The sequence below is a fragment of the Lutra lutra genome, chromosome 11 (genome assembly GCF_902655055.1).
Source record: "Lutra lutra chromosome 11, mLutLut1.2, whole genome shotgun sequence".
NCBI lineage: Eukaryota > Metazoa > Chordata > Mammalia > Carnivora > Mustelidae > Lutra > Lutra lutra.
Genome location: NC_062288.1, coordinates 10090346 through 10334138, shown reverse-complemented (window position 1 = coordinate 10334138; position 243793 = coordinate 10090346). Strand labels below are relative to the sequence as shown.

General features: G+C 40.3%; 3 protein-coding genes and 1 non-coding gene across 11 annotated transcripts; 3 read left to right on the top strand and 1 right to left on the bottom strand.

Moving 5' to 3' along the window:
* Nucleotides 1-221: 221 nt before the first annotated feature.
* STK17A (serine/threonine kinase 17a) lies at nucleotides 222-40021 on the top strand. Its single transcript, XM_047694531.1, has 7 exons — nucleotides 222-554; nucleotides 10921-11133; nucleotides 23720-23864; nucleotides 35637-35763; nucleotides 38587-38635; nucleotides 38723-38902; nucleotides 39672-40021. The coding sequence occupies exons 1-7, from the start codon at nucleotides 349-351 to the stop codon at nucleotides 39994-39996; spliced, it is 1245 nt and encodes a 414-aa protein (XP_047550487.1). The 5' UTR covers nucleotides 222-348; the 3' UTR covers nucleotides 39997-40021.
* A 9140-nt stretch (nucleotides 40022-49161) lies between these two features.
* On the bottom strand, nucleotides 49162-151117 carry LOC125080810 (cytochrome c oxidase assembly factor 1 homolog). 5 transcript variants are annotated; one of them, XM_047694917.1, is made up of 6 exons: nucleotides 151050-151117; nucleotides 57950-58001; nucleotides 55824-55916; nucleotides 53662-53810; nucleotides 51712-51788; nucleotides 49162-50618 (listed from the first exon to the last, which is right to left on the bottom strand). In XM_047694917.1, the coding sequence occupies exons 3-6, from the start codon at nucleotides 55906-55908 to the stop codon at nucleotides 50519-50521; spliced, it is 411 nt and encodes a 136-aa protein (XP_047550873.1). In that variant the 5' UTR covers nucleotides 55909-55916; nucleotides 57950-58001; nucleotides 151050-151117; the 3' UTR covers nucleotides 49162-50518. The 5 variants fall into 5 exon arrangements, with proteins under 5 accessions (XP_047550873.1, XP_047550874.1, XP_047550871.1 ...); XM_047694918.1 differs by having other exon boundaries at nucleotides 151020-151072; XM_047694915.1 differs by lacking the exons at nucleotides 57950-58001; nucleotides 151050-151117 and adding exons at nucleotides 83229-83272; nucleotides 89776-89837.
* A 730-nt stretch (nucleotides 151118-151847) lies between these two features.
* Nucleotides 151848-151911, top strand: LOC125081541 (small nucleolar RNA SNORD42). Its single transcript, XR_007121738.1, has one exon. It is a non-coding gene; the product is annotated as a small nucleolar RNA SNORD42 (small nucleolar RNA).
* A 30166-nt stretch (nucleotides 151912-182077) lies between these two features.
* On the top strand, nucleotides 182078-221170 carry BLVRA (biliverdin reductase A). 4 transcript variants are annotated; one of them, XM_047695490.1, is made up of 8 exons: nucleotides 182078-182202; nucleotides 189535-189567; nucleotides 204509-204630; nucleotides 206384-206503; nucleotides 208200-208297; nucleotides 212803-212910; nucleotides 214833-215004; nucleotides 220824-221170. In XM_047695490.1, exons 2-8 carry the CDS (start codon nucleotides 189556-189558, stop codon nucleotides 221080-221082), a joined length of 891 nt encoding a protein of 296 aa, XP_047551446.1. In that variant the 5' UTR covers nucleotides 182078-182202; nucleotides 189535-189555; the 3' UTR covers nucleotides 221083-221170. The 4 variants fall into 4 exon arrangements, with proteins under 4 accessions (XP_047551446.1, XP_047551448.1, XP_047551447.1 ...); XM_047695492.1 differs by lacking the exon at nucleotides 182078-182202 and adding an exon at nucleotides 182700-182724; XM_047695491.1 differs by lacking the exon at nucleotides 182078-182202 and adding an exon at nucleotides 186381-186459.
* Nucleotides 221171-243793: the final 22623 nt, after the last annotated feature.

The following is a 243793-nucleotide window of genomic DNA, read 5'->3' as shown; positions in this document are numbered from 1 at the left end:
GGGAGCTGGCTTCGGAAGGGTAGTGCCGCTTTTCTTCTCCCCCAGGCCGGAGCGGCCCCCCAGGCTGCACTCTCTCCCTCTCGGCTGCAGAGGGAGCGCGTGAGATACCCTGCGCTCCAGACTCCGCGCGGGCCGGCGAGGGGCGGGGCGAGGGGGCGGGCCAGGGGGCGGGGCGGGACGTGGGCAGGACGCCGGGAGTCCGCCCGCCGCAGTTAAAGTGCGCTGACTGGGGGGAGAGCGGCTTCCTGGAGGCTCTTGGGTCCGCGCGAGGCGGCTGCAGGTGGGGACGTTACCCGCGGGCAGCCGGGAACGAGCGGGGCGGCCGGAAAGGAAGCGTGCCGGTCCACCATGATCCCCCTGGAGAAGCCCGGCAGCCGCGGCTCCCCCTCGGCCGCCGCCTCCGGGTCGGGCCGGGCGGACAGGAGTCTGGGCGCGCCGCGCCGGCCGCCGCCCCCACCTCAGGCCCGCGGGCTGCTGACGGAGATCCGCACCGCCGTGCGCACCGAGCCCTTCCAGGACGGCTACAGCCTGAGCCCGGGCCGGGAGCTGGGCAGGTGAGGCGGGCGGGGCCCGGCGGCCGATAAGTGCCAGAAGCCGGCGGGCGGGCGCCGTGGGGGTGGCGGGCCCCGGGCCGATAGCGCGCGCCGTGACTTGGCACAAACTTGGGTGCGGGCGGCGGGCGGGGCGCTCGAGTCGCAGCAGCCAGCCCTCCGCGCGCCACGGCTTGTCCCCGCAGCCGGCGAGGCGCTCCCCGGCGTGCGGCTTTCACCCGGGAGCGGGTGTGACCGAGTCTCCGGACGGCGGGGACCGGGGCCGTCAGCCCCGTCTCTGCGCAGGCCCTTCCGGCATCTGAGGCGTTTTCCACGCGGGGCAGCGAGGGGGGCGTGGGAGCTGCGTGCACCTCCCGGGGGAGCCGCAGCTGCGGACTCGGCGCTGGCTTCGCCCTTCAGCTCGCGTGTGTGTGCTTGGTCCCCTCCGTGGCCGTGGGAAGGCGAAGCGGGGCGTGACGGCTTCCGCTGCCCCCGCGCCGGGCGGACGTCTCAGCCTCGCGCCGACTTCGTTTTCGGTTTCTTGGTTTCGTGCGACTTTAGTTGTGAAGTATTTAGGTCTCTGTGGCCCAGTTCACGTCGGTTTTACTCCCAGGCTCTTGGCCCTCGCCTCGCGCTTTCCCCTCTGCTCCACGCCGGCCGTCGTCCTCTCCTGCCGCCGCCGCTCTTCATTCGGCTCTTCGTAAAAACCGTGAAAGGCGAAGGCTTGCTTGGAGACCTTACACTGTGTGCTGATGAGGGGTGGTGGAGGGCCAGGGGTCTGGGGACCGACTCCCCTTTTCCTTACGAACAGTTTGGAGAAGTCCGAAGCGTCGGTGTTGGAGTCAGACCCGAGCGCGTTCAGCCTGGCCGGCTCGCTCCGTGTGCTTTCGAGTGGGTCACTTCGACTCCTGCTTTCTCACCCATAAAATCAGGGTCATGACCGTGCCCGCCTCCCTCGCGGGGGTGCTGTGCAGGTGACAGGCCTGTAAAGCACATGCTGCAGGTCCTGGCACAGAGCACTCAGTAAACGTCAGCCGTTGCTGCAGACGGCTGTCCGGCTTACAGACAGCACCACGGTGGGATGGGGCAAGGGCCTGACGGTGGTGACTGCCTTCGCCTGGGGTCTTGGGAAAGGAGGGTCTTGTAACATCACTCACAAGCAGTATTTAAAAAGCTCAATTTTGCATATATTAAACTGGCTTTTAGAAATAGGGGTTGGGGGTTTTTTGGTTTATTTTTTGGAGGGGAATCTACCTTAAACATGTCATCCTTATTCCAAATGTTAACAAAAGGAAGAATACCTTTCAGAGCAAGATACACTTCGCTATGGTGCGCACTAATTTTTTTTTTTAAGATTTTATTTATTTATTTGACAGAGATCACAAGTAGGCAGAGAGGCAGGCAGAGAGAGAGGGGGAAGCAGGCTTCCTGCTGAGCAGAGAGCCGGATGTGATGCGGGGCTGGATCCCAGGACCCTGAGACCATGACCTAAGCCCAAGGCAGAGGCTTTAACCCACTGAGCCACCCAGGCGCCCCATGGTGCACACTAATTAACTGGATCTGTACACACTTTAAATGTGACAATTAGTTATACCAGAGAAGGCCTAGAGAGCTACTGACTCAGCTAGGTATTCTAACTCATCGAAATTCCAGACATTGTGAAGTAGCCCTGGTCTCCTGAAAAGGGAAAACTAAGACTTTCTATTATTTGGTTGTCTGGCTTCCTTCCACAGAAGGAAAACTGGCATTACAAAGCCAAAATATCTTTAGGTGGCAAGCACTGTCTTGTAGAGTTTATAATAAATGACTTAATCTGAAAAATTGATTTGTACCCTACCAGGTGTTGATACTAATTCCTCCAGGAATGTTCTTTTCAGTTTCTATTTTTGTCTGTGTTGTAAAATTCACTTGGCTACAGGTATTTATCTTTTGCAGATATATTACATATATTTATATGCTTACATAAGTTTGTTTACAAAAGTTATAACTCCTGAAGCAGAACAGTGCAATTAGATAGCTACTTGATGTAAGAACCTAAAACAGAAAAACCAAATTAATGTATTTGTTTCTTTTTGGTTCCTTTTTTTTTTTTTTTTTCCTTTTCTTTTTTCTTTTTGTCACGGAGAGGTTTAATGCAGTGATAAAGACCATGGTCTTTGGAGTCAGACAGGCTGTGGTTGAATCTTAGCTCCTTACCACTTACATGCACTCGAGTAACTTAACCATTTATTGCCTCACAGTTGTAGAGAGAATTAAATAGAACATATCTATAGCATTAAGGCTGTGCCTTTCTTAAGGGGAACACTCAATAAATGTAATTCATTGTGTAACAATAAATGTTCTTTTACATGTAACCAGAAAGCAAAAATAAGAAAACCTGCACAATTTTATGCTTCTGTCTGTGGTGAAAGTAGTGAAATCTCATTGCAAAACAGACAGGAACTGTTTAGAACTCTCAGGAAGTAGAAGTTCTGTTTTCTGTTATTAGCAGTCTCTGTTTAAGGTTTATAAATTTTGCCTGTATATTATGGTTCTGACATAATTATTTATTCATAACCTTTTCTATAATAAGAAAGGTGTCTTTTTTTCCAGCTATGAACTGTGGTTGCATTTCTGGTATAACAATTGATCTCATTCTGATACAGAATTCACAAAATTATCTGTTATATTTTAATGATGTAGTAGGAAAAAGAGAAGATCTATTTGCTACATTCTATGGCCTTTCATTTAGTCAAAAATATTGAAGAGATGAGATAAATGTTCAAAGAAACTGAGTTCTTTAAGAAGTTACCATTTTTTATCTTACACATAATTAAAGCTTTCAGTGAAATGGTTGAAGAGAATTTTTGAAGTGGTCAATTTTGGTTCTATAGTAATGAGAGGTTGTGATTTTGATTATTTTTAAGAAATATCAGATCATATTCTTTGATGTTTCCAACAGAGTCCATAGCAACATAAATGTGGGTAAATATAGGATGTAAAATTTTGTTTCTTGAAGCTTGACTTGTTATTCATAAAGCTTGTTACCTTTCTTTCAGTCAGAATATGTGCCAGTGTAAACCACATAAATGATTATAGGTACAGGAGACATTACCTTGAGTTCTGAGAATTTTTTCATAATATTGATTCCCCTTGAGCTTGAAAGTATAGGAACAAAAATATGTTTCTAGAAATTTAAAATAGTACAAATTTCACATTGAATGATTTGCCTTACATGTGTTTTCATTATTTAGTCCTCAACTTTAACACTTTTTATGCATTGATAAATTTTATCTTAAGAAAAGATTTTTAAATCCAAAAGAATATCTTTTGTTTATTAAATTATTACATACTGATAGTTGAATTTCCCTATGAGAAAAAATATGAATTCTCTGCTGAACAAGTATTTCATAAATACTTTACGGTTATACAGGTTCTTTCAGTTGTATTATCTTACTTAATTCTCACATGCACGTTTGGGAAGTCATTTTCTTTCCTTTTTTTTTTTTTTTTTTTTTTTTTTTTTTTAAAGATTTTACTTATGTATTGAGAGTGAGAGAGAGAGAGCTCCAGCAGGGGGAACTGCAGAGGGAGAGGGAGAAGCAGGCTCACTGCTGATCAGGGAGCCAGATATGAGGCTCAATCCCAGGAACCTGGAATCCTGACCTGAGCCTAAGGCAGATGCTTAACTGACTGAGCCACCCAGGCACCCCCGGGAAGTCCCATTTTCAATGAGAAAACCAAGGCAGAGATTGATGGAGTCTTATGAAAGACTGCTGAGCTGGCACTCTTTGAAATCCCTTCTGTTATATAAGTCAGATGTTTCTCAAAGAATAATCTGCAGTCTGCCTTGTAGCTGAAGCAGTTTCTCATAGTTTTTATGAGAGGACATGAGTTCCATGTTGGGATGAACTCTATGAAGCCTCTGTGTCATATAGTTTCCTCTTCAGTTGGGCTTTATGGTAGATAGGGATGTTGTGTATCTTTCTCTTCAGAGCAGTTGAGAGTAACTAGAATAAGAAAGGATTATTATCAGAAAATAAGAGAATGTTCAAGCTGAAGGAGGGCCGGTATATTTCAGGAACTGTGTGTTCTTTACCTGGATTCATGGCTGTAGATAATGGCTTCAGGCTTTTGTACCTTAGAACTACTTGAGCATGTGTCATAAATTATAATTCATAATTTCTTTAGAAATTAAGACCTTTCTGGGGTGTGTGACTGGCTCAGTCAGTTGAGCTGACTCTTGATTTCTGCCCAGGTCATGATCTCAGGGTCCTGAGATCCAGCCCTACATAGGGCCGCACGCTCACTGGAGAGTCTGCTTGAGGATTCTCTCTTCCTCTGCCCACCTTCCCTGCCCCCCTACCCCCATCTCTCTCTCTCTCTCTGTCTCGCAAATAAATAAATAAATCTTTAAAAAGAAAAAAAGAAATGAAGACCCTTGGTAAGTAATATTGTCCATGTAGAAGTTGCCTTGTTTTAGGATGGATATTATTTAAGATTTCTTGGCCACTAGTGATTAGTTTGAAGAGTATTTACCAATAGTTGTGTGTAATCTGATATTTTTGGAAGGATTAAAAAAAATTGGCTATGTTTGTGGTTCAGCAGCAGGGTTACTTAGCAAGTTCTAAGGCAGATACTTCATTGAGTCAGCTGTTCTAATTTTGGAAAGTTGGGACTTACAATGTTGAAATCTTAATTTAAAATGTACATAAACTTGGTGTGCCTGGGTGGCTCAGTTGGTTAAGTGTCTGCCTTCAGTCCAGGTCATGATCCTAGGGTTCTGGGATGGAGACTACATCGGGCTCTCTACTCAGCAGGGAGTCTGCATTACCCTCTCCCTCAGCCCCTCCCCCCACACAGGCTCTCAAAATAAATAAAATCTTTAAAAAAAATAAAATACAGTCACTTCTTAGACTTTTGGCTAAGATAAAGTGTAAAAAAATACATTAACTTAAGGATTAAAGAATTTCAGCCTCTCCATAAAGCTATATGTAACAAAATTTTATAAAATCAGATTATTGAACCGAATGCATTAGAAAGCTAAGTAGCTATTGTCATTGATTCACCTATTCAGGTAAAGAAGAAGGAACTACATTTATTGAGGGAAATTTTACATCAAGTAGAGAGTTCAAGTTAGCCACCTTCAAAATTTCTCTGTTCTAGGATTCTTCTTTACAAATTACTATCATAGATCTGAAGTCTGTGCCCCCAAAAATAAAAATAGTTACTGATTACTGATCATTTGTTGAATGCTATACACTGTAGAGATGTAATTTTGTTTAGTCTTTACTATCTTGCAAGGTTAGGTGCCATCAACGTAATCTTACAGATGAGGAATTCAGGCTCAGAAATAAATTGAGTAAATTGCCTAAGATTATGCAGTTACAAGCCAGAATGGAAAATAGTTTGTCTTTTAAAGCCCTGCCTGTTCTTGTCACTCATGCTGATAGCTGATCTGAAGGACTCACTGACTTTTACACTTAGAATCCATAGATATTTTGGGTTCTGCTGGTTTCCTTTCAGAGGTAAGGAAGACAGGTAGAATCTGTTCTAGATCTTTCTGGAGTGGAACTTCTTACATTTAATAGTACTCCAGTGCTATTAAGTAAATGTTCTATATTAAGCACATAAAGCACTTTGCTAGTATCTGGCAATTATTCTCAAATGTAACAAATCAGTCACTATTTCCTTTATCAACAAGAAGACATGGCACCTGGGAAAATTTTATGGGGAAAATAACATTTGAGCTCAGCCTTAATGAATGGATGGAATTCCAGTAGTAGTGATGAAAGATACTCCTCCGACCATTGGCAATAAAATAAATAAGCACAGTGGCAGAAAAATTCAGTGAAAGAGGGAATAGCAAGTAGTCTGATGTGGTTAAAATATTAAACTTCATAAGATTTGAAGTTGCCATAGAACTTTTATTTAATAAAAAACAGGAACAGTTGTGTATATTCAGCGTGCTTATCTGATACCCTTTTTGAGCACCTGCCATGTGCAGGGCACTATGGAGATACAAAGATGAATGATAAGTGAGGTCTAACTAGGGATCTTCTAGCCTAGCTAGGGAAACAGGCATAGTGCAACAAATGGTACTATGTCAGACCAATTTAAATAACATGTGCAAACCCATCCAAACCTGTTACCATCCTTATAATCGGTCTGTCAATTGATGGTACCATGTTTATCCAGTGCTCAGGTGTAAAAATCTGCTTCCAGATTTTTGTGGAACAAAAAAATGCTTCCACTTTTCCCTTTTCCCCTCAGCTCTGCCTGCAGTTCCATCTGCCAAGGAATGCTTTTGAACTTTGACCCTCTTTTAAATGCATCGTCTTTTCCTAGCCTCTGTGCTGCTGTTTTACTGGAGACCTACTACCTTAAATTATTTTATTGGTTTCCCTAGTTTCTAGTTAACATTTTGCAATAAACTGTTAATAACACTATCAGAATTATCTTTAAAAACTTTATTTTAAAAATTCTAACAAGTGCCCATTTTTACTGAGAGAGTCCAAACTCCTTAGCGTGTCATACTTCTTAAAGATGTGCACCACACCTTCCTAAGTTAGGCCTCAGCAATGCCAAGATGACTAAACCCAGGAAGCTTAGACTGGTGGATCTAACTCGATGTCCTTCCTCTAATTATTTGTTGATGTATCTTTACTTTCCCATCTCTCTGCAATGTATTATCATTCAGTGGTTCTAAAATATATTGACTTTTTATATTCCCCCCCACCAAAAACTATTTCATACAAACCTGAGTTGTCAGTTTGGTGTGTAATAGTGAACCACAGATTTTTGTGAAATGCATGGAGAACTCAGTAAATTGTGATAACTGTGTAGTCCAGGAAGAATTTTGGCTAAATCAATAAAGAAACCAGATGTGAAACATCTTATGCCCTTTGAACGTCACCAGCTTCAAGTCTGTATATTAACTGTGGCCACTAGTGTCCAGAGAACACTTTATCTTTTTGCCCAAGTAACCTGAAATTCAGGATTTAGATATAATCATTATTTTTACCATGAAGCTGTGGCAAAACGTGCATATTTCAATCCTTGAGGGGTGTAACATTTAAATACTGTGATGATATAATTCTTAATGTGTTCACTAGGACTCCGCACCTTGAATGCTGAATCTCCCATTTCTGGGTACTGTGTTGCTCTACAGAAAGAACAGTCTCAGAAATCTTTTTATCTTCTTTGTACTCTTCCTTGAGTAGTTTCAAGGGTTCCCCTCCCATTGCACCAGTCATCTAGAGGTGAAGGCAGTACAGGTTTCCTCAAAACCCTCATGATCTGCTGTTCTTGCTGTCAGTGTTAGTATCAGAATGATGGATGAGTTTCTTCAGTGTGGGATAATGCAGGGCTTGGCTGACAGTTGTTGGCCGCCTATTTTTGTAGGGCTCCTGAGCTATATAGAATGACTTTTACATTTTTAAATAGTTGAAAAATTCAGTAATATATTATAACATGGAAATTATATGAAATTCACAAAGTCCATAAAGTGTTTTGTTTTGTTCTGTTTTGTTTTAACCCAGAGCCACCCTTTCCTTTACCTTTTGTCTGTGCTTTCATTTTACAATAGCGGACTGGCATAGTGGCAACAGAGACCAGCAAGACCGAAAATATTTGCTATCTCCCCCTTTACAGAAAAATGTGCTGACTTCCAATATAGTGCATGACACGGTGGAAAGAAAAGAATAAACCTAAAACTGTGAAGAGTGCTTCCACAAAAACAAAGGCGGTGTCCAGACTAGTCACTGGTGGGGGTGGAGAGCCACGGGAACTGTGCTGGCGACCCCAAGAAATGGTTGTATGGTTCCAGATGTCGAATTGAGTATGGGTCTCTTTCCTGTTTTTGCCTCTGGTTCTGGAATTTAGCAATAACTTTTCTGTAAAAGGGCTCCCAGAATTTGTAGGTTTGCAATGTGTCTGAATCCCTTTCTCTTTTGAGTCATTTGTCTTCCCGTTTATTCAAAAATACACATTCAGGCCAGATATGAAGTCGTATTTTACTTACTGCAGAGTACTGTATTGCCTGGAATGTTAAATGTGTGAACAGTGAACATTTGTGTATTTGATGGAAGAGTATTTTCAAAGCAGTTCAGCAGAGTCATTTCTAAATTACCAGGATCATGCTTGCTGTCAATTATATATGTTGGCCTGTTTTTTATAAATGAAACTTTCTCTCTTTTTCTCTTTTGAAACTTCTGACATAGTAATAATTTGATTCTTATTTTTTTAAAGATTTTATTTATTTGAGAGCTAGAGAGAGCACAAGTGAGGGGCAGAGGGAGAGGGAGAAGCAGACCCCGCACTGAGCAGGGAGCCCAGTGTGGGGCTTGATCCCAGGACCCTGAGACCATGACCTGAGCTGAAGGCAGATGCTTAACAAACTGAGCCACCCAGGCGCCCCTGATTCTTTTTAATATCTATGATTTTTTTTCTCAAAAGAACTCAAAAGTCATCAGGAATCTTTTAAAACTTGATAGAGATGTTAGTCTAATGATTTTGTGGAGTAAAATAAAAGGCATTAGTCTGTGATGAATAGGTTTATGATTTAATCCCTCTAAGCATCTCTAGGCGTCTTTCACATTTTTGTGAACAAAAAGAACTTTGATCTGAACGAGGGTGCTGTTAGGTAGATTGTTACTTATGTGAGCAACTACATTCACAGTTATACCTAAGGATAGATCCTTTAACATTTTTTTTTTAAACTTATCTTTTTTTGCCTGATAGACTTTTTTTTTTTTTTTAAGATTTCCATTTATTTATTTGACAGACAGAGATCACAAGTAGGCAGAGAGGCGGGCAGAGAGAGAGGAAGAAGCAGGCTCCCTCCTGAGCAGAGAGCCCGATGCGGGGCTTGATCCCAGGACCCTGAGATCATGACCAGAGCCGAAGGCAGAGGCTTTAACCCACTGAGCCACCCAGGCGCCCCCTTTTAACATTTTTATTAGTGGGGGGTTACAAAAGTATAAAGTGCATGAAAAATATATTTGTGGTTAACAGCCGCTAGGAAGGAAGAAACTCAAAATTACATCAATAGTCTAGAATGCTGGGTCCAAACCTAGAATAATGAGAAAGTCTTCAGAACCTTTATGGGGATAAGGAATGATTGAAAATTGGAAAAAGAAGGGGCGCCTGAGGGCTCAGGTTGTGATCCCAGGGTCCTGGGATGGAGCTCTCTGCTCAGCGGGGGGCCAGCTTCTTCTGCTCCCTCTGCTTCTGCCCCACCCCACTTGTACTCTTTCTCTCTCCATCTCTCTCAAATAAATAAAATCTTAAAAAAAAAAAATGGGAAAAGGGAGTGGCAGTTAACAGATCCCAGCTTCCATCAATACCCAATAGATTTGCATTTGGAAGAGAACGGTCTTACTGTACCGCTCAGCAAAAAGCCCAGACTCAACAGCCCTTCACTTAAGGCTTGTGATGAAAATCTTCTTAAAATAATATGCACCCAAGAGTGGAAGAAACAACCTCACAGTTTGAAAGAAGACACTGATACTGGCAGTAGTTTAAAAAAAAAGAAAAAAAAAAACCCAGAAACAAAAACTGATTCCTAAGCTGCCTTCCAACTTAACGATTGGGTATTTTGGGTGATGACTATCACAAATTAATGATTTGTTTGATAACTTTTTATTTAGCACTTACTTTGTGACAAATCCCATGTTGAGCAATTGCTTTGTATTATACGGTTGAATTCTTACACAACCCTGTCAAGTGGATTCTGGTGTGTCCTCTTTTAGAGATAAGGAAGATGAGATTTTAAAAAGTTTAATGAATTGCCCAAGTGGGCTGCAGAGCTGTTTCTGGGATTCAAACCCACATCTAATTCCAGAACTCATAGCCTTAATTTGCTTAGTTTGTTACACTCACTCCCCTGTGACTTCCTTATTAGTTTAATAACAAATCATAGTGTAGTGTATCAAAATGATGCTTGTTGTATCTCTCTTTATAGGAAAACAAGACAGTTCCAGCTGATGCTGTAGTTGAAATATATAAATGAGATTCCTAACTTTTGTAGTTTTGAAAGGCAATATAGTATTAGTCAATTCAGTTCTTTTAGGAATTCTGATAACCAGTTTCTCTTAATAAGCCTAATACCTTTTTTCAAGATTCAAATCATTCTTACGTATAAATGTAAAAAATTAAATTGTATAACTGCAAAAAATATTGACTTTAATATACAGTTATTCTCTATTCAGAAGTAATTTTACAGGTTTACCAGTTACATTTTATTTGATTAGAGCTGTACCTATTGAATTCCTAAGTGGTAGTCCTGCATTTGTGATTGAATATGGTCTGAATTTGATTATCCACTGATGAATATTTGGAAATTTTATGAAAGTTTACCATCTCTAGAAAGTTGTCAAGTTTAACAGGGAATGTTTTTGTTCATTTCTAGGGGGAAATTTGCAGTGGTGAGGAAATGCATAAAGAAAGATTCTGGAAAAGAATTTGCAGCAAAGTTCATGAGAAAAAGAAGAAAAGGTCAAGATTGTCGGATGGAAATAATTCATGAGATTGCTGTTCTTGAACTCGCACAGGACAATCCTTGGGTCATTAATTTACATGAAGTCTATGAAACACCATCAGAAATGATCTTAGTTCTCGAATAGTAAGTATTGTTTTCCTTAGAGTTTGTTAGATAGTCCATACTTCATAGGATGCTAGTCACCTGTGATATGTGTTGTAGCCTAGCTCTGGAAATCTGAAGATTTTCCAGAACTTTTTCATGTGTTTCTCTTGTTAATTTGGAAAATACCAAATTAAGAAGAATGCATGTATATTAGATTTTTTATTTTCATTCTTTAATGAAATTCTTCTGATAGTAAAGTTCTCTTGTGTTCTTATTAGAGGCACTTTTCAGAAACTAAGTGATACCAAGGTAATATTAAGAGACATTTCACAGTCTCTTACATGTTCATATAGTCTGAGTTAATATTCTCCTTTCTTTCAGAAACAATTGTTTGATTCATACCATGTTTTCATTTGAGTAAGTAGGGACTGTATAGGAAACAGCTTCGGAAAATGGACAGTTTTTTCTTCTTAAGAAATCCATTTTCCCTCTCTGCTTCTCCTACTAAAGGAAATGATTGATAGATTGGAGTAATATAAAAGTCTTAACTACATCAAGAAATGCAAAATGAAAAGACAAGCTCAGGGAGAATAGTTTTATCTGTTCATCCAAAATGCTTAAAATTTATTTACTCTGTAACTAGATATTACAAATTACACAAAAACGTGAACCTCCCAGTTTAAAAACAATGGCCAAAGGATATGTTAAACAAAATTTCAACCAAGTAAAATTGAAAATCTGATCAGCTTTATTAAGCGATTCTAGCAAGTGGAGGGCAGCTCCAAGGAGTTGTACAAAGTGGACAGGTTTTCTAGGAAGGAGGGTGTGGCAAAAGAGGAAAAAAAAGGATTGTTTCAGGCAACATCACCTTCCCTTATGGGGAGGGAAGGGGGTCTTATTAGGTGCATTACCTCATCTTCTTTTGGGGGTATGGATAGGCCCATGTGAGATTCCTTGCTGATGCTGGTCAGAAATTTTCTGACTGACTGGTTAAGACTTATACTTCTAGGGGCGCCTGGGTGGCTCAGTGGGTTAAGCCTCTGCCTTCAGGTCAGGTCATGATCTCAGGGTCCTAGGATTGAGCCCCGCATCGGGCTCTCTGCTCGGCGGGGAGCCTGCCTCCCCCCCCCCCCTTTCTGCCTTACTCTCTGCCTACTTGTGATCTCTGTCAAATAAATAAATTAAAAATCTTGGGAAAAAAAAAAAGACTTATACTTCTGGGGGAGGTTGAAACTGCAATTAGGTTAGATATGAAGCCCCAGTTTGGTGATTTGTTGATCTTGTGACACCAGGTTGGGCCTATGCTTTTCTTTTTAACAGATATGAAGGGAAATTCCACATAGATGTACATATATATAAATGGCCTATATGTATATGAAAAATACTGATTCTTAGGATTTTTATAATGTAAATTTAAAAATATTTACCCTTACAAGAGTGGCAGAGATCATAAAGAAAAAGTGATGTTCGTGGGTTGAACCATCTGATTTATGCTACAGGTGGGAATATTAATTGGTGCAACTTTTCTGGAGGACAGATTGGAGTTGTGTATCAAAAACTGAAAACAACGACGACGACGACGAACACTCTTTAATCCAGCAATTTCACTTACATATTTTTCCACAAGGAAATAATGGGGCAGTTGAGCAAAGATGTGTTAGAAAATATTCAGTGAAGGTTTTTTTTAATGTAACAAAAAAGAAATAACCTAATTGTTTAATAGAAAGGGCTCAGTTGGTTAAATAAGTGATAATGTCACAAAGTGAATTGCTGTGCAGTCATTTAAAAAGCTAAGGTGGATATAAATGTTTCAACATAGATTTTTTAAAAATATTGTTAAAAAGGAAAAGGTTACAAATGTGTAGTATTGTTCTTAACAAATTTGAAAGTTTGTAGAAAGCAAATTCTAGATGGCTAAAATAGTGGCTTCCTCTTGATAATGTAATTCAAGAGCATTGTGTTCATAAATTTTAATTCAGTAATTTCACTTATAGGAATCCCTTCTAGAGAAATTATAAAATGTGTTTCACATAGGGTATTTTTAATTATAATAATAAAAATATTAAAAATGACGGGATGGTTAACAAATGTATATGTGGATCATATCTGAATAAAGTTTTCTAACTTAAAAAAAAGTTGGTCTAGGAATCTCATATATAAATCCCCTGCCTGCCTAGATTTTGGTTTCCAGTTTGTTTTGGAGAGGATCAAGGCATGACTGGAATTTGATCTAGAAAAGACTGTGTGAAATGCTACTCTCCGACCAGATCTCATTCCTCTCCTGTTCCCGTCAAACCTGCTCTTCCGCCTTTAATCCTGGGCTCTTCCCAGGTCTCCCCATCTTTCTGCCGGCTCCCGACTCACTTCCTTCCTGCGATTCCCTTGTCTTCGGTGGCTAGTTCAGCTAGTCTCTCGCCAGCACCTCACGTTATTTCCTTCTTCCTCCCAGTCTCAGATGAGCTTTCCCTGTCCTTGGGTAGTTCTTTACCTAATCTCTCATTCTTTCAAGGTGCTCCCCACCCATCGCCCCTGCCAGGATCTACTCAAAACCTTTAACACACTCACTACATCACCTGCTTCCCATCTTTTCTGAGACACCTGGCCCTTTGTCCCCTTCCTGGAGAGAGTAAAGGCTGGCAGGCACTCTCCCACAGCATCCCTCACCCCTTCACTTCTATCAGAAGTTTCCACTGCTTAACTCTGAGGCTAAGACCATAACTTGTGTCCTTTAACTCTCTTCTTTTCTAGGGCCGTAGTTTTGTTTTAAGGTGAGTTCACTGACCTCTCTCAGCTTTTCAGCCCCTCTTCCAAGGGGGTGCTCTGCCCTTGTCTTCCAGTGTGGCTGTCTCTCTTATCCTAAAATTCCTTTTCCTCAGCTTTGACTGTCTTTAAACCATGGTCCTGGCTTGCTTTGTCTTTTCCTGCCGTACTCTCTAAAGGAGCAGGCTGCGTTTACAGCTTTCCTCACCTTGTCCGTGTAGTTCTCAGCCGATCCTCGCCATGTGCCACGGGCCGGTGCGCCGTGACTCTCCGCTGCTGCACCTGCTCTTCCCAAACCCTGTTTGCCAAAATCCGTCTCTTCTTTTCAGTGCTCACTCCACTTCTTACTCTCTGTAAACCCTTTGTTGTATTATACCTTCTTTCTTGAAATGATCTTCTTTCTTGGCTTTCAGGGTCTTTTTTTTTTTTTTTTTTTTTTTTCCTTTTAAATCTGTCACAGCCTTTCACCCTGCTTCTGCCGTGTGAATTTACAAGTGCTCCCCGGAGTTCGTTAGTGGCGTTCTTGTCATGCATTTATATCTGTGCATTTACTCTGAGTGATAACAACCTGTGTTTGTGGCTTTGGCTATTATTTATAGTGATTATTTCCAAATCTTTGTCTCCACCCCTGGACCTTCTAAGTTCCAACTGCATCTCTTTGTATCCAGCCACACATCATTATCAATTCAGGATACGAATATGTGGGCTCCCCTGCATTGCCCTGATAATGCCTGTTTTTCTTCTGTTCCCCATTTCCATTGTTATTCCCCATTTATTTCATAGCTCAGGCCTGAAACCTCGACTCTCTTCCTTTCCCTTATCTCCTTTAAAAGCTTGCAAGTAATAAATTACCAAGTTTTCTACTTAAACCTCATCCCTGTGTTCCTTTTTCTTGGTACCTGCTGTTTCTCCTCTCTGTTGGGTCTCTGATGGACTCTCAGTAGCTTCTTGACTGGCTTCAATTCTAGGATGTTCCACAGGCTTCTGGTAGGTTACTAAGACATAGATGTGGTAATAAAATCATTCCCTTGCTTAGAAATCTTCGGTGGCTTCTGTTGATTTAGTGATCATGGTTTCAGGACCACACATCAATATGATTTGTCTAAAAATATTTGTATTCTACTTTTTGTGTGAAGGGAAAGTCTTAGAAATACGCTTTTGGATATTGAGGTATCAGAATTCTCAGCCACATCAGTAGATTGTTGTGAGGGAAACAGGCAGGTTTATGATCCCTGCGTCACTAATGCATTTCACATACACTTAAGTACCTGCCATATGCACTAGGTGCTAATAGTATAAAAGTGGTATGAAAGTAAAAAAGTATGAAAGTAAGAACAGCATAGCCTCTGCCCTCCCCATGCTACAGGCTTAGTGAAGGAAATATAAATGATTACAGCAATGTTGGTGTTTTACCAGAAATGCTTGCTAGTTGCTGTGGAAACAAAGTGTCATGGTCATGTAAGAAGTGACTGTGTGTGCCAGGCACGATGCTAAGTCAAATCAGCCAGCTTTATAGAAAGTATTCACGTGCTGTATATACATTGTTTTATTTTTTAAAAAAATTTTTCAGGTTTATTGAGATATAATTACATAAAACATTTTGTAAGTCTACGGTGTAGAATGTGTTGATTCGATACCCTTATGTATGGTGTGATAATTACCACCATAGCATTGGTTAACACCTGCATCAAGGTATATAATTACCTTTTGTGTGTGGGGGGGGAGGGAGGATGGGTAAGAACATTTAAGATTTACTCTCTCAGCAACCTTCGAGTATATAATATTAGTAACTATCACCACTGTGCTATACATTAAATTTCCAGAACTTACTTGTCTTGTAACTGGAAGTTTGTACCCTTTGACCAATATCTCTCCTTTTCTTCCACCTCCCCACCCACTGGTAACCACCAGTCTAGTCTCTGTTTCTAGGAGCTTTGCTTTTTTAGATTCCACATATATGTGGAATCTATTAAAATGGCTGAATAATATTCCATTTTATGTATAACACATCTTCTTTGTCCATTCTTCCATTCATCGATACTTCAGTGAACAGGGGAGTGTTAATCTTTTTGAGATTCTGTTTTCATATACTTTGTATATATACCCAGAAGTGGGATTGCTAGGTCATATGGAAGTTCTGTTGATGAACTCCATACTGTCTTTTCTTTCCTTTCCTTTTCTTTTTTCTTTTTTAAAGATTTTATTTATTTGACAGAGCGAGAAAGCACAAGCAGGGGGAGCAATAGCAGGAGAGGGAGAAGAAGCAGGGTCCCTGCTGAGCAGGGAGCCAGATGCAGGGCTTGATCCCAGGACTCTGGGATCATGATCCGAGCCAAAGGCAGGCTCTTAAGCATCTGAGCCACCCTGGCGCCTCCATGCTGTTTTCATAGTGGCTGCACCAATTTACATTCCCACTAGCAGTGCCCAAGGATTCCCTTTTCTCTGCATCTTTGCCAACACTTGTCTCTGTGATGATAGCCATCCTAACAGGTATGAGATTATACCCAGTTGTGGTTTTGATTTGCCTTTCCCTGGATGATTAGTGATATTGAGAACATTTTCATGCACCTGTTAAACATTTATATGTCTTCTTTGGAAAAATGGTCTGTTTAGTTTCTCAACCCATTTTTAAAATCAGATTGGTTTTGTAAGTTCTTTATATACTTTGGATATTAAGCCCTTATCAGATATATGATTTGCAAATATTTTCTTCCATTCCGTACATTGCTTTCCATTTTGTTGATGGTTTCCTTTGCTGAGCAGAAGCTTTTTAATTTGATGTAGTCCCACATGTTTATTTTTGCTTTTGTTGTCAAACCAGGAAAATTGCCAAGACTGATGTCAAGGAGCTTACAGCTTATGTTTTTTCATAGGAGTTTTATATTCATGTCTTATATTCAAATCTTTAATCTATTTTGAGTTGACTTTTGTGCATGATGTGAGGTAAGCATCCTGTTTCATTCTTTTACATGTAGCTATCCAGTTTAAAAAAAAAAAAAAAACAAAACTTTTATTGAAGAGACTGTCCTTTCTCTATTGTATATTCTTGGCTCCTTTTTCATTAGTTAATTGACCATCTATGCATAGTTTTATTTCTGGGCTTTCTATTTCTGTTCCGTTGATCTATCTTTTTATGCCAATACCATACTGTTTTTATTGCTGTAGCTTTAATACACACATACACACACACACCCACAGTTTTTTCACAAGAAATTTTTTGTATTTGAGGTAAAATTGGTATATAACATTATGTAAACTCCAGGCATACAAAATTTGACTTGACGTGTGTGTACTACAAAGTGATCAATACTAAAAGTCTGGTTACCATCCATCTTCATATAATTGGTCCCCTTCACTCACTTTTGTCTACCTCTTTCCCCACTTACCCTCTGGTTACTACCAGTATGTTCTCTATATCTATGAATTTTGTTTTGTTCATTTTTTTAAGATTCCGCATATGAGTGAAATTATATGGTGTTTATCATTTCACTTAGCATATCAGGGTCTATCTGTGTTGTCACAAATGGCAAGATTTCATTCTTTTTAATGGTTGAGTAATAACTTATTTTGAAATTGGAAATATATTTTGAAATCCAGATTTGTTGTTTCTCAAGATTGCCTTTGTTATTCAGGGCCTTTTGTGGTTCCATGCAAATTTTAGGATTTTTTTTTTCTGTGTCTCTGAAAAATGCCATTGGAATTTTGATATGAATTGTGTTGAATTTGTAGATTACTTTGGATAGTATGAACTATTCAACAGTATTCTTCCAAACCATGAGCATGGTATATCTTTCCACTTACTTGTGTCGTCTTTGATTTCTTTCATCAGTGTTTTATAGTTTTCATTGTGTAGATCTTTCACTTTCTTGGTTAAATTTATTCCTAAGTATTTTATTCTTTCTGATGCCATTGAAAATGGGATTGTTTTCTTAATTTCTCTTTCTGAAAGTTCATTGTTAATGTATAAAAACACAATGATTTTGGTATATTGATTTTGTATCCTTCAACTTTACTGGATTTATTTGTAAATTTTAGAACAAAATTTTATATGAGAAAAAATTTCAGAGGACTAATCAACCTAAAGTCACACTAAATAACAGAGCCAAGATTCAGTCTGGGAGTGTGTAATTCCAGAGCTTTTAGCCATGAGTTGTACTGCTTTATACATCTAGGAGGGAGATATTTAGGGTTATATACTAACCCATTGCCTTACCTAGAATGTTTCAGATTGTTCTGACCTCCTCTCCTATTTTTCTGTCTGACTTACACCTCCTCTCATGCTAGCCTTTTCCAGCCACAGTGTGCATTTTAGACACACTGTCTTTTCTTAGCACTTAAAGATATCATTGAGTTGTCATTTGCCTTTTGTTGTTTATGACAAGAAGTCTGCATTGATTCTCTGTTCCTTTATAAATGTGTCTTTTAAAGACAGTAATTCAGAAATGATGATGAGCCTTGGTTTTCTTTGTGTTTATTCTGCTTGGGGTTTACTTTGAGCTACTTGGTTGGATCTTTGGGATTATAGTTTTTATCAGTTTGGGAATTTTTCAGCCATTATTTAAAAAAATATTTGTGTCCCCCCAAATCTCTTCTCTTGTTCCTTCAATTACCATCTGTTAAACTGCTTGATATTGTCACTCAGGTCCCTGGAATCCTATTTTTTTTTTCCCCTCTCTAAAGATTGAAATTCTGTTGCTATATCTTAAAATTCACTGATTCTTTACAGTTCTATAAAGCCCATCCAGAGCAGTTTTCATTTTAGATACTTTATCTCTAGAAGTTCCATTTGGTCATTTTTCATACCCATCATCTCTCTCGTTATGGTCATATTTTACTCTAAATCCTTGAGTATATTTATAATGCCTTATCTGCCAATTCCACATCTCTGTTATTTCTGGGTCTGTTTTTATTGTTTTCCTGTAAGTTGTGGATTGTAATTTTTAAGATTTTATTTATTTATTTATTTATTTGACAGATAGAGATCACAAGTAGGCAGATAGGCAGAGAGAGGGTGGAGGGGAGCAGGTTCCCTGCTGAGCAGAGAGCCTGATGCAGGGCTTGATCCCAGGACCCCAGGATCATGACCTGAACCAAAGGCAGAGCCACCCAGGTGCCCCTAATGGATTGTAATTTGTGGCACTTTCAGATGTCTAGTAATTTTTGGAATGATGCCATACATTAAGATTGTCACAGTGTTGAGTGGATTTTATGATCTTTCATTAAAAATGATGACGTTTGGGGGCTCCTGGCTGGCTCAGTGGGTTAAAGCCTCTGCCTTCAGCTCGGGTCGAGGTCTCAGGTTCCTGGGATCGAGCCCCGCATCGGGTTCTCTCTGCTCAGCGGGGAGCCTGCTTCCCCCTCTCTCTCTGCCTGCCTCTCTACTTGTGATCTCTCTCTGTCAAATAAATAAATAAAATCTTTAAAAAAAAAATGATGACGTTTGTTTTGACAGGCAGTTAAATCACTTGTAAATCAGCTTTGTTGGGGCAGTTCAGAGGCTACTAATCTTACTACTAAGGTATGGCCCTTCTGGGATGGGGGGCCTGCTGACTGCCCAAGTGGTTCACATGATTTGTCTACTTGAACTGGACAGGATTCATATATCTTCTTCTGTTCTCTGTGAATGCTAGGAATTGTTCAGCTTCTAACTTCCCAGCAGTTCTTTGCTTGACCTTATAGAGTTTCACCTTATGCTTGCCCTTATTAGTATTTTGTCTAAGACTTCAAGATACAGCTAAGCAGATGTCTGGAGATGTAGGTCACTCCTCTTGAAATCCAACTTCATTAGCTTTGTCAAACTCCTGGTCTGTGTCTTCATTTTAGCAAGGCTGCCATATTCTGCTTAAGCTTCTCTACCACCCTGTATCACAGTCCATAAATTATTTCCAAATAGGAAGACAGACAGTAGGGCTACTTATTGGTGTCCCTTTTCTTTGGGATCATGGTCTGTCTGAACTGCTTGCGTTCTCATGTCTGAAAACGGTTGGCTCGTATACTTTGCTCATTTTCTAGTTTTTATGGCTAAAGGGTAAGTTCTCTGCCATTTGGTTCAAAGGGGAAGTAGGTACTTAACCTTTAGTGAGTCATGTCCTGTATTTTTGACACCATCATGCCCTTATACTTTGTACACTCTACCTGGGATGTGCTCTTAACCATTTCAGCTAGTGGATTCCTCTTCCTTCTACAAGTCTCAGAATAAATGTCATTTTTTCTAAGCTTTATTTTCTCCTTTCCAATGAATTGCTCAGTTGCTGAATTATCAAATCACTTGATATATAATTTCACATGCACATTTATTTCACATATGTATTCTTTAAAATGGTTCATTTTTCTCTCTCCCACTAGTACCTGAAGTTATAAACCATACTTATTTCTTTATTTTAAAGATTTTATTTCTTTATTTTAAAGATTTTATTTATTTATGTATCAGCGCAAGCATGCACAAGCAGGGGGAGAAGCAGGCGCCCTGCTCAGCAGGGAGCCCCATGTGGGGCTCGATCACAGGACCCTGCAATCATGACCTGAGACTTAACCAACTGAGCCACCTAGGCATCCCCATACTTATTTATAATTTATCTTTCTATCCATAACACATTGCACAGGACCTAATGTATTTGATTGGTATTTGTTAATTTTGAAGAGTGAGGGAGGAAAGATCTGAACTGAGCCTTGAAGCAGGTACAAATGGATATGCTAGTTTCGATAGAAAAAGGAATGTTTGGTGTCAAGAGTCTAGCCAAGGTGCAGGCAGCCAGGCAAACAGTTGCATTTAGCCTGCAAACATCATGTACATACATGGATCTGCAAAATGTTAATCAAAAGATACTTAACATTAACTTCCTAAGGGCCACTAGAACGTTGAAATGAAAAGTTCTTTATATGTTTTATAAAAATAATTTCTGTGTAAAATTTTTTGGGCAAAGTTCCTGAATTAATGTTTTTGTAAAAACTTTTTTGATAAATTATATGTAATTCATCATAAAGTTAATTTCTCAGTTTCTGGGTAATTTTAAAGTAGTGGAATATAAGCACTACTAAAGTAAATATACCATAACATAATCGTGGAAGTGTTGCTGCAGTTAAAAGATCGGGCACAACAAAACTTGTAGTGTTTCTCTGGCTTCTATGTGAAGGCAGATACTTCCTGTGAAGTGGTTGGTAATAGTCTTCTGTGTCCTGGTAACCCTATGTAACAAGATGCTTTTAAGTGTTGCAGATTGTTCTTTAGTATAATTTTGTTCAGTTCCATTCACTAATATGACAGCTAATGCGGTCGAGCTTACATTTCAGCAGATGTAAACCGGGATGACTGCACACTGTGTCAGAAGGGTGTGCAAGTCTTGCTGTCAGTGAAGGCTAGCCTTTACAGCTTTGATAGTCTGCATTTGAAATACATCTCTGAAAATTTTCAGAAAACTATAGTTTTGTACTTCATATGCTTTGCTTATGTAAACTACTTAAATTGTTGGGAAAACAAAGGAAACCCTTGGGTTAAACCAAGGATGGGTACACCTTATAGTGGAATGAAGTAATAAGAAATTGCTCTTAAATCTTTTCACTTACGTAAATTGACCTTTATTGAATTTTATTGTGAATGGTACTAATGAGCTGAGAGCCTCCGGGAGACTCCATTGTGATTGGGAAACTTTTTCAACCAAAATACAGTTCTCTGTTTTAGTTGAGGAACATGGACAGTTCTCAGTTGTAACTGGCAAATGGTGCTGTACGTGTGCAGAGGGCCATATGTTCCATCATGGTGTATCTCTAGCTGTTTGGGACTGAGTAGCTCATACTGACTCTTGGTTTAGGTCATCAAATCCATCTTCACAGAGTACGGTAGAGCAAGGCTGCAGCTAACGTACTCTGTAATGATGTTGTGACTGTTCATTTCTTTTCTTATGACTCGTATATTACTTTAACCATGCCTATATATGGGCATTTTACAATTAAATACATAAAAATTATTTTGATGCTTTCATAATTTTAATACTATAATCACAATAAAATAAAATATCAGTTGTATAGGTTTAGCCAAAATGAAAACCTTATCAGCCAATGAATTATTTGCTTTCACTTTCATCACCTGCAACTGTTCTGCTAAACTTAAGTATGCTTTTATCTAATTCTGGTGACAAATTGTCTTTCCTTATATGGGCAGAATTTGGAAATAGGTTGCTGTAACAGAAAAGGAAAGAAAAAAAGGAACTAAGTTATCATACTGAAAGGCAATTAATAAGTAGCTCTGGTCTGACAGCAGCATGGCTGTTTGGAGTTTTATATTTCATGATAATTTATAGCAACTTTATGAAAACAACCTAGTCCTTTTTTTTCCACACATAAAGGACATTGATATAAGACATGAACTGCCATTTTTGGTATGAACAAAATGTTTAAGTATGGACTTTCAGCCTAAGAGAAATAAAATTTTTAAATGTTGATTTTTTTTTTTCCCTCTTATTGGCAAAATTATTTGGAGGAAAACAAACTGAGATGCTTTGCCCAGAGGTTGGAAGAAAGTTTAAATCAGTATTAAACTTCTGGTGAAGAGAGGCTCTTCCTATTAAAATTTAAAATGCACGTTCCCTTCACTCCAGCTGTTTTGTTCTAGGTATCTACACTTGAGAGCTCTTGGCACATGAGGAAACATGGGAGAAACTCTAATGTGCCTTCTCATCACAACATTGTTTGTAATTGTGAATAATTAGGAAGAAAGTAAATATCCTTCAAAGGGGTATGGTTTATTCACAGGGATATAAGAGTTCAAAATTATGAGGTAGGTAGATAAATATAAAACCATCAAGGAAAGATTAAGACATGTTTAAGTAAGAAAAAATTGTAGAACAGCATCAGTAGAATGTGTCCTATTTACCATTTATGTTTTTTGAAAAAATCCACACAATATTTTTGTGTACATTTAATAAGTATATATTTTCATGTATGTGTGTGTATATATATAATATATTATATATAATATATATTATAATATATATATATTAAAAAATTTTTTTTAATCTGGAAAGAAATAGTACACCAAAAGGAGATGTGGCCCTAGCTAGGATTGGAGAAGGGACCTTTAATTAATTGGAGGGTGTTTGCTTTATTTTCATTATTTGTATTTTTTATAAAAATATTTCTATGTATTCTGTAATCAAAAATTTTGAGAAATTTTCACTTGAGGGGTGCCTGGGTGACTCAGTGGGTTAAGAGTCTGCCTTCAGCTCAGGTCATGATCCCAGGGTCTTAGGATGGAGCCCCGCATTGGGCTCTCCGCTCAGTGGAGATTCTCCTTCTCTCTCTCCTTCTTGCTCATGCGCTCTCTCTCTCAAATAAGTAAAATCTTAAAAAGAGAGAAATTTTCACTTGAAAGGGTGTTAGTATATTTCACTATTAATATTTAATTCTTGAAGTTCTTAAACTGATGTTTTTCTTTAGCTTTGGAAATGTTAATCTTAGATCATATTAGAAGCTTCATATTTTTACTTGAAAACGAAAAATGGATTTAGGCAAGTAGACAGAAGTTCACAGACACTCAACTTATACTTTAATTGGTTTTTTTAATTAATTTTTTTTAAGATTCTATTTACTTATTTGACAGACAGAGATCACAAGTAGGCAGAGAGACAGGCAGAGAGAGGGGGAAGCAGGTTCCCTGTGGAGCAGAGAACCCGATGCAGGGCTCGATCCCAGGACCCTGGGATCATGACCTGAGCCAAAGGCAGAGGCTTTAACCCACTGAGCCACCCAGGCACCCCTCAGCTTATACTTTTTTAAATAAAGATACTTAATGCAAAATGTTAAGAACAAAAAAAGGCTCATTTTTAATGAGCCCCTTTGCTTTATAACTGAAGTATGTTTCTGTCTCTAGTGCTGCAGGGGGTGAAATCTTTGACCAGTGTGTTGCAGACAGAGAAGAAGCCTTTAAAGAAAAAGATGTTCAAAGACTCATGAGGCAGATATTAGAAGGTGTCCGCTTTTTACACGCTCATGATGTAGTTCATCTCGATTTGAAGGTAAGATCTAAATTACTTTACAAGTTTGAGATGGTTAAAGAATGATGACACTCCAGGTGTAAAGTGTTTAACATGATTTATTCAAACATTTATCAAGTTTGTATGCTTTATTAGGTAATAAGGAAATAAAGGTCGAGTCTATTCTTATCCTCTAGCCAGTTTTATCAAGGAAGTAATGTACAGGTGTGTACATAGAAAGGTAAATAAATTGATCCAAAAAAGGGAGCAATTTTAGAGGATATTGGTAGGATAGGTAAACTCTTCCTGATAAAAGATAGGGTTTGAGCTAGACCTTAAAAAAAAAAGGAGAAAATATGGGAAAATTCAGAAAATAGAAGATAAAATTCTGTCATGAGTTAGGAAAACTTGTGGGGCAAACATAAATGGAATAGCGTCACTGGAATTGAGAGATGAAATAGGAGATATTGACAATTGAGAAAAGGCCAGATTCCAGGGGTTTCATCATGGAGAGGGAGATGACTTTTTAGCAGGAATATCTGAAAGATCGTGTTGTAGAAAATTAGGCAGGCAGCAGTCAATAAAATAGAGAGCTAAAGAGATTCAAGGCAGATTTAGAATTTGAATTTAGAATTAGAATTTTAGAATTTAGATTTAGAATTGAAAATTATCAAAGAAGGAAGAGGAGGGAAGAAAGAATATACAAAGGGCAGCATATCAAGTAATCAGAATTCCAGCTGAAAGTAGGGGACGCAAAAAGGGAAATTTTATTGGCTAGAAAGACCAGGCATAATTTTAACTTAAGGTACGACACTATTCATTAATTCAAATATTACGAGTAGTTGGTTTTTCTTCAATCCCCAGCTCTGCCTTCTTAAAATGGCAAAAAGATGGTAAGTTAGCTGCTGCCATTTAAGCCTTAGAATTGTCCAGAGGTATAGCAGGAAAGAGCCAGGTTCTACTAATTAGTTCTTTCTGAAGTCCTGAGATGCACTCTCACCAAACCAACTTAGATCAGTCTGGAACTAATAATAAGCATGTGTGGGTGGGGAGTGGGGGTATGGTGCAGGGTTTTGACTGGCCAGGCCAGCATTACCAGTGTCATTTGCTCCAACCCTGGAGGGGTAAATTCCTCCTCCCATCCAAAGTTTTATTTGGACCAAGAGTGGGGAAGAGTTGGATTCTCAGATCAGTTCTTTTTCTAAAAGAACAGAGGGTGAGTGGGTGCTCAGGAGACCGTGAGTGTCCACTACAAGTATCCTTAGTGCATCCCTTCAGGCATCCGGGGTAGAAGAGTCTAAGATCCCCATTGATGGTTGCTTCCATATCCAGTCCCGGTGTGACTGTGGGAAAGGAAACATTCCTCAAGGAACACACCAGTGACTCCAGTTCTTTATCAGCCAGAGGAGACAGGGTTAAGAAGGAAGGTAACCCGAGGAGATGGAACCCCTGGACCCAAAAAAGGCTTTCCTCTTCTGGACTTCTGCAGCCTCGTTTTACTCCTCATCTGCCGATCTTGCTTGACTTCTGCTGTAGTTCACCTTCTAGCAGAAAGGAGCTGCTTATGGCAGTGGTTCTCCAACCACGACAGGCATCAGGACTGCCAGGAAAGGCTTGTCAAAGCAAATTGCTAGGCCCAGTTGTAGAGTTCCCATGGGGTACTGATACCAGTACAGGCACCATTTTGGGAACTGCTGCTGTGGGGCATGGTAGATGTCCTCCGGTTTAAATAGCAGTGTTTTATCTTCAGTGCGTGAAGGAACACTCAGGGAGGAGTACAAGAGTGTACGGTGTGTGCTCTGGAGGTTGACTTCTTAAGTAAACTTGATAAAACTCTGTCTGAAATAAGGTGGAAGGGCAATAGATATTCCTTCAAATGCTAGTTTCCTACAGAAAATACAGGGGAAAGAAAACCATTTGGAAGCTTTTTTGTTCTTTTCTGAAAAACGCCAATTTACATTCATTCTGTAAACCTATTTTTCTCAGGGATGTTAATTTTTTTACTCCAGTGGCTAAAATGCGTGGTTATGACACTGTCGATTATGGTAGGTAAAGTGGCATTTTTGGAAGGCAGGTGTACCCACATGGAGTCCCAGGATGGTGAAGCTGAAATGGGCTTTTTAAAACCCTCCTAGCACGGCTGAGGGAATGAGGGCTTTATTTTTTCCCTTTAGTCTGTCATATGCTTGGAAATTTTCTGGAAGGAATATACAACACTGCCTCCCTCGGGAACACTTAGCCAGAAGAGATGGTCTCTGCAGCCCAGACTTCAGTAGACTCGGACTTGAGGAAGCCTCAGTTAGTGTCAGCCATGCAGCAGAATTCCCACATGTCATGTTTGCACTAAGCTTTTTTTTTTTTTCTTTTTTCATGTTTGGTTTTACACGCTTAACTTTGGAAAGTCCTATATTTATTTTTTATGATGTTTTGCTGGTTTTATGATGTGAAAAGAACTTCCAGGAATGGACCCTAATTTAAATAACATTGCACCTATAGGAAATACGCTTTCGATTTATGACAGCTCAACCTTTAACTATTATTCAGGAACTAATTAAGTAGCAGGTCAGACAGGTTGCCAACACTGTGTGTCATGGGTCTTTGATGTTACTTGAAAGCAAAGCAGCCGAAGGTGAAAATTAAGTTCTTGAATACCAGGTTTAACTGTGTATTTACTCAAGGAAATTATATCCCTTTCTCCCTAATATACTCAGTATAAATCCTATTCCTTTCTCCCAGTACACTTGGTGTAGAATTCTTTCTGGATTTAATAGAGGCTTTGATGATGGGCCTTTGATGTTGGGAACTGGACTCTTCATGTTTCGTAGGCCCAGAGGAACTAGAAGACTGGGTGGCCTGGGGGGTTCTCAGCCGTCCCTCTGTCTCACAGTGTCACAGGTGCAGTCAGATGTGTCCCTATGTGAACCGCTGAAGGGGGAGGGTCGGAGACAGAGTTGGTGCTGCAGCCGTGCTGATGGGAATGATTTCTACCAAAAGGTCCTCTCCAGTTGACTTTCTGTGACCTCTCTGAGTCTGGACAGAGAGTCTGCTGTCCCATACCTTTTAAGAGCCATCTGTGCCATGACAGTTTATGATTATGTTGACTCTGAGTCTAAGGGCTGGAAAGCTACAAAGCTAAATATGTTTTCTGAACTTTTAATTCTGTTCAAATTGACAATCCCCATGTCTAGGGCAACTATGAGTTAGTAGACTGTTTATTCTCCATTATGGTTAAAATGGGACATTCTTGTCCCAGAGACAAGTAGTTAGAAACTAGACTAACTATTGTAGTTCTCCTATAAAAGAGATAATTGTCACAATGGGAAATATGCTATTTGGCTTCAGGTCAGATCCCAGATGGGCAGTTTGCCAAAAGACTGATTCACTGATGACTCTCAGCCAGATATCTTAAATTGAACATGGCAAATGCTTTGAGGGGTAGCAGATGCAGATCTTGGACTGTTTATACGACTGCAAAAATAGAAAAGACACTAAACTGCGATGAAGGGAAAGCCCACTCATTTCACGTAAATCGTGGCAGGATTGACAAACTCTGAGAAACAACAACTCTGCCAAAGTCAGGACAAAGCTAAAAGCCTCAAAATGACCTCGATTTGGTGAATTATTCATTGGGATAGTGGCCTGCTTCGGTCACAGGATGGACTTGACCAGAAAGAACACAGAGAAATCCAGTCTTAAAACCTGGTGCTCTTTGTATTTGAATGGTCTTTGTTGGTTAGATCTCTCAACAGTTCTATACCCGGTCTTCGGTCATGAGCTCGTCCACACTGTTACATGTATGTGACAAGCAGAGGAGCCGGCCAGGAACTAGAAGCTGGAACTTTCCGTTTTGAGATTTAAGTTGGTCACTGACAGTTTGAACATCAGTGTATTACTTGAAAGGGGTAACATTTCTTTTTTTAATTTTTATTTATTTATTTAGTTAGTTACTTGAGAGAGAAGGGAGAGAGGGTCAGAGGGAGTAGCAGACTCCCCGCTGAGCAGGGAACCCTGATGCAGGTGGGACTCGATCCTGGAACTCTGGGATCATGACCTGAGCTGAAGGCAGTTGCTTAACCAACTTAGCCACCCGGGCACCCAGGGGTAACATTTTTAAACAGTCTCCCAAACTGATTTAGACAGTAGTATTAACCTCTTTCTGTACTATGACTGGGTGTTAATAAATAAAAAGCTTGAATTTTCATTGCCTCATAAAAATGTTCCTCAAAATTTTGTTCATGGTACCTTAAGGCTAATTAAGCAAGTCAACCTCAACTTTCTAGTGCTCTTATTCCGGGGTGATGATTCAGTAACTATTAAATGAGCTATATGAGAAGATGACAATACCAAGATAAATGAAATTATTCCCGCCGCCCCTCCCCCACCGCGGTGAAGCAGAGAAATAAAGTAATCCAAAGACCTCCTGACTGCCTTTGTCTGTTTGAGGACAGTTTGTGTGTTTCCTGTTTCTTCCATTGTCATTGCTTCTCCAGCGACCTTCTTGTTTTCTTTTACCACCTGGGATTCATGCATCTTAAATAGTTAGGTGCCGTGAGCCACAGCTCCTTAACGCGACCTGGATTCTCTAGAAAGCAGGTGTAGCCCAGCTGTAAATGCTAATGTCCTTCTCTTTGTTTGCAGCACAGCTGTCTCACTTCCTGGAAGTGGGTATATTTTGCCATCACAGATGGGCAGATTATAGTCCTGTAACTGTACTTATGTTTTATTTAGAAGAGTAAGGTTTCTAAACTGTATCTGTGGTCAAACCAGGGCAGTTGGCAGAAATTACATAGTAAGCATTAACTGTGAAATTCCCTGAAAGAGCTCTGATTGAAAAACATGGTTTTTCTTAGCAATCCCTCTGTCAACCGTTTAATGTCTCTCACTTTGATAGATGATGGATGCATGTGACTGGGCCTAGATTTCAAATACAGTAACGTTTTAATAATCTGATCACATTAATTTAGAATTTAGTTCATTACCACCACTCCAACTAATTTTTACATGATTACCAAAGAAAGCATTTCCCAGGGAATGTAAAGTATAAATAAAATATAAGGGACAAACATTTAAGCTATTTTAAAGGAACAAATGGTATTTAAGAACATTTACAGACTGTGCATGTTTTAGTAATCACAGATGGCCCTTACGATATGGTAAAGATTTCCACTTCGCAATATTTCTCTTGGAATTTTTTATGTACTGGGAAGGGCAAAACATGTTCAATGATGAATATACGTAACAGAGGCAACTTCTCTTATCTAATTTGCTTGAATATTGACATTTCATTTTACTGGAGTATCTCATTAGTTAGTGTAATAATACAAAAATTGCCTTGAAGTCTTGGGACTCATAATCCTAGTTTTTTCCCTTAAGAAATAGCTAGAAGCTAATTAACAAAGAGAAAATAGCTTTATAATGAAGTTTGTTTATACACATTACCAAAACCTCTTGTTATTTTATGATTAAAAAGAGAAACTTGGGGCACCTGGGTGGCTCAGTGGGTTAAAGCCTCTGCCTTTGGGTCGGGTCGTTGTCTCGGGGTTCTGGGATCGGGGCTCTCTGCTCAGTGGGGAGCCTGCTTCCTCCTCTGTCCCTGCCTGCCTCTCTGACTACTTGTGATCTGTCTGTCAAATAAATAAATAAAATCTTAAAAAAAAAAAAAAAAGAGAAACTGATTCTAACAGTGATCAGTTGCATATTTTCTGTCCTTTTGTGTATGTGACAGGAGGGATGCTTTCTCTGGTTTGGATTAATTTATAACAGTTAGCTCGCTTCTGCAGTCCAGACTTCTGTAGTGACAGCAATTCGTGGTTTTTGTCTTTCTGTTTTAAGTTTTTACTGTAGCCAAAACTTTCTTTGTTCAGAAAACAATTTTTTGTACAAAATTACAGATTACACTGAGCCAGTTGTTTTCACTATAGACAGAAAGTCTTAGTTTTTATGATTAAGTTTTCAAGATGAACTGCTATAATGTAACTGTAGTGGTAATAAATTAGGACATTATGCAAGAGATGTTAAGAATTCTCTGAACATTTATTGGGGTATCATTTGGATTTTTTATTTTTAATTAAAGGCGTTTATAGCTGCACTGTTCAATCCAGCAACACTGGCCATTTGTGGCTGTCGAGCACTTGAGAGCAGAGATGTGCTCCAAGTGTGAACTTTGTGCCAGATTTCAAGGACTTAGTATGGGGGGCAAAAAAAAGTAAAATAGCTCAAGAATTTTATATTACTACCTGTTGAAGGGATAACATTTTAGATATATTAAAGAAGTATTAAAATTATTTTCACCTGTTTCATTTTACCTTTTATAATATGTCCATAGAAGATTTTAAGTTACATTCTGTGACTTGCATTACCTTCCCTTAGGACAGCACCGGTTTAGAGGACAGCCACAGATAATGAAGCCAGAATGACCTGTAATATAAAGCTCACTTAGCCTTTCGGCTTATTTTTTAACTTAATATAATCTGGGTTTTTCTTCCAGGGTTTTACTAAAAATTACTTCTTCAAAAGTCTTTCAGAGGTTGTTTGCTATATTCAGTGGCCTTTTCTTGGTCCTCACTCTTTCCCATGTCAAAGAGGACCTTTGACTCTCACCTTCCTGACTTTCTTACTACAATATGGTGCCTGGGTTCCTAGCCTCACTTCTCAGACTGCTATTTTTTTTTCCTCTTTCTTTTCTTTTTTTAAGATTTTATTTATTTGACGGGGGGGGGGGGGGCATACGCAGGGGAGGGGGCAGAGGGAGAAGCAGACTCCCGGCTGAGCAGGGAGCCCAATGTCGGACTCGATCCCAGGACCTCGGGATCATGACCTGAGCCGAAGCAGATGCGCAACCAACTAAACCCCCCCGCCCCCCGGCGCCCTCAGACTGCTATTTCTGAACGTGCTTGTCACTCTTGTTGCTTTCCATTTGATGTAGTTATTGGCCCAAACTCATCTTGGCCACTTTTTTTCTTGCCGTTTTCTCTTCCTCTCATTTACTTCCATGGTGTTTGTCTTGCCTCTGTGTCCTTGTCCTCCGGAGTCGTATCCTCAGCCCCGGACTCTCTCCAGACTGAACTGCCAGCTTTCTGGGGTGGTTCTGCAGGCACCGCTCCTTCTGGGTCTGAGAATCAGAATGGAACCAATTGTCCTCTCTTGCTGACCTTGGCTCTATTAATCAATGAATGATCTAAGCACCTTGTTCCTCCACAGCGTCAGTCCCATTGGGCTGTGGATTTGGTCACTGGAATGTGTAAAGTTTCTTCTGTTTTTGTTTTGTTTTATTTTATTCCGTGCTTCTTCATATCTTCCTCATTCTGTCTCTCCCTTTCAGGACTGCAAAAACAGGGTAGAGGCACATTCTTCGAAGACCTTCTCGTATTTGAGAATCCCTTGCACGCATCACGCTGTATATTAGCTCACCTGTATATACTTCGGTGTGTGGCCTTTTCTTTCCCTGGGATGTCCTCTTGACCTCCCCTCTAGTCTGTCTGCTACCAGGTCTTGCAGAATGCCTCGCAAAGCCTCTGATTCCTGTTCCTCCACCCCCATCTGCTCGCTAGGCTTTGCCTGCCACTGCACTCGTCCCTTCCGCCTTTGTGCTGTTCTCCGGTTTGCGGTTCCTCTACTCATAGCTTGTCCTTGCTTCTGGCGGGGTCTTTCCTCTCCCCCGAATGCCCCCTGCCAACGCCAGGCCCCTGAGTATTGTGTGGTGACTAGCTCCTCTGTAGCTCAATACTGCCTTCTCAGAGAAACCTTGCCTGACTACCCGGAACCAGCACACTCATGCACAACAGACACACCCAGCAGACACTCCCATCCATTTCCCTACTGAGTTCTCCTTCGTTCTTAAAACCACCCGAGGTGTTACTACTTACTCGTGCTTCTTTATCTCCATTGGAATGTAAGCCTCCAAAAGAACGTGGGATTTAGGTCTTATTTTCTGTTTTCCCAGGAGGCAGTCAGTAAAATTTTTTTTGAATAAGTGACAGTATCCTTTTCCTCCTCCAAGGTCTGCTCACTTCTCTCCTGTACAGTTCTCCAAGGCTGAATTATTCTCGCTGATGGATGTCCACGAGCACACTTGAAACGCACAGCAGAGCTAGTCAAGCCTGCTGGGTGCTTCCCTGTGATTTCTCTTCTGATGGGGAACTGTCACCGGAGACTTGGGATCACTCGTATTTGCAGTGCCTCCAATCCTGACACAAAGTGGACACCTGTTAGATTCTTTTGTATAGTTCTGTCTCTTCCTTTCATTCAAGCAGCAGCTAATGTGTGCCCCCCCGGGTGCCGGCCCACTGTGTGACTCCTGGAGCCGGGGATTCTTCCTTCTCTGCCCCTGCATCCAGACTTGGGTCAGTCTACAAGCATTTTCCTAATAGAGGAGGGCAGGAGGGACGGTTGGGAGACAGTAACCCCTTTAAGAGAGAGGAACCACCTAGACCTCAACTTCCTGTTTCATATGTTCTTGCCTGTTGAACATTGTTAGAATCTCTTCGCTGCCATCCTAGAGGTCTTCTCAGCAAGCTGACGTGATGCACACAAGAATGGGGAGAAAAGGACACAAAGATACTGTTGTGAGCGCAAGCATGGCAAGTAGGAGACACTGGACAGTGTCTGCCGAGACAGTCTCCACCATCGCCGACCCAAGGGGAAGAGGTTACTGATGAGTCTGGAGAGCCAGGGAGGAGCTCGGACCAGCAGGGGTTTGCATGCACGCTAAGGAGTTTGGAGGTTAAGGCTAACGGGAAGCTACTGACGGGTTGAGGCAGGGGGTGACAGATCAGGTTTGTATGGAGCAAAAGATCCTTCTGTCTACAGAAGGCTGGGCGAAATAGAGCCTAGCAAACCGTTTAGAGGCTGTTGCAATTGAGCAAACACTTGATGGTACCTTGAATGAGTGTTCTGTAGTTGGAGAGAAATAAAGTCTACAAATGCTTAAATTTATGACTTAAACTCCATAGGGTGTAGTGAAACGTCAGCTAAATGAGGAGAAAGTGGGGAGAGAGGAATGGCCAAGGTGATTCTTGTTGTTTTCTTCTACCTTGCTAGGTGAGAGTGGCATTCCCTGAGGTGACAGTCACTGGCATATGGGGAATCTGATTTGGGAGGGAAAATAGTCTGGTTTGGGCATGCTGAATTTGAGGTAGCTGTGAGACATCAAAGGAGAGAGACTAGGTAAGCAGTTGGTTGAAGAGGTCTGAGCCAGAGATAAAAATCTGTGACTCATAATGTCTAGGCGATACTTAGGCCCTGGGTACAGATGCACTGTGTCAGGTGAGAGCGGGGAGTGTACGAGCGGGGAGCCTCCAGACCAGGCTGTGAGAAACCCATTGAATGGGCCAGTTAAAGGACGATGAACCCACAAAGGAGACAGAAGCAGCTGCCAGAGAGTTAGGAGGAAAAGCAGGATAGTGCTTTGCTGTGGAAGCCAAGAGTAAAAGAGTCTGTAAATAAGGAAGAAGCGGCAGCGACGTCAGGCACTGCTAAGGCGGTCGTTCAGAAAGCGTGGGATTAGGTCATTGGATTGTAGTGACCTACGGGAGAGGAAGGAGGAGACAAGTCAGATGGAGTGGCTGGATATGCATGGAAGGAAGGGAGATGTTACCGTTCATTACAAACCTCTGGAGAACCACAGTGTGACAGAGGGGAGCGGAAAAGACAACAAACCAAGCAGGGGCATACGTCTGTCACGTACAAGGTGTTGTGGAGTAGAGGGGGACAGGCATCGAGCCCTCCCTGGAGGGCCAGAGGGGGCGTCAGAGTTGGCTTTCTTGAGGCACCGATGCCTTGCTGAGACCCGCCACGCATGGAGTGAATGATGGAACTAAATTTGCAAGCAGAGAAGGGGAGAGGGCTTCCTGAGCGAAGGGAGCACAGAAGGCAAGGGCATAAGATGGGGGCGTGCACGTCTTGTTGAGGGATTACAGCTTGTTGGATTTGGAACACAGATTGCCTGCGGGAGGGTGGCAGGAGGTGAATCGTGAAGAGGAGGCAGAAGCCAGATCATGAAACACTTGGGGTGCTGTAGTGAGGTATTTATACTTTATTGGTACGAAAGGTTCTCAATTTATCTTTGGAAATATTCTTAATGGCAGAAGACAGGAAGTGCAGCCCTTTTCTGAAGCAACATAAACTTTTCTTTCAAAAGTGATTTTATTTTGGGGCGCCTGGGTGGCTCAGTGGGTTAAAGCCTCTGCCTTCGGCTCAGGTCATGATCCCAGGGTCCTGGGATCGAGCCCCGCATTGGGCTCTCTGCTCAGCAGGAAGCCTGCTTCCTCCGTCTCTCTCTGCCTGCCTCTCTGCCTACTTGTGATCTCTATTGATAAATAAAATCTTTAAAAAGTCATTTTATTTTAAAAGTTAAAGTGAATTTTATTTTCTAGCATATATGTTTGACTTTTTATGTAAAAGTGTCTGAGGTTATTTGGCCTTGGCCTTGGGTAGCTCTGTTGCCCATTGTCAAATACATTCCCTCCGAGAATGTGTTCGTGGGTGAGGACTAGCAACCAGTATCATGATCAGACTTACTTTATGGCAAGATCATTGTTCAGTGAAGGATGGGTTGAAGATGGGGAAAACTAGAGGCAGGAGGGTAGTGGTCCAGGTGAGAAATAATGAAAGCCCAAACTTGAAGTTGGGGGTTTTGAGATTTGGGACATGGTATTGGCATGCTGGTGACTTCACTAGGTGTGAGACATGGTTGAAAATGAAGGAGACAGCACTTTAGGTTGATTCCCCCCAGTGCCTGACCCGGGCAATGACATTGGGTGTATAGAAGGAGAGGCATGGGGCGCCCAGGTGGCTCAGTGGATTAAGCCTCTGCCTTCAGCTCAGGTCATGATCTCAGGGTCCTGGGATTGAGTCCCACATCGGGCTCCCTGCTCGGCGGGGAGCCTTCTTCCTCCTCTCTCTGCCTGCCTCTCTGCCTATTTGTGATCTCTCTCTCTCTGTGTCAAATAAATAAAATCTTTAAAAAAAAAAAAAAAAAGGAGGAGGAGGAGAGGCATGGGGTTGATGGGGCTGAAGGAAGAGCTCTTGCCCGAGCTGTTTACTGGATTGATGGCCTTGCTCAGTAGTGGGAGTTGAAGCTGTGGCCCATTTCAGCCAAATGAAAAGATCTGATTTTAATTGGATCTATGCATCAGCGAGGGGCTTAGGATAGAGGTCACTAGCCTGTAAGTGGCGGTTGAAGCTTCGGTAGTAGATGACATAGTGGGAGGGCCAGACAGCGAGGGATCTGGGACAACACCAGTATTTAAAAGGAGGGAACAAGGAAGAAATCTTTAGAAAATGGTGAGAGATCTATTAAGGAGGAAAACATCCAAGAGTGTGTAAAAGGGTGGTTGGCAGGCCAAATCATACAGCCACAATGGTGCCTTGAAAGACATTCATTCGATTTGGGGCGTCTTTGATTATTAAAGATTTTGTGATCTTAGTAAGAACAGCTAGAGCTAAGAGAGGGGGCAAAATCCACACTCCGCTGCACTGAGAAGTGACAGCAAGTGTACACAGCCGTGCTCTCTAGAAGCTGAGCTTTGAGGGAGTAGCCCGGAGTGAGTGCGTTGGCTAGAAAGAAATGGGGAGTTTTATAGGCTATTTATGAGTGGCTTGGTTTTGTTTTTAAGATGGGGTAGATGCACATTTATGTGCTGAGCGGGAGCCAGTACAAGGGGAAGAGATTGTATGAGGCCTGTTGCCTTATGTATTGTAAATATATTGTACAAGTATTTAGTGAATGACTGCTGCTGTTCCATTTGTCGATCTCGGTTTCACCGGCGAGCTGTGTAGGCTTTATGGGCTACTTGCTCTTTCTGTATTTTTTAGCCTCAGAATATTCTGCTGACAAGTGCATCTCCGCTAGGTGACATTAAGATAGTTGATTTTGGTCTTTCAAGAATAATGAAGAACAGCGAAGAGCTCCGAGAAATTATGGGTACTCCTGAATATGTGGGTAAGTACTCCTGAGAGGCGGTTATGTTCTGCATTTGGGGTCGGGCATCGTCTTCGTTAGGGAGCTCACATGCGGCGTGGTTAACAGTGGGGCCGGCCATCTGCTGTGTTAAAATTCTACCTTCGGAGTCCTTCTTTTGTGTAAAAATTTAAAAATGGTAAACATTAAACGGTAAGTTACCAAACTGATGATAGCTTTCCTGAAGGGAATCGAGAATTTGAAGGGCTCGCTTCTAAAAGGAATCAAAAAGGATTTTCTTAACAAAGTATAGGATATCAGGTTACCTGAAGGTGGGAGGATATTTAACAAGTAAGGACCTTTAAAGAACCTTAAGTTCATAACAAACATTGCTGGGTAGCCGCAAGCCCTGTGAAACGGTGGGCGTGTGGCATTTCGTTGTCGTTGGGTTAATGCAGGGCCGAGAGCGTCTGGCAGAAAGAAGCGTTAAGCCTTGAAGGCACAAGAGCAGCCGAAGGGATGAACCGTGGCTTTTGTTTGGTTCAAAAATAAGTGAACTCTGACTTTTTGGACAGACTGGCAGAACTACAGGATGCAGGAGGAGCTGTGGCCTGAATGAGGTTAAAAAGGATACCCGGAAGCGGAGCAAGGCAGTGGAAGAGTGTAAAGGTGGTGACCAAGAGTTTACAATATTTACAATTACGATTTCCGAGCTGGAACAGTTCTCCGTCATTACTAGGGCTGTGGCCCGCGGCGCTCTAGACCTAGAGGAGCAGAAGCTGGACGCCAGGCTGCCCGGGGCAGCCACGAGCGCGGACGCTGTCCAGGGTGGTGGCCGGCGGGTCAGGGGGTGGTTTTGTGTCCGATGACAGCAGCCAGGGGCAGGGGAGAAGGCGGAGGTTGGAGGTGTGAAGGGGACAGGCTGGCTGCATTTCTAGAGGGCCTGGGCAGCCGAGGCCTCCTTTCGGAGAGGAGCCGAGGGTAGTTGGACTTTGTTTACAAGAAGCGTCAATTCCAGAGGACGGATAGGGTTGAGGAAAACAAAGCTGTTGGGCAATGATAGTGCAAAATATATAAATCAACGCTTTAAAATGAAAGTCCTACGATTGGAAACACCCTTAATTAGGTAATGAAAGATACCACTGGCAGACAAACCTTCAGAATGTTCATGTGTTCTTTGTGGGCTAGAACGCTTAAATTCCAGTGTGTGTCGTGACCACTCAGGAAGGTTTAAGGATGGGGCTTCGCAGGCCTCCTCTTGGGAAGCGGCAGCCCAGATCCCTCAGCCGGTCGAGAGCCTTGCAGACCGGAGCAAACGCGCAACGCAGGGCTGTGAGAACGCAGGGCTGCCCTGAAGGGAGTTCTCTTACGTTTTGTTTTATGCTTTCTGTTCTTTGGGTCCATTCTCAGTTTTCTACCAAGAACTTTTTTTTCCCCCCTCCAAAAAACCAGAACTATCTTTATTATAAAAGTAATTCCCAATCCAAGAAAACTAAAAATAATTCAGAACTATATATTAGAGACAAACCAGGGGGCCTCTCCTCTCTTTCCCTCCCGCACTTTCAAGCTGAGTGTAAGCCTCCCAACTTGTTCTCTTTACACAATCCTGTCTGGGCAGCGGGCTGTACACGTGACCTCGGTCCTGAAATCTCTTTAGACCCCCCATGCCTCTGTCCCTAAAATGGGGCTACCATAATACTACCCATCGGACTGGCTCGATCAACTCTTACATCCGTGTTCAGTTTATAGTAAACATGAGAAAGGAGCTCCTCCTACTTCCTGCCTCTCCTCCCAGCAGTTCTTTGGTCTCCTTTTCCCCTCCGGTAGTTTGGGTGCTGTGCATTTCATTTTAAATTTCCTAATAGTTTCTTTTAAAACTTTAAAATAATATTCATAACCTCTGTTTCACGACTCAGTATCAGAAGGTGAAGTTGAGGAAATTAACCTACCTAACATTTTCTCCCAACCTTTTCTTCCTCCCTCAATATTGGGGTGTGTGTGTGTGTCCCTGTCCCCTACCAGTGATGAGTATGTGACTTGAGTGTTTCGTGTTTTCCTAGGATTAGATATCTTCACCCCCCCCCCCGTTTTTTAAATCGTAATTACCACAGTTGTTAGTTTTTGATCTGTTTATAAATGGATTCAATACTTGATTGCCTGTCTTGAGTTCTTCCCACTTTTGAAAAAAATACTCATCTTGTGGTTGACTGGATTATATCAGTGAGTTTGCCTTTCAAGGAGGATTTTCATAAATTTCTCCTAAGTCCTTGCACATTTGAGAATGCCTTTTGTATCGCTTGCTGGGACAGTTTAGTTAAATGTTACCAAAGCATGCGGTTTTCCAGGACTCTACAGAGGCAACTTTGTTGTCTGTGTGTGTGGTGCGTGTCATCTGAGAATGCCCAGTTTTTTCTTTAACCTTGTTGATTGACTTTCTGTCAGTGGGTGGACATCGTAAAACCTCCTCCGGCCGCAGCACGGAGAAGAGATCAGGGCGGTCAGGGGAAAGTGCCACGGACTAGGGTGCAAGCCATGGGGAAGCAGCGCCCCGGATGGCATCGAGAAAGATTTAAAAGCCGTCGTCGGTCAGGGAGGACGCTCGATTATCGTGGGCATGGGAAGAGGAAGGTGTCAGAGTTGTCAGTTCCTGTGACCGTACTCATGCATTCGGGTATTTAAAAAATATTAAGACCCAACAGTGGAGGGTGCTGGTGGGAAAGTTCGACTTTACAGGAACTCATGGTAACCCAAATCTTGGTGGTGTCTGAGTTTCTGATGCGTACTTTAAAAAAAAACTTTTATTTCAAAGTGCAAATTAGGAATTTTTTTTCACACAGCTAAATGTTTTCTTGTTTCTGATACTAGCTCCCGAAATTCTTAGTTACGATCCTATCAGCATGGCGACGGATATGTGGTAAGAGTTATTTCTGAAAACTTGATCAAATTGGTCTCCAGAAATGAGTAGGATACTAATTTTTCTTACATTTTCATTCTGCTTTAGGAGCATCGGAGTGTTAACATATGTCATGCTCACAGGAGTCTCACCTTTCTTAGGTGATAATAAACAAGAAACATTCCTAAACATCTCTCAAATGAGTCTAAGTTATTCTGAGGAAGAATTTGATGTCGTGTCTGAGTCTGCTATTGACTTCATCAAGGCACTTTTAGTTAAGAAACCTGAGTAAGTATTAGCAAATACTGATCTTTGTTCATTTTTGAGCCATCTGCTCTCAGCAAAAGCCGGCTAACCTGAAACATCAAACGGAAGGCAGGACAATGTAGACATTAAACTAGATGAAACCTTGAGTCCATTTGTATTTGTTGAAAGGAAATGTCAAAAATGAAGTTTCTTAGAAAACGTGAGCCGCATCTCAGTGAAACAGCTATTGTCTGTTTGGTCTTCCAAAAGGGCTTTTCAGAGATCTCTTCCTTCGAGTGTTTTCCAACACTGTGGGAATGGCATTTGCACACAGATGCCAAAACTCCCAGTCTTACTCAGGAATCACAATAAGATTCTTGTCAACTCTTCATACCTCCCCATATATAATGCAATAAATACACCTTATGCTCTGATTTACGTATTTTTAAGATTTTATTTTTTGAGTAATCTCTCTACCCAGCGTGGAGCGCATACTCAGCCCTGAGATCAGGAGTCACGTGCTCTACCGACTGAGCTAGCCAGGGGCCCTCCCGGTATGCTCTAATTTATAATTGAAGTTTTATTTTTTTTTTAAAGATTTATTTATTTGAGAAAGAACAAGTTGAGGGCAGAGGGAGAGGGAAAAGCAGACTCCCTGCTGAGCGGGGAGCCCGATGCAGGGCTCGATTCCAGGACCCCAAGATCACACGGACCTGAGCCGAAGGCAGAGGCTTAACCACTGAGCCACACAGGTGCCCCTCTAGTTGAGGTTTTAAACTGTCTTAAGTGTGAAATGTGTTTCATTTTACAGAGATCGAGCCACAGCCGAAGAATGTCTAAAGCATCCGTGGTTGACGGAGAGCAGTGTTCACGATCCTTCTTTCAAGGTGAAAGGGGCATTAGAAGCAGCAAATGCGCTCCAAGAAGGTGATGCTGTGCCTGAAATTAATTCAGATACTCAGAAACCGGAAACCGAGGAATCAGGTGCAACAGAGGAGTTAATTGTATTTACTTCATATACTTTAGGACAATGCAGACAGTCTGAAAAAGAGAAAATGGAGCAAAAGGCCATTTCCAAACGATTTAAGTTTGAGGAACCTTTGCTACAAGAAATTCCAGGAGAATTTATCTACTGAGCAGTACTTCCCTTTAAAACTTTAAGATTTCTGCATTGAAAACATTATTTATGGACTTCTGGCCACATGGTACATGTACTGAAAGTGGATAAACCAGGTATCGCTGATAGAAACTAAAATAACTTTGTCAAACTTGTGGAGTTAGTTATATCAAGACAGATTTATAAAGCTGCCAACCAGGAGTTTTAACGGGTAAAGTTATCTCTGTCCATGTTATTTTTTTAAGAAGGGAGATGTTTGAACCTTTTGTTTCTAAATCTTGTTTCTCCAGAATGAGAATTTGTTATGCAAAGGTATCTGTATTTCCTTTCTTTAAAAATCCAAGTAAAAGTGCCAAATTAACATCTTTGTAAATCTATTTAGCATTATTCATGTGCATCTATATCTGCATATATATATGAATATATATAGATATAGATCTTTGCTAAAATTGATACTTTTTCACTTTGGATTTTTTGGAGGGGGGAGTAAGCTTTTTAATTATGTATCTTCCAAATTTAGAATAACATCCACTAGAGTTTGATAATATTTTTATATTTTATTACTGCTTTATATTGACTTGATTTGACTTCTATTGTCTTTGCTTTTGCCTAATGCTTGTAACCTATCAATCAGTGAAAAGGTCTGGCTCATTTTTTTTTTTCTTGAGTGTCATAAGAGTGGTGATGAATTTTCACCTCAGACTATTCTGGTTTTAAGGTCAAGGTTAAGTAATCCTGTAACGTAAACCAGTGCTGACTTCTCAGCCAGTTCCCCCACCACAGGTTACTTGTCTACTGTCTTTAAGGAGATGGCACCTGTGCCGCCTTCTCAGGTGCTTGTCACTTGCAAGTGTCCGTGTGATCTGATCAACATGGGGTTGCTTTGGTCAGTGAAAAGATGCTATTACATTGTTTTTGTTAATAAAACCCCCGAGAGGGTAAGAGATGAAGCATATTCGTCCTAGCCATTGAGCCTCTACTTCTGTGCCCTCTGACTGTACTAAGACATGTTATAAAAAAAACAAAATATTTATAAACTTTATTTTGTTCATGAAAAACATGACATTGGATACTGTGTCATCAGGGAAGAAGCCATTCCCAGAACTCACATGAAGATACTCCGTAGAATTTAATTTGATTAGGATCAACACTTCAGTTGGAAGTAGGCCCCATAGTGAGCAATAAATTCCTATTAAAAAATGGAAATGTAAAAGTGTACGCCGTATAACTTAAAGCAACTAAACATCTTTCTCACACACAAAAGTCTGAGTCATGGTCTTATTTATCTTTTATTAGGCTCAGGGTGTCAGGAGATTTGTGAATATAACCGGTCTGTCGCCCGACTAGTCCCTTCACAGTTGCTCTTCGGGACTCACTCGATGCTCTCTTCTGCACGAGTTCTTAAATGTCCGGGTCCTGAGCTGGTGGCAGCACCTAACCACGTGCTGTAAGCGTGTGCGGTGTGCTGTACGGGACCCTGCCCCACGGTCTGTAATCACCCCTGCCCTGCAGGTGTCAGAGCCCCGCGATCTTCATACAGCATCAGCCGAAGCTGATGTGGCAGTTCCAACCGGCAGGTTGAGTTTCTCACTAAATCGGCCACATTTACAGTTTCTTGGAAACCAGCGTTTCTAAATGAGCTATAGGAGGAGGAAGAGGAAATGCTGCCACGATGGCAGGGTTTTCTGTGAAAACCCGTGACCATTGTGTGAAGCCGCAGGTAAGTTCCCTTCCTCTTGGAAGAGGAAAAACACAAGTTTAGGCACATTTTTGTAAACCTCTCTCCGACAAAAATAGAAGGGAGGTGAGAAAAAAATGCCCACTATTGAGGGACACATTTTTATACTTGATAGATTTGTCCAGTTTTAAAACCAGAACATTTAGGTAACATTTAGATTTTTTTTGCAAGCCACTTTACATTACATTCAAAATAAATACATTTAATGTAGTTGCTGTATTAGTTTAAAAAAAAAAAAAACCTGTTTTCTTTCAGCTGGCCACTTTGCTGTTTGCAGTGTGCTGCATCTTTAGTGGCTTTTGTAAACACATGTAAAGATATACGGACATTTTTTGACTTATCCAGAGCATGAAGAGCCTTCACGAAATTGGGCCAAATAAAATCTTTCCGTTAGTGACTTACCACTTAGCTTTATACTCACGTAATGATGTTAATTTTTTCTTTTAACAAGCTTACGAAGAACCAAACCAGTATTATTGAATTTGTTCACAAAATCTGTAAGTCCATTTTTAATAATAATAAAATTCCATATTGTCATATTTTAGCTTGAGAAGTTTATGAAATAGGCAAAATGTATAAGTGGTTTTAGTTGGGAAACTTTTAATGTTTTGTTTTGTTGTTTTCACATGAAAAGTAGGAGAAAATGCCACACTCTTATAGAGGAAGGTCAGGTGCTAAGAGAAAACCACAAACTCCTAAAACTTTTACAACTGACCTCAGTTTGGAAGAAAATTTAATAGAGAAAAAGTCATAAAGGCTGCTCAGAGAATGTTGGACAAGAGTTGAGTTACAGTCCTAGTAATGTAACACGAGTTCTTTAGCTCAGGCCACAGAAACCAAAGCAGGATTGATCTTGGCACCAACATAGATGGTCCTATGTAGGGGGAAAGGTCATTAGCCAAGTATTAACAAACTAATCCTAAATACATTTTAAACTCACACACACTTGTAAGAATTAAATTGCATTGATGAAACTAAAATAGTCAAAATTGTTCAAGGTTATTTACCACCTAGTACCTTCATTTAGTTGCAGAATTTTAAAAAATACTAGGGAGAAGGGAAGTGTTTTGCCTGAAATGTTATGATACCTAATTTATCACTTACTCTGAAAACTGGTTTATGATAAGAATTCATGAAAGAGCATAAAAAGATGTTTCAGTGGCCTTAATATTCAGGAAAGGAAACTACCCCTGGAAAACAGTGAAATGCTACTTAACATAAAAATTGCCAATTTCAGAAATTCATAAAAGAAAATGGTAAAATAAATCCCTATGTACTCATCAACCAACATTCAGTAATCACAATTTTATAATATAGATTCATTGATTTTAAAGTATCCAAGGTTTCAAAGTTTGTTGATGGATATTTTGCTTGTAGGTCTCCAGTTTTTGCTATTACAAATAAGAGTTCATTAAGTACATACTATGTAGATGGCATTTTGTATTTTTGTCAGCTGCTTTTTAGCACACAGTCTCAGAAATGGGATTGGTGGGTCAAATGGTAAAGGTACGTAACATTCTTCTAGATATTGTCAAGTTCCCCTCTACAGAAGTTGTATCACTGTGTTCCCATCCCATCTGCAATTTAAGAGAGCCTGTTTCCTCACAGCTTTTCAAGAAAGTAGGTTCTCACACTTAGGGATTATTGCCAATTTGCTCGAAGAAAAATGGTATCACTAGTTTTAATTTGCATTCTTTTTAAGAATGAGGTTGAACTTTTTTTAATATAATTCACTTGCATTTTTTTTTCTGTGAATTCATTCATTAGTATCTCTTGTTCCTTACAAATTATGGATGTTAACTTTCATGATTTAAATTATAAATGTTGGGGCACCTGAGTGGCTCAGTTGGTTGAGGGTCTGGCTCTTGGTTTCCCCTCAGGTCGTGTGGGTTGTGGACCTGCTGGGGAGTCTGTTTGAGATGATCTCCCCTTCTCCTTTTGCCCCTCCTGACTCTCTCTTTCAAATAAATACGTCTTGTAAAAAAGGTAAATATTTCCCCCACTTTAGCATTTGCTTTTTGTTATTTCTAGACATGCAGAAATTTGTTTTTATACAGTCAAGCTTATTAATTTCCCTTATCAGTGGTAGGTGGTGACTCGTTGGGAAGATCTCTCCACTTCCAGGTATATTCCAGGTATATTCCACCTATAATTTTGCTAGTATCGAGACGGTTTCCTTTTACGTTTAGATCTTTGATCTAATTGTTACTTGTATGGTTGACAGTGGATCCGATGCTGTCTTTCTGCATCTAGCTGTCCGGTTTCTATCTTTTGCATATAGCTATCAGCTGTCTTCATTGTTCAGATGTCCCCCACTCCCTCCCGACTCGGATGCTAGTGGTTACCATAACCAGGTTTCCGTGTGCACTTGGACATGCGTCTGTGTTCTCTGTGCGGGTCAGCGCTGCATTATTTATATTTTAATGTCTGACAAGACAAGCCCTCCCTCCTTGCTCTTGCTTTGCTGGGATTTCCTGGCTGCCTTTGCTTATTCTTCCAAATGAGTTTATAACTAATTAGCTGATCTTTTAAAAATCCCTAATGTTATCTTTATTGGTATACATTAAATTTAACTCCAAGAGGACTGGCATCTTTCTGACGAAGAACCTTGCTATCCATGAATGTGGTAAGCCTTTGTATTTGTCCAGTCGTACTTCGCATCTGTTGTAGTGTTTTAGCACTTCTCATATAAGTTTGGCAGATTTTTTGCTAAGTTTTTTTCCTAAATAATTTGTTTTCTGCTGCTGTAGATAGGGTCTGATCTCCATTATTTCTTCAAACTGGTTACTACTTGTATACGTGAAGATTTTTCTATATTAATCTTATACTCTCCACTACATACTCTGTAGTTTTCCACAGATTCTTTTGGGTTTTGCTGATATGTGGTCATATAATCTACCTAAACAGTAACTGCTTTCCTCTTCCTAGGTTTTAGGCCTCTTGCTTTTTTCTTTTTTTTTTGCCTAACTACACCGGATATGACACAGTGTTAATAGTGGATATAGTGCATCCTCATCTTGTTTCTGACTTGAGTGGAAAAAACCTCTGGTAGTTTTCTCATTGAGTGAGCTATTGGCTTTGGGGAATGCAGGCATGTGCACACACTCCTCTCCTGCAAGGGGAACTGGGGATCCTCTGTGAAAGTATCCTAATTTCGCCTCCTTAGCTCTATTAATGATTGAGCCACCGAGCACTCCTGAAATAAACCTCTCTCAGGCGATGTGAACAATTACAAGAGGCTAGACTAGGCTGAGGTAAAACTGGCCGCTGATCTTCGGGGCTTATCGCGGTTATTTCTCCTATGTGCTACACGGCCCATCGTGCTTCAGCGGAAAGCTCTGTCACATAGCTTCGTTCCAGAACCTGAGTCCCCGGGGTAGCTACTATCTAGAATATTACTGATTTTAGGGAAGAGAGAAAAGAGGACATGGGGAACCAGACCTTGGTTCCCTGGCCCTTAAAACATCTACTCAGAAGTCTTCCCTATCACTTCCACTCACAAGTTCACCGGCCAAAACAAGCCACGGGGTGACACCTAAGTTCAAAGCAGGGCTGTATAGTCTTCCCATGGAGTGGGCACTGCAAAGGGGTAGGCAGCACAGTATTTTGCAAAATACAATACAATATGTCACTTACTATATGTTGCTAGATTCAGTTGCTAAAGTTTAGAATTTTGCAGCAACGTTCATGGGAGAGATTGGTTTATAGTTTCTCACTTTATAAAACTTGGAAGTAAATTCTTAAGACTGCAACGTAACTGACACTAACATGGTAGCTAAATTTAAAAGCTATTTTTTAAAAGTATTATGTGGTGGAGGAAAAGTAATTTCTGCCTCTAAGGCTTATTGTTCAGTGATAAAAGACACTACACTGTATGTGATCTGTGACATAGACCTGAATCTGAGAGGCCGGTTTTTTTCATCTCCCACTTTCCCACCCTGGATTGTAAAATTCTAGTTTTTCTTTTCTTTTCCTGATTTTTCAGAATGTCATGTTAGCCACCATATAGTACATCATTAGTTTTTGATGTAGTATCCCAAGATCCATTATTTACATATAACCCCCAGTGCTCCATGCAGTACCTGCCCTCCTCAGTACCTACCACCAGGCTCACCCAAATCCCCACTCCCTCCCCTCTAAATCCCTCAGTTTGTTTCTCAAGAGTCCACCGACTCTCATGGTTCGTCTCCCGCTCCGATTTCCTTATGTTCCACAAGGAAGTAAAGCCATATAACTGACTTTCTCTGATTTCACTCAGCATAATCCCCTCCAGTCCCATCCAGGTTGATGCAAAAGTTGAGCATCCATCCTTTCTGATGGCTGCGTAATATTCCGTTGTATAGGTGGACCACATCTTCCTTATCCATTCGTCCGTTGAAGGGCATCTTGGTTCTTTCCATAGTTTGGCGACCGTGGCCATTGCTGCTATGAACATTAGGGTACAGATGGCCCTTCTTTTCACTCCATCTGCATCTTTGGGGTAAATACCCAGTAGTGCCATGGCAGGGTCATAGGGAAGCTCTATTTGTAATTTCTTAAGGAATCTCCACACTGTTCTCCAAAGTGGCTGCACCAATTTGGCATTCCACCACCCGTGTAGGAGGGTTCCCCTTTCTCCACATCCTCTCCAACACTTGTTTCCTGTCCTGTTGATTTTGGCCATTCTAACAGGTGTAAGGTCGTATCTCAGTGGGGTTTTAATTTGAATCTCCCTGATGGCTAGTGATGATGAACATTTTTCATGTGTCTGATAGCCATCTGTATGTCTTCATTGGAGAAGTGTCTGTTCATGTCTTCTGCCCATTTTTTGACATGATTCTCTGTTTTTTAAGTGTTGAGTTTGAGGAGTTCTTTATAGATCTTGGGTATCAGCCCTTTGTCTGTATTGTCATTTGAGAATATCTTCTCCCATTCCGTGGGTTGCCTTTTTGTGTTGTTGACTGTTTCCTTTGCTGTGCAGAAGCTTTTGATCTTGATGAAGTCCCAAAAGTTCGTTTTTGTGTTTGTTTCCTTTGCCTTTGGAGACCTGTCTTGAAAGAAGTTGCGGTGGCCCGTGTTGAAGAGGTTACTGCCTATGTTCTCCTCCGGGATGTTGATGGATTCCTGTCTCACATTGAGGTCTTTCATGCATTTTGAGTTTATGGCTTAATTGCATTCTTCTGTATACAGCTGTCCAATTCTCCCAGCACTATTTACTGAAAAGACTGTCTTTTTCCATTGGATATTTTTTCCTGTTTTGTTGAAGATGAGTTGACCATACCGTTGCGGGTCCGTATCTGGGCTCTCTACTCTGCTCCACTGGCCTATGTGTCCGCTTTTGTCAGTACTGTGCTGTCTTGGTGATCAGAGCTTTGTAATAAAGCTTGAAATCAGGCAACAGGACACTCCCAACTTTTTTTTTTTCAACATTTTCTTGGTGATTCAGGGTCTTTCCCGGTTCCATACAAATTTCAGGACTTTGAAAAATGCCGACAGTATTTTGATGAGGATGGCACTGGAAGTATAGAGTGCTCCGGGCAGCACAGACATTTTACCAGTGTTTATTCTTTGGATCCATGAGCAGGAGCACGGAATGCTCTTCCCTCTTTTTGTGTCATCTTCAGTTTCCTTCATGAGTGTTCTGTAGTTCTCAAGTACAGATCCTTTACCTCTTTGGTTCGGTTTATTCCCAGGTATCTTGCAGTGCTATTGTAAACGGAATCAATTCTCTAATTTCCCTTTCTACAGTTTCACGGTTAGTGTAAAAGAAAGCAACTGTGCGTGGATTGTGCAGCCCGCCACGTTACTGAACTGCTGTATGGTTCTAGTACTTTGGGGTGGAATCTTTTGGGTTTTCCACATGAAGTATCATCGGTACATGAAAGTACGGTGGTCCTTTCAACTGAATGACTCTGCTGCAGTCGGCCCAAGTCAGGACCATGAACAGGTCAATAAGGAGGCGAGAATCCTGTGGGCGGGCGCTGGAGGTCTCCCCACATCCTTCCGCCGTCTCCTTGACCCCGGCAGTCATCAGGCGTCGTGGGTGGACCAGCCGCTTTTGCCCAAGCAGCCCGACAAGCAGGTGTAAACATGGTCTCGCTTGTAAGGCAGGTGCTTGGGAAGGATCGAGTCTTATTTTCCATACAGACAAACTGAAAACAGCCGAGTCAAGCGGCCTAAGGCCGGTTGCCTTCAGAAAAGGCTGGAGCTGCTGCCTACCGAGCATTACTTCGCCCTTTCCGCTACACCGGAAGCCACAGATCACTATTTGCCAAGTTCTGGCTGTTTCCTGTACAGGAAATTTATTTCAGCTTCACCTTTGCTGTAAGCAACTTTACCAAGACCAGGAGTCTCTCACCTAGTCTGTTTGGGTAGTGGTGAATCTCCAGACTGGGGGGTGGTTGAAGGGAAGACAGAAGGAAGGAAGCCAATTCTCACACACTGGCATAAGGGACAGGACTGTCAATAAAGCACACACTTACCACCAGCCCTGTCAGGACACATTCATCATGGTCGCTTAAACCTTCATTAACTGTAGAATCCAGTGCTTACGCCAAAATCTCTAACGGCCACCTGCAAAATGCTAATGCTGGCACATGCTCGAGCCAGCTTACCTTTCCAGGGCTTTCTTTTACAAGGTCTTCAGCTAAGCTACACCCTGGCCAACTGGGCATCTTATTTCTGGGGCGCAGTTCATCCTCATCCTGCTGAGGCCTTGCCCTGGGTTGCTCTCTCCACTTGTGTGAAATCTCAGATCTCCAGGCCCATCAGAGCACCGCGCCTAGATTTGCTCCTGAACAGTAACTCACTCTTTTACATCATTTTGACAGCACTGCTGGAAACGCTCTTGGCACAGTATCCCAATACTCTGCAGCTCTCCAGTCCCTCCCCACGCACGCAGCACACCAGCTGTCGGCAACTTACAGGGGCGAGAACAAGCCGCATCTTGTAGAGGAGGCACAGGGGAGTCGTACTACCACCATTTGCTGGCCGTGACGTTGTTGGCCGTGTGCGCTCTCTTGCACGGTCTTTACGATTCTTGTGATTCTAGTGAAGCCCCTTCTCCAGTCCCCAGGCTGTCCAGTCCGTTACAGGGGATGCAAGGGGCACTTCCTCAAACTGCTTATAGGGACGAGCTGCTTTTTCCTCTGATGACAATACGGATTACAAGATGTCCTCACGGTAGCTCACGGGAGGCAACGGCTGAGGCACGGTGATGACTGGATACACAGGGCGTCGTGGGCTGCGGATACACGTCACTGCTCTGCTCAAAGCAAGGAAAGACAAGGTCTGTCTACTGCGAAGACCCAAGTTCTGGCCTGTTCACCATCGTACAAGAAGGTAAGAAGAAGTGCATACGTGGAAGCAGACTTAACCGGGAAAAGCACCCAAGATGGTGCCTTCGGATAGAAGTCAAGGATCTTCTCCTGCTATGATAGTATTTCCTGTCAGTTAGCTTAGAAAGTCTCTTAATTCAAGCTCTACACAAACGACAACTGGCACTTGCTTTGACTTCAGAACAGATGGGCCACCCAGGCCCGGGTTTCCTGTGATTTGGCAACACCACGAAAAACAAGCAAACCCTGAAAGGAACTGAAGTCAGAACAGTCAGATGCGAAGCAACACACACTGACACATCTCCAATCAACAGTATCAACTTTTAAAGAATAAAGCAGCATAAAACTGTGTATCCAATGTTACCATTTACTTTGAAAGCTTGTACAGATTGTGATGTTTATCAATAAACACAGGGCAAAAGTACTCTCAGGGAAAGACTCACTTTTCACTCTAAAATCTATTCAAAGAATGTGTATTTTTAAAGAAACCAGCTCCAGAGAATAGACCTAACTTCCAACGACTAAAGGCCTCATGGTCTACCAGCGTGTTTAAGCTCAATATTTTCTGAAAGGCTTCCCTCAAGGAATATGAAGAATGTAGGAAAAGCACTCATGAATGTCCTTTATTGTAGGCAATTATAACCGCATTAAGCCTAATAACACCAACCGGGTAAAACTGGCCTTTTCAAAGCAAAGGTATCAGATGTCTGGTTTCCATCAGCTCCGGTGCTCAGAGGAAAGGAGGATCTTTGACTTCCTAATACTGGTCCCTTATAGAACAGGTAAAACCTAAAGGTGCGCTTCTCGAATAGGGGGTTGTGCATGAAACAGAAGGATAAGGACCTGCTAGCTTCGAACTACCCAGTCCTAACTTAGTTTTGCATGTGCGTATTTATGTACACATAAATAGTTTAAGCTTCCAAGATGTCTGGATTAAAGCAGTTATTTTGCAAATCTTCAGTGAGGCAGACAGTTGGTAACTAAAAGAGAAGTAAGATAAAAACAACAGCAGTGAAGCTAAAAAAAAAAAAAAAAAGCCTAAGGGACTGGGAATGTTCACAAGCTACTTAGCAACATGAATTCAGGGTAGGGCATTCTAGTGTTAACAATTAAAGACCTCCTCGGTGCCAGTGAGTCCTGGTCTCCCTGACGGAACTGAAAACCACGGGGAGGGGGTGGGCGAGGAGAAAGGAGAGATGAGAACTAGCCGAAATTAACATCTTATTAGTACCGATTGCTGGCATTCTGTACTTTGTTTTTAGACCGCAAACTTTCAAACAGACTCTTACAAATTTAGAATACAATTTCCGTTTCTAACTAAATTAAAAAATCCACAATACTTGTGGTCGAATTAGAATCCTACCAGAATCCCCACATGCCGGCGCACACAAGCACCCCGGCGGCGGGACGCCTGGCCCGCAGCCACGAGGGCACACGGTGATGAGGTAAGACCGTGTCTGGAGGGAGCCCAGTCTTTTCAATCATCTCTACTTGTTTTCTACTTCATGACCCGGGTTCTCACTGAGCTTGAACACGGGAATCTGCTGACCATCCTGAAGCTTTAAGACGACCTCCTGAAGGCGCCACCTGAGAAAAAAACAGAAGAAAAGTCTCTACTCACACACACCAAGGCAACAGACATGGCCAGGAAAGAAAAAAAAAAAGTTGATTTTTGAATAATATCTTAAAAGTTTTTTGTGTGTGTTTTTTTTTTTTTTTAAAGATTGTATTTATTTATTTGACAGATCACAAGTAGAGAGGCAGGCAGAGGGAGAGGGAGAAGCAGGCTCCCTGCTGAGCGGAGAGCCCGATGCGGGGCTCGATCCCAGGACCCTGGGATCATGACCTGAGCCGAAGGCAGAGGCTTTAACCCACTGAGCCACCCAGGCGCCCCAATATCTTAAAAGCTTTACACACTATTGTATATTGCAGCTACGTTACCATAACGCTTGAACATTGTCTGATGGACTCATTGTTTAACCAGCATCGCTGTCAAGCAAGTTCAGCAAAGAATGAATGACGGGGGAATGGAAGGGGCACCGGGGAAGAGCTGGGGCGGCTTATTCCCCGCTTTCTAGTTCACATCCACCTTCAGTGCTGCGCTGGAGCTCCGCCAGCTCCTTCATTAATCCCAGGCTCAGGGGTCCATGAGCCCAGGGGGCACCAGGCGGGGGCTGCCCGAGGGCTGCCTGCTCTCTCGTCCTCGAGAATTCAAACCCATCTTGGCTCAACGGCAAGCATCGCGGAGGGAGGCTTCCCGAGGGGGAGATGAGCGAATGTAGCTACTGGCAACCAGACAAGAAAAGCCAATTAATGGGGTGGAGATCTAATATAAGGGATGGGATGAATAGTTCTGGAACAGGAACCCATGACTTTATTCATCTGCAGTGGCCGAGGCCGGCATGTGAGAAGCTATTGCACAGCAGCAATTACCGGAGATCTAGACACTGTAACTGTGAAGTTCTTCAAGGAGAGGCTCTTCGGGAGATTGTACTGGATAAAATGTCTGGCCTGAGCGAAGAGCCAGCAGCCTGGCTTGGAAAGTTTCACAGCCTGGACCCCAAGCTTTGAAAAACAAACTCCTATTACTGCAATGACTTTGCTACAAGTGAAAGTAGGAATCAGGATTGTTTCCATCAGAAAGTTCTGCTCCCCCATTCCCACCCACCTTCCCACACACCTCTGAAAGGGGCCGTCTCGGGATGAGTGGACGTGGAGAAGACCCTGGGACTTGGAGCCAGAGACCGGAATCTTCAGCTGAGGGTGAAAAATGTGAGATACAATTGGATTGTTGTCCTCTAAGGAAATGAAGAAATGTTTTTAGAGTGAACCCTAAGAAGTCCAATGATCATTCACAGAATCGGCTGTTTTCTGACTGAGCCTAGCTGCAGAATTTCCCCCGATTTTCCATCTGGCTCCATCCAAACGTCCTGCCCCTCTCCGGACGGTTTGGTGAGGTCGTGGCAGCCCTCTTGCTGGCAAACTCAAGGGTCTGGGCACTTACAGTGATACTCGGAAAGCCACTGCTACAAGAGAACAAACCGTAGCTCCACGCGGCAACACGGATGTCAGAGGCCCGGAAGTATGGAACGCACAATTTCCGGTTCCGGAACCGGCTAAACTATGTTGGAAAAAGTATCAGAAAAGTGACTGTCACCAGCGGGGCTGAGGGATGTGAGAGGACCCGCTGGGAAGAGCGTGCACACGCTGAGGCGATGGGGACAGGCTACATCTAGGTGGGGGCCTGAGTTGCACAGGTGTATGCACTTATTAAAATTCATCAAATAAGACACATTTATATCCTTCCCTGAAGGTAAATTTTCCCTCAAAAAAAAAAAATAAATAAAACCTCTGCTTAATGATATGTTGCTTATGAGTTTAGATGAAGTGTATGGATGTCTGAAAATAACATGTACATGGACAGATCGGACGAGATGAACAGCTATGGGATAAAGCAAATCAAGTAAAAGCACATCAAGTAAAATAACAGTTGACCCTTGAACAAGATTTCAAAATCTGCATCTAACTTCTGACTTCCCCAAAACTTAACGACTAAAAGCCTACTGTTGCCTAGAAGCCTTACTGAGAACATGACAGTCGATTAACACATACTTTGTGTTATCTGTATTCTACACTCTAGTCTTACAATACAGTAAGAGGGAAAAAAGGCCAAGAAAATCATACGGAAGAGCAAATGCATCCACGGTGCCGCGCTGCACTGAAACGCCGTGTTAAGTGGGCCCGTGCGGGTCAGTGTCAGGCAAGGATCAGCTCCATGCGTGGAATCCAGATAGCAGTTACGTGGGTGCCACGGTGTAAATTCTTTTATCTTTTCTGTATGTTTGAAACTTTTCATAATAAAAGAAAAAAGAAATCCCTGGTTTTAAAGGAGGAGCTATTACCAGTAAATCTTTTGGAACACACTCTGACCTCTCATGAGCTAAGACATGGCACATCTCACCTGCCCCAAACTGCCACCAAAAAAGAACTGCGTGCGCCCGGCCCTGGCCTGGCAGCCCCTCCTCTGCGCGCAGACCCCAGCCCGTGTGGGGTCCCCCCGCCAGTCTTCCTGGGAAGTTTTACACCGGAGACCTTGAGCGCCTTCTGCGTCTCTGCATTCCCCACTCAGCTAGAATCGGTCCTTCACTTGCCGAGGACTCTGACGCGTTTGTTGGACAGACGAGCGCACTTCGCACTCAGGTGGGTTTATCAGGGGAACCAGAAAGGACGAGCCATGAAGAAAGCGGCCGGCATTCCTCGGAGGCAATGCGAGGAAGGGAGAAAACTACAGTTTAAGGAGCTGCTCACGCTGGCAGGAGCGCCCACTGGCTGCACTTCGCGTCCCCAGCCGAAGCGGTGGTCCGCCACCACGGTCCTTTCCCTACAACACTCAGTCCAAGGTGGTGACCCGAGCCAGAACAACGCCCTCCCTGCCACCCTGGTCCCTCAGAAAGGAAGATGGACACAGGACAATGAATTGATCCGTATCGCTCTTACAGAAGGTTCTCCACAATGCCCAGTCGTGGCTTGACTTAGTGATTTTCTCACCCCATCCCTTACTCCAGCCTCCTCCAAGACGCCCCCCGGCCTCCCAGGCGCCCAGGCCGCAGCCCGCAGGGGAAGCCGTTACCCGGGCGCTGGCGATGTCCACGAAGTTGTCCCTGTCGGTGAGGTGGAGGTGGTGCACGCTGAGGGGAGCGCCCAGGGCTTCCAGGGCCTCAGGGTGGCTGTGCAGCTGCTCCAGGGCCAGCTGGTAATAGGAAGCCTTGGAGAAGGCCTCTAGAGGGGAAAGACAGTTGTCACATTTACTTTTCTTTTTTAGATTTGGTCACATAGACTCTCTATAGAAAGAGGATACAATTCATGTACAGCGCGGAAACAGAACAAATGTGAAATTTCTGGATGGAAAAGTAATGAGGGACCACGGACTCCAAGCGGTCCATTTCAGAGAAGGCACCTGGGGGAACGCGGCAGATGGACTTGGGCGAGGCGCTGGATCCTTCTATGCCTCAGTTTCTCCATCTCTCATTTCCTGCCTCACGCATCGCCTCGTTTCCTCATCTCAAGGTTTGGCTCGGATCATCTCTAGCTTCCCTCTCGGTTCTAAAGTCCTACGACTCATGACCTGCTCCAAGTGACACGGCTCGTCTGCGGCGGAGCGGGGCCCAGATCTGTGACTCGGGACTTCTACACACTGTCCCTTCCACTGAGATGAAGGTCCTGATCAACCAAAAAAACAAGACCACAACTTCAACAGCAAAACCCTTAGGCCAAGCAACAGACACTGAAAGTGTTCATTTGTCAAAGTTTATAGGTTTAAGGCAACAGTTCCCACAGGTAAAGCTTTTAAACTTCTCTCAGTGTCAGGTGCGTTCCCGGCCCGAAGGCTGCTGGTAACTCCAGGAAGCGTCGCCCTGGCGGTGCAAGGCAGACAAGCTGTCCTCGGGAAGGGGTAAAGGTCGGCCTCCCAAGCACGGCATTCAGTCTGGCACCGAGAAAGAGCTTTGCTCCTGTAGGCCCGATCCCCGTAACGGACGGGAAAGCCAGCCTGAGCCGGGAGAAGCCAGGGACAGTGCTCCTCCTGGGCCGCTTCCCAGAACCGGACCTGCAGGGGGCTGTGGGCAGGAACAGGTACCAGCCAAGGCAGGAAAAGGGGGAGCAGAAGCTGGCTCCGATTTCCGTGCTCAGACACTGTCCTCAATATTTCAGAGAGCTTCCAATCCTCGGTATCTCAGATTGTAAGATTTCTTGTACAACGACCTCAGGCACCGGCACTGATATCCCTCATCACACAGGTAACTGTGGGGAGAGACCCCCGCCCCCCGGGGCCACACAGTGCGGAGTCTCAGCTGTCTCTACTGGCTGACCCCGGCCTCAGAAGGGGGAAAGGCCGGCCGGCTCCCGACTCATAAAACGCATCCATTCCTGTTGCGTCCTGGCCCCATCCCTTAGGCTGGGGCAGTGGAGACTGAGGAATTCCCGTCTGACTTATCTATCCCAGGCGGTGCTCCTCGCAGGCCACCCGGAGACTCAGAGGCCTGAGGGCCAGCTCTGAAGGGAGGCGGGGCAGAGTGGACACGGAGGACACTGAGCTCCCTTTGCCGTCTGCTGGTGACACTCGCATCCCGGCAGGACGTGAAAATGGCACAGAGTCAGGGTGAGAAGCCAAGCTGGGTGGGCATAAAGGATCTTCAAAGAAAGTCTAGAGAAAAACCGCGGCTGCTTTGCAACCAGCAGCACTGGAATGACCGGAACTGCCTTGGCCGCCAGAGTCACTGTGGTCTGTCTTTACAAATTCAAATTTGGGGGCAGCGGGGCCAGAAGCGGCTTCTGTCCGGATTTTACATCCTGGACTCTGCTTTTATTTTCTGCTCTCCCCAGAGCCCCTGCTCGAGTCCCCTCCTCCACTGAGTCAGCAGCAGAGAGGCGGAGGGCACTTGAGAAACAGCCGGTTTCCCCACCTGTGAACCATCTGGTACCCCCCTCTCCTTCCCCTATTTACTGAGTCTCGGGAATCGGAAGGGCTCTCTGGCGCGCGCCCTGGCGAGCCGGCCGGGCTGGCTTTGTGCACGGCCTCGGCCGCCCACGGAGCTGGGCCTTTTATCTGCACTTGCAGGTCCAGGGAAACCGATCGCTGGATGAGCAGGAAGCTACAGCCCACGGGAATGGCGTCCTGGCTGCTAAAAATAGCTCCCTTCTCTCTCTCTCATCTGCTGGAAGCTCTGAAGCTTCTCCCTGGGGCGGGAGAGGGGCAGGGAGCTGGGGGAGGAAGCCCGCGCGGCCGGTACTCACTCTGCGTCACGTAATAGATGAGCGCGCAGCTGCCGCCGGCCAGCGCACCCGAGGACAGCACCAGGCGGCCGAACGCCCACGGCATGCTGCTTCCTGGAGACGCGAAAACAAAAGACACGGGTTTATTGTTACATTCAGGTCTATGCCAAGGGCCTTCGCCTGGGTGGGGGCCCGCGGAGAAAGGAAAGCTGAAAAGGAAGCGAGGCGGCCAGGCCACCGTGCCCGCTTGCGTCCTTTCAGAAAGCCGGGCCGGCCCGGGAGCAAACCGGGGGCGCCCTCCCGAAAGTGGCCCGCATCCAGGCCCCAGGCCGCGGGGGCGCCGCGGAGCACAGAGCAAGCATTCAGCACCCCCGGCTCTCCGGACAGGGCCCCGCCTGCCTGCCAAGCCCGCGCGGCCGGGAAGCACAGCCGCTTTGTGCCCGGCCGCTGGTAAACAGGAAGCGGGTCCTTTTGTCCCGAGAGCCGGTCTGATGAGCCTGCGAACGGGCTGGCGTGGTCACCGGCTGCTTTCTTTCATATTTTGAAAAATGTCCCACCCCCTGGATGAGGAATGAGCAGATGGAGAGGGGCCCGCTCGGCCACTTTAGCGCGCACCCCCACCCTGGCCCGAGCTCCCGTCCAAACCCCGGGCGGGACCTCCTGGCGCCGCTGGCCTGCGTCCCCGCGGCCGTGTAGCCACTGCCCACACCTGGCCTGGGCCTTTCTGCGAGGCTGCGAGATACCCGGCCATAACAGAGGAGGCCACTGGCTTCGATCCGGGCCACCACTCAAATGCCCACAGGACCACACAAGTCACACAAACGAGGGCAGACACTGACGAGTGAGCAGCACGCGGCCAAGGGACAGCTTCCCCCTGGCTCCAGCCGACAGAGTTATGTGGGCCAAACCCGAATGGCTCTCCCAGGATTTCGAGAGAAATGGGAAACTGTTCCAATTCTAAATGTTGACAACCAACTAAAAACACGAAACAAACAAAACAAAAAACCAACAAGACCCCTGTGAGTCAGATTCTCCGTGTTGGCTTCCGGTGGGCTGCGACCACGCATGCTGCAGGGGCCGCATCCTTACCCTCTGTGAGATTTAGGTTAATTCCTCTGTCTTGATATTTCTCCAAAAAGAAATGAGATTTTGGACAGAGATGGAAATCCCAGTGTATATAAAGGGAAAGAGGAAAAGTGCTTATGTCCCCATTTGAAGACTTAACCTTAGAATTTATGCGCTTCTTTGGGACAAAGCCTTTGATGCGACATAAAGGGGTCCAAGGCATTGTCGTGCAAGAGAACTGACCAGAACGCCAGTTCCTCCGCCGGCTGGACCTGTGAGTCAGGGGATCTATATCATCACCACCCCTCCCTGACCTTCTAGAATACAGAGCGTAGTAACAAGTCTCCTTATCCTTTCTGAAACCTGCAGGTACATGAATCCACGAAAAGGCCTGTTGGAGAAAGTTCCTCATGTGGATATGCTTTCTGGGAACCCAGAACTAAACACACCCCCAGGTAGGGCTAAAGTTGACCTGTTCAACACTAAAATAACATTAAATTGAGGTTTATATATGGAAAGGATTTTCATCAACGTATCAAAATAGGGAGGATAAAGCTGTAGATCATCCTTGTATTAATTTACTTACATCCAGTTTTATTCAACTAAGAGAAAGCCACTAAAACCCCAGACACAGGTAGCAGGATTGCTGTGCCGGTGCTGGCCGGTGCCGGGTAGCATGTAAGAACATTCCCCAGAGCTGAGCGTAGGTCAGTTACAGCAGTGCGATCTGGGAAAAGCCATTTAGTCTCATAATGCAAATGGTCAGAGCATCTCCGAAAAATGCATGAATCAGACCTTGCCTGATGCCAAGGGCAGTCAGGAGGGTGGGGCAGTGAGCATGAGTCACAGGGAACTCCCCGCAAGGCTGTACTTTCGAAAGCTGGCAGGAGGCCTGCGGCGGAAACGGTCCTGAAACGACACGGAGAAGAGCCACCCGTCTCTCACGGGAAGGTACAGTCCCAAGTGGACACTAGAGACCAGGAAAAACCCGCAACTGTTAAGGGAGTAATTTACAGGGACTATCTAACTTGACAGTACTCTGGCGGTTCTGATGGGGAACGCGGCCCCAGAGCGTTCATTACCTTCGCCAGTTCACAGCACAGCTTTCTTGAAGATCATCAAAGGAAAGGTGTGCTGAAATTGGATAAAGATTTTACATTAAAATCACTTTTCAAACCCAATTCTCTCTGATTTCCAGTTTTAGACAGCCAAAATTTATTACCAGTCCAAGCCTTGCAACATGAAGAAGAAGTTAGGTTTAAATTTCAAAACAAGCCTGGTCTATAAAGGGCCCCAGTTCCCCCCCTTTCTCTTCTGCCCTACTAAGGAGAGACAGCCAAGCCTGCTGGTTTCCTGCGCGTGGGCTCTGTATCTCTCGCGGTGTGGGGGGTGCAGAACCTGCAGCAGGTGTCTGACCACAGTTCCCGTAAGCCTGGGGCCAGGCAGCCGCCCATCAAAATGAGACGCTAGCAATAGAAGCTGTACACTGTAACTAAAGATAGTTTCTCAGGGTTAAAAAGAAACAGCAGTGTAGTAAGTGTATGCATAGACATTAATATAATAAGTAACATATCTCTCACTGTTAGGTGCTTGGCACCTATATTCTGAGCACTGCGCACAGAATAATGCATTTAACTCTCCCAATCACCCCATGAAGAAGGAACTACTGTTATCGTCCCCATTTTACAGATCAGTAACTGAGGCACAGAGAGGTGAAGCAGAGTGCCCAAAGTCACAGACATGTGTCCATGTGGTAGCACTGGGATTCAGACCCCGGCAGGCCCGGGATCTGTGCTCTTAACCACCCTGACACACTGACTGTAAGATACCTGCTGATTTCAGAAATACTGAAACATTAAAAAAATAAATGTATCTGAATATAGCCATAATGTTCAGTGCAAGAAGGTCTTATCATATATGCCTTTCCTGCTATCTTTCGTGGTAAGAAAATGGCAGGTACTGGGACTTCCACTCTTTTGTTTGGCGAACGGTTGCTAAGGGCTTGTTCCGGTCGGACAAGCAGCGCTGCGGATCCACAAAGGGCCATCAAGTAAACTGCGCAGTTCGGCGCAGCACGATCCTCGCAGGCTGCCGTTTCTAGGTTACACGCCCTAGACTCCTGTTCATTAAGACGGTCTTCCAAAAGTTGGAAGTGCTGAAAGTGATGGAGGAAGGGGTGGGTGCCTTTTCCTAATTTCCACAAAGGTGCCTACAGGCGAGCCGCAGCCTGGTGAGTCAACCAGACATGCGCACCAGGAGAGGAAGTGACACCCAGGAGCCCTAGACTCTGCCTGGAGTGCGTCAGCAGAGGTTTCACAGAGGAAATGGACTCAGCAGAGAAAGCAGGGAGACAGGCTTCAATCAGTGGAAACGGAGAGCAAAGGCCTAGCAGCAACCCCCGCCCACCACCCTCAGCTACAGAAGTGCAGGGCAGTGGGAGGAGCTTGTGCCACAGGACAGTGGTAGGGAAACTGAGGCAGTTCCTGCTAAGGGAGGCCATCCACCCAGAGCTGCTGGGCTCTACTTCGAAGATGAGGGGTTGCAGACAGGGGGCGGGGGGGAGGGGCAGCCACACGGCAGGACCAGTCAGATGACCTATGACAGAGAGCGAGACCAAGAGCTAACACCGAGGTAGGAAGAGTATATCAAAAAGGCAATTTCTTAAAATATTTATTTACTAATTGGTACATGAGCTTATTCTCAAAAGGATGACAGGGCTAACAAGGCTGCGTATTTTAGAAGAAAAGAAAAAAACTGAAAGAGGACATGAAGCCAAACAGAAAATAATTTTAAGAAAAGAAATAGAGCTGAGGTAAAGTCAGTGCACGGAAGTACATGCTCTCGTGCACTAGATATTTCTCTAAGGAAGCCAAAGATCTGACACCGAGTTTCCCATCTGCTCGGCAGAAAGGGAAGTCTGGGCAGTTCCAAGCGCCAGAGTGTCCGCGGGGTAATGCGGACCAGCAGCGGGGGAGGAACACACGCCCCAACACACAAAGCCCGAGAAAGCTCTCCCATACGCGCCCAGCACTGGAGTCTGAAGTGGCCAGCCCTGCAAACGACATCCCCAGAATTCCTTCCTAGAAGTTCACAGCTTCTGGGCGCCTGGGTGACTCAGTCAGTTAAGCCACTGCCTTTGGCTCAGGTCATGATCCCGGAGTCCTGGGATCGAGTCCCGCGTCGGGCTCCCAGCTCCATGGGGAGTCTGCTTCTCCCTCTGACCTTCTTCCCCTCTCATGCTCTCTCTCTCCCTCTCTCGCTCTCAAATAAATAAATAAAATCTTTTTAAAAAACTTCACAACTTCCAAAGATCCTTTTTTTTGGGGCACTATCCCATAATAAAAGCCACAATCACAGTCCACGGAAAAGCATAACCAAGTGGCCAAACAGTGAGTCCTGAGCGGGAAGCTCCGATGGGGCACCCTGACTCGAAGGAGACATGAGGCGGTCATGGCTGACCTGCTCCCTGTGCGTGAAAGTGCGGGGAGGGTCTGGGAGCGGGGTTAGGGGCGGAGAACAGGGGCTCAGTTCCTGCTCTTTTTCTGTCCGCTTCGGTTTACCTGCCTCATCAGCTGTTTTGAAGAAAGAACTCAGCAGCCCCCAACCTCACACACACAAAATACAAAAAGCCATAGTAGAGAACTAGAGATAGATGTCAGGCTAACTCCGGGATTGTTCATTTTATTTTATTTTTATTTTTTTAAAGATTTTATTTATTTATTTGACAGAGAGAGATCACAAGTAGACAGAGAGGCAGGCAGAGAGAGAGAGAGAGAGGGAAGCAGGCTCCCTGCTGAGCAGAGAGCCCGATGCGGGACTTGATCCCAGGACCCTGAGATCATGACCTGAGCCGAAGGCAGCGGCTTAACCCACTGAGCCACCCAGGCGCCCGGGATTGTTCATTTTTTTTTTTTTTTTCATTTTATTTATTTGACAGACAGAGATCACAAGTAGGCTGAGAGAGAGGAGGAGGAGGAAGCAGGCTCCTCTCGGAGCAGAGAGCCCAATGTGGGGCTCGATCCCAGGACCCTGGGGTCATGACCTGAGCCAAAGGCAGAGGCTTTAACCCACTGAGCCATCCAGGCGCCCCGGGATTGTTCATTTTAGAACTAAGCTTTTGAGAACTGAAATTTTTAAGCTTTGATGTGAAAATCTGCAAGAAACTCTAATTCCGTTACTAATACACCGTCAGTTAAGGGAAGATTTTTTGCTTTACAGCTAAGTAAGAGGCAAGGCTTGTGACACATTTTGAAAATTAAGTTGATTAGCCACAAGAAGGTAGAACAAAGTACAGGCAAGCTCTCTTCAGAAAGCAGTCCTAGTAGCTCTGCTCTGACACACAAAGGGTGACTTGGGTCCCCAAAGGCCAATGGCTTGCAAACTTTCTAGAAGCAAAGGGCAATCTGTGAAACAGATGCCGGCAGAGCTGCTCAAGCCAGCACCGGGCTGGAGGGCCCTCCAGTCTGCCTCCCCCGAGCCCCCAGCCAGATGAAGGTCTGCAGGAAGTACCATTAGGGGGGGGGTAAACAGAAGCAGCCAGAGGGTTCAAGCCACAGGCAGGATCTGACCAGGGAAGCATGAAGGCAGTGTGCTGGTACGACCTCAACCTGGGCTGCACGTAAGAATCATCTGAAAAGCTTCCCCCCAAATCCCCCAAAATAAAAAACAGATGTCCAGGCCACTCCCCAGATCAAATAAAACAGAATCAATGGGAGAGAGATCTAGGCACAGGCGTTTTTTACCTCCTCAGGGGATGCTAATATGCAGCCACGCTTAGGAACCAGGGGTCTGCAGGACCAAAGCACAGAAAGTCAGCAATGGCCTGAAGTTCAACGGCTGGTCATGTGCTCCTGGGAAGTTAGAGACTGGAAACAGATCTTCTCTCCAGGCCACACACCCCGCCTACCCCCGTCACATCTTGAGAGACTTAGAGCCTACGGCAGTAAATGGAATGAACTCCTCTTCCCAAGGATTCTGGCAAGACCGGACAAAAGGCAAACTACGCTAGGGGGCCAGGTCAGATGATGAGAACCTCAAGCAGAGATTTGCCAGTCCATGAGATAAAATCCCGAGCTTAATAAAAGTTGAGCTCAGGAGGCCCTCACATTGAAACAATCATCCCAAAACCCAGCTGAGGAAGACGGACCAATCTACAGATAAAAATCCTTGATTTTTAACAGGCATTTTTCTCACATTGTATATTTCTAAAGTCCGGTTATATCTTACAAACTGAAATCTCCGTAGTAAAATGATTCTTTCCTCTATACCACCATCCCCAAATCGTTAAAACCGTGACTACCTTAATCTGTGGGCATGACATAAGGCAGCAGAAGTGGAGAAAGGCCAGAAGCCGACACATGAACCCAGAGCCACGTGACCTTCCCAGCAAGACTATTCACGTTCCATGGTTCTAACTCCGGGCTTTGCTAGGGGAGCCCCATTTCAGGAATCATCTGCCTGCTCACTTACTTTCCTCCAGATCACATATGGCCGGCCTGGCTTGTCCCACATCTGAGCGACTACTATGGGCCAGGCACAATGAACATTTTATACACTCTATTAACATAATATTTATGAAGGACAGATATTTTTGCCTTTTTGGAGCCAGACAAAATGCCTCAATAAAGGTTCTGAATCAGTTCATCTGTTCCACAGCAGAGCTATTACTGGCCTCTGTCGGATCCCAGAGGCACGGTTTTTTTTCCACTAAGTAACAAAACCCGTGTTCCAGACCAGAGGTTTCAGAACAGTCAGCTTCCCATGTGGGTGATACGTGCTGTCCAAACGCCACTCCACAAGTTCCCAGGTGATCCCTGCAGGAAGCAAGCAAATCATCCCTATCCTGGGAAATAGTTTAATCAATATATCCTCAAGTGATAATTTTAGGGCTCAAGACAAAACAAAGACGTAAAAAATCTATTTAGAGACAACAGGCAGAGGAGGAGAGACAGATCTTCCCTGTTTGTTGAATGAGACTGGTCACTGCTACTACCCCCTGAGGATTACATATCCTTCCAGCCTTTATAAAATCAAAACCATGAGGCATACAGGAATCAATGCCTAAGAAAAGAGAGATGAAAAAAACTAAGTCAATAGGAACTTAAATTAGAATGAAAGGGTAACAAACAAAAAGACAAAAATACAGAAAAAAAATAAGATTTTAAGAAAAAAGTATGACCAGCAAAATTAAGAAATAAAAGAAGGTAAACTTTTAAAAAACAAACATATTATATTTGAGATAAAGGAGACAAAATGGCTAATACCAAAGAACAAAAAGATAAAAGCATGGGAGAAATAAAAGAAGGTAAACTTTTAAAAAACAAACGTATTATATTTGAGAAAAAGGAGACAAAATGGCTAATACCAAAGAACAAAAAGATAAAAGCATGGGAGTAAATACATAAGATTAAGAAAAAAATGAACTTAAATGTTTTCACAAAAAAAAAAAAAAAAAGTGAGGTGATACATTTATTAATTAACATGATGGAGGAGGAATCCTTTCACGGTATATATGCATATAAAATCATCATAATGTACCCTGTAAGTATCTTGTAATTTTGTCAATCATACCTCAACAAAGAGAGGTCATGATGTTGACATGTGGCCACTAGCGTAGAACACCCAGTGCCCATTCCATCACGTGCCCTCCTTAATGTCCATCGCCCAGTTAGTTACCCCATCCCCCCACCCACCTCCCCTCCAGCAACCCTGTTTGTTTCCCAGAGTTAAGAGTCTTTCATGGTTTGCCTCCCTCTCTGATTTCTTCCCATTCAGTCATCCCTCCCTTCCCCTATGATCCTCTGTGCTGTTTCTTATATTCTACCTTGAGTGAAACCATATAGTAATTGTCTTTCTCTGACTGACTTACTGACTGACTGCACTCAGCTCCAGTTCCATCCATGTCGATATAAATGGTAAGATTTCATCATTTCTGATGGCTGAGTAATATTCCACTGTGTATATACGAACCACATCTTCTTTATCCATTCCTCTGTCAATGGATATCTGGGCTCTTTCCACAGTTTGGCTATTGTGGACATTGCTGCTATAAACAATGGGGTGCATGTGCTCCTTCAAATCACTACCTTTGTATCTTTGGGGTAAATACCTACTAGTGCAATTACTGGGTCATAGGGTAGCTCTATTTTTAACTTCTTGAGAAACCTCCATACTGTTCCCATAACCTCTTATTTGTAACAGGCCGATCAACAGGCAAGGACCCTGGCATGAGTGACTCCCCCACCCCTTCTTAACCTGAGTTAAGAATGTTAATAAGAGGCTGTCCATATTCTTTCTGTCATAAGTATCTGTTAGTGATCAGAGGGAGACCATGATTACCTGGAGAGAGGGCCCAGTACCAATAAAAATGATTAACATTTAAAAAATATTAGTAAAATGTAAGATAAAAAAGACAACAACTAGTTTAAGAGAGCACCAGGCTACCACTTCCTGACCTGAATTTACAAATCCCATTTCAAACATCTGTAAAGGGGCACCTGGGTAGCTCAGTTGCTCAGCGTCTGACTTCAGCTCAGATCCCAGGGTCCTGGGATCAGGTCCCTCATTGGGCTCCCTGCTCAGCGGGAAGCCTGCTTCTCCCTCTCCCACTACCCCTGCTTGTGTTCCCTCTCCCCGTGTGTGTGTGTGTGTGTGTGTGTGTGTGTGTGTCAAATTAAATAAATAAATGAAAGAATAAAGAACTTTACAAGAGATACTGTTATAAAAAAATAAAAATAAAAACAAAACATCTGTAAAGAAATACAAAGGAAATGACAGAAGATAGAGCCTGCTTTGAGCATTAACAATTTGCTAGAGTCTGGGAGAAATTTCTAATAAGCACGGCGTAAACGCAGACCGAGAAACACACCCATGGCCTCTGAAGGGGAAGAAACAGGAAATATGAGGGAAGAGGTTTCAGCTCCTCACCCCTCTCCACCACTCCAGAGCTGCTAGGTTGGCAGCAATCAGCAAATAGGCCGGCCCGTCCCACCCTGGGTAAGTCCTGAACAGCCACTCCCTTCCCCATCCAGAAGCTCTTCTTCTGCATCCATTTGGAGACTCCTGTCCTAGTAAGTACCACCCTGCAATAATTAGAGGCAAGACTGGCAGCGGCAACAACTGACTGTAAGAAGTAAAATAATGTGGAGAAAAGCGATTTGGATATTTCTGTTTATAGGAGTAACTTACTACCTCTGAAAACCAAGAGCAACGGGAATAAGGAGACACTGTCCTGAGAAAGAAATGGAAGAAATTTAGATAAGGAGAGATTTCAAGGAAACCTGAAAATGCAGTAGCAGAAGTGACATTTAGCCCAGGAGAAAAAGAGGAGAATTAACACGGTGGAAAAGCTGAATTCATAATGAGGAAGTTACAGTCAAGACTTGACAAGACGTGAAAAAGACAAAAATGCAGGTCATGCTCCAGTTCCATTCACCAGACTTACTGGCAAAAATTTTATATTACAAGAAAGAAAAGCAAATAGAAATCACTTCCCCAAAATTATACCTATAAAGAACAATGAATTCCCAAAGACAATGGAATAACAACAATGACTTCCTGAGAAACAAAGACTGTGCTCCAAGAAATCCATGAACAGCCAAACTGTGTAAACGCAGGAGGAGGCACTGTAAGTTTGGAGATTAAGTATTATTATATTATATAACCTACATAGCATTCCTGAAACATTATTTGAAGATACATTACACCTTATCAAAAAATAAACCCAAATTCCCTAGAAATAATGGTATATTTGGACTGACAGCATGCATGGAGGTCAATTAAATTAGTTACATCTAAGTAATTACTATTTATACAGTTACCAAATGAATGGAAACATCTAGTATTTTTTAAAAAGAATATATAAGGGCGCCTGGGAGGCTCAGTGGGTTAAAGCCTCTGCCTTCGGCTCAGGTCGTGATCTCAGGTTCCTGGGATCGAGGCCCACACTGGACTCTGTGCTCAGCAGGGAGCCTACCTACCCCTCTCTCTCTGCCTGCCTCTCTGCCTACTTGTGCTCTCTGTCAAATAAACAAATAAAATCTTAAAAAATATATATATATATATAAAATATTTAAATTTATAATATGGCCGGGTATTAGAGTCAAGATGGCGGAGAAGTAGCAGGCTGAGACTACTTCAGGTAGCGGGAGATCAGCTAGATAGCTTATCTAAAGAGTGCAAACACCTACAAATCCAACGGGAGATCGAAGAGAAGAACAACTATTCTAGAAACAGAAAATCAACCACTTTCTGAAAGGTAGGACTGGCGGAGAAGTGAATCCAAAGCCACGGGAAGACAGACCGCGGGGGGAGGGGCCGGCTCCCGGCAAGCGGCGGAGCAACGGAGCACAAAATCAGGACTTTTAAAAGTCTGTTCCGCTGAGGGACATCGCTCCAGAGGCTTAACCAGGGTGAAGCCCACGCGGGGTCAGCGTGGCCTCAGGTCAGGCAGGGTCACAGAAGGATCGGGGGTGTCTGAGGGTCGAAGAGCTTACAAGGTATTAGAACGGGGAATCCGGCTACAGAGACGGGGCCGAGGAGTGAGCTCTCAGCTCGGGGTTACCGTGAACCGGTTGCAGGCTCGGTGAGCTTGGAGCACGGCCAGAGGCCAGGCAGATGGGAGTAATTGGGCGCATAGGGCTCACTGAAGAGTGGTGCACTGGGCTCTCGGCTCCTGTGGGCCAGAGACCGGGAGGCTGCCATCTTCATTCCCACCCTCCGGACCTCTACAGAAAGCGCTCAGGGAACAAAAGCTCCCGAAAGCAAACCCAATCAGATTACTCGGAGCCCGGCCCCTGGTAAGGGCGGTGCAACTCCGCCTGGGGCAAAGAGACTTGAGAATCACTACAACAGGCCCCTCCCCCAGAAGATCAACAAGAAATCCAGCCAGGACCAAGTTCACCTACCAAGGAGTGCAGTTTCAATACCAAGGAAAGCAGCAGAATTCCAGAGGAGGAGAAAGCAAAGCACGGAACTCATGGCTTTCTCCCCATGATTCTTTAGCCTTGCAGTTAATTTTTTTTTTCTTTTTCAATTTTTTTGCTCTTCTTCTGCTATTTTTTTTAACTTTTACCCTTTTCTTTTTTAACGTTTTTTAACTAGTTTATCTAATATATATATTTTTTTTTCTTTTTTATATTTTTCGTTATTCGTTTTCTTTTTTTAATTGTTTTTTTTTTTCTTTTTTCTTTCTGAACCTCTTTTTATCCCCTTTCTCCCCCCTCACGATTTGGGATCTCTTCTGATTTGGTTAAAGCATATTTTCCTGGGGTTGTTGCCACCCTTTTAGTATTTTACTTGCTGCTTCATATACTCTTAGCTGGACAAAATGACAAGGCGGAAAAATTCACCAATTATAAAAAAAAAAAAAAAAGAACAAGAGGCAGTACCGAAGGCTAGGGACCTAATCAATACAGACATTGGTAATATGTCAGATCTAGAGTTCAGAATGACGATTCTCAAAGTTCTAGCTGGGCTCAAAAAAGGCATGGAAGATATCAGAGAAACCCTCTCCGGATATATAAAAGCCCTTTCTGGAGAAATAAAAGAACTAAAATCTAACTAAGTTGAAATCAAAAAAGCTATTAATGAGGTGCAATCAAAAAGGGAGGCTCTCACTGCTAGAATAAATGTGGCAGAAGAGAGAATTAGCGATATAGAAGACCAAATGACAGAGAATAAAGAAGCTGAGCAAACGAGGGACAAACAGCTACTGGACCACAAGGGGAGAATTCGAGAGATAAGTGACACCATAAGACGAAACAACACTAGAATAATTGGGATTCCAGAAGATGAGGAAACAGAGAGGGGAGCAGAAGGTATATTGGAGAGAATTATTGGAGAGAATTTCCCCAATATGGCAAAGGGAACAAGCATCAAAATCCAGGAGGTGCAGAGAACCCCCCTCAAAATCAATAAGAATAGGTCCACACCCCGTCACCTAATAGTAAAATTTACAAGTCTTAGTGACAAAGAGAAAATCCTGAAAGCAGCCCGGGAAAAGGAGTCTGTAACATACAATGTTAAAAATATTAGATTGGCAGCAGACTTATCCACAGAGACCTGGCAGGCCAGAAAGAGCTGGCATGATATATTCAGAGCACTAAATGAGAAAAACATGCAGCCAAGAATACTATATCCAGCTAGGCTATCATTGAAAATAGAAGGAAAGATTAAAAGCTTCCAGGACAAACAAAAACTGAAAGAATTTGCAAACACCAAACCAGCTCTACAGGAAATATTGAAAGGGGTCCTCTAAGCAAAGAGAGACCCTAAAAGTAGTAGATCAGAAAGAAACAGAGACAATATACAATAACAGTCACCTTACAGGCAATACAATGGCACTAAATTCATATCTCTCAATACTTACCCTGAATGTTAATGGGCTAAATGCCCCAAACAAAAGACACAGGGTATCAGTATGGATAAAGAAACCAAACCCATCTATATGTTGCCTACAAGAAACTCATCTTAAACCCGAAGACACCTCCAGATTTAAAGTGAGGGGGTGGAAAAGAATTTACCATGCTAATGGACATCAGAAGAAAGCAGGAGTGGCAATCCTTAGATCAATTAGATTTTAAGCCAAAGACTATAATAAGAGATGAGGAAGGACACTATATCATACTCAAAGGAACTGTCCAACAAGAAGATCTAACAATTTTAAATATCTATGCCCCTAACGTGGGAGCAGCCAACTATATAAACCAATTAATAACAAAATCAAAGAAACACATCGACAAGAATACAATAATAGTAGGGGACTTTAACACTCCCCTCACTGAAATGGACAGATCATCCAAGCAAAAAATCAACAAGGAAATAAAGGCCTTACATGATACACTGGACCAGATGGACATCACAGATATATTCAGAACTTTTCATCCCAAAGCAAAAGAATACACATTCTTCTCTAGTGCACATGGAACATTCTTCAGAATAGATCAAATCCTCGTTCCTAAATCAGGTCTCAACCATTATCAAAAGATTGGAATCATTCCCTGCATATTTTCAGACCACAATGCTCTGAAGCTAGAACTCAATCACAAGAGGAAATTTGGAAAGAACCCAAATACATGGAGACTAAACAGCATCCTTCTAAAGAATGAATGGGTCAATCAGGAAATTAAAGAAGAACTGAAAAAATTCATGGAAACAAATGATAATGAAAACAATGGTTCAAAATGTGTGGGACACAACAAAGGCAGTCCTGAGAGGAAAATATATAGCGGTACGAGCCTTTCTCAAGAAACAAGAAAGGTCTCAGGTACACAACCTAAACCTATACCTAAAGGAGCTGGAGAAAGAACAAGAAAGAAAGCCTAAACCCAGCAGGAGAAGAGAAATCATAAAGATCAGAGCAGAAATCAATGAACTAGAAACCAAAAAAACAATAGAACAAATCAACGAAACTAGGAGCTGGTTCTTTGAAAGAATTAGTAAGATTGATAAACCCCTGGCCAGATCAAAAAGAAAAGAGAAAGAACCCAAATAAATAAAATCATGAATGAAAGAGGAGAGATCACAACTAACACCAAAGAAATACAGACAATTATAAGAACATACTATGAGCAACTCTACGCCAACAAATTTGACAATCTGGAAGAAGTGAATGCATTCCTGGAGACATATAAACTACTACAACTGAACCAAGAAGAAATAGAAAACCTGAACAGACCCATAACCAGTAAGGAGATTGAAACAGTCATCAAAAATCTCCAAACAAACAAAAGCCCAGGGCCAGACGGCTTGCCGGGGGAATTCTACCAAATATTTAAAGAAGAACTAATTCCTATTCTCCTGAAACTGTTCCAAAAAATAGAAATGGAAGGAAAACTTCCAAACTCATTTTATGAGGCCAGCATCACCTTGATCCCAAAACCAGACAAGGATGCCAACAAAAAAGAAAACTACAGACCAATATCCTTGATGAACACAGATGCAAAAATTCTCGCCAAAATACTAGCCAATAGGATTCAACAGTACGTTAAAAGGATTATTCACCACGACCAAGTGGGATTTATTCCAGGGCTGCAAGGTTGGTTCAACATCCTCAAATCAATCAATGTGATACAACACATTAATAAAAGAAAGAACAAGAAACATATGATACTCTCCATAGATGCTGAAAAAGCATTTGACAAAGTACAGCATCCCTTCCTGATCAAAACTCTTCAAAGTGTAGGGATAGACGGCACATACCTCAATATTATCAAAGCCATCTATGAAAAACCCACCACAAATATCATTCTCAATGGAGAAAAACTGAAAGCTTTTCTGCTAAGGTCAGGAACACGGCAGGGATGCCCATTATCACCACTGCTATTCAACATAGCTAGAAGTCCTAGCCTCAGCAATCAGACAACAAAAGGAAATTAAAGGCATCGAAATCGGCAAAGAAGAAGTCAAACTATCACTCTTCACAGATGATATGATACTATATGTGGAAAACACAAAAGACTGCACTCCAAAACTGCTAGAACTTGTACAGGAATTCAGTAAAGTGTCAGGATATAAAATCAATGCACAGAAATCAGTTGCATTTCTCTACACCAACAACAAGACAGAAGAAAGAGAAATTAAGGAGTCCATCCCATTTACAATTGCACCCAAAACTATAAGATACCTAGGAATAAACCTAACCAAAGAGACTAAAAATCTATACACAGAAAACTATAAAGTACTCATGAAAGAAATTGAGGAAGACGCAAAGAAATGGAAAAATGTTCCATGCTCCTGGATTGGAAGAATAAATATTGTGAAAATGTCTATGCTACCTAAATCAATCTACACATTTAATGCAATTCCTATCAAAGTACCATCCACTTTTTTCAAAGAAATGGAACAAATAATCCTAAAGTTTATATGGAAGCAGAAAAGACCTCGAATAGCCAAAGCAATATTGAAAAAGAAAGCCAAGGTTGGTGGCATCACAATTCCGGACTTCAAGCTCTATTACAAAGCTGTCATCATCAAGACAGCATGGTAGTGGCACAAAAACAGACACATTAGATCAATGGAACAGAATAGAGAGCCCAGAAATAGACCCTCAACTCTATGGTCAACTCATCTTAGACAAAGCAGGGAAGAATGTCCAATGGAAAAAAAGACAGCCTCTTCAATAAATGGTGTTGGGAAAATTGGACAGCCACATGCAGAAAAATGAAATTGTACCATTTCCTTACACCACACACGAAAATGGACTCAAAATAGATGAAGGACCTCAATGTGAGAAAGGAATCCATCAAAATCCTTGAGGAAAACACAGGCAGCAACCTCTTCGACCTCAGCCGCAGCAACTTCTTCCTAGGAACATCGCCAAAGGCAAGGGAAGCAAGGGCAAAAATGAACTATTGGGATTTCATTAAGATCAAAAGCTTTTGCACAGCAAAGGAAACAGTTAACAAAACCAAAAAACTGACAGAATGGGAGAAGATATTTGCAAACAACATATCAGATAAAGGGCTAGTGTCCAAAATCTATAAAGAACTTAGCAAACTCAACACCCAAAGAACAAATAATCCAACCAAGAAATGGGCAGAAGACATGAACAGACATTTCTGCAAAGAAGACATCCAGATGGCCAACAGACACATGAAAAAGTGCTCCATATCACTCGGCATCAGGGAAATACAAATCAAAACCACAATTAGGTATCACCTCACACCAGTCAGAATGGCTAAAATTAACAAGTCAGGAAATGACAGAAGCTGGTGAGGATGCGGAGAAAAGGGAACTCACCTACACTGTTGGTGGGAATGCAAGCTGGTGCAACCACTCTGGGAAACAGCGTGGAGGTTCCTCAAAATGTTGAAAATAGAGCTACCTTATGACCCAGCAATTGCACAAACGTAGTGATCCGAAGGGGCACGTGCACCGAATGTTTATAGCAACAATGTCTACAATAGCCAAACTATAAAGAACCTAGGTGTCCATCAACAGATGAATAGATAAAGAAGATGTGGTATATATACACAATGGAATACTATGCAGCCATCAAAAGAAATGAAATCTTGCCATTTGCGACGACGTGGATGGAACTAGAGGGTATCATGCTTAGCGAAATAAGTCAATCGGAGAAAGACAACTACCATATGATCTCCCTAATATGAGGGAGTGGAGATGCAACATGGGGGGTTAAGGGGGTAGGGGAAGATTTAATGAAACAAGATGGGATTGGGAGGGAGACAAACCGTAAGTGACTCTTAATCTCACGAAACAAACTGAGGGTTGCTGGGGGGAGGGGGATTGGGAGGGGGGGTGGGGTTATGGACATTGGGGAGGGTATGTGCTATGGTGAGTGCTGTGAAGTGTATAAACCTGGAGATTCACAGACCGGTACCCCTGGGGATAAAAATATATGTTTATAAAAAATAAAAAATTTAAAAACAAACAAACAAAAAAAACTTAGAACATCTCCACTGACCATGTTGTTCTAATTAAAATATATTGACATAAAAAAAAATTTATAATATGGCCTAAAATTCCAGAAAATTAATCCTAAAATGTGTATAAAACCAAGCAGAGGGACTCACTCATCATAACTGAGGTAAAAATACTGTTTTTTGTCTTGATATTGAGAGAGAAATCTGTAGAATTAAACGCATGAATCAAATTCACTAAGAAAAGTACATGCAAAGAAGCCTTTGCCAAAGGAACAACAACATATCAACTAACACAATAAATGTGAAGGGTTTAGACTCTCATTGTGGTAGGTGGGCTCCAAAGATGGCCCTCAGTAAACCACCCCTCCTCATTTTCACAGATGTGTCCCTTGAATCCAGGCTGGCCCTGTGACTCTCTTCAACCCGCCCAATGAGGCAGAACTCATGCGGGGGCAGTTACATGCCCCAGCTTGCAGAACTCATGCGGGGGCAGTTACATGCCCCAGCTTTCCGTTCAGCACTCTTGGGAGCCCGAAGCTGCCGAATCAGAAGTATGGTTACCTGCTGGGGAGACCTCATAAAAACACCAGGTGAAGCGACCACTCGGTGAAGGAGAGGTCTGAGACTAGATGGAGACAGACAGGGAGACAGACAGAAAGACATAGATGCCCCATTGTTCCGACATCCCATTTGAGCCCAGCTGTCCCTACCAACACACTAGGCACGTGAACGAGCAACCACAGACCTTCTCGTCTAGGCGAGCCACCAGACGGCCACAGTACCAGCAGAACACTGTGGAGCGGAGGGACCACCCCTGAATCAGGATGGACAATGAACGGTTCCAGTTTGAAGCCACTAGTTTAAGATGCTTTGTTATGCACCAACAGAAAACCAAAACAAGCTTGAAAAACTTTTCTAAAAGGATTTTTAAAACTCTGCAAAATATACCTTATTTTTAAGGACAACAATTTAAAAAGCAATAAAAGGCTTAAAAATAGAAGACTTGGCATATTCAAACAAAGACAAAGCAGAGTGGAAATATTTAAAGCATAGAATTTAAGGCAAAAAGACTTTAACTGACTCAAAGATAGAAAAAAATATAACAGCTATGATTAGTAGTAGCAAATAACTAACACTAAAATATATAAAGCCAATAACGACTAAAAATAAAATAAAAAAATTTAAAAGTACAGTATGAAACCAAAACGTCATTTTCCATCTTTAACAAATCCAATGGGAAAAAAAAAAAGGCAATCAAGAACTGGGACACCTGGGTGGCTCATTGCGTTAAGCCACTGCCTTCGGCTCAGGTCATGATCTCAGGGTCCTGGGATCAAGCCCCACATCGGGCTCTCTGCTCAGTGGGGAGCCTGTTTCCCTCTCTCTCTCTCTCTGCCTGCCTCTCTGCCTACTTGTGATCTCTTGCTCTGTCAAATAATAAAATGTTTAAAAAAATTTTTTTAAAAAGCAATCAAGAACCAAGAATTTTAATAACTTCTTACCTTGCAAGGTTCAGGGTGTGTGAGCTTACCCAGACGCAGACTTAAATACTTTGCTATTCCCTCAAAAAACTATCTATTGTTGGTAAAAATAACTGGCAGTTTCTTTTTAAGATGAACACATGCTATAATATAAACGAAAGAAAGAGTAATATTAGCTGTGGACTGACGGAAGGCCTCTCTGCCACGGCAACGTCTAAGCTAAGATGGAAGGTGTGATGTGAACACGAGGAGGGGCGAGTAAAGGCGGCTAAGGCCCTGAGGCAGCCACCAATTAGGTATGTTCAAGAAGCAGAAAACAGGCTGGTGTGCTAAATGAGGGCAGGCGGCCGGTCGGCAGGGTCTTCACCATATAGATCTTTTTAGGGTATCCTAGAGAGCGGATTTTGTTCCAAGTGTAATAAGATGCTGCTAAAGACTTCAATTAGGGGATGCTGTAGTCTGGCTGGCCTTTTCTTTTCTTTTTAAAGATTTCTCCAAAAGGGGCAGGAACAGAAGCATGAAACCCAAAGCTCCTGTGGTAGTCCACACTGACAATGACAGCCCCTTGGACTAGCTGTAGCAGTGACGATGCAAAGAAGTGAAAAGACTCGAAGTATGAAGCAGAACTAACAGGATTTGCTGATAAACTGGATATTGGAGGTCAGGGAAAGACAAGGCAGAGTGATTTCACAGAATTTATCACTACGATCCTTAAACCTCCTTACAAATACTTTGAGCATTCAAAATTTCCATGCAGTTAGACTTTAGAAAGGATCAAGAGTCATGGTAGAAAGCTTTAAATAGTAAACCATGATTTCTAAATTTGATTACTCATGAGGTCTCATCTGTCTGAAAAAAAAAAAAAGTTTCAAGGCCATTCTCTTACAGATTTGAAAACAAAACACAAAAGAGTATTTTCTGGCAATGGACTCTGATTCATAACCATTGTGCAAGTGAATATGTAAAGCAAACCCTATTAAATGTTTACTTCAGCATTTCTATCAAAAGCCTCCATTTTAGAAAAAGAAAGTATATAGAAAAATAAAACAATTTGGTACCAGTGATTAGAAATGGAATCTGGGATAACTGTGGTTGAATGTCCTTCCCTGAAACTCTCCCATCATTTTCACAGACTGAACGCTCTACCTGTTTTCCTTTTACCTCCCTGGCCTGCCCTCTTAAGTTTTTTATTGAAATCTATACCCTCTATCTGTTCTATATTGTCTCTCAGTCTGTGTTATGGGATGAATTGTGTGCTCTGCCCCCCAGTCATATGGTGAAGCCCTAATGTCCAGTACCTCAGAATATAACCATATTTGAAGATAAGGTCTTTAAAGAGGTAATTATGGGAGCACCTGGATCATTTGGTGGGTTAAGCCTCTGCCTTCAGCTCGGGTCATGGTCTCAGGGTCCTGGGATCGAGCCCCGCATTGGGCTCTTTGCTCGGCAGGGAGCCTGTTTCCCTTCCACCCTCTGCCTGCCTCTCTGCCTACTCGAGATCTCTGTCAAATAAATAAATCTTACCAAAAAATAAAGAGGTAATTACGTTACAATAAGGTCTTTATGGTAGGCTCTAATCAGATAAAGACTCCCTTGTAAGAGGAAATCTGGGCAGACATGCAAACAGGAAAGACCATGCAAAGACAAACAGAGAAGGTGTTACATTTACAAGCAGAGAAGATGACTCAAAGGAAACCAAACCTGATAACACCCTGATCTTGGATATCTACCCTCCAGGATTGGTGAGGGGATATACATATATTTTGTTGTTGTTGTTGTTTAAGCCATCCAGTCTCTTGCATTTTGTTATGAAAGTCCTAGACTATGACTAGTCCTAATGCACTCCATATACTCTCTTCTGCCCCCACTCTGATCTTCACCTAAGATCATACTCAAAGGCTTGAATTTGGATCAATCAAGATGATTCTCAAATCTCTACATCTTGGTCAGGCATCCCTTCTGTGCTTTAAACTAAATCTCTATTAAATACTTACACATGTGCCCAAGTAATCTCCTTCCCCCATCTTTCTCTGCTTTATGCCAGCTCTCTCCTTCCTGCATTCCCTACAGTGGTGGGTGGAAGCAACCCACTTACTTGGTGCCCAAGTAAGCTACCTGGGAATCATCTTTACAAAAAAAAAGGCTACCATGTATTTATTAAACATGTAAGAGCTTTACATACATCTTAAAACAACTAGAACTTTTATATACTTCTGGTGGAATGTAAGTTAGTAAAAGCACCATGGACTGTTCGGCAGTCACCAGAGACCCCAGACCCAGAGCTGCCACACATCCCTGCACTCAGCACCCCTGTACCACTAGACCCAGGTTCAGAGCACACTCCAATGTGCCACCAACTGCAGGTGAAGGTCTTCCCTTCTGCAATTAGTCCATAAATGTGGAAGAAGTGACTGCTGCTTCAAATACATAGATAGCTACAGTGATCACAAAGAAACAAGGAAATTAGTTAAAAATGGGCAAAGGACATGAACAGACATTTTTCAAAGAAAACATACAGATGACCAACAGATACATGAACAGATGCTCAGTATCAGCCATCATCAGGGAACTACAAGTCAAAACTACAATGAGGTATCACTTCATACCTATCATAATGGCTTAAACTAACAACACAGGAAACAACAGGTGTTGGCAGGGATGTGGAGAAAGGGGAATCCTCTTACACTGTTGGGAACGCAAACTGCTGTGGCCACTCTGGAAAACAGTATGGAGGTTCCTCAAAAAGTTAAAAACAGAACTACCCTATGACCCAGAAATTACACTACTAGGTATTTACCCAAAGGATATAAAAATACTCATTCGAAGGGATACATACACCCCAATATTTACAGCATTACCAACAATAGCCAAATTATGGGAAAAGCCCAAATGCCTAGTGACTCATGAATGGATAAAGAAATGTAGTATATGTACACACACACACACACACACACACACACACACCATGGAATGTTATTCAGCCACAAAAGAAGAATGAAATCAATCTTGCCATTTGCAATGACATGGATGGATAAAGAGTATTATGCTAAATCAGAGAATGACAAATACCTTATGATTTCACTCACATGTGGAATTTAAGAAACAAAACAATCATTTAGGAAAAAGAGGTACACCAAGAAACAGATTTTTTTTTTGAGAGAGAGAGAGAGAACAAAAGCAAGAGAAATCACAAGGGGAGAGGGAGAAGCAGACTTGCTGCTGAGCAGAGAGCCCAATACGGGGCTTGATCCCATGACCCTAAGATCATGACCTGAGCTGAAGGCAGACACTTAACCAACTGAGCCACCCAGGTGCCCCAAGAAACAGATTCATAACTACAGAGAACAAACTGATGGTAACCAGGAAGGAGGTGGGGAGGGGATGGTTTAAAAAGCTGATGGGGGGGCGCCTGGATGGCTCAGCGGGTTAAAGCCTCTGCCTTCGGCTCGGGTCATGATCCCAGGGTCCTGGGATCGAGCCCCACATCAGGCTCTCTGCTCAGCAGGGAGCCTGCTTCCCTTCCTCTCTCTGCCTGCCTCTCTGCCTACCTGTGATCTCTGTCTGTCAAATAAATAAAAATAAAATCTTTAAAAAAAATAAAATAAAATAAAATAAAAAGCTGATGGGAATTAAGGAGTGTATTTGTTATGAACACCAGGTGTTGTATGGAAGTGTTGAATCACTAAAGTAGACACCTAGAACTAATATTACACTGTATGTTAACTCACTGGAATTTAAATTAAAACTATTAAAATTAAAAAAAAAAAAAAGGAGACATGACACCACAAAAAGATCATAATAAACTTCCAGTAACTGACCTCCTCAAAATGAAGATAAAGAAATTGTCTTACAAAACCTTTTTAAAAACTGTTATAGTCAAAGAGCTGTAAGGAGACATAGATAAACAATTTAATAAAATCAGGAAAACAATACAAGAACAAAATGAGAACAGAGAGATGAAAAATATAAAAGAGAACCAAACAGAAATTTTGGAGCTTAAGAAGTGCTGAACTGACAAATTTAATACCTTCAGCAACAGACTCAGAGAGAAGAATCAGTAAACTCAATGACAAATCATGTGAAATTACCCAGAGGACTAAAAAGAAAAGAAAGTGAGAAAGAATGAGGAAAGCATGCAAAATTTATGGGACACCATTATGATAAATAAATGATGCAAAAGGGGGCTCCTGGGTGGCTCAGTGTGTTAAGCACATCCTTTGGCTCAGGTCATGACCCCAGGGTCCCCACATCAGGCTCCCTGCTCAGCAGGGAGTCTGTTCTTCTCCCTCTCCCTCTCCCCCGACCCCCACTCATGCTCACTTGCTGCCACTCTCAAAGAAATAAATAAATGATGCATATGAAAGTCCAAAAAAGAAGAGAGGAAAAAAGGGCAGAAAGTTTTTTTAAAGATATGATAGCTGAAAACTTTCCAAAATGGAGAGAGATTTGAACATCTAAGTTCTTAAAGTTCATAGATCTCTAAACAATCCAACGCCAAGATTATCTTCTGGAAGACACATTATAATACATTGTTCAAAATTTGGAGACAGAGAGAATCTTGAGACTAGCAGAGAAAAGATGGTTATCATCAACCCCATGGGATATCAGTGGCTTTCTAAGCCGAAATTTTATAGTTTCAGCTTAGGAACTGTGAGAGAGAGAATAGGATGATATATTCAAATTGTTGAAAGAAAAAAAAAAAAACCTGCCAACCAAGAATATTTTATCCAGCAAAGTCCGCCTTCAGAAATAAAGAAGAGGTAAAGATATTCTCAGACAAAAGAAAAGCTGGGGGAGTTATGCAACAGAGATCTACATTACCAATAATGTTGAATAAGATTTCAAGCTAAAAAATCAGAATGCTGAATAGTAGTAACATGAAACACAAGGTAAAGTTAAGTTCACAGTCAAATACAGAAAACTCCCATAGTGTAATATAGTGGTCTGTAAATCACTTAACTCCAGTATAAAAGACAGAAGTATTAAAAATAACTATAGGTATAATAATTAATAGATATACACTATGAAAAAGTAAAATGCAGGGGGAGTAAAAGGGTAGAGCTTTTTGTATGCAATTGAAACTATGTTGCAATGTTTAAAATAGACTTTTAAATATCTGTAAAATATTTTATGGAAGCCCAGATGTCCATCAACAGATGAATAAAGAAGAGGTGAGATATACACACACACACACACACACACACACACAAACAATGGAATATGACTCAGCCTTCCAAAAGAATGAAACCTTGACATTTGCAATGATGTGGATGGAACCAGAGGGTATTACACTAAGCGAAATAAGTCAGAGAAAGACAAATACCATATGATTTCACTCATATGTGGAATTTAAGAAACAAAACAGATGAACATAGGGGAAGGGGAAGAAAAATAAGATAAAAACAGGGAGGCAAACCATAAAACTCTTAACTACAGGGAAGAAACAGGGTTGCTGGAGGGGAGGGGAGTGGGGGATAGGGTGATTGGGTGATGGGCATTAAGGAGGGCATGTGATGCAATGAGCACTGGGTGTTATACACAGCTAGTGAATCACTAAACTCTCCCCCTGAAACTAATAATACACTATATGTTAACTAAGTTCAATTTTAAAAAAATTACAGAAGGCTCATGGAAATAACAACCAAAAATCTACATAGGTACATAAAAGATTTAATAAAGGAAGCCAAGGTGTACCACTACAGAAAGTTATTACAAGAAAAAAAAAAAAAAAAAAACCAGCAAGAGAGAAAGAAAGGAACAAAAGTACTACGAACAACCAGAAAAAAATTATAAGATGGTATTATTAAGTAGCCATCTACAAATATTACTTTAAATATAAATGAGTTAAATTCTCCAATCAAAGGAAAAGAGTGGCTATATGCACAAAAATAAGACACAATTATATGCTGCCTATAATACACTCTTTAATACTTAAAGACACAAATGGAAACCAAAAAAGAACAGATAGCTAACCTTATTATCACACAAAATTAACTTTAAGTCAAAACTTAAGAAACAAAGGTCATTATATAATGATAACGGGGTCATTTAATCAAGAGGATGTTAACAATTGTAAATATATACGCACTCAACAGTGGAGTTCCTAACATAGAATACATATATAGGATGTATTAGACAACAGTGCAATAATAGTGGAGGACTTTAAAATCCCACTTTACAATACACAGATGATCCAGACAGTAAATTAATTGGGAAACGGGACTCAAACTGTACTTTAGACCAAATGGACCTACCAGACATACAGAACATACATTCAACAGCAGCAGCATATACCTTCTTTTCATAGGCACATAGGACATCCCCAAAAATGGATCATATGTTAGATCACAAATCTTATATTTTAAGAAGATTTAAATCATACCACTCTGACCATAATGCTATGAAACTGGAAGTCAATAAAAGGAGGAAACCTAGAAAATTCACAAATGTGTGGAAATTAAACAACTCACGCCTGCAGAACAAATGTGTCAAAGAAGAAATAAAAGATTAACTTGAGGGGCGCCAGGGTGCTCAGTGATTAAAGCCTCTGCCTTCGGCTCAGGTCATGATCTTAGGGTCCTGGGATCGAGCCCCGCATCGGGCTCTCTGCTCAGCGGGGAGCCTGCTTCCTTTCCTCTCTCTGTCTACCTGCCTCTCTGCCTACTTGTGATCTCTGTCAAATAAATAAAATCTTTTAAAAAAGATTAACTTGAAACAAATGAAAAAGTAAACATAACATACTAAATTTATGTAATGTAGCAAAAACAGTTGTAACTGGGAGGTTTATAGCAATAAACATCATATTAAGAAAAGCTCCCAAATAAACAACCTAACTGCATACCTCAAGGAATGATAAGAACAAAGCCCATGTTAGCAGGTGGAAAGAAATAACAAAGATCAGGACAAAAATAAATGAAACTGAAACAAATATAACAATAGAAAAGCACAAGAAAACTATAAGCTGGTTTCTCTAAGAGGTAAACAAAATTGATAAAACTTTAGCTAGAATAACCAACAAAAAAGAGAAAACTCAAATAAATAAAATTAGAAATGTAAGAGGAAACATTACAAGTGATACTACAGAAATATATATAATCATAAAGACTTCCATTAACAATTACATATACAAAAGAATAGATACTATACAAGAAATAAAATTTCCTAGAAACACATATTTTACCAAGAATGAATCAGGAAAGAAAAAAGCCCAAAAAACAAAACTGAACAGACCCGGGCACCTGGGTGGCTCAGTCGTTAAGCGTCTGCCTTTGGCTCAGGTCATGATACCAAGGTCCTAAAATCAAGCCCCACATTGGCTCCCTGCTCAGTGCAAAGCCTGCTTCTCCCTCTCCCGCTCCTTCTGCTTGTGTTCCCTCTCTCACTGTGTCTGTCAAATAAATAAAATCTTAAAAAAAAAAAACAAAAACTGAACAGACCCATTATGAGTAAAGAGATTGAATTAGCAATCAAAAACCTCCCAACACAGAAAGCCCCAGGACCAGATGGCTTAACTGGCTAATTCTACCAGAATGAAAGAAAATTTAATGCCAATCCCTCTCAAACTCTTCCAAAAAACTGAAAAGGAGGGAACACTTCAAATCTCATTCTATAAAGCCACAGTAGTACTGTGATTCCAAAGCTATATAAGCGTACTACAAGAAAATTATAGACCAATGATCCAATGAATATAGATGGAAAAATTATCAACAAAATATTAGCAAAGTGAATTTAAGAACACGTTAAGTGTTCTTTTCTATGACGAAGAAGGATTTATTCCTGGATGCAAGGATGGTTCAGCATATGAAAATCAGTAAGTGTAATACATCGCACTAATGGATGACAGATAAACGTCACATGATCATATCAACAGATGCAGAAGCAGCATTTCATAAAATACAACATCCTTTCATGATTAAAAATGTTCAACAGATTGGTTATACAAAGCACACACCTAACATAATAAAGGCCATATACAACAAACCCACAGCTACCATCATATTCAATAGTGAAAAATGGAAAGCTTTTCTTCTAACATCAGGAATAACACAAGGATGCCCACTATAACCAGTCCTATTCCACATATTACTAGGAGACCCAAATGGACAATCAGTCAAGAAAAGGAAATAAAAAACAACCAAATCAAAAAAGAACTAAAATTATTGTTATTTTCAGGTAACATGATTTTTTTATATAGAAAACTGGAAAGATTCAACACAAAACTGCTGGAACTAGTTAAAAATTCAGTAGTTTCAGGGTATAAAATCAACATAGAAAACCAGTTACGTTTCGCACTAATAATGAAACAACCAAAAGAAAAAAAAGGAAAGAAAGAAACCCCTATCCCATTAACAATAGCTTAAAAAAAAAAAAAAAAACCCAAATACAAAAAAAAAAAAGGCAAAGAAAGAAAAAGAGCTAAAAATGAAAAGTGTAAGACTTTTTTTAAAAGAAATCAAAGAAGAAACAAATGGAAAGACATTCCATGTTCATCAACTAAAATAATATCATTAGCTGTCCATACTACTTAATCACTATCAAAATCCCAATGGCATTTTGCACAGAAGCAGAAAAAACAATCTTAAAATTTGTGTGGAAATGCAGAAGACCCTGAATAGCCAAAGCAATCCTGAGAAAGTACAAAAAAATAGAGAAATGTATTTCCTGATTTCAAACTGTACTACAGATCTACAGTAACTACAACAATATGGTTTGGCATAAAAATAGACACATAGACCAAGACAACAGACTAGAGTGCCCAGAATTAATACCCAACATATAGAATCAACTAATATACTGTAAGGGAGCCAAGAACAGTCTATGGGGAAAGTATAGTCTCTTCAACAAATGCTGCTGAGAAAACTGGATAAACACAAACAGAACAATGAAACTGGACTCCTAATTTATAAAACTCAAAAAAATTAACTCAAAATATATCAAAGACTGAAACATACGACTTGACACCACAAAACACTCAGAAGAAAACAGGGAAATAGCTCCCTGATGTGAGTCTTGGAAATGGTTTTCTGCATATGATACCAAAAGCAAAGCAACAAAACCAAAATCAACAAGTTTAACTATAGCAAACTTGAAAGCTTCTGGACAGCAAAAGAAACAATCAATAAAATGAAAAGGCAACCTACAGAACGCTAGGATATTTTTGCCAATAGCAGAATACACATTATTCTCAAGTGCACATGGAACATTCTCAAGGACTGTAGGTGAGGCCACAAAATGAGTCTCAATAAATTTAAGAAGATTGAATGAAATCATATATCTTTTCCAACAATGATATGAAAATAGAAATCAATTGCAAAGAAAAAACAAAAACATGTGGAGACTAAACAACATGCTACTAAACAACCAATAGGTCAATGAAATCAAACAGGAAATAAAAAAATATCTTGAGACAAATGAAAATGAAAACACATTTCAAAATCTATGGAACAGAAAAAAGCAGTTCTAATGATTAAATTTATAATGATACAGGCCTTACTCACCTAAAGAAACAAGATAATCTCTTAATAAACAATCAAATTTATACCTAGAGAATGAAAAAAAAAGGGGGAAAAAGCACAAAGTTAGTAGAGGGAAAGAAATAATAAAGATTAGAGTGTAAATAAATTAAATAGAGACTAAAAAACAACAGAGAAGATTGCTGAAACTAAGAGCTGACTTTTTGAAAAGAAACAAAACTGATAACCCTTTAGCCAAGTCATCAAGAAAATGAGTGGTTCCAAATAAATAACATTAGAAAAGAAAGTTATAATTGATACCACAGAAATACAAAGGACCAAAAGAGACTACTATGAAGAGTTATATGCCAACACTTAGAAAACCTAGACAAAAATGACTGAATCATTAAGAATTAGAAAATATGAATACACTAGTAACTAAATTGAATCAGTAATTAAGAAAAACAAAACAAAACAGAAAAGAAAACAAAAACCTCCTAGCAAACAAGTCTAGAACCAGACAGCTCCACAGGTAAATTCTACCCAACTTTTGAAGAAAAGTTAGGACTATCCTTTTCAAACTATTCCAAAAAATTTAAGAAGGAATGCTTCTAAATACATTTAATGAGGCCAGCATTACCCTGCTACTAATCCAGAAAAAGACATTACAAAAAAAAGAAAATTACAGACCAATATCCCTGATGAACACAGATGCAAAAATCCTCAACAAAACATAAGCAAAATGAATTTTAAAAAATACATCAAACAGATTATACACCATGATCCAGTGGGATTTATTCCAGGGATGCAAGGATGGTTCAATATCCACAAATCAATGTGATTCACCACATTAACAAAATGAAAGACAAAAACCATACAAACATCTCAAAAGATGGAGACAAAATAGAATGACAAAATTCAACATAAATTTGTGATAAAAAACTCTCCACAACGTGGGTATAGAGGAAACATGCCTCAACATAATAAAGACAATATGTGACAAACACACAGCTAACATCATACTCCTCAGTGAAAATCTAAATGCTCTTCCTATAAGATGAGGTATATGACAAGGACCCATTTTCACAACTTTTATTTAATAGCAATTAAGCAAAAAAAATTTAAAAAGAAGAGCATCCTCATTTGAAAGAAGTAAAATTTCACTATATCCAGATGACATGATACTAAGACCCTAAAGTCCCCACCAAAAAACTATTAAAACTAACAAATTCAGCAAAGTTGCAGGATACTAAAATTAATCTGTTACATTTTTATACACTAATAACAATCAGAAAGAGAAATTAAGAAAACAAAAACCATCCTAAAATTTCTATGGAGCCACAAAAGATCCCAAATAGCCAAAGCAATCTTGGGAAAGAAAACAGCTTGAGGTATCACAGTCCCTAGAGGAATCAAATTCTACTACAAAGCTACAGTAATCAAAATGGTATGTTACAGGCATAAAACAGACAAATTGATCAACTAAAGTGAACAAGTAACTCAGGAATAAACCTACATATATGCCATATATTTATGCAAAAGGAGGCAAGAATATACAATGGGGAAGTCTCCTCAATAAACAGCATTAGGAAAACTGGACTGCTAAATGCGGAAGAATGAAACCGGACCAGTTTCTCACACCATATACATAAATAAACGCCAAATGGATTAAAGACCTGATGTCATAAAACTCTTAGAAGAAAATACAGGCAGTTAACTTTCTGATATTGATCTTAGCAACATTTTGTCAGATATGTCTCCTCAGGGAAGAACAATAAAAGGGACTACATTAAACTAAAGGAGGAGGGATTGTGGTGGTGATGACAGACCAAATAGATAAGAACATTAAGTGGTATAATATTCGAGTTATAAAATAAGTTAAACACAGGATGTAATGTACAGCACAGGAAATACAGTTAATAGTATTGTAAGAATTCTGTATAGTGACAGATGGTAACTAGACATTGTAGTGACCATTTTGTAATGTATATAAATACTGAATCACTGTTATACACGTGAACTAGTACAAAATTGTACGTCAACTATTCTTCAATTAAAAAGATCCTAAAAGGGCGCCTGGGTGGCTCAGTGGGTTAAGCCGCTGCCTTCGGCTCAGGTCATGATCTCAGGGTCCTGGGATCGAGGCCCGCATCGGGCTCTCTGCTCAGCAGGGAGCCTGCTTCCCTCTCTCTCTCTCTCTGCCTGCCTCTCCGTCTACTTGTGATCTCTCTCTGTCAAATAAATAAATAAATAAATAAATAAATAAATAAATAAATCTTAAAAAAAAAAAAAAGATCCTAAAAAATTAAATTTAAAAAATAAGGTAAAATAATAAAAATTTAGGAGGCAAAAAAAAAAAGATAAAATTGAAGACAGTAGTATTTCTAATGGGGAGGTAAAATTTTACCTCTGCCATCTTAGAGTATCCAGCTGGACCTGAGAACTAAACTGACTTAGGACATACTAACAGAAGAAAAGCATATAAATCTTGGTACATGTACACAGAAGTCTTCAAAAGGAAATGAAGACCTAAAGAACTGGCAAAACCCAAGTGTTTCTATATTAGATTGAACAAGGACAGACAATTGTGGAAAAAGTAAGATATATTGCAAACATAAAGGAAAATAGGAATTATTTTAACCAGGTCTCTTTGCACAGAATACTCGGTCTCAACTTCTGACTTTGGTGATAAGAATGTTTCCTCCCTGCATAGGGAGGGCATCTTTCACTTGGGAGATCAGAGCACCCTTCTTTGTACCTCTTGTTTTTCAAGTGCCTTTAGCTAAAAGTAATCCTTATGTCAAAGTGGCATATTCTTAGTTGACATATTCTGCTACTCTTCGATAGTATTCTAGGTTCTCATATTGTTCTTACATTAGGTGATCCATTCATAGAAATCCACAACTTACATATGTGATACATAGGTTCTTTTGCATGTATTTTAATGTATATGAAAAAATATCTTTAAAATATAAAATATGCCAAACATACAGTAAATGTCCAAGAAATATTAACTATTTTCAATGTGAGGGGAAAGTTCGTACTTAATAGCAGAATTCAATCATGGTCTCTATAAAATAGGACCTATTTTTTAAGGATAAAAAAACTTGATGAAATAGATAAAAATGTTCACAACTTCTAGGTGATGAGACGCAGTTAATTTTTTCTGAATCTCCATATTTGTCTGTACTTTCAAATCTTCTGCATTAAGCATGCTTAAATCACTAAGAGTAACAACAGAAATAAATGGAACAATGAATACAATGTCTCATGCACATTATGCACTTAAGTATCTGTCATAGTATAAAGAAAAATAATTATCTCATTTTTAAAAATATTATCAATAAACAATGAATCTTGGAACACTGAAAAAATAAATTAAAACCTAAAAAAATAATAAATAAATAAATAAATGTATGTTATCAAACTGCTAAATGGCTTTCCTGCACCATTTTATCCTCGCAAAGTCACCTGAAGACCAAGACAGGATATATTCTAAAGGAACCTTGTGCTCCTCTGCACGGCTTATTAATAGTTTAGCTAACTCCTTGGTTAGTTAGCATATCACGAAGATAGTGCAGAAACACAGCAGTGGGACTAAATACCTACTCCATTCTTCATTTAATCTCTCTGGGCCTATAAACCATAAAGCCCCTGCAGTTCTGCTGTAAAGAACAATGGAGATATTATAAAAACCATCTGTAATCTGCAAAGGGCAAGGCAGTTGAGAGTTGCCCGTACCATCCCATACTTCTTCATCTTGCGGGGTATAATCAGGTTTGTAACCCCAGTGACTATCAAAGAGTTGCTGAATCAAAAAAGAGGTTCAATAATGGCTTCTTAAATAGAATTTCTTAATGTGTCTTCCTCCTCCACCACCCAATAGTAGCTCTAACACTTCTGCTTTATAGATTATAAACCTCCAACGACTAAGATGGTCTTTAATAAAAATCAAAACTATTCTTAAAATTCATCTCTGGGTAAGCTTTTCTTCTGTCCTATGTGTGTTATATCTTCCTAACAATACCCTGTGTTTACCCACAAGTAGAAACTGTATGAACTTGTCTTGGGTTCAGCATAATACAATGTTTGACAAATTAAGCATTTTAATACACAAAAGGGAATCTTTCTTTCTTGTTCCAAAAGTAAAAGCTCAATAGCTTTCAGGAGGAGTTGGGAGAAATTACCCTAAACACATAAAACTGGTGATACTACCGTAGGCAAATCTGATGATAAGCCACTCTTTGTGTTATAAAAGAATGAACATAGCAACATGCTTTGTTCATAATTTCAGCCTGACGTAATCCGTAAGTTGAAGTGCATGATTTGTGACCAATGGACCTGAGTCAAGGACAAGATTTCCTTGATGAATAGGCTTTACTGAGTTAGTCACAGAGGCAGTAAATATACACAATTCAGTAATAGGGCTTATCTTCAGGATTTTTAAGGGCAGGCTTCCCATGACCACTCTCATTCCAACCCAGTCTGTGCTTTCCACGCTGAACCATGGCATAAGTATTAGGCATTTTCAAAACTACTGATAAACTGATAGAGTTGCTTGGTTGAAGGCAATTTTAAAGGTTAAAGGTTATTAGCCAAGTTTATTTTTCAACAGATACTACTTTGTTTTTCTTAGATACCGTTAATACAAGAGTAGCCCTTCATGGGTTTTTTTCTTCTCAACACACATGCCACATGATATTTAAATTCACAAAAACATGCCAGGCTATAGACTAAGTAAGTGCATTCACAGTAACACCATCTCCTTCTCCCACACTCAAGGAAATGAGTCAAAAACTATTATAGTCAAAATAGTCAAAATAGTCAAAAACTATTATAAAATTAATCCAATTCCTAGAATTAACAAATTACCTGCTGAATATCTCATGATCATTCACTACTCTGAATTATAAGGGGATGATGTAAAATAGGGAAAGTTAATTACACATTGCCGTGGGGGGTGGGAGGGGGCGGGGAGTGCTACTGGTACACAGTTCAAGAGAATTTACATAAAAAATCTTATCAAGGAATCTTATAATGAATTTGAATAAAGCCAGATGCTAATCAGTGGCTCACTTGTACAACTGGAATAAAATAATGTACTGCTCTGTTGATTCCTTTACCATTAAAAGCCCTTTAACAGATTTCTAAAAATTGTTACCCATTAATATTTCATATTCATATTGGAACCTACAATTCTAAGAACAAGTTTCCAGAGCCTTTTTTGTGTAGGAGTTGGGAGGAGCCATTCAAAACAGATAGTAATTCTTTCTATCACATGTACTTTACCAAAACTTACTGCTAATTCCTCTGCTGATTTCAAAGGGTTTGGAAAGACTAGAGTGGAATTGAGGGGACTAGAGAATCAGGCTAATCTAGAGACCCATCAATATTAAATCTTTCAGAATCAGCTCCTTGGCACAAAGCCAGACAAACACAAGGTGCAAAGAGACTCAGTGGACTAAACACCTCACCCTTCATTAGACACCAAGGAAGACTGATGTTTCAAAGTGGTAGAGTTATTACTTGGGTTATACACAAATACCTCCCCATTAACAGTTCCTTAGAACACTTCTAAAAACTCCTAGTTTAACCAAAGAGTTTCCATTAAAACTGGTTATTTCTTGTTTAAAAAAATAAATAAATAAAATCAGTATCTTCAAAGAAGTGTTGGTTGATACAAAGGGAAATTAAGAATACTTTCTATTTTGTTTTATACACTAGGTGGAGGCATGAAAACAGAGCTATAATATATTTATGGTTTATTTAGAGAAATATTCTGGTAATTAGCATGGCTAAGTGTTACTTATTTAGAAATACTGATGTAATAGAGATTTTAAAAAACAAAAACTACTTCAAGAATTCAAGTCAAATTTTCATTCTGAATAAAATTTCAATAACACAAACAACTTGGGCTAGACTATTAAAACAAGGAAACAGTATGGAGACATTTAATGAATAAACTTCCCTGTTAACACTTTGTCTAAGTAGACTTTTTCAGAGATATTGTGTTCTGGCTACATGAGACTGGCTTTGTTCCTTTCAATAAATTAGAGAAGGGAAAAAGGGGAAGGGAATGTGACAATCACACTTAATCCACACCAGGCTGCCATATGTCACTTTTTGTCCTTTGCTGGTTCATTGATTATTCATGAATTCACTACCTGAAAAGTGCTATATTTATCTTTACAGCCACAAAGCTGTCAATTCAGTTTCAAGCAAGCCTGTCTTTGTTTTCAATGAAATGCACAGTTTGCACCAAAAAAAAAGGCCTTGTGTATATGACACCACCCTACACTATAATACAAATATTAAAAAAAAAAAAAAAAAAAAAAAACAACCACTGATATAAGTGAGTTTCCATGTTGGCCCCAGCCTGAGCCTTATTATTATTTTTTTAAGACTGTTAAATCACAGTCTTAAAAGAAAAATGAAGCAGTCTCAGCTTTTAGAGCCTTTGGCCTTTATGGATTTCCACAAAGGTCCTGAATCCTGCTCCCTGTATTTTGTTATCAATGGTCTTACTGTTTCCTTTTCTTTTATTCTTTTGTACATGCTTGTTTCTGGCAAGTTTACTCTGCTATTAACTTACCTGCTTAAAGCTACCTGAGTTCCAAGCCCTGCTTCCCCGGGATTCATTACATCAGCTCTAGCTCAAAATCTATCCTAGAGTTTCCTTCTCCCACAGACAGTCATCTCCATGAAAGATTTCACAGGTCATTCAAATTCCAACTTGTTTGCCAGCATCTAAAGAGGACATATTTTTAAAAAGTTATATAAAGAGACACTCAGCTTTTATCAGACAAGAAGACAGGGAAAACAAGCTTGCCTAAAGATACTTTAAATGCTTCTTTGATGGCTATAAGCTTAAAACTATCACCACAAATCCATCATATTTTTATGGAGGGAGAAAGATCAGAGCAAGAAAATAAGATTAAAAATAGATTAAAAACATACTTGCATCCTAAAAATTCCTTGACTAGCCCGAAGAATTAAAAAGCGAAGTGAAATCTACATTCCAAAATTACTATCATTTAAAAGTTTTGATAATAATGCCAAAAATGTAAATTGAATTTAATTTTCCTTAGGTGCGCTCAACAATAATTTTGACATGAAAGTTCAAAACATGTGATAAAGGTTAACAATTAGCAATGGAGGGAAAAGACCTAATCAGAAGTAAAAATAGCACTTCATAAATAGTTCCAACATACGATGCATTCCTCCATGTTTTATTTCAATTTATCTTGTGAGGATACCTAAATTTAAAAATTTCTTTGTAATTCAAGAATGTGATTGAGGGCTATACCTCCATTAACAAGAAAATGAAGCAGAAAGAGCCTTAATATTTCAGAACTCCACTATGATTTAGGATTAGTCATCAAATCCCTATAGTCATTAAAGCAGGAGATCAATGTTTATGCCTAAGAAAACAAAAGAAAAAAGATTCAAATACAGGATGAATGGTTTCATGACTTAAAAAAAAAAATTAGGGAGAAGGTGGTTGGGTTGTGGACATTGGGGAGGACATGTGCCATGGTGAGTGCTGTGAAGTATGTAAACCTGGCGATTCACAGACCTGTACCCCTGGGGCTAATAATACATTATATGTTAATAAAAAATTAGAAAAGTTAAAAAAAATTTAATTGCAGAGACTTATCCATGTCAGTGTGTAATTGTTTTATAGGATTATCTATTTCCAAAAGTTCCTAGCTCATTTGTTCTTGACCCAGTGCATCTCCCCTTGTTTGGTCATCCCGGATAAAAACTTGGACCTCTTCTAGCACCCTGCTTTCATTAGTCAGGACTAGGGACAGCTGCATATAGCCATCTACAACAAGAACAAAAACAGATATACAGGGGCGCCTGGGTGGCTCAGTGGGTTAAGCCTCTGCCTTCAGCTCAGGTCATGATCTCAGAGTTCTGGGATCGAGCCCCACATTAGGCTCTTTGCTCAGCAGGGAGCCTGCTTCCCCCTCTCTCTGCCTGCCTCTCTGCCTACTTGAAATTTCTCTGTCAAACAAATAAATAAAATCTTCAAAAAAAAAAAAAAAACCAGATACACAGACAAAACTAATGGCTTACATAAGATAGAAATTGACTTTATTCCTACATACACAAAAGAGAAGCCCTGATGTAGTCAGTTAAGCATATAGTAGTTCAGAGTGCTGGACTCTTTCCCATGTGATGATCTGCCATTCTCAACACGTGCCTTCCACTTCAGGGTCCAGGACATCAAGATGTTTGGCTGCCTGAGCTCCTGCTATCACATGTATGTAATAGCCAAAAGGAAAGATGGGAAGCAGAGTCAATACTAAGATTTTTCTAGAAGTTGCATACAGTGCTTCTACTTTCATCTCATTAGTCTGAATTTAGTGATAGGGTCCTATCTACTTACTAACTGGAAAATGCATTCTTTACACTGAGGAAAAATATGTCCAGCTAAAATTTAGGGTTCTCTTACACAAAAGAGAAAGAAACTGAAAGCTGGGACTGGCACAGTCGCAGTCTGATACTTCTCTCTTATTTTATATATCCAAGTCCCCTCAGTTCTTTATCATTATTTAGTTAAGTCAGCCTCATCAGCCTGGTTTTAATTCATCTCATCATCGCCTTTGCTTGAACTACAACACCCTAAGTGATCTCCTTCAGCCAGGTGGAAATCAGCTATTCTATTTGGACACAGAAACTAAAGAACAATACCAACTAGCATAAGCATGAAAAAAGCTGTCTGAGTGGGAGGCAGTTCTAAGTTCTAGGAGGGAAGTTTACAGCAAAATAGGCCTACCCCAAGAAATAAAAATCTCAAATAAACAATCTAACCTCACACCTGAAGAAGTAAAAAAGAAAAAACAAAGCCCAAAGTTAGTAGGGGGAAGAAAATAATAAAGATCAGAGTGGAAACTAATGGAACAGAGACTTAAAAAAACAGAAAAGATCAATAAGACTAAAAACAAAACTGATAAACATTTAACCAGACTCAGCAAGAAAAAAGAGAGGACTCAATAAATAAAATCAGAAATGAAAGAGGAGAAATTACAACTGACACCAGGGACATACAAAGGATTATAAGAGATAACAATGAAAAATTACATGCCAATAAATTGGACAACCTAGAAGAAATGAATAAACTCCTAAAGACATAAAACCTTCCAAGACGGAATCAGGAAGAAATAGAAAATCTGAACAGACCAATTACTACTAATGAAATTGAATCATTAATCAAAAAACTCCCAGGGCATGTGGATGGCTCAGTTGAGCGTCAGACTCTTGGTTTTAGCTCAGGTTGTGAGATCAGGCCCCATATTGGGCTCCATGCTAAGTGTGGAGCCTCCTTGTAATCTCTCTCCCTCCGCCCCTCTCCACCCTCCCCCATCTCTTGCACATGCACTCTCTCTCAAAAACAAAAACATTCTCGGGACGCCTGGGTGGCTCAGTTGGTTGGGCAGCTGCCTTCGGCTCAGGTCATGATCCCAGCGTCCTGGGATCGAGTCCCGCATCGGGCTCCTTGCTTGGCGGGGAGCCTGCTTCTCCCTCTGCCTCTGCCTGCCATTCTGTGCCTGTGCTCAGTCGCTCTCCTCTCTCTCTGACAAATAAATAAAATCTTTAAAAAAAAAAAAAAACATTCTCAAGAAACTAAAATCCACGAAACGGATTCACAGGTAAATTCTACCAAATATTTAAAGAGTTAATGCCTCTCTTTCAAAAATTATTCCAAAAAATTCAAGAGGCAGGAATGCTTCCCAATTCATTCTATGATACCAGCATTATGGAATACCAAAAACAAAGACACTAGCAAAAAATGAAGAAAGGAAAGAAGAAAGAAAGAAAAGAAAAAAAGAAAGAAAATTAAAGTAAATTACAGGCCAACATCCCTGAGGAACATAGATGCAAAAATCCTCAACAAAATATTAGCATATTGAATTTAAAAACACATTAAAAGCATCATTTGCCTCAAATAAGTGGGATTTCTTCCAGGGACACAAAGATGGTTCAATATACACAAATTAATAAATGTGAATAAATTAACAAAATGAAGGACAAAAAACATATGATCATCTCAACAGACGTAGAAGCATCTGACAAAGTTCAACATCCATTCACAATAAAAATTCACAACAAAGTGGCTACAGAAGGAACATACAACATGGTGATGGCCCTATATCAAAACCACAGTTAACATCATGTGTAACAGTGAAAATTTGAAAGCTTTTCCTCCAAGATCAGGAACAAGACAAGGCAGTCCACCCTTACTTTTATCCCACATAGTAGTGGAAGTCATAGCTACAGCTATTAGACAAAAAAAAAAGTGAATAAATAAATAAAAGGCATCCAAACTGGTAAGGAAGAAGTAAATTTGCAGACATTACCATGCACAGATGATGTGTTACTATAATCAGAAAACCTTAAAGACTCTTTTCTAAAGAAAAAGAAAAAGAAAAAAAAAAGAACAAATTCAGTAAAGTTGCAGATACAAAACCAATACGCAGAGATACTGCATTTCTGTACACTAATACAAGAAAGGAAAATTGAAAACAATCTAATTTACAATGGCATCAAAAAGAATACTTAGGAATAAAATTAGCCAAAGAGGTAAAAGAAGATATCTGCAAATGATATATTTTATAAGGGATTAATATCCAAAATATATAAAGAACTCCTATAACACCACCAGAATTCCAAATAATTGGATTTTTAAATGGGCAGAGGACCTGAAAAGATACTTTTCCAAAGAAGACACTACAGATGGTCAAAAGACAAAAAGATGCTCAACCTCACTAATCACTGGAATAATTCAAATCAAAACCATAGTAAGATGACACCTCACACCAGTCGGAATCACTATTATTGAAGAAATAACAAGTCTTGATGAGGATGTGGAGAAAAGGGAACCTTTATGCATTGTTGGTGGGGAATATAAATTGGTACAGACACTCTGGAAAACAGTATGGGGGTTCCTCAAAAAACTAAAAATAGAAATAACATACAACCTAGTCATCCGGTTTCTGGGTATTTACTCAAAGAACACAAAAACACTAATTTGAAAAGATATATGTACCCTCATGCTTATGGCATTATTTACAATAGCCAAGATAGGGAAACAACCTGAATGTCCACTAATAGATTAATGGATTAAGAAGATGTGGAGTGAGTGTGTGTGTGTGTGGGGGGGGTGTCTACAATGGAATATTAACCATAAAAATGGGTCAAATCTTGCCATTTGTGATAACATGGATGACCTCAAGGGTATTATGGTAAGTTAAGTCAGATAGAGAAAGAAAAATACCGTATGATTTCACTTATATGTGGAATCTAAAAAAAACACAAATGGATAAGCAACAACAACAAAGAAAAAAAAGTCTCATAGAGAACAAACTAGTGGTTGCCAGAGGGGAAAGGGCTGGGGATATAGGTGATAAGTCAGAGATGAAAAGTACAGGATAGGAAATATAGTCAATAGTACTGTAATAACTCTATAATGGTGACAGATAATAACCACATTATTGTGGTGAGCATTTCATAATCTACATAACTGTCAAATCACTACAAAGTACACCTGAAACTAATATGCTATTTCCACTTTAATTTTTTAAAAAATCTCATATCTGACTTACTGAAGAGAGTAAGAGGAACAGTTTCACTTTACCCACATTACTATTCTCCAACATGACACAGCTCAGAGCCAGAAGACTCTCTCACCAGCAATTTTTCCCACAAGGGGGAGAGAGAGCATTAAATGTGTGCCCAGCTTTCCCAACTGTACTGTAATCTGCCTAAAGGCCCACTTCTTTCTTTCCCCACCAAGAATACTGAGATGAACTGCATAACTGAGGGGTAGGGAGGGGCTGACAGCAGAAAGAGCTAAAAATGCATTCCTCAAAAAATTAAAAATAAGAGATACCCTATGACCCACAATTGCACTACTCAGTATTTACCCCCAAAGATACAGATGTAGTGAAAAGGGCCAAATGAACCCCAATGTTCATAGCAGCAAAGTCCACAATAGCCAAAAATATGGAAAGAGCCAAGATGCCCTTCAACAGACAAATGGATAAAGAAGATGTAGTCCATATACACAATGGAGTATTACTCAGCCATCAGAAAGGATGAATACTCAACTTTTGCATCAACATGGATGGAACCAGAGGAGATTATGCGGAGTGAAATAAGACAAACAGAGAAAGTCAATTATCATATGGTTTCACTTATTTGTGGAACATAAGGAATAGCATGGAGGACATTAAGAGAAGGGAAAAACGAAGGGGGAGAAATCGGAGTGGGAGATGAACCATGAGATTCCAGGAAACTGAGGGTTTTAGAAGGGAGGGGGTGAAGGGATGGGTGAGCCTGGTGATGGGTATTAAGGAGGGAAGATTGCATGGAGCACTGGGTGTTATACGCCAACAATCATGCAACACTACATCAAAAACTAGTGATGCACTATATTGTAACTAACACAATAAAAAAAAGTGAAGAGAATAAAAAAAGAGAGCTAAAAATGTATCAAAGACATGGATCCTACTAACCATTTCATGTACTGAATCAGGAAACCCATACCTGAGGTGCTGGGGAGGCCTTGCCTGCAATTCCTCCAGCTGGCCCCCAACACCCCGCACGACTCACTCATACATACCCCTACCTCTGGCAGACGCCCAGCCCATCACCCAACCCACACTTAGAGTGAAGGGATGGAACTGTATTTAAAGAGATGCATACATAAGTATATACAATGGAATATTATTGAGCTATTTAAACGAAATTGAAATCCTCTATTTGCAAGAACATGAACAAACCTAAAGGACATTATATTAAGTTAAGTAAGCCAGAGAAATGTGAATTCTGTATGATCTCCCTTATATCTGGAATCTTTAAAAAAAGAAGGGTGCCTGGGTGGCTCAGTGAGTTAAGTCACTGCCTTCAGCTCAGGTCATGATCTCGGAGTCCTGGGATCGAGCCCCGCATCAAGCTTTCTGCTCATCAGGGAGCCTGCTTGCTTGCATGCATGCATGCATGCATGCATGCATCCATCCATCCATAAATAAATAAATAAATATTAAAAGAAGAAGAAGAAGAAGAGGAGTAAGTCTAACTCATAGAAAAGTAAAGAATGGTGGATGCCAGGGGTTGGGGGTAAGGAAATGGGGAGAGACTAGCCAGAGAGTACAAGTTTTCAGTTATAAGTTTTGAGATCTACATACTGGATGGTGACTATAGCATATATAGCAAAATGTATAGTATGGTGACTATATTGTATATTCCATAGCTGAAATTTGCTAAGGAATATATTTTAAGGGTTATCTCACACATGTTAAAAGGTACCTATATGTGGTGATGAATGTGTTAACTTGACTATGGGAATCCTTTTACAATGTACACATATATTTAAAGTATACATCATGATGATGTAATATATTAATTTGACACACACTTGGGAGGCTCAATCAGTTAAGTGTCTGCCTTTGGATCAGGTCATGGTCCCAACATCCCGGGATCAAACATCATGTCAGGCTCCTGGCTCAGTGGGGAGCCTGCTTCTCCCTCTCCCCCTTGTTCTCACTATCTCTCTCACTCTCTCTCTCAAATAAGTAAATAAAATCTTTAAAAATCTACTAATTTTATGTCAATTATAATTCAATGAAGCTGGGAAAGTTAATTGGCTAAATTTTTTTATTTAATTTTAAAATTTTAATTCCAGTACAGTAAACAGACAATATTATTTTAGTTTCAGGTGTATACTGATTCAACAATTCCATACATCACCCAGTGCTCATCATGACAACTGCACTCCTTAATCCTCATCACCTATTTTACCCATTCCCCTCACCCACCTCCCCTGTAACAGTTTATTTGCTATTGGTTTGTCTATTTTCCCCCTTTCCTTGTTTGTTTCTTAAATTCTACATATAAGTGAATCATATGGTGTCTTTCTTTGACATATTTTGCTTAGCATTATACTCTATCTCCATCCATGTCATTGCAGATGTGCAAGTTAGGGCAAGATCTCATTCTTTCGATGGCTGAATAACATTCCACTGTCTATATATATCACATATCTTTATCCACTCATCTATCAATGGACTCGGGGTGCTTCCATGATTTGCCATTGTAAATAATGCTAATATAAACACAGGGGTGCATGTGTCCCTTAAAATTAGTGTTCTTGTATTTGGGGAGTAAATACCAAGAAGCGTGATTACTGGATCATAGAGCAGTTATAATTTTTTAATTTTATTTTTACTTATTTATGTATTTTTATTTAAATTCAATATATCCTACATATACTGTATTACTGGCTTCTGGGAGAGAATTTAGAGATTTATTAGTTGCATATAATAACCACTGTTCATTACATCAAGTGCTGTCTTTAATGCCCATCACCCAGTTACCACATCCCCCTAAGCAACTCCATTCCAGCAACCCTCAGTTTGACTCCTATAGTCAGGAGTCTCTTAGGTTTGCCTCCCTCTCTGTTTTTATCTTATTTTTCTTTCCCTTCCCCTATATTCATCTGTTTTGTTTCTTAAATTCCACATATGAGAGAAGTCGTAGGTATTTTTTTCTCTGGCTGATTTCACTCACCATTCATGTCATTACAAATGGCAAAATTTCATTCTTTTTGATGCTAAGTAGTATTCCATTGTATATATACATACAACATACCCATTATCCATTCCACCATCGAAGGACATCTGGGCTCTTTCGTATTTTCACTGTTGTACACATTGCTGCTATAAACACTGGGGTTCATGTGCCCCTTAAAATCACTATGCTTGTATCCTTCAGATAAATACCTACTATTGCAGTTGCTGGGTCATAGGGTAGCTCTACTTTTAACATTTTGAGGAATCTCCATACTGTTTTCCAAAGGGGCTGCAGAAGTTTGCATTCCCACTAACAGCATAAGAAGATCCCTCTTTTTCCACATCCTCACCAATATTTGCTCTAGGTGACCATGCCATCCATACCTCAACCAAACATCTATTGTTCCCAGACTTGTTAATTTTAGCCATTCTGATTGGTATGAGATGGTATCTCATTGTGGTTTTGATTTGTACTTCCCTGATGCTGAGTGATATTGAGCATTTTTTCATGTCTTTGCTATCCATTTGTAGGTCTTCTTTGGAGAAATGTCTGCTCATTTCTTCTGCTCACTTCCTTACTGGATTTTTTGTTTTTTTGGGTGCTGAGTTTGATGAGTTCTTTATAGATTTAGGATACTAGTCCTTTAACTTATCTGTCATTTGCAAGTATCTTCTTCCACTCTAAAGGTTGCCTTTTCATTTTCTTGACTGTTTCCTTTGCTGTGCAAAAGCTTTTTATCCTGATGAAGTCCCAACAGTTCATTGTTGCTTTTGTTTCCCGTGCCTTTGAAGACGTGTCTAATAAGAAATTGCCGAGGTTAAAAAGGTTGCTGCCTGTGTTATCCTCTAGGATTTGTACAGTTTCCTGTCTCACATTTAGGTCTTTCATCCATTTGGAGTTTAATTTTGTACATGGTATAAGAAAGTGCTCCAGTTTCATTCTTCTGCATGTGGTTGTTAAATAATCTCAACAGTATTTACTGAAGAGACTCTTTTTCCATTGTATAGTCTTTTCCTACTTTTTGAGGATTCGTTTACCATAACATTGAGGGTCCATTTTTGGGTCCTAAATTCTGTGCCATTCATCTATGTGTCTGTATTTCTGCCAGTACCATACTGTCTTGATGATTACAGCTTAATAAAGCTTGATGTCCAGAATTATGATGCCAACAGCTCTGTTTTTCTCTTTCAACATTCCTTTGGCTATTCGAGGTCTTTTTTGGTTCCATACAAATTTTAGAATTGTTTGTTCCAGTTCTGTGAAAAATGTTGATGGTTGATAGGGATTGCTTTGAATGTGCAGATTGCTTTGGGTAGCATAGACAGTTTAAAAATATTTGTTCTTCCAATCCATGAGCATGGAATGTTTTTCCACTTCTTTGTGTCTTCCTAAATTTCTTTAAGTGTTCTATAGTCTTTGGAGTATGGATAGTTCGTTCACCTCTTTGGTTAGGTTTATTCCTAGGTATCTTACGGTTTTGGGTTCAATTATAAATGGGACCAAGTCCTAAATTTTTCCTTCTTCAGTCACATTGTTAGTATATAGAAATGCAACTGATTTTTGTGCATTAATGTTATATCCTGCCACTTTGCTGAATTCCTGTATCAATTCCAGCAATTTTTTTTGCTGGAATCTTTTGGACTTTCTACATTGAGTATCATGTCATCTATCAAGAGTGAAAGTTTTACTTTTTCCTTTCCAATATGGATGCATTTATTTATTTTTGTAGGCTGACTGCCAAGGGTAGAACTTCTAATACTTTGTTAAACAACAGTGGTCAAAGTGGACATCCCTGTCATGTTCCTGACCCTAAAGAGCTCTCAGTTTTTCCCCGTTGAGAATGATATTCCCTGTGGGCTTTTCATACATGGCTTTTATGATATTGAGGTATGCTCCTTCTAGCCCTACATGGCAGAGAGTTTTCATCAAGAAAGGATGCTGTATTTTGTCAAATGCTTTTTCTGCATCTATTGAGAAAATCATATGGTTCTTCCTTTTAATAATGTTGTGTAACACACTGATTTGTGAATGCTGACTCACCCTTGCAGCCCAGGAATAAATCCCACTTGGTCAAGGTGAATAATCCTTTTAATGTTGGATCCTATTAGCTAGTAGCTTAGTGAGAACTTTTGCATCCATGTTCATCAGGGATAGTGGTCTGTAATTCTTTTTAGTGGGGTCTTTGTCTGGTTTTGGGATCAGGGTAATGCTGGCCTCGTATAATGAGTTAGGAAGTTTTCCTTACTTTTCTGGTTTTTTGGGAACATTTCAGAAGAATAGGTATTAATTTTTCTTCAAATGTTTGGTAGAATTCTGCTGGGAAGTCATCTGGCCCTGGACTCTTGTTTGCTGGGAGATTTTTGATTACTGATTCAATTTCTTTCCTGGTTATGTTTCTATTCAGGTTTTCTATTGTTTCCTGTTTCAATTTTGGTAGTTTATGTTTCTAGGAATGTATCCATTTCTTCCATATTGCCTAATTTATTGACATATAATTACTCAAAATATTCTCTTATACTCTTTTCTATATTAGTGTTGGTTGTGATCTCTCCTCTATCATTTTTTATTTATTTGGGTCCTTTCTCTTTTCTTTTTGGTAAGTCTGGCTAGTGGTTTATCAATCTTATTAATTCTTTAAAAGAACCAGGTCCAAGTTTCATTGATCATTCTACTGTTTTTTTTTTTTCCTTATTTCTCTATCACTGATTTCTGCTCTGATCTTTACTACTTCTCTTCTCCTGCTGGATTTAGGCTTTATTTGCTGTTATTTCTCCAGCTCCTTTAGGTATACGTTAGGTTGTGTATTTGACACTTTTCTTGGGTCTTGAGGAAGGCCTGTATTGCTATATATATACCACCTTTGTTGCATCCCAAAGGTTTTGAACTGTTGTGTTTTTATTTTCATGTTTCCATGTATTTTTTAAATTCTTCTTTAATTTCCTGATTGACCCATTCATTCTTCAGTAGGATGTCCTTTAACCTCCATATATCTGTGGTCCTTCCAAATTTCTTCTTGTGGTTCACTTCGTTTTATACCACTGTAATCTGACAATATGCGTGGTATGATCTCAGTCTTTCTGTACCAGTTGAGACCCGATTTGTAACCTAGTACATGATCTATTCTGGAGAATGTTCCATGTGTACTCAAGGAGAATGTGTATTCTGCTGCTTTAGGATGAAATGCTCTAAATATATCTGTGAAGCCCGTCTGCTCCAGTCCATATGGTCCAGTCAAAGCCCTTGTGTTTCCTTACTGATGTTGTGCTTAGATGATCTGTCCATTGCCATGAGTGTTAAAGTCCCCTACTATTATTGTAGGGGTGTATTGTATTATCAGTTTAATTTTGTTATTAATTGGTTTATATATTTGACTGCTCCCAAGTCAGAGGCATAAATATTTACAGTTGTTTGATCTTGTAGCATAAACCCTTTTATTATGATATAGTGTCCTTCTTCATCTCTTATTACTGCCTTTGGTTTAAAGTCTAGTTTGTCTGTTATAAGGATGGCCACTCCAGCTTTCTTGTGATGCCCGTTAGCATGATAAATCATTTTCTACCCCCTCCCTTTCAATCTGGAGGTGTCTTTTGGTCTAAAATGAGTCTCTTATAAACAGCATATTGATCTCCCCCCCAATACTGATACCCTATATCTTTTGATTGGCGCATTTAGTCCCTTTACATTCAGAATAATAACTGCAAGATATGAAGTTAGTGTCATTGTATTCCCAGTAAAGTCACTGTTCCTGTAGCTTGTTTCTTCTTCCTTTCTGGTCTTTGTTACTTTTGGCCTCTTTCTCTGCTCAAAGGATCCCCTTTAATATTCTTGCAGGGCTGGTTTAGTGCTCACAAGTTCCTTTAGTTTTTGTTTGTCCTGGAAACTATTTCTTCTTCCATTCTGAATGACAGCCTTCCTGGATAAATTATTCTTGGCTGCATTATTTTCCCATTCAGCACACTGAATGTAACATGCCAGTCCTTTCTGGCCTGCCAGTCTCAGTGTATAGGTCTGTTGCCAGCCTTATAGGTCTACCCTTGTAGATTGAGGCCCTCTTGTCTCAAGCTGCTTTCAGGATTTCTCTTTATCTTTGAAATGTGTAAGCTTCACTATTCTATTTCGAGTTGTTGACCTGTTTTTATTGATTTTGAGGGGGCTTCTTTGTGCCTCCTGGACTTGAATGCCTGTTTCTTTCCCCAGAAAAAGGAAATTCTCAGCTATCATTTTTTCAAATAAACTTTCTGCCCCTCTCACCCATGTCTCATCTTCCAGGACCCCTATTATCCACATGTTATTTTGCTTTATGGAATCACTGGGGTCTCTATGTATCCCTTTGTGATCCAGTGACTTTCTTTCTCCCTTTTTTCAGCTTATTTTCTATCACTTTATCTTCTATATCTATGATTCGCTCTTCTGCTCCACTCATCCTTGTTTTTAAAGCCTCCACCTGGGATTGCATCTTCGTAATAGCATTTCAAATTTTGGCCTGACTAGATTTTAGTTCTTTTATTTCTCCAATAAGGGATTCTCTAGCGTCTTCTATGCCTTTTTTTTAAGCTTAGTTAGTATCTTTATACTCATTGTTCTAAAATTCTAGTTCAAAGGCACCTTGAGTGGCTCAGCTGGTTAAGCATATGCCTTCAGCTCAGGTCACAATCCCAGAGTCCTGGGATCAAATACCCTGTCAGTCTCCTTGCTCAGTGGGAAGACTGCTTCTCCCTCTGCCTGCAGCTTCCCCTGCTTGTGCATTCTGTCTCTCTATCTCTGTCAAAAACATAAAATCTTTAAAAATAAACAAAATTCTAGTTCAGACATCTTACTTATATCCGTATTGATTAAATCCCTGGCAGTAATATATTTTGTTCTTTTGGTGGGGGGGGGGTGAATTTCTCCAACTTGTTATTTTTCCAGAAAAGAAAAGAGAAAAAGAGAAACCAACAATAACAATGACAACAACAAAAAAAAGAAAACATAACAGAAAGAAACAAAAATCAAAACAGAACAAAACAAAAAACTAGATCCTGGGTGTGTTTTGGTCTGCTTGATAAAAGAAACTAGATCCCCAAATAAGAAAAAAAAAAAACCAAAAAACACTTAAATATATATAAAAATAAAATAAAATACATTGAAAGAAATAAAAAAAATATAGACAGAAGTATATTGTTTTAAGGCTCTTATACAAAATATTAATGATAAACTGCTAGAATTAAATATATATTGTAAACCTTAGAGTTACTGCTAAAAACTAAAATGATTGCTAATGTGCCAATAATACAGATAAATGGAATCACGAAAAAATACTCTTAATCCAAAAGAAAGCAGGAAATGGGGAATAGGGTGAAATGCAGAAAAGAAAGAGCACAAAGGCAGATTTAAACTTGATCATATTGTTAAAATTGTTTAAGGAATATGATTAAAAGACAAACATTACAATAACGGATTAAAAAAGAAAACAAGATTTAATGATATACCATCTGAAAAAATTAATTGGTCCATGACAATGGCTACTGTCCTTCAGGTTTACAAAAATATAGAATATCCTCCTCTTTCTGCCTGAGAAATGACTTAGTGCAAAAAGGAGGGCTCAGTATGGTTCTCATTTTGCAATAGGTCAAGAAATTTTTCATCAATTAAAAACTTCCTTGCTATAGAGTGAACAAATGCAGAAAGTCAGAATTATGAATTCTACCCTTCTGGTAGTGCTAACATAGAATGGGATTTCCTGAAAATACAGAACATTTGGGTGAATTCAAGCCTCCCAGCCACATAAAGAATTAGATTAATTTGAAAAGGCTGGGGGATTCAGTTGTCCAAACTAATTCATATCACACTGACTCACTGAGGCTTTTGCAAAATTGAGCCCCCAACACCAGTTAATTTTACAACAACCACTGGGCAATGAGAAAACGTGTGCTCCATCAAGTCAAGGACTTTTCAGGAGTTAACACATGCGTAGGCCACATCTTGGCAAGTCAGGCTGTCAAATGTGCAGTTGGATCTACTGAGCATGTCAGCCTAATAAAACAGGTAACCAGGCTATGGCCCAGCATTTTCCTCCTCTGTCAAGTAAGAAAATATGCATTTCACTGAGTCTCTTTCATAAATAGCAAAGCCATAAGCAGCTTCATTTATAGCCGTAAAGGTGGTTTCACTGATAAACATCACAACATGACAAAAATAATCTCTTAAGAGTTAGGTCATGGCAGTTAGAAGTACTGGATCAGTATCTGACATTGAATTCCTGAAAAGCATCAGTCAATGGCAAAACAGTTTCACAATTTTAAATAGCCTCTTACCACTGGTTGTGTTTTGCAAGCTAAAGTTCAAATACCAAGGTGTGTCCTAAGGACATTTACAGTTGATTCAGAGTGAACAGTCTTATAGAGGATTGTTTTATCCAAGTATCTAGATGGGAAACATGAAGCCAAGATGTGTAAGGGAAATCAAGGTAGCTAATGAAATAATTAGATGATGCAGGAAGAGGGAGAGCCAAAGTGAGTGACTTTTTCTAAGGAGCAGTATTAGTTATCTATGGCTGATATAACAAATTATCACAAACTTACTTATAGTTCTGTTAATCAGAAGTCTAACATAAATATTGCTGGGTTAAGATCAAGGTATCTGTAGGATGCATTCTCTTCTGAGGGCTCTATAGGAGAGTTTGTTTTGCCTTGTTTTGCCTCATAGAGGTTGTCCACTTTCCTTGACTCATGGTCCCTTCCTCTATCTTCAAAGCTAGCGACACCAGGCCTAGTCCTTGCGCTGCTATCACTGTAGTTCTCTCTTCTGCTTACCTTTCCCAGAGACCCCTGTGGTTACACTGGCTTCACCAAGTTAATCCAAGATAATCTCCATATTTTACAGTCAGCAGACTAGCAACCTTAATTCCTCTTTACCATGTAACCAAACATTCAGAGGTTCCAAGGATTGGGACATGGACATCTTTGGGGAAGGAGGCATTATTCTGCATACCACAGTGCCCCTGGCAGCTTCCTTTTCTTCACTGGTTTGTAAGGATAAAGCAATATTGGTTAACAGGGGGAAACAGCACAGATTGAGGAAAATACGGGTAACCATTGTGGTTCCAAGTTCACACTTTTCACAAGGCTGCCAAGGAAACATCAACATTACTGCACACTGAATTGGCCCAAAATAGAGTGTCTGGGAAACATTAGCACCAACTATCAGAAACACAAAGGGGGGAGAAAGGGGGAAGCAGAGTAAGGGTCAAGGTTCAATACTAGAGTCCAAAGTCTGGAATAAGCTACAAGAACTTACTTAGACAAGCCACTTAACTTCCGTGTTTTATTTTCCTCATTTATAAAATGAAAACGTTGATCTAAATTATCCTCTAAGGTCTCTTTCAAGTCAAAATACTATGATGTAATGAAATAGGGGAAAAGGGATAAAAAGACCAGAAGTTTACTTTCCTTAAATTTGAAACCAGGGCTGTGTAACACTTCATCTTCCACTAGGAATGAAGAATAGAAAAGCAGACTTTTAGATTTTGAGGCCAAACAAATGATACCTTGAAAACAGTAAGAATGTGGAAAAATCTGACTCTCCAAAGCACCTTCATGACTCTTCAATTTAATCCACTTAAGTAAAACAGCCAACAGATGACATATTTGGATGAGTCCGATAATCAAAATACATAAAATAATATTATGCCATTAAGAAAGGAAAGAAAATTTCAGAAGGTTAGCCATTCTTTAATGTTGGGCAGGGACAAATGAGAAAAGTGGATGAACTAGTTTCTAGGAAGTAGAAAGTGTCATTCAGGAAGAATAACTTATGAGTAATGAAATGGTAACCAACTGATCAATAAACACCTCAGAACACAACCCTAAAAAACAAAAAAAATCAAATGAACAGCAATTTCAAATGATCTCAGAATAATAATCTTAAAATGATAAAGTACTGAAATATATTATACAGTTAATCCTTATTACATAAGCATCTTGCCCATAATATGTGAAGTTATTGATTGTAGCAATTTATTTAATATTACTAAATCCCTAGAGATAGTACCTAGACTTTTTTTCCAGAAAGAATTCAGTATAACTATTAACCATCCTACATAAACTTAGCAGAGGAACACTGAAAAGTATAAAACATTACAGTCAACCTAAAAACAAAAGGAAATCCCCTCTAAAGTAATAATCTAGATGTCTACTTTTGGGCCTCAATTAACACCTAAACATTAATAAAGTAGCTTTGAGAATGGAGAAATAGGTTTATCTGAATAATTTATACATTAAGAAGAGAGCTACAGTTTTTTTCTTATGAATGATTTTATGTTCTAAACAGTGAATATGTAAAAGAAAACTATGTGGAGCCAATACTTTAAGGACATTATAGCAAGAATTTAGGAATTAACTATTTATAGAGCAATCATGGAATAAAGTTGTGGTTCTGGTGACAGTGAATTAGACATTTAGAAACTGGAGCCCTAAGTCCCCACAATCTTTGAAAGCCTAGATTTGCTCACCTGTAAAATAAAAGATGCTAATATTTGAGAGGATGACAGTTATTTTTCATATTCATTAATGGCAAATATGAAAAAACAGGCATATACTATCAAATAAAAGCGTTATGATGGATAAGGAAATAGATTTATGTTTAAAAGTATTGTTAAATATTGCAACATTACGAAAATTCTGCAAATTACTTGTTTGTTTAGTAGTAAACTTTGTTTTTAGAGAAGTTTTAGTTTCACAGAAAAATTGAGCAAAAAGTACAGAAAGATCCCATTATGTCCCTGGATAACCCCCTCCACATATACCCTTCCCTACTATCAACAGCCTGCACCACAGTGGGCCATTTATTACAATCAATAAAGCTACAATGACAAATCATTATCATCTAAAGTCCAGAGTTAAACTGTTTAATCTTGATGTTATACATTCTATGGGTTTTAACAAATGTATGACAATGTGTATCCACCATTACATTACATCCACCATTATATTACATTTCACTACTGTAGAAGTCCTCTGAGCTTTGCCTCTTCATCCTTACCTCTCACTAACACCTGGCAAGCACTGATCTTTTTATTCAAATGACTTTTTTTAAACGCCAAATGCTTACTTAGGACAGTGTAGCCTAGAGTTGGGAAGACTGGTTATAGGACCCCTCAATGTCCTAGGCCATCTCCACTCACTGTCATACAACATCACAGGGCATTTGAGCTGTCACTATTACAGAAGTAGTACAGGATAAGGAAACTGAAAAGAAGAAAATATTCCACCTATGAAACTTAATACTGATATATTTCTTTGTAGCAATAATCTGATACTGTACTCTTCTAAGCGTCAAAGAATTTTAGAGAATGTGGTGCAATGTAAAAGTCAAGAAAGCAGTATTTCAAAAAATATTTTAAAGTAATCTCTACACCCAGTGTGGGACTCAAACTCATAACTCCAAGATCAAGAATCACATGCTCTACCGACTGCGCCAGCCAAGCATCTCAAGCAAGGAGTATTTTTGTCATCACCATTTTTTCCAGTAATCTTTAATATTTGCAACGTTGCTTCCAATTAACTTTATTCTTCAACAGATGCTAAAGGAATAACTAAAATAAAAGAAACTGGTATTTCCTGCTCCTGGCAGTAATAAAAAGTCTTCATCATAATATCCAGCTTTTTGTTTCCTAGCTTTCTGTTAAGAAATGAAAAATTAAGTTCATTGTGTTGCACATTCTACTGATCAAATGTCCAGTTTCCCTTCCTTCCTTCCTTCCTTTTTTCTTTCTTTCTTCTTTCAGCAAGGGTCAAAATACTGGAAATGAATAGTTGCAAATGCTAAAAGCAGACTCTGGCCATTTACATTTATTCAGTATGTTTTACAGCTAAGAAAAACCATAGTGACCACTCCTCAGAGGTCTTCCCTGACTCAAACCTGACGTACAGCTGTTTTGCAAACCCTGAACTCTACACTCAGAACAATCAGGTAGGTATGGAAGACCCAAACTGTCTGGGCCAGCGGAGAGAGGCCCTTTCACTTAGAGCATGTTTCCACTTGCCAAAACTACTCATTTCCAGTCAGAGGAAAAGAGCCGATGAAGAAGCAGCACAAAAGACGACAGTATCTCCAACTACCATGCATAGCCAGGAGGTTTTCAGATGAAAAAAAGAAAGAAAAGAAAGAAAATGTTTCCTTGGATTTTTGCAAACCCTCTTCTACATATTCTCTGCACTTAAGAAGCAAAGAGAAAAAGATCGTGGCTGGGACTATTTTGGTTTACCCTATAAACTAAGGGCAGTAGACTTTTTTCTTTTCTTTTTTATTTTTAATTACTTATTTGAGAGAGAGACAGCGAGAGAGGGAACACAGGCAAGGGGAGTGGGACAGGCAGGCTTCCCACAGAGCAGGGGCTTGATCCCAGCCTGAGCCAAAGGCAGACGCTTAACAACTGAGCCAAACAGGTACCCCAGGCCAGTATACTTTGATATGAAATCTACTTTGCTACCTAAGACAGGTAGCATAAGATCCTTTTTAATAAATAAATCTCCCCCAGTGAAGAGATGATCAATGTAACAGGGGTAGAAGTATGGCTTCTAGATGCTCGTAATGTTCTGTTTCTTATTTGGGTGCTCATTACACAATATGTACAGGGGCCTACTTTTCAGTATTCACATGATACTTCAATATAAAGCTCAAACCAAAACAAAAATCAAAACATTTACCAACAGAAAAAAAGATTCCTGGGTATGAATAAGTAATTCACAGAAATTCAAAGGGCCAATAAACTTTTTAAAATGCCCCCCACACCCCTCCTGAACTCCCAAACCCTTTCCCTATGCCCTCAGAAACAGACCTGTCATCCTCAATTACTCATCCTTTTCTCAGAACATTCCTGCTTAGGACACAACCCTGGCTGTACATACCACCACCTAGAAGTTAAAAAAAAATTACTTAAGCCTGAGCTCCACCCCAGACTGTCTGAGTCAGGATCTCTAGGTGCCGGGACCAAGGAAATGGTATGATTATAAGCTCTCCCTGGTGATTTTAATGCACAGTCGGGGTTGAAAACCTCTGCCAACTGAAACCTGGCTCTCCCTGCAACCCCCTCCAGTCCTGACTGTCTACATTCTCATACTCCTCTTCCCATTACGTCTGGAGACAGTGTAGGTGTTCTTATTTCTTTTTGCTACTTCCAAATTACTCTCTCACCTGCCTCTCTAAAATTCTAGCTTTCAGTCTCAAATTATCAGACCTAATTATCATCACCAACCCTAATGCTGCCTGCAGTCATCGACATGACACCTCCAACATCACTCCTTTTTTTTTTTTAATATTTTATTTATTTATTTGACAGAGAGAGACATGGCGAGAAAGGGAACACAAGCAGGGAGAGTGAGAGGAGAAGCTGGCTTCCTGCCCAGCTGGGAGTCTGATGTGGGCTTGATCCCAGGACCCCAGGATCATGACCTGAGCTGAAGGCAGATGCCTAACAACTGAGCCACCCAGGCATCCCAACATCATTCCTTAAATATTTCAGTCCCTGGCCATGACTCTCTCCAACCCTGTTCTTACCAAAATGCATGATGATCTAAGAAGTCAAAAAAATACCTTGAGACAAATGAAAATAGAAAAATGACATGCTAAGATTTGTGGGATGCAGAGTGCCTGTGTGGCTCAGTTGGTTAAGCGTCTGACTCTTGGTTTCAGCTCAGGTTATGATCTCAGGGTCCTAGAATCAAGCTTCATGCCGGGCTCCCTGCTCAGCAGGTAGTCTGCTTGTCTCCCTCTCTCTTTGCCCCCCACCTGTTCATGCCCTCCCTCTCTCTCTAAAATATATAAATCTTTGGAAAAAAAAATTTATGGGAAGCAGCAAAAGCAGTTCTAAGAGGGATGTTCATAGCAATAAACGCTGAGCTCAAAAAAAAAAAAAAAAATCCCAAATAAATGACACACCTCAAAAAACCAGAAAAACAAATGAATCCCAAATTTAGTAGATGGAAGGAAATGACAAAGATCCGAGCACAAATAAATGAGGCTAAAAAGAAAATGGAAAAGAACAAGGAACTAGTAAGAGCTGGTTCTTCGAAAAGATCAACAAAACTGACAAACCTTTAGCTAAACTCATCAAGAATAAAAACAAGAGGACTCACATAAAATCAGAAATGAAAGAAACATTACAACTGATGCCACAGAAATAAGAATGACTACTCTGCCCAATTATGTCAACAAATCTGACAACCTAGAAGAAATGGATAAATTCCTAGAAACAAAATGCACGATGATTTAAATGTCCACACATAAATGATCCTTGACATCCTCCTCTCCTCTCAGGGTCCACTCCTTCACTTGACCTCAGCTACTCATTCTTAATCATACTCTAGAACTTCTCACCAATAAACTGACCCCATTCACAATCTCAATTTCTAGCATCCCACTACCCAGCCAACCTCTATCTTTTCAACTCATTTCTTCAAATATCTTTACTCTAATATTTTTAAACCTCAGCTCTATAATCCATTGGTCCTATCACTTTTGCACTGTCCTTCACCCAACTTAGAGTCCATGGTCCATTATTATAATCCCCCTCTTTTGAATACACTCTCAACTGTCTTGCCCGTCTTCCCATATCATGATCACCAGGCAAATCCCAATCCTAGATACATCCTATTCTCTACCTTATCAGCACAGTTGGTGTGGCCCTGTAATCACTGACCAGTTCTCTAGTCTCCTGAATGATCAGGTCATATATTTTCCTATATTTTACTTCTATATCTCCTTCTCCCTCCTTGGGCTCAGCAGATGATCTTGCTTCCCAATTCATAGAAAAAATAAAAGCAGTCAGAATCTATCCATTTATCTACATTTGAGCCAAAGTACTCTTGCCTTCCCTTTGCCATTATGGATGAATGGTCTGTGTTCCTACTAAAACCAATTCCTCCACTGTATCCCTCCATCTCCTTTAATCTACTCAATCTCATTCCAGCAATTCACCCCTCTGTCTTATGCACCAATATTCCTTTATTATACTATTTTATTATACTATTCATATCAGCATCCAACACACTATAATAGCTCCTTATCTTTGAAAAAACTCTTAACCCTGTATCTTCTTCCAGCAATGGTCTCATTTTTCTACTCCCTTTAGGAAGAAATTCCTCAGAAGAGATATCTATATCTATTTTTGTTATCTTCCATTCCTGTCTTTCCATCCTAGCCTTTATCTCCTTTCTACTCCATAGAGACAGCTTCTATAAAAGTCATTAAAGCCTTCCATATTGTTAAAAGCAAAGGTCAAGTCTCAGCACTTATCTTACTTGATCTGAGTATATTCAATATCACCAACCAATTCTTCATTGAAACAGTTTCTACACTAAGCTTCCAGGACACTACTCACTCTTGGTTTTCCCCCTCCTTACTGAACACTCTCTCTTATCAGTAAACCTCATCCTTCCAACCTGTAAATCCTGGACTGGCCCAGGGATCTTCTTGGACTTCTTTTCTATCTCTGCACTCGTTTCTTTATCCAATCTCATAGCTTTAAACCACTCCTCTATGCTGACATCCATACTTCTCACTTAGATTTCTTTGTATTCCAGACTCTTGAATCTACCTGCCTAGTTAACATCTTAACCACAATGCTAAGGAAGCATCGACAACTTGCTTCTTCAAAATCAAATTCCTAATTTCTCTCTCCTCCCTAAACTTGCTTCTCCCACAGAACCCTTTCAATGAATGGCAACTCTAGCCTTCAAGTTGCCCAGGCCCAAAACGCTCTATTTTTTCTCTCACACTCCACATCTAATATATCAGCATATATTGTTCACTCTACTTTCAAAATATATCTACACTGTGAACGCTCTTCACCACCTTCATCTACACCCTGGACTAAGTCACCATCACCTCTTGCCTGAATTTTAACAGCCTCCTAATTAATCTCCTTGCTCCCTCCTTTAGCCTCTCTTAACTAGAGTAAACCTTTTAAAATCTAAAGACTCATCACTCCTCTATTAAAAACCTTCACATTTCATATAGTAATCACACTCAAGGTAAAAGACAAAGTCCTTACAATAGTCTATGAGCCTCCCTATTAATTCTCTCACCTCATCTCCTTTTACCCCCTTACTTGCAGCTGTCCTGGTTTCTTCACAAACTTGCAGTTTGTGACTGGGTATTTTATGCAACTAATGAATCACTGAACATTACATCAAAAAACTAATGATGTACTATATGTTGGCTATTGAATTTAAATTTTAAAAAACAGTTTTTAAAAATCTCAAATATGAAAACTGAGATACAATTCACAAATGCAGAGGCATAAACCCAGCTGACTGGTAAAAATGACAAACCTTTCAATGCTGTGGTTTCCTTACTTTAATACAATGGAAAAATACTTAATACTTGCCACCCACTAATATTTATATAAAAACTTTGAGAATCTCATGACAAAAGGCAATGGAAAACCTGCTTTATAACCATACTGAAGGTTAAAAGAGTTAATGCAGGAGGGAGCCATGAGCCAAAAATGATGACATCCAAATAGCAGCAGACAAATTCTATTATGCTAATTATTTGTATAAATTGTGTTAGTGGCTGTGAGGTGTGAATCATCAGTAGTGTGTCACACTCGCACACGACCTTGGGTACCTCGTTTCCAAGGACATTAATCAAAGTTTCAACGTGCTTTAAAGGCCCATTACCAGTTGTTACTGATTAAATAAACTTTACAATTAGATATGACTAGAAGGGCACACCAAGCATCTACTTCTATCACACATACGGTCCATCTGCAAAAGGACGGATATATCCATTCTTAAAAAGCATCTGCATATTTGAAAGCCACAGTCCTTACCACTACCACTTTATATTAGCATAAACAGTTTTGCCATTGTCAACCAGAAAGTTTCAAATAACCCAGGGCTTTGTTTTAGCACTGCAGAGACATCTAGGGCTTGGGAAAACTCAGAACGGGGTGGGTTAGGGAAGCTACAATTATACCTTGACTGCCTTCATCAAATTATAGGAGTGGGAGGTGAAGACATTAATGGAGACATCTACTAAAAGAACACACCCTTAAAGGTGAATCTTGCATTCTGATAAACAAGGATCAATGCAGGAAAAAGGGATATACCCATCACTTGGCAAATTTTACAGGAAGCACAACAATGAGGAGTGCTTAGTTCATATGTCTCTAGAAAGAGAAATTCATCCTTTTGGCTATAACCAAAGCAGTTATTATGATTTAATTACAAGTTCTTATTCGCTTTATTAATTACAGAGTTAATTATACCTGTTTAAAGTGAGCCATGGGATTTGCAGAGTCAACCTGTTATTTGTTAAAAAAGTGAACACTTTTTTCTAAGTACTAATCAGCATGGATGTATTTTATATTCACTCTAATACAGTCCAATCTTGAAAGACTGTCTGGACTTTCTCTTGACTCTCTTACCACAGGCGCTGTCACATAGACACAAAAAAGGAAATGTTAAACAATTCTGTTAGGAAATGATTTAATTGATTCAATATGTCCTCTATAGGAGCTTATTTGATATCTTATAAATAATAGCACGTATATTTAGAATGTTATTAATGGGGGCGCCTGGGTGGCTCAGTGGGTTAAGCCACTGCATTCGGCTCAGGTCATGATCCCAGGTCCTGGGTTCGAGCCCCACATCGGGCTTTCTGCTCAGCAGGGAGCCTGCTTCCTCCTCTCTCTCTGCCTGCCTCTCTGCCTACTTGTGATTTCTGTCAAATAAATAAATAAAAATCTTAAAAAAAAAAAAGAATGTTATTAATGTCCCAAAGGGTAATTAGCATATCATAGACACTATCATTTCAGAATGAGAGCTACTTTAGAGGTTATAGGCACAGGCATCTGAGAAATACGTTGAAAGAAAAATTGGGCGGGAGGAGGAAAATTCTTGGGGCAAGACTAGAGTCAACTTAACTTTTCAAATACACTACTTCCCAGGCTTGGGACTATTTTGGGTACATTTTCAGTCTCCATTTGATTCTTCACATGGTATATCTGTATTAGGTATATAAATAGAGTTAAGTATATACATAATGTGTGTGTGTGTGTATATGTGTAAATATATATATATTTACACATATATATATTATATATATAATATATATATATTTAATACAGCTTTATAAGCATGTAAAAGACAAGGGAAGCCTTAATTTCTACCTCTTTAGTGGTCCTCATGAAACAAAAATCCAGACTATGCCAGCAAATCCAGGATGCTCTGTGATTTTGATGGATCTTATCCAAATTAGGCTCTAAATATTTAGTATCATTTGGGGGCAAATTTATCCTTTAAACTGGAGAATAGGGGCACCTGGGTGGCTCAGTGGGTTAAGCCGCTGCCTTCGGCTCAGGTCATGATCTCAGGGTCCTGGGATCGAGTGCCGCATCGGGCTCCCTGCTCAGCAGGGTGCCTGCTTCCCTCTCTCTCTCTCTGCCTGCCTCTCCGTCTACTTGTGATCTCTCTCTGTAAAAAATAAATAAATAGGGGCGCCTGGGTGGCTCAGTGGGTTAAGCCGCTGCCTTCGGCTCAGGTCATGATCTCAGGGTCCTGGGATCGAGTCCCGCATCGGGTTCTCTGCTCGGCAGAGATCCTGCTTCCCTCTCTCTCTCTCTGCCTGCCTCTCCATCTACTTGTGATCTCTCTCTGTCAAATAAATAAATAAAATCTTTAAAAAAATAAATAAACAAATAAAAATAAATAAACTGGAGAATAAAGTATGGATCACAAAAAAGTAATGTAAAACTTCATATCAGTAATAATATTCCAACATCACTACAAATTAAAGCTTTTGGTAACTGTTGAATTTGGGTCATAAATACATGGGTTTCTGTTAACCCTATGCTCTCCAATTTTCTGTATATATGAAATTTCCCATAATAAAGAATGAAAAAAGCAAGATTCTAGAAGTAATGAGATTTGTCTCACAGAAAATTCTTTAGACCCACATTTTATCTGATTTTGGCCTCAATTTCTGGTAATATCATACACACACACACACAAAAAAAAACTGGCAAAGAAGCACTGAACAGCTTCCTAAAAATGTAGGAACATCTGTATACATATATATGTATGCATATACACATATGTGTGTGTATATATACATCAGATATATATACATGTATATATGTAACTTCAACTTTAAATTTATCCTCTTAATACTCAACCAACTGAGCCACCCAGGCGTCCCTGAGCTTAAGCGGCTGCCTTCGGCTCAGGTCATGATCCCAGCGTCCTGGGATCGAGTCCCGCATCGGGCTCCTTGCTCGTCAGGGAACCTGCTTCTCCCTCTGCCTCTGCCTGCCATTCTGTCTGCCTGTGCTCACTCTCTCTCCCTCGCTCTCTCTGACAAATAAATAAATAAAATCTTTAAAAAAAAAAAAATACTCAAGCTCACATTGACTTGCTGCATTTTGTAACAATAGTTCAATTTTTTAAATAGGGATGGAAATATTCTTTACATTTACAAATGAAGTGAGTTAGGAAAAATGAAGCCGTAGCAAGGCTGGCCTCTGCACCTAGAACACAGAGCTTCCTACTAGATGCTCTGGAAAGAATTTAGGTATTCTTAGGCTATCAGAGGCTTCATGGGGTCCTTTGCTTCACAGAAATCGTAATATGGACTAACATGTCTTTTTATCAATAGCAGTAATGAGTTTATACTGACAACAGCCTATCTTACCTGCTTTCATTCCTACGAAAGAAAGCTACAAAACCATAAGTTTATGGAGACTTAGATCAATTATATTACTTTGAAAAACCCTTTTTATTAAAAAAAAAAAACCACTTCTTCAAATTATTTTTAAAGAATAAAATATAAAAAGCTCTTTTAGTAACTAATCAAAGTCAAGAAGAAATTCACCTTTTATATTTTTTACTGGGAAAAAAATCTCTTTTATAAATGCCTAGAGTATTTCAATTCAAAAGCTAAAAAGCTATGCACTAATATTAGAATCTTTAGTGATTTTCCTTTCTGGTTTATGCCTTGAATCTGTTTAAATTCTGGTCTGGGCCTTTTATTTATTCTATGAGCTTTATTAATTATTCAAAGGTTTATGCACAGCCTAGAAAAGAATGTCACTTAAATTTAGTGGAGAAAATACAGAGAAATTTTACTTATTTTAAAAAGTGTGTGTGGAAGAAGGACTCAATAAAGATGATTTCAATCACCTTTTAATCATAACTAGGAATACTGGTTGAATCAAGTGTGATGTAAATGATAACCATAAAAATCAACAATGCTCTTGCAAATACTTAACAATTAGAAAATATAAATTTCAAGACAATATTCCATTTGCAGTTAGAAGAATATATATACTAAATTTTTTAAAATTTAACAGAGAATATATGTAACTTTTATAAAACCACAAACCTCCTGGGTAAAATGAGGTTTAAAACAACAGGAAAAGGGGCGCCTGGGTGGCTCAGTGGGTTAAGCCTCTGCCTTCAGCTCAGGTCATGATCTCAGCATCCTGGTATGGAGTCCCACATCAGGCTCTCTGCTCAGCAGGGAGCCTGCTTCCTCCTCTCTTTCTCTCTCTACCTGCATCTCTGCCTACTTGTGATCTCTGTCAAAATAAATAAATAAAATCTTAAAAAAAAAAAACCCAACAGGAAAAAAGTACCCCAAAAATGATAGCTTTAACTATCTACAATTAAGACTTTTCGTCAATGAAAATTTACAACAACAAACGTGGACAAAAGTGTTTCATTACACTTCTATCATCCTTAAAAAAATTATACTGTCTGTTAAAAAAAATATATATACTGTTTGTGTCTTCACACAAAAAGTTGGAGCAGCTGAATTTTCAAGGGCAAAGTCACTTTTTGTATGTGTGCTGGGTAACACTGCTCCTATCTAATCTTTAAAAAGAGTTTAAATTTTTAAGTATAGTATCAAGTGCAAAAGTAATAATTAAAGGACATAAGCTAGTGTTCACAAATTAGATTGAGAATTCAGAAGGAAAATCTCACAGTGAATATATGCTGGGTATTATAAAGCTGGGTGGTTCTTTTTTCTTTTTTTAAATATTTTATTTATTTATTTGACAGAGTGAGATCACAAGTAGGCAGAGAGGCAGGTGGGAGTTGAAGGCGGAAGCAGACTCCCTGCAGAGCAGAGAGCCCAATGCGGGACTCAATCCCAGGACACAGAGATCATGACCTGAGCCGAAAGCAGAGGCTTAACCCACTGAAAGCTGGGTGGTTCTTTCCTTATTTTTCTATTGAAGTTTAAGACTCAAAGAAAAGAACACAATACATAAATATTCAGTTTACTACATTATGACAAAGCAAGTATCTGTAACCAACATGAAGGGCTAGAAATAGAGCACTGCCAGTACCCCAGCAGACCCTTCTTGTTTCTGCCTAATCATTAACCATTTCCTCCTCTTCGAGGGCAACTACTTCTCAACACTGGAATCATACAGTATGCATTCATTTGCACATGGGTTCTTTTGCACAACATTATGTTTTTTAAATACACACATTTTGTCGCATGAATGGAGTTTGTTCATTTTCATGACGGTACAATATCCCAAGGTAGTACATACAATGACTTACTACCGATTATAATACTGATGCTCATCCCCCCCCCCAATGGAGCTAAGCCAAATTATGCTGCCATAAACATTTATATACATACCACTTGATTATACACATATATAGCATTTCTGTGGGGAGTAGAACTGCAGGGTCACAGAGTATATATACATTTAGCTTCTACAATGCCAGTTTACGAAAGTGGTACACTAATATGTATTCTACATGCTCCATATTCCCACAAATTATTATTAGTCTGGTAGATGTGCAGTAGTTGTATGCCATGATGGTTTTAATCTGTATTCCTTTAATGACTAGTGGTCTCAAGTAACTTTTCTTATTTTTACTGGATATTTGGACATCCTTTTGGTGAAGTACCTATTCAGGCCTCTTTCTCATTTTTCTATTAGGCTGTCTATTTCTCATCAATCTGTAGTTTTACTTATATCCTGTTCATAAGCTTCTTGTCAAAGAGTTACAAATATCTTTTCCTACTCTGTAGGAGTAGCTTGCCTTTCGCTTTCTTAAGGTATTTTGGGTAAATAGAAATCCTTCATTTTAATAAAATCCAATTTATTATTTTTCCCTTTTAGTGCTCGCTTCGGCGGCACATATACTAAAATTATTTTTTCCTTTTAGGGTTAAAATCCTTTTTGCATCCCATTTAAGAAAACCTTTCATATTCTAAGGTCACATAAATATTTAACTATATTGTCTCCTAAAATACTTATTGTTTTGCCTTGTACATCCACAATAGACTGGGAATTTATCTTAGGTATGGTGTGATGTAAAACTTGATTCAGTTTGTTCCATATAAATATGGATGATACTCTAACACCATTTACTGAAATACCATGTTTCCACAGTTCCAACTTTCTCCTAAATCAAGTGTCTATATATACACATGTGCTTGTTTCTATAGTTCTTATTTGTTAGATCTACTGAACTAAGAACACCATCTTTATTAATCTACCTTTATTAAAATCTTAATAGCTAATCAAACAAGCTATTCTACTTTGTCCTTGGAAGAATGTCTTGACTCTTCTTACCCTTTTACATTTTTCATATAAATTCACCTATTTCAAAGATTGTGACAACCCCGTGTGTAACTAAGTCTTACTAACTTACTTTAAAAACTATGGTACAGCAACCCTACAAGAATTACACAACTTGTCTGAGGCTATAAAACTGCAGTCTAGATATGAACCCTGGAGTGTCTTTGTGAAAAGTATACACTTTACAAGATCCTTCATGCCTATAAACTCACACATACAGAAAATGTTGTCTAAAAATAAAATACATACAAACAAAAAGAACAAGTTACTATTTTAATACCTACTTAACTTACTAAGGGTAATGTTAAGATAATTGTTCTGTATAACAAATTCATGATGAAATTGGTAATAACAGTACCAATTTTGCCAGTAGAAGTGAAAATTACTACAATCCTTTTAGAATTCCGGAAAATGAATAATGTTTACTACTAACTAGGTGCAAGAGAACTCGGCGTCCTGAAAGATTTAGTTACTACCTGCTAATGTACAATTATGGGTTATGACTAACACCCATTCGAAGGCCTATTAAGATGAAACAGATCTTTGGTAGGTAAAGGACAGAAAAGATTCATGGACGATTCTTAAATATCCAGCTCGAGCAAAGCCTGCTCACAGAACTAGTATATTATGAACAAATCTTTCTTTAGCAACGAGGCAATGTGGTAAGTGCCTAACATAAATGATCTCATTTCATATTTCTAACTCTAACAGATTATTAGTGCTGCCTCAAACTACAAGTGGAAAAGAAAGCACCAGATATCAGATCTTAAGACCCTCACTTGCTAATAAGCCTTTTCTATCATTGCAAACTGCTAATATTCATGTGATGTTTGCTTTACAACTGAGCTGAAAGACCAGATTTTCTACTTGAGAATATGTAAGTGACGCTAAAACAACAGCCAGCCAACTGTCAGGGTTTCCCTGTAAATGAATGCAGTAAGTCACACAGGAGACTTTTGTCATTACTGCCCCCAGCAAAGTCACCTTTGAAAACAATACTAGATTTGTTTGTTTGGTTTCCTTTGTTTCTTTCTGTGTTTTGGTTTTTTGGTGGTTCCCCCCTCCCAACCCTCCTTGGCTTTGGTTTTTGTTTTTGGGATTTTTCGCTTTGTTTTGCTTTTTGCCTTTTTTCTCCCTTGAATTTTGGCACCTTTATGCTTAAAGGTGGGAAAAAAGATGTTTAGATCTTTAATACGTGAAGAAGACCATGTAACATCTCACAATATGCTTTTTACAATTCAATTTCAATGACAACAGAAACCCTGGGATTAGGTTTTTAACATGAATAGACACAAAGTAAAACTAAGTATTATAGGATCATGGAAAGATAAGGGGTTATTATGATGGTGGTGTAACTGGACAAAGAAAAACAATTTTCTTATATACATGAGAGCATGGGAACTACATTCATGGAAGACATAGATCAACTTCATTCCGTTCTCTTCAGGCCACATCAGTAATACCAGGCAATAACAACAGATCAACCAGACTAATTATTTTTACCCATGAGTACAATTTTACTGTGAATTCCTGGAAATTACAAATTAAATGGGTTGCAGACAGGACCTAAGACTCTACTTTTTTACAAGTTTTGAGAGAGAGTCCAAGATGGCAGAGGAGTAGAAGACCTTAATTTCATCTGGTCGCAGGAATTTGGCTGGATACCTATCAAACCATTCTGAACACCTGCCAACTCAACTGGAGATCAAAGCAAAGAATAGCTGCAATTCTATGAACAGAAAAGTGGCCACTTTCTGCAAGGTAGGAGGTGTGGATAAGTCAATCTCAGGTGACCTATGGGAAGACAGACCGGGGCGGGGGGGAGGGGGGAAGCCGGCTACCAGCAAGTGACAAAGCAGAGGAACACAAAATCAGAACTTTTAAGAAGTCTGCTCCAGTGAGGGACATCGCTCTGGCAGCTAAATTGGGTGGAACCCTCGCTGGGACAGTGTGGTCTCAAAATCCTTGGGGTCACAGGAAGACTGGGGGTGACTTAATGTGGCAAAGCTTCCAGGTATTCAGAGCAGGGAAGCTGACTGCAAAGAATAAGCCCAAGAGTGGGCTCTCGACTCAGGACTGCCATAAACTATCATTCACAGCACAGTCGGGTCATTGCTCCTTGGGTAGGGGCCCAACAGGCAGCAAAACCGAGGAGACTCCCCTTCCTCCCCCAGTAAGAGCAGCAAGGGAGCACACCACAAAAATGTGCTGGGTTTGGAGACTCCAAAGGGAGTCATGTGCCAGAGATAGAAACCCTTGGTCACAGGCCAGGTAAGCATGGACTGTGGTGGGCTAAGTGGGAGACAGGAGTGACTGACTGCATTTCTTTAAGGGCTCACTGAGTAGTGGGGGCCCCCAAGCTTTTGGATCGAGGGCCAGAGACGAGGAGGCCACCATTTTCATTCTCATCCTCTAAAGCTATGCAGAAAGCCTTCAGGGAACAAAAGTTAGCGAGGGCAAACTGGCGCAGATTACTTAGCCTGGCCCCCAGGCAAGATTGATGCAATTCTGCTTGGGGCAAAGACATTTGAGAATCACTGCAACAGGCCCCTCCCCAAGAAGATCAGCAAGAACATCTAGCCTAGATCAAGTTCACCAATTGATGAGAACTGCAAAACTCCAGCACTAAAGGGACACAGCACATAGAATTCATGGCTTTTCCCCCATGACTCTTTAGTCTTCCAACTTTAATTTTTTTAAATTTTCTTTATTTTTTCCTTTTTTAAAAAAATTTTCTTCTTTCCTTTTTCAAGCAACTTCTAATCTTATCAATTCTTTTTTAAAACTTTTTCATTTTCATTTTTATAGTCCTATTTTATCCCTTCATTGTATTTAACCTCATTTTTTGTATATACATAAATTTTTCTTTTTTAAAAATTTTGAGATGCAGTTTCTTCTAATAGACCGAAATACAACCAAAACCTAGTATATGGCTCTGTTCTATTCACCCATCTGATCATATTCTTTCTTCCCACCCCCCACTCCCCAGATTTCAGGTCTCTTCTGATTTGTTTAGTGTATATTTCTGTGGGGTCATTGTTGCCCTTTTAGTATTTTGTTCTCTTATTCACCTATTCTTCTCTGGACAGAATGACAAGATGTAAAGACTCATCTGAAAACAAAAAAACAAAAAAACAAGAGACAGTATTGATTCCCAGGGACCTAATCAATATGGACATAAGTAAAGCTTACAAATCTCAAAGACAAAGAGAAAATCCTGAAAGCAGCTCAGAACAAGAGGTGTAACCTACAATGGTAGAAACATTAGATTGGAAGCAGACCTATACACAGAGAAGTGGCAGGCCAGAAAGGGCTGGATGATTTATTCAGAGCACTAAACAAGAAAAATCTGCAGCCAAGAATACTATATCCAGCTAGGCTGTCATTGAAAATAGAAGGAGAGATAAAAAGATCCCAGGACAGGATAAAAATATATGTTTATAAAGCTGTAAAAAAAAAAGAAAAGAAAAAAGAAAGGATGAATACCCAAGTTTTGTAGCAACATGGACGGGACTGGAAGAGATTATGCTGAGTGAAATAAGTCAAGCAGAGAGAGTCAATTATCATATGGTTTCACTTATTTGTGGAGCATAACAAATAGCATGGAGGACAAGGGGAGATGGAGAGAAGGGAGTTGAGGGAAATTGGAAGGGGAGGTGAACCATGAGAGACTATGGACTCTGAAAAACGATCTGAGAATTTTGAAGGGGTGGGGGGTGGGAGGGTGGGGGCACCAGGTGGTGGGTATTGTAGAGGGCATGGATTGCATGGAGCACTGGGTGTGGTGCAAAAATAATGAATATTGTTATGCTGAAAAAATAAAAAATTAAAGAAATTTAAAAAAAAAAAAAAAATCCCAGGACAAAAACTAAAAGAATTTACGAACACCAAACCAGCCCTATAGGAAATATTGAACGGGGTCCACTAAGCAAAGAGAGAGCCTAAAATTAACACAGACCATAAAGGAACAGAGACAAGACACAGTAATAGTCGACCTATAGATAATACAATGGCACTAAATTCATATCTTTCAATAGTTACCCTAAATGTAAGTGGCCTAAATGCCCCAATCAAGAGACACAGGGTAGGGGTGCCTGGGTGGCTCAGTCATTAAGTGTCTGCCTTTGGCTCGGGTCATGATCCCAAGGTCCAAGGATTGAGCCCCACATTGGGCTCCCTGCTCAGCAGGAAGCCTGTTTCTCCCTCCCCCACTCTTCTTGCTTGTGTTCCCTCTCTTGCTGTCTGTCAAATAAGTAAATAAAATCTTTTTAAAAAAAAAGACACAGGTATCAGACTGGATTAAAAAACAAGACCCATTGATATGCTATCTGCAAGAGACTCATTTTAGGAGGGAGTGGAAAACCACTTACCATGCTAATAGACATCAAAGGAAACTGAACCAGGAAGAAATAGAAAACCTGAACAGACCCATAACCAGAAAGGAAATTGAAAATAGTCATCAAAAATCTCCCAACAAATAAGAGCCCAGGGCCAGATGGCTTCCCAGGGGAATTCTACCAAACATTTAAAGAGGAACTAATACCTATTCTTCTGAAACTGTTCCCAAAAAACAGAAATAGAAGGAAAATTTCCAAACTCGCACTATGAGGCCAGCATTACTTTGATCCCCAAACTACACAAAGACCCCATCAAAAAGGAGAATTACAGACAAACATACCTGATAAACACAAATATAAAAATTCTCACCAAAATACTAGCCAATAGGATCCAACAGTACATTAAAAGGATTATTTACCAGAACCAAGTGGGATTTATTCCTGGGCTGCAAGGTTGGTTCAACATCTGCAAATCAATCAATGTGATATACTGCATTAGTAAAAGGACAGGAACCAAATGATCTTCTCAACAGATGCACAAAAATCATTTGACAAAGTACAGCATCCTTCTTTGGTTAAAACTCCTCAAAATGTAAGGACAGAGGGAACATACCTCAATATCATCAAAGCTACCTATGAAAAACCCACAGCGAACATCATTCTCAATGGGGAAAAACTGAGAGCTTTTCCCTTAAGGTCAGGAACACAGCAGGCATGCTCACTCTCACTACTGCTGTTCAACATAGTAATAGAAGTCCTAGTCTCAGCAATCAGACAGCAAAAAGAAATAAAAGACATCCAAATTGACAAAGAAGAAATCAAATTCTCACTCTTTGCAGATGATAGGATACTTTATGTGGAAAACCCAAACTGCTAGAACTCATATAGGAATTCAGTAAAGTGGCAGTATATAAAATCAATGCACAGAAATCAGTTGCATATCTATACACCAACAATGAGACAGAAGACAGAGAAATTAAGGAGTCAATCCCATTTATAACTGCAGTAAAACCTTAAGACACCTAGGAATAAATTTAACCAAAGAGGCAGAGCATCTGTACTCAGAAAACTACAGAATACTCATGAAAGAAACTGAGGAGGACACAAAGATGGAAAAATGTTCCATGCTCATGGATTGGAAGAACAAATGTTAAAATGTCCATGCTATCTAGAGCAATCTACACATTCAATGCAATCCTTATCAAAATACCACCAACTTTTTTCACAGAGCTGGAACAAACAATTCTAAAATTTGTATGAAACCAGAGAAGACCTGGAACAGCCAGAAGAATACTGGAAAAGAAATCCTTCTCCAGGATAAATAATATGTTAGGCCACAACCAGGTCTTTGGAAATTTAAGAAGACTGAAATCCTACCAAGCATCCTTTCCAGCCACAATGGTAAGAAGCTAAGTAGAAGTCAGTAACAAGAAAACTGCAAAATTCGTAGGTATGAAGAGATAAAACAAGATGTTACTTAATAATCAACGTGTCAGGGTGTCTGGGTGGCTCAGTTGGTTTGAGTGTCTGCCTTTGGCTTGGGTCATGATCCCGGGGTCCGGGACTGAGCCCCATATGGGGCTCCCTGCTTGGCGAGGGCCCTACTTCTTCTCTTCCTCTGCTGCTCTCCCTGCTTGTGTGCTCTCTCGCTCTCTATGTCAAATAAATAAATAAAATCTTTAAAAAAAAAAATCAAAGTGTCAAAAAAAAAAACCAAAAGAATTCAAAAAATATATGGAGACAAAAATGAAAATGGAAATACAGCTTAAATTAATAGGATGCAGTAAAAACAGTTCTAAATGGGAAATTCATAGCAATAAATGTCTGCTTCAAGAAATAAGAAAAATCTCAAAAACCTAAAAATTCACCTCAAACCACCAGAAAAAGAAAAAAAGGAAGTCCAAAGTTAGCAGGAAAGAAATTTTAAAAATCATAACAAAAGTAAGTGAATTAGATATTAAAAAATAGCAGAAATGATAAATAAAATGAAAAGCTTATCTAATAAGATATACAAATTTGATGAACATTAAACTAGACTCAAGGAAAAAGAGGAATCAAATAAAATTAAAAAATGAAAGAGAAGATGACACAATACCACAGAAATACAAAAGGTCATAAGAGAATACTATGAACAGTTACACACCAACGAACTGGACAACCAAGAAGAAATAGATAAATTCCAAGAAACATAATCCACGAAGACTGAAACATGAAGCAACAGAAAACTAATATAAATTACTAGTCAGGAGATTAATCAGTCAACTAAAACTTCCAACAAACAGAAGCGTAGGACTTGATGGCTTCATTGGTGAATTTTACAAAATGTTTAAGGAAAAAATAATACCCAAACCTTCTTAAAGTTTTCTAAAAAACAGAAGAGAAGAGCACACTTCCAAACTCATTTTATGAGGCCAAAATTGCCCTGCTATAAAAAGCAGACAAGGATACCACAAGAAAAAGTTAGAGGCCCAAATCCTTCATGAACATGGATGCATATATATTCAATATATTAAAAACTGAATTCATCAATACATTAAAAATATCTGACACGGTGATCAAGTGGTATTTAGTTCAGGGATGCAAAGGGAGTTCAACATCCACAAATCAAACAATATGATACATCATATCATTTTTATCTTTCATTTTGTTGATGTAACAATAGATGCAGAAAAAGCATTTGACAAAATTCAGCATCCATTCATGATAAAAACTCTCAACAAAGTAGGAATAGAGAAAATGTACCTCAATATAAAAAACGCCATATATGGCAAGCCCACAGCTAACGTTATACTCAGTGAAACACTGAAAGTTTTCCTCCTAACATCAGGAACAACATGAGGATATCTACCATAGCCACTTTAATTCAACATAGTATTGGAAGTACTAGCCAGAGCAATTAGGCAGTAGAAAAAAGTAAAAGGCATCCAAATGAGAAAGGAAGAACTAAAACTGTCACTATTTGGCATGATACTTGGCATGATACTATAGAAGAAAACCCTAAAAACTCTACAAAAAAAATTGTTAAAGCAAGTAAACAAATTCAGTAAAGCTGCAGGATACAAAATCAATACACAAAAATGTACTGCATATCTATATGCAAATATCAAACTATGATAAGAAAATAAAACAATCCAATTTACAATTCCATAAATAAGAATAAAATAATTAGAAGCACATTTAACCATGGGGGAGATAAACCTGTACACAAAAAAACTGTAAGATATTGATGAAAGGAAGTGAAGATGACACAAATAAATGCAAAGTTATTCCATGCTCTGTGCTGGAAGAATATTGTTAAAATGTCCATACTCCCAAAGCAATCTACTGATTCAATGCAATTCCTATTAAAATACCAATGGTATTTTCACATAAAGAAAACAATCTTAAACTCTGTATGGAATCATAAAAGACTGAATAGCCAAAGCAATCTTGGGGGGAAAAAAATGAACAAAATGGAGGTATCACAATTCCAGACCTCAAGTTATATTACACAATTATAGTAATCAAAAGAGTATGGTACTGGCACAAAAACAGACACACAGATCAATAGAACAGAAAAGAAAACCAGAAATAAACCCACAATCACATGTTTTTATTAATTTTTGACAAAGAAGGCAAGAATACACAATGGGAAAAAGGCAAACTGTGTTGGGAAAACTTGACAGCTACATGCAAAAGAATGAAATTGGACCACTTCCTTCCATCATACATCAAAATGGACTCATAAGGACATAAATGTGAGACCTGAAAACATAAAAGTCCTAGAAAAGAGCACAGGCATTAATTTCTGATATCAGCTATAACAAAATTTTTCAATGTGTGTCTTCTGAGGGACACAAGGAAAACAAAAGTAAAAATAAACTTGTGGGACTACCTCAAAATAAAAAGCTTCTGCATAGCAAAGGAAAAAGTCAACACAAGTAAAGGATAATCTATCAAATGGGAGGAAATATTGGCAAATGATATGTCTGATAAAGGGTCAGTATCCAAAATATATAAAGATCTTATACAACTAAACACCAAAAAAACAAATAATCTAATTTAAAAATGGACAGGGGACTTGAATAGACATTTTTCCAAAGAAAATTCACAAATAGCCAATAGGCACGTGAATAGATGATCAACTTAGCAATCAAGCGCAAATCAAAACCATAATGAAACAGTCAATATGGTTTCACCCTTTCAGATTGGCTACTTTCAAAAAGAGAAAAACAAGTGTTGGTGAAAATACCAACAAAGGAGAACCCTCATACACTGTTGGGAATGTAATTCATGAAACCATTATGGATAACGGTATGGAGTTTCCTCAAAAAAATTAAAAATAGAACTACCACACAATCCACCAACTCCACTTCTGGATATTTGTTCAAAGAAAATACAACCCAAAGAAAAACAGATAAATATACTATATATTACATATTATATTATATATATATACACACATATACATAAAGACATACACATATATACACACATCCTTATGGTCATTAAATGTATTCTGAAATTGTCAAAATATGGAAGTAACTTAAATCCCCATTAATAAGTGGATTAAAAGTTGGAAAATATACATACAATGGAATATTACTCAGTCACAAGAAGGGACAAAATCTCGCTATTTGCGACAACATGGATGAACCTATGATACTCAGTAAAGTAGGTCAAAGACAAATACTGTAGGAGTTTATACATATATAAAACCCACAACAAATGAACAGACTGATACAGAAAACATACTATTGGTAACCAGAGTGGGGAGGGCAAAATAAATGAAGGCGATTAAAAGGTAAACTTCTATGGAGAGGAGAAGGGAGTTGAGGGAAATTGGAAGGGGAGGTGAACCATGAGAGACTATGGACTCTGAAAAACGATCTGAGAATTTTGAAGGGGTGGGGGGTGGGAGGTTGGGGGCACCAGGTGGTGGGTATTGTAGAGGGCACGGATTGCATGGAGCACTGGGTGTGGTGCAAAAATAATGAATACTGTTATGCTGAAAAAATAAAAAAATTTAAAAAAAAAGGTAAACTTCTAGTTATAAAATAAGCAATGAGGATGAAAAGTATGGCATAGGGATACAGTCCATGACACTGCAATAACTTTGTACATTGACAGACAGTAATTAGAGTTTTTAGGGGGGATTATTTTGTAACATGAAAGTATCAAATCACTATTATGTACATGTGAAAGTAAAAGGATATTATATACCAATTGTTCTTCAATTAAAAAAAAAAAAAGAGGCATGCTCTCGAGCTTCTGGGACTGCTTCACCTATAGATCCCTGCAACTAATCCATGGGCATCCCCAGTGCTCCACATACCTCACATATAGAAACACACCACTGTGGAAAGTACCCTGCATGCTCCCTATGGCAGTGAAAATAAGCTTTTGCAGGTGAGCATGCCTAGAAAGCCAGTCCTGGAGAAATCACAAATTTAAACATTCAACATCACCCTAGAGAAAGTAAAAGGGAACCTGTCATCACCTAATCCAGCTTCGCAGGATTGAGAGAAGGCATAAAAGCTTAAGAATTCTGCCACAAAGGGAGCAAGAAGTGTGGAGCAAATGTATTCATAGAAGAGCTCTAAGAAAAACTAAATCCCTGGGCGCCTGGGTGGCTCAGTGGGTTAAGCCACTGCCTTCGGCTCAGGTCATGATCTCAGGGTCCTGGGATCGAGTCCCGCATCGGGCTCTTTGCTCGGCAGAGAGCCTGCTTCCCTCTCTCTCTCTCTCTGCCTCCCTCTCCATCTACTTGTGTCAATAAATCTCCATCTCTCTCTGTCAATAAATAAATAAAATCTAAAAAAAAAAAAAAAAAATTTAAATCCCTTACAGGGCTAAAAAAGATCTCTCTCCCCCCAAACCAGTGAATAAAGACTGGAGAAGCAAAGCAAGACATGAAGAAATATGAATATCAAGGAACATAAAAACACAAAAGAAATACACTAATTCTCCAATAACTGAACCCAAAGAAACTGAGATCAGCAATTTACCCAATAAGAATATAGTTGTTTTGAAAGAAGCTCAGTGAACTACAAAAAAACACAGAAAGACAATTCAATGAAATAAGGAAATGGACAAACAAATGAAAACTTTATAGAAAGGTAAAAATCATTAAAAAAGAACCAAATTCTGGAGCTGAAGAATACAGTAAATGCAATGAAAAATACAACACAGAACATCAACAGGAGAATAGCTCAAACAGAAGAAAGAATCTGTGAAACAGTAAGCAGGACTTTTTAAATTATGAGTAGAAGTACAACAAATAAACAAAAAGAATGAGAGTGAGAGCACCCATGTGAACTACAGGATACCAATAAGAGAAATTATCTAGGTAGTACTATAGACCCAAAAGGAGATGGGGGGGGGGGGGGGGGGGAAGGTCAGAAAGCTTAAAGAAATAATAGCTGAGAATTTCCCAAATCTGAGGGAAAAAATTAGACATCCAAATTCAATCCTAAATGACCTTCTGCAGGATACCTTAAAATAAATCGGTCTCAAATCAAAGAGAAAGAACTATAAAAGCAAAAGGAGGGGGGAATAAATCCTTACTTACAAGGGAAACTTTATAACGCTATCAGCAAATTTTTCAGCAGAAATCTTAAAGGCCATGAAAAAGAAGTATGATGTATTCAAAGTGCTAAAAGAAGAAAAACTTACAATCAAAAATACATTACCCAGCAAAACCATCTTTCAGAAATGAAGGAAATAAAGACCTTCTGGACAAACAAAAGCTGAGAGAGTTCAACACCACCACACCCGCCTTACAAAAAAATGTTCAAAGGAATTCTACAAATTGAAATGAAAGGATACTAATTAGTAAAATGAAAACATTTGCTGATAAAGTGAACATAACTCAAACTCAAAATATTGTAACACTGTAATATGTGGATGTAACAACCACTTTGAAATAAAGGTTAAAGGACAAAAATATAAAAAATAACTACAATTATAATAATTTTTAAGTTGGTTATAAATGTGACATCAGAAACAAAAGACAAAAGGATAAAATGCTACTTTTTGTATGTGTTCAAAATTATCAGCACAAAATAGACTGTTATAGCTATAAGATGTTTTAAGTACGTCTCATGGTAACCAAGAAGCAAAAACTTTTGGTAGACAGACAAAATATAAAGGGAAATCAAAGCTACAGAAAATCATGAATTCCTAAAGGAAGATAGCAAGAGAAGAATAAGAACACTGTAAAACAGCCAAAAAACAGATCACATTAATATTCCTTACCTATTAATAATTACTTGGAATGTACTTAGATTAAATTCTCCATCCAAAAAGGATAGCATAGCAGAGCAGATGAAACAAGACCCAACTATGTGATATATACAAAAGACAGACTTCAGATTTTGGTACTTACAGAGGCAAAAAATTAAGGAATAAAAAAAGATATTCCTTGCAAATAGAAAGCAAGAGAGCAAGAGTAGCTATATTTATTTCAGAGAAGTGGATTTTCACTCAAAAGTTCAAACAAAAGGGGCACCTGGGTGGCTCAGTGGGTTAAGCCTCTGCCTTCGGCTCAGGTCATGATCCCAGGGTCCTGGGACCAAGCCCCACATCGGGCTCTCTGCTCAGTAGGCAGCCTGCTTCCCCCGCTCTCTCTACCTGCCTCTCCACCTACTTGTGATCTGTGTCAAATAAATAAAATCTTAGAAAAAAAAAAAGTTCAAACAAGAGACAAAGGGTTATAATAATAAAGGGATCAATTCACCAGATGATAGATCAATCATAAACATGTTTATATCTGTATCTATATCTATACATATCTATATATATTTATATTTATATTTACATTTATATATATATACATATATATATATATATATCCAACACTGAAGCATCTACATATACCAAGCAAATACTAACTCATATGAAGGGAGAATAAAAATACAGTAATAGCTGGGGACTTCAATACCTCACTTTCAAAAATGGATAGATTACTCAGAAAAATCAGTTAGGAAACCTTGGATTTGAACTATACATTAGACAAAATGACAAAAACAGATATTGCCAGAACATTCCACTAAAAGGCATCAGAATACATATTATTTTCAAATACACACAAAATATACTCCAAGCCAGATCATACAATTGGTCAAAAAGCAAGTCTTAGAAAATTTAACAAAATTGAAATCACAGCAAATGTCTTTTCTGACCAAAATGGCATGAAACCAGAAATCAATTACAGGAGAAAAATTGGAAAACTCACAAACGTGTGGGAATTTAAAAAAAAAAAAAAAGAATGTGTTGTTTAAGATTTTATTTATTTATTTGACAAAGAGAGAGAGCACTAATAGGCAGAGAAGCTGGCGGGGGATGGGGGAGAGGTGGAAGCAGGCTCCCTGCTGAGCAGAAAACCCTATGTTGGACTCGATCCTAGGACCTTGAGATCATGACCTGAGCTGAAGGCTGAGGTTTAACCCACTGAGCCACCGAGGCACCCCCTAAACAACACATTCTTAAACAACCAATGAGTCCCAAAAGAAGTCAAAAGGGAAACCAAAAAGTTTCTTGAAACAAATGAAAAACGAAACACAACATACCAAATTCATGAGATGTGATAAATGCGTTTATAAGATGGAGGTTATAGCAATAAAGGCCTACCTTAACAAAAAATAAACATCTCAGAAATAAACAACCTAACCTTATACTTCAAGAAACCAGAATGAGATCAAACTAAGCCTAAAATTGGCAGAAGGAAAGAAATAACAAAGATGAGAGAGAAATAAATAAAATTGAGACCAGAGAAGCAAAGAGAAGACCAACAAAACTGAGTTAGTTTTTTTAAAATATAAACAAAATCCACAATCCTTGAGCAGACTCAGAAAAAAACCCTCAAATAAATAAAATCAGAAATTAAACGGGAGATATTAAATCTGACACCATATAATTATAAATGATCAAAAGAAACTATAAAAGCAACAAAGTATACAACCAACAAATTATATGCCATCAAACTGAATGAAATGGACAAATTCCTAGAACCATAAAACCTACTAAGCCTGAATCATGAACAGAAAGAAAATCTCAACAGACTGAAAATGAGTAATAGAGATTGAATCATTAACCAAAAAACTCCTAACAACAAGAAGCCAGGATCAGCTGATTTCACTAATGAATTCTGCCAAACATCTGAAAAAGAATGACCACTCCTTCTTTAAGTCTTGCAAACAACAGAAAAGAAGGCCACTTTATTTTAGGAGACCAGCATTATCCTGCTCATTTGGGGAGGCTAGCATTATCCTGACAACAAAGCTAAGGACACTTTAAGAAAAGAAGACTACAGGCCAGTATACCTGATGAATATGGATCCAAAAACTCTTAAAACAATACTAGTAAATCAAATTCAATAGCTCAGTAAAAGATCATATAACCATGACCAAGTGCGAGTTATGAGATGCACGGATGGCTTAATCAATAACTGTGATTTAACAGAATGAGAGTTTAAAATCATATGATCATCACAATAGATGTAGAAAAAACGTATGACAAAAATTCCACATCCTTTCAAGACAAAAACATCTAATAAATAGGGTACAAAAGGAATGTACACAACATAATAAAGGCCATATAAGACTATGCAAGAGCTAATAACATACTAACAGTGAAATACTGAAAGTTTTCCTCTAAGATCAGGAACAAGACACGCAGCTCACTTTCATCATTTATATTCCACATAATACTGGAAATCCTACCCAGAGCAATTAAGCAAGAAAAAGAAACAAAAGGCATTAAAGTCAGAAAAGAGGAAGCTAACTCTCTCTCTGCAGAGGACATGATATATCCACATATCTATATCTATATCCTAAAACTATACCAAAAAACTGTTAAAACCAATCAACAAATTCAGTAAAGTTACAAAATATAAAATCAACATATAGAGGTCAATTGCATTTCTATACACTCACAATGAAATATCTAAAAAAGAATTAATGAAAACAATCTCCTTTACAGGATCAGAAATAATAAAAAACTCAGAACTTCATTTAAACAAGAAGTAAAAGATATGTATTCTAAAAACTATAAGGCTCTAATGGAGAATACAGAAGACATAAATAAATGGAAATATACCAAGTTCATGAACTGAAAGATCTATTATTATTAAAACAACCACACTACCTAATGCCATCTATAGTTTTAATGCAATCCCTATAAAAATTCCAATGGCATTTTGTACAGAAATGGAAAAACTTCTAAAAATCATATTAAACCACAAAAGAACCAAAACATTTTTAGAAACAAAAAATTCTAAAAATCATATAAAATCACAAACCATCCTTAGAAGGAAGACCAAATCTGGAGGCATCAAATTTCCTGATATCTAATTATCTACAAAGTTATAGTAATCAAAACAATATAGTACTGGCATAGAAACAGAAACACAGACCAGTGGAACAAAATAGAGAGCCCAGAAATAAACCCATGCATTTTTGGCCAACTAATATCTGACAAGGGAGCTAAGAATAAACAATGGGGAAAAGACAGTCTCTTTAATAAATGTTGTTGGAAAATCATATTCATGAGCAAAAGAATGAAATCTGAACATTATCTTACATCACTCACAAAAATTAACCCAGAAGTGGAGTAAAGACTTAAATGTAAGACTGTAAGCCATTTAACTCCTAAAAGAAACCATAAGGCGGGGCGCCTGGGTGGCTCAGTGGGTTAAGCCGCTGCCTTCGGCTCAGGTCATGATCCCAGGTCCTGGGTTCGAGCCCCACATCGGGCTTTCTGCTCAGCGGGAAGCCTGCTTCCTCCCTCTCTCTCTGCCTGCCTCTCTGCCTACTTGTGATTTCTCTCTGTCAAATAAATAAATAAAAAATCTTAAAAATAAATAAATAAATAAATAAAAGAAACCATAAGGCAAAAAGGTCCTTAACATTCATCTTGGCAATGATATTGAAAATATGACATCAAAAGCAACAAAAGGAAAAAAGATCACTAAATGGGGCTATATCAAACTAAAAAGCATCTGCAGAGCAAACGAAACATGAAACAGAATCAAAAGGAAATCTACAGAATGGCAGAAAATATTTGCAAATGATACATCGGATAAGAATTAATATCCAAAATATATAAGGAACTCATAAAACTCAATCGCAAAAAGCAAGTAATATGATTAAAAGCTGGGCAAAGGACCCGAATAGACATTGTTCCAAAGAAAACATAAATGGATAACTAGTACATGAAAAGATACTCACCATCTCTATGGGACGCCTAGGTGGCTCAGTTGGTTAAGCGGCTGCCTTCACCTGAGGTCATGATCCCAGCGTCCTGGGATCGAGTCCCACATCAGGCTCCTTGCTCAGCAGAGAGCCTGCTACTCTCTCTGCCTCTGCCTGCCACTCTGTCTGACTGTGCTCTCTCTCCCTCTCTCTAATAAATAAAAAAGCCTTAAAAAAAAAAAAAAAAGATACTCACCATCTCTAATCAGAAAGAAATGGAAATCAAAACCACAATGAAATATAAGCTCTCATCTGTTAGGATAGCTATTATCAAAAAATAAAAAGAGGTAAGTGCTGGGGAGGATGTGGAGAAAGTGAAACTTTGTGTACTTTCAGTAGAAATACAAACTGGTACAGAACTACGGGAAACAATACAGAGGTTCCTCAGAAAATTAAAAATAGGACTACCGGGGCACCTGGGTGGCTCAGTGGGTTAAGCCTCTGCCTTCGGCTCAGGTCATGATCTCAGGGTCCTGGGATCGAGCCCCGCATCGGGCTCTCTGCTCAGCAGGGAGCCTGCTTCCTCCTCTCTCTCTGCCTGCCTCTCTGCCTGCTTGTGATCTCTGTCAAATAAATAAATAAAATCTTTAAAAAAAAAAAATAGGACTACCATACAATATAGCAATCTTACTTCTGGATGTATACCCAATGGAAATAAAATCACCATGTCGAAGAGATACCCACACTCCCATGTTCATTTAAGTATTATTCACAATAGCCAAGTCATACAAATAACTTACGTGTCTATCAAATGAATGACGGATAAGGTAGATAAGGAAAAGAAAAAGAAAAAAAAAGAAATCAATATTGCTTTTACTAATTCAGATTTTAGATTAAGTTCTCATTTCATATTAGAGTATTCCACAAAAAATTCATATCTCCTTTGCTTTGCAACTCCTTTGTATTTACAAAAAATATCTATAGGCTATAGTGAATGGTCTAAAATTGAAAACAAAAGCAGACATTACTAGATAATATATTTTTTAAGATTTTATTATTTATTTGACAGAGAGAGATCACAAGTAGACGGAGAGGCAGGCAGAGAGAGAGAGAGGGAAGCAGGCTTCTTGCTGAGCAGAGAGCCTGATGTGGGACTCGATCCCAGGACCCTGAGATCATGACCTGAGCCGAAGGCAGCGGCTTAACCCACTGAGCCACCCAGGCGCCCACTAGATAATATTTATATACACAACATTGAGATCTCATAGCAAGGTTAACAGTACTACCCAGAATAACATATTATAACTGCCAATTTACAGATTTCTTTTGCTCCCTAACTTGTTATTCTTGGAACACTGCTCATAAGCTTTACATGAAGTATACTATACATATAAACTCCTCAATATTTATTTTCTTGGTAGGAGTAATTCATTATTAGCAAGAGAGCATGAAAACATATTTATATGATTTATACTATGAAAAAAAAAGTTTTATACTATGAGTAAAGCTGACAGATTAGGTCATGACGCTTTCCTGCTAGAAGTTCCAGTCTCAGTTCCCAGAAACATGTACCTTTACTTTCTACTCATTTTGTCAGCATATCCTGCTCTTCCTTTCCACTTGATATTAGCAGAGCGTCTAGAATCAGTAGTATCCAATAATACTGCTTGCTGAGCTTTGATTCTCAGGCAAATCTAAAGTCTTTTATGTTTTCCTGATTTTTATTTTTTATTTTTTTTAATTTTTTTTTAAGATTTTATTTATTTATTTGACAGAGAAATCACAAGTAAGCAGAGAGGCAGGCAGAGAGAGAGGAGGAAGCAGGTTCCCTGCTGAGCAGAAAGCCCGATGTGGGGCTCGAACCCAGGACCCCGGGATCATGACCTGAGCTGAAGGCAGAGGCTTAACCCACTGAGCCACCCAGGCACCCCTGTTTTCCTGATTTTTAAAAGACTTTCTCAGGATCTGAGATTGAATAAATATACAAATTTCCTGAGAAACATTAGAAATGCCTTCTCATATGGAAATGCTATTTTACCCAGAGGTCATCGGCTTTGAACCTCCAGAATTTGTCCCAAGGTAAACATCATCTCTTGGGAGAATTACCTCTCAGAAACAGTCACCCAATCTTCTGCATTTTGCCTCCCTTGTATCCCCATTTCCAGACATACCTGGCATTACCAGTTCTTGAGGTGTCTGTGGATTTATAGGATATTTATGATAGGTTTCAGTTTTTCCTTTTGCTAACTTAGAATTCATGAGTCCTTGGTGTCTATGTTAATTTCCACTTATTCTTGGGCTTTTCACTTTTCCAAATTGTATTATTACTGCCTCCTTCCCTAATGTTCTTGTAGTTTGGGGCTTTACTACAGTTTTAGTGGGATTTTAATGAGGAACAAGATGAAAAGGTCAATCTACCATCAAAATCCCACAGAAATCTCCATTATTAACAAGTATCTTAAGTGATTCTGAAGCACATGATCCCCAAATCAAACTTACAAACACTGACTTAGAGAATAATCAGTAGAAAGTGCCCAGAATAGTGAACCCACTATAAATAACTGAAGAAGCAGAAGCTGAGGATGTTTTATATACATATATATACATATTTATATATATATAGATACCTATTACAGGTTCATTCATAACACTGGAGTGTTTATTCCTGCCCTACAAGAATGATTCAACCTGGAATTCAACCCTGGAATGTTATATATATTAATATTTATATTTATATATATATATATTTACACACACACACACACATACATACACATACATATTACAGGTTCATTCATAACACTGGAGTTATTCCTGCAACAAAAGGCTAATGTTTAAAAAAAAAAAAAAAAGTTAACTCATGGGTCTCCAACTCATGACACCAAGATCAAGAGATGCATGCTCTTCTGACTGAGCCAGCTGGCACCCCGGCAGCCTGCTATTTTAAAGTTTAAATTAAAGTCACACAATTCGGGGCGCCTGGGTGGCTCAGTGGGTTAAGCCTCTGCCTTCGGTTCAGGTCATGATCTCAGGGTCCTAGGATCAAGTCCCCCATCAGGCTCTCTGCTTAGCAGGGAGCCCGCTTCCCCTCTCTCTCTGCCTATTCGTAATCTCTCTCGCTCTGTCAAATAAATAAAATCTTTTTTCAAAAAAATCACATTTCTACTTTGAGAACATCATGATCACTTTTCAGTTTAGAGTTTGCTTTGCCTCTCTTTGGTTTATACCTTAGGATTTTTTTCCACCTCCTTTAAGATACTGATAAAAATGATCTTGCTTTATATGTTCTGGATCTTGAAAGCATTATAATTTTTGTTAAATATACGTTAGGAAATACATATAATAATGAAGAAGACAAGGAGGTAGAATAGTTGTAATTTTTAGGTCTGTAGATAAAGGCTTTTTTCAAGTTTGTTTCATTAATGTGTGCACATTTCTTCTATGTACATAATCTTTCTACTTGGTATTTTGGAAAAATTCTGTTTTATTTTATTTTTGAAATAAGGGGAAGAGTCATTTTGACTTTGAAACTTATTCTTTTAAAAATGCCATTTTTTTGTTTTGGTTTTTGATAATCAAGGATGATAATTTTAGGTTAAACATTCCAGATGCACTGATCTTTGGAAGGAAGACTGTCTCAAGTCCTACACTCACCATGAATATTGAAACTATCTCATGTTATATGGGGTTTTTTGGTTTGTGTTTGATACAAATGAATCTGTTTACTACACGTTAATTTAATAAGTATAAATCTCATGAACTGTGACAGAGCTATACTCGCTGAAATATTTTTTAATTAAAATTTATTCTACTTTTGAAGAAAAAATTGTGAACATAAAAATGACTAATTTAAATACTGACTCTGTTTTAAGTAAAGACATAATTAAGACATTTTTAGTAACTCTAGAAATGTTTAATATATTTTAAATCTGTAAAACTGAATAAAAGCTTAAATTGTTTTTTAAAAAGTTAACTCACAACTCTGCAAACATTTTAAACATTTGAAAATAAATATAAAAGTATGGAGGAATACTTTTATTCACAGATTGTTTTGCAAGGGATATTTTGAGAGTAAGATAAGTTCTGAAACAGATCCAAAAAAATTTTTTTAGAGTTCAATGTTAATTCTAAAGTTTTCCTACTTCCAAATTCATTCTATGAAGCCAGCATTACCCTGATACCAAAGCCAGATAAAGAATCCACTAAAAAGGAGAACCACAGGCCAATATCCCTGATGAACAAAGATGCAAAAATTCTCAATAAAATACTAGCAAACTGAATTTAAAAGTACATTAAAAGATGTCATTACGGGGGCACCTGGGAGGTTCAGTCGGTTAAGCATCTGCCTCCGGCTTAGGATGTGATCCCAGGGTCCTGGGATCAAGCCCCACATTGGGTTCCTTGCTCAGCGGGGAGCCTGCTTCTCCTTCTCCCTCTCCCTCTCTTCTCCCTCCACTTGGGCTCCCTCTCCCTCACTCATTCTCTCTCAAATAAATAAAAGCTTTTAAAAATAAAGATATTGGGCGCCTGGGTGGCTCAGTGGGTTAAGCCGCTGCCTTCGGCTCAGGTCATGATCTCAGGGTCCTGGGATCAAGTCCCGCATCGGGCTCTCTGCTCAGCAGGGAGCCTGCTTCCCTCTCTCTCTCTCTCTCTGCCTGCCTCTCCATCTACTTGTGATCTCTCTCTGTCAAATAAATAAATAAAATCTTTAAAAATAAATAAATAAAATAAAAAAATAAAAAATAAAGATATCATTATGCACCACAATCAAGTGGGATTTATTCCTGCCCTACAAGAATGATTCAATATACACAAATCAATAAATGTGACACATCATATCAATAAGACAAATATAGATGCAGGAAAAAAAATTTGATAAAAAACAACCTCCAGTCATGAGAAAAACCTTCAACAAAGTAAAGCCCACATATGAAAAACCTACAGCAAACATCATCCTTAATGGGGAATAACTAAGAGCTTTTCCTCTAAGGTTAGGAAGAAGACAAGGATGTCCACTCTCACCACTTTTATTCAACATAATAGTGGAAATCCTTGCCACAGCAATCAAAACACAAATCAATAAATAAAAGGAATTCAAATCAATAAGAAATCAAATTTCCAATCTTTGCAGATGACATGGTACCATATAGAGAAAACTCTAAAGACTCTACCAAAAAAGTGCGAGAACTGATAAACAAACTCAGTAAAGCTGCAGGATACAAAATCAACGCACAGAAACCCGTTGCATTTCTAAACACCAATAATGAAACGGCAGGAGAAAAACTAAGAAAACAATCTCATTTACAACTGCATCAAAAATAATAAGATAACCTAGGAATAAACCTAGCCAAAGAGATAAGAGATCTGTAGTCTGAAAACTATAAAACGCTGATGAAAAAATTTCAGGATGACATAAAAAAATGCAAAGACATTCTATGCTTATGGATTGGAAGAACAAATATTGTTAAAATGTCTATACTATCCAAAGCAATCAACATATTTAATTCAATCCCTATCAAAATACCAAAAGCATTTTTCACAGAATTAGAACAAACAATCCTAAAATTTTTATGGAACCATAAAAGACCTCAAACAGCCAAAGCAAAGCAATCTTAAGAAAAACTGGAAGCATTATAATTCTGGACTTCAAGGTATATTTCAAAGCTGTAAGCAATCAAAACAGTATGGTACTGGCACAAAAAAAATATGCACAGATCTACAGAATAGAAAATCCAGAAATAACCCACAAGTATAGGGTCAATTAATCTTCAACAATGCAGAAAAGAATGTCCAGTGGGAAAGAGTCTCTTTTGTTGTGAAAACTGGACAGCAACATGCAAAAGAATGAAACTGGACACTTTCTTAAACCCTACACAAAACTAAATTCAAAATGGATTAACGACCTAAATGTGAGACCTGAAATCATAAAAATCCTAGAAGAGAACACAGGTAGTAAATTCTTTGACACGGGCTATAGCAATTTCTTTCTAGATATATCTCCCGAGGCAAGGGAAACAAAAGCAAAAATAAACTCAGCAGAGGGTCTGCTTCTCCCTCTACTCACCACTCATGCTTTCTCTCTCCCTGTATGTCTTTCTCAAATAAACAAAACCTTAAAAAAAAAAAAAGCATCACAATCTTTATTATTATGTCCTACTACAGTACCACACTGCCACCTGTTGGAAAATATCACTAAGAAAATGTTTTTATTCCTAATAAAGTTTGTGAGAAAATTTGTGAATTTCTGAAAGAATATGAAAAGTAACCATGTTGATTTTACACTTTCTTGCCCACCACACTTGATAAAAGCTATTAGTAAAGAGTCTGGTCCTTGATTTTGTATCTGAGAGATACCTGTTGATTGCCTGGCTCCAGTGGCAATGGGAGCTTGCATTTCCTGGGTCCCATAGGACCATAATAATTGGAAACACATCTCGGCAGGCCACCAACCCCAAGAAACTACCTAGAGAGCAAACTGAAACATGTCCCTTGCCTTTTCACGAAAGGCCTACTTGGTAGTCCTGGAGCTTCAGATTTGGCACACATCTGAGGGCGACACAATTACTCTTTTTTTTTTTTCTTTTTAAAGATATTATTTATTTATTTGACAGAGATCACAAGTAGGCAGAGAGGCAGGTAGAGAGAGAGGAAGAAGCAGGCTCCCCGCTGAGCAGAGAGCCCAATGTGGGGCTCGATCCCAGGACCCTGGCATCATGACCTGAGCCAAAGGCAGAGGCTTTAACCCACTGAGCCACCCAGGCGCCCCAGTACTCTTAAGAAACAAGCTGGAGAAGACCATTTTACACTCCCTATGCCTTGCTACAGCTCACTAGTATTTCCCAGAAAGTTTACATTCATCTGAGTCCTGCTTTTTGTGACTCTTGGCAAGGGGACACCTCCAGACTGGCTGGCTCTGGTAGCCAGCAGGGCTTAGATTAGTGGTCCCACAACTCTATGTATCTATATCTGCATATTTTTAAAGCTGTTGCCTGAGAGTCTGGCTTCAAAGCAATCACCTGAATCTAGGTGCTAACTGAGGTCCTCCCCTTTGGCACACTGGTCTTAGACACTCTGAACTACTGGGAGCTACAAAGAATAAAATGGGCTACTTGGGCAATCACAACTGTTTGAGAGACAACTATGACCTAGGGTAAAGGCTGAACAACAAGGTTCATCTCATACACACGGCTGACACTTCAAAACTGAGGAAAGTAGGTGGTTCACCTAATGTATAGAAACTAATCAGAGAGTTAAGCAAGCAGAAGGAAGAAACAGAGGAATATGCTCCAAATGAAAGAACATAACTGCAGAAAACAAAACTTAATAAAACAGAGGTAAGTAATTCACCTGATAAAGGGTTCAAAGTAAGGCTCATAAATGTCATAGAGATGCTAACCAAACTCAGAAGAATGGACAAACACAATGAGAATTTCAACAGAGGTAGAAAATATAGGAAAATCCCAAAAAGAAATCAAAGAATTAAAAAATACAATAATTAAACTGAAACATAAACTACAGGAGTTTAACAGCAAACTAAATGAAGCAGGAGAGAGGACCAGTCAACTTGCAGACAGGGCAGAGGAACTCACCCACTAAGAGCAGCAAAAAGAAAAACATAAATGAAAAAAAGGTATTAAGGGATTTCTCGGACAACATCAAGTAGACTAGCATTTGCATTGTAAGAGTCCCAGAAAGAAAACAAAGTGAAAGGGGCAGAAAACTTACTTGAAGAAATAGTAAGAGAAAACTTATATAAGCTGAGAAAAGAAACATCCAGATCCATGAAGCAGAGAGTGTTTCAAATAAAATAAACCCAGAGATCCACATCAAGATATAATTAAATGTCAAAAGTTAACAACAAGAAGAGAGTGTAAAAGGAAGAAAAATAATTCATTATAATTAATTATAATTATATAATTATATAATTATAAAAATAATTCATTATACAACAAGGAACACCCCCCCCATAAGGTTATCAGCAGATTTTGCAGCAGGAACTTTGTAGGCCAGCAAAAAGTCAAGATAAAAAGTCTTCCAGACAAGCAAAAGCTAAAAGAATCTACTGCCACTAAGCTGGCTTTACAACAAACATTAAAAAGATTTCTTTAAGTTGAAAATGAAGGACATTAATTTAAAAAGAAAACACATGAAAGGATTAATCTCACTGAGAAAAGTAAATATGTAGTAAAGGTAGAAGATTATGTATAAAGCTAGTATGAAAGCTAAAAGGCAAAAATAGTAAAAATAACCATAATTAAATAGTTAAGGAGTACACAAGATTAACAGATGTAAAATGTATAATCAAAAACATAAATCATGGCAGAAAGAGTAAAAATAGTGGAGCTTTAGAATGCATTTAAACTTGTTAATCAACTTAAAATAGATGGTCATAAATATAAATTTTTACATGTAAGCTTCATGGCAACCACCAAGCAAAAATAGTAGACACACAGAAGATAAGCATCAAAGCATACCACTAAAGAAACTTACCAAATCATAAAAGACAGCAGAGAAAAAAGAAACAGAACTACAAAATAGCCAGAAAACAATTAAAATAGCAAGAAGTACATACCTATCAATCATCACTTTAAATGTAAATGGTCTAAATTTTCCATTAAAACACAAAAGGTGGGGGCGCCTGGGTGGCTCAGGTCATGATCCCAGGGATCAAGCCTCACATCGGGCTCTCTGCTCAGCAGGGAGCCTGCCTCCTCCTCCTCTCTCTCTCTGCCTACTTGTGATCTGTCAAATAAATTAAAAAAAAAAAATTTTTTTAAAAAAAAAACACACACACACACACAAAGGGTGACTGAATGGATAAAAAATAAGATCCTCATTTTCCAGGATAGATCACACGTTATACCACAAAACAAACCTCAATATTTAAGAAAACTGAGATAATTCAGTATCTTTCTTGACCACAACAGTATGAAAATAGAAACCAGTTATAAGAAAACTGGAAAAAACACAAACACATGAAGGCTAAACATGGTATGAAACAACCAATAGGTCCTGAGGCAAATGAAAATGGAAACACAATGGTTCAAAATCTTAGGAACGCAGCAAAAGCAGTACCAAGAGGGAAGTTTATAGAACATAGGTCTGGCCCATCTCAAGAAACAAGAAAAATTTCAAATAAATTGTATTGTAAATTTGTAAATTGTAAATTGTATCTAACTGTACACATAAAGAACAGAAAAAAAAAAAAAAAGCCCAAAGTTAATAAAAAGAAGGAAATAATAAAGATCAGGTTGAAATAAATGAAGAAAAGAGTTTAAAAAATATTAATGAGATTGATAAACCTTTAGCCAAACTCATCAAGAAAAAAAGAGAACTAAAATAAAATCAGAAATAAAACAAGTTATAAATCACACTACAGAAACACAAAGGATTATGAAACTACTATAAATAATTATGTGCCAAAAAACCAACCTAGAAAAACATGCATTTTTCCAAAACGCAATCAGGAAGAAATAGAAAATCTAAACAGACTGATTATTAGTAATGAAATTGAATCAGGACTCAAAAACTCCCAACAAGTAAGTCCCGGACCAGATGGCTTCCCTGTGAATTCCACTAAACACTTAAAGATCAAATTATTCCAAAAATTCAAAGAAGAAATGGTTCCAAATTCATTTTTTAAGGCCAGCATTACCCTTATACCAAAACCAAAGGCAGCACAAAAAGAAAAAAAAAGAAAGAAATTACAAATAAAATCCTTGATGAACATGACAAAAATATCCTCAACAAAATATTAGTATACTGAATTCAACAACACATTAAAAGGATTATTCAACATGATCAAACGGGATTTATGCCAGGGATTTAAGGATGGTCCAATATCCACAAACAAATCAACAATGATAAATCACATTAAGAAAATAAAAGGCAAAAATCATGCAGTCACCTCAATAGAAGCAAAAAAAAAAAAAAAAAAAAAAAGAAAGAAAAAGAATGTGACATCCATTCATGATAGAAAACTAACAAAGTGGGTATAAAGGGAACATGCCTCAACATAATAGTCCATTTCTACAAAACACACACCACTAACACCATACTCCATGGTGAAAGCTGAAAGTTCTTTCTCTAAGATTGAGAGCAAGACAGGGATGCCTATTCCATGGATGCCTACTCCAATGGATGCCATTTTTATTTAACATAGTATTAGAAGTCCTAGCCACAGCAATTAGACAAGAAAAATCCATAAAAGGTATCCAAATTGGTAAAGAAGAAGTGAAACTGTCACTTATTTGCAATGGACATGATACTACATATAGAAAACCCTAACGACTATGCAAAAAAAAAAAAAAAACCTATTAGAATAAAGTAATTCAGTAAAATTTCAGAACACAAAACTAATATACAAAAATCTGTTGCACTTCTGTGCACTAATAATAAACTAGCACAAGAGAAATTAAGAAAAAAAATCCCATTTACAATTCATCATAAAGATAAAATACCAAGGTCAAGGAATAAATTTATCCAAAGGAGTGAAAGACCTGTATTCTGAAAACTGTAAGAAACAGGTGAATGAAATTGAATGACACAAATAAATGAAAAGACATTCCATGCTCATGAACTGGAAAAATGAATATTGTTAAAATGTCCATACTACCTAAAGCAATCTACAGATTCAATGCAATGTCATCAAAACACCAATTATATTTTTCACAGAACCAGAACAAATAATCCCAAAAGTTGTATGGAACCACAAAAGACCCTGAATATCCACAGAAATCTGAATAAAGAATAAAGCTGGAGCAGCGCCTGGGTGGCTCCAGTGGGTTAACCCCCTGCCTTTGGCTCAGGTCAAGGTCTCAGGGTCCTGGGATTGAGCCCTGCATTAGGCTCTCTGCTCAGTGGGAAGTCTGCTCCCCCCACCCCCTGCCTTCCTCTCTGCCTATTTTGTGATCTCTATCAAATAAATAAACAAAATCTTTTTAAAAATCATTTATTAAGAATAAAGCAGGAGTTATCACAATCTCAGATTTCAAACTATATTACACAGCTAGAGTAATCAAAACAGTATGGTACTTGAACAAAACAGAGACACGGGTCACTGGAACAGAAATGAGCACAGAAATAAAGCCATACTGACATGGTAAATTCGTGTATGACAAAGGAGGCAAGAACACACAGTGCAGAAAAAAGTCTCTTCAACAGAGAGGAAACTGGTGCTGGGAAAATTGGACAGTCACATGGAAAAGAATAAAATTATATGTATCGCTGTACCATTATTTTTTCAAGTATTCCCCTAATGTACATTTTGTGGGTATTGAGATCCCTGTGAATAACTGTGGCCTCCCTGGGACCAAAGGGGAAATGTAGAAAAAAAGACAACAGTACAGTTCAACCAAACCCTAGAGAACTGAAATTACCTGCTGCCTGCTAGACCCTCCCTCTAATACCTCCTCAAATGCAATGTCTTCCACAAACTCCTTAATATTCTCTCATCATTGTTACAGCCCATACCCCACAGTAAACAGCAACTTCCCATTCTACGCTAATAAATATCACAGATACTCTTCGACATATCAAAAGCAGCAGTATTCACAGCATACCAGAGTAATTACCGAAGTATGCACCTAGAGCAACAGAGTAATAACAGAGTAATCCAGATCTTTGGAATTATATAAGTACACAAAATCACCTCCATTTTAGAGTCTGACATGATGGATAACATTATGCTCCCAAACATTAAAAACATAGAGTAAAGAAAAAAAACAAGAGCATGAACTATAAAGAGGTTTTGAATTTGAGAAACTGAGGTAAACCTTTCATTTAATCTGAATTCTAATAATTTTAATAAGCTCACAGATCCCATGTCATAAGACAAAAACTTCTATCCCTTCGATTAAAAGATGGCTCTTTGAATTTATATTTATAGAAAAGTAAACATGATCACATATGCCTAAATTATACCATTCTTTAAATTTCGTATTTTCTGTGAATGACAAAAACCACTGAAATGTATGTGCAGTTGCTCAAAAAAATTAAACAGAATCATTCTATGATCCAGTAATTCCACAGATATCTATGTACCAGTGCTAATAACACCACTATTCACAAAAGCCAAAGATAGAAACAACCCAAATGTCTATCAACTAATAGGTAAACAAAATGTGATATACACATACAGTGGATTATTATTCAGCCATTAAAAGGAAGGAAATTCTGCAATATATGACAACATGGATGAACCTTAAAGACATTACGCTATATGAAATAACCCAGATATAAAAGGACAAATACTGTATGATTCCATTTATATGAGGTACTTGGAACAAACTCAGAGACCAAAAAGTGGTTGCCAACAACTGGAGAGGGGGCAATATAGAGTTATTATTTAATGAGAACAGGATTTCAGTTTGGAAGATGAAAGTTCTGGAGAGGATGGTGGTGATGGTCGCACAATAACATAAATGTACCTAAGGTCACTGAATTGTACATGTAAAAATGTTTAGAATGCTAGATTTCATGATATGTATATTTTACCACCATTTAAAAAAAGAAAAAAAAAAACCTGAGGCAGGGAAATACAAATCAAAACCACAATGAGATACCACCTCACACCAGTCAGAATGGCTAAAATTTACAAGTCAGGAAATGACAGATGCTGGCGAGGATGCCGAGAAAGGGGAATCCTCCTACACTGTTGGTGGGAATGCAAGCTGGTGCAGCCACTCAGGAAAACAGCGTGGAGGTTCCTCAAAAAGTTGAAAATAGAGCTACCCTATGACCCAGCAATTGCAGTACTGGGTATTTACCCTAAAGATACAAATGTAGTGATCCCAAGGGGCACGTGCACCCGAATGTTTATAGCAGCAATGTCTACAATAGCCAAACTATGGAAAGAACCTAGATGTCCATCAACAGATGAATGGATAAAGAAGATGTGGTATATATATACAATGGAATACTATGCAGCCATACAAAGAAATGAAATCTTGCCATTTGCGACGACGTGGATGGAACTAGAGGGTATCATGCTTAGTGAAATAAGACAGTTGGAGAAAGACAACTATCATATGATCTCCCTGATATGAGGAAGTGGAGATGCAACGTGGGGGGTTTGGGGGTAGGAAAAGAATAAAGGAAACAAGATGGGATCGGAAGGGAGACAAACCATAAGAGACCCTTAATCTCACAAAACAAAGGGAGGGTTGCTGTGGGGAGGGAGGGAGGGAGAGGGTGGCAGGGTTATGGACATTGGGGAGGGTATGTGCTATGTTGAGTGCTGTGAAGTGTATAAACCTGGCAATTCACAGACCTGTACCCCTGGGGCTAATAATACATTATATGTTAATAAAAAAAAATTAATTAAAAAAAAAAACCTGAGGCAAACACTGAGTCAAAAAATAAGAGTTCTCCTAACAAATCAGGCCAAAGGTTAATAACTATGCTTTGGACAGTGTATGTAAAATTGAGATTCAACTTTTTCTATGGAGCTTTGTTATATAGCTTTACTCAGTTTCTCAGAATGTTCAGAGATCCTAAAAATACTTTTTTACCACTACTTTTAATCCAACGAAATGAGAAAAATATGAAAACAATTTAATAGGATTTTATAAAACTATCATCACCAGCATGCCCAATCAATATAGAACCAGCATAGTCACATTCAAGCTCTGCATACATAAAGTCTTTATATATACCTCTGCTACGATGAAGTACCTATGATTTGATGACCAAGTGTCCAATATGGTTCTCACAAATCTAATGCAGTATTTTAACATCAATAAGAGAATATGGGAATAGCTTCTAGGAGTATGTTTGAAATACAAAATTAAATGAACGAATAAAACTACAGCAGATTATAGTTTATTTTTCATGGCAGAGAGATAGGGAGGCACCAGTATCCAAAAGAATGAAAGTTATAACATTAAATACAGTACCAGGGGCTCAGACATAAAATTAAGCAGTCAGTTTATAAAATCCCCATAATTTAAGAGAAGAGTATCTCAAACTGCCACCTAGAGGCCTTTTATAGGAAAAGACAGTCCTGACAACACAAAAATGCAAAACATTAGTATAGTATTTGTATTAGTATTAGTATTGTGATCTCTTCTGTCAAATAAATAAAATCTTTTTAAAAAATCATTTATTAAGAATAATAAGAAGGTACAAAACAGAGTTAACAGGCAAACAGACCAAAAATACCTGCCACATATCTAACGGTCAATAAGAACAGTCAATTCTCTACACAAAGAATTCCTATCAATCAATAAGGAAAAGACAAAACCCAGTAAGGAATGGGCAAATTATGTAAACCGTTTTCCCCTGCTTCAGTTTTCAACTCTTAAGATGCTGCTCACAGATTCTCCACATCATGTTTTCCTGGGTCTGGTGTTCTACACATTAAAGCTGTTGTTCAAATGACTCTCTAATTACCCCACACACACCTGTAACCTGGTCTTCAGGAAGAGTGAAAATTAACCTCATGAACTTTTCATTTAAAGAAATTTACAGGGCGTCTGGGTGGCTCAGTAGGTTAAAGCCTCTGCCTTCGGCTCAGGTCATGATCCCAGGGTCCTGGGATCGAGCCCCCCATCAGGCTCTCTGCTCAGTGGGGAGCCTGCTTCCTCCTCTCTCTCTGCCTGCCTCTCTGCCTACTTGTGATCTCTGTCAAAAAAAAAAATTTTTTTAAAAAAAATTTTAAAGAAATTTACATCGGGGCACCTGGGTGGCTCAGTGGGTTAAGCCTCTGCCTTCGGCTCAGGTCATGATCTCAGGGTCCTGGGATCGAGCCCCGCATCGGGCTCTCTGCTCGGCAGCGAGCCTGCTTCCCTTCCTCTCTGCCTACTTGTGATCTCTCTGTCAAACAAATAAATAAAATCTTAAAAAAAAAAAAAAAAGAATTACGTCATGACCTACAAGGCTGTTATAGGACTTGTACCTGGAATATATAAAGAACTCTTACAGGGGCACCTGTCTGGCTCAGTCGTTGAAGCATGCGACTCTTCATCTTAGGGTTAGGAGTTTGAGCCGCAGCATTAGTTGTAGAGATTACCTTAGGGCGCCTGGGTGACTCCGTTGGTTAAGCCACTGCTTTCCGCTCAGGTCATGATCCTGGAGTCCCGGAATCAAGTCCCGCATTGGGTTCCCAGGTCCCCGGGGAGTCTGCTGCTCCCTCTGACCTTCTCCCCTCTCATGCTCTGTCTCTCTCTCATATAAATAAATAAAATCGTTTAAAAAAAAATTCTCTCTCCTCTCCCTCTGTCCCTTCTGCTTGTACTCTCCCTCTCAAATAAATAAATCCTTAAAAAAAAAAATCTTCTCTAAAAAAAATTTTTTTTAGGGCGCCTGGGTGGCTCAGTGGGTTAAGCCGCTGCCTTCTGCTCAGGTCATGATCTCAGGGTCCTGGGATCGAGTCCCGCATCGGGCTCTCTGCTCAGCGGGGAGCCTGCTTCCTCCTCTCTCTCTCTCTGCTTGCCTCTCTGTCTACTTGTGATCTCTCTCTGTCTACTTGTGATCTCTCTCTGTCAAATAAATAAATAAAATCTTTTTAAAAAAAATTTTTTTAAATCTTAAAAAAAAAAGGAACTCTACCAATTCCATGATGAAAAGACAAATAATCTAATTTTAAAAATGGGTAAAGGATATGAATAGACATTTCTCCAAATATATACAAATAGCTGATAGCACATGAGAAGAGCTTGCTCAACTTCATTACCCATCAAGAAAATGCAAATCAAAACAAGGAGACACAGTTCACACCCACTAGGATGGCTAGAATTTTTTTCTTAACCACTGGAATTTTTTTTTATTTAAACTCAATTAGCCAATATATAGTACATATTTAGTTTCAGATGTAGTGTTCAATAATTTATCAGTTGTGTACAACACCCAGGGTCACGTCACATAGGATGGCTAGAATTAAAAACAAACAAAAAAAACAGGCGATGAGGGGCGCCTGGGTGGCTCAGTGGGTTAAGCCTCTGCCTTCGGCTCAGGTCACGATGTCAGGGTCCTGGGATCGAGCCCCCCATCAGGCTCTCTGCTCAGCAGGGAGCCTGCTTCCCTTCCCCTCTCTCTGCCTGCCTCTCTGCCTACTTGTGATCTCTCCGTCAAATAAATAAAATCTTAAAAAAAAAAAACAGGCAAGGCAAAGTATTAGAAATGATATGAAGAAATCAGAACCTTCATATACTGCTGATGGGACTGTAACATGGTACAGCTGCTTTGGAAAACAATCTGGCAGTTCCTCAAAATGGGAAACATAAAATTACCCTATGACCCAGCAATTGTAGTCTTAGGTATATACCTAAGGAGAGCTGACTGAAAAACTCAGCATTAGCAAGACACTGAAAGGTCTGGAAGCCAGGCTAAAGAATTTGTATTATCCTGAATGAACAGGGAGGTCAGGAAGCTTCTGAGCATGGGAATAACATAATCAGATCTGCGTTTTGTACGTGCAAATTTTAAGCAGAGTCGTTACTTCTGTACAAAGGTGAAACAGCAATAAAATGCCTTAAACGTATAACAATACCCCACAGGTAAGAATGAGATTCAAAGAAGAACCAAGTATTAAATACAAGATGTGGATTTTTACTATTGTAAAAATAGTAATACTATTGTGGATAGTAAAAATATAAAAATACTATTGTGGATTTTTACTATTATACACAACGCACCGACTGACACGCACACATGCACAGATGTCCTGTCCCTAACACTAAAAATGATTTCTATTGCCAGAACCCTGCAGGGAGTGCAAGGGCGACGGCGACGAAAATCACGACGACCGCTACCAGGAAACTCTTTTCCGCAGTCGTCCTGGCAGGGTCTCCCTCACACTGTGGTAACTCAGCACCACCCGCAAGGCGCCCAGTTCCACCTCTTGGAGGGGACCCCCAGCTCCTTACAAACAGGCTCTTACGAACGCTCAACGCGGACGGCAGGGCAAGGTCACAGCTAGCTGCTACCCACCGCCCCACAAACCCCGGGAGGGAGGGACGGAGGAAGCACCTCGCAGCAACCCAAGGCGCGGAGCCCACCAAGGGCGCCCGACACCAAGCATACAGCGGGAAGGTCGCGACCGAGCGAAGGCGCGAGCCGCCGGGAGGTGACCCCTGAGGGCATTCCCCGGGCAGCAGCCCACAGGAAGCGCAAACGCAGCCCCCACACTGCGGGAACAAACATTTCCAAAAGTAAAAGAGACCGGGACGCTTGGAGCGACGCGGAATCTAACCTGTCAGGCTTCTGAGCAGCGTAGAGCGGAACGCAGGCGCCCTCCTTCCGGAGGCCGTAGAGTGGGCGGGAAAAGCCAGCCAGCCCGCAGGCCGGCAAAGAGCAGTCGAGACTTCCGGTGCGGCATCCTCGCAGGTGTAGAGCGTCAGGTCGCGCCGGTCTAGCCGAGCTCCGGACAGTGGTCCGCCAAACCAGAGTCCCAGGCCCGGATTCCCAGGTGGAGATGGGGGGAGGGGGTGTGGCTTCAGCTTCCCAGACGCTCCCACTCGCACCCGCACCTCAGAGCCTCTCTTTCCGCTTTCAGCGGCTCGTTAGCCCCCTCGTACATTCAGTCCAGCTGCGCTAGTGGAGGAAATTTAAACCACCGGTTTATGTGGCTCCTGCAGGGGTCTGGCGCTTTGGCCAGACCTCCAAGGACATGAAACCACCGACCATCGGGATCCCGCTCTGGCTCGAAAGTCCATCTTGTCCCATTCGGTTGAGAAATTTGGCAACATTAAATTTCCTTTTGTTCACCAAATTTTTATTCAATGCCTACTGTGCTCCAGGGAATGCAAGGGGGTAAGAAAAAACAATGTAACCCAAGTTAAGTAATTAAAATGAGGGGCGCCTGGGTGGCTCAGTGGGTTGAGCCTCTGCTTTCCGCTCAGGTCATGATCCCAGGCTCCTGGAATCAAGCCCCGCATTGGGCTCTCTGCTCAGCGGGGAGCCTGCTCCCCCCCCCCCCGCCCCTCGCTCTGCCTATTTGTGATCTCTGTCAAATAAATAAAATTTTAAAAAAATTTTAAAGTAATAAAATGTGCATATGATGGAAAAATTTTAACCTGAGACTTGTGATGTCTTCAAAGGAACCACTGATGCACGTGTGGCCTGGAGCGCCCGCTAGGGGTTTTGAGTAAGGAAGTGACTGGTTTCTGAATCCCGTGCCCTCATTTTCCTTCTTTCTCTCAGTCCCTGCCCCTCCCAAAGCCGAAGCCAAAGCAAAGGCTTTGAAGGCCAAGAAAGCGGTGCTGAAAGGCGTCCACAGTCACAAAAAAAAGAAGATCCGCACATCACCTACATTCCGACGACCCAAGACTCTGCGTCTCCGAAGGCAGCCCAAATACCCTGGAAAGAGCGCCCCCAGGAGAAACAAGCTTGATCACTTATGCCATCATCAAGTTCCCCCTGACTACTGAGTCAGCCATGAAGAAAATAGAAGACAACAACACACTTGTGTTCATTGTGGATGTCAAGGCCAACAAGCACCAGATCAAACAGGCGGTGAAGAAGCTCTATGACATTGATGTAGCCAAGGTCAACACCTTAATCAGGCCTGATGGAGAGAAGAAGGCATACGTTCGGCTGGCCCCTGACTATGATGCTTTGGATGTTGCCAACAAAATTGGGATCATCTAAACTGAGTCCAGCTGGCTAAATCTAAATACAGTTTTTCATGATAAAAATAATAATAATAATAATAAAATTAAAAAAAATAAAGTAATAAAATGAATAATAACAGAATTTATCTGGCACATTTGTTATGAGGATGTAAAGTGCTTAGGTAGGTAGGGTCTGGCACCTTGTAAGTCATCAATGAACGTTAGCTATCCTTATTTTCATTTTGATCATAACACTGCAGTCATTGATTTAGGAAGGATATTAGAGTTCAAGGTCAGTGGCCAAGAAAGAATTCTTGAGCGGTCTTTAGTGCAAAAGGCTGGTTTTATTAAAGTTCAGGGAGAGAACCTGTGCGCAGAAACCTGCAATGGGGTTGTTACGAGGTGGTAATTATATACCTTCAAGTTGGGAAGGAGTTAGGGTTAGCATAAGTCTCTAAGGAATTCTGGAAACAAGATTTCCAGAAGATTGAGGGGGTTACTTATTGTTGGGAAAAGGTCATTTAAAAGATCTTATAAAACCTTAGTCATGAGAGCCTCCAGAGGTGTATCCGTGGGTCATATGCTTGGGGGATGATTGCTAACATGTATCTTGGGGAGTAAAGATAAAGGAGGTTTCCAAAGGAATTTCTATATGTTATAGAAGACCTACGGGGTCCTGGGGGTTAGGCTAAGATTGCATTTTGCCCTTAGCAAAGTGTCAACATCGAGGCAGTTGAGTCCCTAGAGGAATGTCACTCTGCCTGTTTTGTCATCGATGGGCAGCAAGCAGTAAGGAAATTTTTCTTCTCCCTTTGTTTCCCACGTCATCATCACCACTATTGCTATCATTATTTACTTTTTTAATGTCAAATTTGAATTCCAAGTACCTTTCCTCCAAAAAGTAGAGTCTCAGTATTGGTGGGTAATCTAAATTTGGTATGTTCCATTACCAGACTAGTCAAGTTTAATGTCATTTCAAACCTGAAGTTCCCTGTGTTTCTGAAGGTCTTGTGGGGATATCTAATAAGTTTCCTTATTTTTTGATAGAGCTGATATGAAGATTAAATGAGATTAGATAGCACTGATGATGTTGTAAGTGCTCAAAAATATTGGTTATTACTTTTAAGTTGGTTATTACTTTTAAGTCCACTTGAGACAGGGATTCTACTTCTCACTGCCACAAGTATCCTATCTGATACTTTCTCTCTCCCCTATATATTTAAGGACAGGATCTGTTTTACTGCCTCTTAACTTCCAAGGAGCCAGGGCAGGGGTAGGAGGTAGAGAGATGAGGAGGGGTTGACTATAGTCCTGTCAATGAGGGGTAATAGTGGTGAAAAAGTGGTGAAATGATTACTTTGAGAAATTCACTCAACAGCAACAGGGTCAAATCCACCAAATCTAGGGGCGCCTGGGTGGCGCAGTAGGCTAAGCCTCTGCCTTCAGCTCAGGTCATGGTCTCAGGGTCCTGGGATCGAGCCCTGCATTGGGCTCTCTGCTCAGCAGGGAGCCTGCTTACCCCCCTCTCTCTGCCTGCCTCTCTGCCTACTTGTGCTCTCTCTCTCTCTCTCTCTCAAATAAATAAATAAAATCTTAAAAAGAAAATCCAGCATATCTAGCCTATTTCAGCTGCTGCCTAGAACTACCAAATCAGAATAGAGTTACTACATATGGTAGTTGTTCATGTACATGGAAGAATCATTTTATGCATAGTAAGATTCTACTACTTTACTAAATTGTTTTATTGTTTGGAGTTGATTCTTTTAGATTTTCTATAACTATCATGTCATTGAGATAAACTTTTACCTTAATCCTTTCCAAATTTTATAACTCCAATTTCTCATATCTAATTGTATTGACTAGTTATTTCCAATAAAAATATTTAATAATAGTGAAGACAGTAGGCTTCTTTGTCTTATTTTACTTTTAATGGGCTTTCTCCAGAATGTTCCCATTAAGTATGCTGCTGGGGGGCACCTGGGTGGCTTAGTTGGTTGAGCGTCTGCCTTTGGCTCAGGTAATGATCCCAGAGTCCTAGGATCAAGCCCTGAGTCAGGCTCCCTGCTCATGTTCCTTCTCTGTCTCTCTCTGTCAAATAAATAAATAAAATCTTTAAAATATAAAATAAATTTTTTTAAAAAGTATGCTGCTGTTTTGGGACACTGGGGTAAATCTTTTATCATGTTAAGGAAGTATCCAGCTATTAAGAGAACAGGCAAAATTTTGACACAAACCATTGAGCATCCCACTACATCTTGTCATAAAAGTAAGTGTAAACTAGACAATATTTGTCTCAAAGCCACTAATAAAATTAACATTGGCTAAGTTGGAATCAATGTCCTTTCTTTCCTAATCTTACATAATATCATCATGAAATTGAATCCTGACTAGGTTATTTACACGTAATTCCCCTGTGACATTCTGATCTTTAACCCTGGAAAAGTTCTTTGTTATCTTTTACAGAGCGTCATCTTTACTCCAAAGTCTATGCTAGCTCTTCACTTTTGTTACAGAAAATTGCATGGATCTATTATAGCTGGTTATAAAAGTTATGTGTGTTCAAATATGCTGGTTGTAGAAAACAGGAACATTTTTACAATGATAAAAAGATTAAGTCATCAAGAGATATAACAATCCTAAATTTGCATGCACTTACAGCAAGAGGTTTGATACCTGTGAAACAAAAAGTAAACAGTGAATTAGAAAAACCAACAATTAAAAAAAAAAGAAAAAGAAAAATCAACAATTATAGTGGGTTATTTTAACCTTCATCTCTCAGGAATGAATAAAACAACTAGGCAAATAAAACAGTAAGTGTATAGAAGACTGGAGAACATTATCAACCAACTCGACCTATTGATATTTATAGAACACTTTGTAAAAAGCAAAATGTATCTTTAAGTGCATAGAATATTCACTTTTATGCTGGTTCATAAAACAAATCTCAATAAATTTAAATAGATTAAAATCATGCGATATGTTATATGGCTATTGTACAATTATGTAATATAACAATTATATTAGAATAACAAATTACATTTATAATATATAGAACATATAATTGAATTAGAAATTACTAACAGCAAAATATCAGGGAAAACTCCAAATATTTTGAAATTAAACAACACATTCTTAAATAGCCTATATGTCAAAGAAGAAGTCATAATGAAGCTGATAAATATCTAAAACTGAATACAAATAAAAATGCATATAAAAGTGTAGAACACAGAGCAAGTGGTACTTAGAAGGAAAAATTATTGCTTTGTATGTTTATATTAGAAAAAAAGGAAAATCTAAATTATTTAAGCTTCCACTTTAAGAAATTAAGGGAAAAGAAGAGTAGTAATGAATGAAATAAAGATACTTCCGGAAATGAATTGAATAGAAAACGTGCTTCTTTTAAGAGATAAATTAGTTAACATTTAGCTAAAGATCTGATCAATCAAGAAAAGAAGTGGGGACACAAATTAACCAATATCAGGAATGAGAGAAAAGAAATCAGTGCAGATCCTGTAGATATTAGTAAAAAAGAAAGAATTCTGCTGCTAGTAATAGCTGAGTACATCCTTGGAGCAACCCTCCTACAGGTAAAAACTGCAAACTCTGGGCCAAGTAGAAAAAATAACTACTTGAAGATAATGGGAGAACAGCACAAGAAAGTATATATTGCAGAAGAGTTAATGCTTTTGTAAAAAAAAAAAAAAAGAAAGAAAGAAAGAAAAGGAAGGAAGGAAGAAATGGGACACGTGAGTTTCCCATTTGTATGGCTTTTTGCTTGAGGGCAAACCCCAGTTCTTCCTTTATTTTATTTTGTTTTGTTTTTTATTAAGTTCAATTAGCCAACATATAGGACATCATTAGTTTTTGACGTAGTGTTTAATAATTCATTAGTTGTGTGTAACACCCAGTGCTCATCAGATCATGTGCCCTCCTTAATGCCCATCACCCCATCCCCATCTCCCTTCTGCAACCCACAATTTGTTTCCTTGAGTCCATAGTCGCTCATTCTTTCTCTCCCTCCCTGATTTCTTCCCATTCAGTTTTCCCTCCCTTCCTCTATGACCCTCAGTACTATTCCTTATATTCTGCATATTAGTGAAACAATATGATAATGGCTTTCTCTGATTGACTTATTTCACTTAGCATAATCCCCTCCAGTTCCATCCATGTCATTGCAAATGGTTGGTATTCATCCCTTTTATGGCTGAATAATATTCCGTTATAGATATGAAACATATTTTCTTTTTAAGATTTTATTCATTTATTCATCAAAGAGAGAGAAAATGAGAACAAGCAGGGAGATCAGCAAGCAGAGGGAGAAACAGGTTCCTTGCTGAGCCAGGAGCCAGATGCAGGACCCTGGGATCAAGACCTGAGCTAAAGGCAGCTGCTTAACTAACTGAACCACCCAGGCATCCCTGAACCACATCTTCTTTATCCATTCACCTGTTGAAGGACATCTGGACTCCTTCCACAGTTTGGCTCTTATTGACATTGTTGCTATGAACATTGGGGTACGGGTGTCCCTTATTTTCACTAAATCTGTATTGTTGGGGTAAATACCCAGTAGTGCAATTGTTGGATCATAGGGTAGCTCTGTTTATAACATCTTGAGGAACATCCATAATGTTTTCCAGAGTGGCTGCACCAGCTTGTGTTCCCACCAATAGGGTAAGAGTGTTCCCCTTTCCCCACATCTTCACCAACACTGTTGTTTCCTGTCTTGTTAATTTTGGCCATTCTAACTGGTGCAAGGTAGTATCTCGTTATGGTTTTGCTTTGTATTTCCCTGATGGCTAGTGATGTTGAACATTTTTTCATGTGTCTGTTAGCCATTTGTATGTCTTCTGTGGAGAAATGTCTCTTCATGTCTTCTGCCCATTTCTTGACTGGATTCTCTGTTTTTTGGGTGTGGAGTTTGATAAGTTCTTTATAGATCTTGGATACCAAATCTTTATCTGTAATGTCATTTGCAAATATCTTTTCCCAGAGAATGGTCCAGTTTCATTCTGCATGTGGATGTCCAATTTTCCCAGCACCATTTGGTGAAGAAATGGTCTTTTTTCCATTGTATATTCTTTCCTGATTTGTCAACAATTAGTTGACCATAGAGTTGAGGGTTCCTTTCTGTGCTCTCTATTCTCTTCCATTGATCTCTGTGTTTGTTTTTGTGCCAGTACCAGGCTATCTTGATGATCACAACATTGTAATATAGCTTGAAGTCAGGCATTGTGATCTTCCCCGCTTTCGTTTTCTTTTTCAACATTCCCCTGGTGATTCGGGGGTCTTTCCTGTTTCCCTACGAATTTTAGGATTGTTTGTTTCAGCTCTGTGAAATATGTTGGTAGTATTTTGGTAGGGTTTTCATTGAATGTGTAGATTTCTCTGGCAGCATAGACATTTTAACAATGTTTATTCTTCTAATCCATGAGCATGGAATGTTTTTCCATCTCTTTGTGTCTTCCTCAATTTCTTTCATAAGTATTCTTTAATTTCTAGAATACAGATCCTTTACCTCTTTGGGTTGGGCTTATTCCAAGGTGTCTTATGGGTTTTGGTGCAATTGTAAATGGGATCAATTCCTTAATTTCTCTTTCTTCAGACACATTGTTAGTATATAGAAAGGCAACTGATTTCTGTGCATCTATTTTATATCCTGCCATATTGCCGAATTCCTGTATGAGTTTTAGCAATTTTGAGGTGGAGACTTTTGGGTTTCCACATAAAGTATCATGCCATCTGTGAAGAGGGAGAGTTTGAACTCTTCTTTGCCAATTTGAATGCCTTTTATTTTTGTTATCTGATTGCTGAGGCTAGGGTTTCTGGTACTATTTGAACAATAGTGGTGAGAGTGGACATCCCTGTCATGTTCCTGACCTTAGGGGGAAAGCTCTCAGTTTTTCCCCATTGAGAATGTTATTCCCTGTTGGCTTTTCATAGATGGCTTTTATGATATTGAGATACATTCCCTCCAACCCAATGCTTTGAAAACTTTTAATCAAGAATGATGCTATATTTTGTCAAAGCTTTTTCTACATCAATTGAGAGGATCATATGTTTCCTATCCTTTGTTTTATTAATGTTACCTATTATGTTGATTGATTTGTGAAGGTTGAACCATCCTTGCATCCCAGGAATAAATTCCACCTTGTTGTGGTGAATAATCTTTTTAATGTATTCTTGGATCCTATTGGTTACTATCTTGGTGAGTATTTTGATGAACCCATGTTCATCAGGGATATAGGTCTAATTTTTTTGATGGGGTCCTTGGTTTTGGGATCAAGGTAATGCTGACCTCATAGAACGAGGTTGAAAGTTTTCCTTCCATTTCTATTTTTTGAAACAGCTTAAGTAGAATAGGTGTTATTTCTTCTTTAATGTTAGATAGAATTCCCCCTGGGAAGCCAGGTGACCCTGGACTCTTGTTTTTTTGGGAGGTTTTTGATTACTGCTTGAATTTCCTTGCAGGTTATGGGTCTATTCAGATGTTCTACCTCTTCCTGTTTCAGTCTTGGTAGTTTATAAGTTTCCAGAAATGCACCCATTTCTTCCAGATTGCCTAATTTGTTGGCATACAGTTGCTCATAATATGTTCTTAAAATTGTATTTCTTTGGTGTTAGTTGTGATCTCTCCCATTTCATTCACAATTTTATTTAATTTGGGTCCTTTCTCCTTTCTTTTGAATAAGTCTGGCCAGAGATTTATTGATCTTATTAGTTCTTTCAAAGAACCGGCTTCTAGGTTTGTTGATCCGTTCAGCTGTTCCAGTTTCCATTTCACTGATTTCTGCTCTAATCTTTATTATTTCTCTTCTTTGCTGGGTTTAAGCTTTATTTGCAGTTCTTTCTCCAGGTTCTTTAGATGTATGTTTAGCTTGTGTAATTGGGATTTTTCTAATTTTTTGAGGGAGGCTTGGATTGCTATGTCCTTCCCTCTTAGGACCATCTTTGCTGTATCCCAGCGGTTTGAACTGATTTGTTTTCATTCTCATTAGTTTCAATGAATTATTTTAATTCTTCTTTAGTTTCCTAGTTGACCCATTTGTTCATTAGTAGGATGCTCTTTAACCTCCAAGTGTTTGAGTTCCTTCCAAATTTCCTCTTGTGATTGAGTTCCAGTTTCAAAGCATCGTGGTTTGAAAATACATAGGGAATAATCTTTGTCTTTTGGTATTGGTTGAGACCTGATCTGTGATGCAGTATGTGAGAAGAGAGAGATTATTAAGCAGGTTCCATGCTCAGGACAGAGACTGATGACAGGCTTGATCTCACGACCCTAAGATCATGACCTGAGCTGAAATCATGAGTCAGATGCTTAACCAACTGAGCCATCCAAGTGCCCCCATCTGTTTTGTTTCTTAAATTCTGCAGAAGAGTGAAATCATATGATATTTATCTTTTTTTGGATTTATTTCACTTAGCCTAATACAGTCTAATCCCAACAGCATCATTGCAAATGGCAAGATTTCATTCTTTTTGATGGCTCAGTAATATTTCATTACACACACACACACACACACACATACACACACACATATACATACCACACCTTCGTTATCCATTCATCAGTCGATGGATATTAGGGCTCTTTCCATAATTTGACTAATGTGAATAGTGCTGCTATAAACATTGGGATTGTATATGCCCCCTTTGAATTAGTATTTTTGTGTCCTTTGGATAAATACCTAGTAGCACAATTGCTGGATCATAAGGGAGCTCTATTTTCAACTTTTTGAGGAAGCTCCATACTGTTTTCCAGAGTGGCTGCACTAGTTTGCATTTCTACCCACAGTGTAAGACAATTCCCCTTTCTCTGCATCCTCGTCAACATCTGTTGTTTCCTCAGTTGTTAAATACAGCTGTTCTAACTGATATGAGGTGGTAGTACCTCATTGTGCTTTAGATTTGTATTTTCCTGATGTGGAGTGACGGCGAGCATTTTTTCATTTGTCTCTTAGACATTTGTATGTCTCTTTGTAACTGGATTATTTATTTTATTTATTTTTTTGATATTGAGTTTGATAAGTTCTTTACAGTCAACTTTTAGTTTTGTTGATTTTTTCCTCCGCTGTGCAGAAGATTTTATCTTGATGGAGTCCCAATAGTTCATTTTTTTCTTTTGTTTCCCTTGCCTTTAGAGATGTGTCTAGTAAGAGATTGCTACAACTGAGGTTAAAGACGTTGCTGACTACGTTCTCCTCTCAGATTTTGATGGTTTCCTGTCACACATTTATGTCTTTCAATCATTTTGGATTTATATTTTGTGTGGTGTAGGAAAGTGGTCCAGTTTCATTTTTCTGCATGTGGCTGTCCAATAGTCCCAACACCATTTGTTGAAGAGGCTGTCTTTTTTCCACTGGATTTTCTTTTCCAAAAGATTTTATTTATTTATTTCAGAGAAAGAGAAAATCTGAAGCAGAGTCCACACTGAGCACGGAGCCCAACATAGGACTCAATCTCACGACCCCGAGATTGTGACATGAGCTGAAACTAAGACTTGGAGGCTTAACTGCCTGAGCCACACATGCACCCCTTCACCAGATATTTTTTCCTGCTTTGATGAGGATTAGTTGAGCATAGAATCGAGGGTTCATTTCCAGCTTCTCTATTCTGTTCCATCGATCTATGTGTCTGTTTTTATGCCAGTACCATACTATATTGATGATACAGCTTTGTAATACAGCTTGAGGTCCGGAATTGTGATGCCACCAGCTTTGATTTTTCTTTTTCAACGTTCCTTTGGCTATTTGGGATCTTTTCTTTTTCCATACAAATTTTAGGATTATTTGCTCTAGCTCTGTGGAAAATATCAATGGGGTATTCTGATAGGGATTACATTGGATGTGTAGCTTGCTTTGGGTAGCATAGATGTTTTAACAATATTTGTTCTTCAAATTCCTAAGCATGGAATGTTTTTCATTTGTTTGTGTTTCCTCAATTTCTTGCATAAGTGTTCTATAATTTTTAGAGCACAGATCCTTTATCTCTTTGATTAGGTTTATTCCTAGGTATTTTCTGGGTTTTGGTGCAACTGTTAATGGAATTGATGGCTTGACTTCTTTCTTCTGCCTCATTGTTAGTATACAGAAATGCAACTGAACTTCTGTGCATTGATTTTATATCCTGAAAATTTGCTGAATTCCTGTATGAGTTCTAGCAATTTTGGGTGGAGTCTTTTTGGGTTTTCCATGTAAAGTATCTTATTTGTGAAGAGTGATAGTTTGACTTTTTCGCCAATTTGGATGCCTTTTATTTCTTCTTGTTCTCTAATTGCTGAGGCTAGGACTTACAGTTTTATGTTGAACAACATTGACATCCCTGTCATGTCCCTGACCTTGGGGAAAAAGCTCTGTTTTTCCCTGTTGAGGATATTTGCCATGAGTCTTTTATATATGGCTTTTATGATATTGAGATATATTCCCCCTCTCCCTACAAGGTGGATGTTGTATTTTGTCAAGTGCTCTTTCTTCAACTATTGAGAGGATCATACGGTTCCTGTCCTTTCTTATATTAATGTGGTGTATCACATTGACTAATTTGCAGGTGTTGAAACACCCTTGTAGACCAGGAATAAACCCCACATGATCATGATGAATAATTCTTTTAATGTACTGTTGTATCTAGTACTAGAATCTTGGCAAGAACTTTTGTATCCATGTTCATCAGCGATGTTGGTCTGTAATTCTCCTTTTTGCTGGGGTCTTTGTCTGGTTTGGGTCCTCAAGATAATGTTGGCCTCATAGAATGAGTTTAGAATTCTACTGGGAGGCCATCTAACCCTGGACTCTTGTTTTTTGGGAAATTTTTGATTATTGATTCAATTTCTTTGCTGGTTATGCATCTATTCAGGTTTTCTATTGCTTCCTGTTTCCATTTTGGTAGTTTATATGTTTCTAGGAATGCATCTATTTCTTCCAGAATGCCTCCTTTGTTGGCATATAATTGCTCATAATATTCTCTTATAATTATTTATATCTCTGCAGTGTTGGTTGTAATCCCTCCTCTTTCCTTCATGATTTTGTTTGAATCTTTTCTTCTTTTTCATAACTCTGGTTGGGGTTTGTCAATCTTACCAATTCTTTCAGAGAACTAGCTCCTAGTTTCGTAGATCTGTTCTGCTGATTTTTTTTTTAATTTCTATATCATTGTTTTCTGCTCTAATCTTTACTCTTTCTCTTCTCCTGCTTGATTTAGGCTTTGTTTGCTATTCATTTTCCTGCTCCTTTAAGTGTAAGGTAAGTTTGTTTATTTGAGTCTTTTCTTGTTTATTGAGAAAGGCCTGTATTACTATGTATTTTCCTCTACATCCTAGATGTTTTGAACTGTTGTGTTTTCATTTTCATTTGGTTCCATGTATTTTTTAAATTATTCTTTAATTTCCTGGTTGACCCAGTCATTCTTCAGTAGGATGTTCTTCAACCTCCATGTATTTGTGATCATTCCCAATTTTTTCTTGTGGTTGACTTCAAATTTAAAGCATTGTGATCTGATGATAGGCATGGTATGATCTCAGTCTTTTTGTACTGGTTGAGACCTGATTTGTGACTCAGTATGTGATCTCTTCTGAAGAATGTTCCATGTGCACTTGAAAAGAATGTGTATTCTGCAGCTTTAGGATGGAATGCTCTGATCTGTGAGGTCCATCTGGCCCAAAGCTCTGGCATCAAAGCTCTTGTTTCCTTATTGATCTTCTGCTTAGATGATCTGTCCATTGTTTTTAGTGAGTGTTAAAATCCCCTACTATTATTCTATTATTGTCGATGTGTTTCTTTGATTTTGTTATTAATTGCTTTATATATTTGCTCCCAAGTTAGGGACATAAATACAACTGTTAGATTTTCTTGTTGGTTAGGCCCCTTTATTATCATATAATGTCTTTCTTCATTTCTTATTACTGTCTTTGGTTTAAAAATCTAGTTTGTCTGAGGTAAGGATGGCTACTCCAAGATTCTTTCAATGTCCCTTGTCATGATAAATCATTTCTCACCCCCTTTCAATCTGGAGGTGTCTTTGGATCTAAAACAAGTCTCTTGTAAACAGCATATCAATGAGTCTTGTTTTTTAATCCATTCTGGTACCCTATGTCTTTTTTAAAATTTTTTTTAAAAGATTTTATTTATTTATTTGACACACACAGAGAGAGATCACAAGTAGGTAGAAACAGGCAGAAAAAGGGGGGGAAGCAGGCTTCCCGCTGAGCAGAGAGCCTGATGCTAGGCTCAATCTCAGAACCCTGAGATCACAACTCGAGGTAAAGACATAGGCTCAACCCACTGAGCCACCCAGACACCCCGTACACTATGTCTTTTGATTAGAGCATTGGGGCCCTTTACATTTATAATAACTATTGAAAGATCTGACATTAGTGTCATTGTATTACCTGTAAAGTCACTGTTCCTGCAGATTGTCTCTTTTCTTTTCTGGTCTTTGTTACTTCTGGGCTCTCTCTTTGCTTAAAAGATCCCCTTTATTATTTATTGCAGGGTTGGTTTAGTGTTCACAAAATCCTTTAGTTTTTGTTTGTCCTGGAAACTCTTTCTCTCTCCTTCTATTATGAATGACAGTCTGTCTGGATAAAGTATTCAAGGCTGCATATTGTTCCCATTTAGCATGATGAATATATTGTGCCGTTCTCACATGCCAGGTCTCTATGGGCAGGTTGCTGCCAGCCTTATGTTTCTTCCCTTGTAGCTTAAGGACCTCTTGTCCTGAGCTACTTTCAGGAATTTCTCTTTATCTTTGATATTTGCAATCTTCATTATTTTATGTTGAGTTGTTGCCCCCCTCCTTTTTTTAAATTGATTTTGAGGGAATTTCTCTGTGCCTCCTGGATTGAATGCCTGTTTCTTCCCCCAGATTAGGGAAATTCTCAGCTACATTTTGTTCAAATAAACCTTTTGATCCTTTACCCTATTCCTTCTTAGGGTCCGTAATCAAAGGAGCGAGACTGATACGAAGCGAAGGTCAAGCAAAGCTTTATTTCGCGCCAAGCACCGAGAATCAAACTGACCGGTCAGGACCGTCTCTTGCAAAGAGGCGACCCCTCCCAGCCTCACAGATGTACTTTTATAGAGGTAGTTTAGCCGGGCTATACACAGGTGGCCAATGAGATTACAATACACAGAGAAAACTGCACAGTCATGCTAAGTCTGCCACACACAGAAAAAAACTGCTAGGTAACACACGGGTGGCCAGTTGAATTTCAATATATGCGCGCCCCACTGATTGGATGTCTCCACCTGGCCTGACCCGCCCTTGTATCTAGGCTTTGCAAGCAAATTCCTCTGGGAGGGGCAGGGTCAATACAAGTTCACAGCAACAAAGTGGCTACCTTTGGCCAGTCAGGCCCTTACAGATCCAATAGTTTTCTTTCTCTCTTCAGCTTCCTTATTCTCTATCATTTTATCTTCTTCATCTATGATTTGCTCTTCTTCCTGTGATTTGCTTCATTCATCTTATTTTTATAGCCACCACTTAGGACTGCATCTTGGTAATAGCATTTTAAATTTTGGCCTGACTAGAATTTAGTTCATTTCTTCAGTAAAGGATTTTTTAGTGTCTCCTATGCTTTTTTAAGCCCAGCGACTATCGTTATAATCACTCTTTGATATTCTAGTTCAGACACTTACTTATCTGTATTGATGAAATCCTTGGTAGTAAGTACTACCTCCTTTCTTTTGGTGTGAATTTCTCCATGTCATCATTTTTGTCCATAAAAGAAAAGAAGAAAGAAAGTCAAATAACTACAATAACAATAATGACAACAGAAAAAAAAACCATAAAACAAAACAAACAAAAAACCCCCCACAAAAACCAAAAATAAAACAAAAAACTAGATCCTGGGTGTGTTTTGGTCTGCTTGTTAAAAAGAAACTAGATCCCAAAGTAAAAAGGAAAGAAAAGCACATATATATAAGTAAAATAAAATATAATGAAAGGAAACAAAAAATTAAAAATTATATGAAGTGTATACAAAAATAAAATTTCAAAAAGAATTTTAAAAAGAATTTAAAAATAAAATAACTCAAACCATGAAACACTGAAGATTAAAAATAGAAGGATTGCTATATACTATTCACCCCAAGAGCTGAAACTTTGCACCCCTTCATGATCAGTAATCTCTGCCAGAGTGGGCTGTTTGTGCTGGTCTTCTGGGGGAGGGGCCTGTTGCTGCTGATTATCCCGTGAACTTGACGAAGTGTACAGGGATGCAGGGTTCTATGTAAGTGCCTCCAGACTCCCTTGGGTGATGCTGTTTTGTTCCCTAAAGGCTTCAGCTCTGATGGGCAGGGTGAATATGGCTGCCCCACCCTCATGCCCGACCCACAGCCCCAGAGCTGAAAACACACTCCCCCCACTCCTCAGTGAACCCTCAGAAAAACGCAATCACTCTTACTTCCCTGTTTTCCACCAGAACTCTATTTACCCAGCCTGTGACCAAGCGTTTGTTTTGTTTTGTTTTTTTCAGATGCTCCAGTGAGTTTCAAAATTCTAAATTGTAGGTACTCCTGTTAGGGTCTGTGATCAAAGGAACAAGACGATTCATAACGAAAGGCAAGCAAAGCTTTATTTCGCGCCAAGCTTCAGAAACCAAACCCACCGGTAGGGGCCGTCTCTTAGATTGTCTTTTTTTTTTTCTTTTTTTTTAAAGATTTTATTTAATTATTTGACAGAGAGATCACAGGCAGGCAGAGAGGCAGGCAGAGAGAGAGGAGGAAGCAGGCTCCCTGCTGAGCAGAGAGCCCGATGTGGGGCTCGATCCCAGGACTCTGAGATCATGACCTGAGCCGAAGGCAGCGGCTTAACCCACTGAGCCACCCAGGCGCCCCGGGGCCGTCTCTTAGGAAGAGGCAACTACAACGACTTGACAAGGCCGCTCCCAACGAGGCCACTCCGAAGGAGGCTGCTCCCTGGAATGACGCTGCTCCCGCGAGGCCGCTCCGGTGGTGCCGGGACTCCGGGCGCCGAGCCCACTCCTGGCGGCGCTGCTCCCTACGACTATTACTCCCACGACTACCCCAACAGCTATCCCAAAGGCTACTCTAAGGGCTATCCCAACAACTACTACAACTCCTCCTACTACTCCCCGCCCAAGACTAACCTTTATAGAGGTGGTTGAGCCCAGCCCACACACAGGTGGCCAATGAGATTTCAACACACCACAGTAAATATATCGCGCCCCACCGATTGGATGTCTCCATCCGGCCTGGCCTGCCCCTATATCTGGGGTTTGCAAGTATGTTCCTCTGGCTAACCAGGCCCTCATACAGGTCCTCACACTCCCATGTCAGGGACCCATGCTGTTCCCCCTGGGGAAGAATGGGGATCTTGTCATACTTCTGCCTTTTGCTGTACCCTCCTAGGAAAGCGGTCACATGACCGTGCAGCGGTTCAGTTTATGGCGTCACAGAGAAGAAAGCTGGCATCCAGACTTGCTGTTCTCGGAGCTTCCTTGTGCCTATGCCTGGGAATTCTGCCACACTCAGGCACCACCTGTTCTTGGAACCCCAAATATCCTCCAACCATGCTGTCCCACCCCAGATTCCACCCTGCTTCACCATCTGAGCACCTTTAAGCCAGGCACGTCCCTCACTGAGGCAGGCTTCCAAAAGTTCCAGTTTTTCACTCTGCTGCTTCTAATACTTTGTGGCACCCTCCTTAAGCAGGCTCCCTCCTCTCTACCATAACTTCAGCTATATCACACTGGATTCAAGTCTCTGTACCTCTTACCTTCCAAATGGTGGTTGTTTTTCTATTGGTCGACTTTACAGCATTTGTTATTTTCAGATCTCCGATTGACTTCTCTAATGTTCAAGATGATTTGATAACTAACTACTTGTATTCGAGGGATGAGACACATTTCGGGTTGCCCTGCTCTTCCGCCATCTTAACTCCTCCTCCTAAATACTATTTTTTGTTTAAGCCATAGTAGGTTGGGTTTTCCCTCACTTTCAAAAGAAAAATATCTAATACTTTTAGACACTTTAAATAAGTTGTATCATTTAATTTCACAATATCACAACTATCATTTATTTTCACTACAATGTGTCTCATTCGTACTATTATTTTCATTTTAAATGAGGTAACTAAAACAGAAAAATTTTGTAGCTTGCACAAGATGCAAGACTCATTGAACCAAGTTCAAGTTCATATCTAGTTCCAAACCACCCACAATACAGTAGAAGCCCTCTTACTCATGTATTCTGCATATAAATGATTAACAACCCAAAGAGTCAAAATGGAGAATTACTTAAAAATGATACATGCATATTTCAGGTACTTTAACTTAAAACACATAAATGTGTATTTGTTTGCCAATCTTTTCTGTAGATTCAAGGCACTTGTTAGAGTGTGTAGCATTTCATATCGTCTTTATTGCATAAATAACACCAAAAATCATGAAAGATTTCTAGTTTTTATTTCTTTAAAGGAGGACTGTAAGATACTTTCAAAGCAATTAGAGTGCCAAATCTTACATAGACCTTCTTCTTCTTCTTCTTCTCCTTCTCCCCCCCCCCCTTCTTCTTCTTCTTTACATAAGTAGGCTCCACACCCAACATGGGGCTTGAACTCACGACCGCAAGATCAAGAATTATGTGTTCTACCAACTGAGCAATCCAGGTGCCCCTCACATATGTTCAGTTCTATCAAGTTTTTCTAAGGCATTCAACTTAAATCTTAGAAACAGTAGCTTCTTTTTATATTAATTCTTTGTTATATTTATATATTTACTTAAAGAACATAATTATAATAACTACTACTGGCATTGGCATACATGGACTGTATTAGCTTTGTATGGCTGACATAACAAACTTCCACAAACTAGGTGACGTAGAACCACACAAAGTTATTATCTCACTGCTCTGGTGGCTAGAAGTCTGAAATCAGGTACAAGTGGGCCATGTTTTCTATGAAACCTGTAAAGGGTATATTTTTCCTTGTCCCTTCCTAGTTTCAGATAGTTTGCTGGAAATTGTTGAATGTTCCTTGGCTTATAGATGCATTACTCCAATTCTTTGTCTCCACGTGGCTGTTTTCTCTCTGTGTATGTCTATTTCTGTGTCCAAATTTCTCCTTTTCATAAGAACACCAGGAATATTGGATTAGAGCCTACCCTAATGATCTTGTTTTAACTTGAATACCTTTAAAGGCTCTATCTCCAAATTAGGTCACATTCTGAGCTGCTGGGAGTTAGGACTTCAACAGATCTTTTTTAGGGGACATAACATACACCCCCTTTTTAGGGGTTGAGACCCATAACAGTTCTCTCGCTACTTGGCAAGCATTGCCCAGGTGGTGGGTACAAAAGGAGGCGTGTCATACTGGGGCTATGAGTATTTAGCATTCGTCAATCCATTTTGCAGAGAGTAAAGAAAATATAGGCTAATACAAGAAGTCAATACAGAAAGCCCAGTGTCAGTTGTGGAAGAAACAGAAGGGGTAGAGAGGTGAATGGTGAGGCATGTAGTTGAGCCATTTCTCTGGGTAGGCAACTTAAACAGCATAAAATGGGGCAGTCTTCCTAAGAAGTACTCCCAGGAAAGGAGGAATCCCTCCAAATCTTAAAGGGAATCCCTGTGTAACTCTTTGAAAGACACAAAGGTTTTACTGTTACAGTGGACAATGTGGTAATCCCTTCCCAGCTGTGTGTTCCTCACATTCAAGATTTTTAGAACATATAGATATGTTTCTTATAACCCCAAATTTTCCCTGCTTCCTTCGACAAATAAAGTCACATTTTCATTTATTCTCCGTGTTTTTCAAGATGATCACGCCAAAACCCACATATGCAGGAATGTATGCAGTGCCCCCCTCCTCGGGTGGTATCTTAGAAGGTTCATAATCAGGCCAATTTACACTGGATACTGCACTGCCCTGACTTGGCCTGACATGTTTCCAAAACTACAAACCCTCGAAGCTCTATCATCCAGAACTACTTCTTTTTTTTTTTTTTTAAGATTTTATTTATTTATTTGACAGAGATCCACAAGTAGGCAGAGAGGCAGGGAGAGAGAGAGAGGAGGAAGCAGGCTCCCCGCCGAGCAGAGAACCCGAAGCGGGGCTCGATTCCAGGACCCTGGGATCATGATCCAAGCTGAAGGCAGAGGCTTTAACCCACGGAGCCACCCAGGCACCCCAGAACTATTTCTTTAATATATTTTCCCAGTGCCTTATACCAGTGCTCATAGTATATGCCCAATCAATATTTGTAGAATGCTGGACTACATCATGGCCTTAGATGGCAGAGTATGACCTACGAGCCATTGCATTTGGTCCCCTTTATTCTCCAGTCTATCCTGCAGTTGGATGGAACCATGGCACCAGTTTTAACCAATGGGCTACAGAGCCTTAAAACTGCGTTCAGATGACTTTGAAGGGAGAGAGCTGGAGGTTGGAGTTAAGGTGTTTCAATCTGCTCTAAAATGAAGTTATCAAAGGTGGGGTTAAGTCTAGAGGAAATTTTATATTGGGAAAGTCAAATCTGACATTCACCTCCAGCTTCTTGCTGAGGGGACCCATTTGTCCCTTCAGGCAGCTTTATTGGACTGGACCCAAGAGAACTGTCTTGGCCCACACCTGACCCATGGGAAACACAAATGTGTCCTATGAACTACTGACCCTCCGTGCATGCTGACCAACTCCAGCACAGCAGCACGCGGCTGGCTTGTCTATCCCAGCTGTCTGAGGCCTGTCTCTCCCTGGTGGGAGATAGATAACTGTCCAGAGAGTCCCCTAATTGTACTGACTCTGGTACTCTGGTTCTGCAGCCTGACTCTGGTAGCCCACAGGTGTGATATGAGGGAAATAGGCCGGCTGCAGCTTTTCTCAAATGGGGAGAAGGGGAAGTCACAGCACAAGGACTCATCAGAGATTTCTTCACCAAATCTTCTTTCACTTTGGTTCTTTCTTATATCCTTGGAGCTCTGATCCTAGAATTTTACTTTTAGTGTATCCTGTTGTTTTAATAAAAATCTATATAAAATCTGTTACTCATAGATGGGGGAAATGTGCAAAGAGAATGATAGAGAAATGGCACTGGAGCTCTACCATAGCTCCTTAATTGTTTAATGATTTTTGAGTGGGGTTTTTCTGTTACTTGTGGATGAAGACAGGCTATTACCATCCCCACAACCTACCACAGAGTCCTTCAGGCCAAAGACGGTTACTACTTTGTACAATGGGAAGTTCTTCAAAAAAGGAGTAGAAACTGAACATAAAATCAGACTTCACAAGGATTAAGATAAGTAAACTAACACATTTGTAACACATCATTTCCAGAAAGTTAGGGTGTGAGTGGTTCCATCCTTACACTCTATATTCAAGGACACATGTGACCCCTCTCGCAGGCTTTTTCAAAGTTCCTCTGGGTATGCTACTCTGACTCAGCAAGTGAGTATCTGTGGGTTTTGCTTAGCCAGATTCTCTCTTTCCAGTAACGGAGTTCAACATTCCATTTTAGGGAACCACCTCTTCCCTATATAGTTTACTTGAAGTGATCTTGCGTTCAGATCCCTGACGTTAGCTTATGACCTAGGCTTTGCTGGTGAAAATACGGCGTCCTTTTTGTGCAGTTATTTTTTTTTTAAGAAATGGTATTTCATGATACAAGAGGAAGTATTAAGGTAGATAGAAGAGATAGAGATAGGCATAATTCATAAATAATAGAATACATTAGAAGGTGTAAGTGCTATGGGAAGAAATAGAGCAAACCAAGAAAGTCAGGAGCAGGGCAGGTGATAATTTTGAATAGAGTGGTCAGACTAGTTCTCACTGAAGTGGAATTTAAGCAAGGATCAGAAAGAGTGGGAATCAGCCATGCATTCCAGAGAAGGGTCAGCCAGTGCAAAGGCCTTATGGCAGAAGCCTCCATTTCATGTTCAAGGAAGAGCATGAAGTCCAGAGTGACTGAACCAGAGTAATCCAAGGGGAGGGTCATAGTCGGTAGATGAGGCTGCAGACGCAATAGAGAAGCAGATCATGTAGGGCCTTGTAGGGCGTCTTAAGTGTTTTGGCTTCTATTCTGAATTAAATGGGAAACCACTGGAGGGTTTGAGCAAAGAAGAGACATGATCTTTCATTTTTTTCAAGATCATTCTTTAAAAATTTATTTATTTATTTATTTATTTGAAAGAAAGGGAAATCAAAAGTAGGCAGAGCAGCAGGCTGAGGAGTGAGGGTGGGGGGAAGCAGATTGCCTGCTGAGCAGAGAGCCCGATGTGGGCCTTGATCCCAGGACCCTGAGATCATGACCTGAGCTGAAAGCAGAGGCTTAACCCACTGAGCCACCCAGGCGCCCTTTTCAAGGTCATTCTTGTCTTGCATGGGGATAAACTGCAGGAAGGCCAGAGGGAGATCTCAGTGACTCAAGCGAGAGAAAGGTAATCAGACTCTAAATATGCTAGGAGATCCAGGCAACAGAATTTCCTGACCCATGGATGTGGAATAAAGAGAAAGGTGAATCAAGGATAACATCAAGGTTTTTGAACTGAACGACTAGAAGGCTGAAGTTGCCATTGATGTGGTGATAATATGGGAAGGATAAATTTGGGAGGAAAATTCAGGGCACAGATTAGGACATGGTATATTATTGACACATATTTATGTTATATGTTATGTTATATGTTATATGTCACTCATGTTATATAATTGACACCAAGAAATGATATTAAGTGGAGAGCTGGAGAGAAGAGTGTGGAGTTCAGGAGACAGGTATGAGCTGGGGATAAAAATTTAAAGCCAAGATAAAAAGGCTTGTCTTCTCTTTCCATGCTGAACGAAAGCCTCATTTAGTTAAGCAGGCTTATTAGGTCATAGGATAAAGGATAAGAATTCTTTGCTGAGGGAAAAAACAGTCAACCTTAGGCCAGAGTCCTGATTCTTGGAAGACCGTAGAGTAGGAAAAACCAGAAATCAGTTTTCCCACTCGGACAATGAGTACACTGGCAAAATCTGTCTGAGGCAACTATTTTTGGAATTCCTGAGTCTGATGAAAGCTTGCAACATACAGGGGAAGACTAGGATTTGGTAAATTGCTCTAATTTCAGTCAATTTCAGATCTTAGCATAGTAGTAGCTCCCCATCCCCTATCTCCAGCCCACGTGGCAGGCAGCTAGGCTTGTGTTTCTGTAGCAGCTTACATGCAGCTTGCAGAAGCCTGGAGTCTTTCTACAAAAAATCCATACCCTGATCACTGATTGCCAATTAAAATCACGTAAGTCTAGTTTAAGAAGTGAGTAGCCATTACCATTGCAGTTCCCTTTGTTGTTGCAAGCCCTGTCCACCTCAGCTGAATTGACTTTCAGGGGAATGATAGGGCCAATGCCTTTCCCTGTTAGGGTCTGTAATCAAAGGAGTGGGACTGATACAAAGCGAAGGTCAAGCAAAGCTTTATTTCGCACCAAGCATCGAGAATCAAACTGACCGGTCAGGGCCGTCTCTTACAAAGACGCGAAGACAACGACCACCCCAACGACGACGACCCTGATGATGACGACCCTACCCCCGCCTCACAGACTAACTTTTATAGAGGTGGTTGAGCCTGGCTTATACACAGGTGGCCAATGAGATTGCAGTACACAGGGAAAACTGCACAGTCATGCTAGGTTGGCAATACGGCCAATTGAATTTCTATTTACCATAGTAAATATATGCGTGCCCTACTGATTGGATATCTCCACCCGGCCTGGCCCGCCCTTGTATCTGGGCCCCACAAGTAAGTTCTTCTGGGAGGGGCAGGGTCAATCCAAGTTTAAAACAAAATGGCTCCCTCTGGCTAACCAGGCCCCTACACCCCTCATTCCTTTTTTGCCTTTTCCCTTTGGGGGGGCAAACATTAAATACTAGGACATAATAAAACAACAGCATCAATGGGAAAAATTAGAACGCTGTTGCACATTTCTATGAAAAGTCTCAAAAAAGATCTGAGAAGACCTTAAATTTACACTTCAGGCTGATCTTCACCACAAAGCAATTAAAATCAACAACTAAACAACTAAAATCAGCAAACCCTAGGGAAGGGGGAGGATCTGATTTCCAGCATTACCACACTATTAGATTCAAATGATCAGTGTTGCACAACAAACAAACAAACAAACAAAAAACCATAAGGCATACAAAGAAATTGGAAAGTATGGCTCATTCAAAGGAAAAAAAAAAACAGAAATTGTCCTTAAAAAAGGTAGATATACTAGAAAAATCTTTTTTTTTTTAAAGATTTTATTTATTTATTTGACAGACAGAGATCACAAGTAGGCAGAGAGGCAGGCAGAGAGAGAGGAGGAAGCAGGCTCCCCGCCAGGCAGAGAGCCTGATGTGGGGCTTGATCCCAGGACCCTGGGATCATGACCTGAGCTGAAGGCAGAGGCTTTAACTCACTGAGCCACCCAGGCACCCCTAGAAAAATCTTTAAAACAATTGTCTTAAATATGTTCAGAGAACTAAAGGAAGATGTAGATACAGTAAATAAAATGATATGTGAACAAAATGGAAACACCAATAAAGAGATACAAAACCTAAAAAGAAACCAATAAGAAACTCTAGTTTTTCAGGGGCGCCTGGGTGGCTCAGTGGGTTAAGCCGCTGCCTTCGGCTCAGGTCATGATCCCAGGTCCTGGGTTCAAGCCCCACATCGGGCTTTCTGCTCAGCAGGGAGCCTGCTTCCTCCTCTCTCTCTGCCTGCCTCTCTGCCTACTTGTGATTTCTCTCTGTCAAATAAATAAATAAAATCTTTAAAAAAAAAAAAAAGAAACTCTAGTTTTCAGTTTGAAAACTTTCCAAATTTGATGAAAGACATAAATATAAATTTCCAAGAAAGTCAATGAACTCTAAGTATGAGACCCACACCAAGAAACATTGTAATCAAACTTTCAAAAGGCAAAGACAATAAGAGAATCTTGAAAGAAGCAAGATAGAAGTGAACCTTCATATACAAGGAATCTTCAATAAAATTATCAGCATATTTCTCATCAAGAACTTTGGAAGCCAGAAGGTAGTGGGTGACTATATACAAAATGCTAAAAGAAAAGAAACTCAACCAAGAATAGTGACAAAATTGACCTTCACAAGTGAGAGAGAAAAAAAAAATGAGAGCGGAATTAATACTTTTCCATATTAACAAACGCTGAGGGAGGTTGTAACCACCAAACAAACTCAGCAAGAAATGGTTAAGGGAGTCCTGCAAAGTGAAATGAAAGGACACTAGATAGTAACTTGAAGCCATAGAGAGAAATAATGATCTCAATAACGGTATATACATCCAAAATTATAGAAGTTACTATTATTATAACAATGGGTTATAATTGCAATTTCTATATGATTTAAGAGACTAATATATTTAAAGAAAATATTACTGTGAAAGTTAGTATTATTCTAACATTGGGTTTTTTTTTTTAATTAACTTATAATGTATTATTTGCCCCAGGGAAACAGGTCTGTGAATCAGGCTTACACACTTCACAGCACTCACCATAGCACATACCCTCCCCAGTGTCCATAATCCAGCCATCCTCTCCCTACCCCCCTACCCCCAGCAATCCTCAGTTTGCTTTGTGAGATTAAGAGTCTCTTATGGTTTGTCTCCCTCCTGATCCCATCTTGTTTCATTTTTTCCTTCCCTATCCCCCAAGCCCCCACTTTGGTTCTCAAATTCCTCCTATCAGGGAGATTATATGATAATTATCTTTCTCTGATTGACTTATTTTGCTCAGGATAATACTCTATAGTTCCATCCACGTCATTGAAAATGGCAAGATTTCATTTCTTTTGATGGCTGCATAGTATTCCATCATATATATGTACCACATCTTATCCATAAACAGACATCTAGGTTCCTTGCATAGTTTGGCTATTGAGGACATTGCTGCTATAAATATTCAGGTGCATGTGCCCCTTCGGATCACTACATTTGTATCTTTAAGGTAAATACCCAGTAGTGCAATTGCTAGGTCATAGGGTAGCTCTATTTTCAACTTTTTGAGGAACCTCCACACTGTTTTCCAGAGTGGCTGCACCAGCTTGCATCCCACCAACAGTGTAGGAGGGTTCCCCTTTCTCTGCATCCTTGCCAACATCTGTCATTTCCTAACTTGTTAATTTTAGCCATTCTGAATGGTGTGAGGTGGTATCTCATCACGGTTTTGATTTGTATTTCCCTGATGCCGAGTGACGTGGAGCACTTTGTCATGTGTCCGTTGGCCATCTGGATGTCTTCTTTGCAGAAATGTCTGTTCATGTCCTCTGCCCATTTCTTGATTGGGTGTTGAGTTTGATAAGTTCTTTATATATTTTGGATACTAGCCCTTTATCTGATATGTCATTTGCAAATATCTTCTCCCATTCTGTCAGTTGTCTTTTGGTTTTATTGACTGTTTCTTTGCTGTATGAAAGCTTTTGATCTTGATGAAGTCCCAATAGTTCATTTTTGCCCTTGCTTCCCTTGCCTTTGGTGATGTTTCTAGGAAGAAGTTGCTGTGGCTGAGGTTGAAGAGGTTGCTGCCTGTGTTCTCCTCAAGTATTTTGATGGATTCCTTTCTCACATTATGGTCGTTCATCCATTTTGAGTCTATTTTTGTGTGTGGTGTAAGGAAATGGTCCAGTTTCATTTTTCTGCATGTGACTGTCCAATTTTCCTAACACCATTTGTTGAAGAGACTGTCTTTTTTCCATTGGACATTCTTTCCTGCTTTGTTGAAGATTAGTTGACCTTAGAGTTGAGGGTCAATTTCCGGGCTCTCTATCCTGTTCCATTGATCTGTGTGTCTGTTTTTGTGCCAGTACCATACTGTCTTGATGATGATAGCTTTGTAATAGAACTTGAAGTCTGGAATTGTGATGCCACCAACTTTGGCTTTCTTTTCAACATTCCTCTGGCTATTCAGGGTCTTTTCTGGTTCCATATAAATTTTAGGATTATTTGTTCCATTTCTTTGAAAAAATGGATGGGATTTTGATAGGGATTGCATTAAACATGTAGATTGCTTTAGGTAGCATAGACATTTTCACAATATTTGTTCTTCCAATCCAGGAGCATGGAACATTTTTCCATTGCTTTGTGTCTTCCTCAATTTCTTTCATGAGTATTTTATAGTTTTCTGAGTACAGATCTTTGCCTCTTTGGTTAGGTTTATTCCTAGGTATCTTACGGTTTTGGTTGCAATTGTATATGGGATCCTTAATTTCTCTTTCTTCTGTCTTGTTGGTGGTGTATAGAAATGCAACTGACTTCTGTGCATTGATTTTATATCCTGACACTTTACTGAATTCCTGTACAAGTTCTAGCAGATTTGGAGTGGAGTCTTTGGGTTTTCCACATAAAGTATCATAACATCTGCAAAGAGTGATAGTTTGACTTCTTTGCCAATTTGGATGTCTTTTATTTCTTTTTGTTGTCTGATTACTGAGGCTAGGACTTCTAGTACCATGTTGAATGGCAGTGGTGATAATGAACATCCTCTATCTAACCATCTAACATTGTTTTTTTTTTTTTAAAGATTTTATTTATTTATTTGACAGACAGAGATCACAAGTAGGCAGAGAGGCAGGCAGAGAGAGAGGAAGGGAAGCAGGCTCCCCGCTGAGCAGAGAGCCCGATGCGGGACTCGATCCCAGGACCCTGAGATCATGACCTGAGCCGAAGGCAGCGGCTTAACCCACTGAGCCACCCAGGCGCCCCCTAACATTGGTTTTTAAGTCCAAATTATACTTTCTAGATAATTTAAGAGACTAGTGGATTTTAAAAATCATTAGTTTATGTTTTAGGACACACAAAGTATAAAGAAATAATTTTGTGACATCAACCAAAAGGAAAGGGGACAGAACGGTAAAGGAGAATAGCTTTTGTGTGTTATCAAAGTTAAGCTGATAGCTTAACTCAAATTACAGTGTTATAATTTTAGGATATTAAATGTAATTCCCATGGTAACTACAAAGAAAATAGCTATAGAACATCTACAAAAGAAATGAGGATGGAACTTGAACTTTGCACTTCAAAAAGTCAACTAAAAAACGACAGCAGAGATGAGGGACCAAAAAAAGTGGGCATGTAGAAAACAAATAGCAAGTGACAGAAGTAAGTCCACATCAGTAATTACTTTAAATGTAAATGGATTAAACTCTCCAATCAAAAGACAGAGGTTAGAAGAATGGATAAAAACACATGCTTTCTATAAAGACTCAAAGGAGATCCAAAGACACAAACAGGTCGAAATTAAATGGTTGGGAAAAGATATTCCATGCAAACAGTAATCAAAAGAAAGCAGAGTTAGCTGTAATAATATCAGACAAAAGAGACTTTAAGTCAAGAGAGTTTACAAGAGGCAAAGATGATGACATTATATATTAATGAAAGTTTCAATATAGCAAGAATATATAATAATTATAAACATTTCCTAGTGACAGACCATGAAAATATATGAACCAAAGACTCAGAGAATTGAAGGGGAAAACAGACAATTCTACAATAATAATTGAAGACTTTAATATCCCAATGACAATAATGGATAGGACATCCCGACAAAATATAAATAATGAAATAGAGAATTTCAAGAACACAATAAACCAATTAGATATAATAGGCATACACAGAATACTCAAAAATAACATTACACAGTCTTCTTGGGTGCACATTGGACAATTCTCAGACCATGTTAGGTCACAAATTCAGGCTCAATATATTTAAAAGGATAGATATCATACAGAGTATTTTCTTTGACTACAATGGGATGAAATTAAAAGTCAGTAACAAAAACAAAACTGGAATATTCACAAAATTGTGGAAATTAAACAATGCATGTTTTAAATACCCAATGAATTAAAGAAGAAAATAGAAAGGGAATTAGAAAATACTTAAAGATTAATGAAAACAAAACCAAAACATTTATGGTACACAACAAAAAATGGTACTAAGGTGGGAATTTATAGCTAAAAACACTTATATTTTTAAAAAGGAAAGAGGGGCACCTGGGTGGCTCAGTTGTTTAAGTGTGTGGCTTTGGCTTAGGTCATGATCCCAGGATCCAGGGACTGAGCCCCACATCGGGTCCCCTGCTCAGTGGGGAGCCTGCCTCTCCCTTTCCTTCTGCCTGCTGCTTTCCCTGCTTGTTCTGCTTGCATACTTTGTATCTCTCTAATAAATACATAAATAATATATAAAAATTTAAAAAAGAAAGATTTTAAGTCAACAACCTAACTTTACAACCTAAGGAACTAGAAAAGAACAACAAACTAAATTCAAAGCTAGAAGAAAGAAGGAGATAATAAAAGATTAGAGCAGAAATAAATGAGAGAGAGAAGAGAAAAATAATAGAGAAAATGAATACCAAAAGTTTATTCTTTGAAAACATCAGCAAAGTGACAAACCTTTAGGTAGATGAACTAAGGAAAAAAATAAAAAAGATGCAAATAACTAAAATCAGAAATGAAAGTAGGGACATTACTATCTATTCTGCAGAAATAAAAAGGACTATAAGAGAGTACTAAGGAACAACTGTACAGTAACAAATTGGATAACCTGGATGAAATGGATGGATTCTTAGAAACACAAAAGCTAAAAATACTAAATCATGGAGAAATAGAAAATCTGAAGCGAACTACAACTAGTAAGGAGATTGAACCAATAATCAAAAATCCCCACAGAAAGGGACGCCTGGGTGGCTCAGTTGGTTAAGCAGCTGCCTTCGGCTCAGGTCATAATCCCAGCGTCCTGGGATCGAGTCCCACATCGGGCTCCTTGTTCTGTGGGGAGCCTGCTTCTCTCTCTGCCTCTGCCTGCCACTCTGTCTGCCTGTGCTCTCTCTCTCTCTCTGACAAATAAATAAATAAAATCTTAAAAAAAAAAAAAATCCCCACAGAAAGAAAAACCTTGGACTTGCTGGCTTCACTTTGTGAATTCTACCAAACATTAAAAGAGGACTAGTACGAATCCTCAAATTTTTCAAAAAATTGAAGAGGAGAGAATGTTTCCTGAGTCATTTTGAGGCTTATATTACCCTGATGCCAAAGCCACACATAGACACTATAAGAAAGGAAAATACAGATGAAAATCCTCATTAGCCTTGATGAAAAAATACTCACCCAAACACTAGAAAACAATTCAGCAGCATACTGAAAGCATATACACCATGATCAAGTAGGATGGTTCAACAAGAAAATTGGTAAATTTAATGTACCACATTAAGAGATTAAAGGAAAAAAACTATATGATCACTTCAATTAATGTAGGAAAAGCATTTGACAAAATTCAAAACACTTTATGATAAAAACTAGGAACAGAAGGAAACTACCTCATCTTAATAAAGGCCAGACATGAAAAATTCATAGCAAACATCATACTCAATGGTGAAAGACTGAAAGCTTTTCCTCTAAGATCAGGAGCAAGGCAATGATGCCTACTTTCACCACTTCTCTTCAAAATAGTACTGGAAGATCTAGCCAGTGCATTTATTTATATTTTATTTATTATTATTATTATTATTATTATTTTAAAATTTATTGTAGAGATAGAGAGACAGAGGGAGAGGAAATCCCAAGTAGGTTCCACACCCAGCACAGAGCCCAAAGCGGCAGCCAATGCATTTAGACAAGGAAAAGAAATAAAAATCCAAATTGGAAAAGAAGTAAAATTATCTCTGTTCATGGATGATATGATTTAATATGTAGAAAATTTAAAATCCTACAGAAAACTATGAGAACTAATAAGTGAATTCAGGAAGGTAGCAGGATAAAATCAACACACAAAAAAATAACTTTCTATACACTAACAATGAATAATCTGTAAAGAATGATAAAAATAATGTCATTTTACAACAGCATTAAATAGAATAAAATATTTAGACTTTAACTTAACTATGGAGGTGAAAAACTTGCACAATGAATACTATAAAACCTTGCCAAAAGAAATTAATGAAGACATAAATAAATAGAAACGCATCCCATGTTCATGTATTAGAAGACTTAATATCATTATAGTGTCAATACCACCCAAACTAATATACAGATTCAATTTGGTCCCCACAAAAATTCCAATGGCTTTTTTTTTTTTAGAGAAATAACAAAACTCATCCTAAAATTCATAGACTATCAAGCGACCATGAATTACCAAAACAATCTTAAAAAAGAATTTTTTAAAATTTAAATTTTGATTTCAAAATTCAATTGTAAAGCTATAGGCAATTGAAACTGTGGCACTGGCCAAAAGACAGATATATCGACTGATGGAATAAAATAGGAACCCCAGAAATAAACCCTCACATATATAGTCAAATGATTTTTGACAAAAATGCCAAGTCCATTCAATGGGGAAAGGATAGTCTGTTCAACAAATGGTGCTGGGAAAATGGGATAACCACATTAATTCAAAATGGGTCAAGGACCAAGACCTAAAACAATAAAATTTCTAGAAGAAAATAGGAGAGACGTTTTGTGATATCAGATTTGGCAATGATTTCTGATATGACATTAAAGGTAAAGGTAACAAAAGGAAAATTAGAGAAATCGACTCCATGAAAATGTAAAAATATTTTGTATCAGAAGGCACTATCATCAGGGTAAAAACGTAACTCACAGAATGGGACAAAATATTGCATATCATATATCTAATAAAGGATTAATATCCAGAATATATAGAGAACTCCTAGAACTCACCACCAACCAATTTGATTCAAAATGACTTGAGTAGATAATTCTCCAAAAGAGATACAAATGGCCAACATGCTCACAAAAAGGTGTCCAACATTATCAGGGAAATGCAAATTAAAGCTATAGTGAGATGCAACCTCATACCCATGGGGATGGTTACCATCAAGAAAAGGGAAATGAGTGTGAGGAGCGTTTTCTCAGAGAAATGGGAACCCTTTGTGCGTTACTGGTGGAAATGTCAAGTGGTAGAGTCATGGAAAACAGTAGGGTCTCAGGTGTTTGTACACCCCTTTTCATAGCAATATTATTCACAACAGCTAAACTGTGGAAGCAATTCAAGTGTCCATCAATGGATGAACGGATAAACCTTAAATGTTTAGCCTTTAAAAGGGAGGAAATTCTGCAATATGGTGATATGGATGAATTTTGAGGACATTTTTCTAAATGAAATTAGCCAGTCATTAAAAGACATATACTGTGTGATTCCACTTATAGGAGGTCCTTAAGAACAATGGGATCTTAAAGGCAAAAACTATACTTTGCCAGGGGGATAAGGGGCACTTACTGTTTAATGAGTGGAGAGTTTCAGTTTCACAAAATGAACACGGTAGAGGGATCGTGGTGATCAGTGCACAACAATGTGAATGTACTTGATATCACTGAACTGTGCGCTTAAAATTATTAAGATGGTAAATTTTATGTTATGTGTATGTTACCACACCGGCAGAAGAAGAAAATAAAGACAAAACAAAACAAAAATGCTTTGCCTGCTCTTTGATCTGGACCCGAAAAGGACGGCGCGGATTCACGTGTTGGGGGTCCGGCCCAGAAAAGGGGCAGAGCATAGAGTGCCCAACCACCTCCCCTCCCCCGACCCCAGCGCGGAGGCCTCACAGATCTGGGGCTACCGTCTTCTCCAGCTTCCCCTATCCGGGAGCAAGGAGGGTCTCCTGGCAGCCAAGTCGGTTCACAGCCAGCCCTGCGGCGCTGGACTCTGGGGCGGGGCTCTCCTCTCTCCTCCCGGACCTGCGCTCTCCCCGCCTACCCTGCGATTCTTCCGGCCTCGCGCGCCTCGCCCAATCAGAGCGCGCGCCTGCCTCAGGGGCCGGGCCGGCGGCAGCTCGGAGACTGCGGGGAGCCAAGCGTTGTGCCCAGCGGCAGGTAAGGCGCACGGCGGACGAGTGAATGGGGGTCGCGGGCAGCTTTTAAGAAAACCTTTGAGCAGGAGCTTGGAAAACTTGGCCAGCGGGAGATCGGGCTCCGCCCTGCGGTCTCGGGCCCAAGGCCCAGGCCCAAACCCCCAGGCGCCTCCTGGGTGCCTCCTCTCCAGCTCCACTGGGCCCGGAGGGGAGCAGGCTGTCCCGAGGCTTGGCTGACCCGGCATCGCGGCGAGCCCTCCCGGGAAGGGGCTCCCTCATATAGCCAAAAGGCAGACTGTTCAAAAAATTAAATCTATTTTATTTTAAAAGTGTTTATGGTTTCAGTTGCAATGTAGACGTAAGTCGGCCGGAGCTGTGTACGTGCACGTAGCTGAGCCCGTGGTTCTGTCGCGGTAGCGCGAACGTGGGCTGACAGCTCCGTCCACGCGACATGTGCGTGGCTGGGGTTCTGCTCCTCGAGTACGAATCCTGCGCAAGACCCTGAACCTCTCCTGGCCGCGCTTACCTCTTGGGAAGCTGCAAAGTACGGGTATTTCATAGACCCTTGTGAGGGTTGCATGAATTAAGGACACTAAAAAACTAAGGCTGAGCTCCCAGCAACAGCAGGGTTAAATATATACAAAGATCTTTCCAGGTGCTGATAACCCTGAGTTGTTCGAGGAAGGAATTAAGGAAGTTCACAACAAAACCGCGTAGAATAGTTAGAAATACATACATATACATATACATATACATATACATATACATATACACGTCTAGTTACTGGGGACAGAGACAATGTAAGAACAGAGTAAGTGTGTCAGTGCTGTCCGACAGAACTTTCTGTGATAGTGGAAACGTTCTATATTTAATTAACTAGCATCCATAACCATATGTGTCTCGTGGCTATCTGACAGCACAGCGCAGGTTTCTGGTTGGGTCTCATATTTGTTTCTAGGAAGGGAAACTTGGTTAGTTACATAGTTTGGTCATCTGAAAAGTAAGGCATGCTAGAGACTTCTCCCCACCTCTGCTCTGGCCACCATCACTTTATTCTCTGTTTATAAGAGCTTTTAACATGTTAGAAACATAAGTTACTCCTACATGTTCTGCTTGTGTGGAAGGTTTGTGTTCAGGTCCCCTCCCCCACTTGTTAGTCATGCTGTGGAGTTTAGGGGTTCCTGTAGCTCTCCAGCAGGAAGAACCGGTCTTTTAGTAACAGGGAACCAAGGTTCCCGTCTTTCTGGGAGATCAATGTCTAACAACACCTATGGGCCCCAGAATGTTCTGATCTCAACCCAGTTTTGAAACAGAGTTGCACACTGTTTGCAATTATTTGAATTAATTAAGTTACTTTAAAAAAAACCCAGAACCATACCCTTATAAATTTGAGTACACTAGAGATTTGTTCCTTAATAAGAGTATTTTTGACTCCTGTTATCTCATTTTTTCCTGTCATATCTATCAACATCAAGATCACTTTCTTTTTTTTTTTTCCCAGTAATTAGTGCTTTATCATCAATTCCAATAGAAAACAGAATTGCAGATCATAGAAAACCACAAATAAGGGCTCCTTGCTGGCCTGATCAGTGGAACATGTGACTCTTAATCTTGGGATTGTGAGCCCAAGCTCCTTGTTGGGTGTAAAGATGACTTAAAAATAAAATCTTAAAACACCACAAATAATCTATATTAGTCATCATAACTACAATGTTGAAAAGTGGTACTTTCAAGAAAAGGGAGAAGGTTTCAAAATGCTGATAAGGAATATATGTTTATAAAAAATAAAATTAAAAAAAAATGCTGATAAGGAGGAACTGGAGGGAACAGAGCAAGTAGGAGTGGCAGGAAGGTTGGGAGGGGTAGAGAGTGGCTTAGGTTTGGAGAGAGTGTCCAGGAAAGCTTTCCCTCTTCAGCCCTTTTGTGTGTTTTAGCTTCAATGGCAGCTGCTTCCCTGGCTCTGACAACTCCAGCCTTGTCCCAGTTTCCTTGTGTCAGTGCCCCTGAGAGAACCAGAAAAGAAGTTAATAACCTCCAGTGAACCAAGACAAACACTGAGAAAGCTAAACCAAATGAGAACAAAAAAGGAGAAGTAAAGTGGGTTAGAATTACAACGTGTCAGCACCAAAAAAGAGCCTAGGGGTCATCTAAGTATGTCTAAGTTCATCTGTGCCCTTTTTTTTTTTTTCTTTTTGTGGTGCAGAAACCATCAAATGTACCTTGGCCTTGGTCAGTTTGGTGGTGGATGCCCACGCCAGGTATAGGATTCTGGGTTCTTGAGGCACGGGCGAGCTGTTATCTCCCAGAATGATAGCTTAGGCTGAAGGGAACTTAGTGCATCACATTGGGGTCAAAGCTCAAACTCCAGCACTGTTTGGTAGATCTGCTGCAGTAGATGTGGGGAAAGGAGAAACCTACTTTAAATTGCTTTAAGCAGGCTTTTTATTGCAAAAGTCCTGATTCTTTTTCTTTAGCTGTCTAGTGAACCACTGCAGCCTGAACTATCATTTGTCATTAATGTGGTAATTCAGGAACTCACTCAAGATTCTTCTGTTTGTTTTTTGTTTTTTTAAGTACTTGATCCTAGACAGATATACCATATATTTCTGGATGGGAAGACCAATGAATTCACATTAATTTAATATACAAGTTTGATACAGTTATAGGCACAGTCCCAGTAGAACTGGATTTTTTTTGCTTTTATTTTTTTTAACTTGACAAAGATGTTCTAAAATCAATCTGGAAGCCCGAGCAAGCAAGAATAGATAAGAATACTCCACAAGTTAACGAGAGAACTTGAGCTACCGGAAAACAAAAACATATTGTTAAACCATAGTCATATAAACAATGCATTATAGGCATGGGACTAAAGGTCAATGACACAGCAGAAAAAGTGGAAAAAAAAAAGAATAACCGTATTCATAAGACCTTATGAACAAGTCATGGGGGAAATGATGAAATAGTCCATTAATGATTTGGGAACAACTCAACTATTTGAGGGAAAAGGGAAAAATACAGATGGAGTCTTATCTCATGCCATACACCAAAATACAACTTAGATGGATTAAAATACAAAAATAAAAAGGTTAAAAATCTAAAAAATAAAAGTGTGTCCATAAATGTTTCTAAATATAATATCAACAGTCAGAAACGTAAAGGCTTTTAGTGTTTGACCATTTAAATATTAAACCCTTGAAACAAACAAACCTAAATTTCTTGCTATAGGATTAGGTCTTAGATATTTAAACTAATTTTTTTTAAAGATTTTATTTATTTTTTCGACAGACAGAGATCACAAGTAGGCAGAGAGGCAGGCAGAGAGAGAGGAGGAAGCAGGCTCCCCGCTGAGCAGAGAGCCCGATGTGGGGCTCGATCCCAGGACTCTGGGATCATGACCTGAGCCGAAGGCAGAGGCTTTAAACCACTGAGCCACCCAGGCGCCCCAGGTCTTAAAGAATATATTAAAATATAGAATAAAATTCTCCCTGGGTTCTTTTCAAACTTTAATTAGTCTTGGCAGGACAGTGGGGAGGAGGAGAACGGTGTGATGAGCAGGGAGAGTGTAGAAAGGCAGAGCCAGATCTCTCCTGGCCCGGGGGGGTCGTACCTCTTGGCGGTGCCATCTTATTATAAGGGGAATTGAAAGCTGGAGGGGAAGGAGCATGGGAAGGATACCCCAGTTGAAGGATCTGGCCAGGATACCTCAGTTGAATGTGATTTATACATGAGAGTAATTCATCCTAGGTAGTAGACTACTGATACCTAATGAGATAGGATTTCTTTTTTTTTTAATTTACTTTTTAAAATTATTTTTATTAACATATAATGTGTTATTTGCCCCAGGGAAACAGGTCTGTGAATCATCAGGCTTACACATTTCACAGCACTCACCATAGCACATACCCTCCCCAATGTCCATCACCCAGCCACCCCATCCCTACCCCCCATCCCCCAGCAATCCTCCCTTTGTTTTGTGAGATTAAGAGTCTCTTATGGTTCCTCTCCCTCCCGATCCCCTCTTGTTTCATTTTTCCCTTCCCTACCCCCCACAACCCCCCGCCCTACCTCTCAAATTCCTCATATCAGAGAGATCATATGATGATTGTGAGATAGGATTTCTCAGTGAGCTTCTGTCTCACACACGCACATTTCTCCAAGTCATTCTATGTTTTCTTTTGTTTTGCTTTCCCAGATTCTGTGGGGAAGCAGTTTATAAACAGTGTTTTGTAGACGTTTTTGATAGGAAAACTTTCCTGGAAGTTCTCATTTGAAAGGAAAGGCAGGTAGCAATGTTTCTACAAGGACGAAGGACTCAGGACAATTTAATGATTTCTCTTGAATGTGATGTGGGCACTGGAGATACATTAGAAGTGGCAGAATTGCTAGGTCGGGGTTGTGTGCATTTGGAATTGTCATAGATGTTGCAGACTGCCCTCTTACAGAACCGATCCCCATCTGTAGGCCCCCAGTAATGTCAGAGAGCGTGTTCTTCCCTACCCTTTCACCACCGCCGCACCGTGGCAAACATTTTGATCTCTGGCAGTCTGATGGGAGCATCTTTGCGAAATAATAATTTGCATTCTGCGATCATAAATGAAGTTGAGCGTTGTTCTTGTTTTAAGAGCCTCCTGAATTCCCTTTTGTGGAAATCCGAGAACATTAGGGACAAGACCTGTCAGAGAACAGACCTTAGGGACGAAGTCCAGTCATTCAGCCTACAGATGAGGAAGCAGTTTGGACATGGTCCCTTAGCAGGACCAACACCAGTTCTCCTGTTTGTCATGGTCGCTGTCTGAGGGAGTGTAAGACAGGATCTGTAGAGGTCTCTGGAGTACTCGGGGGTTTGGCTCTAGAACCAGAAAGTCTGAAAATCACAGTGCAGTGCTTCAGTGCTGAGACTGGGAGACCAAATGCTTTTACCCACCCTGAACTTCAGGGACCCCATCTGGAAAGTAGAATTGGTGTTAGCTTTTTTGCGGAGGGTCTGTGGGTTAGTGTTAATATCAAGTAGTTTATACAAGTAGGCTCACAGCTGTTAGTATCCTCCTTGTATTTGTGTGTTTTGTTGTCTGACTTACCCACCCATATGTAAGCTCTAAGGGAGGCTTAAAGTTCTTAAAAATATGAGTAAAACGCTATAGAGTTTTGGGTAGGGCATCTGCAGGAGAGAGCAACCAGGGGGGTGTTCTCTGGGGACACCCTGTGGTCCAGGCTGCTGCTTAACACACATCCTCGCCTAGTTCTAGCTTTTCCCCCCGACTTTGCTATTAATGACTTCATTGTCCTTCCGAGATATGTTATGCATAGGAAGACATCACAGGCATCCTGACTTCCTGAGATCTGAGAGGAAAGCTAACCTGCTTTGTTACTTCCTCTTTTTTAGGTTTGTCTTCTACAGGTTCCCTTTTTCACGTTTTTCAGGAATCATGAAAAGACTCTGGGTTATTAAAGGAAAGACAGCATGCATGCCGGGTAGGTTAGGTCATGAGACCCAATCTCAAAGCACAAAGGAGGAATGAGAAGAGGGAAGGGAAGGGAATTACTGAAAATGGGTTATTTTCAACACACAGCCCAGGTGACCATCCCAAATGTTCCTAGGGTTGTCAGGAGTCAATTTCTTTTTTTTGTTTGTGTTTGTTATTTTTAATAATGGGTGTTCTTTTTTTTTTTTTTTTAAAGATTTTATTTTATTTATTTGACAGAGAGATAGATCACAAGTAGGCAGAGAGGCAGTCAGAGAGAGAGGAGGAAGCAGGCTCCCCACTGAGCAGAGAGCCCGATGCGGGCCTCGATCCCAGGACTCTGGGACCATGACCCGAGCCGAAGGCAGAGGCTTTAACCCACTGAGCCACCCAGGCGCCTAATAATGGGTGTTCTTGATTTTGTTCTTCTCATTCGTGGTTATCATCAGGATGTCCAACCCTTTCTATATTTTGAAGCAGAATAAGATCAAATGCAAGGATGGCTCCAAGGACCAAGGCCACCACTGCCTTCCCTTCCCAAAGGACCTGGAGGGCCCTCCTCCCTCCCCTCCAGCTCTGGGCATCCTGTGCATCGGCTTCCTAGACATCCCACTCCAGTGAGGGGGCTGGAGAAGCTTTAATTCTCTCTCTGTCACCTCTAGTCATGCAGTCACCCTGCCATTGCCTGCCTGAGTCTTAGTTGAAATAAAGGGGCAGTTCTAACAGTGCTGACAAATGAATGAGAAGGCTCATTTTTATAGGCCTCTAGGTTCTACTCTCAGTTCTCATGTCTCTCCTATGTGCCTGTTTGCTCCTTCTTTCCTCCTCCTTCATGCTATGGGTTCAGAGTAGCCTGTTAAACTGTTCTTTTAACATAATACATTTAAGTCCTCTCGAAAGTCATCTAGGAGGAAGAAAAAGATGTTTTTCCTACTGCCTTGCTTGTCTCCATAAAAGAAAGGCAGATCTGGGGCTCCTGGGTGGCTCAGTCAGTTAAGGGAGCCTCTCGATCTCAGCTCTTGATCGCAGGAGGTTATGAGTTTGAGCCTCAATTTAAAAAAAAAAAAAAAAAAAAAGGAAAAAGAAAAAGAAAGGCAGATCCAAAGCTATCCCTTCCAAGCACCAACTTTGGGACACGCACCATTCTTTTAAGTACACATAGGCATTATAGTTACAGTCACTCTTCCAGTATAGGGGACGGACGTTCAGGGTTGGAAATGTCCTTCTCTAGAAACATCATTGGCATATGACATCCCAGCCTCCACCAGCCTCAGAATCAGACACTGGCCTGGGTACCATTACTGGAGGGTTAAATGTGGTGGAGGCATTTGGGGACGATAGGGCCAGTGGGATAATAGGTAGTGTGGGAGACGGGCGCCTGAGTGGCTCAGTTGGTTAAGCGTCCAGCTCTTCGTCTTGGCTGGGATCATGATCTCAGGGTCATGGGATCAAGCTCTATGGTAGGCTTTGTACTCAGTGGTGAGTCTGCTTGAGATTCTCTTTCTCTCCCTCTCTTCCCCCCTCCCCCTCCCACTTGTGCACTCTTTTTCTCTCTAAAATAAATGAAATCTTTTTTTTTTTTTAAAGATTTTATTTATTTATTTGAGAGAGAGACAGTGAGAGAGAGCATGAGCTAGGAGAAGGTCAGAGGGAGAAGCAGACTCCCCACGGAGCTGGGAGCCTGATGTGGGACTCGATCCCCGGACTCCGGGATCATGACCTGAGCCGAAGGCAGTTGTCCAACCAACTGAGCCACCCAGGCGTCCCTAAAATAAATGAAATCTTAAAAAAAAAAATAAGAGTGTGGGAGAAAGTGGGATGGCAAAGGAAGTGTCGCGTGGAGTCTGGGGCAGGTGTCATCAGAGTCCTAACCTCTGCTTTTGTCTTCACAGCCACGGAAGTAGGAGAACAAGATGAATGCAGAGGTGAGTGCTCTCAAAGGACCGGTTTAAGGACTGCTTTTCTTGCATTTTTCCTCATTCTTCCTTCACTGAGTTTCTTCTCTCCCTACAGAACTTTCAAAAACATTGGCACAAACTTGAAAACATTTCCCTTCCTGCCTGCCGATGTGCACATGGCTCTGGGCGATATGGAAAAATTGGGCCCTTCTGCGTTCTTATCTGTGTCTGACCGGCTTCAGTTAGATTGGAATTTACTGATTGTACCTCAAGCTGAAATAACACTGAAGGGCTGGGGCTGGAGTGGGCAGCAGGGTGTAGGGGTGCTGGGCCTAGAGGCTTACTTTGTGTTATTCTGGGGACATTTAACCTCTGCTTACTATGACATTTCTTTGCATTGTCTCCTAGGGGCTCTCAGTTGTACTATCCCTGTTCTTTGATCTGCTGAGATTTCCAGTCACTTTGCCCTTTTGTTTTTTCCTGACTGATCAGCTCCTTTCTGCCCTTACTCCTCTCCCAGAGGAGAGGATCACCCTTGGTCCAATGTCCCCAACTGCTTTTCCTCTTCTCCCATTGATCCACATGCCAAACCCAGGACAGTGGTCTTGGGTGAGTGGCACAGCTTCGTGCTGTTGGCAGCTGGCGAATGTGTCCAGACCCTCACGGGGTGCTCAGCACAGCCCACCGCCCCCCGGCCTCTGCGGAGCTGCAGGCGGCCCCCTTTCCCATTGCCCTGAACGGCCAGCTCCCGTCTTCCCGGCTCCCTCCTCACTCTTAGTACCTGGACTACTTCCTACTTTACAGAGAAAAATGAGAACCATCAGACATCATCTCTCTCAATTCCTGCCTTCCCATTCGTCTTACTCCTCTTGTCGCAGTGAAAGGGATGTTTATCAGTGAGAAAGCTCCAGGCTGTGAGTGTAGGAAAACCCAACTTCATGTGTTTTTCATCTGGGAAGTCCCACTGGAGGGCAGGCTTCAGGGCCGGCTGACCCACTGGCCCGGCGATCGTCATGATCCAGGATCATGTCATCTCTCGGCTCTTCGTCCACATGTTAGCTTTCCCCTGGAGACGGTGCCCCGATGGCTATAGGATGGCTGCCAGCCGCGGTTGAGGCGACGTGCTTCCTCATTCACTTTGAGCAGGAGAAGGAGACAGCTTCCTGCAGCTCTCCCAGATAAGCAGGGGCCTCTGTTTTATAAAGTAACACCCAATGCCTCCTCAGGTCTTAGTGGCAAGTATTATGTCACATGCCCACTCCTGGACTAGTTACTGGGTTAGAGGAGCTAAAATTTTGCCAATTGGCTTACACTAACCAGGCCCCCCCCTGAAGCAGCTTACCCCCATGCCTGGGCTGGATAGAGGAAGAAGAAAGGAGAGTGGGCCTGTCGTATCCAGTGTCCCTAGAAACCCCTGTCCACACTCTGAATGGCAAATTCTGTTGCCTCTGCAGACCTCACCCTGCCTCCCTAATTATCTCCTTTACCAGCTGCATTGTTAGCCTCATTTTTGCTGACTCATTCTGACTCATATTTCCAAAGGCTTTATTTTCTTTTTTTAAAGATTTATTTATAGAGAGAGATCACAGGTGGGGGAAGAGGGAGAGGGAGAATTCTGGAGCAGACTCCCCACTGAGTGCAGAGCCCAATGCAGGGCTTGATCCCTGGACCCTGAGATCCTGACCTGAGCTAAAACCTGACCTGAGCTAAAACCAAGAGTCGGCTGCTTAACCAACTGAGCCATGCAGGCTCCCCTCAAAATGCTTTAGTTCTTACTTTCTTCAGAAAAAACCACATGTGACATTTTGTCAAGGATTTGCTATAATCCTGTTTTTCTCATGTCTTTCGAAGGGAGGCTTCTTGAAAGAGATGTCTGTAGGTAATTTCTCCATTTCTTCCTCTGTCCAAGTCATTCTCAACCTACTGCAGTCAGGTGTCTTTCTTAGTGAAATTCATCTTAAATAATAATTTTTAAAAAATTATTTTTGTAATAATCTCAATACACATACATAGTACAAAGCTCAAAAGCCACAAAATGGTAAAAGTCCAAAGTGAGTCTCCTACTGACTGATCCTACTAGCCTACTGGCCTTCCCTACTTTAGGGCTGACTTCCTTTAAGCACTTTCTGGTGCCTCTGACCCCTTATGTGAAGGGCCTTGTGACTCACTCAAATTCTCACGGAGTTCTGAAGGAAAATTAGAAACTTTGCATTGATAGTAAGCTTATACAGCCTGGCCTGGTAACAGTTCCCCCAGTCATCAGTTACCCCTTCTTTCCTGTCACTTTGACCCTTCCTTCTTGGATGGCTTTTTCCTCTCAACCTTTGAAAACATTCCTAGGCCTTGGGTTCCCCTTTAACCATCCCCACTTCTCTTCTGCCTTAAACGCCCATCGTTCAGTGTTTGTGACCACTTTCTCACTTCCCTTTTATGTCGGCTTCACTGCTGTCTGACTTGGTTCTCATTGTTCCACCAAAACTTTGCAAGAAAGGGTCACCAGTAGCATCCCTATTGCCAGATTTGGTGGAAAGTTCCTTTTTGAAGCATTTGACCCTGTTGGCCATGTTCTTCATGTAGTTCCCATGTTGTCCCAGGGTTTCTGCCTAGCTCTCTGCTCACGTCTTCTCAGACTCTTAGGCTTGTGGTCTGCCTGCTTTTGAAAGCTTTGTGTTTCCCAGGATACTCCTCCTCTTGCCCATCGTCCTGGGCTGCTCATCTGATCCCACAGTTTTTGTTAGTCGTATGCTTAGGAATGTACCAAGTGGATTTGTTCGACCACATCCTACTCCCCACCTCCAGATCTGCCCACGAGAAACCTGGATTGCTCGTCTCCACTGAGAGGTTCTCCAGGTGCTCCAACTCTTTCCAAAACAAGCTGGACCTGCTGTTTTTCTGCTGCCCCAAATAAGCTCCTCAGGGAATAGCACCATAGTCACCTGTGTGCGTGGCCTGGAAGCTCGACATCCTCCTCCCTCCTTTCCCACGCTCCATGCTGTAAATCCCGTTTTCTTGATTTAGTCACTAAAATGGAAGTGTGACAGTACACTGTACTAGACTGTAGACTCGGCTTGATAGCGTTAATGGTAAAACAATTATAGATACGGTACTTGTACTCATGGGATTTGCCGGTAAGTGAGACCATAATACCTTCCAAATCTGTCTTTTTCTTGCTTGACTTTCTGCCTCCTTGTCCCTTCCTCACTTCCAGTACTTACTCTCCTTTCCTTTCCTTACCCTCCTCTAGGTCATTCTCTCTCCCTCTTGGGGGGCAGAGGAGGACACCTCAAGCATAGAAGGTACTCCTCAGCCCCGGTTTGTGATGTGTGGTCCTTGCTGGTGTGTGCAGGGCTCCTCTCTTGTATTTATTTTCTGATTCCTTGTGGTCTTTATCCTTGTTCTCCCCTTTCCAAGACAGCTGTGCTATTGTCCTATTCTATTGTCCTATTGGATTAAGTGATTACCTTCTTGTTTCCGTGTATTCATGAAAGTGTATGTTACTGTTTTTGTACAAATACCCTTTACATTTACATTTCGTAAAATGTGTTTTTTGTTTTTGTTTTTGTTTTTTTGGTGCACAGGTTGTGTGCATTAAAGCACATGCATCAGTTTGCATAGCCATTACCACAATCAGGATTTAGACCCTCACTCCAAAATACTCCTTGCTTTCGTTGCTCCTCACCGCGAGCCCCTGGCAACCACTGTGTAGTATACTTTTAATTTCACTAATTGTATTACTGTGTAATGGTTTTAGCTTGTTCTCTTTCTTATTTTTTCCACTCAGGACTACATTTTCAAGATAAAACAAAGAGTTAATCTGCTGCACAGTACCCCACGCTGTGCATAGTTTAATCCTCACAAGACACCTATGAGCAAGATGCTATTATCACCTCTGTTTTGTAGATGAAGGAAATGAGGGTTAAGTAGCTTGCTGAAGGCATGGGGTCTTGGGGGCAGAATGGTCATGCAAGCTCTGATGTCTGACTCTGTGAATGCCTGTCTTCTTGTGCATGTTCAGCTAATCTTTTTTTTTTTTTTTTAAAGATTTTATTTATTAAAGAGAGAGAGTGAGGGAGAGCATGAGAGGGGAGAAGGTCAGAGGGAGAAGCAGACTCCCCGCAGAGCTGGGAGCCCGATGCGGGACTCGATCCCGAGACTCCGGGATCATGACCTGAGCCAAAGGCAGTGGCTTAACCAACTGAGCCACCCAGGCGCCCAGTTCAGCTAATGTTGTCCATGCAGTTCATTTCTGCGACATGAAAAGTTTCTCAGGTCTTTCTTTCTGGAAGGGATACCTCCTTCTCATTAACTCCCATTGCTCTTTAACTCTTTTTTTGTTACCTGCCATTCTCTGACATCTAATATAGCTCTCTGTGTGTCTTACTCATCTTAGCATACCCACAGCACCTGGTGTGATGCCTCATACGTTGTTTGTACTCACCAGATGGCGGTCATCATTTAGTCAGGTGATCGGATGGTTCAGAAACTGTTCAGTAGTCTTGTAATGCAATCCAGAACTTAGACGGACTAGTGAAAATGCAGAGGAAGGAAATCACATGCCAGAAAATTTCAGGGAAGACTTGCTGTGGCTCTGAGTCTAGCTGGAGTAGAAGGGTGGAGAGGGATTTTCAGCCTCAGCTAGTCTGATCTCAGAGGAAGTCTGTTGAATACATGAGCGACTCCAAGGACTTCGAGCCTTTCAAGCTGGGTCCCTTAGGGAATTCATGGAGCCACTGGCCTTTGCCCAGAAGATCAAAGCAGAGCCAGCCAGGTGGGGTGGATGGTTGGCACCTGGCACAGAAGATTGTGATCCAGGTCACAATGAGATGGCCAGGTGGAAATTGGAATTGACCAGCTGGCATTTCTTCTTAGCTGGAGCTTGGAGGAAAGGATGGCTCAAAGCTCGGGATTTTGGAGTCCTCAGCATAAAGGTGGTCATGGAAACCTTAGGAATGAAGAGATCCCCTGTCCCTGAAATCCAGGGATATGGGGAAGAGAAAAGAACAGAGAGACAAGGATTGATCCCTGGGAAGTACGCACATCCAGAGGGCAGGGTGAAGAAGGAAAGTGGTGAAGTGTGAAAAGAAAACCTTGGGCACCTGGGTGGCTCAGTGGGTTAAACCTCTGTCGGCTCAGGTCATGATTTCAGAGTCCTGGGATCGAGCTGTCTGCTCAGTTGGGGAGCCTGCTTCCCCCCCTCTCTCTGCCTGCCTCTCTGCCTACTTGTGACCTCTCTCTGTCAAATAAATAAATAAAATCTTTTAATTAAAAAAAAAAAAAAGACAACCTCAGTACAAGGTGAGAGAAGCCAAGAAAGGAGGGAAAGTCCAATTAAGTTTTAAATATGTCTGAGGTCCAGGGGAGTGCAGCTGGGAAAAAGGCCTTGAATTTATCAATGAAAAGATGGTCTGTGATGAAGCAGAGAGTCGTGGCAGTGGAAACCGGGTTACAGCTGGGCCAGAAAGTGTGAGTGGAAGCAGGAGTTTGTAGCCTGGAGGTGTGAGGAGTCAAACGATTAGGGTCAGTGGACTGGACAATCATGGGCAGGAGGTCCTCAGGGTGGGGCAGCAGAAGATTCTGGGCACTGTAGAGAGACCCCCAGGTAGGGAGATGGGAGTAAGCAGAGTCCACAAGCTGTAGAGTTCCAGTCTGCTTGGAGCATCCCTTGGATGTATGTATCTATTTTAAGTGTTTTTATTTTGGATAACTAATATATCCACATGATTCAAATTTTTAAAGAATTTAGGGGGAAAAAAAAAGGTTTCTGAAAAGTCCTCTTCCCTCCCAGCTACTCTGGTTCTCATGCTCCCAGGCAAACAGAGTTAACTAGTTTATTGGCTGTCCTTTCAGAGAGATTCTAAATGTATACCACAAATACTTCTTTTCTCTCCAGCTGTCCCCTCCTTCTTTTGCACAAACTGTGTTACACAGATCTGTGTCTTGCTTTTCTCACCTAACAATCTATCTTGGAGCTCAGTCCCTTTAAATACATAAAGAACTTCCTTGTTCTTTTCTATAGTGGTGTGATATTTCATTGTAAGGACATACCATAATGTACATAGCCAGGCATTAACAATATATATCTTATTTGCGATTTTCTGCTATTACAGGTAAGGCTGCAGTAAACCTAAGTCTTTTCATTGTGTATCTCTGTAGGATGCATTCTTAGAAACAGATTTACTAGACCACAGAGTATTCACATAAGTACTTTCCAAGTTGTTCTCCACAAAAGTTGCACCTTTTTCTCTCCCTCTTGCATTGTATGAATACACCTGTTTTTCCACACTCACCAATGTGTTGTTAAACTTTTTGATCCTTGTAAACAGTGGATGAAAAACATTAGGTTATTCTTCCTGACTATTTGGAATCTCCTTTTCCCCTGCCAGAGTGGTGGTCCATCACTCGTCCTCATATCCTTACCCCCTGAAGTTCCTCCAAAATTACTTTATTTTATTTTATTTTTTAGTTTATTTAATTTATTTTATGTTTAGTTTATTTATTTTATATTTAATTAATTTATTTTATATTTAATTAATTTATTTTTATTTTTAAATTTAATTTTATTTTTTCAGTGTTCCAAGATTCATTGTTTATGCACCACACCCAGTGCTCCATGCAATACGTGCCCTCCTTAATACCCACCACCAGGCTCACCTAACTCCCCATGTCTCTGCCCTCCAAAACCCTCAGTTTGTTTCTCAGAGTCCACAGTCTTTTATGGTTTGTCTCCCTCTCCCATTTCCCACACTTCACTTTTCCTTTCCTTCTCCTAATATCTTCCATGTTATTCCTTATGTTCCATAAGTAAGTGAAACCATGTAATAATTGACTCTCTCTGCTTGACTTATTTCACGCAGCATAATCTCTTCCAGTCCCGTCCATGCTGATACAAAAGTTGGGTATTCATCCTTTCTGATGGAGGCATAATACTCCATTGTATATATGGACCACATCTTCTTTATCGATTTGTCTGTTGAAGGGCATCTTGTTTCTTTCCACAGTTTGGTGACTGTGGCCATTGGTGCTATGAACATTGGGGTACAGATGGCCCTTCTTTTCACTAATCTGTATCTTTGGGGTAAATACCCAGTAGTGCAATTGCAGGGTCATAGGGAAGCTCTATTTTTAATTTCTTAAGGAATCGCCACACTGTTCTCCAAAGTGGCTGCACCAACTTGCATTCCCACCAACAGTGTAAGAGGGTTCCCCTTTCTCCACATCCTCTCCAACACTTACTGTTTACTGTCTTGTTGATTTTGGCGATTCTAACTGGTATAAGGTGGTATCTCAATGTGGTTTTGATTTGAATCCCCTGATTGCTAATGACGATGAACATTTTTTCATGTGTCTGTTAGCCATTTGTATGTCTTCTTTGGAGAAGTGTCTGTTCCTGTCTTCTGCCCATTTTTTGACATGATTTATCTGTTTTTTGAGTGTTGAGTTTGAGGAGTTCTTTATAGATCTTGGATATCAGCCCTTTGTCTTTAGTGTCATTTGCAAATATCTTCTCCCATTCCGTGGGTTGCCTCTTTGTGTTGTTGACTATTTCCTTTGTTGTGCAAAAGCTTTTGATCTTGATGAAGTCCCAAAAGTTCATTTTCGCTTTTGTTTCCTTTGCCTTTGGAGACACATCTTGAAAGAAGTTGCTGTGGCTGATGTCGAAGAGGTTACTGCCTATGTTTTTCTCTAGGGTTTTGATAGATTCCTACCTCATGTTGAGGTCTTTCATCCAGTTCGAGTTTATCTTTGTACATGGTGTAAGAGAATGGTCAAGTTTCATTCTTCTATACATAGCTGTCCAATTTTCCCAGTATCATTTATTGAAGAGACTGTCTTTTTTCCATTGGATGTTTTTTCCTGCTCTATCGAATATTATTTGACCATAGAGTTGCGGGTCCATATCTGGGCTCTCTACTCTGTTCCACTGGTCTATGTGTCTGTTTTTATGCCAGTACCATGCTGTCTTGGTGATCACAGCTTTGTAGTAAAGCTTGAAATTAGGCAACGTGATGCCCCAGTTTTGTTTTTCTTTTTCAACATTTCCTTAGCAATTTGGGGTCCTTTCTGGTTCCACACAAATTTTAGGATTGTTTGTTCTAGCACTTTGAAAAATGCCGGTGGAATTTTGATCGGGATGGCATTGAAAGTATAGATTGCTCTGGCTTGTATACACATTTTAACAATATTTTTTCTTCCAATCCATGAGCATGGAATGCTCAATGTAGTGCCAGGGTGGCTCAGTGAGTTAAGGATCTGCTTTCAGCTCGGTTCATGATCTCAGGGTCCTGGGATCAAGTCCTGCATCGGGCTCCCTGCTTAGTGGGGAGTCTCCTCCCTCTGCCTCTCCCCACTGCTTGAGCCTGCGTGTGCGTGCTCTCTCTCTCTCTCTCTCTCTAGCAATAAATAATATCTTTTAAAAAAGAAGACAATACTTTTATAAAATTAGTTATCCTAGGAATCATTTCACATTATAAGAAAATTTCAGACCAGTAACTTTCATGAGCATAAAGGCAAACATTTTTAATAAGATTTTAGCAAATAGAATCATCAGTATATAAAAAAGATAATGCAAAGCCAAGTGAGGTTTATCCTAGGAATGAAAGGTATTACTGTATTAATAGATTTTAAGAAAAGTTTAAATGATCACATCAGTAGACTCAGAAAAGGCATTTGATAAAATAGACCATTTATAATTTTTTAAAAATCTCAGCGAAATATGAATAGAAAATATTCACATCCTGATAAAGGGTATCTACAAAAAAATCTACATTTAACATCATTTTTCATGTTAAAGATCCAGTGTTTTCTCCCTGAGATTAAAAATGAGGCAAGAATGTCTGTTCCCACTAATCTAAGTCAGAATCATAGTGGAAGACCTACCAGTGCAATAAGGCAAGAAAGTTGAATAAAGCACTGCAGATTGAGAAGGAAGAAGTGAAACCATCTCTATTTATGTTTGACTTATGGTCTATGTAGAAAATCTGACTCAATATACAAAAATCAATTATATATTTTCAATAAACAGTTTAGAAGTGGAAGCTAAAAAATAAATACTATTTACAGCAGCACTAAAAATCACAAAATACTTAGGTATAAATTTAACAAAACAAGATTCATACACTGAAAATGACAGAATAAAAGAAATCAAAGAAGAACATATGAGGATATATACCATGTTCATGAATTTGAAGATTCACTATCCCAAGTTGTTTGTTTTTTTCCCAAACTAATCTATAGAGTCAGTGTAATCCCATTCAAAATCCTGGCAGATTTTTTCTTTTTGTTAGAAATTGACAAGTTGATGGTAAAACTTTTATGTAAAGGCAGAACTACAGTTTTGGAAAAGAAGGGAAAAAAGTTGGAAGGTTGACAGTAACTGATTTTAAAACTTACTATAAAACTGTGACAATTGAGACAATATCACAAAGGTGCAAAGGGATTTCAGTGGAAAAAAAAGTTATTCTCAATAAATTTTTGTTGGAACAATTGGATATCATACGCAAAGAGGGGGAAAAGCTCGTTATGGCTTCCAGAGCAGATGGTACATGAGCTGGGCGTGACGTCTGGGTGTATTTACATACAAGCCTGGCATACCTCTGCCTCACTGTGGACAGTTGATTCAGCCTGTGAATACACATTCGAGAGGCTGCCTCTCTACCTAAAAATGTTTTTAAAAGAACCTTGATTCGTACCTTACACCATATACAAAAACTAATTCAAATGAGAACATAAAGTAACTAAAACTTTAAGCCTTCAAGTGTAAAACCGCTGAGAGAACGCATAGGAGAAAGTCTTTGTGTCTTCGTGTTAGCCAGAAGAATGATACATTAAATTTTTTTGATAACTTGGACTTCATCAAAATTAAGACTTCAAGCTCCTCGAAAGACTAAGATCTTAAGAAAATGAAAAGACATGCTACGGACTGGAAGATGTTTGCAAATTACAAATTTGACAAATGAATTCAGTATCAAAAATACATAAAGAACTCTAAAAACTCACATAATAAGAAAACAACCGAATAGAAGTTTGCAAATGATTTGGATAGACACATCACCAGTGTAGATATACAGATGGCAGATAAGCACATGAAACAGCCCTTAACATCACTAGTTATTATGGAAATGTAAGTAGAAGCCACAGATACCACAACATACCAATTATAATGGCTAGAATGAAAAGGAGGAGAAAAACCTGATAGTACTAGATGTTGGTGAGAAGAAAACCTGATAGAACTAGATGTTGGTGGAACCCCAACATTGGGCATGAGAATGCAAAATAGTACATAGAGTCATTCCAGGATTCACTTTGGTAAATAGTTTGGCGATTTCTCATAAAGTTAAATCTACGTGTGACATAAAACCCAGCAAACATAACATATGATTTACTGTAAGTCTCAAACACATCACTTAACATATGACCCAGCACTCTTATACCCAGGTATTTACCTAAGTTAAATAAGAACCATGTTTAATTTACACAAAAACTAGTCAATGACGACTATAGCAGCTTTATTCATAATTGAATAAATTATGAATTCATTCAAATGGGAGCATGAGAAATGCTCTTCATTTGTCAAATGGATAAACATATCTGTATATTCATACAGTAAACTACTGCTACTTAGTAAAAAAAAAAAAAAGAGAGAAGAAGAAGAAGAAGAAGAAGAATGAGAAAGAAATTACTGATACATCTAACAACGTAGATAAAAAATGCATTGTGCTAAGTTCAAGCCAGACTCAAAACACTACATATTGTATGACTTCATTTATATGACTTTCTGGAAAAGCCAAAACTATTGAGAGAGTAAGCAAACAGCGGTTGCCTGGAGTGGGAGTCGGGTTTGACTACAAAGGAGCATAAGTAATTTTGGAGGAGGATGATAGAACTATTTTAAATCTTGATTTGTGGTGGTAATATCACTGTATGTTGGTCAAAACTCATAGACATTTACTAAAATGGGTGAATTTTATTAGATGCAAAAAAAAAATAATCTAACCAATAACATCAGAAAAGGCTTCATAGGATGCCCAGGTCTTCAAAGCTTTGAAGATTTACAGGTGGGCAGTAGGGAGGAGCTCGAGGGACACAGGATTTGCAAAGGCTTAAAGGTAGCAAACGTACAAAGTTTTACATACTTTCCAGTTGTTTGGAAAGTTAGAAGTCTAAAGGTACGCGGTGGGAGAGGTGCCAGAAGTAGTAGAGCCAAGTTTGGAAGTCCTCAATGTTTGGTAAAGAAGTCTTTGGTAAAGATTTTCCTACCCTCTTATTTATTTATTAAATATTTGTTTTTAAATTTTACAGACAAAAGTGGTTTTAAAATATTTAAGTGATAAGTATTATATAAAGAAGAAAAGTTTTAAGATAAGAGAGAGATGGGAGATACCAGACAGCTTTATGTTTTCTTCTTTTTTTTAATGCAGTCAACCAAAATGGTGGTTTTTATTTTAATACTCTGGCCTTTCTGCTTGCTTGTTTTTAAATTGCCTTTTAAAAAAATTTTAAATTCAATTAATTAACATATAGTGTATTATTAGTTTCAGAGGTGGAATTCAGTGATTCAACAGTCTTATAACACCCAGTGCTCATTACATCCCCTGCCCCCCTTAATTCCATCACCCAGTTACCCTAAGACTTTCATATTTAAGTACAAGACGTATGTTGTTGAATGTTTTATGATTGGATCCACTATTTCCAAGCCCTGCAGGTATCTGCCCCCCTTGAAGCCTTTGAAAGAATGCTTCCTTCTGCCTCATCTGCCCCCAGATAACTGTGTGGGTCATCTACTCAGTTTATTCAGGTCTTTGTTCAAAGCTGCCTCCTCAGAGAGGCTTTCCCTCACCACCCCTTCAAAACCAAAGCATCCCCTCCTATAATCTCCCTCTATGCCCTTTACCCCACTTCATTATCTTGGTAGTACACACTATCACCTGACATTTATTCATGTGTTGACTTGTTTGCTCTCTTCCTTCTTTAAGATCTCTGTTAGGAGCAGGGTCTGTCCACAATACATCCCTGGAGCCTGATATTTTTCAAAGTAAACCATACATGCAAAGGCCCTGAGGTGCAAAATGACTGTGACATGCTAAAAGAGGGCCTTTGCATGTATGGTTTACTTAAGAAGGCCAATGTGACAAGAGGGAGAGGGCTAGGAGATGAGCTTAGAGAAATAGGCAGGGGCCAGATCACAAAGGCCTTTGTAGACCACAGCAAGTGGTTTGGGCTTAATTCTGAGTATAACAGGTGGCCTCCAGAGAATTGAAACCTGGGAGGTGGGTGGGGAGGGGCAGATAATTAACTGATTATATTTAGTCTAAAGATCATTCTTGCTGCTGTATGAAGAGTAGACAGAATAGGGCAAAGAGTAAAGCAAGGGAACCAGTTTTAAAGTTTGCTGGAACTGTCGAATGGATGAGATTGTGACTTGGGTTAAGGGGTAGCAATGAAGATGGACAGAAGTAGACAGAAGGCTTATGGATGGATCTTGACAACTTGTTGATGAATTGGGTATGGAATGGGGGACAGAGGAAAAAGGCAAGGATAATTCCCAAGTTTAGGGACCTCAGCAACTGAGTGAATGGTGTGGCATTTACTGAGATGGGAGAATCTGAGGGAACTACACCTTGGGTGAGGGGCTGCGGTAGAGAATGAAATATTTTTTTTTTTTTGAAAGATTTTTCATTTATTTATTTGACAGACAGAGATCACAAGTAGGCAGAGAAGCAGGCAGAGAGAGAGGAGGAAGCAGGCTCCCTGATCAGAGAGCCCGATGCGGGGCTCGATCCCAGGACCCCGGGATCATGACCTGAGCCAAAGGCAGAGGCTTTAACCCACTGAGCCACCCAGGTGCCCCTCGAATGAAATATTTTTAATGTTTTTGTTCCATGAACACCGAGGGCCAGAGAGGTTTTTTTTTCCATCTTAAAGTATTTTTTTTTTAAGATTATTTATTTATTTATTTGACAGAGAGAGATCACAAGTAGACAGAGAGGCAGGCAGAGAGAGAGAGGGAAGCAGGCTCCCCGCTGAGTAGAGAGCCCGATGCGGGACTCGATCCCAGGACCCTGAGATCATGACCTGAGCCGAAGGCAGCGGCTTAACCCACTGAGCCACCCAGGCGCCCCTTAAAGTATTTTTTAAATTGCGATTTAGTTGACATATAAGAATATATTAGTTTCAGGTGTACAGCCTGATGGTTCAGCATTTTTTTTTTTTTTAAGAACTTGGACTTCAGTATTTTTCTATCTTTAGCCAGTGTCTTAGTTTGGGCTGCTATGAAAACAGATAAAGTACCATAGACTGGATGGCTTATAAAAAACAGAAATTTATTTCTTCCAGTTCCAGAAGAAGTCTGAGATCAGGTTCCATGGTCAAGCTCTGGTTGAGGGCTCTCTTCCTGGTTGCAGACTGCTGACACCTGGGCAGAGCACAGAGAGAAGCAGCAAGATCTCTTGTGACTCGTCTAAGGGCACTAATTCCATGCATGAGGGCTTCTGCCTCATGACCTCATCTAAACCCAGTTACCTCCCATAGGCCCCATCTCCTAATACCATCATACTAGGGGTTAGGGTTTCGATATATTAATTTTGGGAGGACACCGTCAGCCAAATAACAGTTGGGAAACGAAGGGCTTTAATCAGCGGAGGGACTGCAGTTTTATCTCAAGCAGCTGCTCTGGGAAGCCTGTGGGCGATGCATGGGAAGGATGCATGGGAAGGAGTGAGACCAGGTGATTTAGGCAAAGAAATCCTGGGCCAGCCCTAGAGCTGCGGACACAGGGAGGGGCAGAATCAGTGGGAAATGGTGACAGACACATATCACGGGTGGCAGGAAGGGGTGAATCCAAGATGAGATTCCCATTTCTACACTCAGAGACATCCAAGGAGGACTGGGTTCGAGAGTTGTGTAGAGGTCATTTCTATCAGTTTGGATGAATTGAGAGGCTCTGTAACTTTAAGAATCGACTTGATTTTTCACTCTGGTACTATTTGCATACAGCCCCTCGCAGTCCACCCGAATACTGACTGGGTAAGCTTTCCTGAGAGTGGGAGTGAAGTCGGCTGGAAGTCGGAAGCTGTAGTGGGGAGTCTGAGTAAGGTGACCGCTCCTGGCTTGCCCCGAGTTCTGGGTGGCAGCATCTCTCTAAGAATGAGCCGTTCATGGAGGACAAGGGGAGATGGAGAGGAGAAGGGAGTGGAGGGACATTGGAAGGGGAGGTGAACCACGAGAGACTATGGACTCTGAAAAACAATCTGAGGGTTTTGAAGGGGTGGGAGGTTGGGGGAACCGGGTGGTGGGTATTAGGGCACAGATTGCATGGAGCACTGGGTGTGGTGCAAAAACAATGAATACTGTTACGCTGAAAAGATATAAAAAATTAATAAATAAATAAAATCTTAAAAAAAAAAATGAGCCCTTCTGTATCAGATTGCATGCTCCCTGGAGGAAGGATTCAGGGAGTACAGAGGTACGACTTAAAGAGGGAAATCTCTCATCGTTGGAGAGGTGGTGGTGGAAATGGAACGCTAAGTGTGAGGAGCCTTCTCTGTGGATGACACTGTCAGAGCTTCTCTAGAAATATGTGCTGGAGTTAAAGCCTCTGCCTTCAGCTCAGGTCATGATTTCAGGGTCCGGGGATGGAGCCCCGTGTTGGGCTCTCAGGGAGCCTGCTTCCTCCTCTCTCTCTGCCTGCCTCTCTGCCTACTTGTGATCTTTGTCTGTCAAATAAATAAATAAAATCTTAAAAAAAAAAAAAAGAAATATATGCTGGGTAGAGCTCTCTGCTCCCCAGGCTCTCAGCTCAGGGAGTGTCTTAGTCCCCCCCATATGCTACGGCTTCATGTGTGTTCTGGGTCGGCTCCTTTCCTCCCTTGTCTGGACTCTACTGGTCCTGCTGATGTGTCTTTGTTTTGCTGTTCTCTGCTAGAGGCTTTGACTGTTTTTAAAAATCCTTCCTTGGTCCCTTATATTTCAGTCTGAGAGGAAGTTCGGAGTGGTGGTGGTTGGCGTTGGCAGAGCCGGCTCTGTGCGGATCAGGGACTTGCGGAATCCACATCCTTCCTCGGCATTCCTGAACCTGATTGGCTTCGTGTCCAGGTGGCTGGCATTTGTCCTGTGCCTTGTAATTCGTGGCAAAACCAATGAGGTGAATTAGGGCTTGGGACATAGAGCTTCTCCAGACCCAGGAAGAGAGCCAGCCAGCCCTGGGGTCATTCCAGGGAACCATGCTCAGGGTCAACCCCACTAGATCGCAAGTTGGGATGAATCTGGGAGCCGGAGTCCTGGACCTGCAGTGGGGATATACAGCTAAGACAAAGGCAGGGAAGATGAGAGTAGGGCCTGATGGTGACACAAGGGGCACAGTGAACACATGGTGGCTTGGCCTGAAAGAAGGCCATCAGTGTGTGCCATTTGATCATTGTATGAGTTATCGTCATAGCCATCCGTGCAGTGGCCCTGGGCTTTACAAACCTTACCAGCTATTTGATACAGATAGCATTATGAACCCTGCTTACAGATAAAGAAACTGAGCCACAGAAAGGTTATATAATTTGCCTATGGACACACAGTTAGAAAGTCTAAGGCCTAACTTTGAATACACGTCTGTTTGATTCCAAAGCCCATCATCTAAGCAACATGTATTCTTTTCCCTTTGGTAATTTTGAGCCTCACTTTTATCTCCTGTAACTCAATCAAAATCAAACTTCTCACTGTGTTTCTTCTTCTCTGACCCACACTCACCCAGTCCCTTCCTCCACCACTCACCACTTCCTTACATACGCCAGTCACCAAACTCACATGGTATAAGGTCATTTATGCATGTTAATTGTGAACAAGATGTAGGCACTGTGTTGGCTGAGGAGAGAGGGTGGGGAGCAACCTAGGTACCTCTCTCTGCTTTTTAGTGCTTTAGAAATATCAAACAAAGCGTGGTTAACCACTGTGATGGTCCACACAGACCATCCGGGGCACTAGAGAGACCCGGAAGTGGTAGGAATCTGCCCTTGGTCAGTCTTCTCCCCTCAGTAAGAGTCAAAGGCACTTGCACATATATGGGAGATCAAAATGACTATTCACCAGCGCTGTAACTCCCATTGCAGCCCTACCTGAAGCTGGATTGAACACAACAGTTGGGTTCAAGGCTGAAATGGGGCCTCTCCTTGTCCCTTAAACCCCAGTCCTCTGCTAGCTGGCTGCCGTGCCTGATATAGTGACGACTTCTAAACTACTCAAGTCGTATGGGAAGATGGCCAGCTCACACCCCCTGCTTTACTGCACCCCTACCTTTATCATACTGTTCCCCTTCTCACGTGCCCTGTTTCTTACATCCAACTTGCTAAGTCCTACCATTCCCCTAGGAAGCCTCCTCCAAAACCCTAGATTAGATGTTCCTCACCTTAATTGAACTACCCACCTGAACCACCAAGCATGACAGCTCTCATGTTCATGTAGTGTTGAGCTTACATATTTACATGTGTGTCTTCCTTCTTCTCTTAGACTGTGAGTGAAGTCTGGTAGTCCTAGTGCTTAGTGGTCCTCGAGACCCCTTCTCCTGTGATAAAAGGAGAGCAGTTGTTTTCATTTTAGAGACAGACTAATTCAAAGACTGCCAGGTCCTACAGGCTGTTAGCAGTAGTGTCGGGACTCAATGCCAGGTCTCTTGACTTAAACCTATATTTCTCACTCTGTGGCGGGTAATGTCCTGGAAGTGGGAGGGAGGGAGGGAGTTAATTTCTTCATTTCCAAAAGCTGGTTACCAGGACATAGTTGGGAGGCGAGGAAAAGGATGGTGCTCACTTATTGGATATGTTGTGGACTTTTGTATTGCATTTTTGTTATTCTCAAATAGACGAGAGCTTGGGAACATTGATGAAGTCCGGCAGATTTCCTTGGAAGATGCTCTTTCCAGTGAAGAGGTTGAGGTCGCTTATATCTGCAGTGAGAGCTCTAGCCATGAAGACTATATCAGGTAGGTTTTCAATGTCAGTGGTCCTTACCTTGCACAGCAGTGCAGGAGCATAAAAATGACGGGGCAAACTGAAATCTCTTAAAGGAATTTTAATAACTGAAGGGGAAACTCACAGTGGAGCCATCACCTTTAAAAATTGTCAAAATGCTAGGGGCACCTGGGTGGCTCAGTGGGTTAAAGCCTCGGCCTTCGGCTCAGGTCATGATCTCAGGGTCTTGGGATTGAGCCCCGCATCGGACTCTCTGCTCAGCAGGGAGCCTGCTTCTCTTCCTCTCTCTCTGCCTGCCTCTCTGCCTGCTTGTGATCTCTGTCTGTCAAATAAATAAATAAAATCTATTAAAAAATTGTCAAAAAGCTAAAAACTCTATGAGTTACAAATGTGGAAGAAAATGAAAACTACGTCAAACTAATATTTATTTGGTATACTATAATTTAAAACAATACAAAGAATTGAAGGGTATTCTTTGTAGAAGAATTCATTGACAGCAGATTGAATAGTGCTTGCCTCTTGTCATACTGGGAGGCAGAGCCAGTATCTTCATAGCGCTTGGGCAAATTGTTGTAATCCTTTCTAAGTTTGGATCAGCTGTCACCAAGGTATCCTTTGTGCTTTTAACATTTTAAGTATCTCCAAGAGTTCCTTTAATATGAACGGCTTTTGCCATGAGAGAGGTGCAGAAAGAAAGTAGTGGTGACATCGGAGAGGGCAGATGACGTTATAAAGCAAGAGAAATGACACCTCCCCCTGCCGCACCTTCAGATGCGAAGCCTAGAGCCCTTCAAGCCTTTGCGGGGACTGCGCCTGGAAGGGGGAGCCCCACGCACGACCTGACAGCTGACAAGGCGGTTCCAGCCACTCCCCCGAGTCTCACTTCCCTTCTCGGTCCCTACATTAAATCGCAGCTGCCCGTGTGCCGTTCCCCAGGACAGGCTGCTCCCTCCTGGCCGCTTCAACTCCAGTGTGGAAAGAAACACCTTTCCTTGCTTCCCTTTACTCTACTTTGGCACCAGAGTGTATTTCCTTAAAAAGGTGATTTTGTAGTTCTCAGTTTATAAATGTTTGCACCTTAGGAGTATCTGGAGAATAAAATCCAAACTTCAGAGCAGAGCATTCTAGGTTCTGCACAGTCAGGCTCTCAGCTACTTTTATGACCTTGTTTCCCTCTCCTGCGGTAGTCTACTCCCTGGCTGTGCTGAAACTCATGCCATGACCCCAGTGGACAAATCTCCGTACCCTCATCTTGTAGGTCGCACCTGGAAAATGCCTCCTCACATGTCAGATGATACTGAAGCCTTTTCAGACTGGTTGAGGCAGCCCTGGCTGTTCATGGGTGTGGCAGGCTGTGTGTATGGCTCCCACGGGATAATAGGCAATTTACAGGTTAATGTCTTTTGTTTCTCCTCCAGAGTAGCTGGCAAAGTGTACCTAGTTGACTATATGAGTGTAGTCATGAATGATGAGTATAGTCAGTGAATGGATGAATGTTCAAATGAACACATAACTGGAACACTTCTTCTAGCCTAGGAGAAAGTGATGGGAAGTACAGGTTAGCCTCTGGCCCCCACTCTCATCTGCATTCCTTTGTGACCCAGAGACTTACATGTATTTATCCCAGTCTGTTCTCTGTCATACAGGGCGTTTTATTGACGCTTACTTGAAGTGCATTTTCTCTCTGTCTCTCTCTTTTTTCCAAAGGCAGTTCCTCAATGCTGGCAAGCATGTCCTTGTGGAATATCCCATGACACTGTCTTGGGCAGCAGCTCGGGACCTGTGGAAGCTGGCAGAGCAGAAAGGTAACGTATAGTCTGTCTGTGGAACACGGACCCTCTTTTAGAGTTTCTGCAGGTAAAATGTCTTCGGTACCATCTTTATGCCTTTAAAAGTCAACCCTATGCCAGATATGTCCCGTGGGGTCCCAGTCTCCTAGCCATCCCCTGTCCTGTAGGCACACATAATGGGTGTGTGTGGAGGGCTAAGAAGGTGGAGGGATGAGTGGGGATTTGCAAACTTTTGTGAGAGACTTATGGCTTTTACTCTAATGAGAAGCATGAATTAGCATCGACTTATGCTAGTGTCATGATATTATTCCAGTGTTATTCATGCGATATTTACATTGCTAATGGAAAAATGTCCAAATCAGAGTAATTGATTGTCTTATCTGCATACTTTGTAGTTTGTGCTGTTTCTCAAGAGGAGTATCATTTATCAAATACTTACTATATCCCAGCAACTTGGGAACTCTGCTAGGCACTTTATAAGTTATTTTATTTAATTCTCCTAGAAACCCTTGGAGGTAGGTATTTTCTCAAGCTTATGTAAAAGAATGTTACATAATTCCTTACGTGAATTTGTATCTTTAGAGTAAATAGCCAGTAGTGCAATTGCAGGGTCATAGGGTAGCTCTGTTTTCAACTTTTTGAGGAACCTCCATACCATTTTCCAAAGTGGCTGCACCAACTTGCATTCCCACCAACAGTGTAAGAAGGTTCCCCTTTCTCCGCATCCTCTCCAACATTTGTTATTTCCTGCCTTGTTAATTTTTGCCATTCTAACCAGTGGAAAGTGGTTCGAATCACTGTGTAAAGTGGTTTGAAATCCTGATGGCTGATGATGTTGAACATTTTTTCATGTGTCTGTTAGCCATTTGTATGTCTTCTTTGGAGAAGTGTCTGTTCATGTCTTCTGCCCATTTTTGATGTGATTATCTGTTTTTTGAGTGTTGAGTTTGAGAAGTTCTTTATAAATCTTAGATACCAGCACTTTATCTGTAATGTCCTTTGCGAAGATCTTCTCCCATTCTGTGGGTTGTGTCTTTGTGTTGTTGACCTTTCCTTTGCTGTGCAGAAGCTTTTGATCTTCATGAAGTCCCAAAAGCTCATTTTCGCTTTTGTTTCCTTTGCCTTTGGAGACATGCCTTGAAAGAAGTTGCCGTGGCCCGTGTTGAAGAGGTTACTGCCTATGTTCTCCTCTAGGATTCTGATAGATTCCCATCTCACATTTGGATCTTTCCACCATTTAGAGTTTATCTTTTTATATGGAATAAGAGAATGGCCGATTTTATTCTTCTGTACATAGCTGTCCAGTTTGCCCAGCACTGTTTATTGAAGAGACTGTTTTTTTTCCATTGGATATTTTTTCCTGCTTTGTCGAAGAGTAGTTGACCATAAAATTGAGGTTCCACATCTGGGCTCTCTATTCTGTTTCATTGATCTCTGAGTTTGTTTTTGTGCCAGTACCAAGCTGTCTTGATGATCACAACTTTGTATTACAGCTTGAAGTCAGGCATTGTGATGCCCCCCAGTTTTGGTTTTCTTTTTCAACATTTCCCTGGCAATACAGTGTCTTTTCGGGTTCCGTACAAATTTTAGGATTGTTTGTTCCAGCTCTTTGAAAAATCCCATTGGTATTTTGATCGGGATGGCATTGAAAGTATACATTGCTCTGGGTAGCATAGACATTTTAACAATGTTTATTCTTCCACTCCGTGAGCATGGAATGTTTTTCCAAATTTTTGTGTCTTCTTCAATTTCTTTCATAAATGTTCTGTAGTTTCTAGAGTATAGATCTTTTATCTCTTTGGTTAGGTTTATCCCTAGGTGTCTTATGGTTTACTATGTTGGACAATAATGGCCAGAGTGGGCATCCTTGTCAGGTTCCTGATCTTAAGGAAAATGCTCTCAGCTTTTCCCTGTTGAGAATGACATTCGCTTTGAGCTTTGCATAGATGGTTTTTATGAAATTCAGTAATGTTCCCTCTATCCCTACACTCGGAAGAGTTTTAATCAGGAAAGGATGTTGTATTTTGTCAAATGCCTTTTCTGTATCAATTGAGAGGATCATATGGTTCTTGTCTCTTCTTTTAATAATGTTTTTTGTGACATTGATTTGTGAATGTTGAACCACCCTTGCATCCCAGGAATAAATCCCACCTGGTCGTGATGGGTAATCCTGTGTGTTGGATCCTGTTAGCTAGGATCTTGTTGAGAATTTTGGCATCCATATTCATCAGGGATATTGGTCTGAAATTCTCCTTTTTGATGGGATCTTTGGCTGGTTTGGGATCAGGGTACTGCTGGCCTCATAGCACGAATTTGTAAATTTTCTTTCTCTTTCTGTTTTTTGAAACAGCTTCAGGAGGATAGGTATTATTTATTTTTTAAATGTTTGGTAGAATTCCCCTGGGGAATCCATCAGGCCATGGACTCTTGTTTTTTAGGAGGTTTTTGATCGTTGCTTCAGTTTCCTTGCTGGTTATTGGTCTATTCAGATTGTCAATTTCTTCCTGTTTCAGTCTTGGTAGTTTATAGGTTTCCGGGAAGGCATCCATTTCTTCCAGGTTGCTTTATTTATTGGCATATAGTTGTTGATAATAATTTCTAATAATTGTTTCTATTTCCTTGGTGTTAGTCGTGGTTAGTCGTAGTCCCCTTTCATTCAAAATTATATTAATTTGGGTCCTTTCTCTTTTCTTTTGGATAACTCTGGCCAGTGGTTTATCGATCTTCTTAATTCTTTCAGAAAACCAGCTTCTAGTTTCATTGATCTGCTCTACTGTATTTCTGGTTTCTAATTCATTGATCTCTGCTCTAATCTTTATTATTTCTCTTATCCTGCATGGTTTAGGTTTTATTTGTTGTTCTTTCTCCAGTTCCTTTAAGTGTAAGGTTAGCTTGTGTATTCAGGATTTTTCTGCTTTTTTGAGTGAGGCTTGGATGGCTATGTATTTCCCCCTTAGTACTGCCTTTGCTGTATCCCACAGGTTATGGACCGATGTGTTTTCATTCTCGTTGGTTTGCATGAATGTTTCAGTTCTTCTTTAATTTCCTGGTTGACCCAGACATTCTTTAGCGGATGGTCTTTAGCTTCCAAGTATTTGAATTCCTTCCATATTTTTTCTTGTGATTGAGTTCCAGTTTCAAAGCATTGCGGTCTGAAAATAGGCAGGGAATAATCTCAGTCTTTTGGTATCAATTAAGACCTGATTTGTGACTCAGTATGTGGTCTATTCTGAAGAAAGTTCCATGTCCATTTGAGAAGAATGACTATTCTGTTGTTTTAGGGAGGAATATTCTCTCTATATATATCTATGAAGTCCATCTGGTCCAGTGTGTCATTCAAAGCTCTTGTTTCTTTGTTGATCTTCTGCTTAGATGATCTGCCCATTGCTGAGAGTGGAATGTTGTGGTTTCCTACTGTTAAGGTAGGATTCTCAATATGTTTCTTTATTTTGGTTAACAGTTGGCTTATGTAGTTGGCTGCTCCATGTTGGGGGCATAGATATTTACAATTGTTATATCTTCTTGTTGGATAGACTCTTTAAGAATGATATAGTGTCCTTCTGTATCTCTTACTACAGTGTTTAGCTTAAAATCTAAGATGTCTGATATGAGAATTGCCACCCCAGCTTTCTTTTGAGGTCTGTTGTCATGAAAAATGGTTCTCCATCCCCTCACTTTCAGTCTGGATATACCATTAGGTTCAAAATGAGTCTGTTGTAGACAGCATATAGATGGGTCATGTCCTTTTATTCAGTCTGCTAACCCTTACCTTTTCATGGGAGCATTTAGGTCATTTGCTTTGAAAAATATGATTTTATTGCCATCATGTTGCCAGTGAAGTCATTGTTTCTATAGATCGTCTCTGCCCTCCCGTATTTATCACATTATTCACGATAGCAACAGCTCAAATGCCCGGCAATGAATATTTTACAAAGGTGTGGTCTGTACACAAAATGGAATATTGAGTTGCGGGAAAGAAGGATGTCATGCCATTTACAATATGGGTAGATCTTGAGCAAAATATGCTACGTAAGATAAGTCAGAGGAAGATAAGTACTATATGATATCACTAATATGTGGAGCCCAGAGAGTCAAACCTGTAAAAAGACCCAGTGAAACTGTGATTAACAAAGGATAGGATGTGTGTGGGGGGTAATATTTATGTTTCAGGGTACAAAGTTGTAACAAGTAGTAAATAAGCCTGTTCCTAGCTGGCTCTGTGTTTCTTAGATTTTTATGCTGCGCTGCCCCCTTCTGGCTAGAAGCGAAGTTAGTGCTTCCCGGATCTTAATCTTGCCTTTGGGACAGGAGGGTACCATCTTGGGTTCTTAGGTTGCCGTTTATGTGGCAAGCCTAGAACTTGCACCGCCTTCAGCTGGGGTATGTAAGGGTACCCGGGTCCCCCGGCTGGTTCCGCAGTCTCTGTGTCCTGTGCTGGGGAAAGACAGACCTAGAATCTGGGATGCACGTATGACAGCTGATGATGACTGCCTTTTTTACGCCCGTTCTTGTCATGACAGGGAAGGTCTTGCATGAGGAGCACGTTGAACTCTTGATGGAGGAGTTTGCATTCCTGAAAAAAGAAGTGGTAGGGAAGGACCTGCTGAAAGGGTCTCTTCTCTTCACAGGTCAGTTCGAGGTGGGGTCACAGGTCATGTGGAACCGGTGAGGCCGGCAGGCTAACTGGGTTCTTACCTAGTTCTCTCGCGTGTTTGGATTCGTTTTCACTAAAGACTCTCTGACTGAAGGCCTCTTCATGTTATCTGCCCACGTGGCCACAAACAATAGAAATACCTGTTTTTCTTCTTTCTTCAAATGAGACTGAAGTGCTTGGTGGGCCTTAGGTGAAAAAGTATGTTAGAAATCTTAAACTGACCAATGCTACCGTCCGAACCTATTAGGTGTAGAATTTTCCTCGTTAAATCTTAACGAATTGGAGGTGATTTTTCCATAGGAGGTTCAAAATGGACTGAGACAGGTTCTTGGGGAGGAGAACATTTTTATTCTCCCTGCAGAGCAAATAGAATATGCATGGCCCCTTTCTGCCCCTAGTAAGTTACAAGGACATTGGCTGCAGCCAGACTATGTGATCTACTGTATATTTGATTACGTCAAGTTGGTCATTATTTGAGTAGCTCCATTAGCAATAGGAAATGAGCATCCTTGAGGCTCCTGCTCCTGGGGTTATCTTTGTATTTACTCCTTATCTGGCTCTACCCTAAGGTAACTGGGCCACCTCTCCTGAGGGCTCTCCTTATGGAAGCAAAACCCTGATGTGGCCAGGCATTGTTAAGTGGTAAAACCATTCATCTCCTCATGAACGTCCAGAAAATAACAGTGGGACATCATTTTGAAATCCACCTTCATTGTTTAACTAACGATAGAGTCATTGTAACAAATAATAACCGTTCGTCTATACAGGGCGCTGTGCTAAGTATGGGACATGCATTAGTTCATGTTAATTCATATGAAAATCCTATAAAGTGGGTATTAATACCCGCATTATACAGGAAAAAAAGGAAGATCAGAGATGTGAGTAGCTTCACGGAGTTGACAAGAGCATCCGAGTGGAGGAGCCAGACCGGAGCTCAGGCCTCTGACTTCATGGCTCAGACCTCTGACGGCTGCTCTCGTCCTCTGTAAAGCATAAGACCAGAGAGGGAGCCACTGAGGAGAAGAAGTCTTTCTTTTGTGAGTTTGATGCCTACGTCCTCATGCTTTCAAACTGTGTTGTCTATGAAACTGATAAATGTGTTGGGTTTTATTTATAACTTACCTTTTTTAAAGCATAGTCATAATTAGGGATTTCAAGTCAGTTTCCACTTTATAAGAAATCAGTGGTTTGTAAACAGCATAGCAGGTCTGTAGCATTTTAACTTTGGATTATGTTTAAAATTTGGGCCAGGGACAGTCAGGAGCACTATCTTGGCCACACGTATTTCTCACACAAATATTCTTTTGAATGTACTTTTATATAGGAGATTATGAAGACTAAGGAAACAACACTGTATCAGTTTTCTTGATTTTTGACATATTTATAAGTATTGCTGTTTTTTTCATAGCTATCTTGGCGCCTTCACCCTATTGTCATTTATACAGGTAGTTATATGGTATTTATAGGAATATAGACCTTGATTCTTCTTCTTTTACAAACTTTTAAGTCACTAACTGAAGAGGGTGTAGATGTTTGTAAATGTAAGTGTGTATATGTTCTGTCTGCAAACTATACATCCATATCCATATCTATATCTGGAGATATCGAATATATATATTTATTAGAAGCATGAAATATTTTTATTATCCCATGGGCTAGATGGATGACTGTTTCCAATAAAATGTCTTTTCCTCCTAACACAATGGAGTTGAGTAAAGAAGGCAGAAGAGAAACGCTTCTAGGAAAGAGTTTTTATTCAGGCACTAACTATCAGTGGTCACGTTGTGCAGCATGCCGGGGGGCGAGGTTGCTTTGCCCCGCTGTGGCCCCTGCCCACAAGCCTGCTCTGTTTGCCACCTTCCTTCCCAGTCCCACGGTATCTGTCATTCCCCACAGCTAGCCCGTTGGAAGAAGAGCGGTTTGGCTTCCCTGCGTTCAGCGGCATTTCTCGCCTGACCTGGCTGGTCTCCCTCTTCGGGGAGCTTTCTCTCGTCTCCGCCACTTTGGAAGAGCGAAAGGAAGATCAGTATATGAAAATGACTGTGTGCTTGGAGACAGAGAACAAACGGTAGGTTGTGGCAAACTGAGGGGCAGGAAACTTGTGTGTCCACAAAGGTGAATCTAGACAAAGCCCGGGGGGCCTAAGACCCCCACCCCCAACTCTAGAAGGGCCGTCTGCATTTGTAGGTAGAACAGGTGCTGGAGTTTCACTTCGGTTGCCTACTTTCGTCCTCATAGCAGCCTTGGAAGGTAAATAAGACAGACATGAGCCCCTTTGCCAGGAAGGAGCTAGAGGCTTACAGAGTTCGGGCAGGTTGTGTAAGCCACACAGGTAAGCAGTACACAGACAGTGGCAGAAATCCAGTGACCTCCATGACCTGACTTTTTTCCAACATCTTATTTTGAAAGTTTCAGATGTACGGTGAAGTTGGATGAATTTTGCGGCGAATTCCCAAAACCACTACCTAGATCTTGCCCTTGACGTTTTACCCTGCTTTGCTTCCTATGGCATCCCTCAGTGTGACCAAAATTTAAAGTTTTGTTTCTCAGCTTTATATCATACCGCCATACTGTTCCCAAAATGTTCTAATTCTTTACTTTTTTTATACCAAGTATTTTAAAAACGAAAGCACATTCATAGTTTTCCTTGAAAAGTACCGAGGCTCTGTAAAATATTTAAAACAGCACGTGTTTTGTACCATTTCTGTTTGTGTTTCCAGGTAGCTGGGTCTCTTGGTAATAAAAGAAACAGGTGGGTTTTGACAAAACGAGAAAAGTATTTGAGTTCCTGAATGAAGCCCGATCTATGTCCATTTGAGGAGTTTCCTCTGGGCAAGGAAAGGCAGAGGTCACAGATGCGGATAAAGTAGGCAGAGCTTCGAAGTGCCGCATTTGGGGTAATCACACTGGTGGGGCCTGGCCCTGACGCCGACGTTGTGAGTGTTAGAATGGTGGCTGTGGTCTCAGTGTCCCCACAGCATGTGTAGCAAGAGCTAGAGGTCACGCGGGTGCTGTAGAAACTAAGGAAAAGGGAGTCTGGAGAGGTCAGGGGATGCTTCTCAGAGGAAAAGGTGCTTTGCTCAGCCTTGAAATCTGAGTAGGAGTCAGACAGGGAACAAGATGTCATTATTGCGAAGGCAAGCATCATGCGAGGGCCTGGGGCAGATGGCAAATGCCGTATTATAATAAATTCTTAGTTTCATAGAATACTTTGTACTTCACGGATTGTACTTTTAATCTCACACCACCACAACTGCGGAGGTAAAGCCGTACGCTCCGTATTCATGTTCACTGATTAGGAAATTGCGGTGGAGGAAACATCTGATGTTTTGCATTTCCTCAAACTTCACATTATATGGAAGGACATGAGAAGTTTTCATAGGTGGATCAGAATAGTTTGAATATCTCTAGTTTGTATCCAGTGTTAAAGCAGTGAATAAATGGCATTAATGTTAATTTTTGTCATCACACTATGAAATGTTTTAAAGCCTGTGTGCTTCTAAAACTAGCCGTGGGCTGGGCGTCAGTGGGTTAAGTGTCTGCCTTTGGCTCAGGTCGTGATCACAGGGTCCTGGGATGGAGACACGGATTGGGCTCCCTGCTCAGTAGGGAGCCTGCTTCTCCCTTTCCCTCTGTCCCTCCCCTGCTCACACTCTCTCTCTCAAATCAATAAATAAAACTCTTAAAAAAAAAAAAAAAAACTAGCCGGGGGCTGAAACTCGTATCATGTTAAATGTCAACTATACCTCAGTTAAAACAAACAAAACTGGCCGTGGAAATTAATGTTTAAAAAGGGAGACCAACTTTTTGTAAGAGTTTGTAAAAATTATTTATTTTTAAAAGTCTGAGGCATAACCAAATTTTTTAGATGAGAGGTTGAACACCTTAGTTTTAGTGGTTTACTAATTTAACTACTGTCTCTTAGATTCTCTGTCTGACCTGAATATGAATTTTTGATTTATAGGCTATCATTGATTCATACGTGAATCATTTCAATAACTTTCAGAATAGAAAGCTCGGCTGACCTGCAGCTCTTCAAAGCACATGGGTTTCTGCTCGGCTTACAAGGCCCTTGGTAGAGCGTGCCCCGTGACAAAGAAAAGCCGGCTTATCCCTTGAATGCGGTCTTGGCTGCTGACAGTACCTGGGAGGAATGCTTGGGATCTGTGGGCTGCTCTTCTCTCTCCCCCAAAGCTTGTCTTAGTCTGCAGGCCAGAGCTTCCTAAAGCTGCAAAAAATGTCCTTCCAGGGTTGTTACTACACATTAGGAGACGAGGCATGATCTTGAAAGATTAAAGTAAAAGGATTAGCAAGACAGATCATTACTTGAATCCCCATTGTGCCAGTGCTAGTGGATGTTTACTGAGCACTGACTGTATGTATGAGGCACATAGCCCTTTAACAAAGACTTTCTCATATAATCTTTATACCAACTCTCTGAAGTGGTGTTATTACTCACACCTGGGAAACTGAGTCTCAGAGCGGTTAAGAAACTTGCTAAGGGCACAGAACTAAGTGATTGTGTGAGAGTCACACTTAGGGAGCCTGTCTCCTGTCCCCAAGTTGTCACACCTTCTCCCCAAAAATGCATGGAAGGACACAAGAAAGTTACACCCTAGAAAACGTCATTAGGCCTTGTCTTTCCCTTATGGCAGTCCTCACCCACCAGCGGGGCAGATGTCACCGTCTTAGATTCCAAGGTCATCCAGGAAACCCCAGTGCAGCTGATTCTCAAGCCCGTGTTCTTTCCATCTTGCCTGTGGTTTTCACACTTCGTAAAAGACACCAAATACTTCTTTAACCCAAATCCTATGTGGATAGTCAGCATACAGCAGTTACAGGTTTCAGCTGTCGTGTCGAGACCAGCCGGCAGGAGTGCTATGGAGGCCATGCGTTCCCCTGCCTGCTTGTCCTTCCGGGCCTGGGGTTAGAGCACTGTTAAAAATCACTGCCTCTGCTGGGCCGGCAGACCTGTGTTGATACTGGGGATGTGGATGTGGTTGAAGACCTTCCTGGAGAGGGTGAGAAGTAGGAAGCATTTTTGTAGCCGGTCCATGCCCAAGTTGACAAATGCAGATATTTGCAAATGAAGGTTTAACAGAGAGGAAGCGTGAAGACTTCTGTGAGTTTAAAGCTTGCGTTTTTTGTTTGGGATGTCTGGAGCTAACTGTTGTCTAGGCTCAGAGTTTGAGCGGACCAGGTCCCATCCTCAGCTGGCAATAAAGTGCCAACATTCAGTATTCTCACTTAAACGTGACTAGGAGATTAGGAAACCAGGGCTTTTCAAGTTCTTCACGGACAGGACCACAAAATAAGGAAGTTTTTCTGTCAACATCTCTCCTGATGTCTCCCTACATACATGGGTATTGGCTTGGCTCCCCCTTTATGTACTTCCCCTTAAACACACACCTCCACATTCTAGTGTAGGCCTTGGGCAGCTAGGTTAGCCGAAGGGGAGGACCCCTTTTCCCAGCTCAAAGGGAGCCCTGAGTTCTGTCCAACACCCAAAACATTCTTGAGTGACCTGCTTGGGTCCTTTTCCTTTTCCTATGACCTCACACCTAAATCTTAAACTGTACCAGGGACCATCAGTCTGGAGGCAGAAAAACCCAAAAGGTAGCTTCCCTTCTTCCTTAGTGACACTGGTCTAATCTGCCCACCCCAGGCTTGACCTATTGCAGCGCAAAGGAAGAGGAGAGAGGACATCTGAGGAATGGTGGCAGGAAAGGAAAAGGCTAGAGAACTTGAAGCGTACTCAAGATTTAACACCTTCCCTGTTCACACTGAAAACTATCAGCACAGTCGTCCAGCAAAATTGCTTTGTCCTTCACCCTGACTCTTGCTTTAGGAAAAGAAAAGGGAGGGGAAAGCAAAAAAGAAGTAGCCAGAGGCCAACCACAAGCCATCTCATTCCCAGAACTTTGTTCTAAGAAGAAGAGGGGAAAACTATATATGCATGTATATATGTGCGACGATGTTGACTGCAGAGCATTCGTGTTAATTTAAAATTGAAGAGGCTTAACTATTTGGCAGTAATAAAATATTATCAGTTGTGCATGGTATGCCAAAAAAATAATCAAAACACCGTCCTAGGATCATACAAATATTATAAAACAAGTAGAAGCAGCATAATCAAAAAGTATTTTTACTTGATGATTTGTATGCCATCTGCATATAGGCAAAAATTTGGAAGGATTATCTCAAGTTGAAGATTGTTTTATTTAGGGGAGAGAACCGTGGATTTTTTTTTCCATCCAGAATATTCCTAAATAAGTGCCATATCGTTTTTACTATATATATATATATATATTTTAAACTTTATTTATTTATTTGACAGAGGTCACAAGTAGGCAGAGAGCCAGGCAGAGAGAGAGGGGGAAGCAGGCTCCGTGCTGAGCAGAGAGCCCAATTTGGGGGGCTCGATCCCAGGACCCTGAGATCCTGAGGACCCGGGCGCCCCTAGAATATATTTTTAAAAAGCAGATTTTGTGGGCGCCCGGGTGGCTCAGTGGGTTAAGCCTCTGCCTTCGGCTCAGGTCATGATCTCAGGGTCCTGGGATCGAGTCCCGCATCGGGCTCTCTGCTCAGCAGGGAGCCTGCTTCCCTCTCTCTCTCTCTCTGCCTGCCTCTGTCTACTGTGATCTCTCTCTGTCAAATAAATAAATAAAATCTTTTAAAAACAATAAATAAATAAAAATAAATAAAAAGCAGATTTTGTGTTTTTTTTTACTGTCATTTTATTCAGTGGAACTTCTTTAGGTCAGAGCCTACCTAGGAGATTTCTCTGTGTTTCACTAAGCAGATAACACATCTTTGACCTACTACAAAGACAGAAAGGATAATCCTAGAGAAAGGAGGGACTTTGGAGAAGTGGAGTCTGTCCTATTTGGATTTTAGGGTTTTGTGACTGCTGACCGTAGCAGGAAGCTGGGGGGAAGCAGATTTGAAACAGAAACAGGTGCTTTGTTAGTCAGCAGGCGGGTGCTTTCTGGCATGTGTGCTGGGCTCATTGACTTCTTTGAGAATGTGATAAAAGCACTTCTTTCCATTAAAATGCACAAACACAGGGAAAAAACAGTTTTGCACACCATCTCAGGTGGTATATACATTCCCTGTAGCCCTTATCTGGATCCCTTTATGTAGGAGACTCAGCATAAAGACAAATGAGAAAGAGAGAAAGGAAGGGAGGGAGAGCGAAGGGGAGGTGGGTGGGGGGATGGGTGAAACAGGTGATGGGGATGAAGGCGCTCACCTGTGACTGGCACGGGGCGATGTGCGGAATTTTTGAATCCCTATATTGTACACGGAAGCTAATCAAATACTGTCTATTAACTAACTGGAGTTAAAAACCTTTTTAACGAGTTACGGATAGGGGCACCTGGGTGGCTCAGTGGGTTAAGCCTCTGCCTTCGGCTCAGGTCATGGTCTCAGGGTCCTGGGATCGAGCCCCGAATCGGGCTCCCTGCTCAGCAGGGAGCCTGCTTCATCCTCTCTCTGCCTGCCTCTCTGCCTACTTGTGATCTCTCTCTCTCTCTCTCTCTGTCAAATAAATAAATAAAATTAAAAAAAAAAAAAAAGAGTTACGGATAAGCCAGTCTCAAAAGGAAAAACCAAAGTGATGTTCACACAGAAATCACTGAACGAATTCCCTTGCCTGGTGGCAAAATTCAGCGGAGGACGTTGGGCAGCAAAGTTGGGAACAATCAATCCCCCGAGGCCTTGGGGAGGCTGGTGGAGGTCCAGATGCCCCCTGGGGCCTCTCTGTGGAGCAGCAGCTTCCAGGTAGATGGGAGCAAAATGAAACCTGTCACCAGGGCCTCAGGTGCCCGAGAGCATCCTCTGGCTCTCCCTTGTGACCTGACGTCTGTGATTCTTTTGTCTTCGCAGTCCGCTCACCTGGATTGAGGAGAAAGGGCCTGGTCTAAAACGAAACCGACACTTAAGCTTCCATTTTAAATCTGGGTCTCTGGAGAATATGCCGAATGTCGGAGTCAATAAGAATATTTTTCTGAAAGATCAAAATATATTTGTCCAGAAACTCTTGGGCCAGTTCTCCGAAAAGGAGCTGGCGGCCGAGCAGAAGCGCATCCTGCACTGCCTCTGGCTCGCGGAAGAAATCCAGAAGCACTGCTCCTCCAAGCAGTGAGCCGAGGTCGCACGCGGGACCACAGTTTCCTCTTTACAAAGAGCTGGCCTTCATCTCGAGTCTCACAATTAAACGTGTCTTGGGTAAACAGGCTTTTTGTTTACTGTCCTGAGCTGTGTTGGGAGTGAGATTTGCGAGTTGGGGACACGTGTTGTAGGGGTGAAGGAGGAACCACGCTTGGTCGAACTGGGCTAAATGGTTCACCTAATTTCATTCACTCTTCCCGACGCCTCTGCCAGATGGTTGTGGCCAGGTTTGTTTTCAGTAGTACGTTGGAAAACCTTGTCTGAAGTCACCCAGACAGGAAAAAGCAGAACCAGCCTTTCAACCCCACTCATGCTGGGAACCACTGCAGAGGAGTGTGTTGGAGCCTCCCTGCTTGAAGGAATTTTATTTCCCCCAACAGACTTTCACTGGGTCAGTAAGGTAGGTGCTGGGGATCCTAAAAGTGAGTAAGACCTAGCCACTGCCCTCGATAACTCACAGTGTCAAAAGGAAACAAGTCCTGCCAACCAGTCACTGTAATGTCATGGGTCCAGGAAAGGAGATACGCCCCCGGTCATCTGCAGGAAGGTTCAGGGAAAGCCTCCAAACCGATCTTGACAACTAGGTTACGCGTAGGAGGGCTTTTCCGGCAGAGGACTGACCTGAGCAAAGCAAAGGATATGAGAGGCGGCCTGGTGAGTCCCTGGAGCGGTGTTGCCGGAGCATTGTGTCTGGAGGAGGGAGTCCAGAGGGGTCAATCTGATCGTGAGATCCCGGGAAGCCAGCGGAAGGAGCTGGGGTCTTGTGCAGAGGCACTGAAGAGTGCTGTTTAAAAGGCGAGTGGTGGGTCAGATTTCCAGTGTAGCTAAAGCACTGGGGAGGCTGCCAGGAGGAAATGAAATTGGAGACCAAGGAGGAGGCAGCCAGTAGAGACCCAACAAACGTGTTCGTATTTGCAGTCCTTGGCTTGTCTACACTCATTGCTCCTGTTGCGAGACTGCTAACCTTGAGGCAGAGCTGATTCCCAAGAGGCTGCCTTTTCCTTTCATTGGTGGTCCTGTTGCATTTCCTTCAAAGCTTGTGTTAGATTTCTTGCCTTTGTAAGTGTCTCCCTCTTGCCCTTTGCCTACTACCACCCCATTGTGAGGTTTGACCAGTTCCAGAGCTAGGCAGTCATTGATTATCTACCTCGATCTCCATTATTCTACACCATATACCATAAGATAAAGCAGACAGATATAGAAATTTAAATATAAAAAACCAAAAATCCTTCAGGGTATTTCTTTCTTTGACATGTAAAACAATTTGATAAATATTGGCCAGTTGGTTCTCTTGCTTTATTATTCACATCAAATATTCCTTGAGGCCAGGAAATACTGTATCTATTTTTGTGTGCTGTATAGCATCTAGCATGAGGCAAACATCAAATATGATTAAAATGTAGTGCAATAGCAACTCCCATTTGGGCCTGATAATTCTGCTGCTTCAAAAATGTTGGCCATATTTGATACTAGAGGTGGGGATGGGTGTCAAAACCAGAGCTGTACAGTAAAGTGGTATAAGCCGGGTTTATTCCAGACTCCTGCAATAGCGGAAAACAGACCCCAGTACAGAACCAGACTCAATTCCAAATACAACATGGGCAAGTGGGGGATTTGTAGCCAAGGGGCAGGGTGGGGGTCAGGATGGAAAATTACTAAGAAGAAACATCAGGGGTGGGGGGATTCTGTCTAAATCAGCTTGATAAGGCTCTTGCTAAAGGCAGGCCAGCATGACCAGATTCCAGGGGTGGAGGATGAGGGATTTGATCAGATGCTAAGGGTGGGGATTCTTACAGAACTGACTTAGTAGGATTTCTGCTAAATCAGGCACTACAAAGACAGACATGGAAGTCCGAAGGTCAAGGCCTAGTTAAGAAGAGGGTTCAGAGAAGCCAGACGGAAGTTCGCTCATAGTCTTTGTCAGAGGATATGTGGTTACTAGTTGATGACGACTCATCTCAAGTTTGTTTCTTGCATGGTCAAAAGATTAAAAATGAAAACAACCATCAGTGTTACGAAGTGGCAAGGATGGCAGAGGGAGAAGGGAGGGGAGATAGGAGAAAACCAGAGAGATGGAGCAGCAGTCCTTTAAAAATTTTTTTTTATTTAAATTCAACTTAGTTAACATATACTGTATTATAGTTTCAGGGGTAGAATTCAGTGATTCACTGGTTGCATATCACACCCAGTGCTCATCACATCAAGGGCCCTCCTTAATGCCCATCACCCATTTTGTCCACCTGCCTACCACCTCCCTTCCAGCAACCCTCAATTTGTTCCTTATATTTAAACGTCTCTTAAGGTTTGCCTCCCTCTCTATTTTAATCTTATTTTATTTTTCCTTCCCTTCCCCTATGTTTATCTGTTTTGTTTCTCACATTCCACATATAAGTGAAATATGGTACTTGTCTTTCTCCGACATATTTTGCTCAGCATAATACCCTCTAGTTCCATCCATGTCGAGGAGCAGCAGCCCTTCGTACTCTGCTGTTTACAACTGCCTTTGTCTTCCTTTGGGGCTACTGGGCCATCCTGGCTCTACTCCGAGTACTCCTTCCTCCGGTCACCCCACCCCCCCACATCTCCAAGCCCAACTCTCTTCCAGGGTTTCACTGAAGAAGCCACAAGCATCTGTTCCATTTGTATAAAGTACCCAAAAGTTGGTGATCTTTGCTTTCTCCTTTGCTTTAAGGATATCTTGACGTCCTTGGAAGGTTTAGTGGGAAAAGGGGGATTTGGGGTCAGATTTCAGAACAAATTTGGCTTTCTGTCCAACTAGAAAAAGCCTTTTATTCCACTGTACTTGTACGTGTTAGGAGGTCTTGTACTGTACCTGTACTTGATCCCACTGGGTTTTTAAGTGTTAGGGGGTCTTCCAGGAGGAAAATAACTTAACAGTAGTGCCCTCAAGCCCTCTCTGCTCCTCACAGTTCTGTGGTAGGAGCAATCTGCCTTAGTGGTAAAGCTGAGAAAGAGACTAGGCAGCAAAACCCAGTCACCCTCTAGGTGCCCCGAGTCTTGTTTGTCCACGTGGTGGATGACAGGGGTAGGCTCTTCCTCTGCAGTGGGGTGGCCTGATGCTTTAAAAGAACCTGAAGTTACTCTAAGAGAGGGCAGAGTAGCAAACCTTTCTGGCTATAGATCCCAGCCACATTGCCCAACCAGCTTTATCATAATAAAACTGGAAAAAAACAACAACAACACAACAACATCTTTGTCCTGCATTTGTAACTGAATTGGTCCCCAGAACTGTGAGGGAGAAAAAGGAATGTTCCTTGCTGGTCCCTTAAATCCCCTGGTCCATTGCCTGAAGGAATCAAGTGGAAAAAAAAAAAAGAAAACATTTTAGTCAATGACACTAGAGTTCCTCAAGAGGAGGCTTCTTTTGGGAAAGTCTGTGCTAAGCCAATCTATTAATAATGTTGATGTTGCAGATGGAGGGGGATAGGAGGAGAGACTGTAATAGAAGAGAAAGCCTTGGGGACCTAGGTTGATGGGTAGAAAGGAAAAGAAAAAATAGACACATATTTCTGCAAAAGTAATTAACAGGAATTTAATGGGAAGAGGGGAATAAGAGGCCCAAGGCAACTAACTCCTTGATACTCAAAATGTGGGATGCTGACCAGCACCCTTGGCTTTGGCTTGGCCTAGAAACTTGTTAGAAATGCAAATCTCAGGCCCACCCTCCTCAGACCTACTCAACCAGAATCTTCATTTTAATAGGATTGAACAGTGATTCATGTGCGTATCAGTCTCTTAGAGCTTGTGGACTAGTAAGGAAGAAAAATGTGACTCAGATAATAAATGTTAAAGCACAACAATGAAGAATGCTAAAAAGTGAATTTTAAAATCTTGCGCTAGGGAGGGTTTTTCTAGGCCAGAAGTTCGGAAAGCCTTCCCTAAAGAATGCACTGAAGGCCTGACCTACAGGTTTGTGAAGGGGTTTCTGAACTTTAAAAGACTAGTCAAATGCAAGACATTAATATGTACTTAACTTCCTAAATTCCTTTGAAGTCTTGTAACATTTCTCTTCTTTCTTCAGCTGCATATAGACCTGGTAACACTGCAAATTATACTTGCGAACATATAGAAATGTTTTGGCATAAACTGCCTTACACAGAAAAATTACTGTTATTTTCAAATAACAAATAACATACTGCCCTGCTGTTTCATGTGACAAAGATAAGTTTAATAATGAAAAAATACAGATCTGAGGAAGGCGCGATGGCAGATAAGGGAACCTCATTCATCTGGTCCCTCGAATTCAGCTGGATATCTATCAAACCATTCTGAATACCCACGGATTCACCCTGAGTTGTAAGAAAATATATCTGAAACTCTACAAGCAGAAAAATGACTGCTTTTTGCAAGGTAAGAGGTGCAGAATCATAAATCAGCAGGGAGATATTGGAAGATAAATGGAGGTGGGAGGGGCTGTCCATAAGCTGGCTACCAGAAAGTGATATAACACCAGAGTGCAATTTTGGAACCCTTAGAAATCTGCTCCAGTGAAAGTCGTCCCTTTCTGAAAGAGGTTCAGGGGATGAAAAGGGCAGAATTCTAGGTGGGTTATTGTGGTCTCAGGATTCTGGGAGACACAGAACAAATGGGGATGCCTGAACCGGTATAGTGCCAAGCAGTGGAGCGGGGAAACGGGTTATGGTCAGCAAGCCCAGGAGGGGACACTCCGCTTAGGTTGCCATAAACCATGAACCAGGCCAGTAGGGAGACTGCTCTTTGCCTCAGCACCCTGAAAAGGACTTGAACATGCAGGCCATTTACCATCCACTGAGAGGGATGAAATGGCTGTACCCACTACTGGGCAGCAACTCTCAGGGTGGCAGTAGCCCTGGAAATGACAGTAGGGTGGCACCTAGCCGGGACCTGGGAGCAGTGGAGAAGGGTGCAAGTGTGAACCCACAACTGCACACAATCTCAAAGACACAAAGCACAGTGACATTCGCAGGTCTCTGGGACTCCTCCAGGAGGATCGCTGTGGGCATGAACCACGGGAGTCTGCAGGGTTTGGTGCACACAGAAATAGAGACTGTTTGACCTGGAGGGTTTATTGCAGAGGGGGAACTGTGATCTTGAGCCTCTGCACTAGAGATTCACACACAGCCGTGTTTGCTCTGATCCTCTGAAGAGGCATGGAAAGCCTCCAGAGAACAAAAGCCACACAGAGGAACCGCTCATCCCCATCCCCCTGACAAGGGGTGGAGCAACTCTGCCCAGGCAGAGACACTGAGAAGCAGCAGAGCAGGCCCCTCCCCCAGAAGACAGACTGGAAGAACAGGTGAATGACAAACTTAGGCATCCCACAAGACTGCAAAACTCCAGCACCAGGGGAAAATAGTATATTGACCTCCAGATGTTTCCTCATGACTCATTTTCCTTCAGTCTCAAATTTTCCATTTCTTTTTTTTAAAACTTTTCCCCATTTCAACTAAATTCTTATTTTACCAACTTGTGATTTTGTTGCTTTTTAACTTTCATTTTTTCACATCTACATTTTATAGATTTATGCTTCATCCTAGTCTTTTTCTTTTTCACTCTATTTAATTTTATAGATAGATAGATAAGTTTTGCTTTCTTTGCAATTTTCAGATATAGTGTCTTTTAACACAGAGACCAAAATTCAATCAGGAACAAGTGGATCACTCTGCTTTGTCTGCCCTGTGAGATTATAATTTCTCTTTCCCCACCCCCTTTTTGTTTGTTTGTTTTTGTTTTGTTTTTTTTTGTTTGTTTGTTTGGTGTGCTTTTCTGTTGTGGTTTCTAACTGCTTCAGATTGTATGGGGTGTATTTTGCTTGGGTTATGATTGATATTTTGGACTCTGCTCACCCACTCACGCATCATTCTCTGGGCAGAATGACTAGAAGGAGGAATTCACAACAAAGGAAAGAACCAGAGGCAATGTTCTCTGCCACAGAGCTAATCTATACGGATAGAAGTAAGATGTAAGAGATGGAATTCAGGATAGTAATTATAAAGTTAATAGCTGGGCTTGAAAAAAACATACGTGATAGTAGAGAATCTCTAAGGGTGGAAATAAGATCTACTTAGGCTGAACTTAAAAAGGCTATGAATGAGATGCAGTCTAAATTGGGTGCTCTAACAGCTAGGGTCAATAGGCAGAAGAAAGAATTAATGATCTAGAGTACAGGCTGATGGAAAGGAAGAAAGCTGAGGAAAAGAGAGAAAGACAACTCAGAGCCCATGAAGAAAGGCTTTGAGAATTTAATGATGAAATGAAACGAAACGATTGAAATGAAACAATGTCAGAATTATTGGGATCCTAGAGGGAGTGGAGAGAGAGGGGGATAGAAGGTGTATTTGAGCAAATCATGACTGAGAACTTCCCTAATCTGGGGAAAGAAACAAGCTTTCCTGTCTAACACCCCTCCCCAAAGCAACAGAAATAGATCAACAACAGGCAAATATATAATAGTGAAGCTTGTAAATTTTAGAGAAAACAAGAGAATACTGAGAGCAGCTCAAGACAGGAGGCTCCTTACCTACAGAGGGAGGAACATCAGACTAACATCAGACCTATCCAAAGAAACCTGGCAGGCCAGAAAGTGCTGACATGATATTTTTAGGGTATTCTATGAGAAGAATATGCAGCCAATAATACTTTATCCAGCAAGGCTGACATTCAGAGATAAAGAGCTTCCAGGACAGACTGAAATTAAAAGAATATAGGACAACAAAACCCTGCAAGAAATACTAAGGAGGATCCTGTAAGTGAAGAGAGAGTCCAAGAGTCACATAGACCAGAAAGAAACAGAGACAATCTATAGGAACAGGGACTTTATAGGCAATACAATGGCACTAAAGTCATTACTTTCAATGTTAGTCTGAATTTACATTCAGCTCATTTACACGGGCTTAATCTTCCCATCAAAAGACACAGGGTTTCAGATTGGATAAAAAGCAAGACCCATCCATATGCTGTCTAGACGAGACTCATTTTAGACCTAAAGACACCTCCAGATCGAAAGTGAGGGGATAAAGAATCAGTTTACCACACTGATGGACCTTAGAAGAAAGGAAGGGTAACAATCCTCATATCAGACAAATTAGATTTTAATCCAAAGATTGTAGTAAGGGATGAAGAGGGACAGAAGATCTAAGAACTGTAAATACTTATGCCGAACTTAGGAGCAACCAATTACATTCACTAATTAATAATAAAATTAAAGAAACACATTGATAATAATATAGTAATAGTAGAAGACTGTAATATACATGCATAGCAATGGACAAATGATCTAAGCTGAAGATGAACAAGGAGACAAGGGCTTTGAATAACACACTAGACCAGATGGACTCCCAGATATATTCAGAGCATTTCATCCTAAAGGAACAGAATATACATTCTTCTTGAGTGCACATGGAACATTCTCCAGGATAGGAGATCATATATTGGATCACAAATCAGGTCTCAGTTGGTACCAAAAGACTGGATTATCCCCTGCATATTTGCAGATCACAATGCTTTAAAACTTGAACTCAATCACAAGAGGAAATTCAGAAGGAACTCAAACACTTGGAGGTTAAAGAGCACCCTGCTAAAGAATGAATGGGTCAACCAGGAAATCAAGGAAGAATTAAACAAATTCATGGAAACAAATGAAAGTGGAAACATGACAATTCAACCACTGGGATGCAACAAAGTATATAGCAATACAAGCCTTTCTCAAGAACCAGGAAGAGTCTCAAATACATAACCTGACCTTAGAGGTCAGGGAGCTGCAGAAAGAACAGCAAATAAAGCCTCAGTCTTGGAGGAGAAGAGAAATAAAGATTAAAGCAGAAATTAATGAAATAGAAACCAAAAGAACAATAGAACAGATCAATGAAAATAGGAGCTCATTCTTTGAAAGAATTAATAAGATCCCTAAGTCCCTAGATGGACTTATCAAAAAGAAAAGAGAAAGGACCCAAATAAATAAAATCATGAACAAAAGAGGAGAGATCACAACCAATACCAAAGAAATTACGCAATCTGGAACAAATAGATAAACTCCTAAATAAGATCCAACAGTACATTAAAAGGATTATTCATCATGACCAAGTGGGATTTATCCTTGGGATGCAAGAGTGGTTCAACATCCACAAATCAACCAATGTGATACACCAAATTGACAAAAGTGGTGTAACTGGTGATGAGCATTAAGGAGGCACATGATGGGAGCGCCTGGGTGGCTCAGAGGGTTAAAGCCTCTGCCTTTGGCTCAGGTCATGATCCCAGGGTCCCAGGATCAAGCCCTGCATCAGGCTCTCTGCTCAACAGGGAGCCCACTTCCTCCTCTCTCTCTCTCTGCCTACTTGTGATCTCTGTCTGCCAAATAAAAAAATAAAATCTTAAAAAAAAAAAAAAGGAGGGGCACCTGGGTGGCTCAGTCGGTTAAGTGGCTGCCTTTGGCTCGGGTCATGATCTCGGGTCCTGGGATCGAGCCCCGCATTGGGCTCCCTGCTCAGCGGGAAGCCTGCTTCTCTCTCTTCCTCTGCCTGCCGCTCTGCCTACTTGTACTCTCTCTCTCTGTGTCAAATAAATAAAACTTAAAAAAAAAAAAAAAGAGGCACATGATGTGATGAGCACTGGGTATTATACCCAACTAATGAATCATTGAACACTACATAAAAAATTATGATATAGTATATGTTGGCTAATTGAATTTAAAAGTGTAAAATAACCTAAAAAGGACTAGAGCCATAAGATCCTCTCAATTGATGCAGAAAAAGCATTTGACAAAATACAGCATCCTTTCTTGACTAATTCTCCACAGTGTAGGGATACAGGGAACATACTTCAATATCATAAAAGCCATCTATGAAAAGCCCATAGCCAATATCACTCTCAATGGGGAAAACCTGAGAACTTTTCCCCTAAGATCAGGAACATGACAGGAATGTCCACTGTGACCACTGTTGTTCAACATCGTACTAGCAATCCTAGCCTCGGCAATCAGACCAAAAAAAGAAATCAGAGGCATCCAAATCAGTAAAGAAGAAATCAAACTCTCACTTATTTGCTATCAAAGTGAATGACAGATGACATGATACTATACTGAAAACCCTAAATACTCTATCCCAAAATTGCTAGAATTCATACAGGAATTCAGCAAAGTGGCAGGATATAAAATCAATGCACAGAAATCAGTTACACTTCTATACACTAACAGTGTGACTGAAGAAAGAGAAATTAAGGAATCAATCCTGTTTACAATTGCAACAAAAACCATAAGATACCTAGGAATAAACCTAACCAAAGAGGTAAAGGATCCATACTCTAAAGACTATAGAACACTATAGAAAATGAGGAAGACACAAGGAAATGGAAAAAACATTCCATGTTCATGAATTGGAAGAACAAATAATGCTAAAATATCTATGCTCCCTCGACAATCTACACATTCAGTGCAATACCCATCAAAATACCAACAAAATACCAACAACTTTTTTCACAGAGCTGGAACAAATAATCCTAAAATTTGTAGGCAACCAGAAAAGACCCTGAATAGCCAATGGAATCTTGAAAAAGAAAACCAAAGCTGGTGGCATCAGAATTTCAGACTTCAATATATATTACAAGCTATAATCATCAAGAGAATATGGTAATGGCACAAAAACAGACACGTAGAGGAAAAGAACAGAATAGAGAACCCAGAAATGGACCCTCAATGCTATGGTCAACTAATCTTCAACAAAGCAGGAAAAATATTCAGTGGAAAAAAGACAGTCTCTTCAATAAATGGTGCTGGGAAAATTGAAGAGCCACATGCAGAAGAATTAATCTGTCCTTTGACAGATGAAGGTGGTATGTATGTGTGTGTGTATATATACACGCACACATACATACAGTAGATTGTTACTCAGCCAATAGAAAAGACAAATATTTATACCAACATGGATGGAACTAGAGGGTATTGTGCTGAACACAATAAGTCAATCAGAGAAAGACAATTACCATATGGTTTCACTCATATGTGGAATATAAGAAACAGCTTAGAGGACAATAGGGGAAGGGAGAGAGGACTGAATGGAAAGTTATCAGAGAGGGGAAAAAACCATGAGAGACTCAAATATAGGGAACAAAATGAGGGTTGCTGTAGGTGAGGTTGGTGGAGGGATGGGGTAACAGTAATGGGCATTAGAGAGGGTATGTTGTGTGATGAACACTGGATGTTATACAGAACTGATACATTATTGACACTACATCTGAAACTATGTATGTACTATGTGTTGGCTAATTGGATTTTAAAATTATAAAAAAAATAAAGAATGAAACTAGTCCACTTTCTTACACCATACACAGAAACCAACTCAAAATGGATGGCAGAGCTAAATGTGTCACAGGAATCTATCAAATTCCTTGAGACGAACACAAGCAGCAGCCTCTCTGACCTGCAGAGACCTGCAGCAACTTCTTGCAAGACACGTCTCCAAAGGAAGAGAAACAAAAGCAAAAATGAACTATTTGGACTTCAGCAAGAGAAACAGCTTTTGCACAGCAAAGGAAAAAGTCAACAAAACTAAAAGGCAGCAATGGGATAAGATAGTTGCAAATATCTTATCAGATAAAGGGGTAGTACTCAGCATCTATAAAGAACTTACCAAACTCAACACCAAAAACAAAGGTCCAGTGAAGAAATGGGTAGAGGACATGAACAGACATTTCTGCAAAGAAGACATCCAAATGGCCAACAGAGACATGAAAAAGTGCTCAATATCACTCAGCATCAGGGAAATACAAATCAAAACCAGTGAGATACCACCTCACACCAGTCAGAATGGATAAAATTAACCAGGCAGGAAACGACAGGTGTTGGCGAGGATATGGAGAAAGGGAAACACTCCTACACTGTTGGTGGGAATGCAAGCTGGTGCAGCCACTCTGGAAAACAGTATGAAGGTTCCTTAAAGAGTTGAAAATAGAGCTACCCTACAACCCAGCAATTGCACTACTTGGTATTTACCCTAAAGATACAAATGTAGTGATCCGAAGTGGCACATGCACCTGAATGTTTATAGCAGCTATGTCCACAATAGGCAAAATATGGAAAGAGCCTAGATGTTCATCAACAAATGAATGGATAAAGAAGATGTGGTATATACATACACAATGGAATACTATACAACCATCAAAAACCTGAAAACTTGCCATTTGCAATGAAGTGGATGGAACTGGAATGAAATAAGTGAGTCAGAGAAAGACAATTATCATATGATCTCATTGATATGAGATATTTGAGCAACAAGACAGAGGATCATAGTGGAAAGGAGGGGAAAATGAACCAAGATGAAACCAGAGAGGGAGACAAACCATAAGAGACTCTTAATCTCAGGAAATTGAGGGTTACTGGAGGGGAGGGGGATGGGAGGGATGGGATGGCTGGGTGATGGACTTTGGGGAGGGTATATGCTATGGTGAGTGCTGAAAATTGTGTAAGACTGATGAATCACAGACCTGTACCCCTGAAACAAATAATACATTTTATGTTAATAAAAATACATATATTTTAAAAATTTCTTTAAGAAGATAGAAGTGATTTCTAATATACATATGGAAACATTAAAATGCCATATAATTAACTCAATGAAACAAAACTTTGCAAAAAAAATCATTCTTCTCTTTTTTTTTTTCAAGATTTTATTTATTTATTTATTTGACAGACAGAAATCACAAGTAGGCAGAGAGACAGGCAGACAGAGAGGGGGAAGCAGGCTCCCCATTGAGCTGAGAGCCTGATGCGGGACTCGATCCCACCCTGGGATCATGACCTGAGCTGAAGGCAGAGGCTTTAATCCACTGAGCCACCCAGGTGCCCCTTTTTTATTTACTTGAGAGAGAGAGAACACAAAACAAGCCAGGTGAAGGGCAGAGGGAGAAGCAGACTCCCAGCTGAACCCCCGGATTCGGGGTTCAAAACTGGGACTCCCTGTGATTAACTCAATGAAAGAACATTGTTTACAAAGCATCTCTCAACTAACATCTTCTCGCATGATGATAGATGTGTTTTCAAAAGTTTATGTGTATGTAAAAGGAAAATGCTCTATACTCAGCGAAACAACACTGAGTAGGAAGGATCTTTCAACTAACCTGTCCTCTCATGATTATAGGTATGTTTTCACATACGTTCTTATATGAAGATAGAGGTGTTTTCTAATGTATGCGTGGAAACTAAAGGAAAATGCCCTATACTTAATGAAACAATACTGTGTAAAAGCATCTTTCAACTAACATCTTCTTTCATTATGACCAAGTGTTCAAAAGTATGTGTGGATTCATAAGGAAAATGCCATATACTCAGTGAAACAACACTGTGTTGAAAGCATCTTTCAACTAACCCCAATGTTTATAGCATCAGTATGCAACTAAATTCTACCTCTGAAAATAATAACACAGTGTAGATAAAGTAAATTGAATTTAAATTTTAAAAACTGGAAAAAATAAATGGGTTATGGGTATTAAGGCGGGTACTGGTGATGAACACTGGTTTTGTTTTTTTTTTTTAAGATTTTATTTATTTATTTGAGAGAGAGACAGTGAGAGAGAGCATGAGCGAGGAGAAGGTCAGAGGGAGAAGCAGACTCCCCATGGAGCTGGGAGCCCGATGCGGGACTCGATCCTGGGACTCTGGGATCATGACCTGAGCCAAAGGCAGTCGTCCAACCAACTGAGCCACCCAGGCGTCCCAACACTGGTTTTTATATATAAGGGATGAGTCACAGAATTTTACTCCTGAAACCAATATTACAGTATATGTTAAGTAACTACGATTTAAATTAAAACTTAAAAAAAATAAAAAGTACATTGTAAAGTGATAATTAATTTGAAATCTTTCATTTTTAAAAATTTTATTATGTTGTGTTAGCCACCATACAGTACATCGTTAGTTTTTGATGAGGTGTTCCATGATTCATTGCTTGCATATAATAGCCAGTGCTCCATGCAGTACGTGTCCTCCTTAATAAGCATCACTGGGTTAAACCATCACCCCACCACCCTCGCCTCTGAAGCCCTGAGTTTGTTTCCCAGAGTCCATAGTCTCTCATGGTTGGTCTCCCCTTCTGATCCCCTCCCTTCATTTTTCCCTTCCTTCTCCTAACGTCTTCCATGCTATTCCTTTTGTTCCGCTTATTAGTGAAACGATATGATAATTATCTTTCTCTGCTTGACTTACTTCACTCAGCATAATCTCCTCCAGTTCCATCCATGTTGATGCAAATGGTCAGTATTCATCCTTTCTGATGGCTGAGTAATATTCCATTGTGCGTATGGACCACATCTTCTTTATCCTTTCGTCTGTTGAGGGTCATCTCAGCTCCTTCCACCGTTTGGCTATTGTGGACACTGCTGCTATGAACATTGGGGTGCATATGGCCCTTCTTGTCTCTATATCTGTATCTTAGGGGTAAATATCCAGGAGTACAATTGCTGGGTTGTAAGGTAGCTCTATTTTCAACTTTTTGAGGGACTTCCTCACTGTTTTCCAAAGTGGCTGCACCAGCTTGCATTCCCACCAACAGTGTAAGAGGGTTCCCCTCTCTCCACAACCTCTCCAACACTTGTTGTTTCTTGAAATCTTCCTTATTTACTTATTTTATATAGATTTATTTTTTTAATTTAAATTCAATTAGCCAACATATAATTCATTGTCAGTTCTTATTTATTAATATAAGCCTTATGGCTATAAAGTTCCCCTTGTCAGCAACACTGCTGCAACCATAAGTTCTGGTAATGTTCTGTTTTCCTTTTCATTTATCTCTAAATCTATTCTAATTTCCCTTGTGATTTTTTCTTCGATCCTTCAATTACTTAAAAATTTCTTGTCTAATTTCCAAAATTTTGTGAACATTCCATGGCTGGTTTTTTTTTTGTTGTTGTTGTTGTTGTTATTCATTTCTAACTCACCCCATCAATGTCAAAGATATCATGATAGCATATTTCTAAATCTATTAAGATTTAATTTGTGATGTGACATATGGCCTATCCTTGAGAACCTTTCAAGAGCGTCCCATTTGCAATATGAGAATGGCCACCATTAGCAGAGGGCAGGAAGAGGTCAAAGAAAGAGACAGGCCACTCCAGGTTGGTAGGTGACTGTTTCAATAAGCAAAGTGAACATATATATAAGGCTTGTCTTGAGTGGCAACAAGAAGAACGAACCCCCACACCTGTCTACCAAATTTTAGTAGTTAAAAACAGGCCCTCCTGGACCTCAGTCCATATCCCGTGCAGGTATTTTCAACACTGCATCACCGTTTCATGGCTGTGTTCTTGGAGTGGCCCCTAGGAGTGGTAAAGGTAGATGGAAGCCACACTTAGGTATAGGAGATGGAATGAGAAGCCTGGATCTGGCTCACCGGTCAGTTTTGTTGATGTTCCCCAGAACGCCAGCCCTCGCGACTGGCTCTTACAATCTCATCTGCTCTCTCTCTTGCAATGCGTGCTGGCCAGGCTAGTGAAGATTGGCAAGCTTGAGAAGATAAGTGGGATGGGCTCTGCCAGTCTGAGATGCCCACGTTCTCCCCTCTTTCTTTCAAGGTGTTTCTTCCATTTCAAGCATAGGTTATTTCAACAAGTCCAGCTTGCTGATGGGTGGGTGATGAGATCCAAGGGGAAGTTGAGTAGTTCTCCTCTACCCAAGGGTGCAAAGTACCTTATCCATCCCAGAGGGATGTCCCATTGTAAATTTCAACAGATAGTCCCTTTTCCAGGTGTGATAGGACTGGGTATTCTCAACAGCATAGCATGTTGATCTTAAGTGAGAGTCAGGGTAAAGGCTGTTTCCCACAATTTTTACTCCTTTATTTGCTGGATATTTCACGGGAGGGGGGGGCAGTCTGGTCTATGGAGCAGTGTGCCTTCCTGATTCATTCTCCACATGTATTAAAGCCTAAGACGGTGCTTTAGCACACCAGCCAAGATCAGTGTTCTCATTAGTAATTTAATTTCTTACCTTAATATTCTTTTTTTTTTTTTTAATTTTCTACCAACCCTGCCATTTGTGGGTTATAGGGGAGGTAAAACATCCATTCAATGCCATGGTCTTTTGCCCATTCTTGCATATTATATCTTTGAAATGTGACCCTCTCCCATCACTGTCTATTTTATGAAGGTATTGTAAGGGCCTATTCAGCCAGTGCAGCCCCACCCCGGTTGAACTGCCATTTTGCTGTAAAGCTTAAATTGACCTTGCCCGCCGCCCCCCCCCCAGGGGAACTTACTTAAAAGCAAGTCCGGGAAACCAGTCCCAGGTAACAAAGTCCAAATACAAGGGTGGGTCAGGCCAGGTGGAGGTATTCAATCAGTGGGGGCGCATACTGTCTCCTAGCTACCAAGGAGTATGGCCCCCGCCCTTTGGGAGCCTTTTGGCGCCAATCCTAACCAAGGTGTGATAGGCTGGTTCAAATGTCTACTAGGGTAAATTGTAATTCAATTGGTCACCTAGCATCACTGTGGAGTTTCCTGTGTGTGTTATAATCTCATTGGCCACCTGTGTGTGGCCAGGCCTAACCACATGGCCTTTGCTCTATAAAAGTTAGTCTGGAAAGCAGGGAGGGGTCGTCCTCTCTGTAGGGGCGGCCCCAACCGGTCTGTTTGACAGTCGGTCTGATTCCTGATGGTTGGCCGAAATAAAGCTTTGCCTGACCTTCGCTTTGTATCAGTCTCGCTCCTTTAATCATGGACCCATTATTGGGGTACCCAACTTGGGGGGACCCAACAGTATCGATACATAGCATTCAGTTTCTCTAATTCCCTAATGGTGGCCGCCTGGATTGCACGGCAGCAAGGGAAAGCTTGGGTTTGGCCAGATGCAGTAACCCCAGAAACCAGGGCCCATTTAGAACACTCACTCAGAGAATGATCAGTCTGCACTGCAATCTCTTACCTGTTAGGAATTTCAGGGAATGGCTCCAGATGTTTTCAGCAGTTTCTTTGGGCATGGTTTAGAACTCAGGGGATAGGCCAGACAGGCTGTTACTGCATTAAGCAAATCCATGTACTTCAAGGGTAATTCAGCATGCCTGGCAAAATGCCATTTCATCTGGGTATTGGAGTGGCCATTCTTTCTATGCACCCAATCCGATGTACTACTGAAGGGCCAGTAGTTAAAGCTTATACCCAAGGTAGGGCATCACCTTTCTGATTGCCAGGAGATGAAATGAAAACAGCAAAGACTGCCTTAGGCTCCTGCAGACAGACCCAGATATCTTTCCACATATCTTGATTCTATAAGTGTTTATTTGTAATCATCGAAACAGCTTTCCAATGTCTGAGCCATATTGTCCATCTCTTTAGGAAAGCCCCCAGCTATCAGGGCAAAGGGTTAACAGCCAGAGGGCTGCTGTCCACCCACTGAGCATTATGGTTTTTTCCTGTTTCCATCCAGATGGTGTCAGTATTGGTCGAATAGTGGTTGCAGGCCTTGTGAGTGGCTTCCCTTGACTAGATCCATCCATCTACCAAGTATCAGTGGGACTTTCCCCTACCCACTCTTTACAGGCTAGTAAAGGTCTAGGTGCGGGGACATCTGGAGGTTCTATATACTCCATAGGGCCTGGTAATGCCTGTATGCCTAGAGAGAGTGGGCTGGTGGACAGGGTGCTCCTCTGCTGAGAATGGGCATGCCACTTAGTTGAAGTATGGATTTGAGCCAGAGCAGAGATGGGCTGGTGGAACATATTTTTAGCCCTCTTCTTGAAAGGCATGGAAATTCTCATCACAATGCATTTTTTAGTGAGAGGCTCCATCTGGAGGAGTGCTGTGAACACTGCTACAAACTGTTGCTCTATGGTGGCATGTAGGATTTTGACCAAAGTCCTAAAGGTACTCCCTCCTTCTTTGTCCCCACCACAACGCCCAACCCATGACTTCTGGAGTCAAAGAAATATCTAACTCAAATAGAAGCATTGCTTGACAGAACCCAGAGCTTTCAACTGCTTTACTATTATTTTTACTTTCTGAAATGTGGCTTGCTGGTCTGATCCCCCATCCCATATATGTTGTTTTTTTTTTTTTTTAAGTCGGGTGATATAAAATATGGAGGCACTGTGCCAGGTGATGAATAAAACTCGTCCAAAACCCCCAAATCCCTACAAAAGCTAATACCTCTTAGAGTTTGGGTAGGCTTGCATCTTATTAATTACATCTTCTGGAATAATATGAGTCTTGCCTAGCTAAAACCCTAATGTAGGGGCTGTGCCTTGAATTTTCCATGGATTTATTTTACATCCTTTCTCTTGCAGATGTTCCAGTCCACTGCAAGGTGTCCTGGAGGAGAGGTAAATCTTTGCATGTTAGAATTATATCATAAACATAATGGTCCCATCTCCCCAATGTGGGAAAGGAGAACAGAGATAGGACTCCAGATACCATCCACGACATATGCAGTTGGCTATTCAGGTTCCTTGGTGTGGGGAGAGAGGGGATTTGAAAGCTCATCATGGTCCCTTCCACATGAAGGCAGACTGATCTTAGCTATCAGACCTGTACTCACCAGAGTCTTTTCTCTGGATGTCCTAAAAGACGAAGCAGTTTTGCAGAGAACTTTTTTTTTTTTTTGGCCAGAGCATCAGAACAGCAACAGCAAACATTTCAGGGAAGACTTAAAAATGGCCAGAGTTAAAGATCTTATGAGATGTCATTATAATGCAGTTGATAAGGCACAGTGTTAACGAGACTTCCTCTAACCCACTTTTATTTTCTTCAGTCTCTGTGCGCAATGTTGTGATTATCTGCTGGGGCATTTACATTTCAAAGACGTCATAAGATTTACAACTTCAAAATACATGTTCATATAGCTTCTTATGAATTTTATTAACTGTCTTTCTGAGTTTACTTGTAGCATGTTGAGTTTCTTCAATCTAGCTCTTTTGAATTTTTTTTATCAGCTGTATTGCAGATTTGTTGTTTTTCCAGTTGCCGGAGAAATACTGATAGCTTTCGACCATGGCACATTTTCTTGAGTTTGAAATTCCTTGTATTACTATATTGCTGTTTTCACATTTGGAGTTTCTTTATTGGTTATCTTCAGGTAAGGAGCTATTTATTAATGTTGTTTCTGTGGGGATCGTAAGTTTATTATAGATAGACTGCTCTATTGAATTGGAGAAAATATTTATAAATTATATATCTGAGGGGCACCTGGATGGCTCAGGCAGTTAAGTGTGTCCAACTCTTGATTTTGGCTCAGGTTTTGATCTCAGGGTCATGAGAACAAGCCCTGTATCAGGCTCTGTGCTCAGTGGGGAATCTACTTTGCTCCCTGTCCCTCTCTCTCCCTCTCTTTCCCTCCAACCCTTCCCCCACTCATGTGCTTTCTCTCTCTCCCTAATATAAATGAGTAGGGGTAACTGGGTGAGGGGCATTAAGAGGGCATGTGATATAATGAACACTGGGTGTTATACACAACTGATGAATCACAATAATACACTTTATGTTAATTAATTGAATTTAAATAAAAGAAAATATTTTTAAATTACACATAAAAAATAAATTTTAAAAATCATATATCTGATAAAGGATTGATATCCAGAATATATAGAGAACTCCTAAAATTCCAAACAACCTAATTAAAAAATGGACAAAACACTTGAATAAATACTTCTAGGTAGATATACAAATGCCTAAGCACGTTAGAAGATGCTCAACATTACTAATTGTTAAGGAAGTGCAAATCAAAACAATAGTGAGGTATCACCTCACACCTAGTACAATAAATATTATTGAGAAAAAATAGAGACATGTCTGGGCATCTCAGTCAGTTAACCCTCTGACTCTTGGTTTTGGCTCAGATTATGATTTCAGGGTCATGAGCTTGAGTCCTGGCTTGGGTTCCACACTCAGTGGAGAGTCTGCTTGAGACTCTCTCTCCCTCCCCACTGTCCCTCCTCCTGCTTTCTCATATGCTTTCGCTCTCTCTCTCTCAAATAAATCTTAAAAAAAAAAAGAAGAAGAGAAAAAATAGAAAATAACAAGTGTGGCTATTGGCAAGAAAGTGGAGAAATTGGAATCTTTGTACAGTTGTTGGTAATGTAAAGTGGTACAGCTTCTGTGAAATCAGTCTAGCATTTTCTCAAAAAATTGAATATAAAATTACCCTTTGATCTAGCAGTTGCACTTCTAGGTATATATCTAAAAGAATTGAAAGCAGGTTCTCAAAAAGATATCTGTACAATTATGTTTATAACAGCATTATTCATAATATCTATAATGTGGAAGTAACCCAAAGTCCACTGACAAACAGATAAACAAAATATGCTATATATGTACAGTGGAATATGATTTAGTTTTGAAAAAGCAGGGATTTTTGACATATAATATGGATAAACCTTGAGCACATTATGCCAAGTGAAATAAGCCAGTCACAAAAAGGTAATTACTTTGTGATTCCATTTATACAAAATACCTAGGATAGTTAGACTCATAGAGATAAAAAGTAGAATGGTAGTTGCCAGGTGTTGGGAGGAGAAGGGAATGGGGAATCATTGTTTAATGAATACAGTTTCAGTTTTGAAAGATGAAAAGTGCTCTGGAGATGGACGGTGATGAAGGTTTCACCATATGAACATACATAATACCACGAGACTGTACACTTATAATGATTAAGATAGTAAAGTTATGTATATTTTACCAGGGTAAAAATATGTTATTTAAAGAAAATAAAAAGCAGGGGCACCTGGGTGGCTCAGTGGGTTAAAGCCTCTGCCTTCATAATCATGATCAGGTCATGATCTCAGGGTCCAGGGATGGAGCCCTCATCCCGTTCTCTGCTCAGCAGGGAGCCTGCTTCCCCGCCCCCTTTTGCCTCTCTGCCTAATTGTGATCTCTGCCTGTCAAATAATAAAAAAAAATCTTTAAAAAAAATAAAGAAAATAAAAAGCAATGGGAAGAAATTGGGGAGTTTTTAAGCAAAGGAGATTTTCCCCCCTTGTATTTTAGGAAGATTATTTTGTCAGTAACGTGGAGAACAGATTGACAGCAAATAAGACAGAAAATATTGAGGGAAGATGTAAAGACCTGAACTAGGGACATTTTTTTTTTTGTAAGAAAGAGTAGAGGGCACACTCAAGAGACTCTTATGTAATAAAATTAATAAGCGACTTGAGAGGTAAGAGACAGAGAAATAGATAAAAAGCCCTCAGGATTTGGTCTGGTGACATTTACGGGGTGGAGAAAACAGGAAAGGGGGCTGACAAAGAAGATATAAAGTTCAGGGTTTTCCATGAGCTTGAAGGTATGTTACCCAAATGAAATTCTCTAGTAGGACACTGGATGTGGATAAGTTAGTGTCATGCTCAGAAGTACCATGGGTTGAAAAGATTTAAGGATCATGAACATATCAATGGTAAAGATCTGAAAATGAAAGAAATCATCCACAGAGGCTCAGTAATATCCTAGATATTCCACAAAATGTAAAAGGAGTATATCATCCTCCCAAAAGAGCCAGTCCCTTACTAAAATTTTTCTTTTATATTAGTTTGAATTAAACCTTTAATTTGATGTGAAATAATGACCAATACTTTTCTAGAAATTATTTTTCACACTCTAAATATGCAAGTAACTATAGTTTTTGATAAGAAAATAAATCTTCTTATGGGGTAAGAATTATAACCTTAATTTAAAAAATATTCTCAGCATAAGAAACTACAGGTGTTGGTGAAGGTACTCTGTTGGTGGGAATTAGAATGGTGTAGCCACTCTGGAGAACAGTTTGGAGGGTCCTCAAAAAGGTAAAAATAGAACTACCCAAAGATCCAGCAATTGTACTACTAGATGTTTACCCAAAGGGTACAAAAATACTGATTCAAAGGGATACTCACGCCCCAATGTTTATAGCAGCATTATCAATAATAACCCAAATATGGAGAGAGCCCAAAGTCCATCGACTGGTGAATGGTTAAAGAAGATGTGAGATTTATAGATATAATTATATATAATGGAAAGTTACTAAGCCATCAAAAAATTGAAATCTTCTTCTTTGCAATGACGTGAATGGAGCTAGAGTGTATTATGTTAAGTGAAATAATTCAGATGGAGAAAGACAAACACCATATGATCCCACTTATGTGGAATTTAAGAAAGAAAACAGATGAACATATGGGAAGGGGGGACAAAAAAAAGGAGAGACGGAAACAAGCTATAAGAAACTCAATAGGGGAAAAACTGAAGGTCGGTGGAAGGAGGTGGGTAGGGGATGGGTTTAATGAGTGATGGATATAAAAGAGGGCACTTGTCATGAGCACTGGGCGTTGTCTGTAAGTGATGAATCACTGAATTCTACTCCAGAAACCAATATTGCACTGTATGTTAACTAAAATTTAGATTTAAAAAAAGGTCTGTTAATCTCTGTGGTATTGCATGTTTGGAAGTACTGCAATAATGTCATAGCACATATTCTTAAAAACATACACTTGTAATTTTTCTACTTAGTCCAGAATTTAATAGCTAATTATTCTAATTATTAGAAACATCTAGTTCTATGAAAATGGTAGGAACTGGTAGAACATTAGCTGTATCTATGATGAGGAATTTAGGCAGCCTGAAGACAGAGTTATTGAGGAATACATTTTCTCTCCTAACAAAAACTTTGCAGAGCCAAACATTAAAATGTTTTGTTTTGTTTTTGCAGAAACTATTGTATAGTAGGTGGTCAACAATTATGCATGGAGGGTGTCAATATTGATAAAGGTTTCTTGTTGAACACCATGAAAATATAGTGATTCTCCTCCTTTGATAGGAGTTAACCATCAAGTAGCCAATAAATATTCTTTGAGTCAAATCTGTAGAAGGAAAGTAAGACACACCCATAACACTATGGTCATTCATGGTTTAGAGAAGGCTATGTTAGTGGGGGAGAGAATTATCTCTGAGTTTTAGGATGCAGAATTTGGCAGTTCATGTTGGCAGATACTCTTGAAGGACTCCTCTCTGTAGTTACCCAAAATTTCATTCAGGGATAAATACCACATGGAACATGTTGGGCAGAGCTTTCCAGAGGGAAAGACTGGAGTGTCCAGAGGAAAACCTGATGGAACTTTGGAGGTCAAAAGTAGAATAAAACATCTTAGGGGTCTTCATATATCCAAATGCTGTCTGGAGAGAGAGTTCACAATGCATTAAAACTTGAACTCAATCACAAAAGGAAATTTGGAAGGAACTAAAACTCTTGGAGGGTAAAAACCATCCTACTAAAGAATGAATGTGTCAACCAAGAATTAAAGAAGAATTTTTAAAAATTCATGGAAGAAATGAAAATGATAACACCACTGTTAAAAACCTTTGGGATAGAGCAAAGGCAATTCTAAGAGGGAAGTACATAGCAATACAAACCTCTCTCAAAAAATTAGAGAAGTCTCAAATATTCAAGCTAACCCGACGCCTAAAGGACCTGCAGAAAAAAACAACAAATAAAACCTAAACCAAGCAGGAGAAGGTAAATAATAAAGATTAGAGCAAAAATCAATGAAATAGAAACCAGTAGAACAGACCAACAAGACTAGAAGCTGGTTCTTTGAAAGAATTAATAAGATTGATAGTCTTCTGGCCTGAATTATCCAAAAGAAAAGAGGAAGAACCCAAATTAATAAAATCAAGAATGAAAAGGGAGAGATCACAGCAACACCAAGGAAATACAGATAATATTAAGAACATATTATGAGCCAACA

What these genes read in the sequence shown, in the direction of transcription:
- STK17A (XM_047694531.1), top strand. Translation starts at nt 349, where the DNA reads ATGATCCCCCTGGAGAAGCCCGGCAGCCGCGGCTCCCCCTCGGCCGCC. An exon ending in CCGGGCCGGGAGCTGGGCAG is followed by an intron (nt 555 to 10,920) that starts GTGAGGCGGGCG and finishes GTTCATTTCTAG; the next exon opens with GGGGAAATTTGCAGTGGTGA. An exon ending in AGCATGGCGACGGATATGTG is followed by an intron (nt 38,636 to 38,722) that starts GTAAGAGTTATT and finishes ATTCTGCTTTAG; the next exon opens with GAGCATCGGAGTGTTAACAT.
- LOC125080810 (XM_047694915.1), bottom strand. Translation starts at nt 89,822, where the DNA reads ATGAATCCCGGGGAAGCAGGGCTTGGAACTCAGGTAGCTTTAAGCAG. An exon ending in ACTCAGGTAGCTTTAAGCAG is followed by an intron (nt 83,273 to 89,775) that starts GTAAGTTAATAG and finishes TTCATTCTCTAG; the next exon opens with GTATAAATTTGATTGTTTAT. An exon ending in CGAGACGGCCCCTTTCAGAG is followed by an intron (nt 50,619 to 51,711) that starts GTGTGTGGGAAG and finishes TTTTTTTCTCAG; the next exon opens with GTGGCGCCTTCAGGAGGTCG.
- BLVRA (XM_047695489.1), top strand. An exon ending in CTGATTGGCTTCGTGTCCAG is followed by an intron (nt 204,631 to 206,383) that starts GTGGCTGGCATT and finishes ATTCTCAAATAG; the next exon opens with ACGAGAGCTTGGGAACATTG. An exon ending in GAAGCTGGCAGAGCAGAAAG is followed by an intron (nt 208,298 to 212,802) that starts GTAACGTATAGT and finishes TTGTCATGACAG; the next exon opens with GGAAGGTCTTGCATGAGGAG.